This window comes from Eublepharis macularius, chromosome 5, assembly GCF_028583425.1.
Source record: "Eublepharis macularius isolate TG4126 chromosome 5, MPM_Emac_v1.0, whole genome shotgun sequence".
Lineage (NCBI taxonomy): Eukaryota > Metazoa > Chordata > Lepidosauria > Squamata > Eublepharidae > Eublepharis > Eublepharis macularius.
In genome coordinates this window covers 172,330,094-172,618,451 of record NC_072794.1, presented here as the reverse complement: position 1 = coordinate 172,618,451, position 288,358 = coordinate 172,330,094, and the positions used below count along the sequence as shown (strand labels likewise).

The 288,358-nt window shown below is 46.1% G+C and overlaps 5 protein-coding genes across 5 annotated transcripts; 1 reads left to right on the top strand and 4 right to left on the bottom strand.

Annotated features, from left to right (window-relative positions):
• Nucleotides 1-26,546: 26,546 nt before the first annotated feature.
• On the bottom strand, nucleotides 26,547-53,287 carry LOC129330450 (BPI fold-containing family B member 3-like). Its single transcript, XM_054980484.1, has 15 exons — nucleotides 53,236-53,287; nucleotides 51,742-52,729; nucleotides 49,219-49,326; nucleotides 47,866-48,006; nucleotides 46,837-46,900; nucleotides 45,787-45,847; nucleotides 44,696-44,787; nucleotides 40,591-40,767; nucleotides 38,896-38,949; nucleotides 34,572-34,742; nucleotides 33,103-33,170; nucleotides 30,970-31,012; nucleotides 29,475-29,538; nucleotides 28,290-28,366; nucleotides 26,547-26,850 (listed from the first exon to the last, which is right to left on the bottom strand). Exons 1-15 carry the CDS (start codon nucleotides 53,285-53,287, stop codon nucleotides 26,812-26,814), a joined length of 2,199 nt encoding a protein of 732 aa, XP_054836459.1. The 3' UTR covers nucleotides 26,547-26,811.
• A 25,500-nt stretch (nucleotides 53,288-78,787) lies between these two features.
• On the bottom strand, nucleotides 78,788-114,551 carry LOC129330449 (BPI fold-containing family B member 6-like). The gene is made up of 14 exons (XM_054980483.1): nucleotides 114,511-114,551; nucleotides 113,149-113,322; nucleotides 108,247-108,346; nucleotides 106,205-106,309; nucleotides 101,034-101,177; nucleotides 100,766-100,829; nucleotides 99,411-99,471; nucleotides 95,730-95,821; nucleotides 92,067-92,243; nucleotides 90,125-90,172; nucleotides 85,065-85,217; nucleotides 83,621-83,688; nucleotides 79,917-79,962; nucleotides 78,788-78,934 (listed from the first exon to the last, which is right to left on the bottom strand). Exons 2-14 carry the CDS (start codon nucleotides 113,273-113,275, stop codon nucleotides 78,788-78,790), a joined length of 1,332 nt encoding a protein of 443 aa, XP_054836458.1. The 5' UTR covers nucleotides 113,276-113,322; nucleotides 114,511-114,551.
• A 15,108-nt stretch (nucleotides 114,552-129,659) lies between these two features.
• Nucleotides 129,660-171,187, top strand: LOC129330448 (BPI fold-containing family B member 4-like). Its single transcript, XM_054980481.1, has 16 exons — nucleotides 129,660-129,694; nucleotides 136,281-136,365; nucleotides 136,491-136,555; nucleotides 136,639-136,743; nucleotides 137,780-137,935; nucleotides 141,765-141,828; nucleotides 150,970-151,033; nucleotides 152,407-152,498; nucleotides 153,883-154,062; nucleotides 155,795-155,851; nucleotides 157,058-157,225; nucleotides 157,353-157,420; nucleotides 158,174-158,216; nucleotides 161,452-161,515; nucleotides 169,866-169,942; nucleotides 171,110-171,187. Exons 1-16 carry the CDS (start codon nucleotides 129,660-129,662, stop codon nucleotides 171,131-171,133), a joined length of 1,347 nt encoding a protein of 448 aa, XP_054836456.1. The 3' UTR covers nucleotides 171,134-171,187.
• A 3,791-nt stretch (nucleotides 171,188-174,978) lies between these two features.
• On the bottom strand, nucleotides 174,979-206,087 carry BPIFB2 (BPI fold containing family B member 2). Its single transcript, XM_054981766.1, has 16 exons — nucleotides 205,987-206,087; nucleotides 202,927-203,062; nucleotides 198,847-198,952; nucleotides 196,931-197,035; nucleotides 196,101-196,235; nucleotides 193,882-193,939; nucleotides 192,318-192,378; nucleotides 191,042-191,133; nucleotides 189,485-189,673; nucleotides 188,845-188,898; nucleotides 187,461-187,631; nucleotides 186,157-186,224; nucleotides 183,933-183,978; nucleotides 182,746-182,809; nucleotides 179,118-179,194; nucleotides 174,979-175,464 (listed from the first exon to the last, which is right to left on the bottom strand). The coding sequence occupies exons 2-16, from the start codon at nucleotides 203,030-203,032 to the stop codon at nucleotides 175,423-175,425; spliced, it is 1,374 nt and encodes a 457-aa protein (XP_054837741.1). The 5' UTR covers nucleotides 203,033-203,062; nucleotides 205,987-206,087; the 3' UTR covers nucleotides 174,979-175,422.
• Nucleotides 206,088-220,272: 14,185 nt separating this feature from the next.
• Nucleotides 220,273-233,124, bottom strand: LOC129329725 (BPI fold-containing family B member 3-like). Its single transcript, XM_054979294.1, has 6 exons — nucleotides 233,059-233,124; nucleotides 232,593-232,660; nucleotides 231,121-231,163; nucleotides 228,658-228,721; nucleotides 228,013-228,089; nucleotides 220,273-220,585 (listed from the first exon to the last, which is right to left on the bottom strand). Exons 1-6 carry the CDS (start codon nucleotides 233,065-233,067, stop codon nucleotides 220,562-220,564), a joined length of 285 nt encoding a protein of 94 aa, XP_054835269.1. The 5' UTR covers nucleotides 233,068-233,124; the 3' UTR covers nucleotides 220,273-220,561.
• Between the last annotated feature and the right edge of the window lie 55,234 nt (nucleotides 233,125-288,358).

Genomic DNA, 288,358 nt, shown 5'->3' with positions numbered 1-288,358 from the left:
AGATCTCATCTGTCCCTATTATTAAAGGCAAAGTTCTTACTACTTCATTCTTAATTCTTAATAATTATCGAGAGTCCACAATAGTCCTTTTACATCCTATTTTTTTCTAAATAATTTTTAAATTTCTCCCAGTCCATAATAAATTCCTTTGGAGCTTGTTCTCTTAATTTCCTTGTTAATTTGTCCACAGAGCTGCCAGCCTCCTATTGCTCTTGTCCTTGCACAATTAGCAGAGGTACACTGCTTTAAAACAGGGGTTCTGTTTAGCCACCACGTGCCATGTACGCTGATGGACTGCTCCGCCATCAATCCTCCTAATTCCTTTTCTAAAGCCAGCTAAGACAGTGGCACAAATTCCCATGAGTTCATGATGAATTGGGAGAAGAGTTGCTTCCCTTTATCTGTCCTGCCACCCATCTCCTTAGCGCATAGCAACGGGAATTGCGCGCCCTGACCAGTCGCATGCCTGGACTTACCATTGTGTAATACACCTTTGTTGACCTTGATGATGGCATCTGTTGGTACCTGGCTTTGTGATGGGGCCAGCAGACTGCAGAAGATGAGGACACACCAGATTGTGAGCATCTTGCTTGGGGCTACAGCGGCCGAAATTGAACAGAGAGGTTCCACTCAGCATCAGGTCTTCCCCCAAGACAATGGAAAGATTCAGTGCCTATCGTAGGAATTTTTTAAGCAATGCAGAATCAATCAATAGAAAACGACAGTAACGTGGTTATCCAAAGATTACCCGGTAGAGGCTGTTTGCCACACACATGAGGACTCTGCTATGGTTTACCTAATTAATTACAGAGGAGATTGCCCTGGCTCTAATTAATTCTTGATCAACGAGTGGGTTGGGAATGGCTCATGGGCCCCTTTCTCTTGTCTTCCTCTGGCTTTGTAAACAGAGAGGTGGCAAAAGCCATATATATCACAGGCAGGATAGGAAGGCGGGCAGGGAGACATAATGGACCCAGTGTTACCATGGCTTGGTTAAGCATGTGGTTTAGCCATATTCCAGAGTAAACAAGTATTTGTAAATCTGGAATCTGAGTTAAGCAAGAGGTATCAGATGCACTCAGGGTTCCCAAACACACTTTGTGTTCAGCACGAAAAGAAGGGAGAGAGTTCTCATTCCATCAGTGCCCTCTTCGGGGCTAAGAAAGTGCACCAGCATTCTCATAGTAGCAACCTACATGGATGTTATCACAGTTCCTGATTTAGGAATGACGAATTCAATTATGGCAACTACAGATTTCCAAATGTTCTTCATTCAGATGTGAAGGGTGTTTCTTGCTTCCTTCCACCAACAACCCACCACATTCCGCACAGTAATATGGACAATCGGGGCCATTTAATACACAGGACGAGTGGGGCATGTTTCTTTCTTTGACCTTTTCCATACCCTGAATGAACTGGGGCCTGGAGGTAATTCTGGGGTGCTTGCAAGCTAAGAAACTGAAGCCTAATCCTGACAAGACTGAAGCGCTTCTGGTAAGTGGTAAGAATGACCCCGGTTTTAAGATGTCTCCTGATCTGGATAGGGTTGCACTTCTTCTGTAGAAGCTTGTCCATAGATTAGGCAGAGATTTAAAAGGGAAAGTATATATTTGCAATGAAAAGGACTAGAGAGTTTTTCAAAAAGAAAAGCTGGGGATTTAGAGAAACTGGCAGGCACCTTGTTCTAATGTTATAATGCCATAACAATATTCAATTGCCACTTTAAAAAGCAAAAAAAAGCGCCTTCTGGTTGGTGGGGGGGGGATGGCCTATCTGGGGCAGGGAAACTGGTGCTAATGTGGGCAGGGCTGGAAAGATCCATATGCAGCCATGAACTCTTTGCAGGAAGGGTAGAATAAAAATGGGATGTATGGATGGAGAGAGACAGAGAGAGAAATGAAAAGCCCTGTTGAATCTCTCGTACTCTTGCCTTACAACTGTCCCATGGAAGAGGGCAAGTATTCCTTTTCTGCTACTCCAGAAGACAAGACTAGAGTTAGTGTGTGATGAAGTTCCAGGAGGGAACCAAGAAGTGGAAAGTCTGGGGATCTCTCCCTTGCTAGAGGTTTTCAGTCTGAGCCTGGACAGCCAACTGTCAGGGATGGTCTAGCATTAGGCACACTCAGCATTGGATAGCAGTTTAGATTACCTGGCATGCGGGACCGCTTCCAACTCTTGGACCCTGTAAAAGCCTATCTCTGAAACATCCCCCTGGTCAGGGATTCTTTGCGTATGAAATAATAGGTGCAATCAATAGGTAGCTATTTCCACCTGTGAAAAGCCATTAGAGAGAGCCGTGATGTATCCTCAAAGCCAGCAAATAATTCTTTTCCAGACTCTGAGCTCCGGACCGGGGAGCTGGCAAGTCTTACGTTACAGGGATTTTCTGTCCTTGAACCCGATCAGCTTTCCCTGAAGATAATCTTGGGGACTTCTGCAGTGTCCATCCCATCCCGTTGGCGACAGAACGGATGCCTCATTGTTGACAGGTTTGGATTTCGGTCACTGCGAAGATCTGACTCAGAGTGTTGCTAAGAGTAATATCACCTCCCAGCTAAGTTGCCATCGCATTATAAGGAGGCCTTTGTCCCAATGAACTGAACAGTTAATACCCCAACAAGATAAAAATATGATTACTTCCAGGCTTGAACTAGCGTTACACAAGCAATGGGGGAAGGAGTGACTTTCCAACAAAAGCAATTCCAAAGCTCATCAGCTCAATTTCTTCTGGTAAAAGGAAACAAATGACATAATTCCTCTCTTGTAGAATTCTCCCCAGTGGAACTGGAAGAAAGGCTGTGGGGTGTTGACTTTAATTCCAAGAGTAAACACACTAGAACGTAGCATGTCATTATGAAAGGTTGTGTTAATCTGGTGAAAGGATGAGTCTCTTGTTGCCAAGGAGCCCACCCACCCCTCCCGTTCTGAGGCCTGCAATGAACTGTGTCAGTTCCCTGCATTGCTGTTTAAAGTCACACCAAAGACTCTGCTTTAGGGCAGCATTGCCCGTGCCTGTTTTCTGTCTGTACTCTTATGGACTCTGCCTGTTTCCTGTCTCTGCTATGGACCATGCTGTTTACACACTGTTCCCTGCCTCCATGGATGTTTGCCTCACCTGGGCCCAGAGCCATGCTGTTAGCAACACAGTGCCAGCCGGGGAGACCCTCAGCAAGCGTGGCCAGGCACCCCCTGGTCAGTTCCCACGGGGAATCTCTTGCGGGCCAGTCACCAAGCTTGCCCTCACTACCGGGCAGCCTGCTAGCAAGCCCCAGTCATGCCCAGGCGGCAGCCATGTTCCCGGGCAGCCAGAAGACCAGCCTGAACAGCCAGCTTAGAGAAGCTATTTCATGGAAGCGTGCAGACCACGTCCGCAGCGGCCAGCCTCGCCTTGCTCTGCATATCTTGATAGCCGTCCCAGAATGGAAACTAAAGTGCCGGCCACCCTAAGCACTTAATGGACACATCTCAAAGCAGCCTCCGCATTCCAGATCTGATGACATCGAGACAAGCCCAGCTTCCTGGAAGACCCATTCAACCCACCCACCATTCTCCCTCCCTCCTTTGTCCCCTCTTCCCGAGGTGTCACAATAACATATTCAGGTTCTAAAGTGGCCCATCGAGGGTAGTTATAGATGTCAGGGTCTGCTATATTGTGGGTTCATAACCTGAGTTATGCCATATTAATTGGATAGTTGTTAGTCTTTCCCTCCCTCCAGGTCCAAGCAGTATTATGACCGCTCTTTCCATGGAAGAGGATGTCGCTTCTTATCTGTTTTCTTCAGCACTGTAGAATGAATGACAACACTCTAGCTCTTCTTCCCTTTCACAAGGTTACAGATAGAAATACTTACCTATTATATCAATCATTCCATCCTGCACATCTTAGAAATAATTTGCTCTATAGCCAATTTCTGAGAATGAAACAGAACAGTACACAATATACCGATTTCCAAATTAATTCTGCACAGATGTATAGGGTTTTTCAAAGGAGGGGATATCCAAATAGAATAGTAGCTGCATGCAAACAGAAAGCTATAAATAGAACTAGACAAGAAGTTTTGTCATCAGGACACAAAGATCAACCCTATAGAATGACCTTTGCAATGGATTACACACCCATGACCAATATGATTAAAAGAGCAGTTTTGAAATATTGGCCATTAATACAGGATTTGCCAGGTTGCACTTTACCACCTAAAGGGCTTAAAGTAAATATGGATTTAACTTGTTTTTTGGCTTAACTGTTTTTTTTTTGTGGTGGTGTATGGCACGTACTCTTTAATGTACTTAATTGTTACTGTGGATTTCCACAGCTGTTGGTCTTTATAAGCAACTGACAAGACATTACATGCAGCTGCCGCTGTTCTTACTGGAGAAGGAGAGGATATGTTCTGTTATTTGCATAGGAAATATTGCCGTAAGTTATTCAACTGTTTCTAAACCTTTATGACATTGTATTTGATTTATTTCAATGTTATTTATTGTTGTATATAGCATGGTAACTGCCAGGAAGAAGAAAGACAGAAGCGGGTGGACATGCTGGTGCCTCCATCGCAGTTACTGCTTGACAAATTGCTTCATGGATTTCTTCAGCTTCACTTGGGAACTTTCCTTGGAATGAAGATTATGTTTGCTGAACATCTCCTATTGATTGGGTTATAAATGCTGAATTGCTCTAGGCACGGTCACTTTAAAAAAAACTGTATACTGTTATTTATTACCCTTTACAATTTTCACTTTATGGTAAATTTCCTGTTGACATTGTGCTTAGAAGCATTATCTGTCAGGCTATGGCATTCCAGTTGGCTAGAGTCTGCTGTCCTCCCTTCTGCAAGAAGACAAGGTCTTTTGATTTAAAAAGGTTTTATTAGAAATACAGCATTCAGGCCCAGGTGTCCACACTCCAGGACCAAGCAGATCCTGGCTGAGCAAAGCTTTGTTAGGAATGAGTTACAAACTGAAACTTAGATCCAGAGGAGTTAGCCGTGTTAGTCTGTAGTAGCAAAATCAAAAAGAGTCCAGTAGCACCTTTAAGACTAACCAATTTTATTGTAGCATAAGCTTTCGAGAAACTTGTTACATTTAAAAGTCTCAGATCCCAGCCTCCCCCCAGAGTTCACATAGCAGGCAGCTTCTCTGTGGGAATGCTGGTTCCTCAAGGTCATCGTAGAAAGAAACAGATAAGACACAGTATCCTCTCCCATGGAAATGTACTAGCAGGGACCTAGAGGGGAGAGAAACTAAACAACTAGAGAAATTAATATGACGTTACACAGGCTACATGTTCCCAGCATGGCAGATCCTGACATTATCTGGCAGCCACCTTGTTTTGTATAGTTGTTTTGTATCTTAACTATGTTTGGATCTTGAATTATATTTCACTGTATATATTACATTCTTTAGACTGTTTCACTTGATTGATTTTTTGGTAGTTCGTTTTCACAGTGCTCTGTGAGCTTTTTTTGCCGAGTTCGTACTTCCGTAATTCTCTCTCTCTTTTTGTAGCCTCACATGGGGAGAGCAGAACAGAAACGTCCAGCACGGCGGGGAAAACCAGAATCGGGACTGGAAGCCGAGGAACTAATTGGGGAGAAGGCCTATCAAGTCCAAGATAGCCCACAGTCGAGAAACGAGGAGGATCTGTCGTGAATGGATCCCAACGACAGGTCGAAAAATAATCCACCCCTATCGAGGTGAGAGAAAGGGGGGCCATACTTTTTATGCCTGTTGAACTAGTAAACCCAAAGTGTGGAACACATGTAAGGGTGCAAGCCCTCATAGACTCTGTGTGTTCTTGGGACATTATATCACCAGCATTGGGGAATGGGCTAGGTTTGAGCATCCATGAACTGGAAGATCCCATAGTGTTCGAACAGATAGACGGGTCTAACATGAGTCCAGCCACTTATGAGACAGAACCTGTACCAACGGGTATGGGCACGCATTGGGAAACCCAACCCAATATTGTTAGCCAGGTGGCAAAATACCCCCTGATTCTGGGCAATCATTGGCTTTGGGATCATAACCCCTACATCAAATGGTCGGAAGGGATGATGGTCTTTAGTCGCGATCAGTGTCAACACCATGCATGGAATAAAGATTGGGGAGAAACAGCGCCCTGACCATTGGAAGTTGCTCTGCTAATGGAAGAAGAGCTAGTAAGTCTTCCACAGGAATAAAAAGATCTGGTGAAAGCGTTTAGTGAGGAAGAAGTGGATGAACTCCCTCCTCATTGCAACACGGATTGGGCCATCAAACTAGTGCCCAGGGAAAAACTGCCTAAAGGGCAACTGTATTCAATGAGTACAGCAAAACAGCAAGAGTTAAGAAAATTCATTGACAAGAACCTCCAAAGAGGGTTCATATGTCCTGCCAGTTCCCCCCATGCCGCACCAGTGCTGTATGTAAAAAAAAAAGATGGAGGTTTAAGGCTTTGTACCAACTTCTGGGGAATTAATGCGGTCTCTATGTCCAACACTTATCCCATCCCTCTGATTCGAGACTTGATCAGCATGATGGATCAAGGTAAAGTCTTTTCAAAATTATATTTAAAGGACGCTTACTTCCATGTAAGGATAAGGGAGGGGGATGAATGGAAAACCACATTCAGCACGCCTTTGGGATAATATGAATACTTAGTCATGCCTTTTGCCTTAAAGGTGCTCCAAGCGTGTATATGTCGCTCATAAATGAGGTATTACATGAATATTTGTACAAGGGAGTAGTTGTGTACCTAGATGATGTTCTGATTTATACACAAGATAAAGCCTCCCATGTGGAACTGGTCCACAAGGTACTAAAAGCTTTAATCAAGCATAAATTGCCTGTCAAATTATCCAAGTGTGAGTTCCACAAGGAAGAATTGGATTATCTTGGCTATCGCATATCGGGCCAGGGGCTGAAAATGGACCCTGCGAAGGTCCAAGCAGTCAATAATTGGGCAGCTACTTCTACCAGAAAGCAGCTGCAATCTTTCTTGGGGTTTGCAAACTTCTACAGGCCGTTCATAGAGAACTTTGCTCAGATTGCCTTACCTTTAACTGATTTACTAAAAACAAAGGGTAAGGAAGTACAGGCAAACAAACCCCATGCAAAATTAAACTGGACTACAGAATGTCAACACGCCTTTGAGAGCTTAAAAAGCAAATTCACTTCTGAACCGGTGCTACAGCATCCAGATGAAAACCATAAATTCGTTGTGCAGGTTGATGCGAGCGACATTGCCATGGGGGGGGGGGTGCTCCTCCAGCAAGACGAGAAGGAGAAATTACACCCCTGTGCCTATCTGTCGAAAACATTCACAGAAGCAGAAAGAAATTGGAGTGTATGGGAGAAGGAAGCTTTTGCAGTTAAATTAGCCCTTACATCGTGGAGGCAATGGTTGGAGGGTGCCCGGCACCCTTTTGAGGTGTGGACGGACCATAAAAACTTAGAAGCTGTCTGCACACCCCGCTGGCTCAATGCTAAGCAACTTTGGTGGGCAGAATTTTTCTCAAAATTCAACTTCACTCTGAATTATTTGCCTGGAAAGTCCAATTTCCTAGCGGACGCTCTTTCACACATGCCCCAACATGACAGCAAAAGGAAGGAGATCATTGATACTGTCTTTTCACCCACCCAATTGGTAGGGGCTGTGTCTCCGCATAGCCGAACAATCAGAGACCAAAACAAAGGGAAACCTGATCCCAGTGGATGGAGGGAGAAAGTGAAAAGCGAGGTGGAAAAGTGTTAAAGACACAAAATTTGGTGCCTTTGTGGTGTCCCTCTTAGCCAATCACAATGAAAAAGACACTCTCGGAGTCCTGTTGAATTGAAGCAAAATAGATTGTTTAATTAAACAATGGATGAGCTCCCCTTAACATGGGAAGTCAAGGGTTCCTTCGTGTCCAGTGTTCATAAAAGCTACAATAGAAGTGCAAGGCAATTAATACCCTCATGTTAATGTTAATAATATTACAATATTCTAATATTGTAGCAGGCATTGAACAAGGTCTAAGCTCTGCTTATCACCCAGAAACCGACGGACAGTCAGAACGTGTAAATCAGGTGTTAGAACAATTTCTCAGATGCTACATTAACTACCAGCAAGACAATTTGGGTGAACTTTCTTCCTTATGCCGAATATGCGTACAATAACTCAGTCCACAGTTCCACTGGAGAGTCCCCCTTCAAAATAGTACAAGGATATGAGGGGCAGGCAATACCTTTGGAGACCACTGTGGAAACCCATAAACCAGGAGATCTGGGAGAATGGTGGACTGCCCTAACAGAACAATGGGTAATTATCCAAAAAACTCTGCAAAAAGCCAAAGAAGACTCCAAAATATATGCAGACCACCATCATGTGGAGCAATGGAAACTACAACCAGGAGATAAACTTTACGTGTCCACCAAAAACTTCAGAAATGAGCAACCCTGCAAAAAATTGGGACTAAAGTACATGGGGCCTTTTCCTGTCAAAAGAGTGATTAACGAAGTGACAGTAGAACTAGAATTACCAAAAAACTTACGCCAAATACATCCTACTTTTCACTTCAGTCTGCTGAAGAAAGCACCGCTACCAGATGCATAGCACCCAGAAAAAGCAGTGCCTCACCCTACCCTCATTGATGGACAAGTACACTATGAGGTGGAGGAGATTTTGGACTCCAAACGAAGGGACAACAGATTATTTTATCTTGTCAAATAGAAAGACTTTGATGAAAGTTTCAAAGAGTGGGTAGAGTCCTCTCATGTAAATGCCCCAAAACTAATAGCCAAGTTCCACAGGAAGTACCCAAAAAAGGAGGGGGCTGGAGGGTGAGAGGGGGCCTTAAGGGGGGCAGAAATGTCAGAACTATTACCCACAGCGCTGCCATCTTGCTTTCCCACCACTGTATTTCTTATGGTGTGTGTTTCTGCTGTATTTTTCCAGAGTTGTTTTGTGTGCAGGTTTCACAGAGACAGCTGCGATTCCCAAGCCAGCCTTATCAGAGGTGGCTCACCACAGAGACCTTGGAGATGTTACTTTCGCATTCCCCCAACTTCTTTACTAACCAGGCATATGGGGGGGGGGAATGGAAAGGAGGGTTTGATATACTGCAACAAGTAACTAACATGTCATTCTCAACAAAGCGCCTGTGTTCAGCCAGAAGCTTTCTTAGCCTTTGGAATAACTGTGGACACTTGTACTTTGAATATATATTCTCTTAGTAAATAACCTTTGACTCAAGAGGCCTGGTTTCCTGCTGCAAGGGATGGGAGATGAAATCAGAGTAACTTGAACTCCATAGACTGACAGTTTTGCTCTCTAGTCGCTTGGCTACGCATAGTCATCACCCCTCCCAATTAGGTGGGTGAGAAGACAGTGTCAATGATCTCCTCCCTTTTGCTATCGTGTTGGGGCATGTGCGAGAGGGCATCCGCTAGGAAATGGAACTTCCCAGGCAAATAATTCAGAGTGAAGTTGAATTTGGAGAAAAATTCTGCCCACCAAAGCTGTTTAGCATTGAGCCGGCAGGGGGTGCGGAAAGCTTCTAAGTTTTTATGATCTGTCCAAACAGGTGGCAGGCTCCCTCCAACCACTGTCTACATATTGTGAGTGCTAATTTAATGGCAAAAGCTTCTTTCTCCCATACACTCCAATTTCGTTCCGCATCTGTGAATTTTTTTGAAAGGTAGGTACAGGGGTGTAAATTTTTTGTCTCGTCTTGCTGGAGGAGCACCCCCCCCCCCTGGCAGTGTCGCTTGCATCGAGCTGCACAATGAATTTACGGTTCTCATCCGGATGCTGTAGCACCAGCTCAGATGTGAATTTGCCTTTTAAGCTCTTGAAGGCTTCTTGACATTCTGTGGTCCAGTTTAATTTTGCATGGGGTTTGTTTGCCTGTACTTCCTTACCCTTTGTTTTTAGTAAGTCAGTTAAAGGTAAGGCAATCTGAGCAAAGTTTTCTATGAACAGCCTGTAGAAATTTGCAAACCCCAGGAAAGATTGCAGTTGTTTTCTGGTAGAGGGGGCCACCCAATTATAGACTGCTTGGACCTTCTCAGGGTCCATTTTCAGCCCCTGGCCTGATATGTGATAGCCAAGATAATCCAATTCTTCCTTGTGGAACTCACATTTGAATAACTTGACAGGCAACTTGTGCTTTATTAAAGCTTTTAATACTTTGCGGACTAGTTCCACATGGGATGCTTTATCTTGTGTATAAATCAGAACATCATCTAGGTACACGACTACTCCCTTGTATAAATATTCATGCAGCACCTCATTTATGAGCATCATGTACACGCTTGGAGCGCCTTTTAAGCCAAAAGTATTCATATTGTCCCAGAGGCGTATTGAATGTGGTTTTCCATTCATCCCCCTCCCTTATTCTTACATGAAAGTAAGCATCCTTCAAATCTAATTTAGAAAAGACTTTACCTTGATCCACCATGCTGAGCAAGTCTCGGATCAAGGGAATGGGGTAAGCATTGGACATGGAGACTGCATTGATCCTTCAGAAATCTGTGCCAAGTCTTAATCCCCCATCCTTTTTTTTTTTTTTACAAACAACACTGGTGCCATGTGGGGGGAACTGGCAGGGCGGATGAATCCTCTTTGGAGAGTTTTGTCAATGAATTTCCTCAACTCTTGATGTTCCGCTGGACTCATTGAATATAGTTTGCCCTTAGGCAACTTTTCCCCTAGCACAAGCACAATGGCGTAGTCTGTGGTGCGATGTGGAGGAAGTCCATCTGCTTCTTCCTCGCACCAGATCATTATACTCCTTTGGGATGGTTGCTAGCTCTTCCTCCATCAGTAGTACAACTTCAAACAGTGCAGGTGCTTTTTCACCCCAATCTTTATTCCACGCATGGTGTTGGCATTGGTCTCGACAGAATATCACCATCCCCTCCAACCATTTGATATAAGGGTTGTGATCCCAGAGCCAACAACTGCCCAGAATCGAGGGATATTTAGCCACCTGACTAACAATATAGGGTTGGTTTTCCCAATGCGCTCCCATGTCCATTGGTACAGGTTCTGTTTCATAAGCTGCAGGACTCATGTTAGATCCGTCCATTTGTTCAAACACTATGGGATCCATCAATTCATGGGTGCTCAGGCCCAACCCATTCACTAAAGCTGGTGATTAGGGGTGTGCAAAGGCACACTGTTTCGGGATTCTCGTTTTGGGTATATCCGAAACAAGAATCTGTTTCGGCGACAGCTAAATCCGAAACGGCAAGCCGTTTCAGGGTTTAGCGGTTTGGGTATTGTTTCGGGTTGTTTTGGGTTGTTTCGGGTTTCTTTTCAATGGGAAAATGCCTCTGTCTTCCCGGACGCCTGGGGGAGGCATTTTCCCACTGAATCAAGCCAAAATTGCTGGCGACCTCCTCTAACTCCTCTATAACAACCCCCCAAGTTTCAGACCGATTGGACTTTGGGGGAGCATAACATGGCCAGGTACCCCTATCCTCGCCTAAAAAAGGGAAACGTGAATGTATTTTTAGCTTGTTGCTGCTAATCTTCTTCATTATTTCCTATGGGGGGAAAATGAAGAGGCAGGCGTCTTGCCAGGGGTGGCATTTTGCATGCAACCCTCAAGGGCCCTTCTCCCACCTTTCCTCCCACCCCCCACCAAGGCTCAGCCTGCTGCCACTTGGGGGGGGGCATTTCATGGCCTCCCCTTGTAGGTGCTCTTTTCTCCACCAATTCCACCTGGGGGAGGCTTGTCTTGCCAGGGGTGGCATTTTGCATGCAAAATGCCCCCCAACCCTCTGGGGCCCTTCTCCCACCTCTACTCCCACTCCCCACCAAGGCTCAGCCTGCTGCCACTTGGGGGGGCATTTCATGGCCTCCCCAAGTAGGTACTCTCAGCCCCCAAAGTCCACCCACCACAGCCCCACACAAACCCAATTCCCCCCCAGCAGCCACACACAGACTCAAATCCCGATTCCCCACATTAGCCCCTCACAGACCCAAATCCACCCCCAGCAGCCCCATACCCATAACCCCAGGAACAGGCTGGCAAAAGCCAGCCCTCCCCCTTTGTTCCCTATGCTGGGAACTTCTAAACTCTCTTTCCCATGACAATTCCGCACAGCCCAGGGGTGCCACAATGGTGGGTAAACTTCTGAGTGCCAACTTGTCCCTGGGAAAGAGCACCTGACCTGAGACACAGACAACCACCCCCTGACACCCCCACCACCTTCAGAGAAGCCTGGCCAGCCTGCCCTACTGTTTCCTATGATGGGAACCAACTGCACATCAAAGAATAAAACACAAACAACACAAAATAAATTTTTTAAAAAATTATTTTCTCACTTTCAAAGTACAAGTAGGCAAAGCATTATGACACATTACACCAGCAGTCCCCCACACAGAAAAATAACATGACTCACTTAAGATCAGAGAATCACAAAAACACAATTCCTGTCAAAAACACTTTATTTCTTGAACAGCTTTAGGTTACACAGCAGGGGGGCACACCAAAGGGTATGCCAAAAGTATCTTACACAAAAATAACACAACTCACTTCACATTAAAGAATCACCCAAAAACACAATTGCTTTCAAAAACACTTTATTTCTTTAACTGTTTTAGGTTACACAGTAGGAGGGCACAACAGGGCATGAAAGTAGCGTACTACACAAAATAATACAGCCACTTCACCTTTTTTGACAGCAATTGTGTTTGAGTAATTCTCTGATGTGAAGTGAGTTATGTTATTTTTGTGTAGTAGACTGCTTTTACGCCCTATTGTGCCTTCCTACTGTGTAACCTAAAACAGTTAAAGAAATAAAGAGCTTTTGACAGAATTTTTTGGGGGTGATTCTTTAATGTGAAGTGAGTTGTGTTATTTTTGTGTAAGATACTGCTGCCATGCCCTTTGGTGTGCCCCCCTGCTGTGTAACCTAAAGCTGTTCAAGAAATAAAGTGTTTTTTTTTTTTTGACTTCCGGTTTGGGATTCATGGAGGTCTAACGCAGCTCCACTTGCGGAGCTGACCGGACTGCCGTTTTAACCGGCCGGTGGGGTGAAAATAGCCCGCGGCCGACTGCTCTCAGGCGGGGAGCAGGCAAAGAACGCTCAAGACCCTAGGGTGAGTTAGATCTCGGACGAGGGGGGGCTCTACACAACGGGTCCCCTCCCGATCCTTGAGGTCCCACCTTGCGACGGGTCGGCTATAATCTCTGCGGCAGTTTTGGGGCCAATTCGGCTGGCATAAGACCTACATACCCAAGCTTCGATTGGGGGAAGAAGCTGAGAGGAGAACTTAAAATCGAAACAGCGATTACAACCCGAGAAAAGTGAAGAGAAGGTAAAGATCATTATCTTCTGATACGGGACAGATTGATAAAAACAGAGAGGAAAAAAAGTAGATTTTTAAACTGCAACAGACTAGCGAAAAGGAGGGGAAGACTCGGCAGGAATTGTATTTGAAAAGAGACTAAGTTTAAAGAAGTTATTAAAGAAATCGGACTATTGTTTTGAATACCTGTGGCTTTGGAGCTGTGAGAAAAAGACACCATCGCGAGATCTGCTGTGGGAAGACGGGAGACAGGAAGTGCGTAATAACAATAGAGCGGCTGGAGAGAAGCGGCCCTTGCTGGAGGGCAGGAAGTAGGGAATCGCCATTTTTGAAAGGGGAAGGGTCGCGGCTTCAGCGGAAAAGGAAGTAGGCCATCTTGGATTACAAAATCATAGAGAAACCATAGAGAAAAGACGCCCGACATTTTGGACTCTTTAAAATTTAATTTTTGCAAGAAGACCGGGACATTTAAAACAGAAAAACGTTAAATTTTACGCCACGGAGTTAAGGAAGAGAGCGGATTCGTGGGAGCGAGCTAAAGCAAGCCCCACGATGTCAAAAAAAGAGTGGCAATCGGCAATAGAAAACCTGGATAAAAACCTGGACAAAAAACTTTTAGATATGATTAAAGAACTTAAGGACACGAAATTGGAGCTGATAAAAGAGGTTAAAGAGGTTACACAGACAGTAAAATCGGAGCTGTCAGAAGTGAAAAAAGGTATGGAAACAATACGAAGTGAATTACAAGGAACGCAGCAGAGAGTTAAAACAGTAGAAGACGCGATGGAGAATTTAGCAGACACGCAACAAACAGAGATGAGATTGGTGAAGGGGAGAATGTCAGTTGCAGAAACTAAACATATGGAGAAGCAGCTACGTTTTCGTGGCTTGCCAGAAGTGGAAGGAAAGTCAGCGCAAGAACAGATGACTGAGGTGTTGGCTGAATACCTGGGGAAGGAGGAGGAGGAAGTTGTGGCTATCCTAGATGTGGCATACCGTGTGAATTCGAGAATTGCAACCCAGAGGAAATTACCAAGAGATGTGATTGTGCAGTTTACAACACGAAATATGAAAGAGAGGATTGTGACAAAACAGTTTCAAGATCCATTGGAGATTGATGGCAAGACGATCATTATAATGAAGGAACTGCCCAGATCAGTGTTATTAGATCGGAAAAAATACAAAGTGCTAATTCAGATTTTGAAGGACATGAAAATCAGGTACAGATGGGAGCTACCAGAAGGAGTGTCCTTTGAGTTTGGAGGGGCCAAAAAACGCATTAGATCTGAGCGAGAGATGGAGCGATTTATTAAGGACAATGAAAAAGACTTACCAACAAGATTATGAGTATGGAGTGTAAAGTATTATCTTGGAATGTAAATGGATTAAACTCACCGAATAAGAGGAAAAACATTTTTCACTGGCTACTAAAACAAAAATGTGACATTGTTTGTTTGCAAGAGACCCATATTAGAAAACAGGATGTAAAATATTTAAAATCTGGAAAACTGGGCAAAGAATTTGTAGCGGCCTCTAATAAGAAAAAAAGAGGAGTGGTGCTGTACATAAAAGAGGAGCTACAGCCAAAATTTGTTATGAGAGATGTGGAAGCTAGATTTGTAGCAGTGGAATGTATTTGGAATTTAAAGAGAGTGTTGGTAGTCGGACTTTATGCACCTAACGGTGCAAAAGAAAGCTTCTTTGAGGACTTGAGGAAGCATTTAGACGATTTTGTATATGACCAGATAATTCTTGCTGGAGACTTCAATGGAGTGACAGACTTGGAACTAGATAAAAAGACTACAACGGCACAAAAGAAAACAGGACTATTACCAAAGCTTTTTTTTGAGTTGATTCAACAAGAGACTCTCGAAGATGTATGGAGGAGAGAATATCCTAAAAGCAGACAGTTTACTTTTTATTCTGCAAGGCATTCTACATTATCAAGAATTGATATGATCTGGGCCTCAAAAGACCTAGCGTTATGGACTAAGGAGGTAGAAATAATGCCGATGGTAGGCTCAGATCACAACCCAATTATGTGGAAATTTGGAAAAAGGAGAAAAAGGAAAGCATGGAGAATAAATGAGGACTTGTTACAGGAAAGAGAGAATATGGAAATATTGAGAAGAGAGACAAAGTTTTTTATACAATACAACGTGAATAAAGAAGTACCAACCAATAAAGTTTGGGATGCTTACAAGGCGGTTATAAGGGGCATACTAATGGACTTAAATGGTAGAGCAAGAAAGAAGAAAGAGGAGAAAAGACAAGAGATTGAGGAGAAAATAAAAGCCAAAGAAATACAGCTAAAAAAGAGACCAGGGAAAAAGAAAGTATACCAGGAAATTAAAATACTTCAAGAACAGCTAACAGCAATGAGCAATAAAGAATTGGAGTGGAATCTTAAAAGACTGAATCAAAAAGCGTTTGAGGGCGCTAATAAACCTGGGAAGTACCTGGCATGGCAATTGAAGAAGAAAAGGGAAAAGAAAATAATAAATAAAATTTGTGAAGACAACAAAACGTATTTGGAGCAGACTACCATTAGTAGAGCCTTTTATAAATTCTACGCTAAGCTGTATAATAAAAAAGAAGTAAACAAAGAATCAATAGCGTCATATTTGGAGAAAACCAAACTCCCAGAAATCTCGGAAGCTTGGAGAAATAAGTTGAACAGTGAAGTAACTGACGAGGAAATAAGTAAGGCAATACAATCTGCAAATCTAGGAAAGGCGCCAGGGCCAGATGGACTTACGGCTAAATTTTATAAGACAATGGCTAATGAACTGGCACCATTCCTAAAAGAGGTGATGAATGGGGTTTTAAGGGATCAAAGGATTCCAGACACTTGGAGTGAAGCGAACATATCATTGATCCCAAAAGAGGGCCAAGACCTGACTAACGTGAAAAATTATAGACCTATATCGCTACTCAATAATGACTATAAAATTTTTGCGAAGATATTGGCGGAGAGATTGAAGGGGTGGCTCTCGGAAGTTATAGAGGAGGAACAAGCAGGCTTTTTGCCAGACAGACAAATAAGAGACAATTTAAGGACAGTGATCAATGCTATTGAATATTATGACAAGCGTTGTGACAAAGAGGTTGGTTTCTTCTTTGTAGACGCTGAAAAAGCGTTTGACAATTTAAACTGGGACTTTATGTTTGCCACTATGGAAAAGCTACAATTGGGAGAAAGATTCATCAGAGCAATTAAGGAAATTTACAGAGACCAGACTGCAGCAATCGTGGTGAATGATGAATTGACCAAGAAATTGACGATAAGTAAAGGAACAAGACAAGGCTGCCCGTTATCTCCATTGTTGTTCATTCTAGTATTGGAGATTCTGATGATACAAATACGTCAAGATGAGGAAATTCGTGGAATAAAAATAAAGGACTATTCATATAAGGTCAGAGCATTTGCGGATGACATAATGTTAATTGTAGAGGACCCATTGGAGAACATGCCAAGAGTGATAGATAAGATCAAGGAGTTTGGAGACTTGGCAGGTTTTTATATTAACAAAAAGAAGTCAAAGATATTATGTAAAAATATGACTAAGCAGAAACAACAATTATTAACGGAAACAACGGACTGTGAAGTAACAAGTAAAGTGAAATATTTGGGAGTCGAATTAACTGCAAAGAACATAGATCTATTCAAAAACAATTATGAAAAACTATGGACTCAGATAGAGAGAGACTTGATTAAATGGAATAGACTGAATTTGTCATGGTTGGGCAGGATTGCAGCAGTTAAGATGAATGTGTTACCAAGAGTAATGTTTTTGCTACAGACAATACCAATCATCAGAGACTCTAAACAATTTGAAAAATGGCAGAGGAAAATATCAGATTTTGTTTGGGCAGGCAAGAAGCCTCGAGTGAAAGTGAAAGTTTTACAAGATGCAAAGGAAAGAGGCGGAATGCAACTGCCCAATCTGAGACTTTATCATGATGCAATCTGCCTAGTTTGGTTGAAAGAATGGATGACATTAAAGAACAAGAAACTACTAGCCCTAGAGGGATATAAAAAAATATTTGGATGGCACGCATATTTATGGCATGACAAAGTAAAGGTCAACTCGATGTTCCTGCATCACTTTGTACGGAGAAGTCTATACATAAATTGGAAGAAGTACAGAATTTATCAACAAGAAGGAACTCCCTTGTGGGTGGTTCCGTATGAGGTGATAGACCCGAGAGCTGTTGATAATGAACAACAATGTTTAACGTACAAAGAAATAACTAAAACTGAAGCATCCAAACTCAGAATAAAGACACAAGAGGAACTATCACCTAACTACGACTGGTTCCAGTATAGACAGATCAGAGACTTATATAATTCGGACTCTGTAAAGGGAGGTATACGAATAGAGAATTCGGAACTAGAGCAGACCCTTCTTAAAGAAGATAAGAAAAGAATATCCAAGGTATACCAAGTACTGCTGAAGTGGTATACCGAGGATGAGATAGTTAAAACACAAATGGTGAAATGGGCTATAAACTTTAATAAAGAAATAACAATGGAGGCATGGGAATACTTGTGGAAAACTACAATGAAGACAACGACATGTACTAATATCAAAGAGAACATCTACAAAATGATCTATCGTTGGTACATGACACCAAAGAAGATTGCGCTAGGGAATCCGAATACTTCCAATAAATGCTGGAAATGTAAGAAGCATGAGGGCTCCCTCTATCATATGTGGTGGTCGTGTGAGGTAGCTAGGCAGTACTGGGGGGAAATAATAAGAGAAATGAGTGAAATTTTACAATTTCAAATTAATAAGAACCCAGAACTCCTGCTACTGAACTTGGGAATGGAGGGAATTCCAGCCCAATACAGGACGTTGATATTTTATATGACAGCAGCAGCTAGACTTTTGTATGCGCAAAAATGGAAAGTACAAGAAGTGCCAACTATTGAAGATTGGATTTACAAATTGCTGTATATGGCTGAAATGGATAAGATGACAAGAAAACTGAGAGATCTGGACTCAGGGCAGTTCAACACAGACTGGGAGAAGCTGAAACAACACCTGGAGAAGAAATGGGAGGTGGGAGGAAAACTGTGGCAGTTTGAGAACTACTGAAGCACTGAAGTAGAGGGGGGAGACTTTACCGGGGGGAGAAGAGATAAATGTGAATTAATAAGCAGTCAGATTAATAGATTGATATATATATAGATATATATAGGTTAACAAACAGAACATAGATAGAAAATAATTAACTATAAGGATTAAATATAAGGATTGATTAACTAACAATATTTTCTTTCTTTTTGGTAAGTTTTGTACCAAACTGAATGTCTGAAGATATAGATGAGTCAAATTGATTGACTACGTGATGAGAGATATATAGAATTATTACAAAAAGATAGAATGAGTAATATATAGAGAATAAGTCAAATTGTTTGATATAAATGAATGTATGATCTATATGGTTTATGATATATAGAAATATTTGAAATTGAAAAATGGGATAAATTGTTTATCTAAGATGGAAACAAAGACTTACAGTTTGGGCATACAATGTTAAAAATAGTTAAGGATGTACTGCTTAGAATAATGGAGAATATATATTTGTTTTAGATAGAGGAAGCTAATAAAAGTAAGGGAAAGGGGACAAAGGGTTGGAAAGCTGTTGGAAGTCAACAAAAAGGGGGGGGGAAAGGGAGGGGGTTAGAGATGAAAAAATTGGGGAAAATTGAATGTAAATGTAAAAATAATGGATTCTAACCCAATAAAAAATTTTTTCAAAAAAAAAAAAGAAATAAAGTGTTTTTGACAGGAATTGTGTTTTTGTGATTCTCTGATGTTAAGTGAGTTGTGTTATTTTTGTGAGGTGGAATGCCCTTTGGTGTGCCCCCCTGCTGTGTAAGGTAAAGCTGTTCAAGAAATAAAGTGTTTTTGACAGGAATTGTGTTTTTGTGATTCTCTGATCTTAAGTGAGTCATGTTATTTTTCTGTGTGGGGGACTGCTGGTGTAATGTGTCATAATGCTTTGCCTACTTGTACTTTGAAAGTGAGAAATGTTTTTTTAAAAAACTTTGTGTTGTTCGTGTTTTATTCTTTGTTGTCCAGTTGGTTCCCATCATAGAGAACAATGGGGCTGGCTGGCCAGCCATCTCTGTAGTTGGTGGGGGAATTTGAGGGAGGGTGTCTGTGGTTCAGGTGCTCCTTCACAGGGACAAGCTGGCACTCAGAAGTGTGTCCACCATTGTGGCATCCCTGGGCTGTGCATATTTGCTCTGGAAAACAGAGTTATATTTCACAGCATAGGAAACAAAGGGAGAAGGCTGGCCAGCCTGTTCCTGGGATTGTGTGGGGCTGCTGGGGCTGGATTTGGGCCTGTGAGGAGCTACTGTGGGGATTTGGATCTGTGTGTGGCAGCTGGGGGAGAATTGGGTATGTGTGGGGCTGTAGGGGGTGGACTTTGGGGGCTGAGAGCACCTACTTTGGGAGGCCATGAAATGCCCCCCCCAAGTGGGAGCAGGCTGAGCCTTGGTGGGGGGTGGGGGGAAAGGTAGGAGAAGGGCCCCTGAGGGTTGGAGGCATTTTGCATGCAAAATGCCACCCCTAGCAAGACAAGCCTCTGTTATTTCCCAGCTGGAAATAGTGGAGGAAGGGGAGGAAGAGCACCTACTTTGGGAGGCCCCCCCAAGTGGGAGCAGGCTGAGCCTTGGTGGGGGGTGGGAGGAAAGGTAGGAGAAGGGCCCCTGAGGGTTGGGGGCATTTTGCATGCAAAATGCCACCCCTAGCAAGACAAGCCTCTGTTATTTCCCCACTGGAAATAGTGCAGAAAGGGGGGGGAAGAGCACCTACTTTGGGAGGCCACGAAATGCCCCCCCAAGTGGGAGCAGGCTGAGCTTTGGTGGGGGGTGGGAGGAAAGGTAGGAGAAGGGCCCCTGAGGGTTGGGGGCATTTTGCATAAAGACAAGCCCGCCTCTTCATTTTTCCCCCATAGGAAACATGGAGATCAGCAGCAGCATCCACAACGTAAGAGATCAGCAGCAGCAAGCAAAAACCTTTCCCTTTTAGGCGAGGATAGGGGGACCTGTTTTGGGGGGCCATAGTCTTTCTGAAACTTGGGGGGTTGTTAGAGGGGAGTTAGAGGAAGGTCCCCACCAAGTTTGGCTTGATTTGGTGGGGAAATGGCTCCCCCAGGCTTCCGGAAAGCCTGGGGGAGGCTTTTTCCCTTTGAAATGCATTACTAAAACAAGCTGAAATACCAAAACGTTTCGGAAATCGCTGTTTCGGATTACCCGAAATGTTTCAGGTTTTCTGAAACGTTTCGGGAAAACCCGAAACAACCTGAAACAGGTTGTTTCGGGGTTTTTTTCGGGTATCATATGCCCGAATTGCACACCCCTACTGTTGATATAATGTCCCGAGAGCATCCCGAGTCTATGAGGGCTTGTACTCTCACATGCGTTCCACGCTTTGGGTTTACAAGTTCAACTGGCATATATAATATGGCCCCCCTTTCTCTCACCTCTACGGGGGGGACTCCTTCTCAACCTGTCGTTGGGACCTTTTCACGACAGATCCTCCTCGTTTCCCGACTGTGGGTACTTTGGGCTGTCTTGGACTTTGGTAGGCGTTCTCCCCAAGTACTTCTTTGGTTTCCAGTCCCGAGTCTGATTTTCCTTCCCGCTCGGGAGGTTTACGCTCTGCTCAGCCCGTGCGAGGGTCAGGAATCGGCCTCTGGGCAGCTGGTTCCGCTGCAGCCTTAAGAGGGCATTGGGCCACGAAATGTCCGCTACTCCCACATTGCACGCATAATCCTTGTCTCCAACGGTTGTCTCGGGCTCCCCTGAGTTATTCCCGTTCCACCCTGCACCCCTTGTCCTCTTCCAGGGGCAGAGGTAGGTCTCTTAAGACCGCCTAGTTGATGTTGCTTCACAAGACAGATGACTTGAGTGCGATTTTTGACCTCACAGCCCAGTTGAATCCATCCCAAGAGTGTAGTTGGGTCATCTTGCATTAGCACCCAATAATAATTCAATTTTAACTCCCTCATGGTAATTGGGGCATTTGGTTGCCAGCTGGCAGAAGTTCTCTGCATACTCCCTGACTGGCATGGAGCCTTGTCAGATTGCTCTTAGCTCTGTGTGAGTCCTCTCGCTCTCCAGGGGATCTTCATATTGGGCCCTCAAAGTGGCTATAAAAGCTTGTAAGTCCCAAAGTTCCAGGGCTCCCATATTGTAGAGGGTCACACACCATTCGGCCACTATCCCCTCCAACCGGGAGGCCAAGTGAATGACCCGGCTTTGTTCGGTAGGAAATAGGTGCCCCGGATTCGGTTTCATTTTCTCGGCCATGTCAGACGCTCCTCTCCGCAGGTCCGGGAGGAAGCGCCTGAGCAGCCTGACTGGGCGGCTGATCTGCGAAGATTAGCCCCCAGGACTCCCAGTGAGGGAGGCTGGGTCCAGAGCGCTGCGGGAAGAGCCCCCTGAAACTGATGCAGGGGGTAAATTGCCCATTTGCTCCTATGGAGGCCAGCAGACGTGCGCGGCACCTCGAGTGCTGCTGGGCCATGGAAAATGGCAAAGAGCAGAACTAGGCGAAAGCCTGTAAGTAAGCGAATCCCTTCTGTTATTACAAGCGTACGTGAAGGATTGGTGGGAGCTGAAGCTAAGAAGGCTCGGGTTTCTTCCCCCTCACTGAGTTTCAGAACTTGGTCGGCGGTCTCCCCCCCCTAAAATGGCGGCGAAAAAGCAGAGTCCCGCTTTGGGCAAGTCAATCTCGGCTGCCCTGCAGGGAAAAGGAGAGTCTCTCGAGGGCTTAGTGAAGAGGTCGGTTATCGAAGCCATAAAGCCCTTTGCTGACAAGTTAAACGAAACGGATCAAAGGGTGGGCTTAATTGAGAGCAAAGTGAAAACCATTAAGGAAGTAGTGGGGGGGGGGGCAGAGAAGTCTGCTTGGGAAAATGCATCACTCGTGAGGGCAACAAACAAAGAATTAAAGCTGGTGGAGAACCAGCTGATCGGGCTACAAGTGGAACGAACACAGACAATTTTGCGCCTCCAGAATGTGGAAGAGGAGGAAAATGAGGATTTAAAGGATCTTGCCTTGGAATTATTGGTGACACCCGCGAGGGCAACTAAAGAAGAGGTAAAAAGTGCCATTTTGGAGGTCCGTCGGGCTTCTTCAAAATATGCAACGAAGCGTCAGCTGCCTCTCGAGATCATCATTGATTTTTCATCTAAGAGGATCCAGGACACTATCCTATATAACTCATACAATGCGGATCTGGACTTTTTGGGGAACAAGGTCAAGATACTGAAGGACGTTCCATTTTTAGTTCGGAAAAGAAGATTTAAGTATAAAAGGTTTGCAGCTCTTCTGAGGGAACGTGGAATAAAGTATAAATGGCTATTTCCGGAAGGTATCTGGTTTAGTTACAAAGATCAAGCTTACAAGATAATATCAGAAGATCAGCTAAGGGACTTTGAGGGCAAAAACCAAGAATTTCAGCAAGAGGCCAAGCAAGAAGAAAAGGACTCGAAGTCTGAGGGGGGAGGGGAGGAGGGAACGAGCACGGCGAGCACGGCGGTTGCAGCTGTTCAGAGAGAACTGCGTCCGAGGCCCAGCGGGGGGGGGGGGGGAGGAAGATTTAATTTGGATTGTAATCTTATTTTGCAAGGTCAACCATTCCATCAGTATTTTACAAAGTTTTAATACTAAACAATGGCAGTATGAAGGGAAAGCATTATTTGTAGTGTAGTGTTGTTATATGGTGTTGTTTTTTTTCTTTCCTTCCCTCTGCCCCCCTTCCTTCCCTTTGTATTGGTAGTTATTGTAAGCAATTAAAAAAAAAAGGAAATAGGTGCCCCCATTCATTGAAAAACTGCAATGCTGGCACAATTAAAAATCCCAGCTTTCGGGGCTCTCCATTGAAAGTCACTTCTAATTTAATCCAACCCATCGGCACATCCACCTCCCTCGCTCGAGCCTCTGCTGGCTCTCCCACAGGGATCGGGTCCTGTCTGGGTGGAGGGGGACGTAGGGGCCCTTGCGGAGCCAGTCTGGCCGGTACAGGTATGGGTGCCGGCAGAATTTGCGGGGCCGGTGCTGGTGTGGGTGCAGGCCCTGGGCAGGGAAGAGGTCATTGGCCTGGTGGAACAACGAGACCCCGGAGCTGATCCCTAGGCTGACAGGGGTAAGGTGCGTGGGGAGCTGCTGGGTGTCTAGGTTGCGGAGCTGCCCCTCTTCTCCCCGCTGGAGGTCCCATGACCCCAGTGTCTCTCGAGGCCGCAGGGCCTGGCACCACAGGTTGAGGACCCACCGGCATGAGTGGAGGTGGTGGGGGCACACCTAACGCAGTGCGGGAGGTCCCGCAGGCTGCGCTAGCATAAGTTCTATTATTTGGGCCACCTGGGCTAGCCCCCCTCTCATGGCCTCCACTTGGGCCTCTAAGGCAGCATAACAAGCATTATCCGCCCCTTGCCTCCCATCCCCTGGGGCCGTCATAGCAGCTCTGTGGAGTTCCTCCTCTCAGGCTTGCTGCATCTGGCATGCACGCTCCCATTCCTCAGTCGGGAGCTCAGGTACTGTTCCTGCTCCCCGGGTTGGTGTGGTTTGTAACCCCACTTCTTGAGGATCTCCAGCCGTGATTGCCAAAGCATCGTGGTAACTGGAACTTGTAGATGTAGATCCAAGTGAGCCTTCTATGAGATCTTTCCCAATTTGTATATCCCATGGTGCCGACTGCACCGCACTCAGGCGGCCGATCAGGGCCTCCTGAGTCAGTCCAGCAACTTCCAAGGGTGTCAACGGGTGTTGTTGTCCCGACACACTGTCCACCCAACCCTTGGTAAGGCCGGATACCGCTAACACATCATAGCTCATCACTTGGACTTTTTCCATAAGTATGTCCCACTGATCATCTGGCTGGTCGGGTCCCATTTCCCATGTAGCTGGTTCTGTTTGCCCCGTATCCACGCTGTCCCAGCTATGCAATTCTTGGGGCGGGATCTGCCAGTCCTGCGGTATCCTGATCTCACTGTCAGGTGCTGCCGGCTCCTCCACAAAACACCTCACAGCCTCATTCCAGCAGTGGAATCGGCTGCCTAGGGATGTGGTGGATTCCCCCTCCTTGGCAGTCTTCAAGGAGTGGCTGGACGAATCCTTGTTGGGAATGCATTAGGCTGTTCCTGCATTGGGCAGGAGGTTGGACTAGATGGTCTCTGAGGCCCCTTCCAACTCTAGAATCTATGATTTGGGTGAGGGAAGGGACCGCATAAATTCTACTCCCCGAAGCTGCCATTTGTTGCAGTTTGGAGCTATTCTTACCACTCTGCTGCTGACAAGAGGGGAACCCACTACTAGTGAGCAGTTCCTGCTGCCGCTCGACAGGGTGGTGGAGAAAAATTGCAGGAAATTGGGGGGCAACATCATCAGCCTCTCTATATGCTTACTTCACCCCCTATTTGCCCATAAGTGATATCAGCACGTCACCAGTGATGTAATGATGTCACTTGCGAGCCCCCTGCAACCCGATAAGTCTCCTCTGACCCTTGCCAGTTGCCGGGGGGACCTGGCAATCTTTTTGGACATTGCTTGTCATTTCAGGCAAACTCCAAGCCCCACCTGCAAGCCTTACAGTACGCTAGAATGTGTGTCAATGGTGCAAATAATGCAAAGTTCTTGCAAGTCTTGTCCAATACTTTTCATCTTCTGTTGTGTCTTTTGGAACTGCTCACCTTTTGCAAGTGGAGAGTGTGGAACCATACTGGAGCATGCAGACTGGAGTGTACATGGAGGGTCTCAGCTGAGCTACTCCTTCGCTCCTAGCCATGATTTACAGAAGGCAGGTATGATGCAACCCGGCCCCCTTTCTTCCCCCCTCTATAAGGCAGTTTTTCCCACCAAAATTCAATTTGCCCGCTTTGGCGGCACAGCCCCAATTAGCGAGTTAATCCTTGTGGTTTGAAAGTCTGTTGGTCCCACCCTGACAGTCGGATATAATTTTGGCTTATTAGCAGGAGCCCTCTTCTTTTTGTTGGAAATGGCCCTGGAGACTGTATAACATTCAAAAGGAAATAACTTTATTTAACAGCTAAGGGTAGGATGTGTAGTTAGGGAATGAAAGTGCTGAGGTAAAAATTTATTAAAAGTACAGTACCCTTTGAGTAACTGGCCAAATAGTTTCCTTGAAGTTTAGTTTCTTACATTCTTGGTTCTTAACAGTGAGAGGTGTTTTACTTAATTCTTTTGTTACAGCAACAACGTTTCTTCAGAGTTTCCTATGACAATTCAGGTTATCTGAAATTCCTTTAAAACTGTTTTCCCTTCATAAGAGACCTAGGTACTTCTCGGAACAAACCCCCCTTTTGAAACCTGGCAGAAATTAATTTTCTTCTCCTTTCTCTTTTGGCTTGAAGGGAGTTTAACCTATTACCCCACCACTCCTGCCAAAACACACTCCCAGTTCTATGGTGTCTGTGTCAAGTGGATTTCAGCTTCTGCTGACATTCATACTTTGAATTCCTAAATAGAATTCTTCCTCAGAACATTAATGCTATAGTTAAGGCAAAAGATTTCTCTTCCCCCATTCCAGAGGGGAACCAGTTTGAACTTACCTGTCAGACTCTAACACACACTCTGAACAATCCTGTCAGAAACCAACTGACCTCCTTCAGCCTGGTTCTAACTGACCAATCAGAGAGGAGGGAGCAGCCTGCTACTCCATCTCTAAATTCCAGGAAATAATTAATTCTTTCCCTCTCAGCTCTCTGATGGTACTGCACTTAGGAAACCTGCTTTTACAGAGCAGTCCATCATAGCAGGTAAAAACTTCCCCAATTTGGATTTTGTTTTCTGTACTTTAGAGGATAGCAGTTTCTTCACTGTACAAGCAGAAGCACCCTCAAAGGCACCTCTAGAAGGGAAAGGAGTAGAGACAACCCTCTCCTTTGCTTGTGTGCTTCTGATGCAGTTACCCTCCCTCCATCATCTCCTGTGCTCTCCATCTTTACCTGCTCCCATCTTTTCCTCTCTTTCTTGTGCCCCACCAGCAAGACTCCACATGCTCTGCTGCATAGGTCAGCAAATTCTCTCTCTCTCTGCTCAGCAAAGAGCCATAAACACCCAGAAGTGAGAGTACAAACATGTTTGTTCCACCTCCACTTCTTCAGAAGATGCTCTTTTAAAATCATGCTATGGAAAGGTTGACATTTTGTCTGGGGCAAAGCATCCCCACTCTTTGAGCACTTCCAAAGCCAACAAAGAAGGGAGAAACACACAATGGATGCTGAGCAAGTGGCACCTTTTATTGGAACTTGACACATAGGAACCGTATCGTTCTTGGAGCGGATGCTCCCTCGCCCAAGGGGGACTGGCTACACCGCGTTTGATCAGGCTGGAGGGCGCCTGCAACCCAACGGGAAACGGGGAGGGTCTAAGTGGTGAAGGAGGTTTCTTCCTCTGTCACTGAAGTCTAGAGCGGGAGGTCAGGAGGGAAAGCAGGAGGCGGCAGTTCTTCTGCAGGGTTCCACAGCAAATGTGGGCATCTCTTTAGAGCAGCTTTGGAGTCACATCAAGCAAAAGTGAATTCTGTTAGGAAGTAAAGAGACAGACAGTCAAAACCCAACTGGCTCCCTTCTGGCCTCCTGTCCAAGGAAGTTGATGGCTGGCCTCAGGTATCAGGGCTGGGCCTCTCAGGACACTCCCTATTCCTCTGGACCCTCCTGTGGTGACCCTCTTCTCTTGGCTGGCCTCAGGTATCAGGGCTGGGCCTCTCAGGACACTCCCTCTTCCTCTGGACCCTCCTGTGGTGACCCTCTTCTCTTGGCTGGCCTCAGGTATCAGGGCTGGGCCTCTCGGGACACTCCCTCTTCCTCTGGACCCTCCTGTGGTGACCCTCTTCTCTTGGCTGGCCTCAGGTATCAGGGCTGGGCCTCTCAGGACACTCCCTCTTCCTCCGGACCCTCCTGTGGTGACCCTCTTCTCTTGGCTGGCCTCAGGTATCAGGGCTGGGCCTCTCAGGACACTCCCTCTTCCTCCGGACCCTCCTGTGGTGACCCTCTTCTCTTGGCTGGCCTCAGGTATCAGGGCTGGGCCTCTCAGGACACTCCCTCTTCCTCTGGACCCTCCTGTGGTGACCCTCTTCTCTTGGCTGGCCTCGGGTATCAGGGCTGGGCCTCTCAGGACACTCCCTATTCCTCTGGACCCTCCTGTGGTGACCCTCTTTTCTTGGCTGGCCTCGGGTATCAGGGCTGGGCCTCTCAGGACACTCCCTCTTCCTCTGGACCCTCCTGTGGTGACCCTCTTTTCTTGGCTGGCCTCAAGTATCAGGGCTGGGCCTCTCAGGACACTCCCTATTCCTCTGGACCCTCCTGTGGTGAACCTCTTCTCTTGGCTGGCCTCAGGTATCAGGGCTGGGCCTCTCAGGACACTCCCTCTTCCTCTGGACCCTCCTGTGGTGACCCTCTTCTCTTGGAGCTCTCCAACCCTCAGGCACATTTCCTCCTCAGCACCAAGGCTCTCCTTGCAATGCATCTTTCCATCAGCCAACCTGGCTTTACAGTACTTGCACGAACTTAAGTACACTTATTTGTGGCCCCCCCAAAAATATTATGCTGGACAATGACTTTTTATCTTGCTCCAATAATAGATTAAATGGAGGCTATGAGAACAAGGTAAACCACCTTGGGTCCCTGCTGGGGAGAAAGGTGGAGTATAAGTGAAGTAAATTAATGTGTAAAATCAATCTTAATAAAATTGGATGGGCTATTGGGGTGGTTTAAAACTGAATTTCTAAAGCACCTTGAACCAAGTGGGGAAGGCAAAAAAATATAAAAATTGTAATAAATAAATGAGTGCACAAATGAAATCCTGGAAAATACAAGTAAAATCAATTTCTCCTAGAAAGTGGTAAAAGGAGGGTGGCATCCATTCTATGTTTTCCCAGGTGGATTTTGGAACAGATTTATTAATATGTTTACTGAAATGCAGGGATTTTTTAAAATCAGGAAATGAATCTCAGCCCTTACTTCAAGAACAGAGACTGCAGCATCATCAAACTTCATATTGAAGAGGTTAGGGAGAGGGATTCCTATCTCCAAGGCACCTGAAAAATAACCAGAGACAAGTGTTTAATTAGGGTTGCCAATCTGTAGATGGCAGGGAAACACCCTAAGAACCCACATACACTACTAGGTGTGTCTAATCACATTTAGTAATTAAAGTGCCAGTGCTCATACATATTACAATATTACACAATAGTTACAGAATAATTACAGGACTCATTGATTATAAAGTACTCAGTCCCATGTTACACTTCCAGTCTTCAATATATAGGAGTGTCCCATTTAAGTCCACTAGGTTCCCTGTAATGCAATGAAACTCATACACAAGCAGCAGACAGCTCTTAACTCAAAAATTCTGGGTAGTGATGAAAGCTTCCAGAAGCGAAGAATCCCTCATTAGTTGGCTGAAATTCAAACACATGTAGCAGCTAGCTCTCAGCTTGCAATTCTGGGGAGCAATGAGGCTCCAAAAAGCTGAGAGCCTCTCGTTGGTTGACAACAAGCCCGCTAGCAATTAAATGTGCTCGTTTTGATATCTCTTCATCTTGGCCAGTTTTTTGAATCACGCACTCCTGGTTCTCCTAATCAAATGCTATTTTCACAAGTTAGTTGGATTCTGCATCTCCACAGCGAGTGGATATTGAAAACTGGAAGTGTAACATGGGACTGAGCACTTTATAATCAATGAGTCCTGTAATTATTCTGTAATTATTGTGTAATATTGTAATATGTATGAGCACTGGCACTTTAATTACTAAATGTGATTAGACAGACCTAGTAGTGTATGTGGGTTCTTAGGGTGTTCCCCTGGTTTGTAGTTACAATTTACTTTTGGAACCCCTCCTTCTTGTAATTTAATCTGTAGATGGCGCCTGGAGATCTCCCAGAATTACAACTCATCTCCAGACTACAGGAATCAAGTCCCCTCCAAAAAATGGCAGCTTCAGAGGTGAACTTTGTAGCTTTATACCCCACTGAGGCCAGTCCCTCCTCAGGCTTCACCTTCCCCAGGTTCCACCCCCAAATCGCCAAGAATTTCCCAAGATGGATCTTGCAATTCTCTGTATAGCCCTCTAATGCGGTTGTGACCCAAAGAGAGAGCTCTGGCCCTGGCACCAAGCACTGAAGGGTAGAATATGGTAGCCATACCATTGAGCACATGCAGATATTCAGTGACAATCAGGTTTTTGATCCAGTTTTCCAGGACAGCAATCTGCAACAGAGACAGAAAGTTTCACATTGTCAGCTGATAGGAGAAAGAACTCTTCCCTGGGATTCTTTCTCAATGCTTTCCCAAATATTTCCCATATGCTACTCATGGGTGAAATCAACAGCAGCCCACGCACGGTCTTTCTCTGTAGTGGCCCCTAACCTGTGGAATGGCCTGCCTAAGGAGACAAGGAGAGCCCCCACCCGCCTAGCTTTCTGCAACCAATGCAAAACCGAATTATTCAAAAAGGCTTTTGTATTGTAGGTCTCAGATGCTTTGCTAATGAGTTAAGGAAGAACCGTAGATTTCACCACTACGTTGCCTTGTATATTATCTGTTGCTTTAAATATGTGCTCCTATGTCCGCCCTAGAATTGCTTATGTTCTGTTTCAGCATTTCTTCAACTCTGTATTGGATTCTTGCTAATGTTATACCCTTATAAACTTGTGTTTATTTACCCTTTGTTAGGGGTTTGATTCACAGGGAAGTACAATTTTGCCGTCTTCTGGACATGGAGTAAGGGTCACTGGGTGTGTGTAGGGAAGGAGGTAGTTGTGAATTTCCTGCATTGTGCAGGGGGTTGGAATAGATGACCTTAGAAGTCCCTTCCAACCCTATGATTCTATGAATGCTGTTCGTTTGTTCCAAATTTTGACAGGATATATGGAGATATTTATTAGTTCTGTTGATTAGTATTTTTGGAGAATTATGTTGTTATACAAGTATTTTAATAGATAACAAAATATTTTATAGTTGATTTAATGAGATTTTTTAGGATGAAAAGAAGAAATATCTATGAATCTGGTTGTGTTATATACTTACACACAGGAGGTGGTGGCAGCTTCAAGCATAGACAGCTTCAAGAGGGGACTGGATAAATATATGGAGCAGAGGTCCATCAGTGGCGATTAGCCACAAGGTATAGATGAAACTCTCTGTCTAGGGCAGTGATGTTCTGTATTCTTGGTGTTTTGGGGGGGGGGGCAACCAGTGGGAGGGCTTCTAGTGTCCCTTCCCCACTGGCAGACCTCCTGAGCACACCTGTTTTTTTTGGCCGCTGTGTGACACAGTGTTGGACTAGATGGGCCATTGGCCTGTTCCAACATGGCTTCTCTTATGTTCTTATATATTTGCTGTTATATTTTAAAGGCCAGATGGATGTTACATTTTCGATAGTCCTTGTAATGTATAATTCTAATTTTCTATTTGTTGTAATCATTGTAGATTTTTGTTCTCCTTCCCTTTTTTCCTTCTGTACCCCCTTATCTAGTTTAAAAAATAAAAATATCTATACAAGAAAAGGCCTCTGCTGGGAATTTGATTACGCCGGCACATTTCTTATGCCTTCTGACCCATTCCTTGGGTTGGGTTTCTATCCTGCAGGTATGCTGGGTGAAGAAGGGCAATCACAGTTGGTGGGAGGCAAAAACTTACATTAAATTCTCCGATTTCTGAAGAAGAGAGCTTGAGGTCAAGGCTGCGGGGAAATGAAAATGAAGACATCACTTGAAGGCAATGGGGCCAGAGCATTGGGCCAGAGCAGTGAACAATAGATCAAGACAGTGGGACGGTAAATCATGCAAAGACACTAGAAACCCAGGATCTGATCCTATCCATCCCGTCGAGCATCTTGGTTAAAAGAGAGACACAATTTATCTTAATCTGATGTCTTCAGCATCTAGGGAAGATGGTCACCAGGAGGTCATGTAAGCGAGGCTCGAGCATCAATGCTGTCATGGCCCAGTCTGAGAGTGAGGTCTCCTCTGGAGGAGAGGAGCCTCGTGTAGCCAGCCAGGACTCCTCAGGAGAAGAGGAGCCCTGTGTAGCCAGCCCTAGCCCTGATTCAGCGGAAGCCAGCAATCAGGAGCAACAGCTGCTGGCTGATCAGAGCTTACAGCCAGCAGCTGAGGCACCAGCACCCTCTAGCTCCAATACTACAGAGGAAGCTCAGCCAGGGACTTCTACAGGTGCAGCGCAGCCAAGAGCCTCCACCCTCCCCCCAGGTTCACCCATGCCCAAGGAACGCCGCAAGCAGCGCCAGAGACTGGAACTGCAGGAGAGACGGTGCAGTGCTCGCCTCTTGAGCCAATGCCAGCTGCTGGAGAGTGACGATTAGTAGTGTCAGGATGGAGCCCCAGCAGCTGGCTGAAAACCACGCCTGGCTATAAGAGCCAGTCTGGAGGAACTGCCAGGCGTGGAAGCAACGTGTCTATTGCCTGCAACCACTCTGTGGTCTGTGAATGTTGCCCGTGCCCGTGCCCGTGCCCGTGCCCGTGCCCGTGCCCGTGCCCGTGCCCGTGCCCGTGCCCGTGCCCGTGCCCGTGCCCGTGCCCGTGCCCGTGCCCGTGCCCGTGCCCGTGCCCGTGCCCGCTTTTGGACCTGACACTACTGGTGACTGACCTTGGACTGTGCCTGACCTTGCTCTTGGACTCTGGACTCACTCCTGGCCTTATCTCGTGCTCTGACCACCGGTTTGACTTGGCTTTTGCTCTTGGAACTCCCCTCAGACTCTGCCATTAAGGTTTGGACTTGAACCACCCTGCTTGGGCTGGCCCAGCCCGTGACAGATGCTGTCTCTTTCCAGGCACCCCCTCCCGACCCATGGTGTCCCACAACAGTCTCCACAGTCTCATGAAAACCACTGGTGCTCTTACGACTGGATTATGGGACCTGGCTCCTGAGTTTAGCAGGGTGTGTTTGTGTGTGTGCATGTACGTGTGCAAAAGGAGGTTGCAGCTTTGCATTTGAAATACGTATTGCCATCTAAATGTGCAAAAGAGAAAACATTTTGCACATTCTGATAATGAAATTAGAACTGTAGTATAGGTTTACCAGCTGGCATCTGGCAGGATGCTGGGGGGCACTGACCTAGAAACGGGGCTCAGTCTCGTGGGAAGATTGTGGGTGATGGGATGCAGCTGCCCACAAGCTTCATTGAAATGAGTGGCAGCTGTGCAAGATCGGAGCGATCTACAAAGAGGCCCCGTGGCGGGCATCTGGTGTGACAAGCCAGCAGGGAAAGACTGGCTCTCTTCTGGCAGAGGTCCTGAGGCCAGGGACGCAGAAACAGAAGAGACCAGTCATCCGGGTCTGCCTGAGCATCAGGTATCTGGACCACGGAGGCTGAAATGTGGAGTACCTCCACAGATATTTGAGGGGAGCTTGCAAGCTCATTGAGTGTGTGGAAGGGGTGGGCAAAGCCCTACTGTTTGCCTAAGAGAGACCTAAAAAGGCCAGCTTGGAGGGAATTAGGGGAAGTAGGATGGAGGGATGTCACCAGGAGTGAGGCAACTTTTGAGGGCTGCTACTCTGTAACAGAAAAAGGAAAATAAATGTCTGTGTGTCCTCTGCACTTTGACTTCACATCTGTTTAAGCTTCCTCCAGGCTGTCCTGTATTTGACCACAGGGCCTCAAGAGTTGCCCAACTAGCCCAGTCCTTCCCTACACTGGCACCAGTTACAGCCACTTTCTCAAAGCTCTATCCAGGAAGCAAAAAACTGATCAGAGGAAGATATCTGGCCTGGGTAATTCGGGAGGGTCAAGTGTAAGGAAGAAGGTGCACTTACGTGTCTAGCGCGAAGGTGAAGATCAGCTTCGATGATCCAGCTTTAATTTTGCCACTCAGGCCAAGAGTCTGCAAACACAACATCACCAACTGTGAGACTGGTCCACCTCATGAAGCCACCTTAGATGAATCTGGATCTAATTTAGTCTTCCCTGTCCTAATTGGTTGGAGCTCTCCAGGGTCATCGGCAGAGAACGGACTTTTTCCCTGATGCATGAGATTTTTAAGCCATAATGCCAAAGATTCAACCTTCTTCATGCAAAGCAGATAATCTACCACTAAGCTACAGTCCAGACTTCTGTCTTATGAAATCTAGTTCTTCTGTTCTGGTACCTCTCATGGAGGGTTTTCTGTATTTACTTAAGAGAGAGCCAGTTTGGTGTAGTGGTTAAGAGCACAGGACTCTAACCTGGAGAGCTGGGTTTGATTCCCCATTCCTCCACTTGAAGCCAGCTGGGTGACCTTGGGCTGGTCACGGCTCTCTCAGAGCTCTCTCAGCCCCACCCACCTCACAGGGTGATTGTTGTTGTGGGGATAATAATGGCATACTTTGTAAACCGCACTGAGTGGGCATTAAGTTGTCCTGAAGGGCGGTATATAAATCGAATGTTATTATTATTATTATATTTCCCACTTTTGTGCTAGATAAAGACCTCCAAGGCAGCTCAAAACGACCACAAAACTTAGCAATAAAGCAGAACAAATACATAACTCTAGATCCAGCAGCTGATAAATATCAAATGAATTGTTCTTATATGAGTAGAAAAGAGACAAGTCCAGAAGCACATATAAGACTAACAAAATTTGAGGTAGGGGTAGCAGCCAATGCTCTGTGCACAAAGATGGTCTCAACAGAAATAAACAAAGCAACAGGGAATTCTGATTTGGAGTTCTGTTTGGAAACAGTAACCCAGTAATTTGGGATGTCGTACTCAAATGAGAAATTTGGAGAAATTTGGAACGTTCTTGCTTTCACTGGGCCTCTTCAAGTGGGCTGGCTTGGAACAAAGGGGGAATCGATCCAACCTTATGCTTAAATAATGATTATAATAAAAAGAAATAATGGAACAGTTTAGGAGGTTGCTTCTATGATGGATGGTGTTGTAGTGTACTGCAACATTTATTAATGCACATGCCTGGCTATTACAACATCCTCTACCTTTGTAGCCCCCTTTCTTCATTATGGTACATCATGCCTCAGACAGTTTTTGTTGCCATAGATTATTCTTCTTGTTTGTTTGTTTGGTTGGTTAGTTGGTTGGGTTTTTTTGCATTGTTTTCCAGTTCTGTAATCTTCGTCCTACTGCATTCTTTATTGGAAGTCTTTACGGAATTGTTTTTGATATTTTGTAATCCGTCTTAAATCTCAGTCAGTGAGAAAGGCAGACTACAGACGAAGTTGATCAGTAAACCAATAAATAAAACGAATTATGACAACGATCATCTTGTGTTTCTCCTTGTGTTACTTACAGCAGCCACTTCGAAGAGGGGCTTGAGACCAGATCTCGCACGAGCCAGAACTTCGATAGATGCCTTGAGAGTCAGAGAAGCCTTCCCATTTTTCAAAGCCACTTTAGGCTGCCCACTGAGTCTAATTTTGACCACCAGAGGCAATGATGAGGGTGCTCCTAGCTGAGAAATCTGTGGAAAGAACAAGACAACAGCAGTTCTTAAACCTGAGCAACCAGTGGGTGGCCATTTTGATTTTTTTTTGGTGACACCCCAAAGCCCTTCCCTCCTCCCTCAATGGCACAATATGACAAGCCAGGTCAGCTCTATGAGGGTTTCAGGCCTCTTAAAACACATGGAGAAGCACATCAGCTGCCCTTACACACTAGTTCAAGTAAAACACTTTTTTTTGCTTCTACAAGGCCTACAAAGTCAGGTTTTAGACCACCACTGATTCTTCAGGGCCACAGCCCAAAGGCCCTGACCCAAATTCTAATCAACCTCGCCCCTTGACTGGATTGGGCTTTGTGATGGACGTAGCAAGAAACATCCATATTGGTTAAGAACTTCTGGATAGAGGCCAGCTAGACAGAACTGAGAAAGATGCTTGTAAAAATAGAAAAAGATCAGCAGCATCCAAAACTTCCAGTATTCAAATGAAAATTCTGCGAGCTAGGGGTGGCATCTTTCTCTCTCTGTGCTGAAGTTCTTAGTGTTGGAAAATTGAGTGAAAAAAAGGTCAACTATATACTGGAAGTAACTATGACAACTCGTTATTCAACCAATTAGTGTTCTTATGGCTGAGTTATAATGATAGGACATTTTGGAGGACTTTCATTCATAGCGTCGCCATAGGTCTGAGGTAACTCGATGGCACATAACTAGGGGTGTGCAAGCCAAAAAATTTCGGCTAAAGCCGAAAGAAGAATCTCTTTCGAATAAGCCGAAAGCCGAAACGGCCAGCCGTTTCGGCTTTCGGCTTTGTTTCGGCTTTCTTTCGGCTTTCGGCTTTTTCAATGGGAAAATGCCTCCGTCTTCCCGGACGTCTGGGGGAGGCATTTTCCCACCGAATCAGCCCAAAATTGGTGGGGACCTTCCTCTAACCCCTCTCTAAAAACCCCCCAAGGTTCAGACCGATTGGACTTTGGGGGGCCATGTTATGGCCCACCAAAGCAGGTCCCCCTATCCTCCCATAAGAAAGCGAAGGAGCAGCATATTGTTAGCATGCTGCTGCTCATCTTCATTATTTCCTGTGGGGAAAAAATGAAGAAGCAGGCTTCCTTTGCCAGGGGTGGCATTTTGCATGCAAAATGCCCCCTTACCCTCAGGGGCCCTTCTCCCACCCTTCCTCCCACCCTCCACCAAGGCTCAGCCTGCTCCCACTTGGGGGGGCCATTTCATGGCCTCCCCAAGTAGGTGCTCTGCTCTCATCTCTACCACTGACAGCTGGGGGAGGCTTGTCTTGCCAGGGGTGGCATTTTGCATGCAAAATGCCCCCCGGCCCTCAGGGGCCCTTCTCGCACCCCTCCTCCCACCCCCCACCAAGGCTCAGCCTGCTCCCACTTGGGGGGCATTTCATGGCCTCCCCAAGTAGGTGCTCTTTTCTCTACCACTGACAGCTGGGGGAGGCTTGTCTTGCCAGGGGTGGCATTTTGCATGCAAAATGCCCCCCAGCCCTCAGGGGCCCTTCTCCCACCCCTCCTCCCACCCCCCACCAAGGCTCAGCCTGCTCCCACTTGGGGGGGGGGCATTTCATGGCCTCCCCAAGTAGGTCCTCTCAGCCCCTAAAGTCCACCCCTTACAGCCTCACACAAACCCAATTCCCCCCCAGCTGCCACACACAGACCCAAATCCCCACATTAGCCCCTCACAGACCCAAATCCACCCCCACCTGCCCCACACCCATAACCCCAGGAACAGGCTGGCAAAGGCCAGCCCTCTCCCTTTGTTCCCTATGCTGGGAACTTCTAAACTCTCTTTCCCTGGGCAATTCTGCACAGCCCAGGGGTGCCACAATGGTGGGCACACTTCTGAGTGCCAGCTGGTCCCTGTGAAAGAGCACCTGAACCACAGACACCCTCCCTCAAATTCCCCCACCACCTACAGAGATGGCTGGCCAGCCAGCCCCATTGTTCCCTATGATGGGAACCAACTGCACAACAAAGAATAAAACACGAACAACACAAAATAAAGTTTTTTAAAAATTATTTTCTCCCTTTCAAAGTACAAGTAGGCAAAGCATTATGACACATTACACCAGCAGTCCCCCACACAGAAAAATTAACACAACTCACTTAACATCAGAGAATCACAAAACACGATTCCTGTCAAAAACACTTTATTTCTTGAACAGCTTTAGGATACACAGCAGGGGGGCACACCAAAGGGCATGGCAGCAGTATCTTACACAAAAATAACACAACTCACTTAACATCAGAGAATCACCCCAAAAAATTGCTGTCAAAAGCACTTTATTTCCTTAACTGCTTTAGGTTACACAGTAGGAAGGCACAACAGGGCATGAAAGCAGTGTACTACATAAAAATAACACGACTCACTTCACATCAGAGAATCACACAAACACAACTGCTGTCAAAAACGGTGAAGTGGGTTGTATTATTTTGTGTAGTACACTTCTATCATGCCCTTTGGTGCGCCCCCCCTGCTGTGTATCCTAAAGCTGTTCAAGAAATAAAGTGTTTTTGACAGGAATTGCGCTTTTGTGATTCTCTGATGTTAAGTGAGTTGTGTTATTTTTGTGTAAGATACTGCTGCCATGCCCTTTGGTGTGCCCCCCTGCTGTGTAACCTAAAGCTGTTCAAGAAATAAAGTGTTTTTGACAGGAATCGTGTTTTGTGATTCTCTGATGTTAAGTGAGTTGTGTTAATTTTTCTGTGTGGGGGACTGCTGGTGTAATGTGTCATAATGCTTTGCCTACTTGTACTTTGAAAGGGAGAAAATTTTTAAAAAACTTTATTTTGTGTTGTTCGTGTTTTATTCTTTGTTGTGCAGTTGGTTCCCATCATAGGGAACAATGGGGCTGGCTGGCCAGCCATCTCTGTAGGTGGTGGGGGAATTTGAGGGAGGGTGTCTGTGGTTCAGGTGCTCTTTCACAGGGACCAGCTGGCACTCAGAAGTGTGCCCACCATTGTGGCACCCCTGGGCTGTGCAGAATTGCCCAGGGAAAGAGAGTTTAGAAGTTCCCAGCATAGGGAACAAAGGGAGAGGGCTGGCCTTTGCCAGCCTGTTCCTGGGGTTATGGGCGTGGGGCAGGTGGGGGTGGATTTGGGTCTGTGAGGGGCTAATGTGGGGATTTGGGTCTGTGTGTGGCAGCTGGGGGGGAATTGGGTTTGTGTGGGGCTGTAAGGGGTGGACTTTAGGGGCTGAGAGGACCTACTTGGGGAGGCCATGAAATGGCCCCCCCAAGTGGGAGCAGGCTGAGCCTTGGTGGGGGGTGGGAGGAAGGGTGGGAGAAGGGCCCCTGAGGGTAAGGGGGCATTTTGCATGCAAAATGCCACCCCTGGCAAAGGAAGCCTGCTTCTTCATTTTTTCCCCATAGGAAATAATGAAGAAGATGAGCAGCAGCATGCTAACAATATGCTGCTCCTTCGCTTTCTTATGGGAGGATAGGGGACCTGCTTTGGGGGGTCATAACATGCCCCCCCAAAGTCCAATCGGTCTGAAACTTGGGAGGTTTTTAGAGAGGGGTTAGAGGAAGGTCCCCACCAATTTTGGGCTGATTCGGTGGGAAAATGCCTCCCCCAGACGTCCGGGAAGACGGAGGCATTTTCCCATTGAAAAGCCGAAAGAAAGCCGAAAGAAGCCGAAACGTTTCGGCTTTTTTTCTTTCGGCTATCCGAAACGTTTCGGCTTTCTCTGAAACGTTTCGGCTAACCCGAAAGAAGCTGAAACACTTTTGTTTCGGCTTTCTTTCGGCATTCAGAAAGCCGAAACGCACATCCCTACACATAACACACACCCAGGGCTGAGCTATAGGCCCTGGCAACCAGTCGGCAGGTCTGGCAGTTTTCTCTGCTGATCTGAAAGCTAGGAGGCTATGGGCAAGTTCCCACCCTTTGAAGGAGAGGAAAGGTAATAATAATAAAGATATATTGTCGAAGATGATTCTGTCCCCTTCCCCTAAGCTACAAAGTTCATATTCCCATTCCTACAAAACAGAGAGAGCTCCATTTTCTGTCATTACAAAAGATTTGTGGGTTTCCTGGAGTACCCGTCTCCAGAGCTCCCAGACCCAAGTCTGAAAAAAATATAATAAGGAGTTTGCTTTGGAGATTTCGGGAAAATGCTTCCCCCAAAGGTGTAATACCCTAGAAAATTGCCTTACCTCTGGAACCAAGGACTGAAGAGCGGATGTTGTCAACGGGACATTTCCACGGAGCTAGCCAAAACAACACACATAAAAATGTGACATTAGCCAATAAATTTGGAGTGTGGCCAGTCATTCTTCAATGCCACTTAAAAGTCGCTCTCTGCCCCTACTCTGAGGTGGCTGCGATCCTTTCTTAGTACCATAGCAGCTTCTCTCCTTTTTTTTCCTTTCACGGGATACACACACACAAACATAAACACACAGACAAAGCTTGCTGTGATTGGGAAAACCCCACCACCCTTCCCCATTCGCCTTTCCTCCTTCACGTATGCACTTAGACGCAGCCTTGCTCCTGACAGAAAAGGAGTGCTATAAACTCTCTTCCCCCGCATCAAAGCTGCTATTTGCGTATTCCAGGGAAAACATGGAAGTAACTGTATATTTTCCTCCTGCTGGGCAAGTTTTATAGTTTGCTGTTGTGGTTTGTTTTGGGAAAACAGCATAGGAAGGCTTTCCCCATCAGAGCACAGCAGAACTGCTCTGAAATACTATATTTGTTTTGCACATGCTGCCATTTCGTGACTGGCTCCACCCACCAAGCCACCATTTTGTGGCTGGCTCCACCCACCAAGCCACCATTTTGTGGCTGGCTCCACCCACCAAGCCACCATTTTGTGGCTGGTAGCTCCCAAGATTCTTGGGGAAAAAACCCATACATCTTCCATAAACATCATCTGTCCTCTTCTGCCATAAGTGTTTTTCAAGCACTATATTTTGACAGCCTATCACAGGGATTTCCTTCCCACTCTTCCGCACAACCGCTCTGAAAGGTGCAATGTTTTGTTTGCTTTCCCCCCTCTTAGAAATGCAGAACTGAGACTGAAGAACGGGGTCTTGGCCAAGGCCACTCATCGAGTCCTGCAGCTGAGCTGGTGTTTGAACCTAAGTGCCGCTTTCCTCTGGACATCTTTCAAAGAGGTCATGTGAAACAGCGAGACACAAACTCCTGGCTTCTGAGGGAGACAGAACTTGCCTAATGGAAGTTTACCCATTAGGCAAGTTTATCCATTATCCAGTAGCCTGAGGCTGAACTAACCCAGTTTCAGACCCACATTTGGGGTGCTTAACCCTGTCTTTTCTGCCTTCTTCATGAAAGGAATGGCAGGAAGGGTTACATCAGGGCTTAGTTCTCATGGCCCCTTCTTACATGCCCAGGGAAATGCCGATCACCACTTTGGGGTCAGGAAGCCATTTCCCCCAGGCCAGGAGGGTTTTGCTATCTTCTGAGCATGGAGCAGGGATCACTGAGGGTGCGGGGAGGGTAGTTCTGAATTTCCTGCAGGGGGCTGGACTAGATGACCCTGGAGGTACCTTCCAACCTTATGATTCTATCATTCTATGATTCTCTCCTACACCCCCCCCCCCAACAAGGTTGTTTGAAAGAAAAGCATATTTGGGGAGTCCCGGCCAGTAAGCTGCTCTCTGAATTTGCCAGGTGCTCTCCCCCGATGTAGGAGTGTCCCACCCCATATGATCGTATTGCCTATTTTGACCAACTGTATTTGAGGGCAAAGGGACTGGAAACGATCAGAGCAACAGACAGAGGGAAAAGTCCCCTTCCCTTCCCGATGGGAGTCCTGTTACTTGAGACTGCCGCCATGCTCTCCCACTGAGGCAGGAGTTTCCAGGGACTGGGAAGGGGGCACTCACCGTTTGTTCAGTGATGTCTGCGTTGAGCAATCCTTTCGAGCCCAGCGTGCCCAGCAGAGTGGAGAGGAGATCCCCCGGGAGAAGCAGCTGAGAGGAGTGGTCTGCAGGCACAGGCAGAGCGGGCATCTGGACCGGAGGAAGGCTGATGGTCTTGCCTTCTGGATCAATGATCATGAGCTAGAAGAGACATCCAGAGAGAAGAGGTAGAGACGGAGCCCTGAGCACCGCCTGAAGCTGGCTGGCAACACTGTGGGGTGGGAGGCTGATCAGAGCAAGATGAGAAGCTCCCCCCTGGCTGACCCAAAACCTGAGGATACCACTCTCTCTTCCACTCAGATTCTCTCTGCACGAGATGCCTGGGCACATGTTTGTCAAGTATAGGGAGATGCAATGTTAGCCAGGAAGCGTAGTTCAAAAAGACAGAACCTGCAGAGATCGCTCCTCAGAGGGTTTGTTAATTTCATTTTCGCCTCCCCAAAGGTTCTGTCAATTTCACCTCTCCAGTCTAAAACTGTGTGGGATGGCAACCAGAGGGCAGGGAGGCATGGAAATGGACTGCAGCTGCCTTCCAGAGCTGGGCTTGAACCTGGAGAGATTCTGATGGGCTGAAGTTGCAGAGGAGTTAGCTGTGTTAGTCTGTAGTAGTAAAATCAAAAAGAATCCAGTAGCACCTTTAAGACTAACCAACTTTATTGTAGCATAAGCTTTCGAGAATCACAGTGCATCTGACGAAGAGAACTGTAATTCTCGAAAGCTTATGCTACAATAAAGTTGGTTAGTCTTAAAGGTGCTACTGGACTCTTTTTGATTCTGATGGGCTGAAGTTTCCCTTCTGGCATTTCACAGCCCCTTCACACAGCTCCAGTGTATAGCAAAGCCTTGGCCCTGCTGCCAGCTCTGTCTTTTTAAACTACCCTTCCTGGCGAACATTGCATCTCCCAACACCTGTTCTTCACGAGTCAGATGTTTCATGTAGAGAAACTCTCAGTACATCGATGGTTGTTGGGGGTTTTCCGGGCTGTCTTGCCGTGGTCTTGGCATTGTAGTTCCTGACGTTTCGCCAGCAGCTGTGGCTGGCATCTTCAGAGGTGTAGCACCAAAAGACAGAGATCTCTCAGTGTCACAGTGTGGAAAAGATGTAGGTCATTTGTATCTACTCAGGAGGGGTGGGGTTGAGCTGAGTCATTCTGTAAGAGTTTCCCAGGGTGTGGAATGCTAATGGCGGGAGGCTTCACTGTATCCTGAGGCGGTTCTTTTGCATATGGATTGGTGCTTGATGTGCTAATCTTCTCTGCAGGGCTATTGTCGGGTGTGGAGTGTTTTGTTGGCCTGGTGTTTTTCAGAACTGGAGCCCATGCTCTGTTCATTCTTAAGGTTTCTTCTTTCCTGTTGAAGTTTTGCTTATGCTTGTGAATCAACAGGAAAGAAGAAACCTTAAGAATGAACAGAGCATGGGCTCCAGTTCTGAAAAACACCAGGCCAACAAAACACTCGACACCCGACAATAGCCCTGCAGAGAAGATTAGCACATCAAGCACCAATCCATATGCAAAAGAACCGCCTCAGGATACAGTGAAGCCTCCCGCCATTAGCATTCCACACCCTGGGAAACTCTTACAGAATGACTCAGCTCAACCCCACCCCTCCTGAGTAGATACAAATGACCTACATCTTTTCCACACTGTGACACTGAGAGATCTCTGTCTTTTGGTGCTACACCTCTGAAGATGCCAGCCACAGCTGCTGGCGAAACGTCAGGAACTACAATGCCAAGACCACGGCAAGACAGCCCGGAAAACCCCCAACAACCATCGTTCTCCGGCCGTGAAAGCCTTCGACAATACATCTCAGTACATCATTTGCAAAGGGCAAGGCATCAGGGGGCTCCTGCCCACCCAGATTCCTTGCCCATTAACCCTATATTACCCTACTCTACTCTAGTCCTTGCATCATATTCTTTCTGGAAACGGCAGCCTTGGAAGGAAGAGCAGCGTTCCAGATAATAAGCAAGCCAGGTGACTCCACAGCTCTCTGCATATTCACAGACATCAGTTGCAAAGGAAATTTGTGTTTTCCTAACGCCTCCTGTGGAAGTCTCCGCTTCCACGGCCCGGTGCCAGAACCCACCTGGAGTAGTGTGACCAACAGAACTGGCTCTTCAATTGTTTGTTTGCAAGTACAACCTGGCCACTTTAGATAACGCCACATTCCTAGGGCAGTTCACTTCTATTCTTTGTTGTAGAACGTACAAAGCTTGGTACATTTTGCACAGGCCAGGATTACAATGCAAGGCAACAGACAATTTTACACTGAGGAAAGCCAAACGGACTGGATTATGCAAATGAAACAAATTTTGCATCTGTTTATTCATTGTGCATGCTTTATTCTGGTGCCGCTAGCCATAGAGAGAGTCAAGGAACAACACGAAATCTATCTGTTCAGTATTAGAAGTCCTGCTCAGCCCTTTGGAGATTTTGACACATATTCTCCCAACAAAGGCTAGGCTTTTTTAAAAAAAATCTGCACATGATTCTGTGCTTTCCCAGAATTGTGGATGATGTGAGGGCAGATAGCATATGGTTAAAAGCACTAGTAGGAATGGAATAATGCTCTTCTTTAGGAGGAGCTCTCTTCTAATAGACAGCTGAGCAGTGGCAAAACTGAAGCTCTGGACCATCTACACGGAGCCTGGTGTAGCTCAAGGCTGTATGAAAGAGCCAGTGGACACAGCCATTTCCTCTAGCAATTGCATGAGGCTGTATCACAATGCAGCCCTAACGGCACAGCCATGTGCCTCATTCTAGCACGAAGAGAGCTGAGATTGGAACTGGCTAAAAGGTTTTTACCAGGATCTGTCATGCCCTAATCCTGACATGGCCATGCATTTATCACCATACTACAAATTCAACTTGTAGCACTTCATGATCAAAACACACACGTCAGTCAGTCTTGGGCTGGGTGGCCCATCTTACACACAGTCTAAAACTCTCTGTGCAGGAGCTCGCGTTCACCACCAGGGTACTTTTTGCTGGGGAGGGAGGAAGTAGCGAGGAGTTGCTTTGCAAGTGGGCTCCCAAAAGTAAAATAAGTTTGCATTCAAATCTCACTTCAGAACCACTGGGCTCAAGGGCTCCTAGAAATGAAACCTGCGAGTAATGCCTATTCCAGCTAGTATAAACTCTCCTAGAATTCTAGCAAAAGTCTTTCCCCCTCCTGTCGCTGGAGAGCCTCCAGGGGTTCAATAGATAAGCTTCTGAATGTAGGGGCGGCTTTCCCACTAAGGTGGACCTAGGCAATTGCCAGGGTGTGTGAGAGGCACCAAAAGAACCTGCCTCCCTCCCCCTGCCCTGCCCCACAAAAGGTAGAGTAAGCCCAGCCTGGCTGGCCAGCTGATAGAGGTGGGAGACCAATTGACAGGTAAGAGCCAGTTTGGTGCAGTGATTAAGAGTGTGGGACTCTAATCTGGAGAGCCAGGTTTGATTCCCCACTCCGCCACTTGAAGCCAGCTGGGTGACCTTGGGTCAGTCACAGCTCTCTCAGAGCTCTCTCAGCCCCACCCACCTTACAGGGTAATTGTTGTGAGGATAATAATAACACACTTTGTAAACCACTCTAAGTGGGTGTTAAGTTGTCCTGAGGGTGGTATATAAGTCGAATGTTGTTGTTGTTATTATTATAAAGGGCTTGTTGGGCTGATTGGCATCAGGCACAAATGCCTTTGAGGCAGCCGTGTCTGCAGGCCAAGCACGTGTTCCCACCACTGAGATGTGCCCCCCTCTAGAATACATGAGACTTCCCAATATACTTCCACTGCCACCTGAACAACTCTTTAAAGTTTGGTTTTGCTGGCATCCTAAAATCTAAATTAGCACCCTTGGTGGTGTGTAAAGGTTTCATGCTCAGACAGAACAGTGGATAGATGCTACATCCGGCACCTCTTCCTACAGAGCCCCACTGTTGCCTCTCAGCACGTTTGCTTACCCTACACACATTTGGGCAAGCAGGAAGCTGAGTCAAAGTAGGAAATAGGGGTTGACTTATATATGCATCAAAGGTGGAGGATCCCTAAGTGTTCAAGAGTACAAGGAAAAGGTTGCCTGCTTACATTCAAATTCAAAAGCAAGTGTTGACCTCGGAACAACGGCAGGCCTGCCAGGGTATAGTGCAGTTGTCCTAGCATACCAAACGGGCAAACACCTACATGGGGATAAACAGAAAGCAAGTCGGGGATTAAAGACAGACAGCCAACGCCTCCTGCAACTTCCTCCCCAGCAATAATCGCCCGTCTTTCTGAAATAGGGATTATGAAATATTCCGTGGAATGCCCCAGCACACACAGAGATGATGAGGAATACCCTGATAGAAGTCTTTTCACCTGCACGGTCACACTCTGTGATCCGAGTTGTGCAAGACTGTTTTGGCATGTCGTGCACAATATATGTGGGGTTTTCAGGCCTGGTTTATCAAAGGTTTATCAAAGGTTCTCCACAACTGAGCCTGTGTTGTGAAGCTGGCACCAACAGCTGGCTTATGTTCCGGAACCGCAGTACTAAACAGGTCCAAGAAACCTTATGAACTGTTCCTCCACTGAATGCAGCCGCCAAAAAAGAACAGCCTTTCCAAATATGCTGTTACTTTGACTTTTGATAGGTGGACAGCCAAGACTGTCCCAAGACCTTCCCAACCGTTCCCGCCCTTTCCCGCTCTCTCCCTGTTGCTTCGACCTGGCCAATGGCTGCTGGTGATTTTTAGCGTCTGTCCTAAACCTCCATCTTTGCCAATAATGCTCCCCATTTATCACATGTGTTTAGAACATTCATAGTGTTTCGTCTGTTAACTCAACAATTCTTGCAACTCATATTGTGGAAAGTGATAGCAAATGTTTTAATGCTTTATGCACTGGTTTGGTCAGATGTGCATGCAGTCTATCTGGAACAGCCATCGAAAATGCATCATTGTTCTTCCTAAGGGGATGTTGAGCTTGGATGTGCATGCATGCATGCATGAGTGTGTCCGTGTGTGAGTCTCTGTGTGAGTCTGTGTCTGTGTGTGTGTGTGTGTGGCCTCACCCATTCCAAAAGATGTCAGACTAGACAGGGCTTTTGGTCTGATCCAGCATGACCCTTCTTATATAATGAAAATTTGAATTGGAGCCTCTGAAAATCCCCTTGGCCAAGCCATAACGAACAAACTTACTGTTGACTGTGCTCAAAACGGTGTTCAAGAGATTCACCACAAGGTCTATGACTGGACACAGCTGCAAAGCAAGAGGGAAAGATCAGGCTGTGGAGGCCAGAAGTATAATGCCACCAGAGGGCTTTAAAAACAATGGCTAGATTGCTATAACACAATAACGTCATATAGCATGCTATTGTTACAACTCATCCCTCTGAATTCCCAGCTTTTAGTTTTTTTAAAAAAAATAGCTCTTTTTGTTGCTGAGATACAAGAAATACTCTTATCGCTCTGATATCAAATGGGATGAACTTATTTCTGTAAAAAAATGAAAGTTCCAAATCCAGAGAAACTAGTAGATGATGAAAACAGATCATTGTTACGTTACAGCAATCTAGCAATTTGCAATTTAAAAATTCACACTTCACCTAGCCTGACCAATGGCTTGCCTTTTTTTTTTTTTTTGAAAAGTGGTAGATTCAGATATTAGCTCTTTCAGGCATGCAACTTTGACCTTTTAGTTAATTTATTTATTTTTGTTCTAAAATGCCTAAGACTGAACTGTATATACACTTCAAAGTTTGCATGAAAACACAGTTGGACACGGTGCCATTGTTGCATTATAGCAACCATTCTCAAATACAAAAGGAAAAAATGACAGCTTCAGAGGTAAGACTCTACGGTATACCATAGATTCTCAATGAAATCCCTCTCCAAATTCCCTCCTCCACAGACTCTACCCACAATCTCCAGGAATTTCCTGGGCAGGAGCTGGCAACCTTTGGATAGGGGAGAGGCAGACCAAGGCAAGGCCCTCTTCCATGGTCATTTTTGCCTCCCAGTTCACCCTGGCTTAAATGGATCTCTGTGTGTCGAATGGCCGCCATAGCCCAACAACAGCACAACATCTAATAGTCGTCCTGTCACCTGACTTCTTCCAACAGTCTCTTTCCATGGGAACGTCACATGTACTAAGATTCTGTTTCATAAACAGACAGCAACGGGTACTGTGTGGCTCGTGAAATGATGAGGTCAGACCATTTTCATTAATCAAATTCTTGCCAGACTCACCACCCCAGGAAGAAGATTGTTCAATAGGTTGACTACGATCCGATCCAGATTCAGTGGGATTAACCTAAAGAGGAAAAGAAATGGTTTGACCCACAGCAATGATGGATTCTTAGTGTGGTGTAAGATTTGGCATTTAAGATATGGAGAAAGGCAAGAAATCACTCAACAGTAAAAGTCCATTAGTAGCTATTAGGTATGATGACTGAATAGAACCACCATGTTCAGGGCAATAACCCTATTGACAGCAGTTGCTTTGTGGTGGTGGTGGTGGTGGTGGGATCTATTAGGGGAGGTTTTGGCCTCTATGTCCTTCTTGTAAGCATTCTAGGTGCATTTGATTGGCAACTCAGTGGAAGAGAAGGCTGGGCAAAACGGATCACTAGAAATTAAGCGACACTGCCGCTCTTTCATGTGTGAGATACTTGGGTAGCAGCAGGATATTTCTCACGTTTTTAACAAAACAGCGGATATCATACTGTATGCACAGTCAGAATAATGGCCCACACTGCCAAAGAAGGGTGATTACCAGATATATTCTATAGGGGGAGGTGAGCAATGGCATTAAAAGGTCCAGTTTGGCACCTCAAGGACAGTTCATTGCACTCGTTGATACTTCTGTGTAACCGTCAATAATGTAATATTCAAAAGATGTCTTTCATCCCTCCTACTCAGCCACTCAAAAATTTAGAAATAGTGACAAAACAAGGTATAAAAGCCGATTTATACCACATCAGAGAATTGGGCTCAGTACCTGACAGGCAGCAGCTCTCCGGGATCTCGAGCAAAGACATAAAAGGGTTTTTTTTGGCCAGTCTTTCAACCTGAGACCTTTCAAAAATAAAGACACCCAGAACTGAACCAAGAACCTCCCGTGAGAAATGTACGTACACTGGCTCACACTTCCCTGTTTGCTAATTCTTTGCCAAGATTTGGGATTTAGGTTTTAGCGAGATGACAATGAAGCAGAGGAAAAGAAGCAGCCTCGAAAGAATTGGCCTTGAGGTTCTATTGGCATTTATGGGCACTTACCCGGACAGGACCTGAACGCCACCCAGAAGGGTCTTGCAATTCTCAAGGACCAACATGGGGGCTCCTGTCTTATCTTGCACCAGCTTAGCCCTGCCTGTGATGTTCACTTCCACCAGCAGATTCAAAATCCCAATCACAGGCCTGAAAGAAAATGCAGAAGAGGTGAGACAGGTGACATCTTGCACTGAACCTCCTCCAAAAATATCCTGCAAGCATTCAAAGAGCACAAATGGCCTTAAATTCCTAACTTTCACGGGGCTCATCTGATGGAGCAGTTGCAGAAAGAGTTAAGAGTCCAGTAGCACCTTTAAGACTAACCAACTTTATTGCAGCATAAACTTTCGAGAACCACAGCTCTCTTCGTCAGATGCATCGTCAGCTTTCGAGAACCACAGCTCTCTTCGTCGGATGCATCATCAGCTTTCGAGAACCACAGCTCTCTTCGTCAGATGCATCGTCAGTCTTAGTCTTAAAGGTGCTACTGGACCCTTGACTATTTTGCAACTACAGACTAACACGACTAACTCCTCTGGATCTATTGGAAGGAGAGGCGAGTCACACTGACTATTGATGAGCATTCACTCAAAGACCATTTTTTTAGTGGACGGTGATGCTACATTTTAGTCCTCGTTCTTAGAAGCAGGCTTGTGGCTGACAAGCAATCAGTGTGTTTCTCCGCCATGGAAATCAAGAGGCAACGCGCCATTCACATGGCACTGAAATGGAAATAGAGTTACGCCCCCATTCCAGATATTTGTGGGAGGACTGATGTGCTCGTAATCTGCTATGTGAGGGGTCCCTGTTCAGATAGATCATTACATTAAGCTGCTTTGTTCCACCAACTCCAGTCATGGGCTGTTTCCACACTGCTTACCTTCATCCGGAACACCGCGGAACGTCATGAAAAAACTGCAGAAGATAGCATCTTCTTGCACAAGTTTTGCATGATGTTGCACAAAACTCACGTGAGAAAATGCTATCTTCCATGGTTTTTTCGCGACATTCCACGGTGTTCTGGATGAAGGTAAGCCGTGTGGAAACAGCCATGGTCTTGGGGGGACTCCTGCACCGAGCAGGTGACTAGACCACGATGATACTTCTTTAGCCCTGTGGGACCTGTCCACTCATCAGTTCACCTCATGCCTTGGAAAAAAGAGAACTTTTGCCTATGAAGGGTCTACAGTAAATCGTGTTCCATTTATCATTTTGGACAAAGGCATTGGGAACTCTTTTCCCTAGCAAGGATGGGTATGGGATGAAACCCCGTTTCTAATAATAGTTGGGAAGCTTAATAAAAAGGCAAGGAAGGAAGTGCCCGGTCCCTTTTGCTTCTTCCTGTGGAAGCCGACTCACGTATTGCCGCCCTTGAGCTCCACTTTGGTATACAGGTTCAGATCGACCCCAACACCTTCCAGCAGTTTCACAGAGACTTTAGGAAGGACGATATCCACGATCTTCAACCTGAAAACGGGGGCGAGGAAGGAGAGAGAGTCCAAAGAAGACATTAAAACCTCTTCAGGAAAGACATTTCACGAGAGAAGCTGCTCGGTGGAAATTTAATTGCACATTTGACACTATGTGGGCAGAACAAGGAAGATCTGCATATTCCTGTCTTATATGTGCTGGCCTACATTACAGGGATAGCATAAGGAATGCAGCACGCATGTAAAGCATTTTGGACACGGTTATTCTCATTTGCAAACGAACCCCTTGGATTATTTATTGTTTCAACCTCGTTTTGCATTTCTCTACGTGTTTAAGGTACATGTACCCTTCCCCATTTAAATAGCTTCTTCATGGTCACCATATCTCAAGAAGGACATTTCAGAAGTGAAAAAGGTACAGAAGAGGACAACCAAGGAGATCAAGGAGCTGGAGCATATTTTCTGTGAGGAAGGGCTGGAGAGCCTGGGAGTATTCTGTTTAGAAAACAGACAACTACACCCAGCTAATTTTCTTCCTCTTCTCCCCACAACAAGCTGCCAGCAAAGAAAGGGCTGCAGAGAAAAGGAGAGAAATGGCCTCCCCGGTCACAGTGCAAACTTTAAAAGTATTATATCTGTCTTTGCCCAGCTTGGGTAGGAGAAGAAACAAGCCCTTTCCCTCTCCTTTTGCAACGCAAGGAATTGCCGCTCTCCTGGCACAGCTCGGAGGAGAAGGAAGAGAGGCAAGCTTTTTTGCAACTTCACTGTGTAGCCATTTTGCTGAAGGAGAAAGGTTAGGGTGGTCAGGTCTCCTGCTATGGCAAGAAACCCCCCGGTCCCGTGCTCAGTGCTCCACCACTTCTCCAGCAGGAGCAAAATGAGGGAATAAGCAGGGTCGTGGGCCTCACCCTCAAAAGCTCCCAGGGGTTGCCGGCAGATGGCTTGCAAACCTAGTGGATCAGAACCTTTAAAACCCTAAGTGGAGTGGGACCAGCAAACCTGAGGGGCCATGTCTCCCCCATATGTACCCCGGAGAGCACTCGGATCAGCAGGAAAACATCCACTAATGGTCCCTGGCCCCAGGGAGGCTCAGCTGGCTTCGATGGGGCCAGGGCCTTTTCAGTCCTAGCTCCAACCTGGAGGGACTATCTGTCGGAGGATACCTGGGCCCACCAAGACCTTATATCTTTTTGACAGGCATGCAAGACAGATATTCCACCAGGCGTATGACTGAGGCCAGTCTAAAATTTCTTTGGGAATGCCTCCTGACCGGACTCTCGCTGGGGGGGGGGCACAGAACCACCTGCCCCTCTCAGACGTGAAGTCATAATGATGACATCAGTTTTACCCCCTCTCCCCTCCCCCCTCCCCATTTATGCTATGTTGGAAAGAGTAAAGGAGGCTGACGTCTGGGATTTAACTGTATATATCGATGATACGGATTTTAATATGTTTTAATGTATTTAAATGTTCTATTTTTGTATTATTATATTGTTGTAACCTGCTTCCCCAATCAGCTGTGAGTCAGCTTCTGACCAAGAGGCAGCTATAAATTTATCTGGCAACTGTTTGATTCTTTGATGCAATATGAAAATAACTTTATCACGGTCTAAGCACGGGTAACGAACAAGGTAAGTCTGACTGCCAGACAGGTTCACTGAGAAATTCGCCGCATCTCTATCTTTCCTTCTTATTCACTGCTCATGGGAGTCAAGAGAAGGTAAGGCTTCTGGGAACCAGAGCAGGGCCATTTCCAGATGGTTTACCTTCACGCGGGATGTCGTGCCTCATTGTGGGGAAAATGCAAAATATCGCATTTCCTCGTGCGAGTTTTGCACGACGTCGGGCAAAACTCGCACGAGGAAACGCGATATTTCGCATTTTCCCCGCAACGAGGTGTGACGTCCCGCGTGAAGGTAAGCCATCTGGAAACGGCCCAGTAAAAGGAGATAAGGCAAGGCAGAAATGTTTTGAATAAAATAAAAAAGAGATGCTGCAGGAGATAGGAGGAGAGTTTCAGTGAGAAAAGATCTTATCTCATTGGCAGACTGAGCTGTCATTCACTGGAGATCAGTGTTTTTTCAAATGCTCTAGCTTTAGGGGCTACATACATACTTCTGTATGTAGTTGCCTCTTGAGGAACTCCTGAGCATCTTCTGCAGAAGCTCCACATACTGCAGAAGGTGCAGTATGGGTACCATCTTGACCACACATGCTCTGAAAGTGTGGTCTGGAACTCATGCCAGGCATTCTTGTGATTGGACCTCCCGGGGGAAGGTCAGAAACAGAGACCAAGCTGCCTTCTAAGGAAACTTATCCTCCGCATTTTTGATCTTCTTATCGAAGAATGCCTGAAAAGCTCCCAAGAGACCCAGCATCCACTTGTGCAGCTGTACCTTCTATGATCACCTTACAAGCCTATCAGTGCTCTTCTCAATAATAGGTAACTCACCCAAGTAGACCTTGACCTCCCAGGACACCATCAAGCAGTCCTCCGGTGAGGCCTCCAGTCAAGCCTCCTAGAAGGTCATTTCCTCCTTGGCCTCCTGTGATGCCTCCAGTCAAGCCTCCTAGAAGACCACTTCCTCCTTGGCCTCCTGCGATGCCTCCAGTCAGGCCTCCTAGAAGACCACTTCCTCCTTGGCCTCCCAGAAGATTTCCAACCAGTCCTCCATTTTGGCCTCCCAGGACACCACCAATCAGTCCCCCAGTCAGGCCTCCAGTCAGACCTCCTAGAAGATCATTTCCTCCTTTGCCTCCAGTCAGGCCTCCAATCAGACCTCCTAGAAGGTCATTTCCTCCTTTGCCTCCAGCCAGACCTCCAGTCAGGCCTCCGGTCAGGCCTCCTAGAAGGTCATTTCCTCCTTTGCCTCCAGCCAGTCCTCCAGTCAGGCCTCCGGTCAGACCTCCTAGAAGGTCATTTCCTCCTTTGCCTCCAGTTAGGCCTCCAGTCAGGCCTCCGGTCAGGCCACCTAGAAGGTCATTTCCTCCTTTGCCTCCAGCCAGACCTCCAGTCAGGCCTCCGGTCAGGCCACCTAGAAGGTCATTTCCTCCTTTACCTCCAGCCAGGCCTCCAGTCAGGCCTCCGGTCAGGCCTCCTAGAAGGTCATTTCCTCCTTTGCCTCCAGCCAGACCTCCAGTCAGGCCTCCGGTCAGACCTCCTAGAAGGTCATTTCCTCCTTTGCCTCCAGTCAGGCCTCCGGTCAGGCCTCCTAGAAGGTCATTTCCTCCTTGGCCTCCCAGAATACCTCCAAGCAAACCTCCATTTTGGCCTCCCAGGACACCATCAAGCAGTCCTCCTTGCCCTCCCAGAAGACCTGTCACGCCTCCTAGAAGGCCTCCTTGTCCTCCTAAACCAAGCAGTCCAAGCACTCCATCCAGCAGTCCTGTACCAAGCAGTCCATTGAGCAAGTTGCCTTTGGCCACGGTGTCTGAGACAACTGAAAAGAGAGAGGCAGCAAAATTCAGCAGAGAGAAGAGAAAACCATTTCATTTAAATACAGTCTCATCATTTTTTCTTCTCCCTTCTCATCAGGACTTTCCATCATTAGTTTGATATGTCCAACTTCTTCCTAGTTTGTAGAACTGTGCATGATTTCATTGGTACAGTTTTTATTTTTGGCTCGTTTTCAGTTTTTAAAACTTTACTTCTATTACGTTCACTATTAATGCTTCTTTTTTAATAATGAGAGTCACTCATGCTTTCCTCCTCCCCTTCTGCCGTCCCCCTCCTGGAACAGAGCTGCTGCCCAAACTGGGGCTGCTACAGCTGCCATTCTTATGGCCCATCCCATCCAACCAGGGCCGTTTCCAGACGGCTCCCCGCTGCGATCTTCCGCGTTTTTTTTCACGATCTTCCGGCTTCTTCCAAGCCACAGGGAGCCATCTGGAAATGGCCCAGATCAGGTGAGGGGCTGGTCAGAGGCAAAAACCTTTCTTTGCCTACAATGGATACTCTTTCCAGTGAGCTGGAGATGCTGCACTGTGTCCTTGGACATGAATCCCCAAATGCCTAAAATTGCATTTGTTCTTAATGACATCAGTTCATATGATAATAAAATCTAGTATCAATAATGATGTGCTTGATGCTATTGATTTTTTATTAGTTAATATCCAAATATCCAAACACTAAGTAGAGCACATATAATACCAATACTACGCAAGCTGAATTGGTTGCCAGCGGAGTACTGGATCAGATTCAAGGTTCTGATATTGACCTATAAGGCCCTATGTGGACTGGGACCAGCATATCTGCAGGACCGTCTCTCCCCTTATATTCCCCAGAGGACTCTCCAATTGGAAGAAAAACAGCTATTAGTGGTCCCTAGTCCCAAGGAGGTCTGCCTGGCCATGACGAGATCCAGGGTTTTCTCGGCCCTGGCTCCTACCTGGTGGAATACTCTGTCTACTGAGACCAGAGACCAGCGGGATTTACTGTCTTTCTGCCAGGCCTGTAAGACAGAGTTGTTCTGCCAGGCTCATTGCTAAGGTTCGGCCTCTGCTGGCCTGGGGGGGGGGGGGAAAGAAATTTAAACACCCCCCTGTGCAAAACTGTCCACCACAGTATACATGCAAAATATTATAAGTCTTCCTGATGCTGCCACCACACAATACAAAATTTTTCTAAATGTTATAAGATGTTTTAAAATGTTTTTAAATGTTGTTAGCCGCCCTGAGACTGCTTGCGGGGAGGGCGGGATAAATAGATGAAATAATAAATAATAAAATAAATAATAAATACACAGCCTTATCGGTTTGTTAACCTTAACCCTAACCGTAACCATTTCTGCTCTCTGCTTATCCCACGTTATAATTTGTCTGGATTCATCTTCTATGTGGGCTAAAGGCAGCCATAAATCACGTTTTTAAAAATGCCACTAGCAGTGTGGACAAACTTGGAAAAGTGTGATTGCAAAACATTTTGAAACTCAGCAATGGTTTTACTGCTGCTTAGGGTTTCCAGGTGGAAGAGAATTGGATGTAGATGGGCCTTGCCAAGCCCTGTGATCTCTACGTGGTTAATTGTTTTTTATCAAATGTGTCCAGTATTTTTGTTGAAATGATCCGGACACCCTACAAACCAGTGCACTCTTTTGTAACTTCAGCCCTTGCAGTAGTTTTGTGCTGTGTACACCAGGGTCGTATTCTTATAGAAGGACAGGAAGGTTTGGAAAAGAAAATGCCTGCCTCTGAGCATGTACAGAATAAAATTCTGAAATTTTGCAGAACCTCCATTCCCTCCCCTCAAGTTTCTATTTGACCAAAACTAAATTGATTAGAAACTCCTAAAAATTGGGAATGAAACAGGGGTTTTTTTGGATTTCAGGGAGAAATTGGGGGAAAGGAACAACACCAATCACTCGGTTACCGAGTGTGATGGAATGCAATTTAAAGAAAGGTTTCCAAAGTGCAGCACTCAGAGATGGAATGGAAGGATTTAATAACTGCTCAGAATGAGAGCTTGATTGACAGGCTGCTCCCCTGTCTTTCTGATTGGCTAGTCTGATTCAGCTTCAGGTTGACATTTGGTGCTGACAGGATTTTCAGTTCATTTGGGACATGAGAGAGTTGAGTATGTGAGAGTTTGACAAGGACAGTCAGACAGACAACCCTCTGAAGTGAGGGAAAAGAAAATGTCTGCCCTAACTGTAACAACATTGTCTTAAAGGAAGACTTATAGCTAATAATTCCCAGTATCAAAGCCAGCACAAGTTGAATTCTGTTTAAACAACCAAGTTAGAATGGGGTGGGTGTTTGTGGCAGAGTGAATGGGCAGTAAGTGGAAACTCCCATTCAAGCCAAGTTAATAGGGTTATATCTTCTTAGGTGAAGAAGAATATTTCCTGCCCAGTGTCTTCAAGGGGGTTTGACTCTCATGATGACCACGGGTCTCTTGTAAAGGGAAAACAGTTTTGAACTAATGTCAGGAAACCTGAGTTGTAAAAGGGAACTCTGTGAAGAAACATTGTTGCTATCGACAATATATTGTTGCTATAACCAAAGTATTGAACAAAACACTTCACTATTAAGAATCAAGAATATAGAAACTAAGCTTAAAAGAAAACTATTTTGCCTGAGTTAAAGAGTATTCTGTTCTTCCAACTCATTTTACCTCAGCTCTTTCATGCCTTTGCTGTCCTTATTCCATCCCTGCCTGTTCAATAAAGTTGTTTGTTTCTTTTGAATGTTATTCACTCTCCAGTGCCATTTCCCACACAGAAGAAGAGGGCTCCTGCTTTTCCCCTATCAAGTTTCTGGGCTGGGCTAAAGAGCCAAAAATATAACTGCTTATCCAGGTGTAACAACAATTGTTAACAGAGCTATGCTACTTGTGGCTGCTCAGCCATAGCAAGCAAACTTGGGTTTTAATGGGAAAATCTGCCTCAGAGTGGGCGAGTGAAGGGGGGGTCTCTCATAGAAGGCAAAGACAACTTTCTGCGTTAAATATCAAGTAAATTGCTAGCTTGAGCCTTGATAGGTACTAAATATATATGCATAGTGGGCCCAGGATGAGACATCAACGTGATGGGGCCTAGAGATTTCCCAGAATTACAGTTGATCTCCAGACTACAAAAATGGCTGCTTTGGAAAGCAGACTCTATGGCATCATGTCCCTGATGAGCTCCATCCCATCTCCAAACTCTGCCCCCCCCCCCCCAGGTTCTACCCCCAAATCTCCAGGAATTTCCCAAGCCAGAATTGCAACCCTAATACCTATGCAAATCTGAGGATGTTAGGAGCTCTACCCTCACTACTATCACTGGCTCTATTCCTTGGCTCAATCATCAACCAAAAGGGAGACTGCAATGAAGAAATCAGTAGAAGTTTGAGACTTGGAAGAGCAGCTGTGAAGGAACCAGAAAAGATCCTTAAAGATAAAGATGTCTCCCTGGGGACCCAAGATCTAGATAATCCAAACTATGGTATTCCCCATTGCCATGTATGAATGTGAAAGTTGGACAGTGAAGAAAGCTGACAGGAAGAAAATTGATTCATTTGAAATGTGGTGTTGGAGGAGAGTTTTGCTGATACCGTGGACAACCAAAAAAACAAATAAGCCAGTACTAGATCAAATCAAGCCAGAATTCTCCTTAGAAGCTAAAATGACAAAACTGAGGCTCTCGTACTTTGGTCACATCATGAGAAGACAAGATTCTCTGGAAAAGTGGAAAGCAGTGGGAAAAGAGGAAGACCTAAAAACGAGATGGCTTGACTCAATAAAAGAAGCCACGTCCTCCAGTTTGCAGGATCTAAGCAAGTCTGTTAAGGACAGGACCTTTAGGAGGTCTTTCATTCATAGGGTTGCCAAAGGTCAGAGACGACTTGACGGCATATAACACACACACTGTCACTTCATGGGAAGACATTCTCCACATGTGAACATATAAACACATGCACCACATCAGACATCTGTTATCATCATCAGGTTGCAAGTGGTTGCAGATCCATAAGTTCCAGAGTAAGGTGGTTCGGAGAACCCCAATTGAATTTCCCTTTCCATCTCCTCAGAATTTACATCTAGAACACAACAGAGACAGGGAACTCACCATTTTCCAGGAGAGATGTATCCAGTTGGGCTAATGAGAGGACATTTTCAACAACACCTTGGGAGAAGGGAAGGAGGCCACAGAGAAGAAGGACGGTCCACACCTTGAGCATCTTTGACTCTTGTACCTGTTAAAATAGGGTACTAGTGACATACCTCCTTTGAAAGAGGCTCAGAGAGAAACATGAAACCTAGTTTAAGAGAGATCAGGAAAAACAACACACTGTCTTCTGGCACCCAGTTTTTGTGCTACTGAACCCAAGACAGAGTGGCCCTGAGATTATTGCCTGTAGCCACCCATTGATCAGAGCAGTTAAAGGGAGAAAATGTTGAAAACAATTTGATCTCTATAGTGCAACTGAAGGGGTGTAACCAATGTCTTTGCCATGAATGCTACCTCTGAAGTTTTTTCCAAATTCTGTAATGGACCACATTTTATGCACTGCGTCCAACATGTCATGTTAGTGAATTCCATTCTTGAAGTCAGATAGGGAGCTGCAGTTTTGGGAAATGAAATATAAGCCTTCTAGTTGCATTTGTGAGGCAACCAGTTTGCCCCATAGACCAATTCAAAATGAACCTCTAAACCCAATAACAACAACAACAACATTTGATTTATATACCACCCTTCAGGATAACTTAATGCCCACTCAGAGTGGTTTACAGAGTATGTCATTATTATCCTCACGACAATCACCCTGTGAGGTGGGTGGGGCTGAGAGAGCTCTGAGAAGCTGTGATTGACCCAAGGTCACCTGGCTGGCTTCAAGCGGAGGAGTGGGGAATCAAACCCGGCTCTCCAGATTAGAGTCCCGCACTCATAACCACTACACCAAACTGGCTCTCACTAACCCAACAGGATATGTAATTGCTTGGCATTTTTGCAAAAGGAACTCTCAAACAAGGAGAATCAAGAATAGAAGCTGGTGGAAATGCAGTGCTGCGTGTGTATGCCTGTTTCATGGGTGAGCCAGTGGCTCAGTGGTGGGCATTTGCTTGGCATGCAGAAGGTCACAAGTTCCATGCCAGCATCTCCACGTGTGAAAAACCTTGACCAGAAACACGGGAGGGCTGCTGCCAATCTGAGTAGACAATACTGGCTTTGAGGGACTAAAGGTCCAATTCAGTATAAGGCAGCTTCATGTGTCTGTGGCCATTTCCACACACATTGAATAATGCACTTTCAATGCACTTTAGCAATCCTTTGGAAGTGGATTTTTTGTTCTACACATGGAAAAGCAGTTCCAAATGTTCACTAAAGAGTATTGAAAATGGATTATCCAACATGTGTGGAAGCAGCCTGTGTGTCCATGTGTCTGTGAGGTATGAGAAGCTGCAGACACAGGGAGAAGTCCCAGCAGAACCCTGAGGGTCACTTCCTGCCCTTCCTTCCTCCCTACACACCCACAAAACAGAACTGAGGAGAGGCAGGCTCTAGAGCTGCATTGATAGAACCAGCAGTCCCAACAGGATGAGTAGATCCGGCTTCTTCTGCTCCTCGGCCAGTGCAGCAGTGAGGATTAGTGGTGGATGTGGAAAGAAAGGGCCGTCAAGAGGCTGCTACCCATACTAACTACATGTAGTAGAGCTATAGATGGATACACAATAAAAGAGTATTGTGTATCTATCTGTAGCGCTACTATTCCTGTTTTCGAAAAGTATAGCAGCCTTTTGTGGAAGGAAACCCCATTAGTTCCGGAATAATATAATAATAGTGACATTTGATTTATATACTGCCCTTCAGGACAACTTAATGTCTACTCAGAGTGGTTTACAAAGTATGTTATCATTATCCCCACAACAACAAACACCCTGTGAGGTGGGTGGGGCTGTGAGAGCTCCAAGAAGCTGTGACTGACCCAAGGGCACCCAGCTGGCTTCAAGTGGAGATGTGAGGAATCAAACCCGGATCTCCAGATTAGAGTCCTGCCACTCTTAAGTGACTGACCCAAGGGCACCCAGCTGGCTTCAAGTGGAGATGTGAGGAATCAAACCCGGATCTCCAGATTAGAGTCCTGCCGCTCTTAAGTGACTGACCCAAGGGCACCCAGCTGGCTTCAAGTGGAGATGTGAGGAATCAAACCTGGATCTCCAGATTAGAGTCCTGCCGCTCTTAAGTGACTGACCCAAGGGCACCCAGCTGGCTTCAAGTGGAGATGTGAGGAATCAAACCTGGCTCTCCAGATTAGAATCCTGCCGCTCTTAACTAATACACCAATGTCTGAAGAGGGGACATAAACACAACAGCCGTGTCCTGCTTGGTCAAGCAGAAAGCGACATAAATCGGTATCCTTTTTCTCACGGTGGCCAGGTAGATGCTTCCGGGAAGTCCACCAGGAAAGCCTCAAGGAATCAACTGTTGCGCCCCCCCCCCGCCTTTAAGGTGGGTAGGGCTTCAGGTTCCCCCTTGTTACCATTTTTCTGATCTGAAACGGAGGCAGCTATTTGGCCTGTTGGGGAAACCTAGGAGGGTCTGTGTGGGTTTCCACAATGGACCAGGCAGTGTACCCCCAGGACCATTGCAAGATGGGAAAACAGAACGGGAGGGTGAGGCTGAAGCCCCTTCTCGACACACACCCCACAAACGCACACCATAGTCACAATCTGGATTGCTTACCTTGCATGCAGGAGAAACAATAACTCCTGTATAGAGCCTGAGGAGTTAGCCGTGTTAGTCTGTAGTTGCAAAATAGTAAAGAGTCCAATAGCACCTTTAAGACGAACCAACTTTATTGTAGCAGAAGCTTTTGAGAACCTCAGCTCTCCTTGTCAGATGCATGTGTAGCATAAGCTTTCGAGAACCACAGCACTCTTCATCAGATGCATCTGACGATGCATCTGACGAAGAGAGCTGTGGTTCTCGAAAGCTTATGCAACAATAAAGTTGGTTAGTCTTAACAGTACTACTGGACTCTTTACTATTTAACACAACTCCTGTGTCACTGCTACACAAGAAAAAGGGATGGGACCCCTCGACCCAATCTGTGTTCTCCACAGTGAGTGAATCATCTCTGAACAACAATTTTTCAGTACATATTTCAGTACCTTGTGAGGCTCTCCTGCCCTCATGCACTTCCACAATGGTACCTATCCAAAAGGATAGTTTAGGTGGGTGGCTGTGCTGGTCTGCAGTGAGGTCAAAGAAGAAGGGGGCTCTGACTCTCAAAAGGTTACACTCTGAAAACCTTGTTGGTCTCTAAGGTGCTACAGGACTCAAATCCTGCAGACCTATCCAAAAGAAATGCACCAGATTGCTGGGCCATCTACTGTGAGCGGCAGCAGGTCTCCAGAGTCTCAGTCTTTCCCAAAAGCCTTGACCACTTAGATGGCTTTTATTTTATGCTCAAGATTCTCTACACGGGACATTGAACCTGGGGACCTTTATGCATGAGTAGCACATGCACAGGCCTCCCCGGGGACAGTTTAAGTTGCTAGTCGCTTGTCCCTCCAAGCAAGGTGCAGCTGCCCTTCCTGGACTTGTGCTGCCACCAAACTGCAGCTGGGTTCTGATCTGGATCCAGTGGGGGCAGGGCAGGCCCAGGAAGAGGAAGAGGATGAAAGTCTCCCCCCGGGTTGCAGATAACTGGGACTGCCCATCCGGGGGTGCTGAAGCCCTCCTCACAGGTCCATCAAAGTCCTTCCTGGGTCTGTTTGTAGAAAACTGCTGAACTTCGGCCACTTAGACGGCTTTTATTTTATGCTCATTTAGATTGGTTAACCACTCAGCTGCCAATTAATTGCAAATTTCAGATTAACTGAAAATAAAATAAACCCAAATGTGACTGTTTGCAACGTCAAACTCAAAATACCAACTCAAACCCAAAACTTCACTCGGAAGGACGAACCTCGCACTCTCGGCCGCAGGGGAGTTAAGCCTTACTTACCTTTCTCAGCTAGCAGGGTGGCTCTCCGCTGAGGACAATGTTTCTGGCTTGCAATGGATGTTCCTTATATGTAGAAAATCAGCGTCAGGAATGAGGAAAATGGTCTGTTTGCAGAAAACCCAGAATATTTGCTTGGGTGTAAAGTGGCAAGTGGTTTGTGATTATTTCTAATGCAAATATTTCCTCAGGAATTTGAAAAGGTGGGTAAATTGTTGAGTAATGGTTTTTTAATAGCCAGCCAGGTGACCTTAATTTAGCTTTGAGCTTGGTTTCCAGTTCCCAAGGAGCAGAGCCAACCCCCCTGCCCACCCAGGAGAAACCAAGATCCTGTGCCGTGTGCTAGAGATCGGTGGGAAAGGATCTGCGTCAGCCATTGTATGCTGATAGAGAATATGGGCATGTTACCCCCAGTGTTTGCTGAGGAGGGGGGGTCAGGTGTTGGCTGCAGGCCGATGTACACCAGCTGTATGAAATTCGCCCTGCATCATCAACAGGTTAAAGTATCACAAATAAATACATCTTTCTGATCTGAAGGATCTCATAGAATCATAAAATCATAGAACCAGAGAAGCATAGGGTTGGAAGGGACCTCTGGGGTCATCTAGTCCAGCCCCCTGCACAATGCAGGAAATTCACAACTACCTCCCGCCCCCAACACACCCCAGTGACCCTTGCTCCATGCCCAGAAGATGGCAAAACACCTCCAGGATCCCAAGCCAAACTGGTCTGGGGAAAATTGCTACCTGACCCCAAGGTGGCAATCAGCCTTACCCCAGGCATGTAAGAAGGGGCCACGAGAACTAAGCACTGATGTAACCCTTCCTGCCCTCCCTCTCACGAACTACCCAGGATCACAGAATATTCACAGAATAATCATTGCTGTCAGACGGCCATCAAGCCTCTGCTTAAAAACCTCACAAGAACTAAGCACTCTATGAAAGTTCTCAGTAATCATTGCAGCAACCACATTCCTGGCAACTGTAATAATAATAACAATATTCGATTTATTTACTGCCCTTCAGGACAACTTAACACCCACTCAGAGTGGTCTGCAAAGTGTGTTATTATTATTCCCCACAACAATCACCCCGTGAGGTGGGTGGGGCTGAGAGAGCTCTGAGAGAGCTGTGACTGACCCAAGGTCGCCCAGCTGGCTTCAAGTGGAGGAGTGGGGAATCAAACCTGGCTCTCCAGATTAGAGTCCTGCCGCTCTTAAGTGACAGACCCAAGGTCACCCACCTAGCTTCAAGTGGAGGAGTGGGGAATCAAACCCGGCTCTCTAGATTAGAGTCCTGCCGCTCTTAACCACTACACCAAACTGGCTCTCTATGTATCAAATGAAAAAGAAGCATTGCCATTATTTGACCACTGTGTCATTCTTGATCACTCCCAATTTTAGGGCTCTAAGCTTAGGGAAATAGGGACTGCCTGGCTAGATCAAACCAAGACCCATGATTTGGCTCAGCTCTGGGTTTCCGTCTGGGATGAACCAAGTGATCTTTGGGAAGCCCATAAGCAGGACAGAAAGAAACTTTCAGCAGTTTTTTTGTTCCCTGTACCTGTATTCACACAAAAACACCCTCTGGATGTGGAGAGTGCACTTTATTTAGTGTGAGTGTGATACTGCTGTGTTTTATCTTTTTGTTATAGACAAGAAAGAATCCTACAATATAAAAGACAAGCCATATTGGCGATGACTCATTTTTTATCCTCGAGCAGGTGCATTGCCAACGACTCTGACCTCGAGGCCACTGCAAAGCACCCGCTGTCTGCCAGGAGAGGGCACAGAAAATCAGTTTTCTAGAACCCACTGTATTTTTTCACACAAAGGGCTTGGTTGCTAGTATGAGAATGAGAGCCTTTGGCAGTATATCATCATCAGCAACCTTTTATTGGCATTCAATAAAACAATAAAGCAATTTACAACGAGCAGGGCAGGAGCCAAAAGAACAGCAAAATCAGTCGACAGAATTTACCGTATACTCCCTAACCCACATGGCAATTGAGAAATACAAGGCAACCATATGTGTAGTGTGGGGACAATGATCTGATAGTAAGAAAGAAACTAATCCTCTGTCAGATTGACCCTGAGGATGGATCAGCAGAGGGCTAATCAAGGAGTCCCGTACGTGAACATAAAAGTCACAATAAAATAAAACGTGAAGTATGGATTTGGGTTGCATCCTTCCACAAGGACATAATCTATTGGGGTAGGGTGTGTTTGTAAATTTCCCAAACAGAATTTCAGAGGGTAAAACATTAAAACGTGCGAGCATAAAAGCTCGGCGTAGGCGAGGGAAAGACAGCGATGAGAAATAAGCAGCAGGGCTTTTATACTTAGGGCTGATTCCAAACTCCAGTGGGGAACAGGGCCGTTTCCAGATGGCTTACCTGCCTCCGGAACGTCGCGCCATGTTGCGGGGAAAACGCGAAATATCGCGTTTTCTCGCACAAGTTTTGCGCGACATCGCGCGACGTCGCGCAAAACTCGCACAAGAAAACGCGATATTTCGCGTTTTCCCCGCAACATGGCACGACATTCCAGAGGCAGGTAAGCCATCTGGAAATGGCCCTGGTCTTCTGTGCCAGAGAGCAGAGGGTTTGCCTATCGATATCTAGCAGTCTTTGTTTTAGGAATCTGAAAGCTTGGTTCTCTGTTAACATTAGAAGGGAGTCAAAGGAGATCCCTATAAACTGTAGTTTCCTCTGAACCAGGGAGGCCTATTTGGATGTAAAGGCATCCGTAAGCATCAAATAAATGTAACTTGCAGGTTCGGCCCTAAAACGGAGGCGGAGCCAGAATTTAAACGTTGAGGTAGCACTGGCCGTATCTCATAGCTGAGACAGGTAGAAGCAGCCAACGTGAGAAGGTGTTTGACATTTACATTTTACTGTGTTTTGTAACGATTTACTTCATCCATCCATTTAACAGTTCAAGAGATATTGGAGAGACACCAATATCTAATTTCCTGGTCAAACTTCACCATGAAAATTGAACTCGCACACTGTAAAACATCTTTCCGGTTGCCCAGATTTTCATTTTAGCTCTTTCAAAGAAAGTCAAATTGAGGCCTAGTAAAAATTCATATAGCCCAGCAAAGAGGATCATGATGATGATGTTACTGGCCAGGTGCTCTAGAGAAGGTTACATAGATTGCCAGCCCTGATAATTAGAAGTTCTAGACTCTTCCTCTCGTGCTGAAACGCCATTAATCTTCACCGTTCACTTATTCTTTGGCTCTATACACTCCCGTGGTAGTACAATGATGTCACTCCTGGAAGCACTCCTCCTTACCCCTGCATGATGATGTCACTTCCCAGAAGTGACAGGAAGTGATGTCATCACTCCACTTCAGGAGCGAGGGCAAGGTCCACCCTCCCACAGGGAAGGTACGGGGACCTGGCAACCCTTCTCCCTGCCATCTGTTACCCAGCTGAGATTTCTGCACAGGCAACAGATAAAGTCCAGAACTGGCTGGGGCTGACCGTTTTCAAGTGGGGCCTGGAGTTCTCCTGAAATGTCAACTGATCTCCAGATGACAGAGATTAGTTCCCTAGAGAAAATGGAGGCTGTGGAGGGTAATTCCTATAGACTCACACCATTGCCAAGCTCCATCCCTTCCCCAAACATCACCCTCTCCAGGCACTGCCCCCAAACCTTCAGGAATTTTCCAAGCTGGATTTGGCAACCCTAACAGGGATTGGGAGCAGAAAGGAGGAGTAGGATGGTGTGGTGATTGAGTTCAAGCTGGAGGAGGGAACTAGGAAGGGGCTCATGCATGGGATGGAGGAGGACAAGGGAGAGCGGGGCAGGAAGGAAGGCTGTGAGCCATCCTTGGTTTCCTGTTATGGTCTGGTGGTGTCAGGCTATGGATGACAGGATATGATAGACAGGTCCCTATACCATTGCAACAAGAAGTCCAAGCTCTTGGTTAAATGGTTTTATTCAGAAATCCAATCATTTCCATATATATATATGTCCATAGAATTACTCAGAGGCAAAAAAGCATCTAAGCAGTACACGCTTCCTTGATAGGAATAGGAACTTGATGAAAGCACAGCTCTAAATACCCACTCATTTCCCCCCTCCCAACTAGATCACAGGTTTGCACGGGAAAGGGTCTGGGAATGCATGAAAGTAAACTGTAACATTTCAGACAGTACAAGGTCACTTCTGTGAGCTTCAAAGAAAGGAGATAACACAGCTGTGTTCTCAGGCTGTTAGAGAAATGAAAGTGTTGGTTAGAGCATTTGCAAAATGAAATCAAGGTACAGCATTAGCAATGGTTCAACACATAGAACAATGGCATGGATGTAGGGGTACAGACATGACAGGTGGCTTAATAACTGGGTATCGTAGATGATAGTTCGGGCCACTGAAAAATCTTTCCTGGATAAAATAAGCAACCAAGATATAGTAAATCAGGTAGCATTTTCTTCCAGCACTGAGTCATCCTTATTAGGGTGGGTAGTTGGGGTAATATACTTTGGGTTGGAAAATGTCACTATACAATTTCAACAAGGAACAAACGGATTAGTGAAGTCGGTGAGCATGGTTCAATAAGTGTTCATACAGCGTATAGACTCACTGAGTTCTTTAACAAACAGAGAACTGTTTTTCTCCGCAATCCAGAAAATATTTTTAGGGGGAGGTTTTCTTGTTAAATAGTAACACGTTGGGTTGGATCCAGCCACCTTGCTTATTCAGTCTCACCCAATTCCCACCCTTGCTGCAGCCTGCATTCTCCATCGCTTTAATCCACGCAGGTCCCAGCGTAATCTCTTTTGTGGTCAAAGGATCCTCCTTATTTTTTCACCGAGGAAAACATGGCGGCATCCAACTGATTGAAAGCATTTTAAGTAATCGAAAACCTCACTGCATTGTGCTGTAATTAATTCCCTTCTAATGAAAACCTAGGTCTGCAGATTCAAAGATATGAGTTATTATTAAGTTTGGCCTTGGAGGGGGAGAGTAGTTAAGTAAAACTGGGGGGACTCCTTGAATGTCATGGGAGGATCTGTACCTAGTGCCTTTTTAAAATTGACTACCAACTAGGACTGTTTAAACTCACATTCTTGAAACTGACCTTTTGAGTTCCAAGACCCTCTAGCCTTACATGGACCAAATCTTCTATGAATCGTCCATTCCCACCATATTGACGCCCTCTTACTTTCTCGCTTACATTTCTTCTTACAGGAAAATCCGCAATATTGTCAAGAGCCAGTTTGGTGTAGTGGTTGAGAGCGTGGAACTCTAATCTGGAGAGCCAGGTTTGATTCCCCGCTCCTCCACTTGAAGCCAGCTGGGTAACTTTGGGCTAGTCACAGCTCTTTGGAGCTCTCTCAGCCCCACTCACCTCACAGGGGCTGTTTTCACACGGCCAGGCACCCGTAAGATCGCATGAAACTCATGCCATAAAAGCGTCTTCCTAGTGCAATTTCTCAGCACGATCCTGTTTAATGGCCCTTTTTCTGACGTCATCGGGCCATTAAAGGGGATCGTGCCGCAAGATTGTGCTAGGAGGACGCTTCATGCTGTGAGTTTGTGTGATCTCCCGGGGTGCGTGTGAAAACAGCCAGGGTGTTTGTTGTGGGGATAATAGTAACATACTTTGTAAATTGCTCTGAGTGGGCATTGTCCTGAAGGGCGGTATATAAATCGAATGTTGTTGTTGTTGTTGTTATCATTATTAAGACATCCTGAGTGGAACTGCTTTAAGTCCACATGCAGCTGCCACATGCAAACTTTCAAGGGGGCCCAGAAGTACCAAGAACATTTAGCTTTGGGGTGGTTTCTTAATACTGTAACAATTTCTGAAACCGCGGGACAGAAATGCAGACGTCTTTTTTCAGATTTACCAAATTTCAGGGACCAGGAAGTGCCTTAACCAATTTCAGTCAGTCAGTCCTCTTGGTCATACCAGCTTATTAAGATATATAACAGTTCAACCAGTTCCTTTAAAAAAACAATCATCTGTCTGTATTATGAGGATTATGAGATTCCAAATGATCCCATTAGCATCTTTATTTATCTATTTATTTAAAATGTGTCTTTCCCAAAGGCATGCCAGCCCCCCTCCCCCAGATAGATGTTTGCCTGCTGCTGTTCTTGCCAACCTATCATCATTCGTGGTGGCAGCAGGAGAAAAGGGGGCAGGGAATGGATTCCAGGCCTTGGTGACACTCTAGGAACACTCCCCCAAATCTCTTTTGTTTTTACTATAGAAATTGGAGTGTTTTGTAGACAGTCACCCAGAAGTGACCTCATTTGTGAGATGGGATGCAGCACCTCTCCAAAAATCTCCTGGGGGCTGTAAGCATATAGGCCTGGCAGTCCTTCTACCCAGCCTTATCTCCGCAGGCTCAGTATAGCTACCAATGCAGCAATCAACTGGGTTGAGGGGACGTGAATTATAACAGCCTAAATAAGCAAGATTAAAACAGCTTAAAACACACATACGACAAATTTCAAAGCACTCCAGATTTAAAACACATTTAAAGAGGAGAGAGATTGATGTCCGTGTTAATTTATCATTACATGCATCCTTGCAGAAAATATTTCTGGCAGTACTTTATCCAAAAATGATCATAAGAAAATCATGTCTATCAGCTTGTGGTATACAAGATTTTGTGTGTCTGTGCATGTGTGTTTGCACACACATGCGTTGCAGGCCAGTTCTGGGATTTGGTAAATTGGTTTAAGCCCCATGACTACATTTTGCTCTGGAGTTTTTTGAGACAAATGCATTTTTTTAAAAAAAAAACCTGCTGCATGCTTATTATTTTGTTGTTGTTTTTGAGGTAGATCTTCCTGAATAGCTGGCAAGGGAGCACATTTAACTAGTCTTACTAGGTTGCCCCCCCCACTGCTTTCTCTCACTCTCTCAGTAGTAGAAAGGGTTGGGGGATTGTGTGGCAATGTCACTTCTGGTCACTACATCTACAACACTTTAGGAATTTCCCCAATCTTGATGATCTTTACCATCGAGATCTGATGAATTTCTAGAATGTCATGGGGCAGGGTGACATCACTTCTGGGTAAGCACCCGCAAGTGGCAGGCCCTCAGTTGTGCTCCCACTCCTATGCCCCTCCCTGAAAAATTGCCCGAGGTTGCCATAGGGGTATTCAAAATTGAAAACGGTACTAAAATCCAGGAAAAACAGGGGATCAGAAATGGCTAGAGCAGAGTAGAAGATCCTCCATCATGGCCCATTTCACCTTCTTAAAAAGGACCTCAGATTGCAGCATCAGTGAAGATTTGAAGAACTTCTGCTAATCCAAGTAGACAGTCCCACTGGGCTCCTCTAAATGAACCAATTACCTATCTTTGTGAAAAACTTGTCTGAATCCCTGTGGGCAAATATTTGCCAGCAGTGATGGTGGAGGGGAGAAATGATGGGCAGAAAGAGGGTGGACTCCTTCCACCCCCTGCCACTTCTATGCTCTATAATCTGGTTTAAGTGAGGCCTTGGCAAAGCAAAGACATTTCCCGTGCATCTTCTCAGGGTCTCAATGCCTTTTGGAGGTTGTGCTGCCAACCCCTGCCAAGTGGTGACCCAACCTTAGTTTCCACACCGGCACAATACTGGCAAGGGTTACGGATCTGTGGTATGCATACGGAGCATGCAATAAATGCCAGCAGACCTTCCCCAGTTGTTGCTGCACAAGCCAACTGTGAGGCAGGTGCATGAGATAGAGAGTCCGGCTGGGAACAGTTAAGGGGGCAGGAGCCTTTGGGAGGCAGAGACTGAGGGGAAGATGTTGGGTGATGCTGTGATGCCATCTGGAAGGAGGCTTCCCAGGTTCCTGCTGAGGGCAGAGAATGCCCTGCCCTCCTTCCTGCCACCTCTCAGATGAGGGGGGGGGGAGACAGAAATGAGGGGGTGATGCCAACCACCCAATATGCTGTTGTCACTGCCTGCATGACTGACGTCAGTGCATTTCTGGGGACGTCATTACATCACTGCGTAGGGTGTGGATTAAATGGACTAGAATATTTTCAAGTGCCTTGATTGTGTCTTTACTGTGTAAGACAGAGAGTAACCACCTAAGACCTTAATCAGGCATGATGCCAGCTGCGATGAATGTATCTGAGCACCCGTTATCTGTAGCTCAGCACCTGTTATTTGTAGTTTAATAGAAGTTTAATAGAAGACTGTCCACATATACATACAGGGCTAGTGCTCCAAGTGGTGACAGGAGAAAAATTTAAAAAATGGTCAGTGGGGCTGATATCACTTCCAGGACAAATACAGAAGTGATGTCACACCTCTCTAGGAATCACTGGAAACTCTACGGTAAACCCACAGTATTTCCAGCAATCCCAATAGAGGCAAGTCACCTCTTCTGGGCTTTCCTGGAAGTGACGTCATGCCATCACTAACAGCCTCCCCCCATGTCCCTGCCCCCCCATCTCCTGCTGGTTCCCAGGGTGGGACGGGAAACCCTACAACTTCTGTCCCCAAGTACAGTGGTCTCTGTGAATAGTAGCACAAATGCTTTCTTTCTCCCTGAACCAAAAAAATCCCCAGTTTTGTTTGCTGACACACCAACTGATGGTCATTGCATTTCATTTATCACTCTCGGGTTGCAAATCGCAGAAAGCCTCCTTCTTGGCAAGACGTTTCTCCTCTGACTTAAGACTTTATTCATACTTTGGAGAGGGAGGCTGGTCCCCAGAGGATTAGCTTGGCCTGGGTGGCTCTCAGGCTTGGAAGGACAGCAGATCTCCCCGGCAAACGCCGCAGGCCCCAAGGTTCCACTTGGGTGACAAGGCGCTCCTTCAAATGCCCGTTGTCCCCCTAACCACTGTAACGAAGCCTCCAAAGCTCACCGGGTTCCAGTGCCAGCGAGAGAAAGCGAGCCAAGCACACAATGGACCATAAACTGATGGCATAACAGACAGTATCATGTTATCAAGCCTGTTAATCCGCACCAGGCATCAAGCCAAATTCACATCATGAGCCAGAAGCCAACAGAAGCCAGCCTCTGATAAAGGTCATCGGATCGCTTACAAGCACTGCCCGCATTGTGGGCAATGGGACAGTACAAAGAGACACGTTGTTCCCCCCCCCCAACTCCACACACCCCTTTCGAAGGGCTTTGATGATATGGATCCTGCTGGAAAAGGACCACACAGAAGCCTGAGTAGAGAGTTTGCAAACAAAAACTGCTCTCCCTGTACAATCCAGCGCCGGGGCACAAAAAGATCTCAGCAGAAGCAAAGAGGCGGAAAAGAAGGCAGGAAAAGCATGACCAGAAGACGGTGTGGGAGGGGGAGCCAAGAGCACAGAGGAGTGGGCCCTGAATGAGCTGCTCCCAGAGGGAGGCGGGAATCGGAACAACAGGAGAGGAAAGCATTTAATAAAGGCTTAAGGTGAATTAGGTATACTGCTTTCAGAAGCCCTGCCAGCTTTAAGGGATGGCCATTTTGGCCAGGTGCAAGGATCTAGGTTGAAGTCCCAGAATCAGGGCCAAGCTAGAAGTGACAAATTACACTTGAATGGCAAGTGAACAGACTCACGTGTATTCCTTCCTGTTCACTTGCTCTCCACTCGATCACTACGTGTTCACTTGCCATTCAGGTGTAATTCATTCTAGCTTGGCCCTCAGTCTTTGCCACTGGGGTCCAAGCAAGGGACAGTGGTGACCCTGTGTGAAGTATGTAAGATCTGCTGCTACTGCCACTGGAAGCCAGCTCCCCAAGGTTCGGAGGGGTGGGGACAAACAACTGCTCCTGCCAAGCGGGCTGCTCCTCTCTGTCACACCCTCCCAGCACAGGACCCTGGGAAGCCTTCCCTTTGTTTTGGCACAATTACGAGTGGCAAAATGGGAGGCAAACAGATATGGCCCAATCTGAGCACCTTCCTCCAGCAAAGCCTGGCTTGAGTCCTATGCTGTTTGAAATGCTGTCCCTAGTTGCATGCTATCCAACCCTTTACTAGGGAAAAGGGGCAGCCTGCTTGGAATGCACCCTCCTTCCCGTCTGAACAATCACGGCTACAGCCCTGTTGCACCAATTGTGCACTGCGGAGTGGAAGGTTCTTCTCTGTCTGCTGCACATTGTGTACATCTGTGCTGCTATGACGGAAGGCAATCTATAGAGAGGTTTCCACCATGCAGCATTCGGAAGGCTGGAGGGGGAGGAGCTGACAGTGGCCTGGAATAAGAAGTGGATTGGCCGCCTTCCCCCTTCCCTCTGATTGTCTGGTCAGAAGCCCACCTTCAGAATGTGAAGGGGCTGACAGGATTTCTCAGTTCAGTTAGGAGCTGGGATTTGAAGACAGTGTGTGTAAGTGTCTGATGAAGAAGGTCATATAATCATAGGGTTTGAAGGGACCTCTAGGGTCATCTAGTCCACACACACACACACACCCCGCACAGTGCAGGAAATTTACAGCTACGCCCTCAGTGACCCCTGCTCCATGCTCAGAAGACAGCAAAACACTGCTAGGATCCCTAGCTAAACTGGCCGGGGGGGAAATTGCTTCCTGGCCCCAAAGTGGCGATTGGCATTGCCCTGGGCATGTGAGAAGAGGCCACGAAAAATAAGCACTGATGTAACCCTTCCTGCCCTCCCTCTCATGATCTGCCCAGGTTCATAGAATCAGCATTGTTGTCAGATGGCCATCTAGGTCACACAGTTACCCCTCTGAAGTGAGGGAAAGGATGTCAGTTGCCCTACTGATACAACCCGGTGTAAAGGAGAATTCCCAGTATAAAACCTATATACACAGCCACAATAGAATTGGGGGTGTGTTTTTGGCTCATGGTGGACTGGGTAGTAGTGGAGACTCCCATTCCAGCCAATGGAAAGCATTAATTCTTCTAAGGAAAGGAAGAATAATTCCTGCCCAATGTCTAGAGAAAGGGGTTTGGCTCTGTGGAAGACTCCAGGACTGGTGTAAAAGGAAAACTGTGTTGAACTGAAGTCTGGCAACCTAAGTTTAAAAAGGGGAATCTGTGGAGAAACTTTGTTACTGTATCCAAAGGAGTAAATAAAACACCTCTCACTAATAAGATCTAAAAACATTGAAAATAAGCTGCAAAAAAACCTGTTTTGCTTTTTACTTTGAAAGAATTCTGTTCTACCAGCAAGTTTTACCTCAGCCCTTTCATTCCCTGACTGCCCATATTCCATCCCTGCCTGTTCAATAACGTTTCTGTTTATTTTGAGAGTTACTCAGCCTCTACTGGAATTTAATATACAGAAGGAAGAGAGCTCCTGCTTTTCTCCCTATCAAGTCCTGGACTGGGCTAAAAAGCCTAAAATATACCTGGCTAATCCAGCAAAGATGGATTAGCCAGCTTGGCTTGGAAGGCATCCTCCAGGGCTACTAGCTTGCCTATGCGGTCTTTCTGGAAGGCACAGAGGTAGTACTGCACAACTGTTGCCTGGCCTACAAGGGATGGCTGGCTGTACAAGTGTTAAATTTTTGTTAGTTTTACTATGATCATCCTAAGGCTGATTTAATTGGATTCTTCAGGTCATGCTTTTCTACAGACATGAGAGCAGAGACCTTTTCAGAGGCTGTCTTCCAACCCTTGTGCAATGGCTTCTTCTTGACTTGCCATTTTTCAAAACCTCCTTCTCTTAGAAAAAGAAGCAGAGAAAGAGTGAGTTTTTCTAATTAAGCAGGGTTTTCACAGAGGACGTTTCCCAGTAAACATATGCAGAGACTTTTCAAAAGCAACCTTTTAAGAGCACCAGTTAAAAGTAAATGGCATGTGGGATTGTGAATATGTCTGCCCTCTCCGAATGCCCCCTTCTGTTCCAAAAGCAAAGGACAGAGATAAGTGGGTTTATTATTATTATTTTTCTTTACTACTCCACTGACTGTCCTAAAGCAAAATGGAGAGGAAACACTTGATGCTTTCTTCACCACCGGCAACAAGCAATCAATTGGACAGCACCATTATGCACTTGTCACTAGCGTGCACATGCTTAGGTCAAAGAAATAGCTACAGAGAAATATTACCCAGATAGGGTAGGGATAGCATGTAGCATTTGACCAACGGCTGGCAAAAAAAAAAAAAGAACCAGAAACAACCGTTGAAGGAGGAATTCAATCAAAAGAGTTTTTGGCTACACATTCAGAAGAACTTCCCGATAGAGCGGTCTCTCGATGGAACAGGCTTCCTCGGGAGGTGGTGGGCTCTCCTCCTTTAGACGTTTTAAAGCAGAGGCTCGCTGGCCATCGGACAACAATGCTGATTCTGTGAACCGGGGCAGATCATGGGGGGGAGGGCAGGAAGGGTTACACCAGGGCTTAGTTCTCGTGGCCCCTCCTTACATGCCCAGAGTAATGCCCATCGCCACCTTGGGATCAGGTAGCAATTTTGGCCAGGGATCCTGGAAGTATTTTGCCATCTTCTGGGCATGGAGTAAGGATCACTGGAGGGGGAAGTATTTGTGTGGAGGGGGAGGTATTTGTGAATTTCCTGCATTGTGCAGAGGATTGGACCCTAGAGATCCCTTCCAACCTTATGATTCTATGACTCAAATCTTGTTCCTCGTAAAAAATGTTATACATACCATTGTCACCAAGGGCTTTCTGAGTGCTTTATGCAAAACAGCACGATTCTATAAAGACACATTCAACATATTCCAAAGCAAAGTCCGCTTCCTGCCAGAACATCTAGGACTAACATTCTTCTGGGGGTCTTATTTTTAAAAAAAATCAATAATTGCTATTGTGTTGTAACACTAACAGTCTAATAATCTATTGTCATGATTTCTGAATTTCCAGTTTCCATTTTTTTAAAATACAGCATTATCCCTTTTTGCTAGCCATTTATAAGGGGAAAGGAGCAGGCAACATTTTCCCCCGATAACTTAATGGACATTAACATGAAAGACCATGTTCTCTTATATGAATCTTCCTGCCCACTCCGGTCATCTTTGAAGGCCCTGCTACAGGTGCCCTTGGCATCTGAGGTTAGATGGTGAGAGACGCTTCTTGGTTGTGGCCTCAATACTTTGGAACTCCCTCCCCAAGGAGATGTAGTGTCTACCTCTATTGTTGTCTTTCTTCAGCAGACGACTTTTTAAACTCTACTTGGTGTACTCACAACTGTTATTGGCCTCTCTGGGAAGCAGACATTACTTCTTAAGGATGCCAACTCCTGGAGATTTGGGGGTGGAGCAGTAGAGGACCTACATTTTTGGGACCCTGATGCTTGAACTGTTATGGGGGCTCCTTCGCAACCAGCAGCAATAGGGCAACACCCAACAAGGTCCAAAGGGCCTTGCTGCCCTTGCAAGGACCTCGAGGCCCACATGGCAGAGAACGGGATGGTGGGGTGGAGGCCTTGAAAGGGGGCCATACAATGAGCCCCTTCCCAGCAGCAACGAGGTCTGGGTAACCGCTCCAGCTGTCAAAATGTAGGCTATGGATAGATTCTGGCAAGCTCGGTGAGCCCAAACAGCTGAGAGTTCGGGTGCTGCAAGCCCCTGAGAAAATTTTGAAATCTGACCAATTACAGGGACATTTCAAGGCCATGTGAAATGGGTATTAGAACATATTCAAAGGTCAATATGAAGTACTTCAACCCATTGGCTTATGATTCTGTCACTAAACTAGCCTTATTTTAAAAATAAACACTTAAAAAACCTCCATCGGTTTTGTTGAAAAATTCACTCATTAAACAAAAAAGGTTGTTTCATCTCCCCTCCGGCATTAGAAGCCTTGAAGCTTAAACTTCATTAGTTTCATAGTAGATCTGCCCCTGGGGTGGATCCTGGGGTTTGGGGAGGGACCTCAGCAGGGTATAATGCCAGAGAGTCCACCCTATAAAGCAGCCATTTTGTCTTGGGAACTGTTGTCTGTTGTAAGTCCAGGAGACCTCCAGGCCCAACCTGGAGGTTGGCAAAGCTAGCACTTCTAATTTAATTGCCACAGCTGATGGGCAGAGAGAGGGCACCAGCTCCCATTTATGAATACTAACAAGACTTTGGCTTGGGTCAAAGGCAAACGACTAAAAATGCAGAAAAGGAAACAAGATTCTTTTATTGAAGAAATGCACAATTCCCTTCCAGGCCCCTCCCAGTGATGCTGCGTCAACCCTGGAAGCAGGAACTGGGCTGCTTTTGTTTTGTGTTTATTTTTTTTTCCAGGGAATCCAAATGTTTCAATCAGGTGGTTTGGCCTCATCCGGGAAGATGCTGGTTCACTGGAAAGTCCAAGTTTCTGCGTGGACGGTGAGCAGGTTGCACAGCTGAATCACTTGCACTCAGATTTCACGATCATTCGCAGAGTATTCTGGGGAAAATGAAAGATTACAAAAAGGTCGTCACATTTGGAGACCAAGGGCCTTAGGAAACAATCTCAGCTGCTGAACTAGAGAATCCAGCATGAAATCTCTGTAGAGAGAGACTCAGAACCAAGCTACAAGAGACAAATTACAAGAGGAGGAGCACGCAAAGGGAGTTGAAATGTTAGCCGGGAAGCTGAGTTTTAAAAGACAGATCGGAAGGCTTTGTCAATTTCCCCTCTCTACAGAGTCAGAGAGTTAGCTGCTCAGAGGATTTGTTAATGTCCTCTTTTCCTCCGGAAGGCTCTGTCAGTTTCACCTCCCCTTCTAGGAGGCAAAGAGGAAATTAACAAACTCTCTGAGCAGCGATCTCCTTGGCTCTGTAGAGAGGGGGAATTGAGAAAGCCTTCCAATCTCTTTTTAAACTCAGCTTCCTGGCTAACATTGTGACCCCCTCGTGTAATTTGTCTCTTGTAGCTTGGCTCTCAGGGTCAAGCCAGGGGCTCAGTGCAGGATCTTTCCTTCATAGACTGTTTTTATTATTTCAAACCTCTTACAACAAGATCAGCACTCAAAATGCCTGAAGCATCAAACAGCAGACTGTCTACAAATACATACAAGTGACATCATATTTTAGGAAGGAGGGGGGCAGAAATTGGTTTCCAGGGGTTTGTAAAGTTCTGATAGACACTGAGAGCTGCAAGAAGGAAATTTTCCTCCCTCTCTCTTTATGATGGAACTTGAGGGTCACCCTAGAAGCTGGCTAGCAGTTGGTTGAGGATGGGCTGAGGGTCTGCCAGAGTTTGCTGCATTGCTTGCTTAAGGTCACCAGTTCAGGACTGAGATGGAGATGGCCTTGACACCTCTGAGAAGTGTAGGAGGGTGCATGGCTCAGGAGCATATTGTTTGCATGCAGATGATCCAAAGAGCCATCCCTAACACACACATCCTCTCTCTTTCTTAAAAAGATGCTTCAGTTTGGGAGAGGTGCTTCCACCTGGAACGGATGGTTATGGGATGGATAGATCAATGGTCTGTGTCTGTATTAGGTCCCTTCAGCTCTGCTGTAGGGAGCTGACTCTCACATAAGTACATAAGGTGAGAGCTGAAGGATTTTAGCTGTGGCAAGTAGGGGATGTGATTAAATAAAAATCAGATTTGGTAATACTGAATTTAAGTTGCCGAATTTATTCGGTAAAATTCAGTAATCTTCGGTAATCATGGCAGAACTGTTCTGAACTAAGGAACAGCAAAGAAATACTGCTTACCACCTTTTTTAACCCGATGGGATGGGGGAAGTGAGGCAGAGGCAGAAGTGAAGGGCAAGGGGGAAGGAGGGGGGGAGTGAGTGGCCAATCTATGCAGGAGCTCTCCTTCTCTGGCCAATGGGATTCTCAAGAAGGAGAAACTGCTGTAGGAGGCTTGCCTCAGCCAGCTGCCATTTTTCTCTGGCTTAGAGATTGAGAGGCACTGCCTGCTTGCTGCTGCTGGCTGTTGGCTTTCTCTCCTGGCCTGCTTTGGACTCCGACTGGATCCTGCTGCCCAGTGAGTGAAGTGGATTCCTGTCTGCTACCTGGTTTGAGACTTGTAGACTCACCGGGGTTTTTCTCTCTTTGGGGAAGGGGGTTGGCCTGGTGCCTGGGAGGGATGGGGGGGAAGGGTTTTTACTTTGATTTTAAAAAACACTTTTTTGCTGTGTGGGGTGTGCTTTGGTTGGGCTTTGGGGGGGAGGCTGTGGTTTGAAGTTGGCTATATTTACTGTTCATTTTGCTACTTGTTCTTCTAGATGGGTCTTTTTTGTTGTTGTTTTATCCTGTTGTAGGTTCCAATTACAGTTCCAATTAATTTTATTACATTTGCTTCTGTTTTTGCTGGTTGTTCTTGGTGGGGGCTGCTTTCCTCTGTTGTTGGTGCTTGGGGTGCTGTTTCTTTATACTGTTCACTGTTTTTTGTTTGCTGTTTTTTGTTGCCATGAGTTTGGTTTGGTGTTCAATAATTGTTGTTCCGGCGTTGTTGTTCATCTGGAGGGGGGGCTTGCTGGGGCGCTTGGTTCAGTTTAGCTTAAATTAATTAGTGGTGTCCTTTCAGGAGTAGGTCCACTGAAAATTTGGTGGAATTTGGTTGCAGAATTCCATCCCCATCCTGTTGGATAGCCCCCATAGTTTTTCCCATAGGAAATAACGAAGATTGGAGGTGGCTGGGGGAACCTTTTTGAGGGGCCATAAAGTGCCCCCGCCCTGGAGTCCAATCTCCCTGAAATTTGGGGGGATCGTTAGAGAACAGGCAGGAGTAAGTCTCCTGCAAACATCAGCAATTTTGATTGCAAAATGCCACCCCAGATCCCTGGATACCCCCATAGTTTTCCCCACAGGGAATAATGGAGATGGGAGGTGTCAGGGAGCTCCTTATTTGGGGGGACATAAAATGAAAACATGAAACGTGAGAGGTTGTTAGAGGATTGTTTAAATTTGGTCAAAAATGACTCCCCCTCCCCCCGCCAGGACACCAGATATTTCTGAATTGAGTTTCCCATAGGAAACAATGGACAAATTTTACCAAATCTGCTCTGTATTACCAAATCGAACTGGAGAATGAATTCAGTATTCAGGTAACACTGATTTTTTTTCCAGTTTAGTGTTACTGAACAGTTTACCTTTTTTTCCCCTGTGCACACCCCTTTTGGCATGTTTGGAAGATCTTATAAGGACAAACGGCGAAGGAAACAGAAAGTGGAACCCCACAGCAGTGCCCTGTGCAAGGGGAGTGGCCATTATGGCAGCAGAAAGGCAGGGTATAAATTTTGTAAAGTAATAATAAAATAAAATTTCTACATCCGTGTGCACAAGGAACTATAGCTGGGAACATTGTAACAGCCCAGGCAGTTCAGGCCAGTGTCAGAGACAAGGAAAAAGAAAACTGGTTGGATCTAGCCTCTTTCTCTTTGGCCAGCATTGTATGACCCCGACCTGGTAAAACACCAGTACAAGGAAGCATGCTTGTTTTTACCGACTGACCTGGTCTATTTCAACTGCAGTCTCTCCGTAGTCAGCACCCATCAAGCTAGGAAGAGGTAGCTGATTTTCCGATATCGCTGGAACAGGGAACAAAAAGCATAATTTTTAGAGTGGTCAGCAGGTGTTAGCTGCTATCGGGGGCTATCAATCTACAAATCAAATCTGTTCCTTATCTGATTCATGCAACCATTTGTTAAAATGCGGAGAACGCAAGTGGGGCCTTTGTCTCAAAGACTCTTGGCAGGTCTGCCTCATGCCATGGTGAGTCAAACTATACCAGAAGACAGGAGCTCTGCAGGCAGCCCTCCAAGCATCTTTTAAATTCAGTACTCAAGCAAGTGATCAGTAATTCGGTAATCAGATCAAGACTTCCTGCCCCTCCCCCAGTCTTTCTGACCTAAATTAGCCAGGACAGCTGGTCTCCATAGCCTTCCCCAGGGTGGCAAAATAGGAGCTTTTCTGGGAATGTCTCCCAACAGGAACACAATACAGAAAGGAGGTGTAACACTTCTGCTGTCCTTGGGTAACCTAGTAACATCCAATCTGAAGCTATGCAAAAGCTCATAACAGAATCACCCCAGCATCGGGAACGCCAGTCACAGGGCAACCAGCCTCTCTGCTGCTTTGGGCCGATGTGTCCTGAGCGCAGCCAGCCATGTCCTGCCTCAACCCGTTACTGAAGTTTGCCCTGAACATGGACAGCTGTAGCCTGGGCTCGATGTTGAGCTGAAGTGTGAAAGGGGTCCCAAAAAGCTTCGTGGGAGTCGAAAGGGCCTCCTTTCCAGCCCTTTTCCCAGGCTTCATTGCTGAGAGATGCTTTCGTGGCAAGGGAAATGGCCAGGCTGTGGTGGCAAGCCGAGATTATCCAACAGGCTCTTACTTTTTTTAAGGTTTTCAAGGAGAGTTGCACGCAGGATATCAAGAAAGTAGCCGTTGAGAAGCTCGGGCTGCAACAGAGGAGGGCAAAAAGTCACTCACGACAGCAGTTTCATCTTCAATAAACATGTCATGTAAAATCATATTTTGTCATACTCATGATTATTATGTATACAATATAATAATAACAACAACAACATTCGATTTATATCGCCCTTCAGGACAATGAAGGTGGGATATGTATATGTATACATATACAGACGGGATATGTATATCCCGCCTCTCAGTCGAGAAAGGCAAAATAGGAAATGGCCATTATCATGCCACTGATAACCAGGAACAAGCCAAGCAGCTCCCTTGTGCCAGCGTCCTCTGCATCTTGCCATCCTAAGAAATCACATGGGTGACTCAGCCAGAGAGCCGATCTCGGTTTTACTGAGGACCACATGTGCGCTTGCGTGTCGATAAAACACAGCACAAAAGAATTGTGACACAACGCATCCAATCCCATCAAGATTAGATTTTCTGTTTTGCACTACTTTTTAATCAAATGTATGTGTGCATCAGTAAAGCAGAGGTGGGGGAAGAGACCAATGAATGGAAAGAGCTGAGGGCTGCCCAAAACCACATGTGCATGGTCTTCTCATTAAAATCCAAAGGAGGACGGTTCTGGATGCTTCCCTAATCCAAAAATGCCTCCTACTAAGAAGCAACCTTGGGGCCATCTCACCCATTTATGTCTAATCTGACTAGCCCATGGCTCCCTAGTATCATGCAGGCAACCCAATCTCCATTGAAATGAGAGAGGCCGCAGAGCTTGGTGGGACCTTCCACATGCAAACATGTGCTCTGCCACTGAGCTGCATTTGATGGTGCACAGAAAGGATGCTCATATGATAAAATTGAAACCATTGAACATATGATTTTACAGTGTCCCATATTTAATGAGCTGAGGGCTAATTTAATCATCCCTCTACTTTTTCTGAGAAGGAAAGCTTGCACCCACTATTTACTTTTGCTTTACTTTATCTCTCAAGACAACTCCAAACTTACATCAAAGTCGCCAACTGAAGAAGATTCCAAAGCTAAGTCTTTCAAGCTGCAAAAGAAGGAGAGAAAGTTTACCACCGAAACAAGAGGTGCATGTCTGCCGCCTTCCCCCTTCCCCTTTGCACCACCATTCTCGGCTTCTTTTTGCAAAATATATTTTCTTGATTACTTTATAAGCCAATTGTATCAGTTAAGGGTGTGCATCGGGGAAAAATTCAGGTTTCCCATTTCAGGTTTGCTCGAAGCAGAAAACTGTTTCGGAATAACCCAAACCCCAAAGCGGCAAGCCACTTCAAAATTCGAGTCTTTAAATCACTTTGGGATGCTCCATAAAGATTCGGAGCATACCAAAGTGAGGGGGAAAGCTTTGTCCCAACCTCCCCCACCCCACTTACCTCTTGGGACAGAAGGGAAGCCCAACTGGGCAGCAGGAGGGCATGCTGCCCCTGCCCCCACCACCATGCCGGCCAGCTGGGCAGTGAGGAAGGCCAGAGCTGGCACCTCCACCACCCATGTTGCCACTGCCATCTCCACAGTGGCCAGCTGGGCAGCGGGAAAGGCCTCAGCCAGCGCCTCCACCGCCCGCACCGCTCCCTCATCCTCTGCCACTGGGAAGGCTCAGGTAAGTGGGGTGATGAGAGGGAGCCCTTTTAAAGGGCTCCAAAGCTCTCCGAAGCGATCCAAATTGTTTCGGGAAGCTTTGATTTGGGGTTTCCGAATCAGGGTCAGCATGCTGGCACCAATTCAAGAATGCCGAATCTTTACGGATCAGGTCCAGTTCGGGCATTTCTCCCAAATTGGATATCTGAAGCACCATTATCAATAATGGTTTTCTACTGAGACCTTTAAGGAAAAAACATTTGACAGTTTTTAAGAGAAGATAAAAGGATTTCAAAAAACATGCTAAATTGGAGTAGGGGGAGTAGTTCCTAAAGTGAAATTTGAAGAGCATTTATAAGTTCAACCTCAAGTGAAACTTCTTTTCACTTTTAAAAGAGTTTCATATGATGCTTAGAATAGTTCCTCGGGGATGCTTTTGACCTTCAGATGAAAACGGCCACAGAGTTGACAAGAGCCCCAAAGCTATCTTCTTCACAGATTGCTAGATGTGATGTCACGGATGTGATGACATCACTTCCAGGCAATCCCAGAAGTGATGTGGGGAGCTCTAAGAATAGTGGGAAATTCTATGGTTTTTCCAGGAAGGTGCAAAGGAAAAGAATCTTTAATATGTATAACCCCTACAGGTTTCACATGTAGCTTTGTCAGGGTGAATCTACCAAATAACACAAAAATTTAAAAAACATTTAATACATTATTTCAAAAATCAATAAAACCTCTAAATAAAACACAGGATAATTTCACAGAGCATGTACAGAGTGCAGTTCATAATGAGTTATTAATATTGAGACAACTGAACCAATATTAACATACATTACATATTACATATTCAAAAAGATTTCTTCATTCAAATTATTAGTAAATAAACATTAAAGAACCATATTGACTTTCCAGATTCTCTTTAATTCTGTTTCCATATACACACTTTGAGTCTCGCTACACAAGACATCAGACGCATGAAGAACACGTGTCAGGAAATGCAATGTTAGATGGGAAGGGTAGTTTGAAAAGATAGAGCCGGCGACAGGGCAAAAGCTTTGCTATATTCTGGAGCTGTGTGAAGGGGCTGTGAGATGCCAGAAGGGAAACTTCAGCCCATTCTAACCTCTCGAGGTCCAAGCTCGGTTCTGGAAGGCAGTTCCATCCCATTTCCATTCCTCGCTGCTCTCTGGTTGTGATCCCACCCAGTCTTTAGACTGGAGAGGCGAAATTGACAGAGCCTTCCAGGAGGTGAAGATGAAATTAACAAACCCTCTGAGGAGTGATCTCTGCTGGCTCTGTCTTTTTAAACTACAGTTCACCGCTAACCTTGCATCTCCTTACACTTGATGAGCACACACCAAGGCTTCTTGTATGTGCTGTCTGGTCTTGCCAAGGTTTTCAGTGTGTGATAAGATGTCTTATCTGTTTCTTCCTAAGATGACCTTGATGAACCAGCATTCCCACAGAGAAGCTGCCTTCTATGTGAACTCTGGGGGGAGGCTGGGATCTGAGACTTTGAAGTGTAACAACTTTTGTTTTGTAACTCATTCCTAACAAAGCTTTGCTCAGCCAGGATCTGCTTGGTCCTGGAATGTGAACATCTGGGCCTAAATGCTGTCTTTCTAATAATACCTTTTGAAATCAAAAGACCTTGTCTTCTTGCAGAAGGGAGGAAGGCAGACTATAGCTAACTGGAATGCAATAGCCTGACAGCAAGAGCCTGGTGCACTCCTGCACCCTGCAGCCAACTGCAGAATGGGGAGTGCTCCTGGGGGGCTGCAAGGGCCATGGTGCACTCCAGCGCCCTGCTGTCGGCTGCAGAGTAGGGAGCGCTGGGGGGTGGCAAGGGCCTTGGCGTGATCTGGTACCCCACAGCTGCCCGATTCAACCCTGATTGGGGCCAAATTGGGCACCTGCAGACATGAGGAGCACTGTGTGTGGGGGGGGGGGGACCTGGCCTCTGTTGGTCCAGCCCTGTAAAAGAATGGGAATTAGACGTTGCCTCTGGGATGACGAAGGCTAGGTCCACCAAGCCAACAGTCATGGCAGGAAGCCCTGGCTTCTGTGTGTCTAGAGGCCAGGACTACCAGTCCAGCCAAGGCAGGGAAAGGTAGATCTGATTTCTGAGGGAGCCTTGGGAATACCAAGGATGGTAGACCTGGCCTCCAGGATTATCGAGGCCAGGTCTACCGGCCTAGCCAAGGCAGGGGAAGGTAGACCTGGTCTCCGAGGGGGCAGGTCTACTGGCCCAGGCGGCTGGAAAGGCTGGGAACATGGAGGGAGGGGGAAGGAAGAAGGTGCCCATCTTGCTCGTGCATCCATTGTGGCGGCCAGCCAGGAGCGTGGAGGTGGGAGAGGAGGCAAGCGCCCAACTTGCTTGTGCACCCGTTCAGGTGGCCAGCCGGGAGCGTGGAGGTGGGGGAGGAGGCAGATGCCCAGCTTCCTCGTGCGCCAGTTTAGGTGGCCACCCAGAAGCAGGGAGGTGGGGAAGAAGGCAGGTGCTCAACTTGCTTTTGCGCCCATTTGGGTGGCCAGCCGAGAGCACGGAGGTGGGGGAGGAGGCAGGTGCCTGTCTTGCTTGTGCACCCATTGGGGCGGCCAGCAATGAGTAAGTGTAGCAGCTAATTCAGCCTTTTGGGGGCCAGATCTGGCAGCGCAGGCAGAGAGCGACTCCCCTTTATCCCCGCTAGGGGCGCACTAATGCACCTGCGCTCTGGGTTACCGGGTGAGTCGTCGGAAACCCACTAAGGGAATTATATAGTAGGATTCTTTTTCTTTGCACCAATTGTTTCTTCATCTTTGTTTTGCCTTGGTATGGCCCCCTTTCCTCTTTCCCAGGAAGGGATATAATAACTCATGCAACACTGGTGGCTTAAAATAAAAAAATCCTCCGGTGCTGCTCAAATGGTGATGATGGGCAATGGAAACTCATAGTGGCGGATTCCTTGCCCTGACCAGGGGTGTGGCAACCCTATCACACACACACGCACATGCATACATGTGCACACACAAACACACTGCAGACTAACACAGCTAACTCCTCTAGATCTATAAACACACATTAGACTTTCTTAGCAATTAAGCATGAATAGCAGGAGTCCTACCTGTCTTCTCCCAGAAGAATTTGGAGGTGTCCATTCATCTCCTGAAAAGTAGCATTAATCTTCAAGGTCTGCAACAGAATAAGAGAAGAACATGCAGTAAGCAAGCTAGTTTCAGGCAGGTTATAACATCATTATGCATGGTTTGAAAAAAAAATCCCTGAAACAAGATAGTCATGCTCCAAGTAGTCATCGATGTTTAGGCCTTATGACCTAACCTGAGAGTCCCACCCGGGCTGACCCAGAGCTGGGAGGCAGAGGCCGACACCAGGGAGGCAAACTAATACAATGCAATAACGACATCATGACATGATAACTAGAGATGGGCATGAACTGGGGAAAAACTGGACCATGCAGTTCATGGTTCGTCAAATTTCACAAACCATGAACCACGAACTTTCACAAATTTGCCCATGGTTCGCAAACCGGTTTATGTGGTTCGTGAAAAAGTCATATCCAAGTCAGAAAATAATCACTTCCAGGTCAGCAGAAGGTCACTTCTGAGCCAGCAGAGAGTAACTTCCAGGTCAGCAGAAGGTCTGCAGGAAGTCCATCCCCTGTTGCCTGGGAAACTGATTGATTGGCACCAGGCTGTCTGCAGTCACAAACCAAAAAATGAACTAAACGAACCAGCCTAAAGTTCGTGGTGGTTCATCAGAAATGGAATCTGACGAACTGCACTTTGCGAACCACGAACTGGCCTGGTTCGTGCTTAATTTTGGTTCATATTTTGGTTTGTGCCCATCTCTAGTTATAACATCATAAAGTTTTCTTTTTTAAAAAAGAAGCATCTTGGGAAAGGAGCAGGAGGGGGAGGGGGAGGAAGGAGCTGAGAGGAAAAGGGAGACATCAGTCAACGAGAAGGGTCCTGCGGAGCTGGGAAGGAGAGCAGAGCAGAGGGTGGAGGCCGAATTCTGCACAATTTAAAAAGCTGATTCAAAACCACATTGAGGAAAACATCAGGGAATTAAGTGCAGGCAGAAAATTGAAAGAGAAACCTTGAAAATCACGCATTGACATCTGAAGGGGGAATTCAGCATATGGAATGCAGAAGAAAACTTGAACGAGTATGGGGCCGGAACTGGCAAAAATCATCCGTGCAGAAAAGGCTACACACTACCCCAGAAAGACCCATACCACTTCCTCTAAACATGCTCGTAAATTCGGCAGTCAATTATGAACATTGAAATGGACATTAAAGGGCGCATAGGTTCCCCCTTTAAAATACTCTCATGGCCCCAGTGAAAACTGAAGTTGCACCAGACTGCAGCCTGCATTTGGTAGACAGACCAAGAATCTTCATCTCGTCTACTTTAACAAGAGATTAGTGAGGAGTTGGAAATTTTTCTCCTTGCATTCCGAGCGGTTCCATGTGTCTGGGGGTGAGCAGGTAAGAGGTGTGCAGCCAGAACCATGGGTGTGTCAGAGATAAAGGTGTTCTATGTACCGCAGTCACGATGAAGAGGTTCTCTTTCTCTGGACGTGTCTTTAATTCTATCTTGAGAGGATCTTTCAAGGTGGCCACTCCTGGTTCCAGGGCCCAAGTTGGGGTTTCTGTGCTTCTTATTTCAAATATCAAGTCTCCCTCAGGGATTTCAACCTGTGGAAAATTGGAAAGGAAATAAAATCGGTGGTGGGAAGGAGCAGAAGACCTCCAGGGCAGCTTCTACCTTAAATGCTGGTCAAGATACATGTATCCTCCTCTTCCTCTAACCATGTCTATTAAGCTCCACCAACCTCCTCTTTGCAAAAGTCTTCTTTTTAGAAACTAATAACCTATAATACAATTCCCTTAGCATCTTTCCGATGACTCACTGGTGCAGGCGCAGTCCCAGCAAGCCGCTGGGCCTCAGAAGGGCCCAGGAGAGTAGACCTGGCCTCCGCACATCCAAAGGCCAGGTCTACTCACCATGGCGTTGCAAAACAGTTGGCTCTGCCCTCCCCAGCCCTAATCGGGGCAGGCCATCATGGGGCAGGCCTGGCTTGCCTGTGCTCTGCCTCCCAAGGATCCCCCCAAACCTCGACCTGCCGCCGGCGAGGGGGTGTGGGCAGCAGTTAATATGGCTTGCATGCGGGATCTGCAGAGCCCAGGTCTACTCGCCATGGCATTACACAGCAAGTAGACCTGGCACCCAGACCAGCAGAGGCCAGATCTACCTGCAATCGCTTTGCAAGGCAGGTAGACCTGGCCTTCAGACACGTCTGAAGGCCAGGTCTATTCGCCATGGCTTTAGAGGGTAGACTTGACCTCCACTCATCTGAAGGCCCGGTCTACTTGCCATGGCGTTGCAACGGAGTAGACCTGGCCTCTGCATGTGTGAAGGCCAGGTCTACTCACCATGGTTTTGCAAAGCTGTCAGCTCCGCCCTCCCCAGCACCAATTGGGTCAGGCCAGCATGTGGTGTGCCTGGCTTGCCTGCGCTCCACCTCTCTAGGCATCTCCCAAGCCTCGGTCTCCCGCTGGGAAGGGGGCACGGGTGAGAGAGGGTTGCTTTCCTGCTATCCCCCAGGCGAGGTCTACTCGCCAGCGCATTGCAAAGCAGGTAAAACTGATCTCTGCACAGCCAAAGGCCAGATCTATTTGCCATGGCTTTTCAAGGTGGGGAGACTTGGCCTCCAGACCTATAGAGCTCACGTCTATCTGCCATAGACTTGCAAAGGCCAGCCAATTGGAGTGGGAGAAGCAGAGGAATGCTGCTCCCTGGGCCCACTCTCTGACGGTGCAGCATGCTCCTATGCACCACAGTACGGCAATTTCAGCCCAAAGAAGTCCCAATTTGACTCACTGTGGAGCGCAGGAGCACTCCAGGGCCCTTTCTGGCCCCCGCCCAGGTAGAACTCCCAGGTGCCACAGCCGCCCGATTCAGCTCGAATCGGGGCTGAATAAGCTGGCTGCAGGGTACAGAAGTGCTCCTGGGCCCTTTCTGCCCCACCCCCAGGCAGAACTCATGGTCTCTGCAGCAGTCCAATTCGGGGCCGAATCGGGTAACTGCAGGGTGCAGGAGCACTCCAGAGCCCTTCTCCCCCCGCCCCCCAGCAGCGCTCCCGGCTCTGCAGTGCCCAAATCAGGCCTGGGATTGGCTGGCGGAGGGAAGGGTCCACCTGCCAAACCCTCTGCAGCCCGATTGGGGTGAGGAGGTGGCAGGGTGGATGGGCCCGCCTCCCAGCCCTTGGAGCACTGCCAGGCCCAGCCACCCTGTCCTCCCCCTGCCCAGATTGTGGTGCGGCAGAGGGGTCAATGCCAGGCCCGGCTGCCCTGCCCTCCCCTTGACCAGATCATAGTGCGGTGGAGGCGGCAATGCCTGGCCTGTCTGGCCCGCCCTTTCTAGAGCCCGTTGTATCCCGCCCCCCAAAACGAGCTGTGTTGCTAGTGTAATAATGCATGAGCAATCCCCAATGACCTGCAGGGGTCACTTCATTTCCCTTCTCCACATTATTTCCGCTTTTTCTCCTCCTGGCAGCCCCCATATATATTGTATGTTCAATTGCACTGTGCAGAAGAAAGGCAAACTACTACTACTACTACTACTACTACCACCACCACCACCACCACCACTATTATTATTATTACTATTCCTACCACCACCACCACCACTATTACCACCACACCTACTACTACCACCACCACCACACCTACTCCTCCTCCTCCTCCTACTACTACTACTACTACCACCACCACCACCACCACCACTATTATTATTATTACTATTCCTACCACCACCACCACCACTATTACCACCACACCTACTACTACCACCACCACCACACCTACTCCTCCTACTACTACTACTACTACTACTACTACTACCACCACCACCACCACCACCACCACTATTATTATTATTACTATTCCTACCACCACCACCACCACTATTACCACCACACCTACTACTACCACCACCACCACACCTACTCCTCCTCCTCCTCCTACTACTACTACTACTACCACCACCACCACCACCACCACTATTATTATTATTACTATTCCTACCACCACCACCACCACTATTACCACCACACCTACTACCACCACCACCACCACACCTACTCCTCCTCCTCCTCCTCCTCCTCCTACTACTACTACTACTACCACCACCACCACCACTACCACACCTACTACTACTACTACTAGTACTACTACTACTGATAATAACGTCCTCTCCTCTTTCCCTGCTTCCTTCTCTCCTCCCCACTCACCAACTATTTTTACTTTTTCTGCCACCCGTCTTTTATTTACTTTTTATTTGTATGTGTATAAAGTGCCGTCAAGTCACAGCTGACTTATAGCAACCTCTGCTGGGATTTTCAAAGCAAGGGATGATCTGAGGAGGTTTGCTGTTGCCTCCTCCTCCTGCCTAGCAACCCTGGTCTTCCTCGGTGGCTTCCCATTCAAATCCTAATACGGCCAACCTTGCAGAGCTTCCAAGCTCTGAGTAGCTCATGTTAGTCAGGGGTATTCAGGCTGCTTCATTTTCTTCATTTATACCCCACCTTTCACTTCACTGGGGACCCAAATCAGATTACTTCATTCTACTCACCACTTTTTTTTTATCCTCACAACAAGCCTGTGAAGTAGGTTAGGCTGAGAGTGTGTGACTGGCCCAAGGTCACACAGCTAGCTTCCATGGCGGAGTGGGAGTTTGAACATGGGTCTCCCAGATCCTAGCCCAACGCCATAACCACACTAGCTCTCACCTTTCCTTCCTTCCCTCCCCAGGCAGCCTTTCCTGGGCCCAGGTGAGTTTTGTAGCATGAAGTCACCCAGTAGGCACCTCTGCACCTGGGTATGTTGCACAAATTGCATGATAGCAAGTTGCCTGGTGGTTGCTGCTGGGCTCAGCCTGATAAGGCCTTCCTCCAGGGCAGCAGGAAGAGGATCAGTGGTGGCCTATGAGGCCAAATATATATATATATATTTCAATTTATATACCGCCCATCCCCAGGGGCTCTGGGTGGTGAACAGTTTAAAATCAATAAAAACAAAAAAAACAACAAAACTAAAATCAATATACAAACAATGAAACAAATTAATGAAGTGCAGTGGTGGGGAGAACCCTCCCCCACCCCAAAGGTGGGAGGCCGACATGGCACTGCCCCCTTCAACCACCGAACGCCTGGCGGAACAGCTCTGTCGTACAGGCCCGGCGGAACGATAATATGCTCCGCTGGGCCCGGGTCTCCATTGACAGAGTGTTCCACCAGGCTGGAGCCAGGACTGAAAAGGCCCTGGCCCTGGTTGAAGCGAGGCGGGCTTCCTTAGGGCCGGGGACCACAAGTAAACATTTATTCGCTGATCGAAGCGATCTCCGGGGAACGTACAGGGAGAGGCGGTCCCGAAGATATGCCGGAGATCCCAGAGGGCATGCGTTTCTTATAGCTACTTCCATCATTTGGGCAGTTTTTAAAACCCCAATGTATCCCAATGTATCCCCGCCCCCCAGATTTTTCTGCAAACTTGGGTCTTTTTCCTGCAAAACCTGGGGCTTTTCTCTGTTTTGATCTCTTCATTGCTCAGACATCTGGATTTAAGTATCTGCAAATGTGCTATATTGAGAGTTAGATACACTGATATTAAAGGATAGCTCAAAGTTTTTCTGAGTAGGTAAAGCCCTAGCTCACATCAATATCAGGCATGAGGCATCCTCCCAATTAAATTGCAAGGTGACCCACAAAAGCCTTCTGAGAACACAGCCCACTTTTCTGTTTGAAGATGAGCTGACATCCTACGCACTTTTGTCCCACACCTAAACATTGGCATATTTCTCGGTGAGGCAGATAACTTACATATGTGCTGTAGCATGTCAGGTAGGGGCTCATAGGATAAAATGGGGAAAAAAATACAACCCACATATAGAAAGCTAGCAGTTCAAGGAGAAGCTAAGTTACAACCTTGCAATCTGACATAGTAATCTCCTGCATGAAGGCGAGCTCAGTTGTGCATGTTCTCCTTGGCAATGTGGAGGATCAGGCAAGCCGTGATACGCGGAGACATGAACATTTCTGGTGTCCCTGTGTTTCCCCAAGAAGAGCAAGTATTGGCTGGGAGGGTGGGGTGGGGGGGTTGAAGTTGAGGAAGAGAGCTACGTCTTCCTTTCCTTGCACCATAGTGCTAATCTAAATTAGGATTTCCAAGGCTGCTATTTAGTCCTCCAAAAATCATGGGAGATCTTCATTCACAGATACTCTGATTGAAAAGTATCTTCATCCTGAAGATTTGTCCAATACACGGGTCATCTGGATCTGCTAGGATCTCTGAACCACCACCACCCCTTACATGAGGCTCAGTGGTAGGACAAGGAGAAGGAACAAGGTGATGCAACCCCCTTTACTCACTGGTTTGAGGACAATCACCAATGGTAACCTGCAAGATGGCAGAGGGCTACCCGGGGATGCTAGTGAGAAAGGTGCCTCACGTTGCCCTAGATTGAAGGTAGCCTTTTTGGGGGTTCCTGCCTGCCCTCCCCCCACCCCCATTGACTGTTGGATATATAACAAGCAAAGACTCACCGATGGTACCTTTTCGGCCAGCACGTCTCTGTTTATCTCAGGACCCCCCTGCCAATGAGAAAGCAAGAAAAATTCTCATTAGAAGAGGCAGACATCTGAAAGAGAGCATCAGTAAAGCAAGTCAAGTACCAGCTATCGTGCAACCTCTCTGTCCACATTCACTTATAACTGATGCGGAATCAATTGAGCAATAACGAAATGCTGCAAAAGCAAGACCACGCCTGGTTTCTGGAGGGGTATGTGTGTGCAGATTTGTTTATCTAACCATGTTGTTAAATGAGGGAAGTTAACAGCCTACAGACTGACCGACCTTTGCAAACCACACACCTTTCATCAGAAGGCCAGAGATTCGTGGCTCAGTTCAAGCTTTTGGCCATCACACACAAGCCCTTCCTAGCTTTGGAGTTTCATATCTGCGGGTCTGCCTTGTCCCCTTTGCTCTGCCACAGCAGCTTCACTCATCTGAACAGGGCCTTCTGCAGGTGGCACCCTGCAGTTTGGCTAATTCCATAGTTGCCCATACTCATCAGAGGTCCCCCCACCTTACGGGGTGGACTGCCTGAGGATGTCAGGAAAGCTCTCCGTCTCCTGGCTTTCTTCAAACTGTGCAAAACTGAATTACTCAGGAGGGTTCTTATACTCAGGTAATAGGGCTGTGCAGTAAGGACATGGTTCAGAAAGGTGTTTCTATAAAGAGACAGGGATAGGGTTGCCAAACTCCAGGTAGGGGCTTGAGGTATCCTGGAATTACAACTGATCTTCAGTCTAAAGAGATCAATTCCCCTGAAGAAAATGGTGGCTTTGGAGAGATCAATTCCCATGGAGTTGAGTTGAGTTTCTTGGACTTACAGCCTGCCCTCCCCGTGAGCGGGATCAGGGTGGGTCACAACATAAATCTATAGCACAATAAACAAATAAAAGCTTTAAAACGTACAATAAATATAGATCAAATGAAAGCAGTTACAATAACACAGTTTAAAGTTGGGATAACCCAAAAGATGCAGCATTCACAATTCCTCAGATAGTATACTCAAAAATCAAATTCCTGTGGGGTGCCCAGATCAACCAGAAAAACAGGGCAGGTCAAAGGAGGCCCCAGCAGGAAGGGTGGCCGGATAGTTTGCCTATGCCTCAACTACGACCATAGGCCTGGCAGAATGTCTCCTTCTTGCAGGCCAAAGCAGAACTGAAACAGATCCCACTGGGCCCGAGTCTCAATGGAGAGAGTGTTCCACCAGGCTGGGGTCAAGACCAAAAATGGCTGCTGAGTAAAACTGCCAGTTTGGTGTAGTGGTTAAGAGTGCTGGGGTTTGATTCCCCACTCCTCCACTTGAAGCCAGCTGGGTGACCTTGGGTCAGTCACAGGTTCTAGCTCTCTCAGCCCCACCCACCTCACAGGGTGTTTGTTGTGGAGATAATAATAACATACTTAGTAAACCACTCTGAGTGGGTGTCAAGTTGCCATGAAGTGTGGTATATAAATGAAATATTATTACTATTATCTTCCTCTGTCCTGCATTGAAGGCTAGCCATTTCCTACCTCACGAAACAGAGGGTAATCAAGAGAAAGCCCTGTTGTCCTCCACTGGTCAGTGTTGGGTGATGGCTCAAGATCTCCTGGAATTACAACTGGCCATAGCGATCAGTTCCTCTGCAGAAAATGGCTGCTTTGGAGGGTGGGATCTGCAGCATTATACCTTGTTGATATCCCTCCGCTCCCCAAAGCCCTCCCTCTCAAGGGACTAGAGAACTGTGTACAATGGGTGACTTTTCTCATCTTGCAGCTAGAAATTTAAAGGGCAATGTCTCGTGACCAGAATAAATGTTCATCTGAAAGATTATCTCACGAGAGAACTAGCGGGCATGTCAACTTTAGTAGTCTTGCAGTCAACGAAGTTGATGTGTGACCAGTTAGTCCTAGGAATCTGTATCAGTTACTCACCCTGTCACTGGAAACCTCTCGCTCCAAGACATCTTCAAGCAATTTCATGAGAGCATTCAAGATATTCACTGGCATGGTGAGTTCAGAGTTCTCCGGTGATAGCTCTGGCAAAACATTCAAAGCTGGTGGCTCGATGGGGATTTCAATCACTTCTCCATTTTTCCGTGTGATTTGAATCTGAAGGAGGAGGGATGTATAAGTGTCTCATGATTTCAGAAGCAATTCAAGAGCCCAACCCAGAGTTTGACATTTGAAGGGATGCAGGACTTTGGCCCAATATGTCATCATATCTTTTGATCTGGACTTTGTGTTTCTTCACTGCCCAGCCTCTAATTCTATAGGAGCTGAATGACACTCTTCTGCTCTAGAAGGGAAAGAAGTTGGTCCACAGAGCACTGACACCCGGACCTTCTGCTAAGACCCAAACTAGACATTACATTTCCCCCGCACTGGTTTGCAAGCGTGTTCATTTGATCTCTGCAGCCACACAGCAGCTGCAGCGAACTGCTTGCTTAAAAAGAGAGCTCAAATGGGTTTGGAATATCAGCGTGGGGTGAGAAAGGGTTCCTGCTTCCCCTGAAGCATTTTTCTCATGAAAAACTGTGCTGCTGGGGGGGGGGAGTTATTGTGCCAATGTTTCTGCTCCACATGCACAGAATACTCCACGTGCAGCAACACATTTGGCAAAATAACGCCCCCTACCCCAAACGGTTTTTCAGGGAGAACTCTTCCTCCCCCTGCAGCAATGTTCAGAGTCCATTTCAGGGCTCTCCTTTTTTAAAAAAAACAAGCAGTTCCCCACACTTCTCGTTTTCCTCCAGTTAAGAAGAGCCCGGGAGGCTCTTTGAGCCGCAGAATGTGCCCATTTCTATAACCGCTTAGCTCTCTGTTGAACCTACCAATGTTTCATGATTTGGTATAGCCCTGCCGCATAATAAAACACTCAATATCAAATATATAGATATTTTTCCAATCATAACCCAAATGATCTGTTCTGAATCACTAAAGCAATGTCACATCAAAAGGTAGTAATAGATTTAAAAAATATAGAATGGTACATTTTTCACTCATGTATGGATAAAACTTGTAAGAAATAATAACTCTAAAGTTAGGATCGTATTTATGTTAAATAACCATAATAGCTAGAATATAGTTACAAACTCTGTAAATCTGGGATGTCAACTCTTTTATTGTTATTGAAAATACTGGAAAATATTTTTTTTTTAAAAAAAACAGCCCTGCAGCAATCTGTTTGAGACTGCCCCCCTCCATCTGACAAAGGGAACTGTGATTCTCAAAAGCTTATGCTACAGTAAAGTTGATAAGTCTTAAACAGGGCTTTTTTTCAGCTGGGACACGGTGGAACGGAGTTCTGGCACCTCTTGAAAATGGTCACATGGCTGGTGGCCCCGCCCCCTGATCTCCAGACAGAGGGGAGTTTAGATGGCCCTCCTCTGTCTGGAGATCAGGGGGTGGGGCCACCAGCCATGTGACCATTTTTGCTTAGGGTGATTTAAACTTTAAAAAACTCCCCCTTTGTTCCAGCTGACCCAAAGTGACGTCATTTTGTTGTGGCACCCCCATAGGATCGTTAACCTCAAGGTGGTGTCTGGAGTTCTCCTAGAATTACGACTGATCTCCATTCTACAGAGATCAGGTCCCCTGGAGGAAATCAAAACAAGGACAAGAGTCCATCCCAAGTTACAATTACTTACTGTAGTTCATATATTTAGTAATGCAATAAAGTGCTAAGTACTAATCATATCTAACAGATACTAACAGAAGTACTAACAAGTACTAACAGAGTAATAAGCTCAGTTACAACGTAAGTGGTGCAACCCACTCAATGATATAAAGTTAATTACAATGTCTGGAATCTGGTGCCATTAAAGTGCTGAAGCTATAAATATTCTGAAATGTGCCAAAACCTCTGGTCCCTATTTCCTACAAGGTGTTCCCTCTGGGAAGTGGAGGAGACTGCAGAGGAACCTTGTAGGAAATCGACTTTAAAAACACTGGAAATGAAATATGGAATATGGCCAATCTCCTTGAAAAAGGATAGGCGAAACAGGATTTAACAAAAGCTAGCAGCCTGTCGGGACAAACTTATCCCCAAATAATTCTTCCCCTCCTTGGGGACCGGAGGATTGGAGTCGGAGGACTACACCTCTCTTGGTTTTAGAGACCTGTGGAAATGTCAAAGTTATTAATAAGGAGGAACATTGAACACTTCCATCTAGGATTTTGATGCATGTGAGCACTTGGGACTGTTCTTTTGGGAGAGGAACGGTCCGCTGGACATTAGATGAACCGATTTCCTCCGGTCCCCAAGGAGGGGAAGAATTATTTGGGGATAAGTTTGTCCCAACAGGCTGCTAGCTTTTGTTAAATCCTGTTTCGCCTATCCTTTTTCAAGGAGATTGGCCATATTCCATATTTCATTTCCAGCGTTTTTAAAGTCGATTTCCTACAAGGTGTTCTCTCTGCGGTCTCCTCTACTTCCCAGAGAAAAATAGGGACCAGAGGTTTTTGCATATTTCAGAGTATTTATAGCTTCAGCACTTTAATGGCACCAGATTCCAAACATTGTAATTAACTTTATATCATTGAGTGGGTGTACCAGCATTTTGGGGTGTACCAGCATTTTTGCACGTCAGATTATATATAGCTTCAGCACTTTAATTGCACCAGATTCCAAGCATCATAATTCACTTTGTATTATTGAGTGGGTTGTGCCACTTAGTATTCTGTGTGTGATATTATTAGTACTTAGCACTTTATTGCATTACTAATTATATGAACCCAGTGAGCAATTGTAACTCGGGGTGGACTTTTGTCCTTGTTTTGCTTTCCAACTCCCAAGAGCCTCTTTGGTTTTCGGCCCCTGGAGGAAAGGGCAGCTTGAGAAGGTAAGTCTTTTGGGCATTTCATGCCTGCTGATCTCCCTCTCCTCCCCAAACCCCTAACCCTCCAGCAGCACCCAAAAATCTCCACTAATTTCCCACACTAGAGTAGGCAACGCTGCACCTACTACCTGTTGCCAAAATTCCAAAAGTGTCCACAGGTTCCACCAAGCTGGAGACTTTTGGTCTCAGACTCTCTACCAAGAGCATCTCTCCCACCCCACCCACACATAGTCATAACCAGGGCTAATTTAGCAGAAAAAGAGCTGCAGGAACTCATTAGCACAACTCATTAGCATAACTCATTAGCATATGACACGCCCCTTGCCATCCCCGGAAGTGTGTCATTAGTATAACTGATTTGCATGTGCCACACCCCCTGACCTCACCTATCCTGGCTGTTTTGGACCCAATCCTGGCCATTCAGGGCTGAAACCGGGCCCAAAATGGCAAAAGGGGCTGAAAATGGCCGAAAAGGGGCCCCAAATGGTCAGAACTGGGCTGCTGCTGAGCGGGAGAGTGATCCACCACCCATAAGAGGCCCAATCCTGGCCATTTTGGGACCAATCCTGGCTGTTTTAGGCCCAATCCTGGCTATTTTGGGCCCAATCCAGGCCAAAACAGGCCCCAAATGGCCAAAAATCAGGTGGGCGGGGCAACCTGACATGTGACCTCCTTGGAGAACTACCAGAGCTGCGTTCCTGCGCGTTCCCCCTCAAAATGAGCCCTGATCATAACTAAACTAGAGAGTTGAACTTACTGTAAAACATATGCCTGCATGTTTTGAAGAGATGACTGGAGAGCCAGTCAAAGCATACAAGATAAATCCTAGATCGCCAATGGGCTGTTGATCTGTAAAATGATAAGAGAGCATTATTTTCACTCTTTCACACAGCAGGTGGTGCATTCCTGTGCTGCTCGTGGGTTTCTGGAAAGCACTTGGCAGGCAACCCATATGTACTCTGTGCTCTGCCTCGGTACAGGAGTCTCCTTGCAGAACATGAAGTCAGCCCCAAATCTGCTTTCCAGTATTAGGGGTCAGGTTTGAAGACCTGCAGGTCACTAGTCAAACTAGTTTCAGGCAACTTGCTGTGCTGGTCTGCAGTAGAGAAGCAAGATTCGGGTCCGTTAGCACCTTAGAGACCAACTAGATTTCCAGGGGGTGAGCTTTCGAGAGTGAAAGCTCCTCTGTTATTTGGATTCTCAGTAGTTGATGATTTCTCCAAGATTTGCTGCCAAGACTCTTTGCAAGAAAGAGTGTGTGTCCCATCCCTGCTCATGAGATCAGAGCTTCGAAACAGCTTCAGGATCAGACTTCCCCAACATATTTTAAGCTCAACAGCTGTACAAAAACCTGGAAAACATGGGGGGTTTAATTCTTCCATTCCCACACAATTTTGCTAGCTGGGACCTCCACCACTACCCCTGAAATGTACTGGCTCTTTAAAGCAAAAAGGTCAGCGGAAACTGTGACCTGCCTTTTCTCCTTTAACAGGCTAGCAATGCTGTGTGGGGAGGGCCAGTCATAACTAGGGAAACTGGGGGCCAAGCTACACATGACGAATGACACTTGAACAGCAAGTATATTTCTCCCTGTTCACTTGCCCTCCACTCAATCCACTTGCCGTTCAATGTAGGCCGGAGTAGGCATGCCACACAGCCTCCATTAATTGCTCTTTACATTTCTACATTCCTGATCTCCTGGTCAGTTGGCATGCCACATGGGAAGACTCAGGGAGTAGTTTAAATGTGTAACAATAAGTCTCTCACCATTCACAGAGCACAATACTCCCATACGCTCTAAGTAACATTCTCCTATGCTCAGAGGCTCATGATGTACCTTTCTTTCCGTCATGCTTCCTAGATAAGACAAAAGTCTGATCGCAGCATATTCTGCTTAGTTGGCTGAGAATGGAATGTGTAACTTGTAACTGTTGCTTGTAACCATATTTGGGCATCCGGGAGTTCCTGAATACAAGTGAATAAAACTCTCGCCTCCATGTTGGAGGGACAGACTTTGCATCCAGACCCTGTCTCGTGTCGTTACTACAGTTCAAGTGTCATTCGTCGTGTGTAGCTTGGCCCTGTGTGAGAGTGAAACCCCTCCCCCCTTCTCCCAGTTTGGATCTGTCAGTGGCGGATGTCAGGTGCACATCCGATCTCTCTCATTTCTGGTCTGAACCTACTCATGGCTTTCTTGGGGAAGCCTCCTGGAGAGCTTATTTTGGTTCTTCCATGATAAGATCCAGATGGTGGGTAAAGCTTTCCTTCAAAAGGCAGCTTGCCCTCTGCTGCTGATCTCCCCGCAAAATATGCAGCAGCAGGGAACGCTTGGTTCAGTCTCAGCATGCATTCTCTTTTCATGGTGTGTGTGTGTGCGTGTGTGCATGTGTGTGTGTGTGTGTGTGTGTGTGTGTGTGTGTGTGTGTGAGAGAGAGAGAGAGAGAGAGAGAGAGAGAGAGAGAGAAAGAGATGTGGACCTCAATAAACCTGGCCATTGCCTTGTTGAACCGATTCTGCATCATGAAGCATGCCCTTAGATTCCTAGGCTCTATGAAGGTATCCCTTGGCAGACACATTTCCCAGAAAACAGCAAGGTTTGGAAGCAGTAGACTGGATCCATACATAACCCTCTCATAATCATGTGCCTTCAGAATTCTCCCGTCCATACAACCTTTTGTGGCTCCTGCCATAGTTATTTACTTAAAAGCCAGTTCACACAACCATCTGTCTGTTGCATGCAGGTCATTGTATCCACAAAGCCCCTGATGACAAGCGGCCATCTTAGCGCTCCTCTTTAAGCACAAGTCATTCGATGGAACTGGCTCAGCTAAAATAGGTTTCCTTGCTGCCTCAAGCCAAGTTGGCTGCCTTAAACTCTGCGGTTGCCTTCAGACCAAATGAACAATTCATGGTACATTTATTGGAAGGCTTTAGCTTTGGCTGAGGATCTCCTTCTCCCTCTTCTCTTTGCACACAACCTGGTTTGTTTGTTACATATGACTGCAGCCCCCGCAACATCGAAAGAACTGAATGAATCACCCCACTTGTCTGTCAATAGCACACGTCAACAACGTAGCATAGGAAGCTGTTTTATATTATAGGGCAATCGGCCTGTCCTGCCCACTGCTGCTGTCTTCAAGGAATCCATCAGAGGATCTTCCACCACTCAGAAACCCGAAACCCCCTTTACCAGAGGGGACTGGGCTTGCGAGCATGTCCTTTACCACTGAACTACGGTCCTTTCCCCTGAAACGAAGCACACTTTATCCTCTGGTCCATTGAGCCCAGCACTGCTGGCTCTCACGCACAGTGGCTCACCAAGGCATCCAGCAAAGGTCCCTCTGCTTTCTACAACCTGAGCACCTTCTGCTCGGAGGATTCAGGGAGGGAAGGTGGGAGCTCGCGTAGCAAGACAACATCCTATGGTCCTCCCCAAACCAAGGCCACAAGAAAGCTCTGGCCCTGGTCAAGACTAGGCAAATGTCCCTCGGACCAGGGATCACCAGTAACTTTTTAACCGCAGAATGCAAGGCCCTCCGGGGGACATGTTTGGAGAAGAGGTTCCACAAGTATGTTGGTTCCAGTCTGTTTTAAATATCAAGAACAGAACTTTGAACTGGGTTTGGAACTCAACCAGAAGCCAGCGCGACTGACTCAGCACCAGATGTATATGCGCCCTAAACGGTGTACCCGTGAGGACACAAGCCGCTGCATTCTGGACTACTTGCAATTTCTGGATCAAGCCCAAGCCAGCCCTGCATAGAGAGAGTTATAGTAGTCCAGTCTGAAGGGGACCGTTGCATACATCACTGAATCCAGGTCCTGGGAAGAGAGAGAGGGCACGCACTGCCTGACCTGCCAGAGGTGAAAGAAGGCAGACCTGGCAACGGTCGTGACCTGAGCATCCATTGAAAGCACAGCATCCAAGATCATCCTCAGGCTCTTCACCGTTGGCAAAGGCATGAAATGCACTTTGTCAAGGGTTGGGAGCTGAATCCCTAGACCCACCATCCCACAGCCCTGGGGCAGGACTTCCATCTTGTGCAGCAAGACCTTGTCCTGTGGTCCTCCCCAAAGCAAGGCCACATTCTACAGCATCAAAATACTCATCCAAAATATTCATTGAAAGGCGACCGGAGGAATTGTTTTGGTGGAGATTATTACAACTAGCACTTTTTGGAACACAACTCTTGGGGGCGCTATTTCTCCTGGGCTCAGTCGAGCCCATCAAGAAAGCAACAGCAGAGGACAGACCAGAGCACGGGAGAGAAGCTTTAAGCGCCAGACACTGTTCCTGCAGTCATGGCTGCAGCGTTGGCTCCTCCCCCACACTCCGCCCCATATTGTCTAGTTGCCCCCAGGCTTTGGCAGGCTGTTAAGGGGAAGAAAAACTACCAAACAAGCAACATAACATTCTATAGGGAATGGCAGAACCTACTCCACACAGTCAACATTTTTTCCTTCATTTGACCAACCACTTTGTCTGCTGCTGGGCACATCTGGAAGAGAACAGAGAAGAAGACAACACTGAAAAGGAACAGCAAAGCTCACAGGATCAAGAGGGCGCTGCAGCAGACTCTGCCTATGCAGGATTCTTCAACATAGCGCCCATGAGTGCGATGGCACCTGCCAGTACTGCCCTTGGCGTCCTCCTAGCTTTTCAGAACAACATCAACATTCGATTTATATACCCCCCTTCAGGACAACTTAATGCCCACTCAGAGAGGTTTACAAATTATGTTATTATTATCCCCACAACAAACACCCTGTGAGGTGGGTGGGGCTGAGAGACCTCTGAGAGAGCTGTGACTAGACATGGGTACCAACAGGAAAAAAACCCTGAACATGGTGTTCGTTGTTCGTTGCCATCTGCGAACAACGAACAGCGAACATTGATGAACATGACCTGTTCACAAACATGTTCATTGTTCATGGGGGCCAGCAGGCTCTCCTCCACCCATCAAGATCCCTACCACACCGCTCCCAGAAACCTTACCTGAGCAGGCAGCAGGAAAGGTACCAGTAATAAATAATAGCTTGGCCCAGAGCTTGGCAGCAGCCCTGGAACCTGAAGGGGTAGATCCCTATCCCACCACACACAAAGAAAATTCAAGCTCCAATGCACTCACCCTGTCTCTCTCTCAAAATGCCAACAGCAACTGTCTCTCCCTCACTGTCTGTAAAAGCAGAGCTGGGAGCACACACACACCCCACTCTTTGCTTCCTTGTAACGAATTTGGAGCTCCACACTTGAAAGGAAGACCTGCCTATCAAGCTACATTGGGCTTAGATTGGGGTTTCCAGGGCAACAGCAGGAGTTCAGACAGAGTTCAGGCAGTCCCTGCCTCCAGTTGCCAAGGGAATTGATTGCAGGTGCCAGACTGGCTTGATGAATAGCAAGGAACGAGGCTTGCAACGACCACCTGTTCGTTTAGAATGGGGCCTCACAAACAGCTTGTTCGCGAACAGCAGATTGGGCTGTTTGTGGCTTTTTTTAGTTTGTTCATGCCCATCTCTAGCTGTGACTGACCCAAAGTCACCCAGCTGGCTTCAAGCGAAGGAGTGGGGAATCAAACCTGCCTCTCCAGATTAGAGTCCTGCCATTCTTAACCACTACACCAAACTGGCTCTCAGGCAAGGCCATTGTAAGTCTGGATGTGTTATTGGCTGTGCTCATTCAAATGAAAAGATTTTCTGAGGCTGCAGTTAACAGGCAGCCGCTGGAGGATTAGAAGAGTGGTTAAGTACCTGGGCTTTCCTTTGTCAATGTGTGGATGAGTTCACCAGACTTACCATGCCAGGCAATACTTTCCCAAGGGTAGAGTTGAGAAACTTATTCACAATCTTTGGAAGCATGCTGCAGAAAAGAAAGATATGAACACAAGGATTAGGATCGAAACTGCCAAAAGCACCTCTTACATTTCCTCTCCGCCCCCATAATTTTCCACCATGCCAAGACCAGGAAGAAAGGAGGGGAACCTCCGGGCACCTCTGAAATTGGACTGTCAGCCAGTGTGAAATCAAAGCCCTTTGTATCGGAGGGCGTCTGCCCAGTGCTCACTTGCTAGGAAGGTTGGTCTTACAGCTAATCAGGTCTACAGTGCACTTGGTCACTTCAAAACTGATGACCTTATCCTTGATGATCATCTTGCTTATCGTTGTCATGTTAGACTTCACGGTGATTTCCATACTGCCACCAATAAAGCTGCAGAAAATGAATTGTCGTTATTTAGCAACATAGCGGCTGGCTTATTTTTATAAAATTCAGTTTTATTTATTAATATATTAACACCCCATGTTCCTCATGGCTCAAGGTGGTTTCCAGTGGTTACTGTATAAATTCAAGACAAGAGAGTGGTTTTCTATCAGGTACCTCATTGAGTCTTTTTACATGCAGAAACTTTCATCTGGAAATCCAGGGTGTGAGAATGTGGAATGGTGCAGAACAGTTTTCCATTCCTGCATATGACATCCACTCAACTGAAAGGCATTTCTGCATGGATTGCCAGGCTCTGTGTTAGGAACTGACTGCTCAGATTGGGTCAAAAATGCTTTCCTCACTGTTCATTAGCCCTGACAATGTGCTCATCCTTCCACTTGCATTCTGCACCTCCTTCTTTGCTCAATGGTGAAGAAAGAGGGAAGATCTTTTAAGGAAGTTTATCAGGGACAGATTATGGAATTCATCAGTACTGGGCTACACCTCTGCAGATTTTGGATTGCGGACATCATTACCTTCATCAGCCAGTTTGGTGTAGTGGTTAAGAGCACAGGACTCTAATCTGGAGAGCCGAGTTTGATTCCCCACTCCTTCACTTGAAGCCAGCTGGGTGACCTGGGGTCAGTCACTGCTCTCTCAGAGCTCTCTCAGCCCCACCCACCTCACAGGATGTTTTGTTGTGGGAATAATAGTAGCATACTTTGTAAACCACTCTGAGTGGGCATTAAGTTGTCCTGAAGGGCAGTATATAAATCGAATTATTATTATTATTATTATTATTATTATTATTATTATTATTATTATTATTATATTTGTTTAGGTAATTCTGTCCTCTCTGCAGTTGTTCAGACTAGAGATGGACACGATCCGCATAACGAACAAAAAAACCCCACGATAATGGCAATCACGCGATCGTGACCCGGTGGATCGTGATCGCCCACGGCCAATGATCCAGCGGTCGGGAGAGGCCTGGATTGGGGTGATTGGGCTTGGTTCGAGGATCCAGACACTCAGGCGCCAGCAATCTATTCCCCTGGCAATGGAGCCAGGGGAATGCCTGAGCTCTATTTGCCCTCCTTCTGTCGCCCTGGAAACCCGAATGGAAGCCCAGCTTTCCTTGATCAGCAGGGCTTCCTTCCACTTCTTCCTTCCTTCCTTCCTTCCTCTAAGTAAATGCTATGTGCATCACTTTCATTTCTCCCTCTCCCAGCCTGAGAACACAGCTCAGTAATCTATTTCTTTGAGGCTCACCAAAATGAACTTGGGTGTCTGAAAGGTTACCTTTCTTTCTCTCTTGTCTAGCTGATGTATAAACTCTAGCAAAAGTTTCCCAGTCCTCTTCCTGCTCAAAACTGGTGGGTTAGGGAGGAGGGAAATGTTTGAGTATTTAGACCTGTACTTTCCTCAAGCCTCTATTCCTCTACTGCTTAGATGGTTCCTTGCCTCTAAGTAAATTTATGGGCTTGTGCATATGGAGAAGATCTGATTTCTGAATAAAAGTCATTTAACCAAGGACCTGTGTCTTGAGGAAATGATCCAGGGATCTGTCTGCCATATCCTGTCATCCATAGCCTGACAGTGGTACTATCGAATTTTTAATGAAATTTGAAACTCTTGCCTTGCTTCTCCTGCCCCCTACTTCCTTTCCCCCAGGAACTGATTGGTCTGTGCGGAATTAACCACTCCCACCCTCCTCAGCTCTCTGAACTCCTTTCCCACCATTTTTATCAGTAGAGCAAGGTAAGGGTCATAAGGCTGCTTCTCCCTTGGCTTCCTTCCTCCCGGGTATGCACGCACTCTCTTATTTTATTTTTCAAACCCAGGAACAAGTCCTAATGTTGCTGTTTATTCCCTGCTGTCTTTAAAAGCCAGGAAAGAGTTAAATGACTGCTTTCCCCTCCCTCCCAGCTGTTTCAGGCTAATCTGAATGCCAAAGGGGGGGGGGAAACAAGCATTTTGCACAGCCATTTAGAGACAAAGCAGCAAGGAAGCCCCCCTCCCCCCCCCCCCGCGAGGAGCAGCATTTTAACTCTTTCCTGGCTTGACTTTAAAAAAAAATAAATGAGAGTGGAACAAGCATTAAAAGTTCCTGTTTCCCCCCAGAACTCTGCCACCAATTGCCTCTCTAGTGGGCACGGAACAGCCCAATCAGAAAATACAGGGAGGGAGAGAGACATCCTAACATTGCAATGTTAGGATGCATGTGAAATTTTCTTTTTAAAAAATGACCTCAGCTACAGCCCCCATAAAATGCTGCTCCAAAAAGACACATCTCAACTTGTCCGCAGACGTCCAATTGTCTCGAAGTCATGCAGTGCAAAATGTTGGGACCCCAAGCTGTTTCTGCACCGATCAGCATGAATGCTCAGCACTGCCTGCTTAAAGTCTGCTGTGCGAAATGGGCCAATGGCTCGGTGCTGCACCACTGCAATCTCAGCAAAAGTCAGAGGATCTGACAGCAAACTACAGAGAATCTACAGGTCTGGAATCCATTTTGTTCAAAGATGTATGCTTTAACTGGGACAATCCAGGGCCCAAAACTACACCAGAGTCACATAGCTTGCCTGGAGAACATTGCGGCAAACGCTATCAGGAAGGGTGGAGGGTGAGTTCCAGGAGGGATCTTAATACTCTCCTTCCTGTAAACAATACATTACTCGGTTTTGAACCCCACGGCTCTTGTACTTCATGGATTAAAGATCCTTTGAAGGATCTCTGACATTTTCCCCCCAGTTTCATGACTTAAAGTAGTCATCGCCAGAGGGGTTGTCACCTCCCGCCAATCTGAGTGGGTGTTAAGTCATCCTGAAGGGTGGTATATAAATCAAATGACTTGGGGGGGGGGCTGCAGGTGGTGTGGAATATCAGGGGGGAAAGCATTTTGGCTATATTTCAGCAATGCCTGTGAAAGTGCTTGCATTGCACTCATACAAATAACAACAACAACACGTGACCTCTGCTTATTGTTGATTGTCTTTTGGATAATTCGAATAATAATAATAATAGTAGTAGTAATAATAATAATAATAACTGCACTTATATACAGCTCTCCTAGACAGATTAGTGGCTCAGTAGTGGCTTCCTCAAGGCCACCTACTGAGTTCATGACAGGAGCGGGATTCAAACCAGCAGAGTGTGGATTCGCAGCTGAACCACTTAACCACTATGCTACAGCAGCTCTCCATTCAGCCACTGTTCCTCGCTTGTCCTCATTGATGTGATAACATCTCCAGCGTTGGGGGCTATGAACGTCTGACATCATCCTATTCATTGTGTCACCTTGAGTGGAGGAGGCAGCAGCTTGGGAGGTTTTAGATGCTGCAAAACTACGTGCCCCCCCTTTGATGCTCCCCTAGTGTCAGGCATAAATATAATGAGGTCATGTACAGATATTTTAATAAACTAATAATATAATAGACAAATCAGTCACTAACTCAAGGCACCTTTTCCTGGCTTTCCACAAACAATGCAAAACTACATTATTCAAAAGGCCTTTTGACACAAGTAATAGGGCTGTACTGTAAGGAAATGGTTCAGAGTGGTGCTTTCGTTGGGATGGGAACTATAGACTATACTTCTCTGTACTGTCTGTTGTTGTATGCTCCTATTGGGTTGTTTCTGCATTGTTTAATTTGGCAACTTGTTAAGTCGCTGATGCTTTGTTTTGGCATATTTTTCAGCTCTGTATAAGATGCCTCCTTTTTTTTTCAAATTTCTGTACCCTATTGTATTGTTTATTGAATTTTTTATTGACATATTCTGAGTAATCCACCCTGAGTCTCATTGAGAAAGGCGGACTATAAACAATGCAAATAAATGAATAAGACAAAGTAATCAAATAAAAACAATGATCACAATAAACAGCAGTGATATAAAAGAGAAAAAACTCGATCTTTGCCCAAGCTCAGTGGATTCTGGGGAAATCCTTTTGTTTGCATTTTTCCTAGCTTATCTTTGAATCATTAGACAGATCCCCAGACCCCAGTGGTTGCTTCCTGCTAGCCCTCTCCATGATGCCAGGAGAATTTTTTTAATGGCTGCCAGGCCAACGGTGGGACATCCTTTCCTGGGAAAACCAGGAAGTGACATCAGTTCTCTCTAGAAATTGCTGGAAACTCTATGGTTTAGCTCCCAGGGATTTCCAGAGAGGAGTGACATTACTTCTGGGTTTTCTTGGAAGTGATGTCATGCCTGCAGCTACCCACCATGACCTGCCCCCCCTGGGTCTCCCTCCGGAGAGGAAACAGTCAATGCTCCCAGAAGGGCTATGGTTCCCGACACTAGCCTAGAAGATTCCTGGAGAACTGAGGGCAGTTGCTGAGGAGGGTGCTATCTGAGGAGGGATTTCACCAATATCTATAGTATACCATATAGTCTACTCTCTGAAGCTGCCATTTTCTTCAGGGGAACTAATCTCTGTAATTTGGAGATCACTTGTTATTGGGGTTCCCAATAAGGGGTACCTATACCTTCCGAGGGAGAGGGAGAGGGCCTAGGACTTATCTGTTGTAGTCTCCTTACACATGCATGCTCTTGGGGAGGCATGATGATGTCGTTTCCTGGAAGTGACATCACCAGGTCGGCCACAAGCATGCCCCCACGCTTCTCGTGGTGTTAATTCTGGCCCATTTGGGGTCAAAATTGTCTGTAGCAAGTGCGGGACCATGCCTGCACACGACCCCCCGAGAGCATGCCCAGTGTAAACTTTGCTGTGTTGCCTGCTGGTGGCAGGTGATCGCCAGGGGTTGTCACCTCCCGCCAATCGCCAGCAACTGGTAAGACTAACTGGTAAGACTTTCAGGCTCCACTTGGAACTTGAAAACCCTAGCAATGGCCTAGTATACTCCTGAGGACTCTTTTGTTTATAAATTATCCTCTCGTACCCTCCAGGGTTGCAGAGGCAGGCAATGGCAAACCATCTCTGTTAGTCTCTTGCCATGAAAACCCTACCAGGGGTCGCCATAAGTCAGCTATGACTTGAAGGCACTCTAGAAAACTGGGCTATCACTTACCTTTTCCCAGCAATTGTCAGCTGACAGATCACTTCCATCCGCATTCCCACTTTCATCACAAAGCTCACCGTGACGTTCGGAGGTCGAATATCATTCACTTTCAGCCTGTGAGACAAACACACCCGGCAATGAAGGGAGGACCACATCCAGCGCATGGCGAAATGGGAAAGGCTCGGAACTGAGCAGCCATAAGAAAGGGGGGGGGACCTCTTCTTAACTCCAAAATGGTGTGCAAAGCGATGAGGAAGGATATTGGGGAATCCAGGCCAAATCCCTGGGGACCTTCAGGAGTGAATTTGAAGGAAAGAAGAGTTGCATTTGGCAACAAGCTCAGTGATGGAAGGTGAGATTAGGGCTGCCCATTCCAGGTTGGAGAACTCCTAGAGATTTGGCAGTGGAGCGTATGGAGGGCAGAGTCCAGGCAGGGAAGCTCGGCAGGGGTGTGGTGCTCTAGAGCCCTCCCTCCAAAGCAGCCATTTGCTCCATTGGAACTGATCTCTCTGGACTGCAGACCAGTCAGAATTCTGGGAGCACTCCAGGCCTCACCTGGTGGTGGCCCCCCCTGGGTGAGCTCATAGAGCTGGGAAGCAAGAAGGCAGGCAGGTAGCCAGTCAACCTGAGGGCACCTGCAATGGCCATTGTTTGAGCTTGCAGTTCAATTCAAGGCGCTCTTCATGATTCTTAGCTTCTTTTTCCAGCAGTGTTCCAACCTACCTGAGATCAGTTTCTTATGAGAACTTATAGGGCAGATCAGTTATAATTCTGGGGTATCCCCAGTCCCATCTCGGAGGATGGCCACACAATGCCAGCCCTTCTGGATTTCCTGTTTTCCCAGGCCCTTGACAAAGGCGTTTGCACTGTTGGATTTTACTTATTTCCCCTTTTCTTTCTAACCCTAACCATTTTCTTTGCTTTGACTAGCTGGCTGGCTTTTATTGTGGTGTTTCTTTATTACTTTATTATTATTCTTTATTGCTTATAGAGAGTCCCATGGCACAGAGTAGTAAACTGCGGTAGTGCAGCCCAAGCTCTGCTCACAATCTGAGTTCGATCCTGGCGGAAGCTGGGTTCAGGTAGCCGGCTCAAGGTTGACTCAGCCTTCCCACCTCCCGAGGTCAGTAAAATGGGTACTCAGTTTCCTGGGGGTAAAGTGTAGATGACTGGGGAAGGCAATGGCAAACCACCCCGTAACAAAAAGTCTGCCAAGAAAACGTCGTGGTGCGACGTCCCCCCCCAAGGGGTCAGTAATGACTTGGTGCTTGCACAGGGGACTACCTTAGCTTTTTTCTTTATTACTTACTTTCCTGCTGTGATACTTGTACGGTTGGTAGGGTTGCCAGGCCCCTATACCCTCCTGGTGGGAGGCGGAGGGGACCCGGCGCTTACAGAGAGGTGAGTCCTCAGGGGATCGCATCATGCCAGCAGTGGGGGCGCTCTCACGTTTTGTGTGGGGCCAGGTCATTCCATTCAGGGCCAAAATTGGCCCTGCGCACTTTTCCTGCTTGCTGGCTTGTGGTGGGCAATTGCCGGGGGCGGGGGGTTGCCACTTCCTGCTGATCACCGGTGGGCAATTGGGAACCCTAACCTTTGAGGATCTGACATTTTGTCATCTTAGCAGCTAACTTGTCTTTATCTTTAAGCTGCAAATTGCCTTCAAAACTGTGGACAGAAAGTCATGGGTTATGATGAATCTTTCAGACAAATAAACAGAACACATTCACGCCCGATTTGTAATTACTGCCTGCATGGCCACTTTGTACTCTGGTATTTGTATATTCTGAAAAGATATTTTGTAATAACCACGTTACAGAAAGCCTCTCCCACATCTTGAGTTCATTTGAGACAGCTCCTTTCCCCCCACTTGTTTAAATATTAGGGGGACAGTGTGGAAAACATTTTGTGTCCCCCCCCCCCACACACACACCATCGCATTTCCATTCTCTGCTGTTTCTGCTGCTATGAGGCCGACATGGCTACTCCCGTCAAAAATGCCCCCTATTTGTCCTACAAGTCCTCTTTCACAGGAGAAGGAATCACCTCACCCTTTGATGCCTTTGATTGCCTTGTTGCCGCCCTGATTCTTTGTTGCAGCCTCTGCCAACTGCTCAAGGATGCGACTGTCGGTCATCGAGCGCTTGGCAACTGAAAGACATCCCCCATGGGTCATGGATCAGACCACAAACATGTCATGGCATGGAATGAATCAGTCCCAAGCAGGGGGCATTCCTTCCTTCCACCCTTCTTCCCCTTCTGAATCCCCACTTCCTGCCTTGATTGCAAGAAAGGAATACAAGGGCAGAAAACCTTGCAGAGCTGGTTAGGTGAGGTGGACCTGGGGGAGGAAACCCAGGTTGTATTCCCTGTTCAGCTAAGGAGGCTCAGTGGGTAACCTTGGGCCAACCCTTCTCTCCTAGCCCGACCTAACTCGGGCAGTTGGTGCGAGGGCAAACACAGGGGGCACCATGCATATGTCACCCTGTGCTCCTTAAAAGATGACCAGGACAGATATGGATGAAATATGAACATGAGAAAGAGGAAATAGGGTGCAGAGGGAGTACAGGGGAAAGTGAAGTTCTCCCCTCAAGTCCCTGCAAGTTCCCCACGACATTTGTCATTCCAAAAAATAAACCCAGTAGTCAAGAGCTTAATTTTCACCTTGCTCAGCCAGCAAGTGTTACTTCTTGTCTTTAAGGGGTGTTGGGGTGAAAACTCTGCTATGAAAGGCCTCTGGAGGATTCCAGGCCAAAAGAGTTCCACCCCTCTCTCACAGTTCCCAGTTGTTTTGGGGCTTTCATTGTCTTTTTGGCTTGTCATTTGTCCTGTGGCAGAGGGCAATCCATCCCTCAGTCTCCCACTCTCGATAATTTGGGGAGTTGGAGTAAAATGGGTGCGGGGCGGCATTGATATTGATGATCAAGGAATTTCATAAGACGGTTGTTGTGGATTTTCCAGGCTGTATAGCCGTGGTCTTGGCATTGTAGTTCCTGATGTTTCTCCAGCAGCTGTGACTGGCAAAATCCACAACAACCATCGTTCTCCGGCCGTGAAAGCCTTCGACAATATATTTTGAATTTCATAAGGTTCATAAGGTTTTTATCATAGAAGATAGGGGAAATTCCTAAAGTGTCACCTGATAGTGATTTTTTTTTTAAAAAATTATTTATTATATTATTTATAGTTCACTTTTCTCACTGAGACTCAAGGCAGATTATTTATAAATAAATCAATTACATGCAGCAAAATATGATCTATGGCTGGGCAAGCAATAAACAATGCAAGAGGGTAAGAATAGCAGAAATTTGCAACCAAGCCGAAAACATTTATACCAATGAAAGGGAGGGAAGCCTGCATGGTATTGCCCGATCTCGTCAAATCTCAGAAGCTAAGCAGGGTGAATACTTAGATGGGCGACCACCAAGGAAAACTCTGCAGAGGAAGGCAATGGCAACCCACCTCTGCATCTCACTTGCCTTGAAATCCCCTTACTGGGGTTAACATGAATCAGCTGCGACTTGAAATTCCACACACATATACACACATGCATGCACACATCCAGTAGAAATGCTTAGGATCAAAGGGTTAGTGTGAGATACGGAAAATATGTATAAATGATCAGACAGGCTTTGTCCCAAGAAGATACATGGAAGAGAACATTCGATTCGTGATTGACGCAATGGAGTTAGTTGGGGGGAAAGGACATAAGTCGGAATTTGTTTTCTTAGACGCTGAAAAAGCATTTGATAATCTTTCTTGGACTTTTCTATATAAAGTAATACAAAATTTAAACTGTGGCCTAAAGTTTGAATATTGGATAAAAGGAATTTATGCAAAGCAAAAGGCAAAGATTTTAATTAATGCAGTATTAACAGAAGAATCACAAATAGAAAAGGGCACTAGACAAAGATGCCCGCTATCACCACAACTATTCATTTTAGCAATGGAGATTTTTGCCTCAAAGTTAAGACAAGACTCCAAAATAAAAGGTTTGGAAGTCGATGAGGAAGAATTCAAATTGAAATGTTATGCAGACGATTTGCTTATGACAATTTTGAACCCACAGGAGACAATACAAGATGTTATGGATCAGCTCATGAATTTTGGAAAATATTCAGGATTTAAAATCAATAGAAAAAAAACTAAAATAATTACCAAGTTTTTAACAAAGCAAGAAGAAAAAAGAATTTGGGAAGCATCAGGATGTGAGATAGCAACAAGTGCAGTGAAATATCTGGGTATAAATATAACAGGACAAAAGGAAACACTGTTTAAAGATAACTATGAGGCATTGTGGAGGAGAATCCAAAAAGATTTAGAAAGATGGTCCAAGTTAAAGTTGTCCTGGATAGGAAGAATTTCTGCAATTAAAATGAATATCTTACCGAAAAATAATTTTTTGTATCAAATGTTACCTATCAGCATAAAAGATAAGACATTGAAAGAGTGGCAGAGACAAATAAATCTATTTGTTTGGGATGGCAAAAAAACCAGAGTAAAATTCAAGGTACTACAAGATGAAAGTAGAGGAGGGCTGGCGGTCCCAAATATCAAGTTATATTATCAAGCAGCTGACTTAGTTTGGATTATTGATTGGATACAAAACCCTAAGGACAGATTAATAAAATTAGATGTGGTGGATTTAGCAGATGGGCTGCATAATTACCTTTGGGTGACAAGAAGAACAAGGAGACAACAAAAGAATCATGTTATAAGGGACAACCTGATACAAATTTGGGGATCGGTTAGACAGAGAATGAGTCCATTGATCTCGCCAATATTATCACCAATTGAAGTTTTCTGCGATAAAAAGCAGAGAAAAGACAATGACTTAATAACATACAGAGATATGATAAACTCTCAAGGGAGGATAAAATCATGGCAAGAAATTCATGATGAAGGAAGAAAAAATACAATGGCTAATATACTTTCAGGCTGTCTCTAGATTAAAAGAAGCTCTTAAAGTTTGTAGAGGACAATTAAGAGATCTTACAGAATTCGAGAAAATAATTACATAGAAGAAGGAGCACATTCTGGGTCACATTTTCAAACTTTTACTCCAATATGATACAGAAACAGTAAGTAAAATCTGCATGGTAAAATGGATGCAAAATTTTGGAGAAGAAATAACATTTCAACACTGGGAGAATCTTTGGACAAAGGGTATAAAGTTCACGGCAAGTCAAACACTAAGGGAAAACTGGTATAAGATGTTTTTCAGATGGTATATCACGCCAAAGGATATTGAGAAAATGGACAAGAAATATATAGGGTCATGTTGGAAATGTAAAGAAGCGGATGGCTCTTTTTCTCATATGTGGTGGACATGCAAAAAAAGTAAAAAAAATTGGAAAGACATTCATGCTGAGATGCAAAAAATCTTAAAACTAGATTTTGCTTTAAAACCCCAGACTATGCTGCTGGGAATAATACCAGAAAATATTGATAAAACATTATATGAATTATTCAGATATTTGTTGACGGCAGCAAGAGTGACATTTGTGAGTAAATGGAAAGAAGATGAATGTCCAACCAAAGAAATCTGGAAAGACAAGATGGCAGAATATGCAGTGATGGCAAATTGACGAATTATATAAATAGAAGACCAATAAGTGAATTTGAAGAGAAATGGGGGATTTATTTTGCTTATAAAGAATAAAATAAGATGTTGCAGTTTTATAAAGTGGAATAAGATTACATACTGACTTATTGTATATAGCTTATAAGAGGTTATAGTCTGATAAGGGGAGAAATGTATGAATATATAATCAAATATATAATTACTAAAATAGTTTGTAGATATGGAAACATTGCTATGTGGATAAATATTGAAAAAGATTAGGTGTTTGTGCACTCTGTATTTTAAGATCAAAAAGAGTCCAGTAGCACCTTTAAGACTAACCAATTTTATTGTAGCATAAGCTTTCGAGAATCAAGTTCTCTTCTTCAGATATTGTAGCATAAGCTTTCGAGAATCAAGTTCTCTTCTTCAGATGCATCTGAAGAAGAGAACTTGATTCTCGAAAGCTTATGCTACAATAAAATTGGTTAGTCTTAAAGGTGCTACTGGACTCTTTTTGATTTTGCTACTACAGACTAACACGGCTAACTCCTCTGGATCTGTATTTTAAGAACTCTCGTAGTGATAAGTCACAAACTTTTCCCTCCCCCTTTCTTTCTTTGTGTATTCCTGTTTAAGTTTTAGAAATCTGAATAAGATTGTATAGTGATATATTGTTATATATTGAATACAAGGTTATGATAAGATGGAAATGGTCAAATATTAATGATGAGGTAGATTGCATGACGTATTTGGTTTGGGAAGGTAAATGTGAAAATACACAGTAGCTGGAATAGTGTATTCTTCACTTTAACATTGATTAACTCTGATTAAGATATGTTTTGTGTACTCTGTATTTTAATAGTTCTTGTAGTGCAAAATCTTACTGTTTCTTTGACCCTGTATCTCCCCTTCTTCTGTCTGTACCCCTTTTATTCTGAAAATAATAATAATAATTTTAAAAAATAGAAAATATGCATAAAAGAAGCCAACAAATTATGTAAAGCTGGAGGAAAATGTATGGAGAGTGATCTGAGGTGGGGGGGGGGAATTTAAAATTTGAATGCAGGCAGGAGAAATTGACCTCAGAGGAAGCGGGGGGGAGATGAAGTGACCTTTTCCCAGGATGTAACATCCCAGAATATGACATCACCTCCCCACTGAGTTCTGCCCCTCCCCAAACTCTCCCCTCCCCAGGCACCACCCTCATCTCTGGGAATTTACCAGGCTGGAGTTGACAACCCTATCCACTCTAGGCTTTTACATTGGATGCAAAGCAAGCTTCCTTGTCAGTAGTGACTCAGCGATACTCAAAGCTTGAATTTGTTAATTGCTGCACTAATCCACTGGAGGACATGTTTCTCAGGACTTCACCTCACCAGTCACTTACTCTCCAGTATTGTGCAGGCCCCGATTCTCACACAGGGCCCAGGAGCCTTTTCTCCCTGTGATAGGGCCACCCAGCCACAGAAGAACAAGAGCAAGCACATCTGTAGCCTCTTGAGATCTAGCCCCATGGTGCTTCACTTCTCTGGATGCAACACACCAACAGAAGGTCAAGGATCTGAGAGAGAAGAAACAGAAATGCATGGTATGGGATTCAAGGGGTGGTCAGACAGCAAGAAAGGTGTTCTGTAAATGAAAATCATAATGAAAATAACAATCTCCGACACCACTGGCCAAAAAATGCAATATGGTCATTTGGTTATTGCATGCCAAAGCCAGTTTCCTTGAATGGGGCTAAGGGTCAAACTACACATAATAGTAACACGTGCAAGCATTCAGTGTATGTGCAGACCCCACAAAGGCAGATAACTTTCCCTGGCTCTTTGGGGACAGGAAATAGCATGTGGGAGGAAGGATTCCCTCCTCTCTCCGTGTCTTTGTCCTCGCCTGAATTTGGCCCCTGTGGTGCTTCTAAATTAATTTGCCATGGGAAATTTTCAACTGCTGTGTGGCTGCAAGTGCCTGTGGCAAACATGGGTTACATGTAACGTTTAGTTGGGCCCTCTGTTATGCTCTTGCATAGGGTGGGGGAATGAGAAGGGAAGACTTGAAAAGAGCCTGGCCAAGACATTCTATAGCCCTGTGCTGCTAGGGTGTATGTTCTCCCACCCCAAGCCCCAGGTCCTCTTAAATGTCATTGAAGATTTTGGGGCATAGCTTACAGGTTGCAGGCAGTTGTTCCATGTCATGGTCCCAATGAATATTGTCCCTTGAAGTATTTGCTTGGCTTCAGTATGCAACTGGCCTTGGCTTGGAAATTCCCAAATCAATGGTAAATTTAGAATTATGAAGTTCTTAAAAATGTCTCCTAAAACCAGAATCCATAAAACATCTTCTGGAATAAAATGTGTCAGCTCAGCTAATTCAGTTAGTCAATTCGACTGGAGTCCATGTTCTACTTTTAGCTCATAGAACTGAAAAGCATGATAAGCCACCAGGACATGGAGAAACTTGTCATATCCACATTTGAGAAGCTGGAATGACTCGTTCAGAAAGTTCTATAGAGCAGAACAGCAGGATTTGAGTCCAGTGGGACCTGGGAGATCTTTAGGATGTAAGCTTTCCAGAATCAGAGCTGAAGGGAGCTCAAACTCTCAAAAGCGTATGCACTGAAAATCTTGTTGGTCTCTAAGGTGCCCGTGGACTCAGATCTTGCTGTTCTACTGCAGGCCAGTACAGCTACCCACCTAAAACTGACAAGGGGTTGTCCAGAGAGGTCTCTGGACAATTAAAGCTGTGTACTTACTTGTCCAGGTGGAGAAATCTCAGGAGCAGTCGGAATCTCTCGTTACTCTTCCCTTTGATGGTAGGGAAGAGCCGGGTTTTATATACCTGCCCCATGAATGAAAGAACCAATTCAGAGCCCTGATAACCATTTGGGTGTGAAGTGAATGCACAGGGGCTTCTTCCAAAGTCAATATTTTCACTGACATATCAGAAAATCTAGAAGAGAAGAGATTGAGTGCCAGGGATCAGGCGAGTCCAGCAGAGCCAATATCTGGTATAAAAGGTTTCCACGGGAACGGAAGAGATGCTGCTGACATTTCTAGAATGAGAAAAAGAAAGAGAAAAATAAAAAACAGCATGGGAGAATTTAGCGGAAGAACTTAGTGGAAGAGATGCATCCTATGACTCACAGGGTCCAAGCTTACTCAGAGAGGAGGCCCGGCCTATTGGAAAATTGGCCCAATTCACACGTTACAAAGATGTGTTCTGGAGTTCCCTGCCTCCCAGGGAGGTGCAGCTTGATTTGGACAAGGACCATGGCATGCAGGGAAGAGAGACGTAAGCCTTTCCCGGACCATTTTCCAACCTGATATGACTGTGGGAAATGGCTGTTTGCCTTAATGGTAGCATAGTGGTTAAGTGGTTGGGTTGTGAATCAGCACTCTGCTGGTTCGAATTCCACTCCTGCCATGAGCTCAGCAGGTGGTCTTGGGTAAGCACATACTCTCAGCCCAGCTCCCCAGCTGTGTTGTGGGAATAATAACAACGCTGATTTTGTTTGCTGCTCTGAATGGTGCACTAATCTGTCCAGAAGGGTGGTATATAAACACAGTTATTATTATTGATGGGGAAATGTACATTGGTGGAGATATGTACTTATAACAACAACTGTGCTTATGTACCACTGTTCTAGACAAATCAGTGCCCCACTCAGAGCGGTGAACAAAGTCAATGTTATTATCATCCACACAACACAGCTGGGGAGGTGGGCTGAGAGAAGGGGCTGACCCAAGGCCACCTGCTGAGCCCATGGCAGGAATGGGGTTCGAACCAGCAGAATGCTGATTCACCACCCAACGACTTAACCACTATGCTACAGCACAGAAGTTTCCCAGTGGAGCAAAGAGGTTTCCCAGGGTACTTTCAGGATGCAAAAAATGAACCAGAGGGAAGACTTCTGTCATGTGCTGTGGCCCCAAAGGAATCAGGCAGGGAACCCCAGTACAGGTTTTCGGAACAGGAGCCTTCTTCCCTCTCCGAGGGTTTCACTCCCCTTCCATAGGTGATGGAAAGATGGGGGCTGCCCCCAAGAGGCACTGAAAGAAGAGAGTCCAAGTTTGCCTCCTTGACCATCCCCATTTTGGCAATAGGCTATTTGGGCCTTTTCTGGAAATGTTTAATGGTTCTATTGCTCAGAGCCTGAAAAATGGTTTGAGCATTTATGTACTAAACTTCTTCCCCACTCTGATACCCCCATCGCAAGAGGTGAGATCTGCTTAGCATCAGCCGCAGAAGTCCGTTGTGTAGGGTTGTGCACTTCAAACATTTTCATCTTAATTATGGATCCAGATTTCAGTTGGGGACTGTTTTCGTTATCTTGATGTTTCAGGAGTGCTGCTAGTGGTTCGGGATTTGGAGGGCGCCGTTTTGGAGTCCAAAAAAATTTGGGACCATTATTTCCCCTGCCCCCATTTTCCTTCCCAGAGGCAGCAGCTGTGGAGAAGGAAGGAGGGAAAGATTGGAGCCAGCCTGGACTTAGTTAACTAACACCATACCACTGGCATTAGAGGTAGCAAAGCCTGCCTCACAGCTGGAAAATGGCCGCCTGCAAGGCTTGCCTGCCACAGTGGACATTCCCGCCCCCGTCCCCCATCGCCAGGGAGATTTCTTTAAAAATTAAATCAGAAATTGAATAGCGTTATATCAATACAACAGTATAAATATTGGTAGACTGTTATATTCAGGGGTCATTTCGTAGAAAAAGAGCGGGAGGAACTCATTAGCATATGCCATGCCCCTTGACATCATCTGAAGTGTGTCATTAGCATAACTGATTTGCATATGCCACACCCCCTGACATCACCTATCCTGGCTGTTTTGGACCCAATCCTGGCCATTCAGGGCCGAAATTGGGCCCAAAATGGAAAAGGGGGCTGGAAATGGCCAAAAAGGGGCCCAAAATGGTCAGGATCGGGCCGCTGCTGAGCAGGAGAGTGATCCAACACCCGTCAGAGGCCCAATCTGGGCCGTTTTGGCCCCAATCCAGGCCGAAACAGCCCTAAATGGCTGAGAGTCAGGTGGGCGGGGCCACCTGTCATGTGACCTCTTTGAGGAACTGCCAGAACTGCATTCCTGCACATTCCCCCGGGAAATGAGTCCTGGTTATATTGATAGAACGTTATTCGACTGCAGACTATTAAAAAGCCCCTCCACAATGGGAGGAAACGGCTACTGTGATATTCAACCCTGGAAGGAGACCGGAAAACTGCCAGCTGTGTAAGGTGACTCGATTGCCTCCATTGCCCACTGCCAGGAGGAGCCTCTGGCAGGGACGAAGCTGGCATAGTAAATCTATGCCAGCTGGTTTACTCTTTTCCATTTTAAAATGAAAGGTGTTATGGGCTCGGTCTACTCAACCATCACAGTGCCTAATTGAAAGGGAAGGGCAGTGTTGATTTATAGCTGTTTCCCAGACCACCTTCTTCTCATTCCCTCTGTACCCCTGAAATTTGGAGAGATAAATTTTCATGACTCCTTAAATTTCAGAAATATCTGGGGTCATTCCAGGTATCCCCGAACCAACTTGAAACAGCTAATTGGGATATAATTTTGGTTACGGTATAGGAAAACGCGTGGAGGGAAGTTTTAGGTGGGCAGCTGTGTTGGCCTGTGGTAGAACAGCAGGATTTGAGTCCAGTGCCACCTTAGAGGCCAACCAGATTTTCAGAGCGTAAGCTTTCAAGAGTCCTGGTATAGCCTGGTCTCGTCAGATCTCAGCAGCTAAGCAGGACCAGCTCTGGTCAGAAGAACTTGGATGGGAGACCATCAGAGAAGACTGGGGCTGTTCTGCAGCAGAAGGCAATGGCAAACCACCTCTGCTTCTCACTAGCTTTGAAAACCCCGTGCTGGGGTCACCATAAATTGGTTGTGAGTGACTTGAAAGCAAACGCATGCCACTACCATCTTGCCTCCCTCCAAACTAGGGTTGCCAGCTCCAGGTTGTGCAATTCCTGGAGATCTGGGGGGCTGGAGCCTGGAGAAGTCAGGAGTTGGGGAGAGTAGACCCCTCAACAGGCTATAGTGCCATAGAATCCACCTTTCCAAGTAGCCATTTCTCCAGGGCAACTGATCTCTGTGGCCTGGAGACCAGTTGCAATTCCTGGAGATCTCCAGCCACAACCTGGAGGCTGGCAACCGTACTTCTGGATGCAAATCATGGTTTTCCACTAGCATGATGGCTCCTTCTGCATTCTTGTAGCTCACCTTTTCTCCCTGTATCCTCCACCACTCCCATCTCTCTGAATATGGACACTTTTCCTGTCCGCTCCTAGCATCGCTGCTTACAAAACGGGCACGATAGAGCTAACTGTCAGAAGGGTTTGCTATTTGCTTCCTCTTAGCAGCTCATACGCTTGTTCGGCTTCAGTTCCAGTTTGGAAGATTTACTCTTTTATCTGACAGGGCCTTAAGTTTTTAGAGTTAACAAGGATTTAATAACACCCTGAGGAGGCATAAAGATGTTTTTGTGGCAGGTAATACAATCGCTCACTATCCTATGCAGGCTAAGTCTTCAGCCAGGACTTTCTGTGCTATACTTCAAAAAGATTTTGGGAAGATAAGGTGCCATCTTAGATTCCCTTCATGTGGCTCAGCCTCAGAAGATTTCAAAACAGCTATGCCCCACTCTCACCCTTAAGCCAGAGAGGAAGTTATAAGGCCATCAAAATGTGTCCTTCTGACAACACTACCCTTGAGACAAGACCAGAGGGCAGAGGCACATAGAAAAACATTGTTGGGGTTTGCAGGGGGAGGGGGGCTATGAGGATTTGCTGACTGGATACTAAGGCTGGGACCTTGCTAGTGTTGCTAAGACTCTGAGGAAGAAGTAAGGGCCAAGCTACAAGTGACGAATGACACTTGAACGGCAAGTGAACAGACTCACATACATTCCTCCCTGTTCGCTTGCGCTCCACTTGCCCTCCACTCGATCACGTAGGGAGGAATACATGTGAGTCTGTTCACTTGCCGTTCAAGTGTCATTCGTCACTTGTAGCTTGGCCCTAAGAGAGCCAGTTTGGTGTAGTGGTTAAGAGTGGCAGGACTCTAATCTGGACAACCGGGTTCGATTCCCCACTCCTCCGCTTGAAACCTGCTGGGTGACCTTGGGTCAGTCTCAGCCACGAATGAGTTATCTTAAAGGCTTTACATAGAGACTGAATACCATGGAGGGGGTGTGGCTAAGGGGTAGGCTATCTGCTTGGCATATAGAAGGTCCCAGGTTCAATCCCTGGCATCACCAGTTAAGTGGCTCAAGTAGCCGGTGATGAGTCAGACCTCTGTCTGAGACCTGGACGAGACGGTCAGAGGACACAGTTAGGGTTCCAAGATGCCCACTGGTGGTGGGCAAACTCACTCCTGGGAGTTTGCCCCCTTGCCCGCCAATCCATCAGTGATCGGCAGGAGTTGGCAAGCCCCCGAAGGTTGCCCATGCATGGCAGGCACCCCAAAACACCCGTGACAACCCCTGGCAGGCACCCCAAAAACACCTGCGACGTTGTCACTCCTAGAAGTGACATCGTTGCGCCAGCTGCGGGAGCACTCCTGCACTGCATTTGGGGTCAACTTTAGCCCCAAATTGGCTGAATTGATGCTACACAGAGTGCAGGAGCACTCCCACGGGCTGGGTGATGACATCTCTTCCAGGAGTGACATCAGCGCACAGGCACCTGTACAGGCACATGCTTTGCAAAGGGGAGCATGCTGCTAACACGAGATAAATGCAAGGTCCCCTCCACTCCCACCAGGAGGATATAGGGACCTGGCAACCCTAGAGACAATGCTGACCTTGATAGTCTCAGTTTAAGCCAGCTTCATGTGGTCATACATGTGAAACTGCCATCAAGTCATGACTGACTTATGGCAACCCCAGCAAGGGAGAAGCAGAGGGGGTTTGCCATTGCCCTCCTCTGCAGAGTCTTCCTTGGTGGTCTCCCATCCAAGTACTGACCCTGCTTAGCTTCTGATGAGATTGGGCCATACCATGCCGCCTTCCCTCCCAATGCTTATATATATCTCAAATTAAAATACGTGAAATCAGATAAATTGTGTCTTGTAAACTGGAGAAGAGACTTTCCTGTACCAAAGAAACGAGCAAATGCCCACTGGGTTCCTTTAGAAGGAAGAGTCCGGCTGTTCGATCTGGGGTGGCCGGTTGCTGTACGCTGCATTGCTATGGGAGAGAACACCCTCCGATTCTGGACAAAGGTGTGGCTTAGTTAGATGCTGGACTTAATAATGCCAATGCTGGAGAGAGAGAGAGGCAGAGAAGGAGGGAGGGAGGGAGGGAGGAAAGACAGACGGACGGAAGGAAGGAAGGAAGGAAGGAAGGAAGGAAGGAAGGAAGGAAGGAAGGAAGGAAGGAAGGAAGGAAGGAAGGAAGGAAGGAAGGAAGGAAAGATAGACAGACAGACAGACAGACAGACAGACGGGAGGGAGGGAGGGAGGAAAGACAGACAGATGGATGGAAGGAAGGAAGGAAAGAAGGAAGGAAGGAAGGATGGACAGACAGAAAGAAGGGAGGGAGGGAGGAAGGAAAGAAAGACAGACAGACGGATGGAAGGAAGGACGGACGGACAGAAGGAAGGAAGGAAGGAAGGAAGGAAGGAAGGAAGGAAGGAAGGAAGGAAGGAAGGAAGGAAGGAAAGATGGACGGAAGGGAGGGAGGGAGGACGGACGGACGGACGGATGGACAGAAGGGAGGGAGGAAAGACAGACGGAAGGAAGGAAGGAAGGGAGGGAGGGAGGGAGGGAGGGAGGGAGGGAGGACGGATGGATGGATGGACGGACGGACGGACGGACGGACGGACATAGGTAAGGCATGCTGTGAACTTCATGGGGAACACATTTGTCAAGCAAACATAGTTTGTTCAACCACCTGCCTGCGAGTCGAGCCTCAGAACCCATCAAGTCCCATGATGCGACAGGATTATGCAGCAATGCAGGAATTTCACATCAAACCTGTTCAATGATGGTACTTACTCTGTTTGAAGATGCTGATCAGACGCGAGCCTCTCGCCGAGTTCGTGCTGAACAAATTCCAAATTGAGCGTGCCCTGAAATACTGCCAAGCTGAAGAGAATGGCAGCCATTAATTTTGTTTAGGCGAACACGAAAACTGTATGATTATTTTTTAAAACACAGCATTTATTTTTGACTGATTTTTATCATTTAGGGCTGATTTATCTGTAGCAGCATCCAAGGCCACGAGCCACCATTTTCTCTGTGTTTTTCCTATGCTCTGGAGGCTTTTAAAAAACTGATATTATGAATATGTGTATAAATATTCTAATGATCTATTTCCACCATCTCTGAATTCTCACTTTCATTTTCTAAAGAAAAGTAAGCCTTGAGCCCTTTTCCTTGAGATTTATAAGGGGAAATGTGCAGTGCACCTTATCCCTAATACCTTTGCAAGGAAAGGGTCTAGAGGTACTTGAACATGTCTAAGAGAGATGAAATGTTCAACAGTGGAAAAATACTGGATTTTTGAAATGCTGTATCTTAAAAAGTTTCTCACATTAAAAAAAATCCTGTTTTCATATATTTCATAAATTCACACACACGAAGCCTCTAGTGCCATTTCCTCATCAGCTTCTGGAGTTTATAATCTGTTGCATTTTCTGCCCCACCCCAACCAGAGGCACCATCTCAGCCCATACCCGTGACTGCCATTGTTTCGGTTGTTCCTTTGAATTTACATCATGTTAGGCATAACATCACAGGCAGCGCTTGCTACAATGCAGTGCAATGGGGCGATAGAGATCTTCAGGTGCAGAAGCGCTCCACCCGTGTGAGGCAAACCTGGCTCTTGCTGCTGCCTTAGCAAATGTATTCACTTAGGGTTAGAAAAGGAGGTTTGAACTCCAGGTGCCAGAGATCAATTCCCTTGCATAAAATGGCTGCTTTAGGGTCACTCTACATATCATTTCTTTTACGAGTTCTCCATAGAGCCAACTCACACACACACGTGTGCAGACACACATCAGCTTTTTTCCTAGTGCACAAACTGGGCAGAGTTCCCCCCTTTCTGCTAGTGCACGTGCACACAATGCCTCCACAAGGAGCAGTAGGGACCCTGCTATTCTACTGCAGACCAACACGGCTAACTACCTGAAACTATCTTCGCTGGCAGTGGCTGCCTTCCCACTGGAAGTGGGCACGTGGCATCCCTAGCAGCCAGTGCAAATGCTCTAAGATTGTAGTTAAGTGTTGAAAACACTTGGGCATAGTCAAAAATATGCCACAACACAAACCAACTGAAGTGACCAAGTTGTCTTTAAGGGCAACCCTGCACAGAGGGTATAGCAGTAGTCTAGGCTTGAGATTGCAATATCATGGTTCATCTTGGCCAGGGTTGGCTGAGAGCTAATCTCCAAGTGGCGCCAGACACATGTTTTTTAATGGACCAGGGATGCAATTTTACCTAGGAATTGTAGTTTTCAAAGACAGTTTTCAAAGACAGAGCTGTGGGATCACTGGGGGAGAGGAACTTTGCAATTTATTGTCGAAGGCTTTCATGGCCAGAGAACGATGGTTGTTGTGGATTTTCCGGGCTGTATTGCCGTGGTCTTGGCATTGTAGTTCCTGACGTTTCGCCAGCAGCTGTGGCTGGCATCTTCAGAGGTGTAGCACCAAAAGACAGATCTCTCAGTGTCACAGTGTGGAGCACCAAAAGACTTCTTTTCCACACTGTGACACTGAGAGATCTCTGTCTTTTGGTGCTACACCTCTGAAGGTGCCAGTCACAGCTGCTGGCGAAACGTCAGGAACTACAATGCCAAGACCACGGCAATACAGCCCGGAAAATCCACAACAACCAACTTTGCAATTGTTTTTTTGCACTCTCAATAGAGATGAACTAACAGCTTTCCCCCTTCCCTGCAAAGTTCCCCTGCCCTTGTGATCCCATGCACCTCTGTGTTTGAAAACTGTTTTTTAAAACTACAGTTCCCAGGTAAAATTGCATCCCTGACACATAAAAAAACACACGTCTGGCATCACTTGTAGTTTAGCTCTGAGTCTAAATAGGAAGTTGGTGTACAAACCAGATGTAACCGAGGGTACACACTTTTGGCAAATACACCAATCTGTCTCTTCATCAGCACAGCTAGGTCGATCAGAATCCCTGGCTTTTTACATAATCTGCCCATGAGAGGGCTGTCCCAGACTAGTACAGCCCTCACCAGACGATCTGACTTCCCCATCAGCATCACCACTGCTTAACTTGGATTCCATTTCAGTTTGCTCCCCCTAAACAACCTGACCACAGAGGCCAGGAAGCAGTATTTCTACATGCCATGTACTTACATCCTGGGGTTGTGGGTAGAGATGGGCACGACCCCCCAAAAATTAACGATCAAGCTGATTGTGGATCGGCGCCGGCGACGATCCCGATTTAACGACCCGCACCGAGCATCTCCCGTTCCCGATCCGTGGATCGTGGATCGTGGAGGCAAAAGCGGAGGGGCGCCCTGCTGTTTCCAACAATATAGGAACGGTGGGCGATGCCAGCGACATCTGTGTTTCTGTTTGGCCATCTGTGTTTGGCCGTCAGAGCTGCCTATCAGAGTTTGCAGGGATGAGATTGGAGTGCCCATGGCTACAGAACACCCCCTTCCCCCTCCCTCCCCTGGCTGTCTTCTCCCAACTTGTAACTGCTTTTCTGCTCCGTGGTTGGAAGGAAGCCCTGCTGATCAAGGAAAGCTGGGCTTCCATTTGGGTTTCCAGGGCGACAGAAGGAGGGCAGACAGAGCTCAGGCATTCCCCTGGCTCCGTTGCCAGGGGAATAGATTGCTGGCGCCTGAGTGTCTGGATCCCCGATCTGAGCCCGATTACCCTGATCCAGGCCCCTCCCAATCGCTGGATCGTTGGCCGTGGACGATAACGATCCGCCGGGTCACGATTGCGCGATCACCATTATCATAGGTTTTTTCCATCGTAATGCGGATCGTGCCCATCTCTAGTTGTGGGATTGTCATGTGGGGAGGAATCTACTTTGAGGAAGGGAAGGGTTGAAATTGCATTTTCCTCCCTCTTCCATTGCTGCAGCTGCAGTATGGCCTCCTTCCTCCTTCTCAGCATTGCCCTCCCACCCACATAAGTCCCATGACAGCGGGCATCAACACTGGCAGAGTTAGAAAGATCTGCTAAGGAAAGAGGGAAACAGAGCCCTTGCATCCACAGATCACTGGATACAGCCCATGGTGCTGATTTATTGGTGCACAAATCATTTTGAAAAATGCATACATTTATGCAAAAAAAAAAAATGCACAGAATAGCATGGAAATAAGCAGGGCTCTCTCTCTCTCTCTCTCACACACACACACACCCCTCTCACTTGACAACTAGAACATCCCTGAATCAAAGCCATGGGCAAAACCTACAATCAGGGTTCTGTCTTTTCCCATATTAGCAGGGCTTTTTTGGGGGGGAAAGAGGTGGTGGAACTCAGTGGGTTGCCCTAGGAGAAAATGGTCACATGGCCGGTGGCCCCGCCCCCTGATCTCCAGGCAGAGGGGAGTTGAGATTGCCCTCCGCACCACTTTGCTGTCTGGAGATGAGGGGGTGGGGCCACCAGCCATGTGACCATTTTTGATAAGAACACAAAACTCCTGCAGTAAGAACTAAGGTATTTAAAGTGCGCTGTGCAAATGAGCAATTTCAGTGTATGATGTAAACTCTACTTAAAACTCAATCCAGTACAAAATAAACAATGCAATAAATCTTACATAAAGTGCAAATGCAAGAGGCATATACAATTCTTACAGAGTGCAACCATACAATTTATTTATTTATTTATTTATTTATTTATTTATTTATTTATTTATTTATTTATTTATTTATTAGATTAGATTAGATTAGATTAGATTAGATTAGATTAGATTAGATTTTTAGTCTGCCCTCCCTGCCAGGCGGGCTCAGGGCGGAGTACAACATTTCAAATTACATAAATACAGTTAAAAACAGATAAAACAGTATACAAATAACATTAAAACAACTTTATACAGTACAGCGTCTCTTCAGATGGCGATGATAAAATACTGCTTTTCAAGCCCTGGCTCATATGAAAAGTTCCTTCCACAATATTGCAATTCCAAAATATATATGAGGTACACTTAAGAGAAGAGAGGAGGGCGTGTCCTTCCACTGCCCTACTGGGGTGTGGCACAGTCCTCAGAGCCTCTGCAGGATGGTTTTTAATCCTCTGCTCTTCTCAATAAGAATTGATGAGGCAACGCCGTAGAGGAGGCCCACCAACCTTAGATGCAGACAGGGTCCAAAACTGCTGAGAACCACTCAACAGGCGCCAGCAATTCTCCTGTTTCGCAAAGCTCTATCAAGAGGATCCAAATTCAGCCAATCTGCCACGTCTGGCCTTCCAGTGTATTCCTTTCTCCACAATCAACATCCACAATGGGTTCCCAGATACAACATCGGTAGTGAGGGAGGACACTCCCTTATCTTTTATGACCATTTTCGCCGAGGGCGATTTAAACTTTAAAAAACTTCCCCCTTGTTCCAGCTGACCCAAAGGGACGTCATTGTGCAGTCGTGAGTTCCACCACTGAGTTCCACCACCTCTTTTCCCAGAAAAAAGCCCTGGAATTAAGTAATCCTAGATGCTACCCTATTTATGATAATGAAATGTTGCTTTTATTTTGCAGGATTTTAGCAAAGCATGTTGTTTATGTAGAAGAAGGGAAAGACATAAATGGAAATCTTCAGCTAATCACAGATGTCCTGGGTTCTACATACGACTTAGAAATAAAATACAGAAAGTGGAGGATTCCTGACGAGAGCCAGTTTGGTGTAGTGGTTAAGAGCACGGGACTCTAATCTGGAGAGCCGGGTTTGATTCCCCACTCCTCCACGAAGCCAGCTGGGTGACCTTGGGCGAGTCACAGTTCTCTGGAGCTCTCTCAGCCCCACCCACCTCACAGGGTGATTGTTGTGGGGTAATAATAACACTTTGTAAACCGCTCTGAGTGGGCATTAAGTTGTCCTGAAGGGCGGTATATAAATCGAATGTTGTTGTTGTTGTTGTTGTTGTTATTCTATTTCAGAAGACAGCACTCCAAAACGTTGGGGAGAACAAGGAACATTTCAGACACCTCTCTCCTAAATACCATCAAAATCCCAAACTTGGGCCGTTTCCAGACGGCCCCCCGCCTCGCGAAACGTCGCGCGTCGTCGCGCGTCGTTGCGCAGAAAACGCGAAATATCGCGTTTTCTCGCGCGAGTTTTGCACGACGTCGCGCAAAACTCGCGTGAGAAAACGCGATATTTCGCGTTTTCTGCGCAACGACGCGCGACGACGCGCGACGTTTCGCGAGGCGGGGGGCCGTCTGGAAACGGCCTTGGTATGTCCTTGCTGAAATGTCACCAGCCGAACTGAGGATATGTTCCAAATTTAGTACACCCCACTGCAAATAAGATTCCTGGAGCATTAAGGCACTCCCGAAGGGCAATCTTCCAAGGAACCGCTGGCTTAATTTTTTACTGAAACCTTCAGCCCTACAGCCAAACTAATTGCTGGCACTAGAGAACAATATAAATTGCTGCATGTTACAAGAACGTCTGCACCGTATGTCCCTTCTAGGGTAACATTCAACTGCACCAAAATCTTTACAATGGATCCAGGATCTCCCCAGCTGATTTTTATCACAATGCCAGTTGTGTAGCGGCAGCTATATAAAGCTGAGGTCCGTGCATTCTCTAATCTGGAAGAATTGGGAGGTTCAAGACTAACCGGGAAGACAAGGTAAGGAAAAGTCTGCAAGAAGCTGAGCTGACCCAAGGGGTTCAGGATAGCACAGCAGCCTTAGCCGACATGATGCTACAGCAGGAGTCGGCATGGCTGCAGAATCTCGCCCCTCTGTCTTTGCCAAGGCTTTGATGTCAAGGGTTTCACATGCTCAAGACATCAGTGATTCTCATACATTCAGGGGAATAAAGTGGTTCTTCCTGCCTCACTACTGCCAAATACACACTGGAGATACGACAGATTCCACGGGTCTAACGTGGCAGAGACACACAAGTTTCAAGGGTGAGCTCCTATCAAAGGGGATTTTGATTACCCCTTGAAACACAGCTGGCCCATTTATGGCAATAACACATCAGTGGAATTAGAACTGTAAATCATGTGGCATTTATCGCAAATCGAGATGATGACCACTGATAAACAACAAAGAGATCTGGATGTATCTTCTCGGTTGCATTTGGAGCAAAAATAGCATTGGCACAACGGAGCATTCTCTCTTCCAGCACCATCAGGGCTTTCTCTTTCTTTTAGTTCTCATTCTATTGATTTCTCATTCTTTTAATTAATTTCCTGGAGGAAATGAACGGCCAAAGTATACCAAATTAGAGTTGCTAGTACTGAATTTTGCTGAAAGCTAAATTCTAGGTTTCTACACAGACAAAAGTTTTGACGGGAACGAAAAGGGTTTTGCATAGATCTCGCCTCTTTTGACTTTGCTTAAATCAAATTCCTCATGACTTCAGAACCACTCAAGAAAGATTTTTCTCAACCTGCTGTTTGCTTGCAAACTTCTGACAGCCTGGCCTGGCTCCTTTTCCTACAGGTATCCTGACCCAAAGATGTGGACGTTCCTGGGTTTCGTTGCCTTTTGCAGCCTGATTAGCCCCTTGGAAGGAGGCCCAAAAAGAACTTCTCCGGGGATTCTGGCAGTGGTCAGCCCAGCAGCTTTCAGCCAATGTAAGAATACTTCTTGGCTCAAGTTTTATACTCTTCCTTGCCCAGAGAATTAGAGAAGAAGCTGAGTTACTTCTCTTCTTTTTCCTGGTGTCCTTATTCCGTTTCCTTTAGATCCACTCATTAAAAACAAATTGTCCAAAAAATCCTCAGAGCTCATCATCTGGCTGTCATTCTGTAGCCTTGGTGGTGAGTTCAGGAAGTGCATTTTCCCCAACCAGGACTTTTTTTCTGGGAAAAGAGGTGGTGGAACTCAGTGGGTTGCCAGCACAGGGGGCAACTCCTGGCGGGAGGTGGTACCACATGCACGCTCGCAAAGTGCGTGCACAGTTCCGGGACCACGCAATGATGTAACTTGGGGTCAGCTGGAACAAGGGGTGAGTTTTTAAAGTTTAAATCACCCTCAGTGAAAATGGTCACATGGCTGGTGGCCCCACCCCCTGATCTCCAGACAGAGGGGCGTTTAGAGGCCAGGGGCGTCCTCTGTGCCATGGCGCGGAGGGCAATCTCAACTCCCCTCTGTCTGGAGATCAGGGGGCGGGGCCACCAGCCATGTGACCATTTTCAAGAGGTGCTGGAACTCCGTTCCACCATGTTCCAGCTGAAAAAAAGCCCTGTCCCCACCCAAGACTTACCTTAAAAATGGGTCTTTTGTAGGTTTAGGTTCAATAGACATTAAGGACTTCGGGGCTGTGCCAATGACTTCAGAGAAAAGGCAAGTTTTGCAGAAGGGTCTGAAGGAAGAGAGGGAGATGATGCCCCCCAGGTGTTTTGGGAAGGGCTTCCAAGCTTGAGGAACAGTGAGGAAATGAGCATGCTGCAGTTGTTAGTCTAGGATTGGGGAGAACCCCCCCCACACACACACACACACACTAGCATGAAACTCTCCAAGGCTGCAATCCTAAGGTCATGTTCCTGTGAGTAAGCTCTATCAAATAACATGGGACTTACTTCTGAGTAGACCTGTTTATTTATGACATTTGTAGCCCACCTTTCTCACTGAGACTCAAGGCGGATTACACAGTGTGAGTTTAGTACAGTCAATATCAAGGACATTTTCATAAAAAATGCCATAGGGTAAATAAATGCAAGTTTACGAAGACATAGTGTTAGCAAGGATCCAAGAGAGAGTTGAAGAGACGCTGAAACAGAGAATAAGCATTTCTAGGGCTGACACTAGACCACATGAAGCACAATAGCTCATAGGAGCACATATTTAAAGCAACAGATGGTGAAGTCTATGGTCCCTAACTCATTCTCCTCTCCTCCGCATTATCCACACAATATTCCTGTGAGGTAGGCTACGCTGAGATTGTGTAACAGGCCCAAGGGCACCCAACAAGCTTCCGTGGGGATAGACTAATATGGCAGCCCTCTTGGAGTTAGTGGGTGTATGTATCAGGTGTGCATAACGCAACATAGCGGTGAAGTCTATGGTCCCTAATTCATCCGCGAAGCATCTGAGATCCACTCCCTACAATACAGCCTTCCTATCTGAGTAAAAAACCTTTTTGAATAACATGGTTTTGCACCGTTTGCGGAAAGCCAGGAGAGTGTGAGCTGTCCTGACCTCCTCGGGCAGGCTGTTCCACAGGGTAGGGGCCACCACAAAGAAAGCCCGTACCATCGCTCTCTCTCAGCCTAATCTACCTCACGGGGTTGTTGTGAGGATACAAAGGGAGGACTGGAGAGTGACGTACAATGCCCCGAGCTCCATCCTGAGAAGAAGAGTGGAATAAAAATATATGAAATCAATATACAAGGGAGGAAGGAGGGAGGTGTTTGAGGGGGTGGGAGACCTTCAGGTGCTTGACACCAGCTGGATACCGAGACAGGAATGGTTTGAGAGAGGAGAATGGAGAAATGAGAGGGGGGAAGGCTTTGGATATGGGCGGTGAGGAGTTCGTGCTGTGCCTGGAAGCCTGTGGAAGGCTCTAAGGAGGGGCATCACATGCCATGTCATTGGTAAACACGGCGAATTATTTGGAACAAGTGTTCAGAACAGAGGCAAAAGGGCCAAGGTGTGACAGTCATTTAAGGGGCAGTTCAGGTGGGTAGCCATGTTGGTCTGTAGGACACCAGGATTTGAGTCCAGCGGCACCTGAGAGACCCACAAGGTTTTTAGAGCATCAGCTTCCGAGAGTCAGAGCTCCCTTCTTCAGGCACAAATAGGAATGGGGATCCCTGAGCTTTTATATCCCAGCCCAAGGTAGGTGGGGTGTTACATGTTGAGATTGTGGAGTTTATTCACAAATTCAGAACAATGGATCCCCCCGGGGCTGAACAGAGACTTGGGATTCTTTTCTCACTACAGATACTAATTTCTGTTCTAATCAAGTTGCGTTGTTCTTTTACATCCTGATGCCCTCCCTTGTAACACCCCTCCCACCTTGGGATGGGATATAAAGCCTCTGGGATCTCTCTTCCTGCTCATATCTGAAGAAGGGAGCTCTAACTCTCAAAAGACTACACCTTGAAGGTCTTGTTGGTCTCTAAGGTGCCACTGGACTCAAATGCTGCCAGTCACTTGGAGGGGGGAACCATGGCTTGTGGGTTGTCCTTAGGTGATATCAAGGTTATACAGTAGCCATTGCAGAATGTCTGAAGAATCCCTAATGTAGCCACTGAGTGTCATCCACCAAAATCGTCCTTTATGCTTCCACATTTTTCCCTGTGAATGTTTGCTGCCAAAATGCAAGAGTGCAGTAGCACCTATAAAACCAACAAAATTAGTGGTAGGGTATAATCTTTCGTGAGCCGCAGCTCACTTCTTCAGATACCTGATATTTGGAGATATCTGGTATCTGGAGGAGCGGTGGCTCACAAAAGCTCCTACCCTACCACCAATTTTGTTCGCCTTGTAGGTGCTCCTGGACTCTTGCTCTTTCCTACTGCTACAGGCAGACTAACACGGCTACCCATCTTGAGCTATCTGTTGCCAAAATGTTTCCATCAGACCATTTTTCCTTGGCAAAAACAAAACCCCACAAATCTTGAACTAGTTTCCAGCATAACATTTCTTGATGGTGTGGTGAGTTTGGGAAATGATGCCATGAGCACTTACTTAGGGTTAAAGGTTGATAGCCGTCTTGATCTGCAGTAGAGCAGCAGGATTTGGGTCCAGTGGTACCCTAGAGACTAACAAGATTTTCAGGAGAAAAGAGCAAGAGTCCAGAAGCACCTATAAGACTAACAAAATTTGTGGTAGGGTGTGAGCTTTCGTGAGCCACAGCTCACTTCTTCAGATATAAGCTTTTGAGAGTCAGAGCTCCCTTCATCAGATACCTTCTTCACATCTGAGGAAGGGAGCTCTGTCTCTTGAAAGCTTATTCCCTTAAAATCTTGCTATTTGGGGATAAGAGAAAGCAAAAGGATTTGTCCGTATAACATTTTCTTTGAGGGAGGTTCTTTTTTGAGTGTCACTGTGGTGGTAGAGAAAATACAGAAGTCAACTGTGGCAGGAATTATAGAATCATAAAGGGACCTTTAGGGCCCTCTAGTCCAACCCCCCGCACAATGCAGACAATTCACAACTACCCCACCCCACACACACACACACACACTGACTCTTGCGCCATGCCCAGAAGATGGCTGGGCATGGTGGCGCGCGCCTGTAATCCCAGTCTAAGCACGGGAGACTGAGGCCGGTGGATCGCTTGAGGTCGGGAGTTCGGCAATGCAGTCAGCATAAAACACCATCAGGATCTCTAGCCCAACTGGCCTGGAGAAAATTGCTTCCTGACCCCAAAGTGGCGATTGGCATTACCCTGGGCATGTAAGAAGGGGCCACGAGAACTAAGCCCTGATGCAACCCTTCCTGCCCTCCCTCTCATGATCTGCTCAGGCTTACAGAATCAGCCTTGCTGTCTGATGGCCATCTAGCCTCTGCTTAAAAACCTCCAAAGAAGGAGAGCCCACCACCTCCCGAGGAAGCCTGTTCCACTGAGGGACCGCCCTAACTGTCAGGAAGTTCTTCCTAATGTTTAGCTGAAAGCTCTTTTGATTTATTTTCAATCCGTTGGTTCTGGTCTGAGCTCCAGGGAAGAGCTACACTGAAGATGATGTATGGTGGTCTAAGCATTTCTACCAGTGTGTTGCATTTAGCAGCAGGATTTGAGGCTGATTCCACACACATTGGATAATGCACTTTCAATGCACTTTGTCAATCGTTTGAGGTGGATTTTTTGTTCTGCACACAAAAAATCCGTTCCAAATGATCTATAAAGAGGATTGGAAGTGCATTATCCAATGTGTGTGGAATCAGCCTGAATCCAGCGGCATGTTAGAGACCACCAATAATATTTTCAGAGTGTAAGTTTTTGAGAGTCAGAGCTCTGTTCTCCAGGCTTGGTCTCTTGTGGATCTCTAAGTTGCCATTGGGCTCAAATCCTGCTCATCTACTGCAGACCAACACGGCTACCCACCTAAAACTTGCATTTAGCAGTACTTCGGAAAGTAAATTTTAGAGCCGGAAATACTACATGTGAACAGCTCCTTGCTGATTGAAGGCAAATTGTTCGTTTGGAAATTCGGAACATTCAACAATAAAAAAAGAATGGCACATTTATCACTACAAAAATTCCATTTCTCTTGCTGACTTTGTCATTCCAAGTCACCGAAATTGTCAAAGTGAAGGGTCAGAGATCTGAACAGGATTTATTCGAAAAGGCGCAATCAGTTGTATGTTATTCTGTTACGGCAGAAACAACAGGGCAGCTAATTGAAAGTGTGTTTTATGAGAGCAGATACATAGCAGTAAAGAGTCCAGTAGCACCTTTTAGACTGACCAACTTCAGGGTAGCATAAGCTTTTGAGAATCGTAGCTGTCTTCATCAGATGCATCATCAGCTTTCGAGAACCACAGCTCTCTTCGTCAGATGCATTTGTCAGTCGAAGAGAGCTGTTGTTCTCAAAAGCTGATGATGCATCTGACGAAGAGAGCTGTGGTTCTCGAAAGTTTATGCTACAGTAAAGTTGGTTAGTCTTAAAGGTGCTACTGGACTTTTTACTCTTTTGCAACTACAGACAAACACAGCTAACTCCTCTGGATCAGATGCATAGTGCATCAGATGCATTTTCACTGCAGACATGCTTTGCATTCTGGCCTTCCAGATCAGGTCTCCCATTCATAAAAGCTTCTGCCACAATAAATGTCTTTGTCTTGAAGGTACCTCAAGATAGCAAGTCAACAAGTGATTTATTGACAGTAAAGGGCTAACCTTAAAGAGCTTCTGAGCAGACACATACTAAGCAGTTGGATTCTCACGTGCAGAATTTAGCGTAACAGTCCAAGCTCATGAAGATCTTATCGTGGAAGTGCACAGACACAGTTGACATTATGAGTTGGACGCTTGAACTTGACCCAGGCGTTGATAATCTCTCACATCTTCTGGAATCTTGCATGTTTTTCAGATTTTTCTACCACCCTCCTTCGGAACAGACTAATCCAGAGTCATATTTTGGCCATACAATTCCCACCAGGTACCCCTCCCAAAGGGAAGGACCCTGAGCACTGGATCAAGGAGTAAGTACAGGGCGAAGGTCCAGGTTTGCCGCTGGAGAGGGTGCGCCAAGATTCACAGATGCCTCATTGTCTTGTTGTTGGTTCTCTGTGGGATTTCATCTCATACACTGGGGTGCAACAAAAACCAATCTGTTGTTTTTAAGATAAGTCTGTTTGGTTGTCTTGGCTGCCTTCAAAGTGGAGTCTCCAAGAGGTTTTTTTTGGGGGGGAGGGGGTGTTATTTTTGACCAGCGGATGTTTTAATCCTGTTTGGCTTTATTAGCTCAGGCTCACAGCAGACAAGGAGTCAATAGAACATCGCAAGCCGCTAGAAATGTCCTTCGGTCTCCAAAGGAACAAATAAGAAATGAGAGAAACGTGGCCTGACCACAATTTAAAAGCCCATGGCCGTTTCCACACAGCTTAACTTGTTCCGGAGAACAGCAAAATCTCGTGCAAAATCTCGTGAGAAGACGCTGTTATCGTGTCTTCTCGCGTGATAACAGCGTCTTCTCACACGATTTCACGTGAGATTTCGCTGTTTTCCAGAACAAGGTAAGCCGTGTGGAAACGGCCTATGCAATACAACAAACAATTTAAAACTCAACTGCAAATAGAAAACCAGCATCACAATCGATGCCTACGTATGTGCCGTCAAGTTGCAACCAACTTATGGGGACCCCAGATTACAGTCAATAAGAGGAGAAAAACTGTACCCCTGCTGTGCTAGTTTTCTGTTTGCATGGATTTTTGTTTTTGCAAAAGATCATTCAAAGCAGCAATCTGCCACCTGCACACTGAATTGAGGCAGTCCACACCGCCACCTCAGGGTCCTGGCCCCTCAATCGCCCCTCATTCTTCTGCATGTATGAACCAGGCCTGAGAGCTAAACTACAAGCAGGGCCGGCGTGCCCATGGAGGCCAGGTAGGCGGTGGCCTCGGGCGCGCGGGCACTGGAGGGGCGCTGGAGGGGGTGTTGGGGGCAGGGCCGCCTGTAGCTACTGCTGCAGCCAGCCAGCCAGCCAGCCCCTTGCTGCCGCCGCCGCCGCCACACACCTCAGCCGGGCGCAGCCTCTGTGTGCCGTTCGAGCAGCAGCTCGCGGCTTCTGCGCCCAGCTGGGGCGCGCGGCGGCGGCGGCAGCACGGAGCTGGCTGGCTGGCTGCAGCAGCAGCTGTAGCCAGCCACGCCAGTTCAGCTGCGCGCTCCTCCGCCCCAGCCGGGCGCAGAAGCCGTGAGCTGCTGCTGGGGCGGTGCACGGATCAGCCTCCGCGCGCCGCTACAGCAGCAGCCCGCAGCTTCTGCACTCGGCTGGGGCATGTGGCGGCGGCGGCACGGGGCTGCCTGGCTGGCTACAGCTACTGCTGCAGCCAGCCACGCCAGCTCAGCTGCGCGCTCCTCCGCCCCAGCCGAACGCAGAAGCTGTGAGCTGCTGCTGGGGCAGCGCACGGATCAGCCTCCACGCGCTGCTCCAGCAGCAGCCCGCAGCTTCTGCGCTCGGCGGTCCGCGCGCAGCCCAGCCCCCCTGTGGTGCGTGATGACGTCTGCGATGACGTCATCACGCCTCCCGTGGGGCGCGTGCGCGCCCGCCGCCGCAGGCGCTGAAACCTCTGGCGCCGGCCCTGACTACAAGAGACGAATTACACGAGGAGGAGCACATGAAGGGAGTTGCAGTGTTAGCCGGGAAGTTGAGTTTTAAAAGACACATCAGAAGGCTCTGTCAATTGCCCCTCTCTACAGAGCCAGGGAGATCGCTGCAAAGAGGGTTCGTTAATTTCTTCTTTGTCTCCGGAAGGCTCTGTCAGTTTCACCTCCCCTTCTAGGAGGCGAAGAGGAAAATAACAAACCCTCTGATGAGCCATCTTTGCTGGCTCCCTAGAGAGGGGAAATCAACAAAGCCTTCCGATCTGTCAGCTTCCCAGCTAATGTTGCAACTTCTTTTTACATGAGCATCCTGGTGCAATTTGTCTCTTGTAGTTTAGCTCTGAGTCACCTTAGACAGAACACAGTTTTACAGACCTAGTTCACCCAAGCAACAGATGAGGAAGGCCTGCTGTCTGAAGCACTGTCACGTAGAGGATGGAGCGCAGTTGTTTTCTGTTGCCCCAGAGGGTCGGACCAGAACCGATACATTACAATTAAATCGAAAGAGTTTTCAGCTGAACTTTAGGGAGAACTTCCCGACAGAGCAGTTCCTCGGTGGAATAGGCTTCCTCGGGAGGGGGGGGGCTCTCCTCCTTTGGACGTATTCAAGAAGAGGTTAGATGGTCACCTGACAGCTATGATGATTCTCTGATTTAATATGAATGTAGACAGAAAGTCTACATTGTAGCTTTTTTTGGTTCGTATTGCTGTTCGTGCCCATCTCTCGTTAAGAGCAGCAGGACTCTAATCTGGAGAGCCAGGTTTGGTTCCCCACTCCTTCACTTGAAGCCAGCTGGGGGACCTTGGGTCAGTCTCAGCTCTCTCAGAGCTCTCTCAGCCCCACCCATAGTGTTTGTTGTGGGGATTATATAACACACTTTGTGAACCGCTCTGAGTGGGCGTTGTCCTGAAGGGCGGGATATAAATCAAATGTTATTATTATGTTATTCATCTCGCAGTGACCAGCCACATGCATCCAGAAAGCCCACCAGCCAGCCCTGAGGCAACCATCTGCACTTCTTGCTCTCCCCGCTCTGCCCCTAGTAACTGGCTTTCAGAACATGGAAGCGCCATTGTCCATCCTGCCTCCTCCTCCCTCTCTTCCATGAATCAGTCTCCCCTTCTTTGCAAACCATCTCTGCCAATGGCCAATGTGAATTCTGCACTCTGGGAAGCACTTAGTAGGGTAAATTGACACCCCCCCTTAAAAAAACCCAAACTCCCTCTATCCCCCCACGCATTCAGTGCAACTGTCTCAGAAAACAAAAAGGGCTGAGTTCTGATTCATCATGTGTCACTACTTGCTGCGGAGTGCGTGCGAAGCATTTCCCGTTGTTACTTCTGACGTGGCTTCCAAGCCCGCCTGAAAGCTGGCCACCCTTCTCCAGAGGCCCAAGAGCTGCAGCGTTAGCAGAGAGCTGCTCTTGCCTCATCTCAAGGCAAGGGAACAGGTGAATCTGACCTGCAGTGCACTGAGACCTTGGCACGCATCCTGCTTGAAAGAAAGGATCACTTTTCGGCCCTGTGTACACAAGCACAGCTGCCTTTGATCTCAGCTTTCTTGTCACGGTTAAAGGGCAAATATGAGGCTGGAGTGAGTCTACAAAGAATAATCTGGTGTTCTTTTCTTCCTTGCATTTCCCCCTTCAGGGTCACCGAACAGCATCACGTCAATGCCTTGCAGTGGGCGGTTGATCCAAGCGGGACCTTTGTGTTGGCACTGCTGCTGCCTGGGGTGGGGAGGCCAGGGGCAAGCAGAGTTCTGACCTTCCTCCCTGCATGACCTTTAGAAGGATTTCCATGCCCCTCTTTAGGGCAGAGAAGGAGCAGTTGTCAGATTGCTAAGAGCCCTGTGTCTAGGCATTCAAGCAGGTGGAGGTGGGCAGCTTTGAAACACAGGGGTTCTTCCCCCATCCTTGTCTCAGGTTAATTTCTGCTCCAGCAATGACAGGCCTGGCTCTCTGTAGGCTGCTCTCTTCTGACTGCCTCCTTGATTTTCAACTTGCAGGTTGCACATCGTGAAGGTTTACCTTCCCGTCATCTCCGTGGAGCTGAAGGCTAATGCGACCGCACAACTCCATCTCAAAACCAGGCTGCACCTCAGTGCTCAATAGTGAGTCCTGCATGTTTCGAGAGATCTCGTCCGATGCCTCCAGTTCAGGGGGCTTTCCCCTGAATTAAATCTTTCCCCTGTGAATATTGCAGGGAGGAGCTGGAAGAAAACAGGGGCTCATTGGTCCTTCACCCCTACAAGACAGAACGCTTGACTCACTCTTTCATGTAAATGGGCTGAGCTGTATAACAAACCATAAATAATAACTGTCTTGCATCCTACCATGTTACTCAACCAAGTTTGGAAACTTCCTCCAGCCCATAGAGCATTCCTCAGATGGCTCAACTGACTGGCAAGATACAAGCCACCCTTTGGTCACCCTTAAACATCCTCAGAGGGCAATCTTTGTTGAAACCCTGGGTTTTTTTTCAGTCATCCAAATAAGAATAGTAAAGAGTCCAGTAGCACCTTTCGAGAGCTGTCTTGTCACAGAACATCTGACAAAGAGACCTGAGGTTCTCGAAAGCTTATGCTACAATAAAGTTGGTCAGTCTTAACGGTGCTACTGGACTCTTTACTGTTTTGCAACTACAGACTAACACGGGTAACTCCTCTGAATCTATGACCAAATAAGAATAAAGCATGTTTGGAAGACAGTGGATAGAAACAATGAGAGTGCAAAGATCCAGAGGAGTTAGCCTTGTTAGTTTGTAGTTGCAAAAGAGTAAAGAGTCCAGTAGCACCTTTAAGACTAACCAACTTGACTGTAGCATAAGCTTTTGAGAACCAAAGCTCTCTTCATCAGATGCATCGTCAGCTTTCAAGAACCACAGCTCTCTTCGTCAGATGCATCAACAACTTTCAAGAACCACAGCTCTCTTCACCAGATGCATCTGACAAAGAGCGCAGTGGTTCTCGAAAGCTTATGCTACAATAAATTTGGTTAGTCTTAAAAGTGCTACTGGATTCTTTACTAATGACAGTGCAAAGACACTGAAATTTTCTGCCATATTGTGGGCAGTGATGGGAATGGTCCCAAGAGTTTGGGGTAAGACGAGGCAGAAATCTAAACCTGATGCTCTCTTCTTTTTTTTAGCCACTTCGGCCTCCTCTTCGAAAGGATAGACATCATCGTAGACGTGCACGTCATGGCCGATATCATGTTTCGGAACTATTCAGGGGGCATCGTCCGCTTCAAGTATGAGATATGCGAAACGGAGTTCACCATTGCAAATGTCGTCTGCCCATCGTAGTAAGTGGTGCCTATGCATTCCTCCACTCACAGTAATTCTTACCCATGGATATACGGTGTGGCTGAACTCCTAAATATGGTCCCAAGACAGAATCAAATCTCTTTCCACACTGTACCCCACTTCCTAAAGGTGCTTTTGGGGGCTCCCTATGCCCAAACCCGTCAGGTCATGACACTGGCTGTTTTCACACGTCTTACCGGCTCCGGTACCTCGCGCAAAGCTCCCGCAAGGACAGCGTCTTCCTGGCGTGATTTTGCACGAGAACCAGGAAATCGCACTAGGAAGACACTATCCTTGCAGGAGCTTTGTGAAAACGGCCACTGTTAGAGTCCCAGTAGAGTAATAACAGGTCAGAAGGGCTGAGGGTGCAAAGTATTCGCAGGACAAACATGGAGGATTTCCTGGGGAATACTTGAACCTTTTCACCCTGGAGCGATGACTTTTGGAACCCGGATAACAAATACTAAACAAGGCAAAAGTATCTGTAGCTGTGCAAGTTTCATAGAGGAAGTGATCTATTTTATATACTATGAAGCTTTTTTTAAAAAAGGTACACATGTTGCACAGAAAAATGTGGGTTTTTTGCACATTTCTATTGAACTGTGTAACAATTAAAAAGCTTTTTAATAAGAGCTGGAGATTTTGGGGCCATGAAGTATTTTATATTCTTCCTTCCCCTTTCCACGGAACTCTCCAGCTTTGCTTCAAGTGGGCTTGCCTAGAATCCACATGTTTTTTTTAAAAAAAACCTGAATGTAAAGCAGTTCTTCTGAAAGCTTTCGGATTTGCTGGTAACAGATGGCTTGGTTTTTTCCTTCGCCTTTTCCACTTTTGGAGAGCCAGAGGTAAAGCTACATGATCTGTGCTACAATTCGACGCCCTAGTCATCTCTCTGTGAAGGCTTGGATTGGATGAGCATAGCCACGGACAACTCCCGGAGTCTGGCATTATGTGCCGTTAAGCTGCAACCAAGTTATGGTGACCCCAACAAGGCGAGTGAGAAGCAGAGGTGGTTTGCCAGTGCCTTCCTCTGCAGAGTCTTCGTTGGTGGTTGCCCATCCAAGTACTGACCCTGCTTAGCTGGCGTTAGTATATTGGCATGATTGGTCATGAATCACCATAAAGAAATTATATTCAGGCTCTCTTCATCAGGGCTAGACATGGGCATGAACTGGAAAAATTTAATGAACCGGCAGTTTGTGGTTCAGTGCCGATGACGAACCCGGACCAGTGAACCACAATGAACTTTTCCCGTTGCTGAACCCATTTGAGGTTCATGGTTTGTGGGCATCAGAATGGCCCCCGTTGGAATTAGAGAGCCCATATTCCTGGGGAGTGTTTAACAAGCTCTCCTCCAGCCATTACCCAAGTTTGGTCAAGATTGCAATAGGGATCCAAGCTCCAATTAAACTCTCTCTGGTTCGTAATGCGGTTCGTGCCCATGTCTAATCAGGGCACTGCCTTCCCTTGTAGAAAGGTAGAATATGGAGCTTAACTGTGCATAATGTGCATTTCATTTTCATCCTCTTCAAACACATCCAAATGCCCATCAAGCATTTGGGGTGTTCAAGCAAGGATGCTTGCCGATGTGAGCAGTTTCAGGCCACGCATGAGAGGGACACCAGTTTTAATACATAAAATGCCAGCCAACACCGCACCACAAAGATACAATCAGTACCCCTATACCCCTCAAAAGGCCAAACTTCCTTGTGTTTTCAGACACTGTGAGACAGGACAGAAGGTTGCTTACATTTCTTCCTGATACCGAGTCTCTCTACGTGAGATGTCTGATGCATGAAGAACATGTGTTGGGAGATGCGATGTCAGCCGGGAAGGGTAGTTTAAAAAACAGAGCCAGCAGCAGGGCCAAGGCTTTGCTCTACACTGGAGCTGTGAGAAGGGGCTGTGAAATGCTAGCAGGGAAACTTCAGCCCATTATAACCTCTCCAGGTCCAAGGCTGGCTCTGGAAGGCAGCTCCAGCCCATTTCCATTCCTCGCTGCCCTCTGGTTGCCATCTCACCCAGTTTTAGACTGGAGAAGTGAAATTAAAGGAGTCTTTGGGGAGGAAAAGATGAAATTAACAAACCATCTGAGGAGTGATCCCCACTGGCTCTGTCTTTTTAAACTATGCTTCCTTGCGAACATTGCATCTCCCTACACTTGATGAACATGTGCCGAGATGTCTTGTGTAGAGAGAGCAGAAATTAACCTGAGACAAGGATGGGGGAAGAACGCCTGTGTTTCAAAGCTGCCCACCTCCACCTGCTTGAATGCCTAGACACAGGGCTCTTAGCAATCTGACGATTGATCCTTCTCTGCCCTAAAGAGGGAACGGAAGAATATAAAATACTTCATATCAAGAGGGAATGTTGCTTACATTTCTTCCTGATACTGAGTCTCTCTACATGAGACATCTGACGTGTGAAGAACATATGTTGGGAGATGTAATGTTAGCCAGGAAGGATAGTTTTAAAAGACAGAGCTGGCAGCAGGGCAAAGATTATGCTGTACACTGGAGTTGTGTGCCAGAAGGGAAACTTCAGCCCATTATAACCTCTCCAGCTCCAAGGCTGGCTATGGAAGACAGCTCCAACCCATTTCTATTCCTTGCTGCCCTCTAGCTGTGATCCCACACAGTTTTAGACCGGAGAGGTGAAATTGACAGAGCCTTAGGGAAGGTAAAGATGAAATTTACAAACCCTCTGAGGAGTGATCCTGGCTGGCTCTGTCTTTTTAAACTATGCTTCCTGGCTAACATTGCAACTCCCTACACTTGACGAATATGCACCAAGGCATCATAGAATCATAGAATTGGAAGGGACCTCCAGGGTCATGTAGTCCAACAATACAGGAAATTCACAACTACCTCCCCCCCTCACACACACCCTCAGTGACCCTTGCTCCATGCCCAGAAGATGGCAAAACATCTCCAGGATCTCTAGCCAAACTGGCCTGGAGAAAATTGTCTCTCTTTTCGTGGAGAACTGAAGTAGAAGTTTGGAGGTATCATTCTGACCACTTTCATGCTGGCCTGGATCCGCTTATTTTTATACCTGCTGTCATAAAGACACGGTGATGGAACAGCACAAATCTGGCCGTTTCAGCCTGGGTTCTCTTGACAGCATGTGTGTGGATGTTGCCGAGCATCTTGCCCAGTAAAAATGGAGCGGTCATTTTCTTCTCCAGCCAACTGTTCCCAGCAAGGGGAAACATCTGCACACAGGTAGAATTTTTTTAAAGGGATTTTGGTCCTCAGTATTTGTAAGGAAGGGCTAAATCTCACGAGAACTTTGCACAAAATTAGATTTACTGTTAAAGGTGGGCACAAACCGGGAAAATTCCGAACGGTGCAGTTCACGGTTCATTGCTTTTCATGAACCATGAACTTTCACAAACTTGCCCCGGTTCATGAACCGGTTGGTTTGGTTCATGAAAATGTCACTTCCAGGTCAGCAGAAGGTCTGCAGAAAGCCCATTCCCCCTCCCCTCGTTGCCTAGGAAACTGACTGATCAGCGCCAATCTGTCTGCAGTGACAAACCGAAAAACGAACCAAATGAACTGGCCTAACGTTTGTGACAGTTTATCAGAAATGGGTTCTGACGAACCGCCGCTTTGCAAACCACGAACTGGCCCGGTTCGTGACAAACTTTGGTCTGTATTTTGGTTCGTGCCCATCTCTATTTACTATATAATAACCTTACATGACTTTCCTTTTTTAGCTCATGCCAACTTCTTAAATCTCTCTTCACTGCCTTCCCTCTTGCATTAACTAAATGAGGAGTATTCAGTCTTCCTTCCATTTTTTCTCTTTTCCTTGTTCCTTTAGCTTGATAAAGACACGGGTGAAGCCATTGGTGCTGAACATACTCACCGCAACACTTCCTGGGGCGGTGAGTCCAAGCTCAAAGGGGACTAAAAACGAGACAGTATGGTAATGTCCTTGGATAAAGCTATGGTGAGGTGTCATGTGTACATTTCTGGTCGCTGCATCTCAAAAAGTATATTGCAGAGCTAGAAAAAGTGCAGAAGAGAGCAGCCAAGATGATCAAGAAGTTGGCGTGTCTTTCCTTTGAGGAAAAGCTGGAGACAAATTAGGATCATTGATGGACACAATAGAAGTTTATAAATAAATATAAATTTATGCATGGGTTGGAGAAAGTGGATAGAGAGAAACTTTTCTCCTTTCCCCAAAATAGTAGGAATTGCAGGAACCAATGAAACTGGTTAACAATACATTCAGGACAGACCAAAGGAAATCTTCACCTAATGCATCAGTAAGGTTGATTTCCACGAAACCAAGCTTTGTACAATCACAGTCGCTTATGTGACTTACGTGTGGGCCTCAACTTCCACACGATCTGTTCTGGATACAGCCCTTCCCCCTGCGCTGTTACCCCAAACGGTAATGGCCCACTGGGGCAGACCTCTTCCACAATGGGCCAGATAGTTTTAGACTGGATTGTTTAAGGTGAGTAGCCATGTTAATCTGTAGTCATAGAACAAACTTGGAGTCCAGTAGACCAACCAACTCATCCAGGATATAAGCTTTTAGCCCTGACAGGGCCATTGTTCTCAACTGAATTAATTAATAAGTTCATGACAATGAATCTCCAAGGGCTCTATAGAGACATATGATTCTTAGCTCATTACAGATGCTAACTTTCTGCACTTCCCACCTCTAACCGTATCTTCTGGCTCTAACCAAGCTGATTACATTTTGCATCGTACTTCTGCATCCTCCTGACTCCAACTGGCCCTTCCGATCCCACCTGCTGACCAAGATGTTAGGGCTGATAGACCTTCACTCTATTTGTAGATGACCAAGTGAAACTCAGTTCCAAATGATCACTAAAGAGCATTGAAAGTGTATTATCCAACGTGTGTGGAAGCAGCCCTTGATTCAAAAGCTTGGGGGAAGTTGTTAGTCTTTAAGAAGCTACTGGACTTGAATTTTGGGTTCAGTTCAGGATAACAGAACATAGGTCCCATTCTGAAACAGGAGTTATGTTCCTAAGAACTGGATAACATGGAAATCACAGCTCGCTTTCTGATTGATCAAGATAGGTAGCCGTGTTAGTCTGTCTGTAGCAGTAGAAAAGAGCAAGAGTCCAGTAGCACCTAAAAGACTAACAAAATTTGTGGTAGGGTATAAGCTTTTGTGAGTCATAGCTCCATGAAGTGCGCTGTGATTTACAAAAGCTCATACCCTACCACAAATTTTGTTGTTCTACAAGTCTTTGCTCTTTTCACTTTCTGACTGTTCGTAGAAATCAACCATTTAATGGACACAATTTGCTCTTATACTACCCGGTGATGGACAATATTTTAGATGACATCAGAATTGTATGGATTTCTTCAGAATAAACTTATGAGCTGCCATCTTTAGAGATAAACCAACTAAACCAAGGAGGAACCCACTCAAAATATAGTCAAAAATAGTGAAAACACAAGAGTAGGATACAAAGCAAATAAAGAAATACACAATACTGTCAGGCCAATATATTGGAGTACAAAACTCTCAACACAATCCATAACCCAAAAGGATTAAATAAATCAATGAATCATACATGAAAAATCATTTAAATTAAATACAACTAAATAAGTCACACAATCATGGTGTGACTTATATAGTTGTATTTAGTTTACATGATTTTTCATGCATGATTCATTGATTTATTTAATCCTTTTGGGTTATGGATTGTGTTGAGAGTTTTGTACTCCAATATATTGGCCTGACAGTATTGTGTATTTCTTTATTTGCTTTGTATCCTACTCTTGTGTTTTCACTATTTTTGGCTATCTTTAGAGATACGACACAGTTCCAGGGGGTGAGGGGCAAGCAACAGCTCTGACTACTTTTCCGAGGGCTTCCTACCAGGGTCGTTTGTTCTGAGTAATAGCATCCCCAGTTGTCCCAGCAGCCTTTTTGTCCTTGAAAGGGCACATGGCATACCAAACTCTCTAATGTTTAGCAGTTACCGGGATAAGGGGTATTTTTCCTCTTTTCTTCAGTATTCAACCCTCATGCTTGAACTGGTGCTTTAATAGTAGAAAAGAGCAAGAGTCCAGTAGTACCTATAAGGGCCAAGCTACAAGTGACGACTGACACTTGAATGGCAAGTGAACAGACTCAGGGCCAAGCTACAAGTGACGAATGACACTTGAATGGCAAGTGTATTTCTCCCTGTTCACTTGCCCTCCACTCAATCCACTTGCCAGGCAAGTGTCTTTCGTCATGTGTAGCTTGGCCCTCAGAGCGGGACCACAAGTGACGCCTGACACAGGTTGGACACTAGTCAGCTTCCCTCAAGTTTTGATGGGAAATGTAGGCATCCTGGTCTTGCAGTTTTACTCTCCGACTGCTGTCCAATGGACTTTTCAACTGTCACTTGTCCAACATTCCGCCAAGCTGCCTACATTCCCCATCAAAACTTGAGGGAAGCTGGCAAGTGTCCAACCTGTGTCAGGCGTCACTTGTGGTCCCGCTCTCACATGTATTCCTCCCTGTTCACTTGCGCTCCACATAGCGATCGAGTGGAGTGCAAGTGGAGCGCAAGTGAACAGGGAGGACTACATGTGAGGGCCAAGCTACAAGTGACGAATGACACTTGAACGGCAAGTGGATTGAGTGGAGGGCAAGTGAACAGGGAGAACTACACTTGCCGTTCAAGTGTCATTTGTCACTTGTAGCTTGGCCCTCAGTCTGTTCACTTGCCATTCAAGTGTCACTCGTCACTTCTAGCTTGGCCCTAAGACTAACAAAATTTGTGGTAGGGCATGAGCTTTCGTGAGTATGAGCTTTCACGTTTTTCAGCTGTGGTTCATGAAAGTTCATACCATACCACAAATTTTGTTAGGGCCAAGCTACACATGACGAATGACACTTGAATGGCAAGTGTATTTTTCCCTGTTCACTTGCCCTCCACTCAATCCACTTGCCGTTCAAGTGTCATTCGTCATGTGTAGCTTGGCCCTCAGAGCGGGACCACAAGTGACGCCTGACACAGGTTGGACACTAGTCAGCTTCCCTCAAGTTTTGATGGGAAATGTAGGCATCCTGGTCTTGCAGTTTTACTCTCCGACTGCTGTCCAATGGACTTTTCAACTGTCACTTGTCCAACATTCCACCAAGCTGCCTACATTCCCCATCAAAACTTGAGGGAAGCTGGCAAGTGTCCAACCTGTGTCAGGCGTCACTTGTGGTCCCGCTCTCACATGTATTCCTCCCTGTTCACTTGCGCTCCACATAGCGATCGAGTGGAGTGCAAGTGGAGCGCAAGCGAACAGGGAGGACTACATGTGAGGGCCAAGCTACAAGTGACGAATGACACTTGAACGGCAAGTGGATTGAGTGGAGGGCAAGTGAACAGGGAGAACTACACTTGCCGTTCAAGTGTCATTTGTCACTTGTAGCTTGGCCCTCAGTCTGTTCACTTGCCATTCAAGTGTCACTCGTCACTTCTAGCTTGGCCCTAAGACTAACAAAATTTGTGGTAGGGCATGAGCTTTCGTGAGTATGAGCTTTCACTTTTTTCAGCTGTGGTTCATGAAAGTTCATACCATACCACAAATTTTGTTAGGGCCAAGCTACACATGACGAATGACACTTGAACGGCAAGTGTATTTCTCCCTGTTCACTTGCCCTCCACTCAATCCACTTGCCGTTCAAGTGTCATTCGTCATGTGTAGCTTGGCCCTTAGTCTTATAGGTGCTACCGGACCAAATACAAACACTCTCTAGAGAGAGGAGGAGGGTTGAAAACTAATTCCCCATCAGAGAAAGGGCAGGAGGGCAGCAGCAAAGCCACGGGAGACCTTCAGGGTTCAGCTTGATTAGTTGATCGGAATTCTCTCTGCCTGGGATTCCTGCACCAGGGGAAAAAATCACAACAAAGGGGGTAGAAAAGAGCAAAAGTTCAGTAGACTAACAAAATTTGTGGTAGGCAATGAGCCTTCATAAGCCACAGCTCACTTCTTCAGATACCAACCACTTCTTCAGATACCCTACCACAAATTTTATGAGTCTTATCGGTGCTACCGGACTCTGGCTCTTTTCTACTGCTGCAGACAGACAAAGGCTACCTATCTTGGTGCTTTAATGAAAGGGCATATTACTTTACCATCGCTAAGAATCCCTGCTTCCAACATACCGGGTTTCTTGCCTTTCTCTAAAGGTATCCTACAAGTAGAACAGATGCCAAATGTCATGTGAATCGAGAACAGGGGAAATAAATAGGGCTTTCATGTTGGGAGGGCTCCTATATTATGCCTCAGTTTTGGTTCTAACCCTAGAGTTGAGGCAGGAAGTTCCCAAGTCCTTATTCAACACTTAACATTTATTCATTTATTTATGTCATTTCTAGTCCGTCTTTCTCACTGAGACTCAAGGCGGATTACACAGTATGAGATTAGTACAATCAGTACCAAGTACATTTCAATACAGTATCAAGGACATTTCCATAAACAATGCCATAGGGTAAATAGATACAAATTTAAAAGACATAGCATTAGCATGAGCAGAACAGAAAAAATACTGAAACAGAACATGATCAGTTCTAGGACTGACATTAGACAACATGGAGCACAGGTGGTACATAGGAGTAGATATTTAAAGCAACAGATATGTAAGGCAATATAGTGGTGAAGTCTATGGTCCCTAACTCGTTAGCGAAGCATCTCAGACCCCATCCCTACAATACAGCCCTCCCATTTGAGTAAAAAGCCTTTTTGAATAATGTGGGCATCCTGCTACCTTTCCACCTGCAGGTCACTTCGGGCTCACAGAGCCAAGCTACAAGTGACGCCTTACCCAGGTTGGACACTTGTCAGCTTACCTCAAGTTTTGATGGGAAATGTAGGCGTCCTGGTTTTACAGCTTGGCTCTCCATTACAGCTGCAAGACCAGGATGCCTACATTTCCCATCAAAACTTGAGGGAAGCCGACAAGTGTCCAACCTGTGTCAGGCGTCACTTGTAGCTTGGCCCTCAGTCCCCCTTTTAGATCAATATAGCTTCCCAAACCCTTTGTCAGACACCCCAGTTCTGCAAATGGGGGGGAGGATTTGCACTCTCTTTTCAAGTAGCTCTCATGATGATGTGAAGGGTTAGGGTCACCTCTCCATATCCTTTATCTGTAAACACAGCCCGCTGATATCTTTCCAAATAACAATGCATTGCCAAAAAAAAAAGCAAAGAGAGAAAGGAAGGAATGCCAAAACCGTTTATTTGCAATGCTAAATTCCTGTTATGCTTAAGGTTTCTGAGTATACTATAAGGATCTCATAAAAAGTGTAATAGCAGCCAAGGAAGAGGGGGGCGGGGGGAGCATGCTCACTGAACCATAGGAAGAACTCGGGATTGTTGGCCACCTTGCAAGACTGTAACGGAAATATTTGATCTGAACATTCAGCTCCTGAGCTCACGTAGGATCCTAGAGCTATGTTTATATGTTTAATTTACTGTAATAATCCACAAAATGTCATAGTCCTTCATGTCTCTGGTGCAGTTTAGTGTTATGCGAAGTATGTGTTCGTGCGCCAGGGTGCTTTGACTGCAGTAATCAGAAGAATGGGGAGTTGGGGGAGTGGTCCTATCTTCCCAATATCCACAAGGCTCCCAAGCTTAGTTCATGCTTCCTCTCTAAAGGAATAGTGTCTTTACTCAATGAGTGAACAAAACATGGCATTCACCGCCAGAGGATGTCGTGATGGCCTCAAGTGCAGGTGGCTTTCAAAGGGGATTAGACAGATTCATAGCTGATAGGTCTCTCAGTGGCTGCTAGCCACAATGACTAAAGAGAACCTCCACATTCAGGCGCGCTCAATCTCTCAACCTGAGTGCCATGTGGCAACCTCAGGGGAAGGCCTCAGCCCTCTGTGCCCTGTTTGTTGGCCCTCCAGGGCAACTGGTTGGCAGCTGTGTGAGACAGAATGCTGGCCTAGATGGACCAAAGTTCTGACCCAGCAGGGCTCTTCTGATGTCCTTATGGTTTCAAGCAACTTTGGCAATCTCATCTTCATTTTTTCTCTCATTGATCCATAAGGAGACTGGCTAATATGTCTCCCACTATAACACAAGACCTGTTGGCAAGCCATTGTCTGGCCACCTGTGCAGAAGAGCCAGTGGGAGGAAATGTAGCAGGGGATTGAGCATTGTGCCTGTGCAGTGATGTCACTTCTGGTAAAAGCTGGAAGTGACATCATGAACACTTGAGGTTTTGCAAAAGCTCTGTGGCTTTACCATAGAGTTTTTTGTATATCCTAGCATACCCCATGACATCACTTACCTTTTACTAGAAGTGAGGGCAGCTCCTCACCTCCTGATTTCTTCTGGCTTGTTGGCTGTGCCTTGCCACCCTAATATCAAGCCCAGGAGCTCCCAGGCAGAAAGACACCATTGCAGGAATGGTTTGTTCTCAAGGAGCAGCAAGCCCAGAAAGGAGAGGAGCCAGGTTATAAATCAACAGCAAGCACGTGGCAACTCACAGTTCCAAACCAGGGCTGTTTCCACATAGGTATTCCCTCCTCCTCAGCTGGCACGCAGTATGACCGTGCTTCATTTGGGAGCTTCCACACAACCCTGTGCTCTTTCTGAATGCAGCATGTGGAGCCCCTGGGGCTTGCATTTTAAGGCAGAGCAAAGGAAAATCTCCTTTGTTCACTCTGACTTAAAGAGGAAATGGGGCTATGGCTGCTGGCGGGACCCTTGTGTGAAAGCTCTGCCCATAGCCAGGGCTTTTTTTCTGCCAGAATGCTCCGGAAAGGCATTCCTGCAGTTCTCAAAACTGCCCCCCCCCCATACTCGTGGCCGTTTTGAGCCCAAAACAGCCAGGATCAGGCTCAAATTGGCCTGCAACAGGCCGCTGCTGGGCGGGGGAACATTTCCCCACCTGGAAGCAGCCCAATCCTGGTCATTTTGGTCATGAATTAGGCCCAAAATGGCCAAAAGGGGCCCAAAATGGCCAGGATCGACCCCAAAAGGGCCAGAATCGGGCCTGAAACAACCAGGATCAGGGCTCTATTGGGCAGGGAAATACTCCCCCACATGACAGCAGCCCAATCCTGGCTGTTTTGGGGGCAAAATGGGCCCAAAATAGCCAAAACGGGCCCAAAACAGCCAGGATCGGGCATCTGCCGGGTGGAGGAACACTCTCCCACCCAGCAGCAGCCCGATCCTGGCTGCACCAAGCCCAGATTGGGCCAAAATGGGCCCAAAATGGCTAAAATGGGCCCAAACTGTCTAGGATCGGGCCCAAAACAGCCACAATGAGGCCTCTGCTGGGCAGGGGAACACTCTCCCTCCTAGAAGCAGCCTGATCCTCGTCGCTTCAGGCCCCAATTGGGCTGAAACAGGCCCAAAATGGCCAGGATCAGGCCCAAATTGGCCTGGGGCAGGGAGGCAAGTGGACTCCAAGCACGTGAGCACTCCTGGGGGGTGGCCACGCCCTGGGCAATGATGTCACTTCCCAGAAGTGACGTCATCGCATAGTCCTGGGAGCTTGCACACGTGGTAGCACTGAGTTCCACCACCTCTTTTCTCAGAAAAAAAGCTCTGCCCGTAGTCAGCGTGGGGGGTGGGGGCTTAGTGATGCCTTCAAAATGGTGACGCTCAGCCCCAGCATCCCCTCCAGTGGGGCTCAGCTGTTGGCAGGGTTGCCATCCCCCCGGCCAGGGTGGGGGATCCCCCGATCCCACCCTTCCCTCCCCTGCGCCCACTTACCTGGCCAGCGGAGGGCGCACTCCCTGGGGCACCTCCTCCCCGGGGAGCACGGTGCGCCCCCGGGTGCAGGGCATGCTCCCGCGCCACAAGAGCTGGCGACGGCGGCAGCAGGGAGAGAGCAGGCGGCGGTGGCACGAGCAGGCCACTCTCACTGCCGCTGCTGCAGCTGTCGTGGCCCGCTCTCTCGCCACCGCTGCCGTTCCTGTGCAGCCCACGCCGGAAGGGATAAGGGGTGTGGCGGCGGCAGCAGCAAGAGAGAGAGAGCTGCCCTCTCTCTCTCTCTCTCTGCCGCTCCCCAGCGCATGTGACATCATCACTTGGGGTGCCCTTTGACCCTGCGTGATGATGTCACCCCCGGAAGTGACATCAACACACACGCTGGGAGCATGCGCGGTCATGACAGCAAGAGCAGCGACAGGGTAGAAGCAAGCGTCCCAGTCTCCCGCTGGGGGACTTGAGGAACATGGCAACCGTAGCTGTTGAGGGACAGGGGTTTGCCGGGCTGGGCCAGATTGTTATCAGGAGCGGGTGGGGAGGGACAACGAAAAGTCCAGTAGCACCTTTAAGCCTAATCAACTTTACTTTAGCATAAGCTTTCGAGAACTACAGTTCTCTTTGTCAGATGCATGGAGGGTATGAAGAAACTGGTCAGATATATATATATAGGTGGTGAGGGGAGGGAGGAGTAGATGCAATCAGTTGCAAAAGTCATGGAAGAGGCGGAGTGGGCAATCCAGGCTGGGTGTGACCCCTTCCCTCCATATCTGAATCTGAATAGAATGCCTGAGAGGCAGTTACTTCTGATAATGACATAACCATTCATAGTCTCTATTCAATCCAAGTCTGAGTCAAATTTACATATGAATTCCAATTCAGCAGCTTCCCGTTGAATTCTGTTTTTGAAAGGGGATGGGGATGGGGATGGGGATGGGGGAGAGCCATGAGATGGGGGAGAGGCACACCTCTACCCCTCTTGCTACTGCCTGCACAGCAACAGCCCTGGTGAAAGACTAGAGCTACGCTGCTTCAGACCTGAACTGATGGCCCAGCGCCTGAGAGAGAAGGCCACAATCTGCTTTTAAAATCACACACACACACACAAGGGATGACCGGGGAATAAAAAATGGTTTTGCAGAAAGGCCGTCTGGATTCTTGGGAAAGGATGAATGAGTAACGGGTCCAATGCTAAAGGGGATGGAGGAATCTGGAAGTGCCCACCGAGGCCTCCTCTTGGGTGTTTTTCTGAACAAACATCCCAGTAGGCCCCCTGCTCAAGGTTCTCAGCACATTAACATGTCTGGTTTGCATTTCAGTTTTGTCGAGTGGTAGAAATGGTTGGCAACGTGGCGTTATTTGATTTTCTGTATTCAGCAAATGGTGAGTTTCTTGGACCAATTGATAAACCCATCCCCTTAATCTTTATCCTTGACCCTTTCTTTAGCATCTTCTCCTTAAAAGGGAGGGGAAAACTCAAGAGTTTTCTTTTTAAATGCATGGCAGAGAAACTTTAATTTTTGAAAAATGGGATGATCAGGAGAAGGGGAATTATAGTTTTTCCATCTGTAGGACAGAAAACAATCATGGCAGACATTTTTACGCCTACGCCTAAGAAATACTAAGGGTACACCTGCAAGTGTAATGTAGGAATACAATAAACATGCCTTTGCAAAGACTTATGTCATATAAAAACACTCAAAAGGGAATCAGCCCAACTACAGTTCCCTGACGGCTTTCTGCTTGTTGACAACTCAGTTTGGTGTTGTCAAAAAAAAAATGTTTTCATAGGCAGCAACTCACAGGTTCTAGTCCATGAAAGCTAATGGTAGAATGAAAAAAACTGTTAGCGTTTAAGTTTCCTCTTCGCTAAGGTTTATGTTGTTTATTCATTTATTTCATTTATACCCCCCATCTTTGTCCTCAATGAGGACTCAAAGTAGCTTGCATCCTCCACGTTACCCTCACAGCATCCCTGTGAGGTAGGCTAGCAACTGGCTCAAGGGAACCCAACAAGCTTCCATGGTGATAGACTAACATGGCAGCTCTACCGGAGTTGGAGGTGCACGTTTCAGAGACTAGCTATCTGGTGTGTGGTTTTGTGCAAGATTTCTAACCTGCTTTGGGGAGCTGCTACTCCCAAAGCTGCACACAAGAAAGTCCAATGAAACAACTTGATATCACAGGCTGAACATTAATACAAAACTTTTTTTAAAAAAAACTACAAAAACACCATAGAGCTAATTTCCAAACACAAAATGAAAGAGGATTGCTATTTTGTCTGCTTCCTGAAGCCCAAGAAAACCACAAAGCTATGAAATAACAATAGCAATAGCAATAGCAATAGCAATAGCAATAGCAATAGCAATAGCAATAGCAATAGCAATAGCAATAGCAATAGCAATAACAACATTAGATTTATATACCACCCTTCAGCACAACTTAATGCCCACTCAGAGCAATTTACAAAGTATGTCATTATTATCCCCACAGCAAAACACCCTGTGAGGTGGGTGGGGCTGAGAGAGCTCTGAGAGAGCTGTGACTGGCCCAAGGTCACCCAGCTGGCTTCAAGCGGAGGAGTAGGGAATCAAACCCGGCTCTCCAAATTAGAGTCCCGCCCTCTTAACCACTACACCAAACTGGTTGATAGCGGCTAATTTTTATAGCATCTCTGAACCGGTGGGAGATTTGTCTGTGTGTGCCTGTAACTCTGTGACGCTGCAATAACAACATGTCTAATTTTGTGCTTTCAGTTTTGTTCCAAGTCCGCACGACAACATCCCTCCATTATCAGCTGGCTGCTCTGCCACAGATAACATCCATCACCCTTGCACTGAAATTAAATGTGAGCAGTGGGCTTGACCCAATAACTTTGTCACCGGTTGGTTCTTAGAAGGCCTTCTTTCCTTAGAGCGAGACAGACCCAAGAGAAGTACCTACTCAGAGCCTCAATTCAGGCATCATGAAAAACCAGTGTTCAGCTAAAGTGATTATGGTCTGGATTATCATCTGCTATGATTAGTCAGTGTCAGTGTCGTCCCTGGCTTGAAGTTGGTTTACAATATGATGGAGATTCATGATCAGAGCTCCTCTGTCTACATTTTTTTGACAAGCAGCCATGTGAAATTCTTCTCTCAGTCCCCAGTCTACCATAGAGTCTCTCTACACGAGATGCCTCGGAGTGTGTTCATCAAGTGTAGGGAGACGCAATGTTAGCCAGGAAGCGTAGTTTAAAAAGATAGAGTCAGCAGAAATCGCTCCTCAGAGGGTTTGTTAATTTCATCTTCACCTCCTGAAGGCTCTGTCAATTTCACCTCTCCAGTCTCAAACTGGGTGAGATCACAGCCAGAGGGCAGCAAGGAATGGAAATGTGTTGGAGATGCCTTCCAGAGCTGGGCTTGGACCTGGAGAGGTTATAATGGGCTGAAGTTTCCCTTCTGGCATTTCACAGCCCCTTCACACAGCTCCAGTGTATAGCCAAGCCTTTGCCCTGCTGCCAGCTCTGTCTTTTTAAACTACCCTTCCTGACTACTATTGAATCCCCCAGCATGTGTCCTTCGTGTGTCAGATGTCTTATGTAGAGAGACTCCCATGGGATAATAGAGACTATGTTTTATGCTGCCTTTCCTCCGAGGAGTTCAGATTAACATACATGGTCCACACATACAACAACCCTCTGAAGTAGGTGAGGCTGAAATGCAATAGCTGACCAAAGATCACCCAGTGATCATCATGGATGAGAAAGGATTTGAACCCAGGCCTGGGATGGCAAACCAAGGGCTGGCAACCCCTGGGAGCTTGTAAGAGTGGGTCAAGCATCGTGTGGCACTATGTGACCTTGCAATTTCACTTGTTGTGCAAGCAGAAGTGATGTCACGTTACCATAGAATTTCTGGGGATTCCTAGAGTTTGGCCACACTTCTGGTTACACATCTGAAACGGATATTGTCGCATTGCTGGCATGTCACTCTCCCCACCCCACCCCATTTCTCCCACTGCTGCACTGGGCAGGAGCTGGGGGGCAGAGGAAGGGGGTGGGAAGTCTCCCGGTTCTCCTAATCCAGCCCTCTCTGGTCCAAGTGCAATATGTTCTCCATTGCACCCCACAGCCTAGGAAATAGGTACTGGCTGGATTCTTGCAAGGGTCGTGGGCTGCTCTTGTAGCGCTGTATAGGATGTCTTCGACAATAATAGCGTTGTTTCCGATCCTCCACCTCCTCTCTTTACAGATCGTGATTCGAACTGCTGGACGATTTCTCACCGTTCCAGTCAGCGACCATGCCCCCGCCATTTTCCCTTCCGTGAAGGGCAGCGCTCTCTGCTTGCTTTTCACCCAAGATGCTCTTAACGCCATTCTGCCAGTGGTTATCCGGGTTACGCCTCAGGAGTTCATTACCACGCCACAAGTGGTGAGTTTGTTGGTGGTAAATGACAGGTTAGATCCGATGACTCCTTCCCCACTAACTTGTCCTCTGGCGGAGAAAGACTCCCTCCACTGAAGGAAGGTTCTCACCGCTGGGGAAATTGCTAGAAGTGAATCAACCCAGTGATCTTATTCCCTTTTTTACTGTCTTGGCTCTCTTCCAAGAATCCTGAAAACTATATTTTGGTGGGGATACTGCAAATTCTCTCTAGATATGCCTAGTCCCCCCCCCCCCACCCCATCCTCACACCCACCCAGCCGAAGTGCATCCTGGAAAGACAGGATGACGCTGGACTTCGTTTTGGTCTGTAGTGCAGACATGACTTGCCACACATGGTTCACAGCCTGCTGTACTCATTGGGTTCTCATTAGATTAACGCTCTGCTAACTTGGGAGCCCTGTGGTGCAGAGGGGTAAGCAGCAGTACTGCAGCCCAAGCTCTGCTCACAACCTGAGTTCGATTCTGGCGGAAGCTGGGTTCAGGTAGGCGGCTCAAGGTTGTCTCAGCCTTCCATCCTTCCGAGGTTGACTCAGCCTTCCATCCTTCCGAAGTCGGTAAAACGAGTACCCAGTTTCCTAGGGGTAAAGTGTAGATGACTGGGGAAGGCAATGGCAAACCACCCCATAACAAAAAGTCTGCCAAGAAAACGTCGGGATGCGACATCCCCCCCATGGGTCAGTATTAATGACTTGGTGCTTGCACAGGGGACTACCTTTACCTTAACATGGGAACCACTTTTTTCTTGCTTTACTATGAAAGATTACACAGGTACAGAAAGACAGGTAATACCGGCATCGCACCCACTCTCAGTATTTTAGAAATCAGAAAGTCAAGAAGATCCTATATTCCAGCAAGTGAACAAAGAAAAAAATGGCATGTGTGTCCTTGTTTGCATGAAAGCATGTTGTATCCATCAACTTTCATAGCTCGATCCAAGTGGGATACAAGTTTGCAAAGGGAAAAATTCTTCCCATAGTGTTTTGTGTCAAGAAAGCAACTGGGCTCGGCCCTGAACTTCTGGTGTGGGAATTTTAGATCCTCATTGCCTTCCAAAAAGGCAAAGGGGCATAGCAATGACAAAGATCACACATCTCCTTTAAAAACACATCTCCCCCACCTCCTCAAAATGCTAGTAACAAAGCTGGAAGCCCAGTTTCAATGAATGAAACTAAGTGGGGATTGAAGAGTTAAAACTCCATCTACCTTCCCTGCTAGGCAAATCAAGGCTTCTTCGATTTGCGTTTTCTAGACCACCAGAGAAAGGTGCTGTTTATAACATCTGTTTCAGCCATTGGAGAGATCTAAGAGTGACTACAAAATGAGTAATCAAAAACCGGTTGTGCTCTGCCAATGAGAAATTCTCAGATGTGAGAGGCAGGTGGTAGCCAAGAGCAGAGTCTTCTCAATCGTGGCCCCATGTTCCAAGAGAGATGTCTGGGGCCTTCACTGCTGGCATTAGGCGCTACATGAAAACTTTCAAATTTTATTCTGCTTTTGGTTGCATCCACTTTTTTTTTTGTCTTTGTTCATTTTGCTTAGAAATCTTGATTAAATTATCTTCAGATGCCATTTTGTGACTTAGGTTGCGATTCTTTTTTATTTGCTTCTGTTGCTTGGGGAGTGGATGTTGGGAAAGCGGAATATAAATAGTTTTAACAGATGATTGAAAACTGCACCTGCCGTTTCTCCCCTGCACAACAACACATCTGGCCGACAGTTCTCCGGCTCCATCCAGCTCATAAATGCAGTGGCTGTTCTCCTTTCTCATCAAAAGGTAAGCAAATGTTGTCTCTGGTTTCAGTTTTTGGGGCTGGGAATCGGGTTCCTTTCACCCTTCAAGTGTGCACCTGAAACCTCAGTGCCTTTTGTTCAGGGATTATTTTAGGGTGCCTTCTTCTAAAACGTACGTGTGAGCATTCATCCAAGCTGAAAACCTACACAGGAAGCAAACTTGCCTCTGTGGCAAAAGTTTTTTTTTCCCCCTCTCTGTTGAGATTAAGCTGCAGGGTCGGCTAGAACTCAAAACAAGTGCAAAGGTCTCTAGCAAACTGTAAACATTTTTCTTATTTTCATTCCATAACTAAGATTTCAGCGTTGGAAGTGATTATTTCCCAAAAGTGTTTCGAACTCATAACAAAAGTATGGCTCAAGCGTTTGAGGTGTTTATATTATAGTGAGATATGACTGACCTGTCACTCAAGCTTGTCTGGTGCCACATATTCTGGGAAATGTAATTCTGAAGAGATGTTTGTATTAAACTTTTTGATCTTTTATTCTGTAAACAATTAGTGCTAATGCTGAAGTATATAAGAGACTCTGATGTAACTAGATCCAGAGTTAGCCATGTTAGTCTATAGTTGCAAAGTAGTAAACAGTCCAGTAGCACCTTTAAGACGAACCAACTTTATTGTAGCATAAGCTTTTGAGAACCACAGCTCTCTTCATCAGATGCATCGGATGAAGAGAGCTGTGGTTCTTGAAAGCTTATGCTACAATAAAACTGGTTCGTCTTAAAGGTGCTCCTGGACTCCTTTACTCTGATGTAACTGTTCTTTATGCATATGAGCTGGAAAGAGAATGTGCATCTGAGCTTTATTAGGAAATATTAAAACTCATATTTCTCTATATCACTGTACCTGGTGTCTTGGATTATATTTGGGTAAGTGGTAGTAGGGAAAATTTATAATTGGCAGCAGTGATCGATTAAAAAAAAGTTGGTTGTTGTGGGTTTTCCGGGCTGTATTGCCGTGGTCTTGGCATTGTAGTTCCTGACATTTCGCCAGCAGCTGTGGCTGGCATCTTCAGAGGTGTAGCACCAAAAGACAGAGATCTCTCAATGTCACAGTGTGGAAAAGATGTTACTCAGGAGGGGTGGGGTTGAGCTGGGTGTTAATCTTCTCTGCAGGGCTATTGTCGGGTATAGAGTGTTTTGTTCCCTATCACCTTTCAAGCATCACCTCTTTGTTCCCAACTCTTGCAGTGTCCCCAGTGCCCTGAAAAATCACCCCTGAAAATTTCACTCTCTGTGGTTGAAGCAGCAACCATCGTCCTGCAGCCGAGCAGCACCTACCTCCGCCTCGTCCTCGAGATCACAGTGGGTGCCAAGGACCCCCTTGGGGCGATCATAGACCTCTTTGTGCTCAAGGCTGTAAGTCCTGACATGAGCGATGGCTCCTTGGCTTGCTTTTCCAGACTGCAGAATGGCCGGGAGGAAGAGCCGTTGGGTCCTTCTCAGCCGCCCGTCCCTGAGATTTTTCTTTGTTGTTTGATTTCAGAGCCTTAAACTGAGCGTCGAGATGTCCGTTCACGACTGCAGGCTGATCTTCTTCACAAAGCTGATCAAGTATCCCATCTCATGATTACTTGATTTTAGGGGGGCTATGGCATGGTAGCCAAACAGTTCCAGTGTGTTGGTCCCGGAAGATGGAGCAAACACAGGGCTGCCGACCTCTAGGTGGGGCAAGGAGTTCTCCTGGAACGGATCTCCAGGCTACCGAGCTCAGTGCCGCTGCAGAAAATCCTGTTTGGGGTAGTTTGGTGTAGTGTTTATGAGCAGCAGGACTCTAATCTGGAGAGCCAGGTTTGATCTGGTTTGTTCTCTTTACCGTAGAGATTGAAAAGATACCTAGAGCATCTCCCGATGTAGCGATGTCACTTCTGGGTTTCCACCTGGAATCCTTAGCCCCTGTTAGGAAATGGAACGATGATCCCTTGATAACAACCGTTCAGGGGCCCCTACAGCCGTCTTGCCCTGCAGGCCCACCTCCAGTCAGCCGCAGCCCTGCAGATTACATTCTCTCTACCCATCCCTTACAGGCTCTTATCACAGTTGAGCTTGTCCTCTGGGAAGAAGAGTTGATGTCTTTCCAGGCAACCGAAGCCCGACTAAATCCTGCAGTGAGCTGCCGCTCCCTTCTACTTAAATGCAGCAGCATTGGCTGCGCTCATTACTGTCTGGCCGGGGAAAGTGTCTATCAATCACTTGAATAGCTGGCACCACGCTTGAAAGCTGTCCTGGTTAGTTTCGAGACTGAACTTGTGTGTAATAAATGAACTTTGGATGGGTCATCTCTTACTTATTTACCTTTTCCCACAGAGTCGAGCTGCGTGTGATTTCCTCAGACATCGGACATATTTCTGTAAGTTCTTTTCTGGGCAAAAGAGAGATCAGTTGATAGATTACAATATAAAAGTAGCATATATTTAAAAATCAGATTAAAATAAATTCTAAAGTGTAAGGCCCTTAGCGGCTTTATTTTAGCAATTAGAAACCAGCCAATATGGAGGATTAAATGCTTGTAGGAAAGGCTCAAGTTTGGCGCTAGTGAGCCTCAAGTGGGAGGAAGTTCCACTGGTGTGCAGGACCCACAACAAAAGTGATTGCCAGTGGGAGAAGCAGGATTCCCAGGGAAGATACAAGAATCCTGTCCCAAGAGCCCTTCAGAGCAATAGATCTCTGGATGGGAGTTAGCCGTGTTAGTCTGTAGTTGCAAAATAGTAAAAAGTCCAGTAGCACCTTTAAGACTAACCAATTTTATTGTAGGATAAGCTTTTGAGAACTACAGCTCTCTTCATCAGATGCATGGACGGTATGAAGAAACTGGGCAACAGGAAGCTGCTGAATTGGAATTAATATGTAAATTTGACTCAGTCAGACTTGGACTGAATAGAGACTCTGGATGGTTATCTCATTATCAGAAGTAACTGCCTTTCAGGCATTCCATTCAGATTCAGCAATGGAGGGAGGGGGGTCACACCCAGCCTGGATTGTGCACTCCATTTCTTTCATGACTTTTGCAACTGATTTGCATTTACATGGCCCCTCACCCCCTGCACCCTCTCCCCCCTCCCCTCACCACCTATATCTCTCTGGCCAGTTTCTTCATACCCACCATGCATCTGATGAAGAGAGCTGTGGTTCTCATAAGCTTATGCAATTTCAAAGCAATAGTTCCCAAGTTTTAGGTAGGTGAACCCAAGTTCAAATTTACTTGGTAAGGTGTCTCAACTTAAAAAACAGAGTGTGCATTAATACATAAAACTGCAAAATATTAGGACCCACTATCACAAGCTTTGTGGCCCACTTTTGGATCAGGAGGAGTCAGGACCCACAGGTTGGGAAATGTTGCTTTAAATGTTCTAAAAGCCATCCTTTACATTGAGAGCCAGTTTGGTGTAGTGGTTAAGAGCAGTGGGACTCTAATCTGGAGAACCGGGTTTGATTCCCCGCTCCTCCACTGGGTGACCTTGGGTCAGTCACAGCTCTATCAGAGCTCTCTCAGCCCTACCCACCTCACTGGGTGAATGTTGTGGGGATAATAATGACATACTTTGAAAACCGCTCTGAGTGGATGTTAAGTTGTCCTGAAAGGCAGTATATAAATTGAATGTTATTTTTAAAAATGTTATTAGTGTGCCTGGAAGACAGTGGGCAGCTATCTGTATATAGCACCCACACTGACCCTCTGCACTCGCTGAAGATTTGTAACAATCTTCAAGGGTAGGCCCACAAAAAAGCTCTCGCCAGTGATAAGAATCTGCTTTGTTGATCCACATCTTTGATCCACCTAGCTGAGTAACATCTATGGATAAGGGGCAGAGGCTATCTAGGATCTCAAGCCTAGAGAAAATGATTTCCCAGCATTTTGCTCTCCAAGGTCCCTTCCAAGCTGGAGATTCCAGGAACTGAAGGTGGGGCTTTTGACACACAACGTATGGCGCCTAGCCACTAAACCTCAGATTCGATTAATAAATAAAACTGCAAAATATAGGACCCACTATCACAAGCTTTGTGACCCACTTTTGCATCAGGAGCGGGAGGGCAGAAGGGGTTGCATCGGTGCTTGGTTTTCGTGGCCCTTCTTACATGCCCAGGGTGCTGTCGATCACCACCTTGGGGTCGGGTGGTGGTTTTCCACAGGCTGGTTTGGCTAGGGATCCTGAAGGTGTTTTGCCATCTTCTGGGCATGGAGCAGGCGTCACTGGGGCAGCCGGGGGGTATTTATGAATTTCCTCCATTGTACAGGGGGTTGGACTAGACGACCCTAGAGAACCCTTCCAACCCTATGACTCTATGATTCTATGATCTTCCTAGCATGAACAGCAAAGATGGTCCCCTAAAACGTACTCCTGTTAGAAAGGCCAATGGAGTCCCTTTTTGCTAGTTCAATTACTGCCTTCACTTGACTGCAGTCCTTGAGTTCCAGCTGGCAAATAGTAAGGGACACAGACCTTCCATGGGTAACTTTTCCTAACTCACTCATGCAATTTGTTCAGCAGGATTTACATACCCACATAGTCTTTATCTATTTATCTAAGCTGCCTTTCCACCCAAATACAGTCTCCAAGGCAGCAAACATCAAAATGTTAAAACATTTCTACGTTAAAACATTTTAGCAGCATTTAAAATAGAGTATACATATTTTTTTAATTCAGTAAATATGTATAAACACATAACACTTATAAATCAACCAAGGAAGAGGGCCTATGACAGTTATTGGGGGTATGCCTGCCACATGCAATAAAAAAGACAATGATAGAGGGAGACGGACAAATCTCCTTGGGGAGGGAGTTCCAAAGTTTTGTCACCACAGCTGAGAAGGCTCTTTCTCAGGTTGTCACCCCTCTAGCTTCAGATGGCTAGAGGGGTGATCCAGAGAAGGGCCTCCAAAGATGACAGGAGTGGGTTCATACGAGAGAAGATGGTCCTCTCTGTATGCCGGCCCCATCATATAAGGCCATATAAGGCCATTAAAGGTCAATACCAGCAACTTGAATTGTTCCTAGAACCAAATTGGGAGCCAAAGTCAATGAAACAAGACCAGACTCAGGGCTTTTTCCCAGCTGGAACGCCGTGGAACGGAGTTCCGGCACCTCTTGAAAATGGTCACATAGCCGGTGGCCCCGCCCCCTGATCTCCAGACAGAGGGGAGTTTATAGTGCCCTCCGCACCAAAGTGCACCAATCTTAACTCCCCTCTGTCTGGAGATCAGGGGGCGGGGCCACCGGCCATGTGACCATTTTCGCCGAGGGCAATTTAAACTTTAAAAACTCCCCCCTTGTTCCAGCTGACACAAAGTGATGTCATTGTGCAGTCCTGGGAGCGTGCGTGCACTTTGCGCACATGCATGTGGTACCAGGGGCACCACCTCCTGCCTAGAGTTGCCCCCTGTGCTGGCAACCCACTGAGTTCCACCACCTCTTTTCCCAGAAAAAAAAGCCCTGACCGGACTTAGACAACCTATTCTGTCTGCAGCATTCTGTACCCATTGCCCCAGCTGTGTAGCTGAGCATGATCCAATCTGAAGCCTCCACGTTCAGATACAGCACACATCTTCTCCCAGTGATCACCGCAACAAATGCTATTTCTTGCAGGTTACCAGTCTTACGAAGTGGATGCATCTTCTTCTAGTGGAGACATTTATGCCACGCATCAATGGTAAGACCAGTTAGCTGCCACCTGTGGTAAAGACCACAGCACAGGATCTCAGCCTGCCACCAGCCTTCTCAGTTTCACTGAGTTTATTTACCAGTTCACCCTCCTCCTCATGGTATAGTTTCATGTAGCATCATATTTCTGCACAGAACTTTCCATTAGAGGCCATTCAAGTGTTGAGCTGCAAACCTCTGATCAAGCTGTTACATGAACCTGAATGTTAGAAGAGCCCTGCTGGATCCAGTCATTGCTTCACTCACACCAATGTCCTTTTTTTTTTTTTTTGAAAAAATTTTTTATTGGGTTAGAACATTATTTTTGCATTTACATTCAATTTTCCCCAATTTTTTCATCTCTAACCCCCTCCCTTTCCCCCCCTTTTGTTGACTTCCAACAGCTTTCCCACCCTTTGTCCCCTTTCCCTTATTTTTATTAGCTTCCTCTATCTAAAACAAATATATATTCTCCATTATTCTAAGCAGTACATCCTTAACTATTTTTAACATTGTATGCCCAAACTGTAAGTCTTTGTTTCCATCTTAGATAAACAATTTATCCCATTTTTCAATTTCAAATATTTCTATATATCATAAACCATATAAATCATACATTCATTTATATCAAACAATTTGGCTTATTCTCTATATATTACTCGTTCTATCTTTTTGTAATGATTCTATATATCTCTCATCACGTAGTCAATCAATTTGACCCATCTATATCTTCAGACATTCAGTTTGGTACAAAACTTACCAAAAAAAAAAAAAGAAAATATTGTTAGTTAATCAATCCTTATATTTAATCCTTATAGTTAATTATTTTCTCTATGTTCTGTTTATTAACCTGTATATATCTATATATATATCAATCTATTAATCTAACTGCTTATTAATTCACATTTATCTCTTCTCCCCCCGGTAAAGTCTCCCCCCTCTACTTCAGTACTTCAGTAGTTCTCAAACTGCCACAGTTTTCCTCCCACCTCCCATTTCTTCTCCAGGTATTGTTTCAGCTTCTCCCAATCTGTGTTGAACTGCCCTGAGTCCAGATCTCTCAGTTTTCTTGTCATCTTGTCCATTTCAGCCATATACAGCAATTTGTAAGTCCAATCTTCAATAGTTGGCACTTCTTGTACTTTCCATTTTTGCGCATACAAAAGTCTAGCTGCTGCTGTCATATAAAATATCAACATCCTGTATTGGGCTGGAATTCCCTCCATTCCCAAGTTCAGTAGCAGGAGTTCTGGGTTCTTATTAATTTGAAATTGTAAAATTTCACTCATTTCTCTTATTATTTCACCCCAGTACTGCCTGGCTACCTCACACGACCACCACATATGATAGAGGGAGCCCTCATGCTTCTTACATTTCCAGCATTTATTAGAAGTGTTCAAATTCCCTAGCGCAATCTTCTTTGGTGTCATGTACCAACGATAGATCATTTTGTAGATGTTCTCTTTGATATTAGTACATGTCGTTATCTTCATTGTAGTTTTCCACAAGTATTCCCATGCCTCCATTGTTATTTCTTTATTAAAGTTTATAGCCCATTTCACCATTTGTATTTTAACTATCTCATCCTCGGTATACCACTTCAACAGTACTTGGTATACCTTGGATATTCTTTTCTTTTCTTCTTTAAGAAGGGTCTGTTCTAGTTCCGAATTCTCTATTCGTATACCTCCCTTTACAGAGTCCGAATTATATAAGTCTCTGATCTGTCTATACTGGAACCAGTCGTAGTTAGGTGATAGTTCCTCTTGTGTCTTCATTCTGAGTTTGGATGCTTCAGTTTTAGTTATTTCTTTGTACGTTAAACATTGTTGTTCATTATCAACAGCTCTCGGGTCTATCACCTCATACGGAACCACCCACAAAGGAGTTCCTTCTTGTAAATAAATTCTGTACTTCTTCCAGATTATATATAGACTTCTCCGAACAAAGTGATGCAGGAACATCGAGTTGACCTTTACTTTGTCATGCCATAAATATGCGTGCCATCCAAATATTTTTTTATATCCCTCTAGGGCTAGTAGTTTCTTGTTCTTTAATGTCATCCATTCTTTCAACCAAACTAGGCAGATTGCATCATGATAAAGTCTCAGATTGGGCAGTTGCATTCCGCCTCTTTCCTTTGCATCTTGTAAAACTTTCACTTTCACTCGAGGCTTCTTGCCTGCCCAAACAAAATCTGATATTTTCCTCTGCCATTTTTCAAATTGTTTAGAGTCTCTGATGATTGGTATTGTCTGCAGCAAAAACATTACTCTTGGTAACACATTCATCTTAACTGCTGCAATCCTACCCAACCATGACAGATTCAGTCTATTCCATTTAATCAAGTCTCTCTCTATCTGAGTCCATAGTTTTTCATAATTGTTTTTGAATAGATCTATATTCTTTGCAGTTAATTCGACTCCCAAATATTTCACTTTACTTGTTACTTCACAATCCGTTGTTTCCATTAACAATTGTTGTTTCTGCTTAGTCATGTTTTTGCATAGTATCTTTGACTTCTTTTTATTAATGAAGAAACCTGCCAAGTCTCCAAACTCCTTGATCTTATCAATCACTCTTGGCATGTTCTCCAATGGGTCCTCTACAATTAACATTATGTCATCCGCAAATGCTCTGACCTTATATGAATAGTCCTTTATTTTTATTCCACGAATTTCCTCATCTTGACGTATTTGTATCATCAGAATCTCCAATACTAGAATGAACAACAATGGAGATAACGGGCAACCTTGTCTTGTTCCTTTACTTATCGTCAATTTCTTGGTCAATTCATCATTCACCACGATTGCTGCAGTCTGGTCTCTATAAATTTCCTTAATTGCTCTGATGAATCTTTCTCCCAATTGTAGCTTTTCCATAGTGGCAAACATAAAGTCCCAGTTTAAATTGTCAAACGCTTTTTCAGCGTCTACAAAGAAGAAACCAACCTCTTTGTCACAACGCTTGTCATAATATTCAATAGCATTGATCACTGTCCTTAAATTGTCTCTTATTTGTCTGTCTGGCAAAAAGCCTGCTTGTTCCTCCTCTATGACTTCCGAGAGCCACCCCTTCAATCTCTCCGCCAATATCTTCGCAAAAATTTTATAGTCATTATTGAGTAGCGATATAGGTCTATAATTTTTCACATTAGTCAGGTCTTGGCCCTCCTTTGGGATCAATGATATGTTCGCTTCACTCCAAGTGTCTGGAATCCTTTGATCCCTTAAAACCCCATTCATCACCTCTTTTAGGAATGGTGCCAGTTCATTAGCCATTGTCTTATAAAATTTAGCCGTAAGTCCATCTGGCCCTGGCGCCTTTCCTAGATTTGCAGATTGTATTGCCTTACTTATTTCCTCGTCAGTTACTTCACTGTTCAACTTATTTCTCCAAGCTTCCGAGATTTCTGGAAGTTTGGTTTTCTCCAAATATGACGCTATTGATTCTTTGTTTACTTCTTTTTTATTATACAACTTAGCGTAGAATTTATAAAAGGCTCTACTAATGGTAGTCTGCTCCAAATACGTTTTGTTGTCTTCACAAATTTTATTTATTATTTTCTTTTCCCTTTTCTTCTTCAATTGCCATGCCAGGTACTTTCCAGGTTTATTAGCACCCTCAAACGCTTTTTGATTCAGTCTTTTAAGATTCCACTCCAATTCTTTATTGCTCATTGCTGTTAGCTGTTCTTGAAGTATTTTAATTTCCTGGTATACCTTCTTTTTCCCTGGTCTCTTTTTTAGCTGTATTTCTTTGGCTTTTATTTTCTCCTCAATCTCTTGTCTTTTCTCCTCTTTCTTCTTTCTTGCTCTACCATTTAAGTCCATTAGTATGCCCCTTACAACCGCCTTGTAAGCATCCCAAACTTTATTGGTTGGTACTTCTTTATTCACGTTGTATTGTATAAAAAACTTTGTCTCTCTTCTCAATATTTCCATATTCTCTCTTTCCTGTAACAGGTCCTCATTTATTCTCCATGCTTTCCTTTTTCTCCTTTTTCCAAATTTCCACATAATTGGGTTGTGATCTGAGCCTACCATCGGCATTATTTCTACCTCCTTAGTCCATAACGCTAAGTCTTTTGAGGCCCAGATCATATCAATTCTTGATAATGTAGAATGCCTTGCAGAATAGAAAGTAAACTGTCTACTTTTAGGATATTCTCTCCTCCATACATCTTCGAGAGTCTCTTGTTGAATCAACTCAAAAAAAAACTTTGGCAATAGTCCTCTTTTCTTTTGTGCCGTTGTAGTCTTTTTGTCTAGTTCCAAGTCTGTCACTCCATTGAAGTCTCCAGCAAGAATTATCTGGTCATATACAAGATCGTCTAAATGCTTCCTTAAATCCTCAAAGAAGCTTTCTTTTGCACCGTTAGGTGCGTAAAGTCCGACTACCAACACTCTCTTTAAATTCCAAATGCATTCCACTGCTACAAATCTAGCTTCCACATCTCTTATAACAAGTTTTGGCTGTAGCTCCTCTTTTATGTACAACACCACTCCTCTTTTTTTCTTGTTGGAGGCCGCTGCAAATTCTTTGCCCAATTTTCCAGATTTTAAATATTTTACATCCTGTTTTCTAATATGGGTCTCTTGCAAACAAACAATATCACATTTTTGTTTTAGTAGCCAGTGAAAAATATTTTTCCTCTTATTCGGTGAGTTTAGTCCATTTACATTCCAAGATAATACTTTACACTCCATATTCATAGTCTTGATGGTAAGTCTTTTTCATTGTCCTTAAAAAATCGCTCCATCTCTCGCTCAGATCTGATGCGTTTTTTTGCCCCTCCAAACTCAAAGGACACTCCTTCCGGTAACTCCCATCTGTACCTGATTTTCATGTCCTTCAAAATCTGGATTAGCACTTTATATTTTTTCCGGTCCAATAACACCGATCTGGGCAGTTCCTTCATTATAATATTCGTCTTGCCATCAATCTCCAATGGATCTTGAAACTGTTTTGTCACAATCCTCTCTTTCATATTTCGTGTTGTAAACTGCACAATCACATCTCTTGGTAATTTCCTCTGGGTTGCAATTCTCGAATTCACACGGTATGCCACGTCTAGGATAGCCACAACTTCCTCCTCCTCCTTCCCCAGGTATTCAGCCAACACCTCAGTCATCTGTTCTTGCACTGACTTCCCTTCCACTTCTGGCAAGCCGCGAAAACGTAGCTGCTTCTCCATATGTTTAGTTTCTGCAACTGACATTCTCCCCTTCACCAATCTCATCTCTGTTTGTTGCGTATCTATTAAATTCTCCATCGCGTCTTCTACTGTTTTAACTCTCTGCTGCGTTCCTTGTAATTCACTTCGTATTGTTTCCATGCCTTTTTTCACTTCTGACAGCTCCGATTTTACTGTCTGTGTAACCTCTTTAACCTCTTTTATCAGCTCCAATTTCGTGTCCTTAAGTTCTTTAATCATATCTAAAAGTTTTTTATCCAAATTTTTGTCCAGGTTTTCTATTGCCGATTGCCACTCTTTTTTTGACATCGTGGGGCTTGCTTTAGCTCGCTCCCACGAATCCGCTCTCTTCCTTAACTCCGTGGCGTAAAATTTAACGTATTTCTGTTTTAAATGTCCCAATCTTCTTTTAAAAATTAAATTTTAAAGAGTCCAAAATGTCGGGCGTCTTTTCTCTATGGTTTCTCTATGATTTTGTAATCCAAGATGGCCTACTTCCTCTTCCGCTGAAGCCGCGACCCTTCCCCTTTCAAAAATGGCGATTCCCTGCTTCCTGCCCTCCAGCAAGGGCCGCTTCTCTCCAGCCACTCTATTGTTATTACGCACTTCCTGTCTCCCGTCTTCCCACAGCAGATCTCGCGATGGTGTCTTTTTCTCACAGCTCCAAAGCCACAGGTATTCAAAACAATAGTCCGATTTCTTTAATAACTTCTTTAAGCTTAGTCTCTTTTCAAATACAATTCCTGCCGAGTCTTCCCCTCCTTTTCACTAGTCTGTTGCAGTTTAAAAATCTACTTTTTTCCTTCTCTGTTTTTATCAATCTGTCCCGTATCAGAAGATAATGATCTTTACCTTCTCTTCACTTTTCTCGGGTTGTAATCGCTGTTTCGATTTTGAATTCTCCTCTCAACTTCTTCCCCCAATCGAAGCTTGGGTATGTAGGTCTTATGCCAGCCGAATTGGCCCCAAAACTGCCGCAGAGATTATAGCCGACCCGTCGCAAGGTGGGACCTCAAGGATCGGGAGGGGACCCGTTGTGTAGAGCCCCCCCTCGTCCGAGATCTAGCTCACCCTAGGGTCTTGAGCGTTCTTTGCCTGCTCCCCGCCTGAGAGCAGTCGGCCGCGGGCTATTTTCACCCCACCGGCCGGTTAAAACGGCAGTCCGGTCAGCTCCGCAAGTGGAGCTGCGTTAGACCTCCATGAATCCCAAACCGGAAGTCCCACACCAATGTCCTGTTGCACACGGTGGCCAACTATATCCCTCCAAAAGACCTACAAGCAAGGCATGGGGGACATCCCAGGAAGTGGGAAGAAGCCAGTCAAAGCGTGTGCCCTTCTGTCATTGGAATGATCCCATACAAGTGGCTGGCCAGATGCCAGCTGACACAGGGATGTCTAATTCTAACATCATGAAGATTCCCTTTTTTAAAATCCATTTTCTTCCCTTGTATCTAGAACACACAATTCACAATAACAAACCTGGGCTTAGTCATATAGGGACATGCCACTTAAAGCCACCGCTAATTCTTTTGTTGTAAGATGGCGGAGAGTGCTCAAGTCATAGCTGACTTATGGCGACCCCTGGTGGGTTTTTCATGGCAAGGGACCAACAGAGGTGGTTTTCTATTGCCTGCTTTTGCAACCCTGGTCTTTGTTGTAGGTCTCCCATCCAATGACTAACCAAGGCCGACCCTGCTTAGCTTCTGAGATCTGATGAGATCCTGTGTGCAGATACTTGTCATTGCATCCACACATGAAATGTTTAGGTGCACATGTGCAATAAAGAACAATGATTGGCCCTGAGCTGCAGGCTGTGGGCAAGATCTCCTCTCATTGGCTGCTGCCTCATGAATGGCCAGCAGGCATATGGGAGGGGGGCTATTGGCAGGGGAGACTGGCCAGCTGCTGGAGATGCTTGCAAGGCACCTAGTATATTGTGATCCCGTCCTTCCTCCAAGGGGCTCGGGATAGTGTACATGGCTCTTTCCTCCTCTAGCATATCCTTACAACAACCCTGTGAGGTAGAACAGGCTGAGATAGTGTGACTGGCCCAAGATCACCAAGCAACCTTCTATGGCAGAGTGAGGTTTGGAAGCAAGGAGGACTCCCTGTTCCCAGTCCGATACTCTACCTGCTAAAACATGGGGGCTCTCCAGACATACGCAGGGATTGACATACCAGTGCGCTGCCGTTGTGCAGTGAGTCAATACCACTGGAAGCATTTGAATATTAGAAGCTGCCTTATGCAGAGGTGCGTGGGTCGACACGCACATAGGGAGGTATGCCAGCCCGTATACATTCTTTGCTCAAATAGCAACTACAGGGCCAGCTATTTATAAAAGACACCATAAAGCTCTTCTTCTGAATTTTCTGATCACTTTGAAATAGCCAAGCCCCCCCCCCCACAATGTACCCTACCCTCCTCCTCTCACCCCTCACTCCCAAGCCTGTTTACTTTTCCTGCAGCCACTTCTGCTGGACCAGGTTTGCTACGGCAGCTGGACAGCCAGCCAGCCAGCGGAGAGTTAAACTACACGAGACACCTGACACATGTCAGGTTTTCACAAGTTCAACTGGGACGTGTAGTTGGGCCCACCCCTGAGCTCCCGGAGGAAAACCCGAGCAGAGCAGATTTTTGCAAGAGTCTTGCAAAAATCCCAAAATCCACTGTGCTCAGGGTTTCCTCCGGGAGCTCGGGGGCAGGGAGGGGGGCATATCGAAGCAGCAGGGCCAGAAGGAAAGGAGGGAAAGAGTCAGTGAGGGGAGCCCACCGAGCGCGGAGCCCAAAGCGGACAGGCGGCTAACAGTGGCCGAAGGCTGTCTTTGGGCTCTCTTCAGGTTCCCCTCGCTGCCTCTTTCCTGCCCGTCCTTCTGGGCCTGCTGCTGCTCTGACATGCCCCACACCCCCGACAGTGGAGAGGGCAGGGGGGAGGATCAGAGGGGAGGGCAGTTGTTGCTGAGAAGCCCCCAAGCAGCTGGCTGGCCGCCGCTGTAATAAGTGGACTTGGGGTTCGATGCAGCCGTTCACGTCTGATCATACGTTTCCGCCCCTCTGTTTGCCTGGCACTATCGTGGGCAAATGCAGGCTTAAGCCTGGATTTGAGTTCTTCCATGAGAGAGATACCTGAACGGGTCCCCCCCTCTCTCTCTCTGCTCATTTCAGATTGCCTGAATGCTGGGATCCCGTTGCCTTCTCTGCTGGACATTAATGTGGCTTACCCAAAGTTTCTGATTTCACAGGTAAGGTTGCCGAGGAAAGCTTGCAGCAGGCATTTTTCCATCCAGGCACTTCCCTCCTTGCTTTCTGCTGCCTCCATTAGCAGGGCTTGACTGGAGCCTTGAGCAGCCTCAAGTTGCCTGGGAGTGCAGAAGGCCCCAGGTTCGATCCCCGGCATCATCAGTTAAAAAGGATCAGGGAAGAGGTGATGTAAAAGACCTCTGCCCGAGACCCTGGAGAGCTACATCCAATCTGAGGAGACACAAGAAGAGTTGCCAACTCCAGGTTGAAAAGTTCCTGGAGATTTTGCAGGTGGAGCCTGGAGAGGGTGGGGTATGGGGAGGGACCTGAGCAAGGTATAATGCCATCGAATCCACCCTCCAAAGCAGCCATTTGCTCCAGGGGAACTGATCTCTGTCACCTGGAGATCAGCAATAATTCCAGGAGATCTCCAGCCACCACCTGGAGGCTGGCAACCGCACTTGAGCTTGCAAGACCAAGGTGCTGCTGACTCAGCAGCAGGCCACTGTATTTAAGGATTAAATATGTTTTGTATCCAGAAGGTTTGTCTTGGACTTGGAAATGTGTCTTGTAGCCAGGACTCATTTTGAGGGGGAATGTGCAGGAACGCAGTTCTGGTAGTTCTCCAAAGAGGTCACATGTCGGGTGGCCCCGCCCACCTGGTTTTGGGCCATTTGGGGCCTGTTTTGGCCTGGATTGTGCCCAAAATGGCCAGGATTGGTCCCAAAATGGCCAGGACTGGGCCTTTTATGGGTGATGGATCACTCTCCTGCTCAGCAGCAGCCCAATTCTGACCATTTGGTGCCACTTTTCAGCCATTTTCAGCCCCCTTTTGCCATTTTGGGCCCTGAATGGCTAGGATTGGGTTCAAAACAGCCAGAATAGGTGAGGTCAGGGGGTGTGGCATATGCAAATCAGTTACGCCAATGACACACTTCCGGTGATGGGAAGGGGTGTGGCATATGCTAATGAGTTATGCTAATGCGTTCCTGCTGCTCTTTTTCTGCTAAGTGACCCCTGCTTGTAGCACTTCCCCTGAATTCACTTCTCAAATCCTCCTCCAGTGCCCAGGGACCTCCCAGGAGTGCCATGCCCCGTGTCACGGAGAGCTCTCCTTGCTTTTTATGGAAGCCGAGGGACTAACCTTTTCCCGTGCAACCTTTCCACAGGGACGCCTTGTGCTGTGCGTATGAGGGGAAGAGGGTCTGGCCACCAAATACACTCGGTCGGGACCAGGAAGCTGAGCGGAGAGCCCTTGCAAGAAAGAAGAGTCTGCCTCTACCTTAACGTTGTTCTGCTTTCCCACTTTGTCTCAGCTCTGGGGGCAAGTCCGGCATACTTTGTGCATGTCCTGGGTAGCACTGCATTCCCAAATAGCAGATAGGAAAGTTCTCTGGATTTGCCAAGCCTGTCAGCCGTTCTCGCATCGACAGGAGATGCCTCCAAAAAATAAAAACGTTATCTGACTTCAAGAGCAGCATTTGCTATGAGCAGAATCCTGTTTGCAGGACTGTTTCCCTACCAGTGGAAAGATTCCATGCATGAAAGCTTTTCTGTAGGTTTAAGGGGAACCCTCCCTCCAGATGTCAAGCAGGATCCTATAAAGCAGAAGTGGCAGGCAGGCATGCGCCCAGCCAGACCTTAGATGCTTCCCCCCTTCCCTGAGAACCCCCTGTGACTTCCAAAAGGTGGGTGCTGAAGGTCGGGGCACCCATGTGAACAAAAAGCCATATACCTGGGGGATTGCAAGTGAGGGCGAGAAGGCTCTGCCAGAATTGCCCCTACCCATTTGAGCCAGTTTGGTGTAGTGGTTAAGAGCACGGGACTCTAATCTGGAGAGCCGGGTTTGATTCCTCACTCCTCCACTTGAAGCCAGCTGGGTGACCTGGGGTCAATCACAGCTTTCTCAGAGCTCTCTCAGCCCCACCCACCTCACAGGGTGTTTTGTTGTGAGGATAATGATAACATACTTTGTAAACCGCTCTGAGTGGGCATTAAGTTGTCCTGAAGGGTGGTATATAAATCGAATGTTATTATTTATTATTATTACCTTGTGTTGCACCAACAGAAGATGGAGGAAGCCAATGGCAATTTCATCTCTTCCCCCTCTTAATGCACCCCCCCTCCTGGAATGCATGGCTTTTTCTCCAGATGTGTCATGCAACTTCTGGCATCTGCTTTCCTGAGACAATTATGAAGAGGAAAAGGAGGCAGAAAGATCTCTGGCCCCCTAAGCGCCATTCCTCTTGTGCTTCGTAGAATCCATTCATAGAAAACTATCATATTGGGAGAGGAATTCATCTCAGCCTTCTCTCTCACATGCCAGTTTTCTCTCTTCGGCGAGGTTAAGCACATAAAAAGATTCCTGTTGAATCGAACAAATGACCCCTCTAGTTCAACATCTTTTCCCCTCTGCTATCAACCAGATATTACTAGAAGGCTCATAGCTAGAGATGGGCATGAACAGCAATACGAACTAAAAAAAGCCACGAACAGCCCAATCAGCTCTTCGCAAACAAGCTGTTCATGAGGCCCCATTCTAAACCAACAGGTGGTCGTTGCAAGCCTCGTTTGTTGCTGTTCGTCAAGCCAGACAGTCTGGCACCTGCAATCAATTCCGTTGGCAACTTAGGCAGGGATTGCCTGAACTCTGTCTGAACTCCTGCTGTTGCCCTGGAAACCCCAATCTAAGCCCCATTTAGCTTGATAGGCAGGTCTTCCTTTCAAGTGTGGAGCTCCAAATTTGTTACAAGGAAGCAAAGAGCAGGGGGGAGGGGGGGCTCCCAGCTCTGGTTTTGCAGACAGCGAGGGAGAGACAGTTGCTGTTGGCATTTTGAGAGAGAGACAGGGAGAGTGCATTGGAGCTTGAATTTTCTCTGTGTGTGATGGGATAGGGATCTACCTCTTCAAGTTCCAGGGCTGCTGCCAGGCTCTGGGCCAAGCTACTTTTTATTACTGGTACCTTTCCTGCTGTCTGCTCAGGTTGGGTTTCTGGGAGTGGTGTGGTAGGGATCTTGATGGCTGGAGGAGGGCCTGCTGGCCCCCACAAACAACGAACATGTTCGTGAACAGGTCATGTTCATCAGTGTTCGTTGTTCGCTGTTCATGGATGGCAATGAACAACGAACACCATGTTTGTTTGTTTTTCCTGCTCATGCCCATGTCTACTCCTAGCACAGGGGACAGAGGCCAAAGTTCCATGTAACTATTGATGGCACTCCTTTCCATAAATGTGTCTAGTCCCCTTTAGAAGCTATTTAAGGACATCACCAGATGATGCAATGAGAGCTCAGTCTCAGGACTGCCCCCCCGGTGCTGTTTTCCAAATCTGTAATGGCCCCATGCAAATAACCCCCAGGGCATTTTAGATCAGGGCAATGGCACAAGATGGAGATTAGATCTGTGCTGTGCTCCCGATCCAAATTTGAGTCCCATATTCCTGATAAGAGGCGCTTCTTCTGACACAGGACTTCCAATATCAAATGCACTTGGGTCCTAAGTTAAAGGCCATCACGACATCACATGGCAGTGACTTTCACAATTTAATCATGTTACATACTTCTTCTGATTCTATTGCCCATCATTTTCTTGGGGTGCGCCCAAGTTCTAGTTTTATGGGAGAGGGAGAAAAGGTTTTCTTTTGCAATCCTATGTATAAGTCATTAATCCGTGGCATGCCCCTCCCCCCATTAGTCCTCTTTTTTTCCAAATGGAAAAGCCCCGAACTTTTCAGTGCAATACAGAAGACGTTCCAATCCCTTGCGCCACGAGGGGGATGTATTTGGGCATGCAACCCAGCATCAACTAGAGCCTGAAATGATATAATTCAACTAAAGCTTTACACCTTTGTTCTACTGCTTGCAAAAAACAGTCCTTGGCGAGAGGGAATGGGTTAGTTTCATAAGGAAAAAGGGCACAACCTCATTTGAGAGGGACTGTGCCATGATAGTGTTTGTCCTCCCCCGTCACTGAACAATTCTGGTGCCTTGTATCTTTGAGTGGTGGCCTGTGGTGATATTCCTGGGCTCTTTGTACTTCTTTTCAAAATAAAGATTTCAACTGTCTCAAGAGTAATACTTCCCATAACCCCTTGAAAACAATTGCTCTGGTTTGCTTTGCTACCGCAAGAGGACATACATTCAGTGGTTGGTGGCTTGCATTGATAAAATATCAATACAACATTTGTGTCATGTTTTTTACAAAGAACTGCACACCCAACTTCTAACTCCAGGGGGCATTAAACTGTAACTGATATGAAACTGACGTGTCCTCAAAGCCTGCAGCAGCAGAAACAGGGCCTTTTTTTTCTAGCACAGAAATAAGGGCTGTTTTCACACTACTTACCTGCTCCCAGAACGTTGCGAAATATCGTGCAAAAAACACGGAAGATACCGTCTTCTCGCAAGAGTTTGGTGCGATGTCACGCAAAACTCTCGCGAGAAGACGCTATCTTCCGCTTTTTTTGTGCGGTGTTTCGCAGTGTTCCGGGAGCAAGTAAGTAGTGTGAAAACAGCCAAAAAACAGACACCACTTCAGTTCGACTCCCTCAAACTGTAGAATTAAAGAATCAAATTTGCCTGAATCAACAAATAAAGTGGATCTGATCCTTACGGGCTGAATACACAGAAAGCCTGGTGTAAAGTTCACCGTGCGGAAGAAACCTAAGATGTTTTTATTCAAGTGTAGGCTTCCATGGACTGGAGCAACTGATAAAGTGTTCTTGATCCACAAAGCCTTCTGCTGGAATAAGCTTTTGTTCATCTTTAAGTGGCCACCTGGCTCCACTAAACTCACGGGTACTTTCTAAAGGAGAAATATGATAGGAAAACGGGCTTTTGGAGTGAGCAAGCTCTGCTTGCAGCTCGGACACTGGAGAACAGTGCTTGGGTTGGGGGCAGCCACTCAACATTCAAGGGCTGCTCCCACCAACCTCTGCCAATTTGCCAGACAGCCTCGGACACATCATCTTCCAAGCTGCAGAGGGCCTGAAATCAGGACGACGATATGACATTTTGTCATGAAAACAGGCCAACGTGTACAGGAGCGAGAATGTTTTAATAAAGAGAAATGGCAACATATACGTCAGGAGAGGCTTCATGTTAAAGTTAAGAACTGGTACATCTCACTGGTTTCTATGGGAATGTGAACATGCACTGAACTCTCTGCCGTGGAAATCAGCGGGACTTAAATTCCAGCCGGACTGCTGCCCATACGTTCAAGGATCAGACGAAGTCAATGGTGAAAGCAACACCCTTCCACATCCATTGATTCAGAAGTAAGTTCCATTGCAATCTTATGAGCGAATGCGGTGCGGCTTCCCCCCCCGCCTCCATCCCTCACCTGCAGCCCACCCCCTTAGGCTTCCCATGTTTCTTGCAGCAAAGAAATGTTGATTCTCCTTCTTTCTTCACGCGATAGAAGTTGCAAAGGGATAGAGCAGAAACTGTGTTGTGGAAAGACACTCTCAGACCTCCACCTCCGCTCAGGCCAGATAGTCAAGGTCACAGTTGACTTGAGCATAACCCTGGGAAGGCAAAGAGAAATGACAGGAATTAGTGCTTGTTGCTGCCTCAAGAGTTTGGGGTGGGGGGAGTGTGTTCAAAATACGCTGTGCAGCGGCAGTTCTGGACCTCGTGGGTTTGGTGCCGGGCCCTTTGAGCAAGGGATTTCATACCAGGACAGCAGCCCGGAGACCATTGTGGCCCACTTTTGAAGCCAAAAAGGGAGCCCCAGAGAAAGGGCCAACATCAGGGTTTGGTGGACCCCTGAAATAAGTGACCCACTAAGGCTCACAGCCTTAGTGACTTTCTAGGGTTGCCAGCTTTTTCACCAACTTGTGGCTCCTGTGCTTTTAACTTCCCAGACAGCATTTGCCTTCATGCCCTGGAAAGATTTCTTGAATATTGGCTGGTGTTGAAGGCACAAAAGCAGACAAGCTGGGGGTTGGGGTCAGTTGGTAGTCCTCAAGTGTCCATGAGGGACCACGCTGGAGCCTGATAAGGGCCATGCTAGGGAAGATGGCCCTGACCTGGACAGCCCAGGCTAGCCTAACCTTGTTAGACCTTGGAAGCTGAGCAGGGTCAGCCGTGGCTAGTACTTGGGTGGGAGACCTCCAAGAAAGATCAGAGACTCTGTGCAGAGGCAAAGCATCTCTGAAGGCCTCTTGCTTCAAAAAACCCAGCAGGGGTTGCGTAAGTTGCATGAAACAGAATCTGGGAGGAAGTTCTTCTGGGAAGATGGCCTGAAACAGAATCTGCAAACAAGTTCTGAACAGCATGCTACAAGCATTAGAGCGGGGTGTTTATGGGTGCAAATAACTGATTGGAGGAGAGGGCCTGATTCGGTGAACAAAGTATTTGTTCTGGATGTGGGAGGTACCAGGTTCCATTCCAAGAAATTTCCAGTTAAAGGCCAGAAGGTGCTGGGAAAAAATCCTTCTTAGCCTGAGAATGGGAAGGGTGGCTATAGCTAGAACAATCCCTGCTATATGAATATCGGTTTTATAATGAGTCAGCAAAAGGAAGCTACAGATACCCTACACCGACTGCCAGAATCAGGCTGGGGGTTACCATCAATTTGCAGATAACAGTAAAGTCTAGCTCTCGTTCCCATCTAATTCCAGTGGTGGTGGCAGATGGGCCTCATCAGTGTGTGGAGGCAGTGAGCAGAATAACAGTGAATAACAGGACTCTGGACTGGGGAAACCACAGATTCAGAACCCAGTATTCACCCCATACCAGCTGGGGCTGTACTCTCCTTGAAAAGGCAAGCTCACAGTTCGGGCGTGCTCCTCGACTCCTTGCTGAGCCTTGATGAAGGAGGTGGCTAGGAGAGATTTTGCCAGTTGGGGTTGCTTCTGGGGAAGGTTACCACACACACCTTGCTAATATTCAGGTTGAACTACTATAACACACTCTACCTGGTGCTGCCTTTGAAGACCGTCTGAAAAATTCAGCTGGTTAAGAATGTGGCAGATGGAGTACTAAGAGCAGCTAACCACACCTGCCTTGTACAAACGACATCATATATAAAGGTAAAGTGGAGCCCCTAAGTCATAGCTGACGTATGGTGGCGACCCCTGGTGGGGTTTCCATGGCAAGAGACTAACAGAGGTGGTTCGCCATTGCCTGCCTCTGCAGCCCTGGTCTTCGTTGGAGGTCTCCCATCCAATTAATAACCAAGGCTGACCCTGCTTAGCTTCTGAGATCTGACAAGATCGGGTTCACAAACTACACCATATATTGTATTTCATATATTGAAGGGGAGAAAGTCTGGAGAGATGGGGAAGCAGGAGAAGAGAGCAGGGACTGGTGGCATGTCCCTGCCTCTGCCAGTTCCTCCCCCTTTATAAATGCTATTAAGTAAAAAACAAATAAACAACATTTACTGTCAGAGTCCTCCAAGCTGCTCAGCTGGAAGGAACTGGACTTCCGAGGCAAAGCCTGGCTTTCCCTGGGTATCCATTATTTAACCTACCCAGCCATGCAGCCCCAGGGCAGATAATAATGCAGAAATACAGAGGAAGTCTTGCTGCCAGGTATAAGAATATAAGAAAGGGCCTCCTGAATCAGACCAGCAGTCCACCTAATCCAACCTCCTGTCTCACATGGTAGCTAACTAGTTGCTATGGAGAACCAACAAAAAGGATCATGGAATCATAGGGTTGGAAGGGACCTCCAGGGTCATCTAGTCCAACCCCCTGCACAGTGCAGGAAATGCACAAATACCTCCCCGGCCACCGCACACGCACATGCACACCCAGCAATCCTTACTCCATGCCCAGAAAATAGCAAAACGCCATCAGGATCCCCAGCCAAACTGGGCTGGCTGAGGCCTTCCCCTGAAGTTGCCTCCTGGTATTGCTATCCAGAGATTTACTGGCCCTGAATAAGGGGGTTCCCTCCAGTCACCAATAGCCCCTGATAGACCCCTTGTCCATGAATCTGTCTTATCTCCTTTTAAAGCAACCAATGCCTGTAGCCGTCACCACATCCGCTGACAGTGAATTCTACATTTTAATCACTCATTGTATAAACAAGTATTTCCTTTTCTCCATCCTGAATCTCCTGCCCATCAGCTTTATTGGATGCCCTTGAGTTCTAGCATTTTGGGAGAGGGAGAAAAAACTCAGTCTGTCCCCTCTCTCTACCCTGGTATAATTTTATGAACCTCTCTCATGTCCCCCCTTAGCCATCTTTTTTCTACACTGAAAAGTCCCAGATGCCTCAGTCTCTCCCCATAGAAAAGGTGCTCCGACCTCTTCATCGGTTGCCTTCTTCTGTCCTTTTCCCAACACACACACATCGACAGTTGCTGCCACTTCACACGAGTATAGAGCACCAGCTGTATGCTAGGTGCTGTACAAAACAGGAAGGTGGTCAATGCCCAGAGTTCTTAGTATCAACAAGAAGCTAGGTACCGGCTTGCTGCCTATCGATTGCCGCCATCTGACTGTAACTAGTGAACATTTTATGAGTGATTTTCTCTTAAATTTTATTTTAAATCTATTTATGGTTTTAACCAGGGCGTTTTTTTCTGGGAAAAGAGGTGGTGAAACTCAGTTGCTAGGACCTGGGGCAACTCCTGGCATGAGGTGGTGCCCCTGGTACCACATGCACGCATGCAAAGTGCACACATGCTCCCAGGACTGCACAATGACGTCACTTTGGGTCAACTAGAACAAGGGGGGAGTTTTTAAAAGTTTAAATTGCCCTCGGTGAAAATGGTCACATGGCCGGTGGCCCCACCCCCTGATCTCCAGACAGAGGGGAGTTGAGATTGCCCTCCACACAGTGGCGCGGAGGACGATCTAAACTCCCCTCTGTCTGGAGATCGGGGGGGCGGGGCCACCGGCCATGTGACCATTTTCAAGAGGTGCCAGAACTCCGTTCCACCGTGTTCCCGCTGAAAAAAAGCCCTGGTTCTAACTGTATAAATTAATTCTAATATGTTTTTAAATTGTTGTAATCCACCTTTAGCCCTTCGTGGGGAGGGCGCAATAGAAATCCAAAGTAAATAAATAAATATGATGGGGAGGGGGTTGAGGAAAGGCGGCTGATGGAAGGGAAGGAGGAAGGGAAGGGAAGGAGATAGTTCCGGCGTTCTGAAAAAGGCTTTCTTAACAGGGATGCTGAGGAGGGGTGACTGAAGGAAGGGAGAAGCGGCAGAGAGGCTCACCTTGTGAATCTCGATGGCAGGGTCGACATATTGAATGTTGGCAATCTTGGGGAGAGAAACTCCTACACTCAGAACAGCTGAAAAGGAAAATACCAATGCAGTCATCATTAGAGTTGGGCATGAACTGGAAAAAAATGAACCATGTGGTTCATGATTCATCAAATTTCACAAACCATGAACTTTCATGAAACTGACCCCCCGGTTTGCGAACCAGTTTGTTTGGTTTGTGAAAATGTCACATCCAGGTCAGAAAACCATCACTTCCAGGCCAGCAAAAGGTCACTTCCAGGTCAACAGAAGGTCTGCAGGAAGTCCATCCCCTGTTGCCTAGGAAACTGATTGATCGGCACCAGGCTGTCTGCAGTGACTAACCAAAAAATGAAACAAACGAACCAGCTTAAAGTTCGTGGCGGTTCATCAGAAATGGGATCTGACAAACCGCTGGTTAACAAACTATGAACCGGCCTGGTTCATCATGAATTTTGGTTCGTATTTTGGTTCGTGCCCATCTCTAGTCATCGTCTCCTTCTCCACAGGACAGGTGCAGAGCACAAGGTCTCCTCCTCTGTATTCAGTATCATCTCCTAGCCCCTCCCATACATGCATCCTTCCCCTCCCCAAATTGTGCCACTTTTCTCATCATTCCTGAGTTTCTCCATTTCTTCCCAGCTCTTTTGCAGATTGGAAAAGGGTATCCCAAACGGTCAAGTGAGTCAAATGCTATGCTTGTTAAGAGTTCTGGGAAGGTCTCGTTCTATACAGAAGTTAGTCTGGTTAAGTGGAGGAGCAGGGCCTTGCCTGTTGTAGCCCCCTCACCTCCTTGAGGCTTTATATCCCTATTGTTGTTGACTCAGCACCTCCAAAGTACATGGCAATATAGCAACAAATCTCTGCTTGTGCAGCTAACTGGGGCTGCAAAAGAGAGCAGGGAGGTGAACTTGCTAGAAGAAGGGTCCCAATCTTTCTTGAGCTTGCAGACCCTTAGGGATTAGGAAAAAGGGGAGAGGGTGCACACATCACAAAACGGCTGCCATGGGGCCATTCAGAAAAATGCCTGCTGTGGGGGCAGGGCCCATCACAAGATGCAGGGAGGATGCAAGCCAAGAGTCGTCCTACGATGCAGGCCTTGGAATAAGAAAGTCTATGTCATTGGCTAAGTCTCAAAGACGAGGCAGGTCTGCATAGCATGAATGCTGCGCTTAGCTACTAAGCAACCTGAGAGGAAGCAAGCCAAATCTCCCTGCCTTTTTCGTATTCTGTTGAAGATCTCTTGATTTCAAGAAGCAAATGGGTATGGGGAGGCTCATCCAATAGGCAGCCCTGGGTGACCACCTAGTAGGGTTCCCATTCCCCCAGTGTAGGGGGGGGTCCCTTGCTCCCAGCTGCCGCCCCCGGCCACCTCTCATCAAGCCAGTGGGGGGAAAGGCACGGGGAACCCCACAGCATACTCCCGCATGCTCCAGAGCACTGTCCCTGCCCCACAATTTCTCCCAGCAGGGAGCCTGCTCCTTCCTTCCCTCCTTGACTCTAGGGTGGACAGGGTGGGCGAAGCTCCCTTCCCCCTTGCCTCCACTGCACCTCCCTTGATTGTGGGGTGAGAAGGTGGGAGATGGTCTCCTGGCATGGTGTGGGGGACCATGACTGTGGGTGCTTCCATGCATTGCCCCACCATCTTGGCAATGGCTTCGCTGTGCTATGCCCCACCTTGCCCAACCACCTAAGCATTAGGAAGTCTGGCACCAACTTCTTGCCTCCTCACAGCACAGAGGAGGAGGGAATGGTTTGGGCACCCTCACTTAGGGTATCCAAAATCCTTGAGCCGGCCCAGAGCAGATGTCATCCCCAGGAGCTAGTTGGTTTAGCCTGGTAAAGGTGGAGTAAATGTCTGGATGCAAGCAGGCAAGGAAGAGGCTGGTTGCTGGGGAGCTTGATAAAATATTCTCAGCTCTTATCACCTTGTATAACGTAACTGGAAAAAATTGGTTATGTGAAAATTAATGAATAACCCCCAGGGGAGGATGTTAAATTTAGTTTGGTATTATTATTAGAATCATATTATTATTTCCACCACCGGCGCCAGGGTTTCTGGCACCTGCGGCCACTCAGCGCCTGCAGCCACAGCACACACATGGCCCGGGGACTGCATGATGACATCATCACGTGATGACGTCATCATGCAGTACAGGCTGGGCCATTGGCCGGCGGGTGGCTGGGGTGGCACGAGGAGGCTGCCCACGCTCCACCCACCACCCTGGCCGCCTGCCATCCCTGGCCCGCAGCTGCTGCGCCCGTTCGGGGGCGTGTGGCCACGGCGGCGGTGCAGGGCTGGCCGGTGGCAGTGGCACAAGACAGGCACACCAGCTCCATGGCTCGCACCTCTGCCCCCGGCACCCCCTCCAGCACCCCCTCTGGCCCCACAGCCCCTGCAGCCCCTGCCTCAATGGTGGCACCAGCCCTGATTATTTCAGTGCTGTAATTAATTCTCAAGACAGAAACCTGGTTTCCCATCTGTTCCTTTAATCAAGAGGACTGCATGGTGGTGAACCAGAAAAGTTGATCTTCGCTCACCACAAAGTCCTATTAAGCAATAACCAGTTACTTGATGTGAATTTTATGGCATTTTAAAAACATTTTTGCTCTCTGTGGGTGGAAATACACATTACTAAGTACCTAGGGATGCTCAAGTGAACCTCATCTCACATGTCCTCCTCCAACTTTCCTCCAACTCACGCAGTTACCTATCAATTTGCAACACATAAATACATTCACAAGTGAATACATTCACATGTTCGATATCAGTTCTTCCTCAACTGCTAAAAGTATCCCAGTTTCCTCCACATCCATTCATGGAAATGGAGATCTTGAAACTTTCTCACATCTTAAAGAAATAAAAATTGGCAAGTAAAGGACCCTACAGTACTTGTTCTTGCAGTAAAATCGAAAAGACTCCAGTAGCACCTTTAAAACTAACCAACTTTACTGTAGCATAAGCTTTCGAGAATCACAGTTCTCTTTGTCAGATGCGTATCTGACAAAGAGAACTGTGATTCTCGAAAGCTTATGCTACAGTAAAGTTGGTTAGTCTTAAAGGTGCTACTGGCCTCTTCGATTTTGCTACTACAGACTAACATGGCTAACTCCTCTGAATCTATGTTCTTGCAGTGAAAACAGAGCTGAATTGGCGTTCTGCCCTCCAGACTCACTCGCAGATACAATCAATGCAATCACACAAAAGGAGCTCCCATGAAAGCGGCATTCATGTGCGCCGAGCAAGAACATCCTGCACGTGAACTGAGGACCGCAAATAAAAGCCTACACTTGAGCATCCCAGGAAATTCGCAATGTGCTTTTCCACTGTTACACCTACATAATTTTGCTCTTTGTTACACCTCTGTGTTTAGTTTTACAATTATCATTGTATTGTTCTGAAAGATTTTGACTTTAAAAAATGTATTAACTTATGCTTGTCTTGCAAATTCAGTTCCTTATTTAGTCCCATAGAACCCATACAAATGGAAGTTAAACAGGCACCTGGAAACACCTCTGCAGTACCATGATGCTCCCGAGTACCCCGTTGGGAATTGCTGTGCTAGAAGGTCAGTTTTCTAAACATGCTAGCCTTCCTTACCATTCAGATGAAGTAGGTAAGCCTTCTCAAACACAGAGACAACTATCTCTCTCAACTGGTCAACCTGCCAGAAAGGAAAGAACAGCACATAAATGGAGCAAACTGAATCCCACCAAAAATCTTGTATGAGGAAGGAAAGCCATGGAGCTTGAGCTCTCTATCCCTTGACATCAAGCATGTGAACACACATGCACTCGGAGCAGGATACAATGAAAGAGGGTCACAGAGAATGCGGTAGTCAAAGTCAAATTTACACAGGACGTCCAAAAGGAATGAGTGAAAGAAAAGAAATGATGACAAAGCACTCTACAAAGTCTGCTCTTTAAATGTCAGTGAATTAGGGATGCAAATAGTTTCTGCTTCCAGCGTGAAAATGGCATGTTTGCCTTACAGATAACCAGCTTAAGCCACCTAGCAAATGAGGTTATTGCGCAAAAATGAATGTTCGGTTTAACCAATCTCTGAGAAACAGAATGCAAGGGAACAAAGTGCAACAGTGACATGCATTCTGTGAAACCCACATTTTCTTTGGCAGATAAATGTCATAGAATCATAGAATCTTAGAGTTGGAAGGGGCCTTGCAGACCCTCTACTCCAACCCCCTGCCCAATGCAGGAACAGCCTGAAACATCCTTGACTAGTATTTGTCCAGCCGCTCCTTGAAGATTGCCAATGGGGGATCCCACCACATTCTTAGGTAGCCGATTCCATTGCTGGATTAGTCTTAACATTAAGAAGTTTTTCCTAATATCCAGCCAGTACCCGCCCTCCTGTAGTTTAAACCCATCATTTCAAGTCCTATCCTCTGTTGCCAATAGGAATAGCTCCCTTCCCTCCCCTAAATGCCAGCTTTAAAATACTTAAAGAGAGCAATCAATGTCTCCTCGCGGCGTCCAAACTGAACATTTCCAGGTCCCTCCATGTTTCCTGGAATCCAGGCCCCTGATCATCCAGGTTGCTTTCCTCTGTTCCAATTTGCCCACATCCTTTTTGAAGTGAGGTCTCCAGAACTGCATACATGGTCTATAGTGGGACAAGGCTATCCTGCGCTTTGTATGTTACAATCCCATAATACACTCTGGATACTCAGAAAACTTTATGTTCCTGGGCATGAATCAGGATTAAAAGGGCAGCTTTTTCTGCACAGCTGGTAGTCACAGAAAGAAGGGAAGGTAGCAGACACTGACCTGTTCCACCTTCACACTGGAAGAAACCACCTCCAGACCAATAGCTCTGTGAAAACGAAATCAAGGGGTTAGTTAGTGATTGTTATTATGGGCATCCATGTCTATAACCATGACAGAAAATGGATTATTGCAGGAGCACACATGAAGCCGAAAGGGAAGTTGTAAATGTGATCTGAAGGGAACAGGGAGCTCTCTCCTCAGCTCTGCTGTGATATCTTGAAGCAAAGACCCAAAGCCAAATGACATATTTGTGTTTTTAACAAGTTGGCTTCCTTGCAGCTGCAGGGAATAGCTTTTGAAAATAAAGGAGAGCTCACAAAGGTTCAGAACACTGCCATGGAGAGGAAGGGCTCTTACCATTTTTCTACACAGAGACAGTTCTGCAGGAGAGTTATTGATCCATTTTTCACTGTTCCACATGCAATATTCTGTGCTCATGGAGCAGCAAAAAACAGGGAAATAACCATTGCAAGAAAATGGCTGGAGAGAGGCAGGAGTCCTTCCTTCTCCTGCAGCAGCATTCTTGGGCTCTTGTTTATTCAAGCAGCCCAATTCCTTCTTTGACCAGCCATGTTTTCTGCTGTTCAGTGAAACAGAGGAAGAAAGCTGGGACAACAGTGTACAGTCCCATGAAAACACAGAATAAAGCTCCTTTAATAAAACAAATGGACCATCCTGAAGTCAAAGGAATTAGTTATTTGACTCTACATGACGTGACTTCATGTTTGTTTTTCTGTTGTGTTCTCTTAAAATCCCATGTCCCGTTCTCCTTACTAGCTGGCAATGCTCAAATTACACTTGTGAGCTCTACTAACACTTTAAAGGGGTTTTGATTAGCAAAACCAAGAGTTTGTCTACACAAGACCTCTTACACGGGCATGCTCAAGTGTAGGGAAACACAATGTTAGTCAGGAAGCATAGTTTAGAAAGACAGGTGGCAGAGATCACCTCTGATCTCAGAGAGTTTGTCCATTTTATATTTGCCTCCCCAAAGCTCTATCAATTTCACCAAATTGTGTAGAGAGACTCCAAGTTGAAACTAAACTCCTTCTCTCTTCCATGCATGGCCCCAAGACAAACCAAAGCAACACAAGGCTGTGGAGGAGACTCATGATCTTCCTCTTACCTCTTTTTGCCAAATCTGTTCTTATATCATTCTATGTGAAAGATCGGAGGGCACAAATTTATTTTATTTATTTATTTATTGGATTTTTAGCCCACCCTCCCCAAAAGCAGGCTCAGGGCAGGTCACAATCATAAATAAGATACAATAAGGAAAACCAATAAAATAACATCTCATGGATATCCACATTCCAAATGGGACACCCTTCCCCCTTTCCCTGCCCACCATCCACAAGGGAAGAAAAGGGCGGAGGTGTGGGTTGGTGATCCTCTAACTCTTCAAGCATGGGGGGGGCATATGGACCATATGCTTCCCCCCACGGACAGGAGACTGGCAGGGAGGCTAATTAGATGGATCCAGTGCTGGCCTCAACCATATGCCTGGCGGAACATCTCTGTCTTACAGTCCTGCCAAAAAGATACAAGATCTTGGCGGGCCTGAGTGTCTTCTGACAGAGAGTTCCACCAGGCTGGGGCCAGGACAGAAAATACCCTGGCCTTGGTCGAGGCCAGCCGAGCCTCCCTGGGGCCAGGGACCACCAGTAGGTGTTTACTTGCAGATCTAAGAGCCCTATGAGGTACATATGGGGAGAGGCGGTCCCTCAGGTATGCTGGTCCCAGTCCGTTTAGGGTTTTACAGGTCAGAACCAGAACCTTGAACTTCGAAACAATATTCTTTACACCTAGGGGCTGCCCAGGTCCTTGAGACCTCAACATTCCCATCATCTCAGGATAACCGCCTTGATGCAACTGTGTCTGGATTGTATCGAAGCAGAACTTACAAGCCCCCTTCCTCTCCTTGGCCTCTACTTGCCCGTGCAGTACTCTGCTCACTGTGTCCAAATATGGCCATTTCCAGACGGCTTACCTGAAGCCACACCATGCCACAACGTTGCGGATCATGCCGGGGAAAACGCGAAATATCGCGTTTTCTCGCGCGAGTTTTGCGCAACATCGTGCAAAACTCGCACTAGAAAACGCGATATTTCACGTTTTCCCCGGCATGATCCACAACGTTGCGGCATGGCGAGGCTTCAGGTAAGCCGTCTGGAAACGGCCTATGTCATCTGAACATCCCCTTGAGTAGTGAATGTGAACTCACCCCTGCAAAGCAACTACGATCTTTAAGCTGGTTGTTGTGACGGACAGTTGGAGACCCAAGCGCACATCCTGCAACAGAGGAAGGGGGGAGATTAGGACGGTCTGAACAGGAGAGAGTGACCCAGGCCTCCCCACTGTTTGTTAGAAGGCAGCACCTCTTTCAAGAACTGGGCCTGAGAGGATTTCACCCTTCCCTTCCTTGGCCTCTGCCTCCCGAATTCCAGTTAAATAAGGAGGATTTCTAAAATCGCTTCTGGAACTGGAACATGTGCTACTGGTTGCAGCATCCAGACTTGGAGTCCATTTGCATAAGAATGCCAGATACCTACTGATGATGGGAAATCTCCCTGCTGTCCAGGGATCGCTAGATGATTGACAAGCAGAGGCCGGCCAGGGAAATGCAGGGAGCGCATACTCGGTGGCAAATCATGATGGTGTCACTTCTGGTATGACCCAGAAACAACAGCATTGCACTGGGACAGATTCTTTAGAAATCAACTCCAAATGCACTCTCAAGTAAATCACCGGAGCCCCCAACACCTGTCAGTTGCCGGGGTGGGGGGTGGGGGAGGAGCTTCTGGCAATGCCACATTTGCCACCTAGAAGCCTCTACTTATGAACACCTCAGTAAAGGCAACTATTTCATAAAGTAAAGAGTCCAGATGCACCTTTAAGACTAACCAACTTTATTGTAGCATAAGCTTTCGAGAGCCACAGCTCTCTTCGTCAGATGCAACTTAATTGTAGCATAAGCTTTCGAGAACCACAGCTCTCTTCGTCAGATGCAACTTTATTTTAGCATAAGCTTTTGAGGATCACAGCTCTCTTCATCAGATGCATCTGACGAAGAGAGCTGTGGTTCTCGAAAGCTTATGCTACATTAAAGTTGGTCAGTCTTAAAGGTGCTACTGGACTCTTTGCTATTTTGCTACTGTAGACTAACATGGCTAACACCTCTGGATCTATTTCATAAAGTGGCTCAGGCACATAGACACAAGCCAGCAACAGAGAACCATGCGGAGAAACGGCCTTCTGAGCATGTAGCAGATGTGTGCACCCATGTTGCAACCCCTCTCTGTTGAGCTAGTTGGAGCAGGGGCACATGCAGCTCCACAATGGTGTAAATAATGCCCCCCAAGGGGGCTGTCTCCGCTCAGGAATGAAGGCAGAAGCCTCTCCTATCCCCGCACCACGGTCCCAGTATGAATCAGGCCCTTGGCACACTTTGAAAATGCAGAGGAAAGTGTTTTTAAAAAAAAATCATCATCCAGAACAAGGAGAAAAGGCCGGCAAATTTCCACTCACAGCTTCCAGAGTGCAGAGGGTCTCGGAAGACGATGCGGAGGAGCCCACGGCTACTTGGACGGCAGGGCTGATGCTCAGCACGGCTCCCCCTTCTACCAAGGTGATGACGGGAAGCTTCGCAAGGACCACATTGAGAGCGACGGCAACATCCTGGGGATACTGGCTTGAGAGCTGCGATGGGGGCATAAGCAAGGAGGGCCCAAAAGGGGGGATGATTTGCCAGTTGAGCTGCCTGACTCGGAGACAGAGCCCCGGCCCAGCTCGCCTGATGCTGCCTGTTGCGACTTGCATTGCCTCTAAGGCCTTCCTCAGACTTTCTGCTGCTGGAAGACTGGACCTGGGACCTTATGCACGCAAAGCACATGTGTGACGATGGAGCAGTGCCTCTCTTAATTAAAGCAAGGATTAGCCGTACAAAGTGGGCATCCGAGCTCCTCCCTCTTGTATTGCTCCTGCAAGAGCCTAGAACAGCCACGACAAGAACATGATCCACCTTTGCCGTCTAACTTGCCTTGTGCTCCCTTTGAGTAAAACTGAACTCCTTTGGCTGGCACAATGAGGAAGCACGAAGATCTACAGTCGTCACTTTTGAGAAAGCCTTCCTGGAAGAATGCTTATTAGGGTGGGCAACCTCCTGCCCTCGTGTTCACTTGCTGGAGCAGCGGGAGATAAAATGGAGGACAGTGGGCGGCACCACGATGTAACCTCTGAGCAAGTCCATAGTAGTGATATCACTGTCTCCACGACACTCTAGGAACTTCCCCAGATCTCTATGGTCTTTACCATATAAATTGGGGAAATTCCTAGAATGTCACAGCATCAACGATGCAGGCACCACCTCATATGCTCCCAGGGTTTGCCAGCACAGGGCTGGAAACCCTACCTTGAAGCCATTTCATCTAACTGGAAATGTTTTCTCTTGCAAGGGTCAGAGATGTTTGCTGGCAGTCAATCACAGCTCTATCCTTTCCTCCAAGGAGCAGAGGGTGGAGTGCCTGATTTTGTTTTCCTTCATTCCAAAAGAGCTGCACATGATACATAAAGCTGTCAGGAGACCCTAAAAGTCTGGAGGAAAGGGGTGCATTTTGCCACACATCAGAGGGCTTATGTGATGCCGTGACTAGGCTTTGGCATTTGGCTGCGGTACACCGAGGACTGCGCCCTCCTTCAGTCAGGGAGCTCAACGGCTATTTGGGGTCAAGTCAGAATTTCTGAACGTAACCTACATCACAAGGTTTTCGTGAAGCTATCACGTCACTCTGGAAAAACAGCAGCAATTAAATATAGTAAATTGTGGGGGGAGTTGTGTCTGAGGGCAGCAATACCCTCTTTATGGGTAAGTCACCAACAAGTGCCCCAAAAGGGGCAAAGAGGGGCCGCTCACCGAGGGGATGGCAGATTGCAGCATAGAGGTGGAAAGTTGGATGCCTCCAGAGCCCTGAAAAGAAAGAAGCCATTCTCAGTTCTCACCTCTCTCTCTCTCTTGTGACAAGCAGCAGTACGGAGGGTTCGAATGCTCATGAAATTCATTTTATTTCTGCAGCAAAAGTGGCAGCAAGAGGGGCCACAAGCTATCTCCAAAAGAGCAAGGGAAAAGGAGGGAGGGGTGCAGTTGCCAGCTTCCAGGTGAGGCCTGGAGTTCTCCTAGAATTACAACAGATCTTCAGGCTACAGAGATCAGTTCCCATGGAAGAAATGGCAGCTTGGGTGGTCACACTCTATGGTTTACCATAGATTTTAGTTGAAATTTGTCCCTGTATCCTCCCCTGCTCTGCCCCCAAATCCTCAAGAATTTTCCAGGCCAGAGATGGCAAGCCAAGAGACAGATTTTTCTACACATCACCTCTTCCTGTACTGATTATGTGGTCCAATTAAAGCGGCCACTTACGGGGCACTGCTGAAAAGAGGAGCCCTTTTGCAGCAGAGGGAAATTTTCACGCACCCCAAAGTGGAGAGGTTGATTCAGCCCCAAACTTCATTCAAACAGAAACCAAGAAAGGTGGGTGGACCTTCCCTCTACTAACCGACTGTCCTCCAATGAAAAGATTAAAGGCTCCGGATTGTTCCAGGGTTGCAAAATAGCTTCTGAACATTTGCTCCGACATTCCCATGTTCATCATGGAGTCATCGGAGACTGTCTCTTGGGGTGGCAAGGAGAAAGGGAGCGAGGGGCTGGAATCTTCTATAGGCTTCCCCATCAATTCAAAGGCAGCCTGTGATGATTGAAGAAGAGGAAGGAAGAGTCATTTTTAAAGTGGACAATGCTGTGGAATCATAGGGTTGGAAGGGACCTCCAGGGTCATCTAGTCCAACCCCCTATACAATGCAGAAAATTCATAAAAATCCCCCCTGACTGCCCCATGCCCCATGACTACCCCCTGCTCCATGCCCAGAAGATGGCAAAACACTGTCAGGATCCCTAACCAAACTGGCCTGCGGAAAATGGCTACCTGACCTCAAAGTGGTGATCAGCATTACACTGAGTGTGTAAGAAGGGGCCACACGAACTAATCCTGTCCCATCCTGAGGAATCTCCCCCCCCCAATTCAAAACTTCATTAAAAGTTTAGTCGGTGGGACATGAGTTCTAAAAATGCTTGTGTGTGTGAGTATCTGACATCATCTTTGAGCACCGGACATAGCAACTAGGGAAGCTGTCTGTCTGGAAGGCCAAGGGGTTGCATGGCAGAAGAGAACTCAGTACAAACAGGTCTCGGTCCTGGGCCTGTGCTGCTCTTAACATCCTTGTTGAGTCAGCCCAAATCCGCCTAGCCCATCGCTGTGTTTCCAGCATTAGCCAAGCAAGCCAGATAGGGCAAGAGGAACAAGAAGTGGAGAGTACAGCCAATGGGGGTGCCCTGGGGCCCTGTCTCCCATCGGGGGAGGCATGCACAGGGGCTCAGACTCATGGCTGAAGAGCAGTCTCATTGTCACTCTACACATTACTTCTTTTATGAGTTCCGCATGGAGACAAGCCGTGCTCTGTGCAGACACACATCATCTTGGTGATTGGGATCTATTAAAAAAAAAAAAAACACAGCATGCAAATGGGCTCAGAAAGCTGTTGCCAGTGGAGGAAGAGCTCCTGCCTTCCTCCCAAGCTTCTCCCACCACCCCTGCAAAAAGCAATGCGGGGTGGGAGAGCTTTCCCATTTCTGCTGCCACATGTGTCCAAAATACCTTCATGTGGAGCAGCAGAAATGGAGACACGTCTCCCCTCCACGCTCTTTTTGCATGGGGCGGGGGGTGGGGGGAGCTTGGGAGAAAGGCAAGAGCTTTCTCTCCCCCAGAGGCAGCTTTCTCAGCCCATCTGCATCCTCTTTTTTTTTTTTTAATAGAAGCCAATCCCCAAGGCGATGTGTGTCCACGGTATGGCTCCATGCAAAACTCATAAAAGAAATAATGTGTACAGCGACTGTGGGCCTTATCCAGATCTGTGAACAGTTTTAAGACAATGGCATTGCCCTACATTCCAGAGTCTCAGGTTGACTTGAAGAGCGTCGTTTGTTTTAGAGACAATCCCAGACCTCAGTCCCGCGCGAGCCTCCAGTTGCTCAGATTTGGCGGTAGGGGAGCACTTACGTTTAAACCTAGATCGATGTAATCACTGGTGATCTCAGGCTGTTCCAGCAGAGAGTACCCGAGGTGGGACCCGCGGCTGATGGTGTTCAGGTCTGCAGGGGCAAATCAGAGCTCAAAAGCAGCATATTTGGGTGTCAGGTTGCCCCCCAGCACAAGGCTTGAAAGGGGGCTTCATCCCTCCCACTATAACACCTGCCTTTGGACTCTACTTTTTTCCTCCCCACAATTCCTTGGTCTCAGGATAGTTGCAGGTGGGTAGCTGTGCCAGTGTGCAGCAGAACAGCAAGATCCAAGGCTTGAATCTTGTTGGTCTCAGGAGACCCATATCCTTATATGCAGGGTTGCCCTCAGAGAAAATGGTCACATGGCCGGTGGCCCCGCCCCCTGATCTCCAGACAGAGGGGAGTTGAGATTGCCCTACACACTGCTCTAAACTCCCCTCTGTCTGGAGATCAGGGGGCGGGGCCACCGGCCATGTGACCATTTTCGAGAGGTTCCGGAACTCCGTTCCTCCGCATTCCAGCTGAAAAAAAGCCCTGCTTATATGTCCCCTTTTCTTTGCTTACAGTATACCATTAATAAACATATTGCTTTAAGAAGAGGGCAGGAGAAGGCCTGTACCACGACAGCCACATCTCTCCTCCTCAGGATTCAAAGACAGACAGCAGAACCGACATCGGATTTTCCAGTCTATTGCAAGCCAGTCCACCACATTGCTGGGAGAGCGAAAGCCTTGCATACTCCAGCGGAGAAATACAAACCCAGCAAAGGTGAGAAGAGATAAGGAAGCAGGATTAGATGGAAACAGCAAAAACAAAAAAGTCAGCTGAAAGCTGAAGTGGGGGGGCAGTGCTGAGATGGATGAGATTGAAGAAAAGTGATGAAAAGAGAAGAAGAAAAGAAATGGGGTTGTAGAGAGACCAGGGGATAAGGAAAGAAAGATGGAAGATGGTCGCTGAGTGAAGAAATCTGTGGTGCGGGTGAATAGTGGGGAAAGGGGTAAAATAGATAGACTAGCAAGAGAGATGCTAGGATGAGGAAAGGGGAGTTCCCAGAGACTGTGTTCAAAAGAAAACACAGAGTCAAACCTGCAATAAACAGAGTGAATGTATTCTATAGACATTGTTTCTCTAATAAGCAGCAGGCAGGCTCGCTTCACACTTGACTCTCCTCTAAAGGATGCTCAGGTTAAAAGAAAGGAAACACTAAAGTGGACATGAAGAGAAGAGGAGTGGGAAAGAAAAGCTCACCCCTACTGCCTTAAACTGCAACTTACCAACCATAGTGCCCAGCTTGGCATTCAACCCCAAAACCACATTGGAGACACTCAGGCACATCTGCAGGAACAGGGAGGAAGAGCGGGGGATGGTCAGGGAGGGGGGGGGTCCGTGGCATAAACCAGCTGGAGCTATTTGCTCCACAACACCTCTGCCAGCAGACCAGGAGGCCCAGACGCGTCTCGTCTCATACTGTGGGGTCAGATGATATGGGCTCTCCCAATCTATGATTTTGGGAGTCACACAATCTCCATATATTGCTACGCAGTTAGAACCTGGCTATGTACTGCATTTATCATGTGAATCAAAGATGCATGAGAGCAAAACCAAGCCAGCAGCACAGAAACATAGAAACACAGTGCTAAAAGATACCCCCAAGGGTCATCTAGTCCAACCCCCTGCACAATGCAGGAAATCCACACTTGGTACATTTGGGTAGAGAATTCTTAGAAACTATGGATCCTGCAATTCACAGAAAGATAACAGGATCTCCCCCGCACCCTTGCAACCCCAGAAAAAGTTTACGCCCTGGGTTGAGAGACGTACATGGACATAAAGCCATGTAGGTCAGGCTGCTGCAACGGGGAAGGGGCAGGATCACTTGCTTCCCTTTCCAAAAGTGGAGCTTGGCTCCCGCTTGAGGCAGAAAGGGTGATCTTATTCTCTTCCCATCTTCCCTGCAGCTGCCTGAGAGCACATGGGTCTTCTATACAGTGCCGTCTTTCTGATCATAGATATAAAAGGGCAGCTGCCTGCACAGATTGAGTTGCCAAGTCCCTTTACCCTCCCGGTAGGAAATGGGAGACCCGGCACTCACTTTCCAGGCAATGACACAACTTCTAGGAAGTGACATCAACACACAGGGCATCGTGCCACCCCTGGGAGCACTCCCGCACTCTGCAGCGGGCCAATTTCAGCCCATTTGGGGGCCAAATTGGACCCGTTTGCAGTCGAAATTGGCCTGCTATGAAGCACAGGAGCTCTCCAGGGCCGGCTTGGCAGTGCTCCTGTGCTCTGCAGCAGGCTGAATTGGGCCCATTTGAGGCCAAAAGGCTTGGCTCTCCATTACAGTTGCAAGACCAGGATGCCTACATTTCCCATCAAAACTTGAGGGAAGCTGACAAGAGTCCAACCTGTGTCAGGCGTCACTTGTAGCTTGGCTCTTAGCCCCAAATGGGCCTATTTGGGGGACAAATGGGCCCATTGCGGAGCACAGGAGCACGCTGCACTGCCTGGGAGTGTGCTCTGGAAGGTGCATTCCCCCGCCTTTTCCCCCTGCCAGCCAGGGAAGTGGTGGCAGAGGGCAGAGGGTGGGAGTGAGGGATGCCCTGGCCTGAATGGGGGACTGGCAACCCTATGCACAATTCAAATCATCTCCCTCCCCCACTAACCCCTGCTCTATGCCCAGAGAAAGGCAAAAAACCTCCAGGACTCCCAACTTACCTGGCCTGGAAAAAATTTAAGTTAACAACAGCACTGTATTGTGTTCATTGCCTGGAATCTGCAAGAGGCAAGCCAAATGCACAGCTATAACACAAGCGGGACATTTCTCATGTACTTTACCTTGTCGATCAGGATGGCACGGATGTGGTTCTGCAGAGGCTTCAAGAATCCAAGTAAACTAGAGAGGGGAAGAAGCAAAGAGGAAATATCAACAGCGAGGGAAGATCAAAATACTCATGACTAAGGTGGGAGATGTGGGTTTCCTTTTGGTATGCTTAGAGAGCGCTCTGGAATTGTGTTTTAATGAAGAGAAATTGGAATCCAGCAGCATTAAATGTTACCAACTTTACAGTGAAATGTAAGCAAAGTCCACATTTGCTTATATGCAAGTATATATAAGCAGATGACCCACAAGGGAGTGCAAGGGTATCTCATTTCCCCCTCGCTTACTATTTCCTCTTCCCTTTCCCTGAAAGCCCCCACAGCATCTCCCCCTTCCCTTGTTTCCTTCTCTCCTTCCCACCCACCAGCCAACCTACTTTTATCTGCCCCCCTGTCTTCTGCTTTCCCTCCTCCCTTCCGGCTGGCATCATCTCGCCAGGAAATCTCTGGCTCAGTTGAGGGGTGCCAGCTGACCCTGGCCAGTGGAAGGTTCTCAAGGACCTGTGGGGGTACCTCACTTTTCCCACCCTACCCTTCCCACACTACTTCCTCCTTCTCTTCTTCTGGCAATACCCATATACTCGTCTTTCCCTGCTTCTTACTCTCCTTCCCACCCACCGACCCACCCACCTGCCTTTTATCTGCCACCCCCCCCAATCTTCAGCTACATTTATTATTTTGTTTTCTTGATTTATACCCCACCTTTCACCACAACGGGGACCCGAACCAGCTTACTTCATTCTTCTCTCCTCATAGAAAAACAGAAACACAGAGCTGGAAGGGACCCCAAAGGTCAGCTAGTCTAACCCCCTGCACAATGCAAGAAATTCACAGCTACTTCCACCTTGCTTTATGCCCAGAGGAAAGTAAAAAACCTCCAGGATCCCTGGGCGATGTGGCCGGGAGGAAAATTCCTTCGTAACCTCAAAGAGGCAACCGGATATGTAAGGAAGGGCCATGATAGCCAAGCACCGGCTCGTCCCTTCATGCATTCCCAATCTGTGTTAATTCATATTAAGTCATATAATTATCATTAATGTCAGGTGGCCATCTAGGAAGAAGAGCCCACCACTGAGTTTTGCCAAACACCAGAGCATGTCCAACAGTGACTTCAGGTATGACTTCTGATGATGTGACTTCTGGAAATGACATCAGCATGTTGCCAGCAATGTGAAAATGTTGCTGGCAAGGGCCCTAAGCTATCTGATGTCCCGTCCAGCCTGGTTGCCAGCGGGGTGGGGGGGAGAGACGCCTGACAATCCAAGATCCCATTCTGAAACTCCAACCACTACACCACACTTGCTTTCATGGGGTGGCTGCTGTTGAACAGAAGCAAGCAGCCAGGCCTGAGTGAATCATGGAAGTCACATGGTATCAAGTTGCCCAGTGGTTGCTTCTGGGCCTGGCCCCAATGAGTCCTCCCTCAAAGGTCAAAGGGCCTTGACCCTTCTCCCTACCTTTGACTGATAGAAACCAAGGCTTGAAAGCTGGCAATACTGTTGCAGTTGCTTACCAGCAGCCACAGGGGAGCATTCATTTCTTAAAGCTACAGGACTTCCTTTTATTATTTTGCCTTTTTCAAACGCTCCCCTTTTGCTTTTATTTTTATTTTTTTAGGTTTCAGATTTCTCTGCAAACTTGGGGCATTTTTCAGGTTTGTAGAAAGAACTGCCTTGTTCATTCACAGCTCCAACCTCAGATTTGGCTGGGTTCAGAATTAGATATATTCATGATGATGTGTATAGAACATACTGTCTGTTGCTGTATAATCCAACTAGGTAATTTCTCTATCGTTTAACATGCCATGTTAATGCAGATGCTTTGTTTCAACTCATCTCTGCAGTCCAAACCCTACAGCATTATTCCTTGAATATCCCATTCCTGTTGATTGAATTGGCTTGTACTGTGTGATCACCCTTGAGACTCAGTGAGAAAGGTGGACTATAAATGACATAAATAAATATATAGCATATAAGGTGTCGTAGCCAACTTATGGCAATCACCTCAAGCGGTTCTCAAAGCAGAGATAGTTTACCATTGCTGGCCTCTGGGCTTCTTTGGTGGCCTCCCATCCAAGAACTAACCAGGGCCAACACTGCTTAACTTCCTACATCTAATGAGATCAGACTAGCCAAGGTACATAAATATATAGACACAATTAAATATATGTCACTTACTTGTTTCCTCCAACGATAACCTGCACATCTCCCAATATGGACTTGCAAGCGGTGATACTCAAGATGGGGAAGCCGTGAGGGCTGCGCGTGAGCCGGACGTCGAGCAGGATGGAGGAGCCCACCTTGAACTCCATGCTGCATGAAGTAGGAAAGCAGGTGGTGGGCGTCGAATGGAAACCTTTATGAAATGCTCTGCAGTCTAAAGGATCACCCGGGCAGCACCCCACCTCTTTTTGAAGTTAACCCATGGAAAATGCAAGCTCCGAAGCTCTCGCTAACTTGCTTTCCAAATTTTTCCCCAATGAATTTTGAGCATTCCTCATTATTGTCTGAGTGCAGGAACGGTGTAGCACATTGGACAGTACTGATCTCTGAGGTGCAACGTTGTTTTGCAGCGATCTCAAAATTTCAGGGAAGAAATTGGTCTGTCAGTCGGGCACTGAACATCTCTTATAGGGCAGCCATGTGCGGCAGGGGATTATCAGGCATATTCCAGGGTGCCCAATCAGACCCTATGGGAAAATTTCGAGGCCTCTCCCCCCATTAACCGCTGTGAATGTGCCCCGAAATGTATCTACATGTTCACTTTTGGGTTGCACCGGAATTGATGTGGCAATGCTGGAAGTGACGTAGCAACGTGGGCGATGCCATGCCCCTGCCCCCCAACCCTCCTGCTCTGTGCCAGGCTTGGCATGGAATCCCTATACCAGTTGTAATTCCAGGAGAACTCTAGGCCCCACCTGAATGTGAGCAACCCTACCCATACTACCAGCATCCCCCCTCCCCAGCCTTGCCACATCAAAGTGCCCCTCTTTAGCTCCCAGACTCACATGTTGCCGCTGATGTGGAAATGACAGCTGAGTGAAAGCTGGACTCCGGTCTTGGGTATGAGCTTCACAGAGAGATGCGGAAGCTGAACGTCCAGGATTTTGATTCTGCAAAATCAACAGAGCATGGCATGACCGTGGTGCTGCCAGAGTTACGTCCAGGCTTGGAAATTCCGATACTTAGAGGTGGGAGGGGGGAATTTTAATTTATTTACGTCCAGGGCTTTTTTTCAGCAGGAACGTGGGGGAACGGAGTTCCGGAACCGCTTGAAAATGGTCACATGGCTGGTGGCCCCGCCCCCTGATCTACAGACAGAGGGGAGTTGAGAATGCCCTTGGAAGGCAATCTAAACTCCCCTCTGTCTGGAGATCAGGAGGCGGGGCCATCAGCCATGTGATGATTCTCTCCGAGGGCAACCCACTGAGTTCCACCACCTCTTTTCCCAGGAAAAAAAACCCTGTTTACGTCATTTATAGTCTGCCTTTCTCACTGAGACTCAAGGCGGATTACACAGTATGAGGTTAATACAATCAGTGTCAAGTAAGTATATTTCAATACAATATCATTATGAGAAATTGCACTTGTTGGGGGAGGGAACATTTAAAAGGAAAACAACCTGCAGGGAAAGGGTCCATTGTCCCTCCCCCAAAATCACAGCTGGGATCGAATTCAGACCCTCCTGTGGCTGCATTCAAAGGGTCAGGAGTGATCAATTTCATGCTTCACACATCTGTTTCCCAAGTCAAGTCAGGCAAGATATCTACAGGAATTTGTGTGCAATCATCAATTCGCTGTTGCTTTTATACCAAATCAGTTTGGCATCCTTGGTGAGGGGCTGTTGTTAAAGAAACACAGATCCTAAACCCCTGTACTCCCCGGTACACTCAGGTAGGAAAGTAAGATAGTAACAAGATAGCAGAGTCCTGAAGGAGTAAGACGGGACCGTACCACGTCAAACTGCTGATGGTGGGTTCTAACTTTGAACACTTCTCTGCATAAAGAAAACTCCACGCAAAAAGAAAAGCAGAACAGCCGAGAGAAATGATCTCCCCTTTGGGGTTTTAACATTAGGGAGGGCGTATTCTGAAACGTAATCCGCACCCTGTAGCCTAAAGGTGGAGTGATTCATACTACCATCTCACCTCTTGAATGTATAATTTAGCTTCACATGACACAAAGAAAAAGAGAGATTCTAGCCCCAATGGACCAACAACGAAGACAAGACGGAGGAGAAGAATGGGTGGTCCTACATCTGATTCCATAGACACCCCAGCCAGATCTGAGTTGGTGGGGCTGGCAGAACTGAGGGAGGGTACTTAGCTCTGCTTGCTCCTGGCCCATCAGTTGACAGAGGGGAGAAGTGGTTAAAGGACCACTTCTCCCCAATGTCAGTTGCACACCCATCTAGCAGCCATACACAGGTGGAAGGTGGAGCTAGCGCAGTTGTTTCTACTGCTACTACTACACACACACACACACACACACACACACACACACGCATGTTCTTTTCCTTAGATATTTCAAGGGAACAGGAAATTGGGGTTCCAATGAATCTGGTCTATTGATGTAGTTGCCCAATCCAAGAGGGTTCGACAAGGGCTGACAAGTACTAAGTGTGTTATATCTTCCATGAAAATCTGCCCTCTTTTTCTGAAACCCTGTAAAGGGGCAAACTTCTAGGATGGTTGGCTACAGGACTCAGGTTCTGGGAACCAACCTCCCCCCCCCTTGTAATTTTCTTCTGTTTCATGGCTGAGTTGCTGCGGTTTTCATTTGGAGGGTCTCCTTTTCTTTCTCAAATAATTTAATATATATAACACTTGTTAATTAGAAAGGTCTTTCTTTGTATACAAAGACACACACACACACAGCCTTGGTGCCGTGCAACTGGCGACATCAAGTAAGAGACATAACTTACCCCACAATATTCAGAAGTTGCCCCAAAATAAATCCACCAGGCTTAAAAGCCGGGATCTGTATTTTCATCAGACCCTGCAGCAGGAACGGCCTCCCTTGTTGGCACACTGTGGAGATAAGACACAAAATGCTTCAACAACATGTGCCATGAAAGACTGGACGTGGTTCCTTTTTCTGAGAACGGCCTTCAATGCAATCATAGTGATCAAGTGGAGGGCAAGTGGAGCACAAGTGAACAGGGAGGAATACGGGCCAAGCTACACATGACGAATGACACTTGAACGGCAAGTGGATTGAGTGGAGGGCAAGCGAACAGGGAGATATACACTTGCCGTTCAAGTGTCATTCGTCACTTGTAGCTTGGCCCTGAGTCTGTTTACTTGCCATTCAAGTGTCATTCGCCGCTTGTAGCTTGGACCACTTAGGCCTCTAGTAAGGATTCCTGCCAGGGAAAGGGGAGGCACTAAGCTTAATGAAGTAGAATTAGGATTTTCTACGGGGCAACCTGTTTATTGGGGAGGGGGTGGCAATGAAGTGATACAATATACTGAGGTTTTATGGCTTTTTGTCTCTCTTACTCAGCGCACGTGGCTCTTCAAGCCTTATTTGGCAGCTCCCGGAGGCTTGCCAGTTCACTCCTCCCCCAGGCTCCTTTAAGGGGCAGAGCCGACCAGCCGCTCTCCCGATCTAGGCACCCAGCGCGCTTCCCCTTTCTTTGCCAATGCTGGAGCAACGACGGGCCAGGGCGCCCCCCCTCCCTCGCTCTGCCCGGTGCTCCTCTGCAGGCGCCGAGCTTTGCCAGCCCCGCGCTCACGGCGAGCGCCCGGGAAGGGCGCCTCCGGGGAAGGGGAAAGGGAGGAGGGAAGAAGCGGCGAGGAAGCGCCAAGGGGGTGGGGAGAGGACTTCCTGCTTTCCGGCTTACTCCCGAGTAGGCAAGTGCGCAGCTGCCGAGAGCCGCTCATGGCATGAAGCGCAGCCTGCGCTGGGGTGCTTTTGCATGGGTGGAAGCCCTATTCGTTGCACGGAGGACTGGCTCGCCCTTACGTGTATGCAGGACAGCTGAGATGGAGGAGCCGGGAGTGCGTTTGCTTCAGAGGACATGTGCTTGCTTTAAGATTGTGTGGCTCTGCTTTTGTGATCCTCCCTTCCTTCCTTGATTCCTTTCTTTCTTTCGGCCTTCCTTTCTCTTTCCTTCTTTCCATTTTTCTTTCTTTCCTTCCTTCCTTCCTTTTTACTTCTTTCCATTTTTCTTTCCATGCCTTCCTTCCTCTTCTTTCCATACCTTTCCATATGTTTCCCATTTTTCCTTTCTCTTTACTTTTCATATCTTTCCATGTCTTTCTTCCCTCCCTCCCTCCTTCCTTCCTTCTTTCCATTTCTTTCTTCCCTTCTTTCCATCTCTCTTTCTTCCATCCTTCCTTCTTTCCATTTCTTTCTTCCTTTCTCTTTCCATCTTCTTTCTTTCCTTCCCTCCTTTTCTTCTTTCCATATATTCCATATATTTCCATACCTTCCTTCCTTCCATTTCTTTCTTTCTTTCCATGTCTTCCTTCCTTCCTCTTTACTTTCCATATCTTTTCATACCTTTCCAAATCTTTCTTTTCCTTCCTTCCTTTCTCTTCATATCTTTCCATAACCTAACCCTAACCCTAACCCTAACCCTAACCTGGGGTCTTTGGGGGTGGAGCCAGAATACTTTAGAGGTGGTGCCTTGCAAGGATGACATCACTTTTTGTGATGTCACTTCCAGGTCAAAGGTCAGGTGGTAGCCCTTCCCAAGCTCCACCCCTTCTGATGTCACTTCCAGCATACTGTGCCAAAACCACACCCCTTCCTGTGATGTCATTTCAGGGCACTCCCCCAAACCTGCCTCTTCCTCTGAAGTCACTTCAATGCATCATGTCTTGTGGCTCTCAAACATCTCAGGTTTATTCTATATGGCTCTTACATTAAGCAAGTGTGGCCACCCCTGCTCTAAGACTTAGGACTACCTTTACTCACAAGATGTAGTCAGTCTACCAATTTCTTCTTTTTCATCCAATGTAACTCTATTTTTGTCCTTTATGTAGTAAAGTATTCTTACAGAGCTATCCTGGAGTGTGATCCAGAGGAGTTAGCCATGTTAGTCTGTAGTAGCAATATAGAAAAGAGTCCAGTAGCACCTTTAAGACTAACAAACTTTACTGTAGCATAAGCTTTTGAGAACCACAGCTCTCTTTTCCAGAGAGCCAGTTTGGTGTAGTGGTTAAGAGCACGGGACTCTAATCTGGAGAACCGGGTTTGATCCCCCACTCCTCCACGAAGCCAGCTGAGTGACCTTGGGCTAGTCACAGTTCCCTGGAGCTCTCTCAGCCCCACCCACCTCACAGGGTGATTGTTGTGGGGTAATAATAACACTTTGTAAACTGCTCTGAGTGGGCATTAAGTTGTTCTGAAGGGCGGTATATAAATCAAATGTTGTTGTTGTTATTGTTATTATTATTTCTCAGATGCATGGAGGCATGTGTGTCTGTTCTCATTAATCCCAATGTGCAATCTCCGTCTTAAACTCTGCTAATTAATGCTAATTTCTAGCAATAATGCCCTAGAATTCACTCACCAAAGCAGCCCTTTTCTCAAGGAGAAATGATCTCTGTAGTCAGTGGATCAGCGGTAATTCCAGGAGAACTCCAGGCCGCACTTGATGATTGGGAATCCTACAGACTGTCCTATTCATCTGTGGTCAGCTTCAGCCGATGGGCCGGCTACAGACCTTCCTTGAAAAGCATGCTCTGATCGCATCCAGGTCACATGACTGTCATGTGCTCAGTACGTGGGGCTTCCTTTGAAAAATGTTCAGAAACTTCAGCTGGTCCAGAGTGATGCAACCAAGTTATTAGCTGGATGCAGGAGCAGGGGAGGCGGCAGGTCTCCCGCTACAGAGGAAAACTCTTGCCCTGAGCCTTCTGCCCTGCTGCTGCTCAGCAAGGTGTTGGGGGGGGCCTGGGGGCAATTCAACATTGTGCCGGTGCATGATGTCATTCCCAGCACAAAACCAGAAGTGATATCATTGCATTGAGATGACGCTCTGGGAACTCTGGATTGGGAAAATCCCAAAAGATTTGGGAGTGGAGTCTGTTGGGGCAAGTTTGGGGGAGGGGAGGGACTCTGCAGTCTGGAGATTTGTAGTTTTGAGAGCTCTCCAGGTCCCAAACTGAAGGTTGGCCACCCTGTGTTCTAGGATTCATCTCACACTCTATGATTTAGCTGGTGGACTCTATGGCATCTCATTCCCGCTGAACTCTTTCACCTCCAAGCAAATCCCTGAAATCTCCAGGAATTTCCCAAGCCAGAGCTGAAAACCCTGTTCTGGAGCTTACATTTTGGATCAAGCCTCTCGCACCAAGCAAAAGGCATCTTGCAATGGAAGAAAGCGGCACAGCTAATAAGCAAAATACATCTGCGAGACCCAACCCTTTGTCAGTCGATGAGGTCTGTTTTGCTTGTTGCTTAGTCTATTTATTTACATTATTTATAGCCACCTTTCTCACTGAGGTTCAAGGCGGATCAGTAATTTCATCAGCTGTTTCAATAATTTCATCAGCTGCTTTGAAAATGCTAATAATTCCGCTCAGGGTGGATTACAACCAAGTTTAAAATCATATTTCATAGTATATACAATTTAAAACCATAAAACATCTTAAATACATGGATTAAAATACATATAAATATGTATGTATGTATGTATGTAAACACAGTGGTACACAATCTAGACGACCACCTTTTTAGCCATCTCCGGAGTATTTTGGCAGGGAAATATGAGAGACGGAGGTGTCACTAGTAGGGAGGGCATATGCTATACTCCCCCAGCTAGGGGGCACCGCCCGGCATCAACCATCTGCCTGGCGGAAAAGCTCTTGTTAACTAGTGTTGGTCTAGCCTTCCTTTTCATTGAATGCAAAAAGAGATTTCTTCATTAAATATTTTTACTCTGCTTTTCCTCCCACACCAGGGATTCAAGAAGGCACACACATTTTTTTTTAAAGTGGGAAATGTAAAGGTGGGAGGAGCTGATTTGTTCCTTTCTGCCAGACATACGTACCATACTCCAGTGCTTCTTGATTGACTCTGACTACTGTCCCAGGGGTGGTGGCACGAGACGGTGCCAGAAGGCACAGAACCATGCTCAAAGCACACAGCTTGAACATCTTCCTGCAGGGACGAAGCTGCCAGGCAACCTGGAAAGAGGGAGGTGAAAGAAGTCTCAGGGATCTCCAGGAGTTCTAACTGCAGAACAGAATAATAATAATAATAATAACAACAACAACAACAGTGTACATGTATATCACCCTTCTGGATAAATTAGTGCCCCACTCTAATCGAGGGGTGAAAAAAGTCAGTGTTATATTATGCCCATAATGCAGCTGGGCTGAGAGGAGTGGCTGACCCAAGGCCACCTGCAGAGTTCATGTTATAGTGGAAGTTGAACTAGCAGAGCGCTGATTTGCAACCCAACCACGTGGTGCCCCTCTAAGAGGGAGCAAAGTCAGTGTTGTTATTATCCCCACAATACAGCTGGGGGGTTGTGCTGAGAGGCTGACCCAAAGCCACCTGCAGAGTTCATGGTAGTAGTAGGAGTAGAACCAACAGAGAGCTGATTCGCAACCCAACCACTTGACCACTATGCTACAGTAGTCAGTGTTGTTATTATCCCCATAATGCAGCTGGGGATCTGGGCTGAGCGGCTGACCCAAGCCCACCTGCTGAGCTCATGACAGTAGTGGGATCTGAACCACCAGAGTGCTAATTCGCCACCCAACCACCTAACCATTGCCACTTGGGTAGACATCTGGACTCAACAGGTTCATGTTATGGTACAGTCTCTTATGTTCTGAGTGCTTTCCTATATTAACTAATTTTAAACCAAAGTTTAAGAGGTCTACTTGATGAAATGGATCTTATAGCAAATCCAAACTGAAGAATCAACACCTGTTGTTGTTGTTGTTGTTGTTGTTGTTGTTGTTGTTGTTGTTGTTGTTGTTGTTGTTGTGCCTTTCTCACTGAGATTCAAGGTGGATTACACAGTACAAGTGAAAATACAATATAGTCAACAGCTAAGACATTCATTGAGCAAAGTACAGCAATGGAACAGCAGCTTGGCCATTCAGTGAAATCTCTGGGCGTTGTTCTGGCATCTGCTGTCTAGAACAGATTAGAGTTCCCACCAGTCAAAAGGAGAGAGGAGAATGAGAAGAGAGGGACTCAGCAGATATATAAGTGGCAGAGATGTTTACCAGTCAACAGGGGGCTCCTATCCACCAAAGAGGACAGAAACAAGAGTCCAGTAACACCTAAAACACAAAACTTGTGGTAGGGTATGAGTTTTTGTGAGTCACAGCTCACTTTTTCAAATACAGGTGGAACGTGAGTCCCAGGGCTAGCGCCAGGGTTTCTGTCGCCTGAGGCCAGGGGCAGCTTCAGATCTGCTCTTGCCCCCTTGCGCACACGCGCACCCAGACTGCAGGGCAGCAGGCAGCTGGGCGGGAGGGCTGCCCACCCAGATTGCTCCATACTGCCACTGCTGGCATGCGCTCCCAGCCAAGCACGGCAGGTGGCTGGGGAGGTGTGCGTGCGCCCTCCTGATCCATTGCTCCGCGTGCCACCCTGGATGCCTGCTGTGCCTGGCCCACGGCTGCTGCTCCCGGCCAGGGGTGCATGTTGGTGGCAGCGGCAGCATGGGAGGGCTGGGAGGCTGCAGTAGCTGTGGGCCAGGCATGGCAGGGGGCCGGGGCAGCGTGCGAGTGGCTTTCCATCCCTCCTGCTCAGCCACCAGTGCACTGCTGCTGCCAGCTCCACAGTGTGCACCCTCGCCCCTGGCATCCCCTCTGGCGCCTCAGTGCCGGAGGCGGTTGCTGGACCTGCCTCAATGGAGGCGCCGGCCCTGATCTGTCCTTATATCTACAGATAGACTACCACGGCTAACCATGTTGATCTTTCACCAAAGAGGATGGCATGGAGAAGTCTGTCTCTCTATAAGCGGAGATTCCTGTTACTTTGCTATCCTAGTCTTTCTGACCGTGCCAGGTACAGGGCACATGTTATGCAGGCACACACTGGCATAGAGGTCAGTTCTTCAAATTGGAGAAGAGGCAGAGAGTAAATGCCACACTTGCCCTCACACCAAGAAACACCAGCCAGGATATCATCTTTGGTGGCTGCACACTGCAAGCGGTGGTTGGAACGCAAAAGACCGAGACAGACAGACTTAGAACCAGTCTAGAGGAAAAGTGAGGAATCTTTATGGAAGTGAGATCTCTTGATGTGTTTAATTTTTCTTATGTAGTCAGCCACTGGAGGGGCGGGGAGATGATGGGAGAAAGTAACATTTCCCCTCTTCCTCAGTAAAATGCCTCTTCTCTTAACTGCCCCATGTGCAGGAGGCAGGCTTTGATGCCCCATGCCTTCTGTTCATAACTAGCTAGACCCACCCACTCTGCTTTCTCTACCTAAATGGGCATTCTAGTGTAAATATATAGGGACCACTACCAGATTATGATATCTTAATAGTGTCCACTACACTTCCTGGGATTACCAAACACCTCCCTATGCCAGAAATTTAATTACCCATAAAATGGGGCACCTTTCTCTTGTCTGTCTGAAATTTAGCCAGAAGGATTTTTTGGGCAAGGGCAGAAACCCTGGAATCTCATCGCAATAAGCTTTGGAGTGGGAAAAGTTGCAGACGGAAATATGTTTCCCATTGAAACAAAATGAAAGCAACAACAAAACCAAACTGAATAACTAAAATGAATAGCTTTAATTATACTTTCCCAAAACTATGAGTTGAACTTAAAATGGAAAAAACGAACATTGTACAGTTCCCTGATGCCCACATGAAAGTGCAAGGCACACCTTTGTGGATCACCTGAAACTATAAATCACACTGGAAGCTGTAGTTCTGGGCCTGATCAGCATGCAGGACACTTCCAGCTTTGCTCATGTCTCTTCATCTCCTTTATTTCCATCTGACTGGGCAGAAATGAGGCACAAAACTTAGCAATTGTCACCTACAGCCTCACCTGGCATAAAGGGCCCCATTGCTCACAGCATATCTGAGAGGGGATATGCTACGGTTTCTGAAATGCCAAGAATGTGTCCTTACCTTAATGTGTCTCCAAAATGTTGGTGGCACCGAATGGTCTCACCTCTCTGCTTGGGCTAGTCTACACCAGAAGAGTCTTGGTTTTATATAGGCATCTGGGAGTGGGGAATGGAAAGATAAGAGATCAGGAGAGATGACAGCCAGAGGTTTAACAAGGGAGTAGAATGTTTACTTGTGGCTCCAAGCAGAGTGGGAAAATGGGGAGGTTTCTTCACGCCGCCCACTATGTACTTCTATGTACTTCCATCAGTCACCAAGGGCCATCTTGCCAGCCCAAACTTGTCAAGCTTTGCACCACCTGGCTGCTGAGGTGGCACAATGGCCACATCCGGGGAGCCCGTCGAGACCACTTCTCATTTGCAAAGCACTTCAAGTACCAGCACTAACCATTTAGATAGCACCTTTAGGATGAGCTGCGTGCATGGAATTACTAGTACTTTTTCTTTAAAAAAAAAAAACCTGACATGAAAATGGGCCAGATTGTATAAAGACCAGGTTGCAAAAGGGGTGGGTGAGTGGGTTAAGCTTCCCTTGCTATGCTGTTTTCCTGACATAAAACAGAACCGGGAAAACCTGCAGATGGTCATACCGGTACCCTCCTGGTTTCTTTCCCCCAACAGGAAAATAGCCTGCACCAGCGATCCCTGTAATCAGTTCTCCAATGCCCCAGCTGGGAAAATGGTGTTGTGTTCAGTTTTGGACACCACAATTTCAGAAGGATATAGAGAAGCTGGAACATATCCAGAGGAGGGCAACGAAGATGGTGAGGGGCCTGGAGACCAAGTCCTATGAGGAAAGGTCAAAAGGAGCTCAGTTTGTTTAGCCTGGAGAAATATGCAGCTATCTCCCCCGCTTACCTCCCCCAGTGACCCCTTTCCTATGCCCAGAGGTGCTGGCAGTGGTTTGTGATGACAGGCAGGGGGTCTCTGAGAGCCAAGCTACAAGAGACAAATTACACGAGGAGGAGCACCTGAAGGGAGTCGCAATGTTAGCTGGGAAGCTGAGTTTTAAAAGAGATCAGAAGGCTTTGTAAATTTCCCCTCTCTACACAGCCAGGGAGATCTCATAGGGTTTCTTAATTTCCTCTTTGCCTCCTGAAGGCTCTGTCAGTTTCAGCTCCCCTTCTAGGAGGCAAAGAGGAAATTAACAAACCCTCTGAGCAGCCATCTCCCTGGGTCTGTAGAGAGGGGCAATTGACAATGTCTTCCAATCTCTTTTAAAACTTAGCTTCCTAGCTAACATTGCAACTCTCTTCACGTGCTCCTCAACGAGTAATTTGTCTCTTATAGCTTCACTCTTAGTAATTCTAGGGTCATGACGACATTGGGCCTCAGAATCATTGCCCTCCAATGCCAAGTTGTTGGAATAGGCGACTCGGCATGCCTTGGACATTGGGGGGCTGTTCCATGTCTCTCTGAACACATACGCAGCTCTAGCAATCTGCCACTCTTTTGTCTAAGGTGGGAATGCCTCCTGACTCCTCCTCCTTGTCTCTGTGCCCCTTGGGAGAACATCTCTCTTGCCTTGTGGTCTTCCAAGGAGAACGATGGAACCCTGCGTGCTCCTCCATGAAGGCCTCATCCACAGACCCCCAGTTTCAGCCTCGCTGCCTAGTTTTCGGGCCGTGGTTTAGAATTAGGGAGGGTAACTCTTTAGATTAGGATCTTTCCCTTTTTACTACAAGATATTGATATATGAAAGGACTCGACTTCAATAAAACTGTAAGTTGTATCTTTCTATGATTTTGTCTGAAGAAGACTAATTAATGCACATTTTAAGGGTTTAAACGCTTCTGCCTAAATAACTCTGCTGTGTTACTATAAAGGTTTCGCATAACTATACTTTCAAACCAAGAAACCTAAATATAAAAAAATTCCAGTACAAGCAAGGGGTGACCCTCGCCTTACATGAGCCAGGTGAGAAGCACCAGTGGAAGCCAGAGGAGTTAGCCATGTTAGTCTGTAGTAGCAAAATAGTAGAGTCCAGTAGCACCTCTAGGACTAACCAATTTTACTGTAGCATAAGCTTTCGAGAGCCACAGCTCTCTTCGTCAGATGCATCGTCAGCTTTTGAGAACAACAGCTCTCTTCGTCAGATGCATCCATTTGGAAGCCAGCTGTCCAAACCCAGCAAGGGAGCCCCAAATGGGATGGGCCAAAGCAGCAGAAAGAGCCTGCTCTTCTTCTCCACCTCCATCAGGGCGACCAAGGCCATGGGCTTCACCCTACCACCCCCCAGGACGTGGCCCAGGGAGGCTGCCTCGGTTGCACATTAGCTAAGACAATACCTGATAATAGGGATAGCTGGTGCAGGCATGTCCACTGCCTCTGGCTCGGACGTGACTGGTAACGGAGGCAACAGGCAAGGCCACACACCGCCACTGTCAAGGCCAAGAGGAAGGACCCCCTGTAGGGTTATTTATTTATTTATTTATTTATTTATTTATTTATTTATTTATTTATTTATGTCATTTATAGTCTGCCTTTCTTACTGAGACTCAAGGCGGATTACATAGTGTGAGATCAGCACAATCAGCAAGCAACAATAAAGGACCGCGGTCCTAGGAGACCTATCAAGTACACTTATAATACAATTTTGTTTAAGTAATTTTTAAATATATAAAGTGCAAGGTGCAAGTGTATTGAACATCTATTGACCATTCAGTACACAAACATTTCTACAATAAGTACATTTTTTTCTTAATGTTTGTGTACTGAATGGTCAATAGATGTTCAATGCACTTGTACCTTGCACTTTATACATTTAAAAATTACTTAAACAAAATTGTATTATAGTGTACATGATAGGTCTCCTAGGATCGCGGTCCTTTATTGTTGCTTGCTGTTGGGGACTTCCCCTTGTTGTGGTTTGCAATCAGCAGCAAGGACAAAGGCAGGCATTTCCATACAGTGTCAAGACCATTTCCATAAACAATGTCATAGGGCAAATGAGTATAAGTTTACAAAGACATAGTATTAGCAAGGATCCAATATGGGATTGAGGAATTGCTGAAACAGGACATAATCAATTCTAGGACTGACATAGAAGAGCTGTTCCGCCAGGCGTTCGGTGGTTGAAGGGGGCAGTGCCATGTCGGCCTCCCACCTTTGGCGTGGGGGAGGGTTCTCCCCACCATTGCACTTGGTTAATTTATTTCATTATTGTTTTGTATATTGATTTTAGTATTGTTGTTTTCTTGTTTTTTATCAATTTTAAACTGTTCACTGCCCAGAGCCCCTGGGGATGGGTGGTATATAAATTGAAATATAAAAATATAAATATAAAAATAAAAATAGAAACCATAGATTTCACCATTATGTTGCCTTACATATTATCTGTTGCTTTAAATATGTACTCCTAGATCCTACCTGTTCTTTATGTTGTTCAATGTAAGTCCTAGAATTGATTATGTTCGGTTTCAGCAATTCCTCAACCCCATACTGATATGCACAAACTTGTGCCTTAGGTGTCCCTCTCGCCAATCACAATAAGAGACACACACACCACGGAGTCCTGTAGAATGAAGCAATATATGATTGTTTAATTTAAACAATGGAGGAGCCCTTTTACACAGGAGTAGGTGGTCTCCTTGTGTCCAAAGCTCATCAAAGCTACAATAGAAGTGCAAAGCAATTTATACCCTCAGGTTAATTATAATAATATCACAATATTATAATATTTGTTATCTTATTGGCTCGCAGTCTTTGACACAGGTGTCTAGAGTTAATTTGATTGGAAGAGCAAGTTTAGGTCAGCTACTTAATTGGGGGAATTCCAAGATTTGCAGCTCCTTATCTTGTCCTTGTGCTTGTTCCCTTTGGAAGGACACCTGCCTCCTCCTGCCCACCTCCCTTTTGCTAGTGTTACCTTCGAAGGCGCCGTGAAGTCTCATTTTGGCAGCCGTGGGGGGGGGGGGGGCTTCAGATAACTGAGGTCCGTGGACAGAAAGGAATGTTCCCCCACTTCTGCACTCTCTCCCCTTTTTGCAGCCTTGAGAGAGATAATGCCACAGGTGGCTGACCTAGCTTGCTACATTACTCAGTTTCTTCAAAAAGCATTTGTGTGACATTTCTACAGGTGCCTCTCTACAAGCAATATATTGTTTAGCCCTCAGTTCTTAAAGAGTTTTAACATGTTTAAACATACATTCTTCATTGATCTTCTTATTTCAAGTGTCATATTATTGCAGGTTGCATTACAGATACTACATTGGCTCCTGAGCATAGAAAAAGTGCAAGGCATGTAATACTGAAATGGTATATATAATACTGAAAGGCACAGAAATGGTATATAAAATCCCTTTCTTCAAATCCATATTCCTCAATACTGGATCCTTGCTAATACTATATCTTTGTAAACTTATATTCTTTTACCCCATGACATTGCTTATGGAAATGTTCTTGGCACTGTATGGAAATGCCTGCCCTTGTCCTTGCCACTAATTGTACTAATCTCACAGTTATGTAATCTGCCTTGAGTCTCAGTGGGAAAGGCATATATATATATTCATTTCTTGGATTTCTGGGAACAGCTTTATATTTATATATATATATTTGGTGTGTGATTCTCTAGTGTGATGTTAAAATTTGTTTCAAGGTGCGGGACTGTGTGTTGTGATTTGAATGTGCTATTAATGCTGTTCCCAGAAATCCAAAAAATGAAATTTTAAAAAATTACTTTTGGTGAGTTTTTGGTTCTCTGGTGTGATGGTGGGGGTTATTCTTTATTATTATATATTATTTCGATTTATAAACCGCCCATCCTCAGGGGCTCTGGGCAGTGAACAACAGTTAAAATCAATAAAAACAAGAGAACAATAATTCTAAAATCAACATACAATAAGCAATAATAAAATAAATTAACCAAATATATTAAGGTGCAATAGTGGGGAGAACCCCCCACCCCAAAGGTGGGAGGCCAACATGGCACTGCCCCCTTCAAACATCAAACACCTGGCAGAACAGCTCTGTCTTACAGGCCCAGCAGAATGATAATATGTCCCGCTGGGCCCGGGTCTCCATTGACAGAGCGTTCCACCAGGCTGGGGCCGGGACTGAAAAAGCCCTGGCCCTGGTTGAAGCGAGGTGGGCTTCCTTAGGGCTGGGGACCATCAGTAAACATTTATCTGCTGGTTGAAGTGGTCTCCGGGGAATGTACAGGAAGAGGCTATCCCAAAGATATGTCAGTCCCAACCCACTCAGGGCTTTAAAGGTAAGAACCAATACCTTGAACCTGATTCGGAATTCAACTGGAAGCCAGTGCAGCTGGCACAGGACAGGTGTGATATGTGACTGGTAGGATATACCGGTCAGGACCCACACCGCCGCATTCTGGACCAGTTATAGTTTCCGGATCAGGCCCAGGGGTAGCCCAGCATAGAGTGAGTTACAGTAATCTAGCCTGGAGGTGACCATTGCATGGGTCACTGTAGCCAGGTCCTGGGGCGTCAGGTAGGGGGCAAGTTGCCTGATCTGATGGAAATGGAAAAATGCAGACTTGGCAACCCAGCCAGTTGGGTGCACTTTGCTTGCAAAATGCCACGCCCAGTCTCCTAGAACAGCTCACTAGTTTTCAACACATGGTTCAATTTGGTTTGGGATGAATTCAATGGATGATTCTCTGGAGTGAAGTTGATCCCCTTTCATCAGTTTGGCTGCACTGAGGGAAGTTATTCATTAGTTCACTTCTAGTTCCTCACTCACCTGCTTCATATGGTTTTGTTGTGTATTTTTAATCAATTTTTTTCTTATTGTGATTCTCTGGTGTGAAGTTAGTCCTCTTAGGGAATAATGCGGCTGGGGGACCTTCTTTGGGGGCCCATAACATAGCCCCCCGAGGTCCAATCTCCATGAAACCTGGGTGGCCATGAGGGGAGTGTTGGAAGAGAGTCCCCTGCAAATTTGGTGTTATTAGGGAAGAAAATGACCCTCCAGGCCCCCAGATAGCCAGGAGCAGCGCTTCCCATTGGAAACAATGACCACATCTTCCCTAATAAGCCCGAATCGGCTTAAATACCTTATATAATTGCATGTAATTCTTTTCAAAAGGTTTACTCGAATTTTTTTCCTGCTCTGGGTAAACTAGAAGTAGGAAACCCAAATCTTTTGGGGTTGCACACCCCTTCTTAGTTGAGAAAAAGGCCTTGTTGAATAATTCGGTTTTGCATTGTTTGCAGAAATCCAGGATGCCAACTCTGGCCTGGGAAATTCCTGAAAATTTAGGGGCAGTGCCAATAAAGGGAGGAATATGGGGAGGGTTTCTCTCTAGAATCCATGGTAAACCATAGAGTCCACCCCCTGAGGCTGCCATTTTAACACGGGGGATTGATCTCTGTAGTCCAGAGATCAGTTGTAATTCCAAGATGCCTCCAGCCAGCCCTCAAGGTTGACAACCCTACCCATTGTTACCTTTTCACTGTTTCTGATGGGGTTATACCATGATGGACCATTCGCACATGCAGTTCAACATTTGCTCGATCAGGCCATCTAGCCCTTAATTCTGTCTCTATGAGTAGCCAACCAGATGCTTTCAGGAAGCAGGGTGTCAAGGGCAACCCCACCCTCTTCTTTTGTGTACCCCCTTGCCTCTGGCATTCTGCCTGTGAATGTGTCAGAGCCTCTGAGTCACATCTGCCCCCCTCAACAGGATGGGTCTCCCCTGAAGGCAGGAAGAAAGCAGCAGTGTCCCGAGAGGGCACAGTGGGCAGTGAGCAGGGGCACAGCTGCTCTGCATAGCCCTTGCTGTTCCTCAAATGCTGCAGGCAGCTGCCGTGTGCCCATTCCCCTGCTCCCCAGAGCAGGAAGAGAACTGTGGACTGAGAGTCGAGCAACTGCACTGCAGATATACAAGCACTAACCCCGCTGGAAATCTCCTGTCTGCAGCTCAGCCACTCTGGGCAGTGGCACCTAGGAAGGAAGGGGCAGCTGCTTGCTGCAGCGGCATTTGACAGGCCTCAGTGCTGCCCCCCAGTGGTGGCATTCCTTGGTGCCATGGCCACTTGCCCCTTCCCTCAGATTAGCAGCATCCAAGTTCCCAGGGCCGCAGGGAGCAGCCATGCCGCTGGTGACTCTCTAACCTGTGTGCCCAGGCAAAGCCTTGGCACCTGGTGGCATACTGCCATGGACTCCCCCCCCCCTGCCCCCAGCACAGGTACTGGCCCTGCTTTCTTAGATCAGGATGGCCAGAACGGTCCATATTCTGAAACAAGCAGCACTGGAGAGGGAATTTCTTTTGTCTTTTTCCCAAAATGATTGTATTTAAAAGGAGGAATAGAGAGTGGACGCAGTATTACAGTCACCGTGAATTTCTCAGCACAAAGGGATGCGCCTTTTGCAGAAAGAAGAATGTAAATGATGCACATTCCAAGGCGGATCCTACAGATCCGTTCTGCGATCTGTGGCACTTCCTCCTGGTGCAAGAGGCATCATGAAAGGTTCGATATGCTTAGACAAAGCGCTCCACTTGCGGTCTGGAGACCCAAGTTTAAGCTCTTAATTGGAAATCTGTCTGTCACATCACACCAGCTGCTCTCTCTTTCCAAAAGGAGAAGAGCAACCAAAGTGATCCCAGGATAATCCTTAAAGATGCGGTTTGGTCTCCTTTCTCAGCTTGTTGCTGAGAGAACCTCTTAGGACAGAAAGGCTGTGAGGAGGAGGAGGGATTAATGAAATGGAGGTTTGGCTGAGAAGCTCTGCCGAAGGGTGCCAAAGAGCCAGCCACTTGGTGCACGCATCCTCTTTGCCCAGAGTTCACAAGCCTTTTCCCCACCCATTGCTTTAAACAAACACTTTGTTTACCTCCGGCACAATTTCCCATCTTTATGCTTCCTGCTCCTGTTCTTGCCAAAGCAATTTCATGCAGTTATATAAGGCTGGCCCATAGCAGCTTCTTGTAGCGTCCTACCTAATGGAACAGTTCGATTCACTGGTCCACTGGAGAACTTCTGCAAAGGCGGTCTGAATCTGGGCACTGTGTGAGACACATTTGTACCTACCAGTACTAGTTGGTAGTTGTGCAACACGAGAAGGTCCCAGTTCCTGAGTTTCAATTTGTATCATCGTTGCCAGGTTCTCACAATTATGGTAGTAGAAAGTGTCGTAAAGTCATAGCCGACTTATGGCAATCCCTGCAGGGGTTTTCAAGGCAGGAGACTAGAGTCTGTCTACATGAGACCTCTTACAGGAAGATGCTCAAGTGAAGGGAGACTCAATGTTAGCCGGGAAGCATAGTTTAAAAGGACAGAGGCGAAGGCTCTGTCAATTTCCCCTCTCTACAGAGCCGGCAAAGATTGCTGTTCAGAGCATTTGTTAATTTCCTCTTCGCCTCCCCGAAGGCTCTGTCAATTTCACCTCCCCTTTGGGGAGGTAAAGAGGAAATCCCCCCCCAGTCCTGCCCCTAAGGAATAATTTTAACTGCCCGAAAGCACATCCTTTAATCCCCACTTCAATCTCCAAATGTTTCAACAGGATGACATACTCTGCTGTATCAAAAGCTTCTGATATGAGTAGCAGAAACATACCACCTTTGTCAACATTTAGATGGAGGTCATCTCCATTCTGTAGCCTGGTCTGAAATGAAAATTGCCAATCTCCCAGTGGGAGCAGGGGATTCCCACCCCCCACCCCCCAGTCTCCACCCATAGTAACCTGGCTGGTGGGGGAGAAAGTGCAGAGGAATACGTCCAGGAGCTCCAGAGCACGTGCAAAGTGAGCCCCACCCATGACCCCTCTCCTGGCTCCCAGGTTGCGCTCCAGGGAACTGGCAACCCTACTTGAGACCAGGCCGAAAGGGGACCAGGGCAGATGATTTACCCAGGGAGGCCTGGATTTGCTCTGGAGCCTGTTTTATCATTTTGCCCAGGAAGTCAGTGTGGTGTAGTGGTTAGAGCGTCGCATTGGGATCTGGGGGACCCAGGTTCGAATCCCCACTCTGCCTTGGAAGCTTCCAGGGTCACCTTAGGCTAATTACATACTCTCCGCCTGACCTACCTCGTAGGGTTGTTGCAAGGGTACAAATGAAGAAGAGGAGAACAATGTAGGCTCCTTCGGGTCCCCATTGGGTAGAGAAGTGGAACATAAATGCTGTAAAATAAATATATTGGAGTTGCTCTGCAACTGTTTTTCTGTCATTTTGCCCAAGAAGGGCAAATCGGGTGTTGGGCAATAACGGACCACATCATTCTTCTCTAGTTATTTTTTTTAGCGAGAGATGATGAGCACCTGTTTTAGGGCACAGAGAAAGATGCCCTGAGCCAATGATTGATTTATAACATACAATAGGGACTGTCAGTCCTTGGCAAGTAGAATCCCCCAGTTCACCACAGCAAACATGCAGGTGTATTGGTTTGAATCTCGTTCGTCCATTCATGCACGTCACTAATTAGATGACGAGGCAATTGGCTATTTATACTAGAGCCAAAGTTCTCTCTTTCGAGTTAGCGGGGGTGACTAGCTCCCGATGGCCCGTCCATCATTTGTCCTCTTCAAAAGTGAACGCAACATGCACTTGGTCGCACAAAATGTTATAATGCAACCAAAGAAGTAATCATTACAAGATCCCACTGAAGTAGTGCGAACCAGTAAAGCCAATGTACAGTGTATACCGCAAACCGGGAACAAATGTGGTGGTTTGGTAGGGAATGGAGAGACAGGATAGGTTAAAATCCAACAAGGTATGTGGTGGGTTCTCGCATCTGACAAGTCCGATAGCATTCATTCTCCTCCTGCCGTTGCCCTTCTTGTAACGTAATTGGCAACAACCGCCCTTCAGCCTTCTCGCTCCCTGGAAGAGATGCCTTCTTCCTCCCCTTCCTCTTCCAGGTCTTCACACTCAAGCGTGCTCCATCAATAGTTACACTGCAGCCCTCTCACCTCTGCAGGTACTTCTCTTGGTGCTGTTGTTGACTGTTGTGCTCCATCCTGAGCCCACTTGTAGGGAGGGCGGGTTAAACACCGAATAAACTAAACTAAACTAAACTAAACTAAACTAAACTAAACTAAACTAAACTAAACTAAACTAAACTAAACTAAACTAAACTAAACTAAACTAAACTAAACTAAACTAAACTAAACTAAACTAAACTTGGTTGAAGTAACTTTATTAGAGATCCATCAAGTTCAAGGTGCTCAGACAAGTGTATTGGCAGAAGTGACGTAAATGGGGTGGGTAGTGTCAGTTATAGGGAACGTTCCCACCATCAGGATAAGGGCCATTAAAGTTTTTTGGGTGCGAAAGAGCCGGGGGGGGGGGGTGAAAGGGAGAAGCTAGGTTTAGGCTAGACAGAAGAAAGAATGAAATCATCTCAGTTCCGAAGAAAGATACATTTTGAGCTGGCCGCAGCCAGCCTTCAAGGACGCTTCTAGAAGCAGCAGGGGAAAGAGAAAGTAAATACTTGTGAGATAACCCACTGCCTTGAGATCAATAAGAAACTTCTCATGCCCTCAGAGGACCAGTACATAACGCAGAATACATTCATGGCAGATACATAGACAGGATATATTCATGGCAGACATGCAGAACAGGCATATATGACAGGGACTGATTGATGCGATCATTGAATGCTTTACGTATCCAGGATGTGCAAAGGTCCAACCCAGAAGGGGTGGCCTTCCCAGATCCTGGATTCCTGTCTTCTTGTCTGTCTTCTAACACAATAACAAACTCAGCATTTGCAAGCAGATCGGAAGCAGTCTGCAAGGCCCAACGCAGAGACACAGCAATGCACAAAGGGGACACATTCTGGGGCCACCCTCTTTGTGTTTAAAGCTGCCTGGGGAACAAGAAAGGAAGGCGCATTCTCTGGTCTGGCTCCTTAATGGTGCAGTGGAGCGGTCAATGGCAGCAGTTTCAAGGTGCCATGTATATGCTGAGCACTGAAGCCAGGAAGTACTCACAATGCCTTTATTTCCACAACATTACTGTGGTCGTGCAAACCGGACCCTTTGCAAACCAACCCCTTTAATGCAATCTGTCCTTGAGTTAAACTTTGGCAATTCGGCTCCCATCTCCAGGACAGAACGGGATGGGGCAGCTGTCACTTCACACTTTGCCAAGCACAAAGCTCTTCCAAACCACAGCTACTTGCTAAGAGGGTGCGTACACAGCAAAAGAGCAAACTTTCTTCGAGGTTCCACAAAGAGTATTTACTTTCCAGGTTTGCTTTGTTCCCGCTCCACTGGCAAGCTTTGTTTGACGCAGGCAAGAGCAATATTATCCTCAACAACTTGCTTATTTGGGGACACTGAGAGCCAAACTACAAGTGACGTCTTACACAGGTTGGACACTAGTCGGCTTCCCTCAAGTTTTGATGGGAAATGTAGGCATCCTGGTTTTACAGCTTGGCTCTCCATTACAGCTGCAAGACCAGGATGCCTACATTTCCCATCAAAACTTAAGGGAAGCCGACTAGTGTCCAACCTGTGTAAGACGTCACTTTTAGTTTGGCTCTCAGACCAGCAAACATAAACAGGAGTATTGAGACATTTTCCAGAATATTCTAGTATGAACTTGCAGGCCCAAAGTCCACTGCAACAATGGGGTCTCAGCAGACAAGACAACAAGGTCTAGGGAGATGGTGTGAACTCAACAATTTCTCACCAGAAGCACCTTTTGAAAGCCTTCCTCGAACTTTTCTGAAGAATTGGACCTTGAGTTCATCAACAGTGTCCTGAGAAATTTCAGTGTTTTCCGACTGGTTTCTGAAGTGCTTCCAAAGTAGTATAAGTAGGGTTCCCAGGTGCCCGCCGGTGGTGGGCAAACCTCCTGGGATTTGCTCTGTTGCCACATGATGAGAAAAAGGAGTTACAGCCTAGGATCAGCATAGAGGTAGTTCTTAAACACAAAGTGTCTTTAAATGAAACTAAGTCCTCAGGGCCAGATGAATTGCACCCAAGGGTATTAAAAGAACTTGCAGATGTAATCTCTGAGCTTCTGTCCATTATTTTTGAGAATTCTTGGAGATCAGGTGAGGTGCTAGAAGACTGAAGGCGGGCAAATGTTGTCCTTATCTTCAAGAAGGGGGAAAAGGAGGTAACCACTGACCCATCAACATGATGGCTATACCTCTAAAAGTCTTAGAAGAAATCATCGAACAGTCAGTCCTTGAGCATTTAGAAAGGATGGCTGTGATTACTAAGAGCCAGCATGGGTTTCTCAAGAACAAGTCATGCCAGACTAACCTTCTCTCCTTTTTTGAGAAAGTTACTATCTTGCTGGATCAAGGAAATGCTGTAGACATAGTTTATCTCAATTTCTGCAAGGCTTTTGATAAGGTTCTACATAATACCCTTGTCAACAAGTTGGTAAAATGTGGCTTGGATCCTATTACTATTACGTGGATCTGTAACTGCTTGACAGATCGCACCCAAAGAGTGCTAGTTAGTGGTTCCTCATCCTCTTGGAGAAGAGTAACAAGTAGAGTTCCTTAGGGATCAGTCCTGGGACCTGTTATGTTCAACATTTTTATAAACGTTTTGGATGAAGGAATAGAGGGAATGCTTATTGAATTTGCAGATGATACTAAATTGGGAGGGGTAGCAAATATGGCAGAAGACAGAGTCAGGATACAGGATGATCTTGACAGGCCGGAAAACTAGGCTAAAACAAATAAAATGAATTTCAACACAACAGAGATTAATGCAAAGTTCTGCATTTAGAAAGGAAAACTCAAATGCATAATTACAGGATGGGGGAGGCTTGTCTTGGCAGTAGCATGTGCGAAAAGGATCTAGGGGTCTTAGCAGACCATACACTGAACATGAGTCAGCAGTGTGATGCGATAGCTAAAAAGGCAAATGAGGTTGTGGGCTGTATCAACAGAAGCAAAGTGATGGTATTACTCTACTCTGCTCTGGTTAGACCTCACCCAGAGTATTGTGTTCAGTTTTGGGCACCACAATTTCAGAAGGGTATAGACAAGCTGGAACGTGTCCAGAGGAGGGCAAGGAAGATGGTGAAGGGTCTGGAGACCCAGTCCTAGGAGGAAAGGTTGAAGGAACTTGGTACGTTACACTTGGAAAGGACACGACTGAGATATGATAACCATCTTCAAGTACTTGAAGGGCTGCAGTATGGAGGATGGTGTAGAGTTGTTTTCCGCTGCCCCAGAAGGTCAGACCAGAACCAACGGGTTGAAATGAAATCAAAAGAGTTTTCGGCTAACCATTAAGAAGAACTTTCTGCTAGTTAGAGCCGTCCCTCAGTGGAACAGGCTTCCTCGGGAGGTGGCGGGCTCTCCTTCTTCGGAGGTTTTTAAGCAGAGGCTAGATGGCCATCGGACAGCAATGCTGATTCTGTGAACTTGGGCAGTTCATGAGAGGGAGGGCAGGAAGGGTTGCATCAGTGCTTAGTTCTTAGTCGGGTAGCAATTTTCCACAGCCCAGTTTGGCTAGGGATCCTGACGGTGTTCTGCCATCTTCTGGGCATGGAGCAGGAGTCACTGAGGGTGTTAAGAAGAGAGTTGTGAATTTCCTGCATTGTGCAGGGGGTTGGACTAGATGACCCTAGAGGTCCCTGCCAACCCTATGATTCTATGATTCTATGCATGGGGCTCACCCAAGCTGGGCATTCCTTCCACATGCTCCAGTTCAGGCCACTGGCTTATGGCGACGGCAGCTCATGCCCCCATCACAGAGGGCAAGGACCGCCCCCATGCCATTGGCCCACAGGGACTTTTCTCAATGGCCTTAATGGCCATTCTGCCCCAGTGGCTACTAACAGCCCCATAAGAAGTGCCATATTAGAAGAACTCCTCAGGAGCCAAGTTAGGCAAATGCAGTAGATAGTTTGTACCGGGGCTTCTTTCTAACCAGCTTCTTTTACTACGGTAGATCCTCTTGCAAAGACACACACCGCACCAGTGCCACACTGAGCAAAAAGAGGAAGGGGCAAAATTACTTTCTCCAGCACTTTATTTGAAAATATTCTTCCCAGAGCAGAAGAACTACACATGGGAGAAACCTCCAGGGAAACTGTTAGGGACGGTGGAGAAATAAGATGAGGGTGGAATTTCCAGTCAAAATTTTATCCTTTAGCACAAGACTGCAAGTCTTATGGATCAAGGCACAATCTGGGGGGGGGGGGAGGATCTGTTGAATAGTCAGAAGTTTCCATGCTTTTCAGTGTTTTTAATTTTACATAATTCTTTGCTGGTCCCCAAGGAATATATCTTTTAAAAAACCCCACAGATATGCACATCTGAACTTTTAAAATTCAAGAATCACAGGAAAAGTACATCTGTGCATTGCAAAAGAGAAACAAAATAACATAATAGAAAGAAACATCTTCGAAATGAGACCTTTAATGGCCATGGGGGGTGAGGGGGGGATAAAGATCTTTTCAGTTTCCGTTTTTCCACAGGCAAAGGGCTAGTTTTGAAAGTGTTTCTTTTTTGTATCCGTGGTATAGATGTACACTGTGCAATCCACCTTGAGTTTCGGTGAGACACACTATAAACAACATAAATAAATAGATAAGAAGTATGAGGAGGTGCAGTGGGACGTCTGCTATGAGCACTGGGGAGAAATTCCTCCATGCTGGACTGACTTCACAAACTTCCTTGTGTAATGGATCCTTTTGCTCAGATGCACAACACAACAGCGCCCTGTGCAAAGAAAGAAAAGTTATTTCTTGAGTTTGCCTAAACACAAGTGGGGAGAAGGAACTGATTAAAATCCCAAATGTCCCCATTTCTCCCCAAATTTCTGAATCTCCCTCCCCCAAGATTAATAGATTACCCACGGGAGAATTGTGCGACCTGCCCTGAGAGTCACATTAAATAAAAATGAAATTTATACAATCATGTATAAACAATGGCCGTTTCCACACGTCTTACCTTCTGTCGGAACATCACGGAAGACGGTGTCTTCGTGCGTGAAATTGCACCAGGAAGATGCGATTTCATGCAAAAATCCCGGATGACATTATCTTCCTGGCGCGATTTCATGTGCGAAGACGCTGTCTTCTGCGATGTTCCGGCAGAAGGTAAGATATGTGGAAACGACCCTTAAGTATATAAACAGTACCTATAGAATAGTTTTGGGAGTTAAACAAACTATACAAATAACTTAAAATCTTGTATATTTAGCATCTCTAAGCCAAGATACATTATATTTTTCTTTCCCTCTCCTTCCCCTGTTTAGCATATTTTAATTATATGAATTGCTATATCATTTATTTTCTGCCTAGGTAATCAAAAATGTCCTCCCATTTTTCCCAGAATTCAGTTATCGATCTATTATGTAAATAGGTAGTGAGTTTGGCCATGAAGGCATATTCATAAATCTTCTCTCTCCACTCTGGGAGCCCAGAACAAATATCTGTTCAACCTGTATAATCTTCTTATTATGCACTTACTTTACTATACTTTCTTTCTTTTAAATAAAATTCTTTATATATTAAAAATAAAATAAATAAGGACTTCCGGTTTGGGATCCATGGAGGTCTAACGCAGCTCAAAGTGCTGAGCTGACCGGGCAGCCATTTTAACGGCCGGCGGGGCAAATCAAGCTCGCGGCCAACTGTTCTCAGGCGGGGAACAGGCATAGAACGCTCAAGAACCTCAGGGCGCGTTGATCTCGGGCGAGGGGGGGTCCTGCGCAACGGACTCTCTCCCGTCCCTTGAGGTCCCACCCGAAGACAGGTCGGCTAAAATCTCTGCGGCAGTCCTGGAGCCAATGCGGTTGGCATAAGACCCCCATGCCCAAGCTTCAACAGGGGCAAGAAGAGTTGATGGGATTTTGAGATTGAAACAGTGATTACAACCCGTGAAAAGTGCTGGAGAAGGTAAAGATCACTATCTCTTGAAACGGGACAAATTACTTAAAACAAGGAAGTATTAAAGTAGACTTTTAAACTGCAACAGATTGATTATAAGGAGGGGAGGATCCGGCAAGAACTATATTAGAAAAAGGATTAAATTGAAAGGAGTTATAGAAGAAATTGGACTATTGTTTTGCATACCTGTGGTTGCAAGGAGATATCAGGCTGTGAGAAAGCTTTAACATCGCGAGAGTTGTTTGTGGGAAGTCGGGAAACAGGAAGTGCGTAACAGTGATAGAGTTGCTGGAGAGGAGCGGCCCTTGCCGGAAGACAGGAAGAAGGGAATCGCCATCTTTGAAAGGGGAAGAGCTGCTGCTTCAGCGGAAGAGGAAGTAAGCCATATTGGATTACAAAAACCATAGAGGAACCATAGAGAAAAGACGCCCAACATTTTGGACTCTTTAAATGCTTTTTTTTTTCTTTTTGCAAAAAGACCGGGACATTTAAAATAAAAGGACACTAAGCCAAGCACCACGGAGTTAAGGAAGCAAGCGGATTCGTGGGAGCGAGGTAAAGCGAGCTCCACGATGTCAAAAAAAGAGTGGCAATCGGCTATAGAGAACTTAGATAAAAAGCTCTTAGAAGTGATTAAAGAACTCAGGGATATGAAACCTGAGCTGGTGAAAGAGGTTAAAGAGGTTAAAGAGACAGTAAAGAATGAGCTGGCAGAAGTGAAGAAGGGAATGGAAACAATACAAAATGACCTGCAGACGACACAGCAAAGAGTCAATGTAGTGGAAAATGCGGTGGAGAACCTTGCAGACACGCAACGAACAGAGATGAGGGTGATGAGGGGAAGAATGGCAGTTGCGGAGAGCAAGCATATGGAGAAGCAGCTGAGGTTTCGCGGCTTGCCGGAAGTGGAAGGAAAGACGGCTCAAGAACAGATGACTGAGGTGTTAGCTGAATACCTGGGAAAGGAGGAGGAGGAAACTGTGGCTATCCTAGATGTGGTGTATCGAATAAATTCAAGATTTGCGACCCAGAGGAAATTACCAAGAGACGCGATTGTGCAATTTACGACTAGAAACATAAGAGAAATGATTGTGAGCAAACAATTTCAAGAACCATTGGAGGTTGATGGCAAGACGGTTATTATTATGAAGGAGGTACCCAGATCGGTGTTGCTAGATCGGAAAAAATACAAAGCTTTAATCCAGATTCTGAAGGACATGAAAATAAGGTATAGATGGGAACTACCGGAAGGAATATCCTTTGAATTTGGAGGAGCGAAAAAGCGCATCAGATCTGAATTAGAAATGGAAAAGTTTTTGAGGGACAATGAAAAGGACTTACCAGCAACAAGGTTATGAATATGGAGTGTAAAATTTTATCTTGGAATGTAAATGGACTTAATTCACCGAATAAGAGAAAAAGTATTTTCCACTGGCTATTAAAACAGAAATGTGATATTGTGTGTTTGCAAGAGACTCATATTAGAAATCAGGATGTAAAATATCTTAAATTGAATAAATTGGGCAATGACTATGTAGCGGCCTCAAAGAAGAAAAAAAGGGGAGTGGTACTGTATATAAAAGAGGAGCTACAGCCAAAACTAGTGATGAGAGATGCAGAAGCCAGATTTATAGCAGTGGAATGTACATGGAATTTAAAGAGAGTGTTGGTGATTGGAATTTATGCACCTAATGGAGCAAAAGAAAGCTTCTTTGAGGACTTGAGGAAGCAATTAGATGAACTTTCTTATGACCAATTAATTCTTGCAGGAGACTTCAATGGAGTTACAAATTTGGAATGGGATAAAAAATCAGCAACTGTACAAAAGAAAAGAGGACTTTTACCAAAGACTTTTTTTGCACTAACGCAACAAGAAACCTTGGAAGATGTATGGAGAAGACAGAATCCAAAAGGTAGACAATATACGTTTTTCTCCGCGAGACATTCTACGTTATCACGAATTGATATGATCTGGGCCTCAAAAGACTTAGCGCTTTGGACTAAGGATGTGGAAATAATGCCTATGGTAGGCTCAGATCACAACCCAATTATGTGGAAGTTTGGAAAAAGAACTAAAAGGAAAGGATGGAGAATAAATGAGGACTTGTTACAAGAGGGAGAAAATATGGAGATGTTGAGAAAGGAAACTACGTTCTTCATACAACATAACATGAACAGAGAAGTACCAACCAATAAGGTCTGGGACACTTACAAAGCAGTAATTAGAGGCATACTAATGGACTTAAATGGAAGAGCCAGGAAAAAAAGAGAGGAGAAGAGACAGGAGATTATGGAGAAAATAAAAGCCAAAGAAACACAACTAAAGAAAAGACCAGGGAAAAAGACAATATACCAGGATATTAAAATCCTTCAAGAACAGCTGACGGCAATGAATAATAAAGAACTGGAATGGAATCTTAAGAGAATGAACCAAAAGTCGTTTGAAGGTGCAAATAAACCTGGGAAATACCTGGCGTGGCAACTGAAGAAGAGAAAGGAGAAGAAGACAATAAATAAAATATGTGAAGACAATAAAGTACATCTGGAACAGACGGCTATTAGTAGAGCCTTTTACAAGTTTTATGCTAAATTGTATAATAAAAAAGAAGTGAACAAAGACTCAGTAGAGACATATCTGGGGAAAATGAAGCTCCCAATAATTTCGGAAGGATGGAGAGATAAATTGAATAGCGAAGTAACGGAGGAAGAGATAAAGAAAGCAATACAGTCAACAAAGTTGGGAAAGGCGCCAGGACCTGATGGGATTACAGCTAAATTTTATAAGGTACTGGCCAATGAACTGGTGCCATTCCTAAAAGAAGTGATCAATGGTGTTTTGAAGGATCAAAGGATTCCAGATACTTGGAGTGAAGCCAATATATCATTGATCCCTAAAGAAGGACAGGATTTGACTAATGTGAAAAACTACAGACCTATTTCGTTACTTAATAATGATTACAAAATCTTTGCGAAGATATTGGCGGAAAGAGTAAAGGGATGGCTTTCTGAAGTTATTGAGGAGGAACAAGCTGGTTTTTTACCAAATAGACAAATTAAAGATAACTTAAGGACAGTTATAAATGCTATTGAATATTATGATAAGCGTTGTGACAAGGAGGTTGGTTTCTTCTTTGTGGATGCTGAAAAGGCATTTGACAATTTGAACTGGGACTTTATGTTTGCCACCATGGAACAGCTACAAATGGGGGAAAGATTCATAAGAGCAGTGAAAGAAATTTACAGAGACCAGAGTGCAGCAATTGTGGTGAATGACGAGGTGACTAAGAAACTGACTATAGGTAAAGGTACAAGACAAGGTTGCCCGTTGTCTCCACTGTTGTTTATTTTGGTTTTGGAAATATTGATGATACAGATTCGAGAAGATAATGCAATCCATGGAATAAAAATAAAAGACTTTTCCTATAAGGTCAGAGCATTTGCGGATGATATAATGTTAATTGTGGAAGATCCAATTGAGAACATGCCAAAGATAATAGAGAAAATTAAGGAATTTGGAGATTTGGCAGGATTCTATATAAACAAAAAGAAGTCAAAGATTTTATGTAAGAATATGACTAAACAAAAACAACAGTTATTAATGGAAATAACAGACTGTGAAGTAACAAGCAAGGTGAAATATTTAGGAATTGAACTGACTGCAAAGAATATAGATCTATTCAAGAATAACTATGAAAAATTGTGGACTCAGATAGAGCAAGACTTGATTAAATGGAATAGACTGAATTTGTCATGGTTGGGAAGAATTGCAGTAGTTAAGATGAATGTATTGCCAAGAGTGATGTTTCTGTTACAGACAATACCAATTATTCGGGACTCTAAGCAGTTTGAAAAATGGCAGAGGAAAATATCTGACTTTGTTTGGGCAGGCAAGAAGCCTCGAGTGAAAATGAAAGTATTACAGGACGCAAAAGAGAGAGGTGGAATGCAACTGCCCAATCTAAGACTCTACTATGATGCAATCTGTTTGGTGTGGTTGAAAGACTGGATGACGCTGAAAAATCGCAAATTGCTAGCCTTAGAAGGATATAAAAAAAATATTTGGATGGCATGCATATCTGTGGTATGACAAAGTAAAAGCAGACTCTATGTTTTTACACCATTATATTCGGAGAAGCCTCTTCACAATTTGGAAGAAGTATAGAGATTACCTACAGGAAGGAATTCCCTCCTGGGTGGTTCCTTATGAAGTAATAGATCCGAGAACTGTCGATAATGAACAACAACGCTTAACGTACAAGGAGATAACACGAATAGAATGTTCTAAACTAAAAATAAGGACGCAAGATGAGTTGTCTCCAAGTTATGATTGGTTTCAATATAGACAGATTAGAGATCTTTACAATTCGGACTGTGCGAAGGGAGGGGTAAGAATGGAGAATTCGGAATTAGAGGAGGTAATTCTACAAGAGGACAAAAAGGAAATTTCTAAGATTTATAAAGTGTTGCTAAAATGGTACACAGAAGATGAGATAGTCAAAGTGCAAATGGTGAAGTGGGCTATAAATTTTAATAAAGAAATAACAATGGAGGCGTGGGAATACTTGTGGAAAAATACATTGAAGATTACGACATGTACTAATATTAAAGAGAATGTCTACAAAATGATTTACCGTTGGTACTTGACACCAAAGAAAATTGCGCTAGGGAATTTGAACATGTCTAATAAATGCTGGAAATGTAAAAAGCATGAAGGATCGTTGTACCACATGTGGTGGACTTGTGAGGTAGCTAGGCAGTACTGGGGGGAAATAATAAGAGTGATAAGTGAGATTTTACAATTTCAAGTTAATAAGAACCCAGAACTCCTGCTACTGAACTTGGGAATGGAGGATATTCCGGCACAACACAGGACATTGTTATTTTACATGACAGCAGCGGCTAGACTGTTGTATGCGCAAAAGTGGAAAGTACAAGAAGTGCCAACTATCGAGGACTGGATTTACAAATTGCTGTACATGGCGGAAATGGACAAAATGACAAGGAAACTGAGAGACCTTGATACAGGACAGTTTAATATGGATTGGGAGAAGCTGAAACAATATTTGGTGAAAAAATGGGAGGTGGGAGGAGAACTGTGGCAGTTTGAAAATTACTGAAATACAACAAATGAAGAGGGAAGTGACTTTACCGGGGGTAGGAAAGTTAAAGGAGAAATTCTAAGCAATTATATTATCTGACTATTAAATATAGTATTAAGTAATAGAGGTGTTATTATAATAATTACAAAGAACTATAAGGATAGAAATTAATTAGTTTTATTTCTGGCAGATAACTGATTAACAGAGAAAGTATATAATTAAAATATAATCAAAATAGAATGAATATAAGAAAGGTGGAAAGAAATATATAGTAATATACTGAATAGGAGTTAAATTGTTTAACCTGTGCCGAATGTATATTGTGTTCATAGAAGTACTCAGAAATATGCAGTGTATGGGTCAAATTGATTGATCATTGCCGGAAGATAATTGTATAATGGAGAAATTATATAATTAAAATATAATGAACATAAGATAGGTAGAAGGAAGTAAAGAGTAACGTATAGAGTATAAAGAGTCCAGTAGCACCTTTAAGACTAACCAATTTTATTTTAGCATTAGCTTTCGAGAATCAAGTTCTCTTCGTCAGATGCCTGATACAGAGTTAAATTGATTGACTTATGCTGAATGTATATCATGCTTATAGAAGTACTTAAAGTCATGTAGAATGTGAGACAAATTGTTTGTCCCATATTGATGAGACTAGAATGTGTAAGATAGAGTATAGAATACAAAAAATAGATAAATGATTATTATTATTAAAGGTTATACGCCAGGAATGTAATGTCTAGTTGATAAGTTAAGTGGGAACAGAGATAGCACGGTGTTACAATAGATAAGCTTAGAAGAGAATGAAAGTATATGTTTATTAGAATAAAATAAGTATGAAATGAGTAGGGGGAGAATGGATAAGGGGTTGGAAAACTGTTGGAAGTCAACAAAAGGGGGGGAAAAGGGAGGGGGTTAGAACTTGAATATTTAAAGGAAATGGATTGTAATGAGTATAATACTGATCGATTTCTAATCCAATAAAAAATTTTCAAAAAAAAATAAAAAATAAAATAAAATAAATAAAATAAAAAGGGGACCTCTTTTAAAAAACAGGAAATCAAGGGGGAAGTGTTATTTATACTGCTTAAATTACTTGTGGGGAGAGCGGGCTATAAGTCCAATGAAATAAATAAATAAATCTCACTTGAATAGCCTGGATAGAAGAGTTATCATATTTCATGTTTAAGATGGAAGGCAACGGGAACCCAACATGCAGGTGTGCTACAATAAAGAATGCAATAAAAAATAAGTTAGGGACCATAGACTTCATCACTATATTGACTTACATATTATCTTCTGCTTTAAATATGTACTCCTATGTACCACCAGTGCTCCATGTTGTCTAATGTCAGTCCTAGAATTGATTATGTTCTGCTTCAGTATTTTTTCTACTCTATATTGGATCCTTGTGAATACTATGTCTTTTTAAACTTGTATCTATTTATCCTATGGCATTGTTTATGGAAATGTCCTTGATACTGTATTGAAATGTACTTAATACTGATTGTACTAATCTCATACTGTGTAATCCACCTTGAGTCTCAGGAGAAAGGTGGACTATAAATGACACAAATAGAAAATAAATAAATAAAATTGGACCACTTGGGGAAGATGCATTGCTGCACACAAGCGCTGACCCAAGAGGGCAGGGCCGGCTTGTGGCTCTGGTGTGCTCTGTGCAGCACAATGCGAAGCCAGGCGGATGTAGAAGCCGTGACCCAACAAGTCCTAACCATCTGGTGGATTGAACAGGATGCCCAAAGCAGATGGTTCCTCCTGTTTCTCTTACCATTGATCACAGGCATGAACGTTTCGTTCAGGAGGCTTCTGCAGTGGGGCACTAGAGTGGAGACCTGAAAGAGAAGCAGGGGGATGGGATGTCAGTAAACAGAAGCCCCCCCCCCCACCATGATGTCCTAATGCATGTCCTCAAGATATATGGGGGGAAACCCTGATCAGAGGCCCTATACCTCAAGCAGTTTGTCTCCAAGATACTGGGCAGAAAGAGAAGAGCATACCAGCTATGTTAATGCATTATGTTCTGTTATTATTGTTATTGTTATTAATATGTTATTAATGTATTATGTTATGTTTCAGCAATTCTTCAACCCTATATGGGATCCTTGCTAATGCGATATCTTTGTAAACTTGTATTCATTTACCCAGGGCTTTTTTTCTGGGAAAAGAGGTGGTGGAACTCAGTGGGTTGCCCTCAGAGAAAATGGTCACATGGCTGGTGGCCCCGCCCCCTGATCGCCAGACAGAGGGGAGTTGAGATTGCCCGGGCAATCTCAACTCCCCTCTGTCTGGAGATCAGGGGGCGGGGCCACTAGCCATGTGACCATTTTCAAGAGGTTCCGGAACTCCGTTCCCCCGCGTTCCCCCTGAAAAAAAGCCCTGCATTTACCCCATGACATTGTTTATGGAAATGTCCTTGACACTGTGTGGAAATGCCTGCCCTTGTCCTTGCTGCTGATTGTCCAAATCTCACACTGTGTAATCCACCTTGGGTCTCAGTGAGAAAGGCGGAATATAAATGACATAAATAAAAGAAAAATAAAATGAATCAGGGCTTCCCAGAAGCCTCTAGCTTGGCCACTGTTTGGAAAACACTGGGCTAAATGGGCCCAAATGAGGAAGACTCCACTAATGTCCTCACGAAAGGAGGAAGCAGTTCTCATTTGTCAAGAACTTTCCCATCTATATCCATCACTTCAGTCAAGTGAAGAAGCTGAGGGCATTTAAAGACTAGCACATTTATTATACACAAATAGGGCTGCCAGTTCTCCCACCCTCCCGCTGGCATCACTCTTTGCCTGCTGCTGCTCACAGAAGTGGCGCTATACCACTTCCAGGGAAAACCCAAACCTGATTTAGGGTAGCTCTAGAAATCACCGTAAAGTCTTTCTGGTGATTCCTAGAGCTAGTAATCAACGAAGAAGAAGAGGGACCGCGCCAAGGCAAAACAAAGAAAAAAAGGGCAAGTGTACACCCCTACACCTTTTGCATACAGCTTCATCAGAGGGAACCTTCCTTTTGGTGTATTTCTCAAATGCACTTTAGCAGAGTGAGGGCCAAACTACAAGTGACGCCTGACACTGGTTGGACCCTTGCCAGCTTCCCTCAAGTTTTGATGGGAAATGGAGGCAGCTTGGCGGAATGTTGGACAAGTGACAGTTGAAAAGTCCATTGGACAGCAGTTGGAGAGCCAAGCTGCAAGATCAGGACGCCTACATTTCCCACCAAAACTTGAGGGAAGCTGACAAGTGTCCAACTAGTGTCAGGCGTCACGTGTAGTTTGGCTCTGATTCCTAGAGCTACCCCACGTCACTTCTGGGTTTAACCTGGAAGTTATATGATGCTGCTGTTGGCATTGTGGGCTCAAACCTCTGAAAGCTTTGGCTGCAATAAAGGAGTCTATCTTTAGGTGCCACTGAACCCTTCTGCTGTTTTTACGTCTCTAGACAAGCCTGCTGTCTCACTAAGGTAGGCAGCCAAGGGATACTGGTGGGATACCAGCAGGAGGTCATCATGTCTACGAAGGCCCATGCGTTCTCAGCAAGAAATGAGGAGCCATTCTCATCGAGCATCCCACAGGACAAACGCCTCTTCCTGGAGGACTCTTTCAGGCCCAACCAGGAGAAGACATTTCCAAGAAACGTAAGAAGGATCTATTCATGCAGTGGAATGAGACGGCTGGAAATAGACTGTACCACTTCAGAGTGCAGGTAGGAGGCTCCAGTTTTTCTCAACAAAAAGATAAAATGGACTAGATTACCTTTAAAAAAGGTTCTAGCCTTGACCCCTTTGCTGCCATACTAGTTTTCTACTTGGAGTGATGCTTTTGGGGCAAGAAGCTTTCAGAATTGTTAACCCCACACCTGCCTCCGGAAGTGATACTGTCCTTTTTTAGCTGTGCCGGATTCTACCACCTCACTCTGCTGCCTGTGTACATAAAGCCAGGGCCCATTTTGAGGGGGAACACGCAGGGACATAGTTCCGGTAGTTCTCCAAAGAGATCACATGTCAGGTGGCCCCGCCCACCTGATTTTTCGCCATGTGGGGCCATTTGACACATTTCTGGAGATGGCAAGGGGTGTGGCATATGCTAATGAGTTATGCTAATGAGTTCCTGCAGCTCTTTTTCTAGAACACAGTGCCCTGTCTGAGAGAGCATGCTATCCAGTCTTGTCAACCACAGCCCATGTGCCCCCATAGAGCGCATTGAACACATGTGTCAGATGCAACTTACATCAGAGATGCCAGCTTGGGACGATTCCAGCAGCAGCTCCAGCCTGTGGGCCAGGGAAAGGTGATGTGGTCAGAGTATCAGAAGGTAGCCTTGGAGAAGGCAAGCTGTCTTTCATAACTGCAGTGATCCATCCCTATATCCCATCACTAGCAATAACCTGGCTGCTGGGATTTTGGAGTTTCTGCGCCATTTTCAAAGGCATCCCCACATAAAATGCACTGCAGTGATCTAACCTGGATGTAATGAGAGCGGAGGGCACTGTGGCCGGATCACGCTTGTCAAGGAATAGCTGTAGCTGTAGTATCAGCCAGAGCTGTTGAAATGCACAACATGCTACAGAGGAGAGATGGGCCTTCAACTGTAGGGCAGGATCCAGCAGCAACCCCAAGCTATGAACTTGCTCCTCCAGAAGGAGTGCAACTCGCTTCAAAATGGGCCAACCCCCCAATCCTTGAGCAGCTTTTTCACTGACCAGTAGCACCCCAGTCTTCTAGATTAAGCTTCAGTTTATTGGCCCTTATCCATCCCATAACCATCTCCAGGACTTCCAAGGACCCACCTGACTCAGCTGTTAAGAAGAGAGAGAGTTTGGGGGCATCCACATATTGGTGACACCACCTTACTCCACATTCCCTGATAATCTTTCCCAGCAGTTACATGGTAAACAGCATGAGGAGGCAAGATGGAACCCTGTGGGACCCCCACAGCATAAATGCCGTTCTATGCATCCAAGCAGAAGGGGTTGCACAACCATCCCTTTCAAGGTAGCAGGAACGACACCCTTCTGCAGAGAACCATTATTACCACCCTTTATTACCCATTCAACCAACCAAGCCCGGTTTCAGCAATTCTTCAACCCCATATTGAATCCTTGCTAATACTACATCTTTGTAAACTTGGTCATAGATCCAGAGGAGTTAGCCGTGTTAGTCTGTAGTAGCAAAATAGAAAAGAGTCCAGCAGCACCTTTAAGACCAACCAACTTTACTGTAGAATAAGCTTTCGAGAACCACAGCTCTCTGATGATGCATCTGACGAAGAGAGCTGTGGTTCTCGACAGCTTATGCTACATTAAAGTTGGTTGGTCTTAAAGGTGCTACTGGACTCTTTACTATAAGCTTGTATTTACTTATCCTATGGCATTGTTTATGGCAATGTCCTTGACACTGATTATAATAATCTCACACTATGTAATCCGCCTGGAGTCTCAGTGAGAAAGGCAGTCTATAAATGACATAAATAAATAAAATAAATAAATACTAACAGCCATGAAGGGCAAGGATAGAATCTAGGTGTGGTGGCCCAAACATTTTGGGGCGGCTTGTTCGCTTCATCAGGCCTCATAGAGTGAAAGTCATCCATGCTTCTTGGACCAGAGGGCACCCCACCAGCGTCCTGAGACTGAATTGCATCAAACGTGGCCTCTAAGTCATGGTACATGTGATTATGAAAGAAAGTGGCCGATCCATTACCTAGAGAGGGACGCAGCAGTGACCAGCTTGCCACCAGACACGGAGTTTTGGGCATCCAAATCCAGGAGCTGAAAGGACACATTGGAGAAAGCCAGAACTGGAGAGCCAGTTTGGTGTAGCGGTTAAGAGTAGAGGACTCTAATCTGGAGAGCCGGGTTTGATTCCCCTCTCCTCCACTTGAAGCCAGCTGGGTGACCTTGGGTCAGTCACAGCTCTCTCAGAGCTCTCTCAGCCCCACACAGGGTGTTTTATTGTGGGGATAATAATGACATACTTTGTAAACCACTCTGAGTGGGCATTAATTTGTCCTGAAGGGCAGTATATAAATTGAATGTTATTATTTTTATTATTATTATTATTATTAGAATGGTCACCAGGAAGAGAAGGCCAGTCCCATTCACACTTATGGTTCATACAGCTGAACCTGCTGGTAACACCCAGGAACTATTATTAAGTCAGAACTTACACCCTTCATGGTGAGTATCGACTGAAGAGATCCATCTGAACTGAGGAGGGTCCCTTCGATTTTCAATGCGAGCTGCAAAAGGGCTTTGTCAAATCCATAAACAATTGTTGGATTTTGGACTACGACCACGTTGAAGTACAGGATGCTCTACGACACAGAATACACAATAATTTCTCACTGGGAGGGTGCCAAACCACTGGTGTTTCTCAAAGGATTAGTCACCGATGAGCTCTCTGAATGGATTTGCACTCACCGCTGAGGGGAATTCATAACCTGACATCCTTCCCGAGCCCTGAAAAGAATCAAGCCGTTCTCAGTGTTGGTTTTTGGGGTGCCGCACCACACTTCTCTCCCGCTTGGAGTTCCCACAGCACTCAAGGAGATTTATATGGTGAAGGCTATTTTGCTGAAACTATGCACAGATAGAACTGATCAACACCAGGAAGGGAGACTTCCCGGAAACCCTCCTTCCCATGGAGGCAGCAAGGCAGTATATCAGGAAGCTGTCTGGGAAAGTGGGGAGCAGGGGGGGATTGGCCATTTCATTTGCAGGAAATATTCTCATCAGGCCATTTCCCTGGACGTCCTCTGGTGGGCAAGAGCAAGCAGAGCCATGCCCCAAGTAATTTGCAGATGCCTCTAAGGAGCAATCTCCGCCAGCTCTGTCTTTTAAAACTACACTTCCTGGCTAACATCGCATCTCCCTACACTTAGAACCATAGAATCATAGAATCACAGAGTTGGAAGGGGCCATACAGACCATCTAGTCCAACCCCCTGCCCAGTGCAGGATCAGCCTAAAGCATCTCTGACAAGTATTCATCCAGCTTCTTCTTGAAAACTGCCAGTGAGGGGGAGCTCACCACCTCCCTAGGCAGCTGATTCCACATTTGAACTTCTCTGACCATGGAAAAGTTTTTCCTAATATCCAGCTGATACCGTTCTGCATGTAATTTAAGCCCATTGCTTCGGGTCCTACCCTTTGCTGCCAACTGGAACAGCTCCTTGCCCTCCTCCAAATGACAACCTTTCAAATATTTAAAGAGAGCAATCATGTTCCCCCTCAACCTCCTCTTCTCCAAACTAAACATTCCCAAGGCCCTCAGCCTTTCCTCGTAGGGCTCAGTCTCCAGACCCCTGATCATCCTCGTCGCTCTCTTCTGCACCCTCTCGATTTTCTCCACATCCTTTTTGAAGTGGGGCCTCCAGAACGGCACACAATACTCCAGGTGAAGCCTGACCAAGGCAGTATAGAGAAGGGCTACGACCTCCTGCAATTTCGACGCTATGGCCTCTTTGATACAACCCAGGATTGAATTGGCCTTTTTTGCCACCGCATCACACTGACTGCTCATATTTAGTTTACTGGACTAACATATGCCAAGGTGTCTCATGTAGAGAGACTCTGAGTCAGCCCTGAGGAACTGGTTTGTAGTGCCGCACGAGGTCACTCAACTGGGCTTACTCCGAGGCCATTTATGCTTCCCAGTCCACTCCCAGGGGATGTCTAAACTACATTTTTATCACTCACCTTTGTGGAAATCAGAAGCTCAATTGCGTTCCTCAGCTCAAAAGCACCGGAGAACTATTTTTTTTAAAGAAATACATAGCATTAACTCTCAAGAATCTGCAGAGGGGGAATGGACTCTACTCATTAGAAACATGTCTGGGGTGTTCCCCCTGCCCCACAAACCTCTCCCCAAATAACATGTTGAAGGACGGAGCCAGCTCTGCAGTCAGAGAGGCTCTCTTGAAAGCTCAAGGCTGTATTCTGAAGAGCGCTTTCCTTGGCATCTGATCCAAACGGATCTGTGCTGGTCGGAAAGGGCAATTTGGCCTTCAAAGGCTCAGGGTCTGACCACACGAGACAAAATACACTCAAATTACATGGGTAATTCGAGTGCATTTTGTAATTCGAGTGTATTTGAGTATAATTCGAGTGTAATTCAAGTGTATATTGTCTCGTGTGGTGAGACCCTGAGCAAATTACACTCAAATTACATGGGTAATTCGGGTGTATTTTGTAATTCGGGTGTATTTTGTAATTCGAGTGTATTTCGTAATTCGAGTGTATTTGAGTATAATTCGGGTATAATTCAAGTGTATTTTGTCTCGTGTAGTTTGACCCTCAGTTTAAATCCTCTCCAAAATGTTGCTATTTCACTCTTCTCGTCTTTTTGTTCATGCTACCTGTACTCATGATGGGCTGCTCAAGCCGTGCACCCTGCTGGTGTGAGTGGTGAGCCAGGAAGCCCCAGCAAAACAAGAACACACACCAAGAGACGAAGACGCTACACAAAGTCTCATCTCCCTTTATCTCAATCTTTTCATCTAAAACATTGTGAGGTAATAGCACGGGCCTAAGGGAGGGAAGGCGGCGTGGTATAGACTGATCTCATCAGATCTCGGAAGCTAAGCAGGGTTGGTACTTGCATGGGGAACTTCCAAGCCAGACTCTGCAGAGGAAGGGAATGACAAACCACCCTTGCATCTCACTTGCCTTGGAATCCCCAGCAGGGGTCGCCATTAGTCAGTTGTGACTTGATGGCACGTGCATAAAACTAACCTCCTTTGTGGAGTCTTGTAAGGGCTCCTGAGAGCCAAAAAACAGGTGTGCAGAATCTCCCTGTATGTGATGGTGGTTGTGGGTTTTCCGGGCTGTATCGCCGTGGTCTTGGCATTGTAGTTCCTGATGTTTCGCCAGCAGCTGTCCTCAGAGGTGTAGCACCAAAAGACAGAGATCGCTCAGTGTCACAGTGTGGAAAAGATGTTCTTTCAACAGGAAAGAAGAAACCTTAAGAATGAACAGAGCATGGTTTCCAGTTCTGAAAAACACCAGGCTAACAAAACACTCTATACCCGACAATAGCCCTGCAGAGAAGATTAGCACATCAAGCACCAATCCATATGCAAAAGAACCTCCTCAGGATACAGTGAAGCCTCCCGCCATTAGCATTCCACACCCTGGGAAACTCTTACAGGATGACTCAGCTCAACCCCACCCCTCCTAAGTAGATACAAATGACCTGCCAACATCTTTTCCACACTGTGACACTGAGAGATCTCTGTCTTTTGGTGCTACACCTCTGAAGATGCCAGCCACAGCTGCTGGCGAAACGTCAGGAACTACAATGCCAAGACCACGGCAATACAGCCCAAAAAACCCACAACCACCATCGTTCTCCGGCCGTGAAAGCCTTCAACAATACATCTCCCTGTATGTGTTATGTTTAAAAAATCTTTAAATTGACTAGTCCCATACCATGGGTTGTTTTCCTGATAAAAACTGCCCTCTCACACATGAAACTGCCTTATACTGAATAATCGATCCATATACTGAACATCGGTCCATGACTTAGAGTGTCAGCAGTTTAAAAGGGCAGCAAGACCCAAAGAAGAACCCCCGCCTCTCCAGCCCCTGGAATGAGACCGCCTATTGCCCCTCACCATCTCTTGAGAGACCTTCAGATGCAGAGGTTGCCTCTGGACCAAGAAGGACAACACAATGTTCAGGAGGGATTCCTGAAGTCCCAGGCACAGCTTATCGTTTTGGATGGGAGGCACTTCAACAAAGGCGGCATTGTCCGGGATGGAAACCACAAGGCCTGTGTCATCCACAATCTCAGTCTGGAAAGACAAACAGCCATCCAGGGAGGTTTTGCAGAGGATGAGAGCAGAATCAGGTTGTGTGAGAGTCAATAAACCAAAAACTGGGACCCACTTCCTCACCCAACTAGAGCAACCAAAAAACAAGAAAGTGTGTTACAAACCAGGACACAGTGCAGAAGAACAATGCTCTTATAATGTGTAATATAACTTAATCACAAAGTCCACACTTTGGGAAACCGTGCATAGCCATTAATAATATACATAAACAATGATCATAATATAAACAACTAGGAACTCCATATATCTGGGAGAGGAACTGTTTGGACAGAGGAAGGACAAAGGTCAAATCCACATTACTCATTCTAAGTCGCATGTTCCCCACATTCCCCACGCAATCCCGAGTGCCGGTCACATTACCTCATTAAACAGACACATTTCATTCGCATTTCTCCCGAATATGTGGTCACAGGTTTTCAATGGGAGTTTCACGGTGGCCGTGAACGGGCCAATGCGCAATTTACGTGGTTTTTTTAAAAACCACCCCCCCTTCCTGTCTCTCCGGCCGTTCCGAGAGTTCCTATTGGCTGATTCAACTTGCAAGTGCTCCGTAGTCTGCAAAAGACTGTTTTTGACTTCATAGCATTGGATTTATTGATTATGCTGTTTCTGAATCAAATCTGGTAGTTTGAAAAATCATTTTGGGGTGAATCCACCCTCAGAACGGACTCGCGAAGCTTCCTTTTTAACTGTTTTTTATTTTTTTAATTTTATATTACTGTAATATCGAAATTATGAAATATCGAAATAATGACACTCCAAGGAAGTGAAACTTCAGTAAAATTCAGACACTGAACTGTCCTGCATAGGAAATGCCCACGAAAGCTTCCCACATGCTTCCAAATTTCCAAAAAAGAAACGGGAGAGAGCCACCAGTGCTGTCAGTGGGGGAAAGAGAGACATCATTATCTTCAATGATGTTTCTTTATAAGGCAAGATCAAAATAACGGAAAAGTGCACTAAAAAAAATAAAAAAAAATGTGTGGGGAAAAAAAGTCCCGCCCAAAAAAGCGGTTTTCGAGCGGCCATGTGACCGGAGGGACGTGTGAGAAAGATGGATTGGAAGCAGGAATGTGAACGAAGAGGGAAAAATCACGGATTGGAGGCAAACGGAAGATATCCGATAAACATGCGGGTAATGGGTGAATGTGGATTCGACCAAAGTCTCATTAATGCTTCTACTGGCGTACGTAGTGTCGTTGCAAAACTCTGGGCTGTTGGTGAGTCAGCTCCAAGTTCGTCAAACTGAGATACTACTGCGTGGAAATTGATATTTTACATTGCTTGGCTTTTGATTAATTTACGGCCTGATGAAAGATAATGTTATCTGAAACGAGGGAGGAGAGATAAGGCTGGTGTGGCTCGTTGCCTCTCTATCAGCCTTTCAATCAACTCTGTCTTCAATCCACCTTTGGCATTGTGCTGCCTAACTCCATCTTTCCAACTGACGAACTTGGAGCTGACTCACCAACAGCCCAGAGTTTTGCAATGACACTACGTACGCCAGTAGAAGCATTACTGAGACTTTCTCCTTCCTCTGTCCAAACAGTTCCTCTCCCAGATATCATAGAATCATAGAATCATAGAGTTGGAAGGGGCCATACAGACCATCTAGTCCAACCCCCTGCCCAGTGCAGGATCAGCCTAAAGCATCTCTGACAAGTATTCATCCAGCCTCTTCTTGAAAACTGCCAGTGAGGGGGAGCTCACCACCTCCCTAGGCAGCTGATTCCACATTTGAACTTCTCTGACCATGGAAAAGTTTTTCCTAATATCCAGTCGGTACCTTTGTGCATGTAGTTTTAGCCCATTGCTTCGCGCCCTCCTCCAAATGACAGCCTTTCAAATATTTAAAGAGAGCAATCATGTCCCCCCTCAACCTCTTCTCCAAACTAAACATTCCCAAGGCCCTCAGCCTTACCTCATAGAGCTCAGTCTCCAGACCCCTGATCATTCTCGTCGCTCTCCTCTGCACCCTCTTGATTTTGGCCACATCCTTTTTGAAGTGAGGCCTCCAGAACTGCACACAATACTCCAGGTGTGGCCTGACCAAGGCAGTATAGAGAGGGGCTATGACCTCCTGCGATTTCAACGCTATGGCCCCTTTGATACAACCCAGGATTGAATTAGCCTTTTTTGCCACCGCATCACACTGACTGCTCATATTCAGTTTACAGTCCACTCTTACCCCAAGATCCCTTTCACATATACTACTGCCCAGAATTGTATCCCCCATCCAGTATTTGTGCTTCCCATTTTTGTGGCCCAGATGTAATACTGTGCACTTGTCTTTGTTGAATTGCATCCTATTCACAGCTGCCCACTTCTCCAGAGTATTCAGGTCTTGTTGAATTTTAATTCTATCTTCTTGGGTGTTTGCTACCCCTCCCAATTTGGTATCATCAGCAAATTTAATGAGCAGCCCTTCTACTCCTTCATCCAGATCATTGATAAAAATATTGAAAAATACCGGGCCCAAAACCGAGCCCTGTGGCACCCCACTGGACACCTCCCTCCAATCTGATGAAACACCGTTGACCACCACTCTTTGAGTGCGGTCCTCCAATCAGTTCTCTATCCATCGAACTGTCTTATAGTCTACTCCACAGTCTTCCAGTTTGCCCATCAGAATGCCATGGGGGACCGTATCAAAAGCTTTACTGAAATCCAGATGAATCACGTCAACAGAGTTCCCCCGATCCAGTAAGCTGGTCACTCAATCAAAGAAGGAAACCAGGTTGGTCTGGCAAGATCTGTTAGGAACAAAACCATGCTGACTTCCCCGGATCACTGAGTGGTCCTTCAGATGCTTACCGATTGATCCCTGTAAAATCTGTTCTAATATCTTCCCAGCAACAGAAGTCAGACTGACTGGCCTGTAGTTTCCTGGGTCATCCTTCCTCCCTTTCTTAAAGATTGGGATAACATCCTCTCTTCTCCAATCTTGTGGCACATCCCCAGTCCTCCAGGAGGCCTTGAAGATGATGGACAGGGGTTCTGCAAGTTCTCTGGAAAGTTCTTTCAGCACTCTTGGGTGCACCCCATCCGGCCCAGGGGATTTGTATTCATCCAGTGCAGCCAGATGCCTCTCCACTACCTCTCTGTCAATGTCAATTAGCCGCTCAGGTGTCCTGCCACATTTTCTACTATCTCTAGATGTGCCTGAGTTCTTCAGGGAGAAAACAGAGGCAAAAAAGTCATTAAGCCTGTCTGCTTTTTCTCTGTCCTGCATCAGAGTTTCTCCATCTACTCCCAACAGTGATCCAACTGCCTCTTTTACCTTGCGTTTGCTTCTCACATATCTGTAGAAGTTTTTCTTATTGTAGCGAGCCCTCCTGGCCAGACCCAGCTCGTACTGAGCTTTGGCCTCTCTGATGGCTGATCTGCAGTACCCAGTAACCCTCATATACTCCTCTTTAGAGGTCTGTCCTTCTCTCCATTTCCTGGTTGTTTCTATTATGATCATTGTTTATGTATATTATTAATGGCTATGCACGGTTTCTCAAAGTGTGGACTTTGTGATTAAGTTACATTACACATTATAAGAGCATTGTTCTTCTGCACTGTATCCTGGTTTGTAACACACTTTCTTGTTTTTTGGTTGCTCTGTGTGAGAGTCAAGGCAGACCCAGGCCCGGGAGCCCGGGGCAGGCATTATCAGACAGAAAACTGACTATGCAGAATTTGAGATTCTCTTGGAGTTTACCCTACACACTGCAACCCAAACAGGATTATGTGTGATTAAAAAAAAATTCAATCAGTCAATAAATGGATTATTGATTACTGAACGAATGAACGAACGAACGAACAAACGAACGAATGAATACGACCAGGTCAGGCAAACAGTGAGCAGATGACAAGATACAATAACTTTTGAAATCATTCAGAATAGTTCAGAAATTCAGTACAAAAATAGTTCAATATCAATACAGCATCAAATGATTGATTTCACTACTGTTTGATGAAATTGACTTGAATGCCACTGTGCACTTTAGATGAATGAATGATTTTGATATTGAACTATTTTTGTACCGAATATCAGTGTGCACTTTAGATGAATGAAACGTTTCTGTATTGACTTGGTATGGATAGTGAATTTTGTGTATTGAATCTCTTCCCACCAGTTGGATGTTGTAATAATAGGCTATTTATTGTGATATAGGTTGTTTGGTATATTTATTGTTATATATTAATGAAATTGAACACTGTTTGCACTTTATATAAAAATTCATAATATTGATATTGCAGTATTTTTGATTGAGTACTCCAGAAAAGTAGTGTTTTGGCGGTAACAATTTGGACTAGGCAGGACTTCGTAGTGTGGCCTGGGAGGGTACCTATAGCCCATCCTAATTAGTAGGGATTGGGTTGTATTAATGGTCAAGGTAGGGAAGTCGGCCCACAGAAGTGTGTGCACCCTACCTAAGAAAGCAAGTCTTCCTCTGTATCTTTTCCATGTTTTACTATCAGTTGTATTGCTCTCTTACTTACTCCTTCTGGAAAGATAAGGAAGATTTATTGCTATATCCTCCCAGCCTGATTTGCTCCAAGCAGGCAAGAAAGTGACATCTGAGTTTGCTTGTTGGCTTATCTCTTGGTAACTGGTAAAACGACAATGAACCTCACACAGAATTAGCATTTGATTTGCTATATGTATTAAAATCTTTTGTGAGAGGTGAGGGGTTGATGATAAGAATTCAATGGTTGTTGAGTAAACCATGATACACTGATGCGCAACCTGAACTATCTAATCATTTCACAATATTCCAATAAAGCAATGAAATAGGTCTGAACATCTAGAAGTAATACTCACTTCATTTCCAAAAAAGGGTTCTTTCACTACAAGGAGAACAACCAAGCGCTTAAATCCTAGAAGCAGAGCTACAGATGTGTAATAATTTCACCTTGCTTGACAGCGATTTGGCAACAGGCAAGCCAGAGACCTAGGCAACTAACACAATTCTCCCCCTCCCAGCCAACATGTCTTTAACATTCTTCAGAAGACGTTAAGAAAGCATCTCTATCTATTTGTAGCTCATTACCAGGGAAAGCAAAGTACTTACACCGTACAAGCAAAAGCTATAATGGAACATTGAAAGTTTGCTCATCCGTAGCCGGTACTCACACTGAAATTTATTCTAAGACCGTGATCGGTTAAAACAGGCAGGCTCATCAGTCGGTAATTTAGAGATCCAAAGTGACCGAATGGAAGATCCACTAGATGGAAACAGAAAGAACAGTCACGCCTAGCAGTGCCCAACTCTCTCTTTTCTCAATCCACTCTGGATCTGTCACAATGTTTTCTATCATCTTTTGTGTATCACTGGTTTCCATTAGAGTTTCTTCCGCACTCTTCCGAAGTCTCAAGTATACCATGGAGCGCACATGGAGCTCTTGCACAGACAGGCTGTCTCATTTATTCCCTAGGAGAATACAGGTGTGTGCACGCATTTATTTATTTAAAATATTTATATAGCTTTATCGCACGTACCTCAAGACCAAAAGCAAGTAACAACAATATTTTAAAAATTGCATAAAAGTAAATGTGAAAATACTTTAAAATCATCTTGAAAATCAATTTGGAAATACTTATGTCTCACTAGGGGGATATTCTCCGTTTGCCCAGGCCAGCTTCTTGGAACAGAGGACGCTCGGTATGCCTGGACAGGGGGTGCCGTTTTCCCCTTTACATTAGAAACAGACTGTATATTTGTGGGATGACTCTCTTTGTTTTGGAAGCTTCTGGCCCCTCCTCTTTTTGTGTCCTTTTGATCTCTCTCTCCTGCTGGTCTTGCAAGAAGCAAGAGGGTCTGCAGAGCTCTCCTGTGCAAACTTGCAAGAGACACACCCACACTCCCACTCACATGCAGCCAGATTCGCTGGCCACTTGTAATAAAGAGTAGTGGTATTTAGATTAGGCTCCTGTTTGTCTTCTGCTGCTGCAAAAATGCAAGTGAATATAAATCAGCTTCAATAAAAGTAAGTTTTATATGTTGCAGTCTACTCGCTTGAAGAATTTTACCATTAGGGTTGCCAACTCCAGGCTGGGAAATTCCTGGAGATTTTGGGAGTGGAGCTTGGAGAGGGAGGTGCTTTTTTTGGGGGGGGAAGGGACTTCAGCAGGGCATAACACCATAGAATCCACTCTCCAAAGCAGCCGTTTTCTCCACGGGAACTGATCTCTGCGGCCTAATTCCCAGAGACCTCCAGGCACCACCTGGAGACTGGCAGCCCTTTTCACCAAGCATGATGCCACACATTCTTGACAGTGCAACTGTGATGCAATTATTTTTTTTAATATCTCCAATACAAGCTGCCCTAAAATTTCTCCAGAATAACTCTCTTACAGCCTTGCTGTGAATTCAGGAGGGTAAAAGTCCCCTTACCTCTTCCAGGATGCTCTTTCATAGACATGGGGTGTCAACTGAGAACTCCTAAGCTGAGACCATTGCAGAATGTGCCTCAGACAAAAACAGGTACTAGCAATAGACCTTGCTGGGAAGAACAAAGCTTTCACACGGAAACATGAAAGTAGAGGCTATCCTTCAGGTATGTGGGTCCCAGGCCACAAAGGGCTTTAAAGGTAAACACCAGCACCATAAATTTGACCTGGACACTAATCAGGAGGATGTGGAAGGAACTTTTCATTGTATGGTTGCACTTTGTAAGAATTGTATGTGCATCTTGCATTTGCACTTTATGCAAGATTTTTTGCATTGTTTGTTTTGTACTGGATTGAGTTGTTAAGTAGTGTTTACATCATACATTGAAATTGCTTTATTTGCACGGTGCACTTTAAATACCTTAATTCTTACTGCAGGAGTTTTGTGATCTTATCTTCCTGGTTGGTACTCCACGGCATCCCACCTTTTAGTAGTACAGTTGCAAATGTTCTACACATCAAAGGGATAGTGCCAGGGAGCTAAGAAAGAGCCCCGAGGCACCCCTATGGAGGTCTGTAATAAATGTCGCTGCCTCTTGGGATGGGAACTTCCGAGTGTAAGTCAGAACTGCTGCATGCATATGAAACAGCTGGATACAGTTGCCTTTCCATCGCAGCAACTGTGAGCAGGAAGCAAGTAGAGAAATCTACGGGGCACATTGTACACTGGAGGCCTGGAGTGATGTGCACTATTCTTTAGTTATTATTTAATTTGATTTCTATTCCGCTCTGCCCGCAAGCAGGCTCAGAGCAGATCACAACATTTTAAAATATACAATAAATAGAATAAAATTTAGCAGCAATATAAACATTAAAACCAGGGCTTTTTTTCAGTGGGGTGGAACGGAGTTCCGGCACCTCTTGAAAACACTTGGCAATAGTGTGTGAAAATAACAATATTTCAAAGAATCCCATGTGTTTCTTCCTCATTTCCCTCTTGAGAGTTCCGCCACCTCTTTTCCCAGAAAAAAACCCCCTGATTAAAACACATCAATTATAAACTACCACACACATTTTGCCCTACCCCGTTCAAACTAAATAACCTGCGGGGTGGGTGGCCAGTCATAAATGTTTACAGAGCCTGAAGGAGGCATATACTCCCCCCATGGCAGGAGGCCGACATGGTCCGCCAGCTTCAACCACCAAATGCCTAAGAAGAAGAAGAAGAAGAAGAAGAAGAAGAAGAAGAAGAAGAAGAAGAAGAAGAAGATTCAATTTATATACCTCCTTTCAGGACCACTTAATGCCCACTCAGAGCGGTTTACAAAGTGTGTTATTGTTATCCCCACGACAACAAACACCCTGTGAGGTGGGTGGGGATGAGAGAGCTCCAGAGAGCCGTGACTAGCCCAAGGTCACCCAGCTGGCTTCAAGTGGAGGAGTGGGGAATCAAACCCGGCTCTCCAGATTAGAGTCCTGCTGCTCTTAACCACTGCACCAAACTGGCCTAGTGGAACATCTCTGTCTTGCAGGGCCGACAGAAGGATAACAAATCCAAATGGGCCCGCGTTGACACAGACAGAGAGTTTCACCAGGTTGGGGCCAGGGCCGAGAAAGCTCTGGCCCTTGGTCAAGGCAAGGCAAACCACTAGTATAATTTAATTCCAATTCCATCCATGAAAGAGTGCAAACTCCAGGAGTACAACTCTTCCAGGATCTTTTTTTAAAAAATAAGTATGCATCCATTGAGAAAACTGAGCCATTGCACACACTAGCAACCACACTGGGATCAGGTAGATATATCTCTGACCCCTACGAGGGATATGCTCAAATAATTTCAGTGTTGGCTTGAACCAAGATATTGCACGTTGCTGGGGTTTGGTGAGGCATTTGAAGAAGCAGAGGGGGACTTGCAGCAAGACACTCACCGTTCACGGTGCGCAAGAGCCGTTCTTTCGCCCGGTCAAGGATAGCCTTCAGTTTGGGACACAGCTGCAAGAAAAGGAAGAAGGGTCTGGGCCTGTGGAAGGCAACTCCCCATAGTTTCACTTATATAGATACCTGCAAAATTCCTGCTTATATAGATTCCTGGGCTGTTTCCACACGGCTCCCCGCTGCTTGTAACAACCCAGAAGATCGGAAAAAAAACACGGAAGTTCGCGTTTTCTCACGTGAGATTTGCGCAATCTTCCATGTTTTTTGTGCGATCTTCCGGGTTGTTACGAGCAGCGGGGAGCCGTGTGGAAATGGCCCAGGTTGAAATTGTCTGGCATTCAACCATAAAATAATATTTCAGCATGAATGTAAGGCCTTGGTGACACATGAAGCAGGAAAAAAGGTGGTAGTATCCATTCGTACTAGGGAATAATGTTATTTAGATTAGATTTATTTTATTTACATTATTTATAGTCCATGTTTCTCACTAGTACTCAAGGCAGATTTCACAGAGTAAGTCAATACAAACAACAGGATTAGAACCTCCGATAAACAATGCCATATTATATGTATTTGCAGCCAACTAGAAAACTGAGAACGGGACTGAAGCAAAGCAGAAATGTTAACATGACACGTTAATGCAAAAATTACATAGTAGGATCCTACTATTATTATTATGTTTCTTCTGTTGCTACAAAAAATACAAGTGAACGTGAATCAGCATCAATAAAAGTAATTTTTCTCTGTTGCAATACACTGGCTTGAAAACCATTCCACTACACGTGGTTCCATGCTTTCTTGACTGTGCAACTTTGCTATATTAGCTAACAACTATCCTCAGTGCTTCCTTCCCTTAATCCCTAGGGGGCTTCATCCTTCAAGCTTCCATGGTTTTTCTCCCTCCTGGATGGCTGGCCTTGCATAATCTCTCAAAGTGGTCTGAATATCTCAGAGAATGTCTTCCTTCATATGATTCCCCACTCCCTTGTCTTTGAGATCAGGCATCAAAATTCCTGCCCAGTGTACTGTCCTCTGTGGAGACAACTTTCAAAATCCAGGGCAGGAATCTCTTCTCAGCCCCTCTTAATAAATGAATATTTGTCAGAGGGGACATGGCTCCATGGGAGAGCATCTATTTGGCATGTTCCAGATTCAGTTCCTGGCATTTCCAGTTAAAAGGACTTGAGACCCTGGAGAGCCACTGCCAGTCAGAGTAGACAATACCGAAGCCCTGATGGACATCTGGTCTGACTGAGTACAGGGCAGCTTTGTGTGTGTGCATGCGCATGTCCATGCACATGTGTGTGTATGTTTAAGATCTGATTGTGGTCTTACCTTGGGAGGAAGGTTCATTGAAAGAGAGTCCTGTACTGTAGGTAACATTGATGCTGGAAACTCACTGCAAAAGGAGATTGCAAATAACAAATGACCAGAAAGTCAAGGACCACTGGGTTCTAGCAAAAGCATTTCAGGGACCTACCAATAAAGCAGTGGCTGAGCACCGAGAAAGATCACATACACCAGCCTCTGACTTCCTCTGCAATGTATGGCTGCATGGAAATGTTGCCTGGTGTCTTCTCAGTTTGTCCAGAAGGGCAGTGGGCCCAAATGCCTGGCCAATGCCACAGGCAAACTATGAAAGCCCCACAGGGTGTGCCGCGAATTCTGGGGCAGGTGGCAGGGTTTCTCAGCAGGCAATGTGGAAAAGATTCCCTGAGGCCTGCAAGTCTGACAGCTGGTTAGACAACACCTGGGGTTGTTGTCAGAATATGAACTGAGGCTTCATTTCCAAAAGGAAGAAGAATAATTTTTGTTGGGGGGAAAGGGTTAAAAATAGTTTAAAATCAGAGGTGTGGTGGATCTTGAATCAATAGAGAGTCAAACGTCTGTTTGTGTCAGTCCCTGGCAGGTAAATCCCTCAAGCCCATCAGCAGTGAACAACAGTAGTTCAATCAGAAGTAGCTTTATTAGAATCCATGCAGTTCAGGTCTGCTCTCCATCATGGAGTTTGGCAGAAGTAACAATTCAAATCAGATACTATCTATTATAGTTGATTTTCCCGTGCTTCAAATGACAGTTAAGGTTTTGGCGCGCAAGCCTACAAAAGTCCTGTGAGAAGCCATTTAGTTTTGGCTGCACATCAGGTATACTTGAAAAGGTTCCCAGCATTTGGGAATGTTAGAGAGAGAGAGCTGGCATCCAGACACATCAAGGTCATGGTTAGCCAAGACTCGCATATTTCTTCAAGATAAGGCGAGAGGCCCTCTAAGCTAACATCTGCACTACGGTTATGCATGATCAGAGAGAGAAATGAGCGTACATCAGCATCTGAATACAGCAATAGAACTTTAGCTTAATGAGACATGGCAATAACCAGCAATTGTCAGCAATACACAAAATCATGTAGACATACAGACATGACAGTTTGCTTTTAAAAAAAACATTTTACTTCTAAAGGGAAAAGGTACACAGGATTGCTACAAAATAAAAAACTATGAGTTACCTCTTGCTGGCCACAAGAACAAAGGGAAGAGATAATAATAATGGAGATTCTTCCTCTTGTCTTCTTGACCCTGAGAGAAAATCGCCTGACCTATTGACCAATAACAGTTTACAAACACATCTCAGTTTCCCCAGGCTTCCAGACTATTGGCTCTGTGCCAGGTTCTCTTCCAGGTCCATCTATACAATAGCACCGTGAGTAAATACATTAACCCCATAATGACTGAATGTCAGACCTTGCAACATATATTCCAACAATTTTTACAGAAGAAAGGCCTTAGGAGGTACTCACCCAGCTGAAAGCTCGATAATAATGCCTCCCAACTGGACACCACATTCACGAAAGCTGATTTGGAAGGTGCCTGCTGAGTAGTCCTCTAAACTGTACACAGTTTGCACTTTTGCCTCCATTGAAATATCCACCTGAGACAGGACCCCATTCAAACTAAAGAATCACACCCAAAAAGACAGATTTTATCACAACATCCACCTGTCATGCGAATCTTATAGACTCTATCTACACAAGGGGAAGAGGGGAGAATTCTCCCTAGAAGCTAAAATGACAAAACTGAGACAATCGTACTTTGGTCACATAATCCGACAGAGTACAAGTATGACAAAGAAACGAACTGACACATACACACCCCGCCTGCCCAGTACCCCCTCACCCCGGTTTGAAGGTATGGGGACCTTGCCACCTTGTGCCTTGCACTGCCAAAGGAATTGATCCACTGGGTCCAACCCTACGGTTCTTATCCTGTTCTGAGAATGAGAATTGGGAACATCAGATAAGTCCTACATAGCTTTGGTCCGGGATATCCGAAGGCCTTCCTGATTGTGCCATCAACCAAAGAGGTTCATTTGATGGGTACGTTTTCAACGGATACGGAACAATCTCCCTTAAGAGGTGACCTGGTCCCCTCGCTGTCAATCTTTATAAGGCAGCTGAAGATAGTATTATTTAGCTTTAATTAACCATTTCCTCTAGTTGTTGGAAGCCTGAAACTGTGTGTTTAAATTTGGGAGGGGGTTAGGTTTTTTTTATTATTATTGTCATTTTATTTATATTGTAAGCCGCCTTCCGTGCCTTCCTGCATGGTAGAAAGGCAGCAAATGAATGTTTTAATTGAATAAGATAAATAAAATGAACGAGTTAGCCATGGCTTTTTCTGGCTTGCTTTCCACTTCAAACACTACAGCTTCCTGTGAACTCACAATAGAGCAACCGTGAAACAGAACTTCTGTGAGCCAAGACTGCTCTTGATGGACTTTGTTTCATTCTAATTTGCAAAATCTGTTTTTTTTTATTTCTCAAGAGACAAAAAGATAGGTCTGGAGACTGTAAAGTCACAATACTCACAGTGCCGAGCCTCTGATGTCCAGCTTCAGGGTGACGAAGCACCCATTTTGGGTGATGTTTGATGAAAGCTTCAATGAGACATTTTGACCTTGAGCATTTACGATGTGCAACCTGAACAGTGAAGAACAAAGAAGGAGGTCCAGAATTAAACTGCACAGCAGATACTGGCTTGGGGCAAAGAAGGGAGGTTCAAGTGGCTTTAAAATGGGACTCTGGGTCATTGCAAGGCTTTTGCACTGAAGAGTAAACTTAGTTCTTGTCTCTCTGTCTCTTGACACGTTATTAACATTAGTTTGCACAGCCCCAGCACTGATGGGCCTTTCAACTCCCCAAGCAGAGAAATCCCTCTTGCATAAACATGTTGAATTATTCACTACTTGCCCCGTGATGCTTCTTTGGGGGCTAGCTGACTCTTCAGTCACCACATCTGGAAGTGCAACTTCACCCAGGTACCTTTGAAGGAGATTTCTGCGTAGCATTACCCGTGAAAAAGCTGAAACACAGACACAAAGACCCACAAAAAAACCAAGCAAAAGGGCCAGGATTTATTACTCTTATTTCCATTTTGGCTCGGATTCCATGAAGTATTTATGTGGACAGAATGTCTGCACCCAGGGAACAGGAGGACACCTTTTCATACCTGATCCAAGAGATGCTGTTCATCATGAGCGCGTGTAAATAGAAAGCATGCCACTTAGGGGATAGAAGAGCAGGCCTTTAAAATCACCTAGGCTCAGGCTCGACCACTAGGAGCTGGTGAGAAAACTCACCATTCACACACATTCCCTTCCCAGTATCCCCTCTCATGCACTCTTAGATATCCACCCTATAAATCTGTGCCTTTGTGAGGCGCTTTTAAAACTGGCTTCAGCTGACAGGCGGGGCTAGACAGACAGACAGACAGACAGACAGACAGACAGACAGACAGACAGACAGACAGACAGACAGACAGACAGACAGACAGACAGACAGATAGATAGATAGATAGATAGATAGATAGATAGATAGATAGATAGATAGATAGATATCCTTCCTTGATTATTTATGCCTCATTTTACAGACTGATGGAGTCCCAAAGCAGTTTACAATAAAACACGTTAACAATACTTTTAAAATTAAAGCTTGTGGCTGTTGCATAACGTCCATCTGTCTGTCAGTCTGTCTTTTGCACAATGAAAGATGCTTCACTGAACATTGTAGCATCTGTTGGGACCTGGCCGGGTACTGAGAAGGCAGGACTGTCAGTTTATATAGTGACAACAGGAGGAGTCACAGCAGAGGGGAAATCACATTCCCATACTAGCTTTCCCACCTTTGGGTCCAGACCCGATACCCCCCTTCATTGGTGTCACTTTCCCCTGGATCCATGTGACCCTCCCTCAATCCCCTTCTTCAGTTCCATCGTGCAAGCCCCAGGGAAGGGAGGGGCTCTTTAAACTGACTTCAGCTGACAGGCAGAGAAGTTCCACCTGTCAGCTGAAGCTACGTCTTGCAGGAAGCGCCCCTTTCCACGCCGCTCGCAAGTGAGCGGCAGGGAAAGGGGTGCTTTAAACTTGCATCAGCTGACAGGTAGGGAAGCTCCGCCTGTCAGCTGAAGCTTGACCTGAAGCTTCCCAAAGCAATCCAAATCCCTTCAGGAAGCTTTGATTCGATGTTTCCAAATCGGGCCTGCAATACTGGGGCCGATTTGGAAATCCCGAATCTTTACAGATCAGGCCCGATTAGGGTGTTTATTCTAAATCAGAATCCAGAATTGCACACCCTTAATTGGTGAAAAAAGGGCATCAATTGATTTTACTGTAAGCCTCCTTGAGAGCCAAGCTGTATTTATTATTTAATACTTTAAAAAAAAACCCAATCAATTTTGGAAAATTCCATCAGGCTTCCTTACCATTGTTTACTGCCTCTGTGCCAATGACACACTGAGCCCCAGGTTTCCTCCCTTGTGAGGGACTCAGAAGGCCACACAAGGAGATAAATCCCAGAATTGTCCTCATCTTCCCATTCTCACTCCTGCAATCAGAAACCACGACATTCAAAAACCAGCGGGGGAACATTTCAACCTTCCAGGACATCCAGTTGCTGACCTGAAAACAGCAATTCTCCCGCAGAGGATTTTCAAAGGGCGATTAGAAAGAGAGAGTGCTGAATTACAACTGATAATGAAGCTCAAGACAATGCATCCACCTGGATTGAATTGAGACCTGGGCTTCCTGTCTCATTACCGATGCTGATTTCTCCACATGCGCTACCTCTCTGCATACCCCACCCTATCCAATCACGTCTGCTATTGTCAGTCACTGGCTTTTGTCATTTACCTGCTGTTGTCATTCGAGATCTGAAATCACTCCACTCACCAAGATATGGATAGATGGACTCATATTCTAGTTGTATCTGAAGAAGTGAGGTGTGGCTCATGAAAGCTCATACCCCGCCACTAATTTTGTTAGTCTTTTAGGGGCTACTAGACTCTTGCTCTTTTCCACTGCCCATCAGTTAACTAGCTACCTGATCCCTTCTGGTAAACAGGAAGTGAGCCAAAGTGACAGGGTTTGAGCATCTCGAGGCTTTTCTTACGATCCCAAACTGCTAAGGGCAACTTTCATCTGAATCTGTTACTGCTTTTGATCCTTTAAAGACACACACACAAGTTGACGGATCGAACCTTGCTCTTCCCTCCCTCTTGTGTTCAAAAGGACTAAAGAAAGAACAGAAAATGTATCAACTCAGAAGCACCACCTAAACCTTCTCTGGTCTGTCCTCAACAGGAATCATAGTTATGTAATAGGATGCCTGTTGAGTATTTAGTTAAAAACTCTGTTTTATTTTCATTTTAAACTGACTTCTCTACCTTCTCCTTTCCCCTGTACAGTTTAAGAAACTCTCGTGATAATTCCAAACAGAAAGCTCCTAGATACTAAATAAGAAGACCCTTACCTAATTAGAAGCCGGAGAGAAGCTGTGGCTCAGTGGCTGAGCAGCTGCTTGGCATGCAGAAGGTTCCAAGTTCAATCTTTGGCACCCCCTATTGAAAGGATCAGGGGGTGAGGGTTATGAAAGACCTTCTCCCAAGACCCTAAAGAGCTGCTCCCGGCCAAAATAGACAATACCAACCCTAAGAGAGCAAGGAAGTCTTAAATGCAGGATCCTATTCAAGAATGTTACATTTCCATAGAATGCTCCCCGCAACTCAGATGAATATGTTAGAAATTGCTCACAGCAGTTTGAAGAACTATGGACAGTTATATTGCATTTACCTTGATCGCAAAGTTTGCATCTTCTTTTCCTGGTACCTGGGGCAAACTCAAAGCCTCTTTTTAGATAAACTTTATATCTAAAAAAACTGCCAAAGAACAAGGAATGGGTTGAGGAGAGACATACTCTCCTCTGGGTATATGAGCCGCTGGTAGAAGGTGTGCCTGAAGAGTCCTGCAAGAGAAACACAAGCTGAGTATGCACAGTTCAGTTTCGCCAGTTCCATTCCCATACTGCAGCAGGGTTTGTTGTGACTGTCTGCCACCATGAGTAGCCACTCCAGCCACTGTGTGACTTTTCTCTGGCTTTTCTAGGAGTGCTTATACCCCAACTTTTTTTAAAAAAATCTGCTTTGCAGTAGGCTGTTTCCCTGTGCATGCTCTTTATTCCGTTTTTGGTGTTCCACCCTCTTCCCCCAATCCTGCCCCCTGCCCGCCCTCTGCATTGTGATTGGCTACTCTCATCTAGCCAGCCACTCCCCCTCCCCTCCTTTCCATTCTTCTCTGCTCCCCTCTTTCCTCTTTTAAAAAACATTTTTTTAAGACCAGCACAGGATTGATGAATTGCTGGTTTGAAAGCACAGGGGGAAGTTGCCTTTTTATTCTTTTTGCTTTGGCACAGGTGGGAATATTGTATAGGGGGCTAAATATCTGATTATCAAAAATAATGATTTTAATATAGAGTTTTAGAGAGCTGCAAATGGCCTCGTACGAGCGAATTCCATGCCTTTAGGCTTGACTTCAGATAAAGTGAGGAATTATGTCCCCGGTGCAGAAGAGGCTAGAATTTTTTCAAAATTAAGCTCCTTCCTGACCATCAGTTGTCACACACTACTGGTGAGTGCAAAACACCAATTTTGCTAAAATATTCCAAAATCCCTCCCCTGCCGATATACACTGTTAGAAGAAGACACTCTGTTTCTGCTTTCCTTTTCAACACAAACCTCACAAGATTCTTGTTGCTATCCGTGCATGAGAAAGAAGAACGGCACTGTGTTAATTTAAAATACTATCTTTTAGAATCTCCTGCTTTGGAACATGGTCAGAATGCTGCAGACCGTATCTGCTAAAAACCCTCCTGGAAGTTTCGTAGCAGTCAGCCACCCTGAGTTTACAGCAAAAGGTAGGATATAAATATTTTTAAGTAAATAGGTAATTTAAAAAACTTCATTAAATCAAGCCAGCTTCATCACTTACCTGCTTTTATAAAATAATTGGTTCAGGAGAGGAAGGCAAAAGGTATTGCGAATAAAGGAACTTCAGCAATGCGCTAATTCAAAAAGTCTGAAAAAAACCACAGACCACAAAAAGAAACGTAAGGTGTGTACGCAATTTGTTGAAAAGTTGCTGCCAGGGAATATTAACAGAGAGGAAACTGGAATTAACCTGCAGGAACCACTGAGAGATCGTTCATTCTTGTGGCTGAGCGATGATGTGGTTTAAGCACCAAACGGCGCAGTTCCCAAATGAATGGATGGTACAAAGAAAGAAAGGCCAGCCAATATTCAGAGAACAAACTAACTGTCCCAGATGACCTTGTTACATTGACCATGGAACTGACAATAGGAAAAGATGAAAATCAGCAAGGGTAGGATTCAAATGCCCCATGCCAGAAAGAAGAAATGAATGGACAAAAATACACAAGAGAATAATTTTCTGGATAGTAAAGAGTCCAGTAGCACCTTTAAGACGAACCAACTTTATTGTAGCATAAGCTTTCAAGAACCACAGCTCTCTTTTATCAGATGCATCATCTGACAATGCATTTGACGAAGAGAGCTGTGGTTCTCGAAAGCTGGTGATGCATCTGACGAAGAGAGCTGTGGTTCTCGAAAGCTGATGATGAATCTGACGAAGAGCGCTGTGGTTCTCGAAAGCTGATGATGCATCTGATGAAGAGAGCCTGATGAAGCATCTGACAAAGAGAGCTGTGGTTCTCGAAAGCTGATAATGCATCTGATGAAGAGAGCTGTGGTTCTCGAAAACTTATGCTACAATATAATTGGTTTGTCTTAAAGGTGCTACTGGACTCTTTACTATTTTGCTACTACAGACTAACACGACGAACTCCTCTGGACCTATTTTCTGGATAGTAACTCTTCTGAGAAGGGTTAAAGCATAACAATGGATGGAATAAATCAACCACACGATGAAGGGCCACTGAGACCAGTTTCCTGGGGAGAAAATGGCTATTTTGGAGGGTGGACTTTATGGCATCACATGTCTGCTGAGCTCCCCGCTCCCTTCCCCAAACTCCACACACAAATCTCCAGGGAGCCCCCAACTCAGAGCCGGCAACCATAGACCTGAGGCACGTGCCCAGGGGATTTTGATTACAGCCCAGCGCATCTAAGAGCCAAGCTACAAGTGACGCCTGCCACAGGTTGGACACTTGTCAGCTTCCCTCAAGTTTTGATGGGAAATGTAGGCATTCTGGTTTTACAGCTGTAATTTAGAGCTAAGCTGTAAAACCAGGATGCCTACATTTCCCATCAAAACTCGAGGGAAGCTGACAAGTGTCCAACCTGCGTAAGGCGTCACTTGTAGCTTGGCTCTCAGACCAGCCCAAGATGACTTCCCATTTATTTAATTCAATGGCATTCTGTTTATGTACTTCCTTTGCTTATTTAAATTGCATTGGCATTTTTTGTAAGCGGCTTTGCATCCCTATCGGGAAGAGAAGCAGGATATAAAATGCCGTAAATCAGATACAAGTCAGAATGTTTTCATACCTGGGTCCATCACATCTTCAGGAGCAAATGGATACCAGGCAAACATCGCAGAGTTGAAAGGAACATAGAGAATATCACTGGCAATTGTGAGAGGAGGCAGGCCCCCTGGTGATCGCTAGCCACCAACAGGCAGCCCCGGTAAATAACGTCACTTCCAAAAGTGACATTATTGCTCAGAGGGCAGGAGTATGCACTGTTTTCACCAAGGCTGATTCTTTAAGGATCAGCCCAAAGCATGCACTCAAGGGAAACCCAAGCGAGTACGGTTCCCCACCCACCCTCCCTCTGGCCACCAGAAAGACCTGGCAACTCAAGATAAGGAGAAAGTGCTTGGAATTTTTTCTTGGAGCGAGTTTTCAGTGGCCCTATGTGCCAGGGCCTGGGCTGTACCACTTCAGACTGCAGCTGGTGGGAGCGGGGAATCCCATACCTCAGTTTTCCTCCATACAACACACAGTTCCTTACCCACAGAAATCTAGCTTGTCAGAGAGGAGGCTAAACTGACTTATTCGTTGTCTACATGGAGGGAGTTTCTTCTAAGAGCATTCGATCGCATGAGTCCTTCTGCCCCCACCCACCCACTCACGCCGCACACACAAAGACTGACCACCTCATTGCAAACTGGACCTGTTTCTATCCAAGTATGACCAGTCTGGCATAGGCTTTGGGGATAAGATCACCCCACAACTGGTGCCAAAAGCTGCTAACCAGGCGTCTCAAAAAGCATCTCCCCTTCAAGCCCCTTTCCCCATCTCATTCCCTCTCTCTCCCGCTCTCTCTGTCACTTCAAGTTGTTGACATAACAGCTTTCCCTCCGCTCTCTCCAGTGATTTATGTTTGGTGCTTCTAGTTGCTGAGCGCCCCGTTTGTTCACCTCTGGCTTTGATCTCTTTGAAAAACCTGCCAGACCTGTTCTCCACATCTTTTTCTCTCCCTCCTTCTCCAGGTTTCCATTTTGACAGCTTTTTTAGACAAAAGAGGTGCTGACAGAAGCTAGCGAAGGGGATTATCTACAGGAAATAAGATAAGGCCCAAGACCCGCATTGCCAAAATGTGGGCATTGCTACGCATGCGGCATAACTTCTTGCATGAGTGCAGCGTGATGAACCAGAAGGCAGGCAAATTGGTAGCCAATGGTTTTTTTGGTTACTGCCGGCATTTGCACAAGAAACTGCGCCAGATCCTGCAAAGCCATTTTGCTAATGGTGGTACTTTCCTCTGGTGCAAGTGGACGTTGTAGTAGAAGTCTCCGAGTGCCAAAGCAAAGTGGAATCATCCTACCGACTGGATCCATGGGATCCTATTCAGCTAATTGTTTTCAGTATAGGTCATAATCATAAGCCAAACCTTTTCAGTGGAAACAGTGAAGAAAGTGGGAGCCTCTTTTTCCTTCTATGAATGATTTGAATCACACCAGTTTCTGATGTTAATGAACAAGTCTACTGGATAGCAAAGAGTCCAGTAGCACCTTTAAGACTAACCAATTTTATTGTAGAATAAGCTTTTGAGAACCGCAGCTTCCTTCGTCAGATGCATCTGAGAAAGATAGCTGTGGTTCTCGAAAGCTTATCCTATATCATAATTCGGTAAGTGCATTTCCAACGACTCACTGGCACAGGCAAAGTCAGGGTGAGCCTCTGCAGCCTCAGAAGGGCCCGCAGGTCAGCTTCGACCTCGCCAGCCCCGATTGGGCCAGGGCCGGCGACAGGCATGCCCGGCTGGCCTGCGCTCTGCCTCCCAAGCCTCCATGTGCAACAGGGGGGAGGGGGGAATGCAGCTGGCCTGTGCTCCCCCTCCAAGCCTTGCCCTCAAACTTCAATTTGCCGAGGGGGGGGACAGGTATAGGTACATGAAAGCATTCTGAACCTGACATAGGCCAGGTCTACCATCCCTAACTTCCCATGGCAGGTAGACCTGGCCTCTGGAGTGCAGTGGCCGTCTATTCACCATGTCTTTAAAAGGCAAGTAGACCTTGCATACAGAGCCACGGAGGCCAGACCTACTCACCATGTCTTAGCAAGGCAAGCAGACCTGGCCTCCTGACCCAGGGAAGCCAGGTCTACCTACCATAATTTGCAGGTCTGGTAGATCTGGCCTCCATTCTCTTGGAGAATGGGCCCTTTCCACACACCCCATCCCCAGCAGCGCTCCCGGGCTCCACAGCTGCATGAATTGGCCGAGATTCAACTTGGAGTACAGAGCAGGTGAGCTCAAGGGTGCTTCCTGCCCTCCCAGGCAGCGCTCCTGGGCTCCGCAGCCACCTGATTCTGCCCAAATGGGGGCCAAATCAGGCAGCTGTGGGACGCAGGAGTGCTCCAGGGCCTTTCTGCCTCCTTGGCAGGCACCACTCCTGGGCTCCGTAGCTGCTCAACGTGGCCCAAAGAGGCAGCAGGACAAATGGGCCCACCTTCCAGCCCTTCCCCACTGCAATCTGCTGGCACTGCTACCCTTCCCCAGCCCAGATGGGGGTGCTGCGGAGGGGGCAATGCCAGGCCCAGCTGCCCTGCCCTCCCCCTGCCCAGACCAGGATGCAGGGGAGGGGGCAATGTCAGGCCTGGCTGCCCTGCCCTTCCCTCAACCGGGTCAGAGACTGGAGGTGGCAATGCCTGGCCCACCTTCCCTGCCCTTTCTAGAGCCCATTGTATTTTTTCCCAACGGGCTTTGTTACTAGTGCTACAAACAAGCTGGTTAGTCTTAAAGATGCGACTGGACTCTTTACTACATTGCAACTGCAGACGAACACAAGAAACTCTTCTAAGTCTACTGAAGTGAAACAAAGCAAGTTCACAGGCTTAGGTCCTACAGAGCCCTTTCCACTCTCGTACCATCCATACAGAAAGGAACTCTGAAGCCAGAGGGAAGGGATGAAAAGCCTGAACCCTCAAATGCTAAGGGAGCCAAGTATTTTTTAAGGTGAGTTCCCCCCAATGAACATCTGCCTGCAAGTCCAGTTGCACACTCATGTCAGAATGTTACCTGAATGGCCCCTACATCAACCTCCTGAGCATGTCCAGAGTGCAGACGGGCTCCACTAGAGTTAACGTAGGTCAGGATCTTTTCCCGTAACTAGCAGGGTCCCATAGGATGAGCTACCAGCGTTGTGATGGCAGAGGGATTACTTGAACCAAGATTTGAGAGACAGGAACACAAATGCTCACGCACCGTAATGAGGTTTTAGTAATTACAGCTATACAAACCATGGAGATCTTTTCAGGTGGGCGGCCATGTTGGTCCGAAGTAGAAGACTAAGATGAGGGTCCAGTAGCACCTTAAAGACCTACTAGATTGCCATATGAATCTGCTCATGCATTCTGGTCATTTTCAAAGGTCCTGTTTCAGGTGCCTTTGCCACCGGAGCATACGCGGGCGGCAATCCAAGAAAGGGCCATCTCAGTCACAACACCAAAAGTTTTGCACTCCCTCCCCAGGGAGATTCATCTGTCTCCCTCTATCATTGTCGTCCACCAGTGGATGAATCACAGAATCATAGGGTTGGAAGGCAACGCCAGGGTCGTCTAGTCCAACCCCCTGCGCAATGCAGGAAATTCACAACTACCTCCCCCCATCCCAGTGACCCCTGCTCCAGATGGCAAAACACCTCCAGGATCCCTGGCCAAACTGGCCTAAGGAAAATTACTACCTGACCCCCCAAGGTGGCGATCGGCCTTACACTGGGCATGTAAGAAGGGGCCACGAGAACTAAGCACTGATGCATCCTTCCTGCCCTCCCCCCATGATCTGCTCAGGTTCACAGAACATTACATTATGTATTCACATTGCAAATGCAGTAAATGTCTGAGGAACAATCTTAATAGAGGAAATATACTAGGATTGAAACCAGTTGGGCAGCAAAATGCTTTTGTGAGGTTAAACTTTCAATGCAACGTCTAGTTTACCAGGATTTCAATTGAGGTTAGAAACTATCTTGGATTAGGCTACAGCGCACCCTAGTGGTGACAAGTAGATAGCTATTGTGGGGCATGGTGAGGAACATATTCTGAAACAGGCAGGAATAAATCTTCCTGCTAGAGCAAAAACCTGTTCGTTTCCAGATGCTGCAAGACTCCTGTTTATTTTTTCAGCAACAGACTTATACAGAGGTCTCCCATCTAAGTTAACTAGGAGGCTCCAATTGGTGCAAAATGCTGCAGCTTGACTGTTATCAGGAGCGAGCAGGAGCTTGAACATCACTCCCATCCTAGACTCTCTCCATTGGCTACCTATCAGTTACCGTGCTCAGTTCCAGTTATTGGTTATTACATACAAAGCTCTTCACAGCCTTGGTCCGGCATACCTACGGGACCGCCTCCCTCCCTATGTTCCCTCCCTTCTCACACACTGTGACCAGCCAGTTTGGAGGGCTAACAATGGAACATAGCGGCACTCTTGGCAGCGGCATTCAGAGGTTGAATTTGTGTAAGTTTGCCTTTCCCAGACTCCTTTCTTGTCACCTCTGTATGGTACAGATGGAAGATACAAGCTGCCTCTCTTTGGGACAGCTTGGCTCAGTCCAGCCTCCCTCGCCCTGCTGCAGTTACAAGCCCTGTGCAATGCCTTGTTCCACTGGACATTCGTTCTAGCAGGGGTGGGCCACAGTTCATGGATGTGGTTTAGACAATCCCTTTATTTTTCTTATTTGAAACTGCATCCCAGCAGCCTGTGGCAGACTCTTCAACTGATGAGACAGTGCGTGGGGGGGGGGGATTAGTGGTGCAGTCCTGGATATCTGAGATACTAGAGTGGGTGAGGGTCAGGGCTGAACTAGATGTGATGGCATCCTCATGTCTGCCACGGGGGTGTTTGGATTAGACATGGGCACGAACAGGAAAAAAACAAACATGGTGTTTGTTGTTCGTTGCCATCCACGAACAATGAACAACGAACATTGATGAACATGACCTGTACGCAAACATGTTCATTGTTCGTGGGGGCCAGCAGGCTCTCCTCCACCCATCAAGATCCCTACCACACCACTCCCAGAAACCCTACCTGAGCAGGCAGCAGGAAATGTACCAATAATAAATAATAGCTTGGCCCCAGAGCCTGGCAGCAGCCCTGGAACCTGAAGGGGTAGATCCCTATCCCACCACACACAAAGAATATTCAAGCTCCAATGCACTCACCCTGTCTCGCTCTCAAAATGCCAACAGCAGCTGTCTCTCCACTGTCTGCAAAACCAGAGCTGGGAGCCCCCCTCCCCCCTGCGCTTTGCTTCCTTGTAACGAATTTGGAGCTCCACACTTGAAAGGAAGACCTGACTATGAAGCTAAATTGGGCTTAGATTGGGGTTTCCAGGGCAACAGCAGGAGTTCAGACAGAGTTCAGGCAGTCCCTGCCTCTGGTTGCCAAAGGAATTGATTGCAGGTGCCAGACTGTCTGGCTTGACGAACAGCAACGAATGAGTCTTGTCACGACCACCTGTTCGTTTAGAATGGGGCCTCACAAACAGCTTGTTCGCAAACAGCAGATTGGGCTGTTCGTGGCTTTTTTTAGTTCGTATTGCTGTTCGTGCCCATCTCTAGTTTGGATGTCATTCCTGCACCACTAGTTGCCGCTGCCACAGAGGGTGGTAACATTTTTACACCCCTGTATTGAAGCACTCCAGCGAGTCCTTTAGATTAGAGCACTTCTGTGTGCCTGCCTTTGGTTTTGCATTTGCTAGCACAGCAGCCCCCAATTACAAGTCTCCTCTATTGGAGCAAGGGACACCCAGTCTGGAAAAATAGAAAGAGGTGCACTCTGGAATTATGGAACCACAAGGGGCACAGAAACGTCAATTTACTTGTGCTTTGTTTCAGCTTCGTATCAGATTTCTGTTTGTTTTCACATTTCTACTGTATTGTTTATTGAATATTCCAGCCATTGATCATATGGGCATACACTGTGCAATCCGCCTGGAGTCTCAGTGAGAAAAGTGGACTATAAATAGCATAAATAAAAATAAAATAAATAAAATCCCTGTGAGGAAGGGCTAAAGTGTTTGGATTTTTTGTTCGGGGGGAGACCAAGGGAGACCAAGGGAGGGGGGAGACCAAGGGAGAAGAATAAATCGTGTTTCACAAGATTAAGAGCAGAGTGAGAAAAAACACTTTTCTCCTTTTCACATTATATGTAGAGTCACACAAAAATGCAGATTTGGGAATTCGCTCAAGATGGATGAAAGAAAGCACTTTGTAGACTATTTATATGAAATAGATAACAATGATTTGATGATTGATGGATTCACTCATTTTAACATTCAATAAGAGAGCTGTTAACCATTACTTAGAGAAAGTGTAGATTAAACATGATCAGAATATTTGTTTTTGAGAAAATCGGAACCTTTTAGTTTAAATTGTTCGTTTTTGTATTGGTTTTCTGTATTTTGTATGTTGCTTAGTTATTTTTGTTTGTTTTATTAGTATATGTGTAATTGTTTTTATTAGGTTCATTTTTAATTATATAAAACATTTAATACAAGGAAGAAAGCACTTCTTGATACAGAGTGTAGTTAACTTATCAAGCCCACTGTTAGAACAGTGAAAGCCACTAGCTATGACATTTTCAGGTGGGTAGCCTTCAGGTGGGTAGCCACGTTGGTCTATGGTAGAAGAGCAAGATTCGCATCCAGTAGCACCTTAAAGGCCAACTAGGTTTCCAGGCTATGAGCTTTCAATAGATCTGACGAAGGGAGCTCTGGCTCTCAAAAGCTCATACCCCAGAAATCTAATTGGTCTTTTAAGATGCTACTGGACTTAAATCTTGCTCTTTAGCTAAGACATGTGTTTAAGGCCCAGCCCAACCTGTGCAGGACAGATTAACCAGCTATTACAAGCCATAATAACTAAATGGAACCTCCATGTTCAGAGGCAGTAGATCTTTCATTAGCAAATGTGGAAGACGAACCAAGGAGATTGATCCCTTTCAGATCCTAACAGTAAGCTCAACGAGACCCCCTGGCTGCCCTTATTGTAACAGAATGCTGGACTAGATGGAATGAAATGAAATCCGGCTCTCAAATCAGAGTTGACTTATGGCAATTTGGCGAACCCTGGTGGGGTTTTCATGGCAAGAGACGAACAGAAGTGGTTTGCCATTGCCTGCCTCTGCAACCCTGGTCTTCCTTGGAGGTCTCCCATCCAATTACTAACCAAGGCCGACCCTGCTTAGCTTCTGAGATCTGACGAAATCAGGCTCTCCTGACCTATCCAGGATAGATGGGGCTTGGTCAAATCTAGCAAATGACTTCTTATGTTCATAAACATCTACTTGGCCCTGGTAATGTTCGAATGTCTCATCTAGCAACCAAGAAAACCACAGACCAGAAGACCTCACATATCGCAGAGCCAAAAATCCAGCTTAAGTCATTGTTTAATGAAACATCCTTTTCTCCATCCTACTTAGAATCAGCTACAAGCACATGAAAACTACTGGTGGGCTAAAAGCCTTTGCTGTATTTCAAGCTGTAAAGATGACGTCCTTTGTAGCTGGATCCATCGCACCAAAGAGAACACAGAGCAATTCATAACTTCCGGCATTCCAGTTTCTCTCCCATGAGAACACCAAAATGGGAATTCTGCAGAGCAGCTTTTTCTTTCTTTCTACGATCACTTATGGTGGTAATGCAGTTTGCACGCAGAATACACCCAGTGCTAAAAAAGAGGAGTAGAAAGTAAAGATTAAACAGCAGTGGCTATCTGCCACTTACGGACATTCGTCTGTCTTCCTCAAGGTATCCTGGCAAGAATGACCGGGAAACATCCCAGTGGGCTGCTGTCCTGGAGGACCAGCTATGGCCAGAGGTAGGACCACCAGGGCAGAAGCGCTACCAGCACTTTGCAGAGCCAGCCAAGGAAGGTGCCACCAACAGGTGCAGGCTCCTCCAGTGCCTCCTCCGACAGCATTTTCTACACCAGCACAGGCTGGCTCCAAGTCAAGAATCCTTGCTCCTGGGCCATTTTGTGATCCCATTTCAGCCATGCTGGCACCTGAGGGAGATAATCCAAACAGCTCCCCACCTGGATTGAATTCCCCACCCAGACATTTTCCCAGATACACCTAAGTGAAAGGAACAGGAGCTGTGCAAGAGTCCTGCTTAATTCTAGAGATGGGCACGAACCAGGAAAAAAATGAACCATGCGGTTCATGATTTGTCGTGTTTCACGAACCATGAACTTTCACGAACCTGCCCCAGTCCACGAATCAGTTCATTTTGGTTCATAAAAATGTCACTGCTGGGCCAGCAAACCACCACTTCTGGGTCAGCAGAAGGTCACTTCTGGGTCAGCAGAAGGTCTGCAGGAAGTCCATCCCCTGTTGCCTAGGAAACTGATTGATCAGCACCAGGCTGTCTGCAGTGATTAACTGAAAAATGAACCAAACGAACCAGCATGAAGTTCGTGGTGGTTCGTCAGAAATGGGATCGTTCGTGAACCGTTGATTCACGAACCACGAACCAGCCTGGTTTGTCACGAGTTTTGGTTCGTATTTCGGTTCGTGCCCATCTCGACTTAAGATTTGCAAAATAAAGAAGGGAAGGAGGAAACGTCAGCAAACAAAAACTGTTTTGGGTCAAAGAAGCAGGAAAGGAAATTCAAGACAAAGAAAGGGAGCGAAAGAAGTTGACACACGGGGAGGCAGGTAACGGCTAAAGACATGAAGGACTTCAGAGCCACAGACAAGATGGAGATCTCCACCCCTGGCTACAACCCAAAGTAGGGCAACACCTTCCCAAGGACTACATCATCCAGACAATTAAAGAAATGTGCATCTTCTCACCTCGACGTGCACGGGCGTCTGGCATGTGTCACAGGTATAGTAGGTCATTAAAGCCAAAGGGATTCCAACCTTCGATTTAGCTAGAGAAAAAGAGAGAATAGGTAAAACTCTCAGCTATTACTCTTATGGTTTAAAGGCACTGAGGGAAACTGTACATGGAACCAAACTTCTTGCGCACATGAAGCCAACTTCTACTGAGTGAGACCTCCCAGGTTTTAGATCGATCCTACCTGCTTGTTTTTTAACTGGAAATATTGAGGATTGAGCCTGGGTCCTTCTTCATGCCAAGCTGGTTCTTTACCACAGAACCAGAGCCACTCCCTGATGCTCACAGGACGGCCTTGTATTATTCAGAGGATAAAGTGGACATAGACAGATGCCTGCCTTTCTCTCCCTAATGCACAAGACCCACTGGAAACTCTAGACAGCCACCGCCAAAGAAACGAAGTAGGGATTTTGTACCCATCTGGGGCTAGAATCACGGCCCTGACAATCTGGAAGAAGACTGGTTCTAACCCCAAAGCCTCTCTGGGCACTGCAACTTCCAGGTCAGATGGTGCCCCCCACCTGCCCAGCCACTTCCCCATCAAGCATTCGGCTATGTCCATCTTTCTTTCCCATTTTGTAGCACACAATCCAGAGCTCATCGGGCTCCCTGTCCTGAGTGGCTGGGCATGTCAGAGAGCTTACTGCCTGGATCTGAGCAGGCAAGCCCAGAAGCAAACAGGGAGAGAGCTCAGACTGAGTCTCTCTACATGAGACATCTGAATACATGGTAGTAGATGCAATGTTAGCTGGGAAGGGTAGTTAAAAAAAAACAGAGCCGGCAGCAGGGCAAAGGCTTTGCTATACACTGGAGCTGTGAGAAGGGGCTGTGAAATGCCAGAAGGGAAACTTCAGCCCATTAGAACCTCTCCAGGTCCAAGCCCAGCTCTGGAAGGCAGCTCCAGCCCATTTACATTCCTTGCTTCTCTCTGGTTATGATCCCACCCAGTTTTAAACTGGAGAGATGAAATTGATAGGGCCTTCAGGAGGCAAAGATGAAATTACCAAACCCTTTGAGGAGAAATCTCTGCCAGCTCTGTCTTTTAAACTACACTTCCCGGCTAACTTTGCATCTCCCTACACTTGACGAACGTGAATCAAGGCGTCTTTGTAGAGAGACTCTGAGAGTCAGCAGTTTACAGGATCAAGCAGGTCTCTGAGTCTCCTGTGCTAGCTGACCCGTGTTGGGCCGGTGGCTACCCTGATGGCACCTGATCACCCCTGGTGGTGGGGCTAAAGAACAGGGGACACATGCCAGCAGCTCCCCTCTGTGGCAAGTTGGCAGAGTGGCCAGAAAGTGAAGCACCCAAGTCTTGCTACAGAAGTCCCTGGCATCTTATGGAGGGTCACAGGCAGTCCCTTCCGGAGCAGACCAAGTCTCAACCTTGAAACAGGGCTGGTGGTCACAGGCGCAGAACTTATCGTGTCTCTCCTTACATTCTCTTAAAATGGACCACCTTTGGTTCAGGAGCCTGTGGGGTGATTCTAATGTGCAGTCTCTCCAGCTGCATGAACAAAAACCCCACACTTACCATTGAAGTGGCTCACACACCAGGACGTCAGTGGACTTGAAAATAATGCATTCAGTATTTCCTCCTGCAAAGCAAATTCTTCATATGTAAAGAATGGTTCAGAGGTGACTCAACAGGGCTCAGCATACTAAGCGTTTCTCTGACTTGCACCTGCTTTCCATATGGATTGGGGAGAGGTTGAGTGGGAAATGGGCCTGCCTTCTGGGCAGAGAAACAGACCAGATATTCCTTTGGCCCTATGCCCACTGGAAGGAAACTAGAGGAAGAGGAAACTCGGGGTGAAGCAGGACAGGTGGGAAGCTCATTTGGGATGCCTTGAAGGAAGTCCCATGAACGGCACAGAGAGAAGGGGGAGCTGGGGGCTCCAGCAGTGGAGAGATGTGGGTGGCCTGACGAGGACCACCATCCAAGTCAGGAGCTTCAAGAACATACACTTGAAGGGCTGCCCTATGGAACAAGAGGGAAACCCATTCTCTGCTGCTCCTTATGGTAGAACCAGATCTAATGGGCCCAGGTTCCAGGGGGAGAGGGAGAGATTTCAGGTGAATACCTGGAGAAACTCGAGGTTCGTTTGGTAATAGAACCAATAACTGAGGCAGACTCTCCATCACTGGAGGTCTTCAAACAGTGGCTGGACAGCCTGCTGTTGGGAAGTTCTAGTCCTGGGTTGGAGCTGGACTAGATGGCCTCTAAGGAACCTTTCAGCCCTATGGCTGTATAGTCAACACAAACATGCTTGTTTTGTAGCAATTTAGCTCTCCAGGCTTCCCCCAAAGGACCTTGGGAATTGTAGTTTGGAATGAGTTGTGAGGATTTGTATCTGAGGGACAGAAGTGCAAATGTGTAGTGCAGACATGCATCCAAACAGCTTAGGAAATGTCTTTGTTCATAAGGAACAACCACTTAAATGTTCCATTGAGAAGGTTCACATTCTAGAACAGGATTCTTTGATTCATTCATTTAGACTCTTAAAGCCCAAGGAAAACAGGACTACATGAGGTTGGCACCACCAAGCTCCTATCGAGTCACCAGAAACTCACATCAAGCCTGCAGCCTTCGTCGTCGTCGTCATCGTCATCATCATCACCGTTCTTACAAATGCTTGTAGCATGGAAAAGACTGAAAGACAGAAAAGCTCCCTGGATTTCAGGCACAGCCACCGCTCCACCCCTTCCCTTCTCACATGCAATGCCCTTCATGGCCTCGGGCCCTCATAACTGTGCAACCGCCTCTCTTCCCCATGTTCTGCTACAGCAGCTTCGCCCATCTGAACAAGCCTTCTGAAGACACCAACCCAGAAACGGGCAAACTTAACAGTTGCCTGTACATGCATATTTTCTGCACAGACCCCACCTTGTAGAATGGCCTGCCTGTGGAGGTCAGGAAAGCTCCCACACTCCTGGCTTTCCGCAAACGATGCAAAACTGAATTGTTCAGGAGGGCTTGCTACCTAAATTATAAAGCTGTGTTGTAAGAGGTTGCTCAGAGAGATGCTTTGGTAGGGACAGGGACTATATGCTACACTACTGGATACTATCTGCTGATGCAGATAGGCGCCATTAGGGAGTTTCTACATTGCTTAACATGCCGTGTTAACGAGTCACTCTTTGTTTCAGAAAGATTTCATCCGTGTTTAAGCTTGTTTCAAATGTTCTGCTACCATTGCCTACTGTATTCGCTCCCTAAAGGCCCTAACTATTGTGTGTTATTGTTCTTTGCTCAGTGAATTTCCTAGCTGTCAATTAGATTGTAGAGCCAGAGGAGTTAGCCGTGTTAGTCTGTAGTAGCAAAATCAAAAAGAGTCCAGTAGCACCTTTAAGACTAACCAATTTTATCGTAGCATAAGCTTTCGAGAATCACAGTTCTCTTCGTCAGATGCATGGTACAGAAACTGGTCAAATTGTATTTCACTTGCACTGTGTAATCTGCCTTGGGTCTCAGTAAGAAAGACAGGAAATAAATAAATAGAACGAACGAACGAACGAACGAACGAACGAACGAACGAACGAACGAACGAACGAAAGAAAGAAAGAAAGAAAGAAAGAAAGAAAGAAAGAAAGAAAGAAAGAAAGAAAGAAAGAAAGAAAGAAAGAAAGAAAGAAAGGGTAATAATAAGCTAGCACCAAACTAATTACATAGGATCCTTGCAGCCTCTTTTCCTTTTTCCTGCATTTCCAACTCAAATTTTGAATTCTTGCCCCTTCGATGACAAGCAACTTACAGGTCCAACTATGTGTTTTAAAAACCCAGTGCTTGCTCAGTATGAAAGTGGCTGAAGGAAGGAACTGGGGGAAACATAGCAGTGAAGTTTACAGGAAATACAATCTAATTGACAGCTAGGAAATTCACTGAGCAAAGAACAATAACAAACAATAGTTAGGGCCTTTAGGGAGCGAATACAGTAGGCAATGGTAGCAGAACATTTGAAACAAGCTTAAACACGGATGAAATCTTTCTGAAACAAAGAGTGACTCGTTAACACGCCATGTTAAGCAATGTAGAAACTCCCTAACTTCCAAGGACCCAATGAAGGAACCTATGATAATAATAATAACAATAATAATAATCCAGAGGAGTTAGCCGTGTTAGTCTGTAGTAGCAAAATCAAAAAGAGTCCAGTAGCACCTTTAAGACTAACCAATTTTATTTTATTGTAGCATAAGCTTTCGAGAATCAAGTTCTCTTCATCAGATGCCTGATCCAAAGCTTATGCTACAATAAAATAAAATTGGTTAGTCTTAAAGGTGCTACTGGACTCTTTTTGAATAATAATAATATTTGATTTATATACCACCCTTCAGGATGACTTAACATCCACTCAGAGCAGTTTACAAAGTATGTCATTATTATCTCCACAACAAAACACCCTGTGAGGTGGGGGGGGGGGCTGAGAGAGCTCTGAGAGAGCTGTGACTGGCCCAAGGTCACCCCATTGGCTTCAAGTGGGGGAGTGGGGAATCAAACCTGCTTCTCCAGATTAGAGTCCTGCTGCTCTTAATAATAACATTAATAACATTCAATTTGTATACTGCCCTTCAGGACAATTTCATGCCAGCTCAGAGCGGTTTACAAAGTATGTCATTATTATCCCCACCACAAAACACCCTGTGAGATGGGGGGGGGGGGCAGAGAGAGCTCTGAGAGAGCTGTGACTGACCCCAGGTCACCCAGCTGGCTTCAAGTGGAGGACTGGGTAAATGGCTCCCCTAAAGCTGGCTGTTGTTGCCTCCCAAGCTGCCGTTTTCTCCAGGGTACTGAGTTCTCTAGTCTGGAGATCAGTTGCAATTCCAGGAGATTTCCAGGCCGCACGTGGAGGTTCGCAACCCTAGCCCAAGCTCTTGTCTGCCTACCTTGACTTCTGCCACCTGCTTCCATTGCAAAACAGGACGGCATCCTTGAGCAAACATTCTCTTCACCAACTGACCCCCCCCCTTCCGCCCCGTGCTGCCTGCTCTGACTCTAAACTACCCAGATTAGATGACTCAACCCCCTTTTGCATAGGCCAATTTCACCAGTTCAGTTTGCACATTGCAGCGTTTTTTGGTGACCATCTGCACACTATTTGCCGCCATGAGTAGTCACTCTAGCGACCATGCAGCTTTTCCACAGCTTTCCTGGGAGCACTTATACCCCAGCTTCTTTCAAAAACATGTTTTCCAATCTTCTGCTTCCCCATGCACACTCTTTATCCTGTTTTTTAGGGTTCTGCCCTCTTCTGCTCCCTCCCACCCTCTGCCAGCCCACTTCATTGTGATTGGCCACTGTTGTGTATCCAGCCACTCCCTCCCCTCCTTTCCGTCCATCCCCCTCCCCTCTTTCCTCTCCATTTTTCTTTCCACTCTTTTTAAATATATTTTTTAAAACCCAGCATAGGCTCAATGCACCAAAGAAATCCAGGAAATAGATTGATCCAGTATTCTAGCGAGGCACTGATTCATTGTGTGTGCAGAAAGGAAAGGGCTGGTGCTGTGACATCACTGATGACAGCGTCGATGATGAAAGCACCAGCACTCATCAATCTCGATGCATTTTGACACGGTGCAGAATTAGAAAGAATCGCACCACACTGACCAAACGTGAGAGGTGCGAAAGGGCCCAGACAAGCCGATTCCATGCCTTTGGGCTTGACTTCGGGGATAATGAGGAGTTACGTCCCCACCAGTGCAAAAGGGGCTCCAGGCTAATCCCCCAGTTCAGATCTGGTTGCAGTACCTTCTTTGAGACACGGAGAGCAGCAGTAACTGTCTTTGACAGTTGATATCAATGTGTAGGAACAAGGAACCTTGCTGCAATTGGAAAACACAAAGCAACAGGAAAGTCACTGAAGGCTGTTTGTATCTGGAGTAATGCCCCCCCCCTTCAGATATGTTTCACAAACGTAGCACAACGTGATCCAGTGTTTTTAGCAGTGGCCAGTGTACATCATCATTCTGAGAACATCGTGCAGTGTCTCTGGTAGCCAGGGCTTTTTTTCAGCGGGAACGTGGTGGAACGGAGTTCAGGCACCTCTTGAAAATGGTCACATGGCCGGTGGCCCCGCCCCCTGATCTACTGAGCAGCACAGAGGGCAATCTGAACTCCCCTCTGCCTGGAAATCAGGTGGGGGGGGTGCACCGACCATGTGACCATTTTCGCCGAGAGCGATTTAAACTTTAAAAAACTCCCTCCTTGTTCCAGCTGACACAAAGTGACGTCATTGTGCGGTCCTGAGTTCCTCCACTGAGTTCCACCACCTCTTTTCCCAGAAAAAAAGCCCTGCTGGTAGCAAAGGTCTTTTCCAGTTTCTGCTACTTAAAATCTTTTTCACTGAACCTGGGACTTTCTGCCTGTTCTGCTTGTAGGCTGCAGCCTCTGCCCAGCTGTACAACCACTCCCTTCCCCCGCTCTGCATGCTGGAAAATTGAGGCAAAGATTCAGACCAAGGATGAAGTGCCCATGCTTCAGGGCAAGATCAACAGGCCGTTCGCTTCCCATTGAGCACTCTGCAGCTCAGCCAACTTGAGGTAGAATTAAAGCTACACACCAGGCAAACTCGTCTACAGGCTCAACGAGCAGGAACTAAAGCATGCAAAACTGGACAAAGTCCTTATACAAATCCATCTGCCTCCCATCAGGCAGCACTGCTCTCTGCAGCCAGCAAGCTCATGGCTGGCCTGCCAGGGAAGACTGGAGTGAGTCCCACCATTCCCCATCTCTTCCTCAAGGGAAAATCTTGAAAAACTGGGGGAAACTCCTGAAAGAGGAAGGATTCCTGACCATCAGTGTCAGTTTCCTCTTGCCCGCCCCCGCCCCCGGCTGACTGAGGGCTCCCCACTCCTCCCCTAGAACACTCAACAGCCAGGTGAGAAAGGGGAGGAAGGAAGCTGAAGCAGAGGAAGCAAGCAGCAGTTGCTCCTGAGAAAGGGAAGGGGGCAAGTCCAGGGACCTTCATATGTTTTATGCTTCCTGTATTGAATTGCTCATACTGTGTGACTATATGCTCTCTTATTATGCTCATGTACTATGGCCATTATATTCATGCCATCTCGAACTTGCCTAAAACCAAAAGTACTAATGTTAAGACTTATCTCTGAAGCCTGCTTACTGACCTTGTACAAATATGTAACTCTTCGCAAGAGGAAGTGAATTCTTTGTAATCTTCTGGCTTTCTCTAGCCAGACAAAGCTATAGTGTTTCTCATGAGAATTGAGACTTCTGCGCCTTTTTGCTAATTGCCCCTGGGAGGGGGGAATCCTACTCCTTATATCAAAGTGCTTTTGTGTGTATTCTCATTCCTGCCAATTTTCCTAGTCATCTTTGGAAGTACCTGTGAAACTGTTGGATCTCTGTATTAAAACCTTTTCAACCAAGACCCTGGAGTACTTGCTGTGAGGAGTTTGGGATTCTATCTGTCATGGACTGCCATCCTTAGAACCAACAACTTCTGAATAAACATGCATGGAATTGGGTTGCAACATGTAACATGTTCACAATTCCTTTATCCACTAAAACAATTACTTGAGCTTCCAGTTACCCAACCAACGGCCCCAAGGGAAATACCTACCTAGCTTGGCATGACCCTTTCTGGCTTCCCGTAGGTGCCACAGTGAGCTTTTAGACTTGGCATCAGTAGAATTATCCAAAACAGCATGAATGGAGGCTACATGAGCTTGGATAGGAGATCACCAACCGACCTCGTGGACAAGCAAAGGGCTACAGTCACACAACTGTGTGTGTGTGTGTGTGTGTGTTTGAAGGAGAAAACACAAAAGAGACGCAGAACAAAACCTGGATATCCCAGATTGCTATAAACACACCACTTGTTGCTTACCAAATTGAAAACTAGGTATGGCTTGAAGCGTAATAAATCGCATCCAATGCTGACACGGATGTAGACAAACAGAAGCGAATAACCATTATGTATTTCAACAGAGATCTTGGTACATTCTATCTTTACGACAAGACCGGCAGCCCTTGGACACGGGAAGACAAGCTGCAGGAGGAAAAGGCAAGAGATCTTCTCTCAGGACACGTCATTTGGTTCAGATGCATCACGAGTCACTCTTTGTTTCAGAAAGATTTCATCTGTGTTTAAGCTTGTTTCAAATGTTCTGCTACCATCCCACAGATAGACAGGAGGAAGGCATATCTTTCCGGCTACAGAATATGCCACGTTTAAAAGAGCAGTCACGCAGCATGGGCTTAGCTTCACAATTCACATGAGAAAAAGACAGACACGCCAGAAAGGCAAATGGTAGCTGTCCTCGTGTCCTTCAGGGAGGCTGTCCTTTCCATTCGTTTTTTAAAAACAGGAAATGTACACTTGATTTATATTGTGCATCCTTTGCCTTATTTTTTTTAATATCAGTATTTTTAACACAAGTACAAAACCACTCCGGGAGACTGATAACAAAGTTTGTTGGTGATGGCACAGACGCTAGCCAGTTGGCTGCCTCCACATTCCAAATGTGCAGAAATTGTTTTTCAGAGTTCATCCCGAGATGATGATGATAACAACAACAACATTTGATTTATATACCACCCTTCAGGACAACTTAATGTCACACTCAGAGTGGTTTACAAAGTGTGTTATTATTATTTTCATGACCATCACCCTGTGAGGTGGGAGGGGCAGAGAGAGCTCTGAGAGAGCTGTGACTGACCCAAGGTCACCCAGATGGCTTCAAGTGGAGGAGTGGGGAATCAAACCCGACTCTCCAGATTAGACTCCTGCTGCTCTTAAGTGATTGACCCAAGGACACCCAGATGGCTTCAAGTGGAGGAGTGGGGAATCAAACCCGACTCTCCAGATTAGACTCCTGCTGCTCTTTAGTGACTGACCCAAGGACACCCAGATGGCTTCAAGTGGAGGAGTGGGGAATCAAACCCGGCTCTCCAGATTAGACTCCTGCTGCTCTTAAGTGACTGACCCAAGGACACCCAGCTGGCTTCAAGCAGAGGAGTGGGGAATTAAACCCGACTCTCCAGATTAGACTTCTACTGCTCTTAACCACTACACCAAACTGAATTGGATAGTATGGTAAAAAACTATTTGGCATAGGTCTTCCTGCTCTAAAAAGTTTGTGTCTGCATTCATGAAAAGCTATTTTCCCTCTCATCTTTGCTGAGCCTTGGAATCTGACAGGGTTCAGCTGTCCCCCGTTTTCTGGAGTTCATACCTTTGGAAAGCGGTCCAACAACCTGCCAACAGTCAGACCTCCCTGTAGAAAGAAAATTAGTGTGAATTATTATTTTTTCTTGTCATTCACATCCTGAGTGCACCAAGTCAACAAAATGATGTAAGTATGTCATCAACTTAGCCAGAATTCATACCATGATCAGGAGTAGGGCAGATCTATAAATTATAAGCTATATTTTAATTCATTTCCTTGTTTTTCTGTTCTTATTCCCCGCCCCCAGCACTAAAGACAGCAAAAAGTGTACAATTTGGTAATAGCAGACCAATGATTCTTGATCTCCTGCTGAAGTTTTTGGTTGCTTTAGGTGTCATGGTTTCCACTAAAGAATTCCTGGGAATTGTAGTTGGGTGAAGGGACTGATTAATAACCATGCTTATCTACCGCTCTTCTAGACAGATTAGTGCCTCACCCAGAGCAGCGAACAAGTTAAGTGTTATCCCCACAATGCAGCTGGGGAGCTGGGCTGAGAGGAGGGGCTGACCCAAGGCCACCTACTGAGCTCATGGCAGGAGTGGGATTCGAACCAGCAGAGTGCTGATTTGCAGCCGAACCACTTAACCACTGTGCTATAGCAGCATAGAGCATAAGCTTTTGAGACGCATAGCTCCTTTTGTCACATGTCAGAAGCAAAAATGCTGAAAATGTGAGCAGCGTCAAGGAACATTTTATCACCTTTGGTGGACTTGTGATAAAGCAAAAAAAAAATGACCACAAATTCATATGATAATACAGAAAATTTTGAAGAACAATATACAATTTAAACCAGAAGCCTTTTTGTTGGGCCTAATGGACAAACTGTTGGAAAATAAATATGGTATCTTATTTTTATATATAACAATGGTGGGAAGGCTTTTATATGCGCAAGAATGGAAAAGTACAGTCCTGTCTTTAATGCATGACTGGATTGTGAAAATGACGGAGTTAGCTAAGATGGCTAAACTTCAGCTCTGATCAGAGATAAAACATTGCCTACGTTCATAACAAATTGGAAACCCCTTATTGTCTTTCTGCGTGGAATGGGAAAAGATGAACTGATGATTTGTGGATTTGATTCTAAGAAGATAAATTTGGGGAAATTAAATAAAGAGGGGGAATAAAGAAAAAGTAATTTTTTGAGGTATTAAGATCAAAAGTATAAAGTTTGTAAATATATTACAGGCATTGCAAAGAAAATTAAAAATGATTTCTTACATATGTATTATTTTTCTTTTTCTTTTTCTCTAGTTTGTTCTCCTTTCTTTTTCTCTTCTCTATTTCTGTTTTTTCTTTTTCCTCCCCCCCCCCTTTTAAATGGGATTTTAAATTTATCAATAAAATAAAAAATGGAAAAAAAATATCATGTGGGTTTCTAAGGTGCCACTGGATTCAAATCCTGATATTCTATGGCATCCACCTTGAATCTCAGTGAGAAAAGTGAACTATTAACAGAAATAAAATAAATAAATAATTCCCAGGGCTTCTTGGAGAAGGAGTGACATTAAATCAAACTGCTGTTTTTCTGTTCCCAGCCCATACTGGTGACATACACTGCTCCCACCTATAGAGGTCTTAAAGTGAGGAAGGAATGGATATGAAAACTCTCTTTCAAAAACTTCAGACTCCCTAACTTGGTTTTGTTCATGTGAGCACAACTAGAGCATCTACCACTGTGAATTGCCCATCCCAAGGAAGGCCTAACCCCACACTGTGCCAAATAGATATGTGCTGAGAGTTCCCACTTGAAACATGGATCCTCAGAGCCGTGGGCGGAAATTGGGGTCGAGAAGACTACGGCACACAGAGGGATGGAGCTTAAGCCTAAATGGAAAGTTGTTAAATGGAAAGCTTCTGCCTTTCTCCCAAGCTTCTCCTTGCCCTCTGGGTACACGAAGAGTAGGGGGGGGAAGCATCCCACGTGGAGAAAGCATGGTCCACGTGGAGATATTTTGTGCACCTGAGGCAGCAGAAATGGGGAAATTGTCCCCCTCCTCACTGTTTTTGCATGGGGTAAGAATTCTTGGAAGAAAGGCAGGAGCGCTCCTTCTCCCACGGGCAGCTTTCCAAGCCCATTTGGGCTCTCCCTTTTTTTGCAAGCCATTCCCCAGCAAAGCTGCTGTTTATCTTTGTGAGCCCAGGTTGGCTTCATGGAGAACTCAGGAAGGAAGTAACATTTACAGTGACCCCAAGTTAAGATCCTAGGAGTAATACCGGAGAAGCAAGTTAATGCCACTGCCAAAAGGACATTCTACTAGCTTCATTTAGCCAGGAAGACAGCCCCTACCTTCATTCAGCTGATCACACCACATTGCTCCATGCTATAGTTACTTCAAGGCTAGACTATCGCAATGCACTCTACATGGGTCTGCCCTTACAGACTACTCGGAATGTCCTGTTTGTGCAGAACGCCACAGCCCAGTTCTGATCAAACACCAGGTGAAACACGTATGTCACAGCCCTTCTGCAGAACTACGTTGCTTACTGAGTTCAGTTCAAGGCAGGGCTTTTTTTCAGCTGGAACGTGGGGGAACGGAGTTCCGGAACCCCTTGAAAATGGTCACATGGCTGGTGGCCCCGCCCCCCCCCCCGATCTCCAGATAGAGGGGAGTTTAGATTGGCCTACGCGCTGCTGGAGTGGCATGGAGGGCGAGCCACCAGCCATGTGACCATTTTTGCCGAGGGTGATTTAAACTGTTTAACAGTTTAAATCCCCCCTTGTTCCAGCTGACCCAAAGTGACGTCATTGGTCCTGGGAGTGTGTGCGCACTTTGCGCATGCGCATGTGGTACTAAGGGCACCACCTCCCGCCAGGAGTTGCCCCCTGTGCTGGCAACCCACTACCTCTTTTTCTAGAAAAAAGCCCTGGTTCAAGGTATTGGTTATCTCCTACAAAGCCCTGGATGGCCTTTGGCCTTCATGTCTGTAGGACATCTACTGTTCTCCCCTGCAACACCTTTGGTCATCTGAGCAAAGCTTTCTAAAGGAGCCACCTGCAAACAAGTAAGATGCTTATTCGTGTTCATTCTTAATGGTGCCTCCTGCCCTGTGGAATGGCCTGTCTCGAGAAAGTCATGAAGGCTCCCACACTTCTATCATTCTGTAGAATGCGCTAAACAATAATATCCGAGAGGGCATTTTTAAAAAGAGATTACAACTGTACTAGAATGGAACAGCCCAGGAGGGCACCTTTATAATGCCATAGGATTGCGGCCCACTGCAACAATTGTGAATTTATCACCTGCTTTTATAACTCATATACCTTCTGTATTGTTTATAGTCTATTTTGTCTTAGATAGTTTGCTGTTTGCAATATTCCTGGTCACGTGATCAAGTGAAGCGCAAGTGAACAGGGGGGAATACGCGTGTTCAATACTTGCAGTTCAAGTGTCATTCGTCACTTGTAGCTTGGCCCTCTGTCTGTTCACTTGCCATTCAACTGTAATTCATCACTTCTAGCTTGGCTCTAGGGCTGCCAGACCCCCTCCAACCCCTGCCCCCACCTACCTGGCCAGCAGAGGGACGCGCACCTTCAATGCGTGCCCCCTGCAGTGCTGCGCGCCCCCGTGCACAGCAGCAGCCAGGATCAGGCCTGTTTTGGCCTGGATCGGGGCCCCTGTGGAGCGCGGGAGCGTTCCTGCGCTCCACAAGGGCCCACAACGGACCCAATCCACGCCAAAATGGGCCCGATCCACACCAAAATGGGTGAGGATTGGGCCCGTTTTGGTGTGGATCGGGCCCATTGTGGGCCCCTGTGGAGCACAGGAATGCTCCCATGCTCCACAGGGGCCTTAAATGGACCCAATCCGTGCCAAAATGGACCCGATCCGTGCCAAAATGGGCATGGATTGGGCCCGTTGTGGCCCCCTGCAGAGCACAGGAATGCTCCTGCGCTCCGCAGGGGCCCACAACGGGCCCGATCCGCGCCCCAATGGGCTGCGTGGTGACATCACTAAGTGACGTCATCGTGCTTGCAGGAGCGCGCGCACATGCGCACTCCACACGCACGCGCGCACACACACCTCAGGTAAGAGCCAGGCCCCAATCTCCCGCTGGGAGATCGAGGGGGCCTGGCAACCCTACTTGGCTCTGAGCTTTTAACCAGTGGCACTCACCAAGGTAAAGAGGTCTCCAAGGAACCCCCCTTTCCGCATACACTCTAAGATGTAACTCAGGGTATTTTCTCCACAATAAAAATAGCTGTGGTCTTCTAGGAGCGCGGTGATCTGCAAGGAGACGCCGAGGCCAACGCCCAGTAAACCATTATCGTCGTCGTCATCGTTACAGGTACATTCAGGCTGCCAGAAAGAGGAGGATAAATGGGGAAGGGAAAAGAAAAAGCCATCTTGAGTAGGGCTGTGCAAGAGCATCAGAAGAGCTCAGCTGGACACGTGGACTAGATCAGCAATCTACTGACCATACATAACAAAAGAGAGAAACGCTCGCATATTGATATATTTTATAATTTGATGGTAAGATAGCTATATAAAGATAATTGGTAGAATAGACTGTATAATGTTAAATTATTGGCAGAAAGATAACACTGTTATTAAGTAAAGTATAAGTAAATGGTAATGATAAATAGAGGGGAAATAAGGATTTTTTTTTCTCGTTTTCTAAGATAAGGAGTAGAAACAGGTTAGAATTTTCAATAGTACTTAACTTAATATTCTTAAAGGGTATGACAACCAGCTACATTAAGTAATAAGCATGGTTACTGTTAATATTGTCTTTTTTCTTTCTTTTATTATTACTAAAATAACGAGTAGAAATAGGTTTGAATTTTGCATGTGTTGTTTCTTTGGAAAAATATATACTGAATAGGTTTGATTATTACTCTAATCACTATTTTAATATGTATAGGTTATGATTTTTGTACTCTGTATTTTAATAATCCTCGTAGCGCACAGTTATATACTTGTCTTGCTCGTCTTCTTTTTCTCCCCTTCTTTTCTGTACTCCCTTTTTGTTTTAATAAAATAAAAAGAGAAACAGAGAGAAAGAGAAACGGGGCCAGAAGGCAGCAGCCCTCCCAATATCCTTCATTCCCCTCACAATGAGTATTTAATTTACTCCCTCTCGAAGGCTTTCACGGCCGGACTGTGACACTGAGAGATCTCTCTGTCTTTTGGTGCTACACCTCTGAAGATGCCAGCCACAGCTGCTGGCGAAACGTCAGGAACTACAATGCTGTGGGGTTCCCTGGGTCCGTTCCCGTGCCTCCACCCCCACTTGCTGGCTGAGAGGTGGCTGGCTAGAGGTGGAGTCTGGGAGCAGGGGATTCCACTCCCCCACTGGGGGAAAGGGACCCCTAACACAGGTGTTTTCCGCACGGTCACTTTACAGCGTTTCAGAACCTATTCTGCTTCCCATGTTCTCCTGAGTTCTTCACATGTGAGGGAGTCATGGGAAGCAGAAATTGTTTTTGTCTGTCTTTTCCCCTTTTTTCCCCCTGTGCACATTCCACATTGGTTTTCTTTTGGGGGGAGGGGAAGCTGCTGCCCAGTCATTGCAGGCGCACATTCTGTCCATGAAGAATCAAAAAACCCCATTCTGCTTTTCTCTTCCCCCACCCCTTTCATCAGGAGCTGATTCGTCTGTCTGCCCATAACCACTCTCACCCTCCTCAGCTCCCTGAACTCCTTTCCCACCATTGTATGAGTAAAGTGAGGTAAGGGTCATAAGGCTGCTTCTGTTTGCTTCCTTCCTCCTACTCTCTCTCTCTCTCTTTTTTCAAAGCCAGGAAGGAGTCTTAACATTGCCCCTTATTCCCTGCTGGCTTTAAAAGCCAGGAAAGGGTTAAATGGCTGCGTTCCCCTCCCTCCCAGGCATATTTCAGGCTACGTATATAACAAAAATGGGCTACAGCTAATGCCAAAGAGGAAAAAAAACAGCGTTTTGCACAACCTTTGCAAAACAAAGCAGCAGAGATGCTGCTCGGAGGGGATGAAGCAGCAGCATTTGAACCCCTTCTTGGCTTGGCTTTAAAAAAAATGAGAGTGGAACAAGCACAAAAATATATTGTCGAAGGCTTTCACGGCCAGAGAATGATGGTTGTTGTGGATTTTCCAGGCTGTATAGCTGTGGTCTTGGCATTGTAGTTCCTGACGTTTCACCAGCAGCTGTGGCTGGCATCTTCAGAGGTGTAGCACCAAAAGACAGAGATCTCTCAGTGTCACAGTGTGGAAAAGATGTTGGCAGGTCATTTATATCTACTCAGGAGGGTTGGGGTTGGGCTGAGTCATCCTGTAAGAGTTTCCCAGGGTGTGGAATGCTAATGGAGGGAGGCTTCACTGTATCCTGAGGAGGTTCTTTTGCATATGGATTGGGGCTTGATGTGCTAATCTTCTCTGCAGGGCTATTGTCGGGTATAGAGTGGTTTGTTAGCCTGGTGTTTTTCAGGACTGGAAACCATGCTCTATTCCATTCTTAAAGTCTCTTCTTTCCTGTTGAAATTGTGCTTATGCTTATGAATTTCAATGGCTTCCCTGTGCAGTCTGACAAAGTAGTTGGAAGTGTTGTCAAGTATTTTAGTGTCCTGGAATAGGATACTGTGTCCTGTTTGAGTTAGGCTATGTTCAGCCACTGCTGATTTTTCAGGATGTGTATTTCCACATTGTTTTGGTGGTGATGTATGTTCCCTGATTGTCCTTCCCGTGTAGAGCTCTACTTTGTTATTTCATTTTTGAGTGAAGGGGCCTCTTACAGATTCTTTCTTTCATTCTTGATTTTTCAGGTTGGCCAAGACTGCAGTGTCTTTCATGTTCTTTTATTCTTGTCTGGATGCTGCGCTGTGTGGTCCCGATGTAAACCTGTCCACAGCTGCAGGGTATGCGGTATACTCCTGCAGAGGTGAGGGGGTCTCTACTGTCTTTTGCTGATCGTAGCATCTGTTGTATTTTTCTGGTGGGTTGGAATACTGTTTGTAGGCTTTGCAGTGATTCCTTTGATATATGGCAAAAACACTTTTCCTTAGTTTTCTTATTTATCCTTGGTTTACTCGCACAAAAAGTTCATGTTTTCCCCCAGAACACCACCATGTTTCCCCCCAGAACTTCAGCACAAAAAGTTCATTTTTTTCCCCAGAACTCCACCACCAATTGCCTCTCCAGTGGGCACACAACAGCCCAATCAGCAAATACGGGGGGGGGGGGGGGGAGATGGGTTCCAACATTGCAACATTACCACACTTGCAAAAAAAATTTTAAAATGCCATCAGCTTCAGCAGACATCGAATCACCTCAAGGTCATGCATTGCAGAATGAGGGGACCCCAAACCATTTCAGCACCAATCGGCATGAATGCTCAGCATTGCTGGCTCAAAGTATGCCATACACAATGGTCCACAGAGAGAATTGTGACAGTAAGAGCCATTGTGGTACAGGAATTGCAGTGCTGGATTAGGACTGGAGAGGTCCAGGTCGTTATGGGGAGCTAATATTCAAGGAACTCTCTGGAAGGGCCAGCGTTATGCCTTCTGCCCTGGACACACAGCTTGCAAAGACTCTGAGCCCCAAGGAACAGCTGCCCCAGAGGGAGAGTTCTATTCTTGTAAGCTTTTGCTTTGATCCTTGGGAGGCTGCGCACTCATCTTCTGTGCACATCTTGCCATATTTATATTTTTAACACTAGCATGGATATTACACACATGTACACACTGGGACATCATCCTATTGTGCATGGAATGTCACTTCTGTCATATGCAACATGCTTCTGGCATGCTGCAGGCAGTCATGTGGCACCACAACAACTAATGCTCACAAAGCTGCTAGGTAAGTCAAAAGCTGTATCCGGGTGGGTGGGGGGACTGGCAAAGGACAGCAAGTGAGACTCACAGCATATATTTTTAAAAATCACTTACCCGGCCACGGAGCACAATTTCTTTTCCACGAACGATGGGGTGTTGATTTTTCCAGGCACCATAGCAGTTTGGAGGGATGGGAAATGGAGCTGCAAAAAGAGCAGATGTGTGTTGAAACTCATCACAAAGCAAGCCATGCCTTTCTGGACTTGCACTGCATCCTCATCAGGTTTAAAAGGATTGCACCTCCAAGCAACTCAGGACCCTGCTGGCTGAAGCATTCATCTGCTGTCATCTCCTTGACACAAAATAGTAAAGAGTCCAGTAGCACCTTTAAGACTAACTAACTTTTTGGTACCATAAGCTTTCAAGAACCACAGCTCTCTTAGTCAGATGCATCATCAGATGCATCTGACAAAGAGAGCTGTGGTTCTCGGAAGTTAACGATGCATCTGACAAAGATAGCTGAAGTTCTCAGAAGCTGACAATGCATCTGATGAAGAGAGCTGTGGTTCTCGAAAGCTTATGCTACAATAAAGTTGTCTAGTCTTAAAGGTGCTACTGGACTTTTTACTCTTTTGCAACTACAGACTAACATGGCTAACTCCTCTGGATCCTTGACACAAATTGCTTTGCCTGGGCACCTGGGCTGTGCTAATGCCACTTCCCAGGGGTGGCTCTTTCTCCTCAGTCATCTTCCTGCAGAAACCAGGCTATGGTTTCTTCTGTTTTTGGGCTGCCCAGGCCACAACAATGACAGCAGTCAGTGCTGGGAGGCACCCAGCCCAAACTGCAGAGAAAAGCCCAGTTTCTGAAGAATCATAGAATCATAGGGTTGGAAGGGACCTCTAGGGTCATCTAGTCCAACCCCCTGCACAATGCAGGAAAATCACAAATACCTCCCCCCCCCACACACACACACAGTGCCCCGTACTCCATGCCCAAAAGATGGCAAAACACCATCAGGTTGTGTTGTTCAAGAATGTGTTGTTCTTTCTCCTGCACTTGAATCCCAGAGCACATACTCTAAAAAATAATTCCTCTCCTTAACTCAGTTCAGCAACCTTTATTGGCATTACATCCATGTTAACAAAAACACTCGACACAACCAGAACTCAGTCTACATGCTTTAACTCTCGAAAGCAAAGCTTATACCCTGAAAATCTTGTTGGTTTCTAGGTGCAACAGGCTCAAATCCTGCTGTTCTACTGCAAACCAACAAAGCTACCCACCTGAAACTATAATCACCATTCACCCCTTCCACATCATTATTGAATCTACTCAGCATTTATTACAAGACCAGCAAATGGCAGTGCGGTGTAGATTAGCAGGGTCTAAGAGACACAAGTTCAAGTCTCTCTACACAAAACATCTGACGCATGAAGAACATGTGTCAGGAGATGCAATGTTAGCTGGGAAGGGTAGTTTAAAAAGACAGAGCCGGCAGCAGGCCAAAGGCTTTGCTATACACTGGAGCTGTGTGAAGGGGCTGTGAAGTGCCAGAAGAGAAATTTCAGTCCAATATAACCTCTCCAGGTCCAAGCCCGGCTCTGAAAGGCAGCTCCATCCCATTTTGACTCTCATTTCAGCTCCAGCCCATTTCAGCCCATTGCTCTCCTCTGGTTGCAGTCACACACAGTTTTAGACTGGAGAGGTGAAATTGACTGAGCCTTCAGGCGGCAAAGATGAAATTAACAAACCCTCTGAAGAGAGATCTCCGCCAGCTCTGTCTTTTTTAAACTATGCTTCCTGGCTAACATTGCATCTCCCTACACTTGATGAACACGCACCAAGACGTCTCGTGTAGAGAAACTGACATCAAGCTAGTCACACTCTCATCCTAACCTATCTTACAGGATGGTTCTGATCACTATATGTCACCCTGAGTTCATGGGAGAAAGAATGATATAAAATTGTGATATATAGATAGTACAGCATAACAACGATGGGTGACAATGCAAGATCCCTGGGTGGCAGGGAAAAGAAACATGTCTGTGGCTGCTCTTTACAAAGAGGTACTTTGCATTTCCTTATGGAGAGGCGGAAGCAGGATGCAAATGACATCAACCAACCTCCCATTTTTACAGGCCGCTTCTCCCCCTGCCTCCTCGCCCTCGCCTCCTGCCTCCTTGTCCTGGCTCCTTCAGAAGTTGCCCCCCACTCATGACACTGCTGAGCTTCTAGGCTCATTGCAACATATTGTACATACCTGGATTGAAGTTGTAACAATAATTCAGGTCTTTGCACCACAGTGTTGCTTTGTCACAGAGCTGCAAGAAAGCAAGAAAGCTGAATCAGGCAAAGTTTAAAAGGGTTGCAGACTAAAGATGGGCACAAACCAGAAAAAAAACAAACCATGTGGTTCATGGTTCCTCAAATTTCGTGAACCATGGACCACAAACTTTCACGAACCTGCCTCTGGTTCACGAACCGGTTCGTTTGGTTCATGAAAACATCACATCTGGGTCAGAAAATCATCATTTCTGGGCCAGCAGAAGGTCATTTCTGGGTTAGCAGAAGGTCTGCAGGAAGTCCATCCCCTGCTGCCTAGGAAACTGATTGATTGGCACTAGGCTGTCTGCAGTCACGAACCAAAAAATGAACCAAACGAACCAGCCTAAAGTTCGTGGCAGTTCATCAGAAATGGGACCTGATGAACCGCTGGTTCACGAACCACGAACCAGCCTGGTTTGTCACAAATTTTGGTTCATATTTTGGTTTGTGCCAATCTCTATTGCAGACACAGTTGCGTTGGGGAGGAAGGTCACCTTATGCAGCCAATTTAGGTGATTCAGCCACTGATGCACAATGTGCAAATAAGAATGAGGATGACTGGTTGGTCTGAGGAGAGCTCATTTCTCTTATGATTGGATCTAATACAATATAATCAACAGTTAGGGTGTAAACAGATACAATAGGGTATAGTTGCCACAAATCTGAAAACTAGTATGTAGCCAGAAACATAGATGAAACCATTCTGAATTAAAGTGTTAAGTGATTAACGTGACATCTTTAGCAATGTTGAACTACCTCATAAGAGCATATCAGCAGACAGTACCCAGTAGCCTAGTCTACACTCCCTGTCCCTTACCAAGATATCTCTTTGAGCTATTTCTTACGACGCAGCCCTGTAATCTAAGTAGGAAGCCTTCCTGAATAATTGCACCAGTCTCTTCCCCCAGGACTTCAGCCAGCCTGGTGGATGTACATTTCTATGCATCCTAGGAAGTGAGTCTTGACTCATGAAAACTCCTGCTGAAAGAAATGTCAGGTGGTAAGGTGCTCCTGGACTCCTGTGTTAGACAGCATGTAAGTGAAGGGCAGTACCTGCGCTCCTGACCTGGTGTGGCAGAGGTGGTGTATTCACCCAAAGTCCAAGCAAAGCTGAGAGCCTCTTAGGTTAAGAAGATGCCTTGGTCAAAGCCCAGGTATACCTTCTGCTCCCTCTCCTTTCCACCTCTTTTGCACTTTCCATCCTTTCTCCAGATCAGTGGTCTTTGGCCTGTGGATTGGGACCCTCATGTAGATCAAGGAGAGATGGGCACGAACAGCAATACGAACTAAAAAAAGCCACGAACAGCCCAATCAGCTGTTCGCGAACAAGCTGTTTGTGAGGTCCATTCTAAACGTACAAGCCTCCTTCATTGCTGTTTGTCAAGCCAGACAGTTTAGCACCTGCAATCAATTCCCTTGGCAACTCAGGCAGGGATTGTCTAAACTCTGTCTGAACTCCTGCTGTTGCCCTGGAAACCCCAATCTAAGCCCAATTTAGCTTGATAGGCAGGTCTTCCTTTCAAGTGTGGAGCTCCAAATTTGTTACAAGGAAGCAAAGAGCAGGGGAGAGGGGGGCTCCCAGCTCTGGTTTTGCAGACAGTGAGAGACAGTTGCTGTTGGCATTTTGAGAGAGAGACAGGGAGAGTGCATTGGAGCTTGAATTTTGTTTGTGTGTGGTGGGATAGGGATCTACCCCTTCAAGTTCCAGGGCTGCTGCCAGGCTCTGGGCCAAGCTATTATTTATTATTGGTACCTTTCCTGCTGCCTGTTCAGGTAAGGTTTCTGGGTGTGGTGCGGTAGGGACCTTGATGGCTGGAGGAGAGCCTGCTGGCCCCCACGAACAACGAACAACGAACAACGAACACGTTCATGACAGGATCATGTTTGTCACATCAGTGTTTTTTGTTCATTGTTCGTGGATAGCAACTAACAACGAACACCGTATTCGGGGGGGTTTCTGTTCATGCCCATATCTAGTCATGAGCCCCTAATGGAGCCACCATTTTGTGGCCTTTTGGAAGAACCTGCTCCTAGTCCATACACCACACTCCCTGCCTCTCTTTGCAGGCACATGGAGATGAGGACCCACGGACAGTCACTCAGGTGGGGCAAGGTTTCCTGCCCGTTCTGCCCCTTGGTTTGTGGTCTTCACTAAGGTGCATCTCCTGGTGCACGGCTCCTTTTTCTTGTCCCGGTCTTTTGTTCTGCTGCCCATGGATCTGATCTTGACACCAATGAGGTCATAGTTGTGGCTCCTCCCTTTTCTCCACGCACACGACAACTCTGATGTCATATGACTTCCTCAGGAGGCTTCCAGGTCTGGAAAGAAGACACCTGCCCTACCTTTATGGATATTTTAAAGGCCTCCACATTTTGTTCAGTTCTAATCCTAAAGTCAAGGAAATCTCTACACAAACACATGCTAACCCCATTTCCTACGGTTGCTTTTCACACTTTTTTCAGCAGTGTTGTGCTGCTGGTAGTGTAGTACCAGAGAAGTTTCCCTCTAAAAGCTAATATGAAACTCACCACACTTTTCAAGGTACTCAGAACAGCTGTGACAGTTCCACTGGCAGTTAGAACTGCTGTGGCAGACACCTCGCTGCAAAGAAAACAGAAACACAAATGGCGTTAGCAGAGATGGTCTATAGCAGCCCATTCTCTTCCAGCTTGAACCCCAAAAGGTCTGGTCCCTTGCTTGAGTTCTGCATCCTCCTCTTACATAGTGAAGTTACAACCTCTCCAAGTTCTCAGATCTCTCTGCAAACACTGGAGAGATGTCCACGTCACAGCCATCTCCAGCCAGCCATTCCCCTTGACGAGGCAATTCCCCCCATTCCAAACAATAGCCAGGCTGCAAGCAGAACAATAGATTTGTGTGTGTGCAGTTGGAGGGGCCACCTAGACTTCTCATGATGTTTCAAGGAGCAGGAGGCAGAGTTGGCCCTTTATCGGCTGAGGCTGGTTTGCCACCTGCGGCTATTCCTGGGGGAAAGGGGCTTGGCCATGTGATGCACAGCCTACAGTTTATGCCAATTTGCCCTTTAATAATAACAACAATATCTGATTTATATACCATGTTATCCTTCTGCCAGGCCTGTAAGAGCGAGCTGTTCTGCCAGGCGTATGGTGGAGGCTGAGCTGGGCCCCTACCGGCCAAATAGAGGTGAACGCCCTCCCTGCTAGAGGCATCCACCACTGACCTTTCTTTTAACCAACTACACAAGGAATCTTAATATGGCGGATTGGTGGCAGACTGAAGTTGATAAACCGATTACTTCTGCGCTGCCTTCCTTGTGCTTTTAAATACTTCTATTGTACTGTTTTAATATTGTTATTTAATTTAAAAAATTTAAACCGTTGTTATTAATGTGCTGTTTTATAGAATGTAATCCGCCCTGAGCCTGCCAGTTTGGGGAGGGCGGAATAGAAATGGAAGGTAAATAAAAAATAAATTAATAAATAATAAAATACCATCCTTCAGTACAACTTAATGCCACACTCAGAGTGGTTTACAAAGTGTGTTGTTATTATCTTCATGACAATCACTCTGTGAGGTGGGTGGGGCTGAGAGAGCTCTGAGAGAGCTGAGAGAGTTCTGAAAGAACTGGCTTCAAGCAGAGGAGTGAGGAATCAAACCCGGCTCACCAGATTAGACTCCTGCCTCTTTTAAACACTACTCCAAACTGGCTGTCCATGTGCCATGAGCTTTGAACCCATTTGGTCCATTTGAACCCATGTGCCATGAGCTTTGGTCCATTTCCTCACCTGTGACAATTACCTGTGTGAACCAAACACAGTGAAAGAAGCCTTTTTAAAACTTTGTGGCTCACTCAGCCATTTCTGTTGTTCTGTAAGGAAAACAAGCTTTTAGCACCTACATGTCCAGTAGATTTTCCTCGATGACTTTTACATCCACCACAGCACAGCTATGGACAAAAAACCCGTGTGGTCCAGCACGGATGTCAAGTTTGAGAGAAATTTGAACCACCATGTACAAAAGTCTGTATTAAAGGAAGAAAGAGAAAAAATAAGACTCAGATACTATCTGTCCTTCATTTAAGGGCCCAACTATATATCACATGTTTTAAATTAACTTGCGTTAGGGTTTCCCAACCCCAACTCTCTTTCCAGCTCAATCAGACCAGAGCTGTTGGAAATTAGGTACTCAAATGTGCTGTTACAGCAGGAGAAGGAAGCTTGTGTATTGGCCTTAGAGAATGCAAGATAAAGGATCTGGACCTTTAAGAACACAGACTCATGGGCATTATAGTGAGATACTCCCTTCTGACTCCCTTCCTCCCGGGATAAGAGGGAAACATGAAACTTATTAGTAAAGAGTCCAGCAGCACCTTTAAGACTAACCAACTTTATTGTAGCATAAGCTTTTGAGAACCACAGCTCTCTTCGTCAGATGCATCATCAGCTTTCAGGAACCACAGCTCCATTAGATGCATTGTCAGATGTATCTGATGAAGAGAGCTGTGGTTCTCGAAAGCTGACGATGCATCTGACAAAGAGAGCTGTGGCTCTTGAAAGCTGACATTGCATCTGACGAAGAGAGCTGTGGTTCTCAAAAGCTAATGCTACAAATAAGTTCGTTAGTCTTAAAGGTGCTACTGGACTCTTTACTATTTTGCAACTACAACCTAACACGGCTAACTCCTCTGGATCTATGAAACTTATTGCCTCTCTTCCTGTCTTAGTGTGAATTTATTGCTCCCTTTCTTGTCTTTGTGCTCTCTAATTACTTATCTCCAACGAGGGATGGAGGAATTCAGCGCTTTTCTTTACCGCAATCTTCAGATATGAACTCCCATCAGAAATAAAGATGAATCCTGAATCATGACCTCAGTGTAAATATCAGCTGTTGCCAGAACCCACCCTGAATCAGGGCTGAGGTGTGGGGGGGGGGGAGTGGGAGGGACAGGAAAGGAAGATATTCCTGATAAGATTGGGATGGGTTAGGTTTATTGATGTGTCTTTTGCAAACTTTCCTTTGACTGAATTATATTTTTCCGGTATTGGGTGAGGGTGAGAGAAGCGGCCGAGTGTAAGAGCTGTATATGAAACTTGAACGGCCTGAATAGCTTTAGCTAGCCCAATCTCAGAAGCTGAGGAGGGTCAGCCATGGTTGCTCACTTCGTGGATGGGACACCAACATGGGAAAATGTTGGAAGAGGAGGATCCAGCGCTGTCCCTTTCCTCAGGTTTCAGAAGGGGACTTACTTTACTTTACTTTATTTGGTATTTAGCCCACCCTCCCCGCAAGTGGGCTCAGGACGGGGTACAACATTCATAAAATACATAATTATATAATACAATTAAAATCATATCATAAAATCATAACTCAGGTGGCCTATTGCACATTTCTGCCCTCAAATACAAAGAGGGAGACACCCGGACGGA

Excerpts from the sequence above, each read along its gene's own strand:
- LOC129330450 (XM_054980484.1), bottom strand. The coding sequence starts at position 53,287 with ATGTCCAAGGACACAGTGCAGCATCTCCAGCTCACTGGAAAGAGTATC. Across the intron at positions 49,327-51,741 it reads GGAGGTCAAGGTCTACTTGG|GTTGAAGATCGTGGATATCG; the intron begins GTGAGTTACCTA and ends CCCCGTTTTCAG. Across the intron at positions 31,013-33,102 it reads TTCACCTTCGCGCTAGACAC|CCTTGACCTCAAGCTCTCTT; the intron begins GTAAGTGCACCT and ends ATTTCCCCGCAG.
- LOC129330449 (XM_054980483.1), bottom strand. The coding sequence starts at position 113,275 with ATGGGGCTAGATCTCAAGAGGCTACAGATGTGCTTGCTCTTGTTCTTC. Across the intron at positions 108,347-113,148 it reads GGCCTGCACAATACTGGAGA|TTGCCAAGCGCTCGATGACC; the intron begins GTAAGTGACTGG and ends GATGTCTTTCAG. Across the intron at positions 99,472-100,765 it reads GGAAAGTATTGCCTGGCATG|ATGTGCCCAGCAGCAGACAA; the intron begins GTAAGTCTGGTG and ends GTTCTCTTCCAG.
- LOC129330448 (XM_054980481.1), top strand. The coding sequence starts at position 129,660 with ATGGGGATCCCTGAGCTTTTATATCCCAGCCCAAG. Across the intron at positions 155,852-157,057 it reads TTCTCCTTTCTCATCAAAAG|TGTCCCCAGTGCCCTGAAAA; the intron begins GTAAGCAAATGT and ends CAACTCTTGCAG. Across the intron at positions 157,226-157,352 it reads ACCTCTTTGTGCTCAAGGCT|AGCCTTAAACTGAGCGTCGA; the intron begins GTAAGTCCTGAC and ends GTTTGATTTCAG.
- BPIFB2 (XM_054981766.1), bottom strand. The coding sequence starts at position 203,032 with ATGTTCAAGCTGTGTGCTTTGAGCATGGTTCTGTGCCTTCTGGCACCG. Across the intron at positions 198,953-202,926 it reads TCAAGAAGCACTGGAGTATG|TGTGCCAACAAGGGAGGCCG; the intron begins GTACGTATGTCT and ends TTATCTCCACAG. Across the intron at positions 187,632-188,844 it reads TGCAATCTGCCATCCCCTCG|CTCTCAAGCCAGTATCCCCA; the intron begins GTGAGCGGCCCC and ends CCCCCATCGCAG.
- LOC129329725 (XM_054979294.1), bottom strand. Across the intron at positions 228,090-228,657 it reads GTTCATGCCTGTGATCAATG|CACACCTGCATGTTGGGTTC; the intron begins GTAAGAGAAACA and ends TCTTTATTGTAG. Across the intron at positions 220,586-228,012 it reads CTTCTATCCAGGCTATTCAA|GGCGCTGTTGTGTTGTGCAT; the intron begins GTGAGATTTATT and ends TTCTTTGCACAG.